A 288,358-nucleotide genomic window follows, 5' to 3' on the forward strand; every position below is an offset into this window, starting at 1 on the left:
TTCTGGTGGTCAAGTCCTCTTTCCCGCTCTCAGATGGTGTTCTGCAACATCTTCTATGTCTGGAGGTGTATTCCCGATGTATCCATGGAGAGAGATGTGCTCCACATCTACCTACTCCTCTGCCATCTTGGATCTCCTAACTGTTGCTTCTTGACCCACATACAGGTTTCTCAGGAGACAGGTAAGATGGTATGACAGGTAAGATGTCTGGTATTCCCATCTCTTTAAGAGTTTCCCACAGTTTGTTATGATCCACACAATCAAAGATTTTAGCACAGTCAGTGAAACACAGGTAGATGTATTTCTGGAATTCCCTTGATTTCTCTATGATCTAGTGAATGTTGGCAATTTGATTTCTGGTTCCTCTGTCTTTTCTAAACTCAGCTTGAATATCTGGAATTCCTTGGTTCACATAATGCTGAAGCCTAGCTTGGAGGATTTTGAACATAACTTTATTAATATGTACATGGATGCATGATAAGTCGCCTCAGACGTGTCCTACTCTTTGTGATCCTATGGACTGTAGTCTGCCAAGCTCTTCTGCCCATGGGCTTCTCCAGGCAAGAACACTGGAGTGGATGGCCATGCCTTCTTTCAGGGGATCTTCCTGACCCAGGGATGGAACATGTATCTCTTACATCTCCTGCATTAGTAGGCAGGTTCTTTTCCACTACCACTACCTGGGAAGCCCACTAGCCTGGGAGATGAGTGCAGTTGTTCAGCGCTTTGAGCATTCTTTAGTACTGCCCTTCTTGGGAACTGGGATGAGGATTGACCTTTTCCAGTTCGGTGGCCACTGCTGGTTTTCCAAGTTTGCTGACATATTGAGTGTACCCCTTACTAGCATCATCTTTTAAGATTTTAAATAGCTCTGCTGGAATTCCATCACCTCCACTAGCTTTATTGGCAGCAGTACTTCCTAAGGCCCTCTTGACTTCACACTCCAGAATGTCTGGCTCTGAGTGAGAGATTACACCCTCGTGGTTATCCTGATCATTAAGATCTTTCTTTGTACAGTTCTTCTGTGTAGTCTTTCCATCTCTTTTTTATCTCTTTTGCTTCTGTTAAGTCTTTAGCACTTCTGTCCTTTTTGTGCCCATTTTTGGATAAAGCGTTCCTTTGATATTTCCAATTTTCTTGAAGAGATCTCTAGTCTTACCCTTTCTGATTTTTTCCCCTCTGTTTCTTTGCATTGTTTATTGTCTTGTCTCTCCTTGCTATTCTCTGAAACTCTGCATTTAATTGGGGTGCCTTTCCCTTTCTCTCTTGCTTTTCACTTCTCGTCTTTCCTGAGCTATTTGCAAAGCCTCCTCAGACAACTTCTCTGCCTTCTTGTATTTCTTTTTCTTTGGGATGGCTTTGTTTGCTGCCTCCTACACAATATTATGAACCTCTGTCCATAGTTCTTCAGGTACACTGTTTACTAGAACTAATCCTTTGAATCTATTCATCACCTCCACTGTATATTTATAAAGGATTTAATTTAAGTCATATCCAGCTGGCCTAGTGGTTTCGTATGTACTGCATCCTTTATATATTGTACACAAAGGAAATTACTCCTTCTTGAGTAATATTCCTTATTACTCCTTATGAGTAATATTTCATATATATGTCACATGTTTATCCATTCATCTGTCAATGAACATAAAAGATGTGGTTGTTTCTACATCTTGGCAACTGTGAATAGTGCTTAAAAGCAGGAGGTTTTAAGGAAGCCTCCCTGTCTACATGAGTTGGACTCTGCAAATGTAACTACTTTCAAGACTGCTTCTCGGAACCAATAAAAATGCTTACATTGCTACATTGCTATTCATTTATTCCTCTAAGCATTATGCAGGGCTTCCCAAGTGGCTCAGTGGTAAGGAGTCTGTCTGCCAATGCAGGAGATGCAGGGTCAATCCCTGGGTTGGGAGGATCCCCTGGAGAAGGAAATGACAACACACTCTAGTATTCTTGCCTGGAAAATCACATGGACAGAGGAGCCTGGTGGTCTATGGTTTATGGGGTTGCAAAAACGTCAGACACAGCTTAGTGACTAAATAGCAGCAACAACAAAGCATTATCCAACCATTGCCTGACGGGAAATATGCACTTAGCATATATAGCTGTCTTGCTCCCATTCTTCCTATCTGTTGTCATTTCTGTTCGATCTTATTTTACTGTTAACATTCTGTTGTGAACACTGAGCCGACTGTGTTCCTAAGGAAGCACCATTCCTCTTGTATAACTTAAAAAGCATTGCCAGTGCTCTGTGAAATCGTAGCAGGGTGGGATGGGGAGGGAGGAAGAAGGGGATTTCAAGAGGGAGGGGACATATGTACACCTACTGCTGATTCACACTGGTCTATGGCAAAAACCATGGCAATATTGTAAAGCAATTATCCTCTAATTAAAAAATGTATAAATGTATATAAACTTTCTTGGAATTAATAATTGCTCATTTTTCACTTGACTTTACTCTCTGTAGCTCTATTCATTCTCTTCTGACAGGATAGTGTAATGCCTCTGCATACTATTTTCCACACAATTACAAACTAGTGATTTATCAGTTCATCAGTATGCTGGTACCAGCTTCTAGCAGCTGAAAGAGCTAATGATTAAATATTCAGGAACTTTAGGAGTTTTGTAAGCCAAGGTTGTTGTTGTTTAGTCACTAAGTCAGGAAATGACAGCTCACTCCAGTATTCTTGCCTGGGAAATCCCATGCACAGAGGGGACTGGTGGGCTACAGTCCATGGGGTTGCAAAAATGTCAGACACCGCTCAGCAACTCAAGAGCATCAAAGCCAAGGTGCTGGGAGCCTGAGGTCAGCATAATGAGGAACTCCCCAGTGCAGTGATGGGAAATGCCTCGAGCCGGCTGGTTTTGTTGTGTTTGTTTGCTGTCCCCAGAGCGCCTGTTTCCCGAACACCACTCTCCCAGCTGCTCTGCCCCCTGGAGGCACCTCTTCCAGAACACGCATCCTGCTGCCTCCTGAGGCTGCACATCTGCCCCGGGGCCTTCCCCCGCTGCCCCCAGAGTCCCCCACCTCTGCCCGAATTCCACTTCCTGGGTCAGATGTCTTTTTCAATGATTCCCTTTTTGGCTGGAATCGTCTCAGTAGTATTCCTAGCAAGAGTGTAAGGGAGAAATAATTTGTTTGATCTTTCAGCTCTATTTTCACTCTTAATTGATTAATGGTTTGACTGATCATGAAATCCAAATGTTGAAATAATTTCCCCCTGGAATTTCGAAAGCACTCCCTCCTTGCTTTGCAGCTTTCTATGCTAGAAGTTTGGGGCTATCCTTGTATTCAATCTTTTTCAATGACTCTCCACCCCCCCACCCCCCACCCCCCTCCATCTCTGGAGATGTTTACATCCTTCCTTTTATAGCTAAGGTGGTAAAGTTTCCTACTGATGTGGCTCGTGTTGGTAATCTTTCTGTACTTTTCTAAAAAACATAATGAATAGTTTCAATATGAAAACATGTCTCTTCCTTTTTAAAAAATGACTTTTGCAAAAATTCAGATTAAAAATATTTTTTAATTGAAGCATAGTTGATTTACAATATTGTGTCAATTTTAGGTGTATATAGCACAGTGACTCAGTTATATATAATATATATTTCTTTTCGGATTCTTTTCCCACATAGGTTATTACAAAATACTAAGTAGAGCTCCTCATGCTATAAAGTAGGTCCTAGTTGGGCTTCCCGGATAGATCAGTTGGTAAAGAATCAGCCTGCAATTCAGAAGACCCTGCTTCAATTCCTGGGTCAGGAAGATCTGCTGGAGAAGGGACAGGCTACCCACTCTAGTATTCTTGGGCTTCCCTTGTGGCTCAGCTGGTAAAGAATCTGCCTGCAATGCAGGAGACCTGGATTCGCTCCTTGGGTTGGGAAGAATCCCCTGGATATGGGAAAGGCTACCCACGCCAGTGTTCTGGCCTGGAGAACTTCATGGACAGTATGAAAGTGAAAGTGAAGTCTCTGTCATGTCCGACTGTTTGGGACTCCATGGACTATAGCCTACAAGGCACCTCCATCCATCCATGGGATTTTCCAGGCAAGAGTACTGGAGTGGGTTGCCATTTCCTTCTCCAGGGGGATCTTCCCGACCCAGGGATCAAACCCAGGTCTCCCACATTGTAGGCAGATGCTTTTACTGTCTGAGCCACCATAAAGAAAGCTGAACACTGAAGAACTGATGCTTTTGAACTGTGGTGTTGAAGACTCTTGAGAGTCCCTTGGACTGCAAGGAGATCCAACCAGTCCATCCTAAAGGAAGTCAGTCCTGAATATTCATTGGAAGGACTGATGCTGAAGCTGAAACTCCAATACTTTGGCTGCCTGATGCAAAGAACTGACTCCGAAGGAGGGGCGACAGTCGGCCTAATGACCAGGCTGAGCACGAGAGGGATCAGGGAGGCTTCATATTTAAAGGGAGGTTTGTGGAAGTGACAAGGGAAACAGTAGGCAGGTGGGACGTTTTGGGTAACCTTTATAATAAGGTGCTTCCCTGGTAGCTCAGATGGTGAAGTGTCTGCCTACAATGCAATAAAGGTCATCTCTCCTTCTTTTCTGCCTCAGCCGGAACTATACTTTACACTGGGAAAGACTGAATGCAGGAGGAGAAGGGGACAACAGAGGATGAAATTGATGGATGGCATCACTGACTCGATGGACATGAGTTTGAGCAAGCTCTGAAAGTTGGTGAAGGACAGGGAAGCCTGGCATGCTACAGTTCATGGGGTTGCAAAGAGTGGGACAACTTTCACTTTCTTTTTCTGTTGATTGTCTATTTTATGTATAGTAGCATGTATATGTTAATCTCAGCTTTCTAGATTATCCTTCCTCTTACCTGCCTTTCCTGTTTGGTAAAAATAAGTTTGTTTTCTATGTCTGTGAGTCTCTTTCTGTTATGTAAGCAAGTTCATTTGTATCATTTTTTTTATTCCATTATATAAGTGATCTCATATATTTGTATTTGTCTGATTTACTTCATTTAGTGGGATAATCTCTAGGCCCCTCCATATTACTGCAAATGGCATTATTTTGTCCTTTTTTATGCTTGAATAATATTCCATTATATGTGTGTATATATATATATATATATATATATATACACACACATATATATCTGGGCTTCTCTGGGTAGCTCAGCGGGTAAAGAATCTGCCTGCAATGCAGGAGACCCCAGTTTGATTCCTGAGTCTGGAAGATCTGCTGGAGAAGGCATAGGCTACCCACTCCAGTATTCTTGGGCTTCTCAGGTGGCTTCGCTGGTAAAGAATCTGCCTGCAATGTGGGACACCTGGGTTCAATCCCTGGGTTGGGCAGATTCCCTGGAGAAGGGAACAGCTACCCACTCCAGTATTACATATATATATATATATATATATATATATATTTATCTTTTTGAATTATGATTTTCTTCAGATATATGCCCAAGAGTGGGATTGCTGGATCATATGGTAGCACTATTTTTAGTTTTTTTTAAGAAACCTCCATACTGTTCTCCATAGTAAGTGCACCAATTTATAGTCCCATCACCAGTCTGTGAGAATTCTCATGTCCCTTCCATTTTTAAAATTAATTTGTTTTTAATTGGAGGATGATTGCCTTATAGTACTGTGTTGGCCTCTGCCATACGTCAACATGAGTCAGCCACAGGAGTACGCGTGTCCCCTCCCGCTGGACCCCGCCTTGCACTTCCCAGCCCGTGCCACCCCTCTCGGTGTCAGAGAGCGCCAGATCCAAGCTCCCTATGTCACGCAGCAAGTTCCCATGGGGCATCTAGCTTTATAGATGGTGATGTGCATGTTTCAATGCTAGGCTCTCAGTTCATCTCCTTCTCCTTCCCAGCTGAGTCCACATGTCTGTTCTCTATGTCTGTATCTCCACTGCTGCCCTGCACATAGGTTCATCAGTACCATCTTTCTAGATTCCACATATATGCATTCAGTTCAGCCGCTCAGTCATGTCCGACTCTTTGAGACCCCATGGGTCACAGCACGCCAGGCTTCCCCGTCCATCACCAACTCCAGGAGCTTACTCAAACTCATGTCCACTGTGTTGGTGATGCCATCCAACCATCTCATCTTCTGCCATCCCCTTCTCCTCCTGCCTTCAATCTTTCCCAGCTTCAGGGTCTTTTCAAATGAGTCAGCTCTTCACATCAGGTGGCCAAAGTACTGGAGTTTCAGCTTCAACATCAGTCCTTCCAATGAACACCCAGGACTGATCTCCTTTAGGATGGACTGGTTGGATCTCCTTGCAGTCCAAGGGACTCTCAAGAGTCTTCTCCAACACCACAGCTCAAAAGCATCAGTTCTTTAGTGCTGAGCTTTCTTTATAGTCCAACTTTCACATCCATACATATATTCATTAGTATACAATAATTGTTTTTCTCTTTCTGACTTACTTCACTCTGATAATAAGCTCTAGGTTCATCCACCTCATTTCAACTGATTCAAATTCATTCCTTTTTTATGTCTGAGACAAAGTTTCTTATTTTATTACATTGACACCTAGTGCTCAGGTGTTTTACCTGTGGCATTTAAGCCTTAGTTTTCTTCTTTTTTTCTCTTCTAGTTTCATCTTTATATTTTAAACCTATCAATATTTTCTAGGATATTTTATTGACTTTACCTACTTATTGGAGTTTTAAAATTTGTCATCACACTTTTCATTTTTAAAACCTCTTTCTTTTTTTTTTTGATTCCTTCAACCACAGCTTGTTATTTCTCATATATGAACAGTCTTTCTGAGATAGTATTGAAACAGGAGGGAAGGGGGCACAACTTTGAAAGAATGACATAGCCCAAGGATACAACATAAACTGATTAGAATCAAATGGATCCAAGATGACAGACAACTCCACTTTGAATAGACTTTGATCCTCAGTCAGCAAGCTGAATGACACACCCAGAGGCACCATGATAGTTCCAGTTCAGTTCAGCCTCTCAGTCGTGTCCGACTCTTTGCGACCCCATGAATCGCAGCACACCAGGCCTCCCTGTCCATCACCAACTCCTGGAGTTTACTCAGACTCATGTCCAGCAAGTCGGTGATGCCATCCAGCCATCTCATCCTCTGTCATCCCCTTGTCCTCCTGCCCCCAATCCCTCCCTGCTTCAGGGTCTTTTCCAATGAGTCAACTCTTCTCATGAAGTGGCCAAAGTATTGGAGTTTCAGCCTCAGCATCAGTCCTTCCAGTGAACACCCAGGACTGATCTCCTTTAGGATGGACGGGTTGGATCTCCTTGCAGTCCAAGGGACTCTCAAGAGTCTTCTCCAACACCACAGTTCCAAAGCATCCATTTTTCAGCGCTCAGCTTTCTTCACAGTCCAACTCTCACATCCATACATGACCACTGGAAAAACCATAGCCTTGACTAGACAGACCAAGGCACTGTCAAAAACCAAGGAGTGGGCAATGGCCCAATTCCTGCAAACGTCCTCCCCTTTTCCCAAATAGTTGGAATAATCCTGTCACTCATTCAGTTCAGTTCAGTTCAGTTCAGCCACTCAGTCGTGTCTGACTCATTGTGACTCCATGAATCGCAGCATGCCAGGCTTCCCTGTCCATCACCAACCCCCGGAGTTCACTCAAACTCATGTCCATAGAGTCGGTGATGCTATCCAGCCATCTCATCCTCTGTTGTCCCCTTCTCCTCCTGCCCCCAATCCCTCCCAGCATCAGGGTCTTTTCCAATGAGTCAACTCATTAGCATATGAAATTACCCAGCCCATAAAAACTAACCATGACACATTTCATGGCTGCACTCACCCTCTGTGATGGCCCACACTTTGTGGAATATGTTCCTCTCTGAATCTGAATAAACCACTTCTTACCTATCACTTTGTCCCTCAATAAATTCTTTCTGCGATGAGACATCAAGAACCTGAACTTCACTAGGTCTTGAATCCAGGCACCATGGGTTTTGGCTAGGTTGAATCCCAGCCACATGGTTTCAAATCCCATGTAGGAATTTGGTTGGGTTCAAGTCCCAGTCTGAGGTAAATGGTCTCAGTATGCCTTCCTCTGTTTTTTTGACCTCTAGCTTTAATATTAGAGACTATCTCAGATGTTTGCATGTTTTTTTGCAATATGAAAAATACAGACAGACCTTGGAGATGTGGATTTGGTTCCAGACCACTGCAATAAAGTGAGTATCATAAAAAAGCAAGTCACATGAACATTTTGGTTCCCAGTGCATATGATACTAAGATGGTGGAATAGAAGGACATGCGCTCACCTTCTCCTGTGAGAACATCAAAATCACAAATAGTTGCTGAACAACTATTGACAGGAGAATGTGGAACCCACCAAAGAAAGATACCCCATGCATAATGGCCAAGGAGAAGCCACATCAAGATGGTAGGAGAGGTGCAATCACATTTAATATCAAACCTCATACTTGCCAAGATGCTTGGAGGGCACAAACAAAATCTTGTGTCACCAGAACCCAGGGAAAGGAGAGGTGACTCCCACAGCAGACTGAGCCAGCCCTGCCTTTGAGTGTTTGAGGGTCTCCTTCAGAGACATGGGTCAGCAGTGGCCTGCCTTGGGGACAGGGCAGCAGCAGTCCTGGGAGATGTGGCATGTGGCCTAAGTCTTCTCAGAGGAGGTCGCCATTAGCCCCACCATAGAACCGCTGTGTGGGTGATCCACAGACTGGAGAAGAATTATACCAAAGAAATTCTTGTAGTGTTGAGAAAGTTCTCGGTGCCACAACAGGCTTCCTAACCTTGGGATCCAGCAAAGAGGCATAACAAAAATACCTTGTTGCTCTCTTCACAGGAATTTCAAGACTTTTAGGAGCTAGGTGTTAGGAACAGGAGGAAGACCAAATACCTGTCTTATTATAAATCACAATATCACAGTAAGCCTAAAGGATGTTTGTAGGGGCAGTATCCTGAACAGTCCAGGTGCCAGATAATAATATTGAACAGTGTTAGCAAATCTAAAATGGACAAACGTGAAATCAAGAAGGCTGAGAAAGGAGCTGTGTGGGGCTCTGCTGAGGCCCAGTGGGCCTACAGGAAAAGGAAGCTGGCCAGTGCCCTCACCACAGGCAGGTGAGACCCCGGGACCTGCCACACATGTCGAAGGGCCCTCTCTTCAGAAGTCTGAGGACAGGTGGTTTCAGTTCCTTCCAAATTTACCATGGTTTGGCCTTACAATTTTAAATTTGTGTGGAATTTATTGATATGGACATAAGAATAAATTATTTTTCCACGTTGTTGACCAGTTACCAGTGGGACTTAGTATCCATTTCTCTTTCTCATTGGTTATTGATCCTTTCTTAAACCATCCATTAAGTTATTGCCTATAACAGGGTACATTTCTGTCATTTCTAGTCAGTTCTGTTGATGTACATTTTTCTGAATTACTTTTACACTATTTTAAGTATCAGCATTTTATATTTTACTATTTGTTCCCTCCATTACTTTTATTTTGTAGAATATTCTTTGATATTTTTCCCTGAAAAACTCTAGATCCATTCAATTAATTGTAAGAAATAGAAACATGAAGTGGTCCATTTTCTAGACAAAGTTGAAGCCTGGACTCTATAGACAAAGTTGAAGCCTGGACTCTATAGATAAAGTTGAGGCCTGAACTCTATAGATAAAGTTGAGGCCTGGACTTTTTAGATACAGTTGAGACCTGGATTCTTTAGATAAAGTTGAAGCCTGGACTCTATAGATAAAGTTGAGGCCTGGACTCTATAGATAAATTTGAGGCCTGGACTCTTTAGATACAATTGAGGCCTGGATTCCTTAGATAGTTGAGGTTGGGGGAGGGAGATTATACTAGATCCTAAAGAGATAGGACTCCACCCATTACCTGTGCCCTAAAGTCATTAGGCTCTAAACTTACCTAACAACTTGTAGATGTGACGCAGTTCATGCACATGGAGGGTCCCTAAACAAACAGGATATTGAGGCAAGGAATAAACCAGCAAGAAAGTCTTTGTTGAAAAATGTAGGTGTAAGCTGGGAAGGGAGAAAAAAGGATATCTTATAAGGAAATAATGAAACTTAGGCATTGTCCAGAAAGATTGTACACTGCACAGTACTCAGCCAATGAAGAACTGAGCGGAGGGACCTGCATGTTAGGGAATAAATGACTTGCTGTACCCAACCTGGGTGTGCCTAGGTTGTGCCTGCCAGACACCCAATCTTGAAAAGGCTGTCATTAAAGTCTTGCTTTCATTGTGCTTCGTGTCTCCGAGTCCATCCCTTGGTTTGGGGTTGGTGAGTGTATTTCTCACATTAGTTTCAAAAACCTAAACAAGGAAAAGAACAACAACAACAAAAAACTAAACATTTTAAAAGGCTGTATGAATTGTGTTTGAAATGCAATAATTTTTTATCCTTGGTTTTCTAACCGAGAAATGAGGCAAATTTTCATAGTTAAGACTTTGATTAATGTCTTCCTAAGCTCTACTTATTTTCTAAGCTCTAGTAGATTGTCTTTATACTTACCGGGAATATTTTTAGACATTTAAATTTTTGTCAGTGTTAGTATTTTATTGGTCAGTGAGAACTTTTCCTTTCCCCCATTATGTTCTATAGAAAAGTGAGGTTTTTTTTTTTTTTTTTCCCCCTCAAGGTGATACAAAGAACTGACTCATGGGAAAAGACCCTGATGCTGGGAAAGATTGAAGGCAGGAAGAGAAGGGGGTGATAGAGGACAAGATGGTTGGATGGCATCACCGACTCGATTCGTATGAGTTTGAGTAGACTTCAGGAGTTGGTGATGGACAAGGAGGCCTGGCATGCTGCGATTTATGGGGTTGCAAAGAGTCGGACACGACTGAGCAACTGAACTGAACTGAACTTGAGCATTCTTTGGGATTGCCATAGACAATATGCCTATAGACGTAGCCATAGGTCTTGATAAAAACTGGTTAGAATGAACTAGATCCCACAGGGGAAAAGATATAACTTCCAGTAGACCCTAAGCCATTTCTGTCCTTTATCAAATCCATCTTTGTGTGAACTGTTCCCTTGGTATCTCTAATTTTCTTGAAGAGATCTCTATTCTTTCCCATTCTGTTGTTTTCCTCTATTTCTTTGCACTGATCGCTGAGGAAGGCTTTCTTATCTCTCCTGGCTATTCTTTGGAAATCTGCATTCAAATGGGAATATCTTTCCTTTTCTCCTTTGCTTCTTGCTTCTCCTTTTATCACAGCTATTTGTAAGGCCTCCTCAGACAACCGTTTTGCCTTTTTGCATTTCTTTTCCATGGGGATGGTCTTGATCCCTGTCTCCTGTACGTCACGAACCTCCGTCCATAATTCATCAGGCTATCTGTCTACAACATCTAGTCCCTTAGAAACTCCAGTACTTTGGCCACCTCATGCGAAGAGTTAACTCATTTGAAAAGACCCTGATGCTGGGAGGGATTGGGGGCAGGAGGAGAAGGGGACAACAGAGGATGAGATGGCTGGATGACATCACCGACTCGATGAGCATGGCTTTGGGTAGACTCTGGGAGTTGGTGATGGACAGGGAGGCCTGGCGTGCTGCAATCCATGGGGTCGCAAAGAGTCGGACACGACTGAGCGACTGAACTGAACTGAAGTGAGACCCTAAGCCTCGTTATACATTCACTGTAATATGTTAGCATAAGCTAAGGACACACCCACAGGTGCCCGGATAGTGCCGAGGCTGAGCATAAAAGATAAAAAAGTGAGCAGTGGCCCAATTCCTGGAAGTCCCTGCCCCTTTTTGAACTAGTTGGAATAATCTTCCCACGCGTTAGCCTATGAGATTACCCAGCCCATAAATACTAACCAAACCATATTTGGGGGCTCTTGCCTTCTGAGATGGCCCACACTCTGCCTGGGGAGTGTGTTTCTTCCAGGGGCACTCTCCTCTTTGATACAAGCTGCATTCTGTGTATGGAATGTGTTTCTTTCTAAATAAATCCACTTCTTACCTATCACTCCGTGTCTCACTGAATTCTTTGTGCCAAGAGACATAAAGAACCTGAACTTCAATAAGTCCTTAGATTAGGTGTGTGTTTTCAATGAAAAGATAGTGGATTCAAGTCCCAGTCTGAGTCATGGCCAAATTTGAGTCCCAATGCATGGGTTCAAGCTCCATTTGAGGTGCATGGTTTCAGCTGGCAACCACGAAGGGACAGTGATAAGGTAAGGAAATGTTGAGAGTTAGGTCTTGGTCCTAGAAAGGCTAATGGGACACCATGAACCAGGTGTACTGTGGAGGGTGCTCCACCAGGGTTTGCCCATTTTTGATGCACTGGTCAACTCCAAATGCTTTGGCCTCTGACTGGAAGCCTAGATACAGAACAGAGGAAGGATGGCAATTGGCAAGGCTTGCTGTAGAAAGATGTATGGAATGGCTGTGCTTGAGTACATCCCACAGCAGATCCAGGACAGGATTTGAGAATCTATACTCTTCTCCTTGACTCTGAGGTTTTTCCCTCTTATATTCTATATTTATTCCTGTTTCAGTTTCTTCTCTCTTTTCTTAAGCCTAGAAGACCTGTATGGTTGCCAAGATATACTTTTTATTGACGAGTGCTGACCCTTTATTCCTGAATTTGCAGCTAGGCCAGCTCCTGCTCATTGGTGACACCACAGAGAACACCTTCTGCATCATTCCTTAGTGGCAATTTTTCAGACAGTAACATCTGGTTAAGAGATTACCTTGGAAGGGATATCATCTAAAATTCTAAGTGCAACTTTTGACCTAATTGCACGGTGGACTTTGACATAAGAATAACTGTTGGATAGCATGTAAAAAGACATTATCTCAGCCTTGGGTCTGAAATGGGTCAGGCCACATCAATCCTGACCAATACCCCCTCTGGGCCATATACTCCAGCATTGAGGATTTGTTTCAATTAGTTTATTCAGTTTTCAGTAATAGGCTAGCTGTTTTTATGTTCTTTTGTCTTTGTGTCTGATTGTCCCACCCCTTTAATGGGAAGAGATTTATTAACTAAGTTAGGGGCCACTCTGCTTCTTAAAGGGCAAGGAAAACACTCTCACCACCAAATGACTCTAACAGAAAGTGGAAAGCAACAGATTAAATCTGAAGCTAAAATGAAAGCTTTAGTAGACTCTAAAGTATGGAATATCAAGGTTCCGGGCCTGGCCAGAGATATCCAGGGGGTGTTTATTAAATTTAAAAGGGCTATAGAGTATTTACATGTAAAGCAGATATTTCTTAAAGCAGGTAAGATGCTCAAAAATGTTTGTTAATAGATTACCAAAATGGAAAGTGCTTAATGTAACTAAATTAACCATAGCTGATATTTCGAGCCTGATAAAAATTTAAAGGGGAAACTATAAAACATTATGATATAAATTAATGAATGTGTCAGTATTGCTGAGTTGGTAACCTAATTGTTTGAGGCGGGGAAAAAAAAGAAAAATTTTATTTTTCTGGATGTAAGTGTACAAAAGTCATTTTAGGAGGACTTGCCTGTGTATTTGAGACACAAATGTTCTACCTGGTCCTCTACAGGAAAAGTTATCTCCACCATATTTTAAAATACAAATTTTGAAAAGGAGAGTAAAGTAATTTAGAAATTATCTTGTCAAGGATAAATAGAAATCCCAAGTATCTTTTCTGTAAACATTGATAAAAAGAGTTTAGTCATCTTAGACAGGTGACCTTGATTTGTTCCATCTCCCCAATTTGAATGCAATCTCTTTTAAAATTTTTTTTAATGCAATCTCTTTTGTAACTGATGGGTTTTACATTTTTGTACATGACTCAAGGCTGAAATTTTGAGATGGGAGTAATGAGGTCTTTGGTTTGGTTTGGTTTGGTTTAGTCACTAAGTTGTGTCCGACTCTTGTGACCCCATGGACTGTAGCCTGCTAGGCTACTCTGTCCATGGGATTCTCCAGGCAAGAATACTGGAGTGGGTTGCCATTTCCTTTTCCAGGGGATGTTCCCAACTCAGGAATTGTATCCAGGTCTCCTGCGTTGCAGACAGATTCTTTACCAACTGAGCGATAGGGAAGATAATGAGGTCCTTATTTGTTATCTACATATGCATTATAGATGTATGGTATTGCCTAAATTGATAAAACAGCTCTATTTAATTGGGTTTAAAGTTAAATGCTTATTTTACATAAATACTCATAAATATAAAGAAAACCAGCCAAAATGAATTTCAGGTTCATGAGATCTGGGAAATACTCAATACTGAACTGATATTAATATTAAAGCCAGCTTAAGATTGGTGGTTTAACATTTTTACATAATATCAATGTTAAGTGTGCAGTCCATTGTTCCATGTCCAGTTCTAACTGTTGCTTCTTGACCTGCATACAGGTTTCTCAGGAGGCAGATAAGGTGGTCTGGTATTCCCATCTCTTTAAGAATTTTCCACAGTTCATTGTGATCCACACAGTCAAAGGCTTTAGCGTAGACTAGTGCCATCACTTCATGGCAAATAGATGGGGAAACAATGGAAACAAGTGACAGACTTGATTTGCTTGGGCTCCAAAATCACTGCAGATGGTCACTGCAGCCACGAAATTAAGACGCTTGCTCCTTGGAAGAAAAGCTATGACAAATCTAGACAGTGTATAAAAAAGCAGAGACATTACTTTGCTGACAAAGGTCTGTATAGTCAAAGCTATGGTTTTTCCAGTAGTCTTGTATGTATGTTAGAGTTGGACCATAAAGAAGGCTGAACACCAAAGAATTGATGCTTTTGAGCTGTGGTGTTGGAGAAGACTCTTGAGAATCCCTCGGACTGCAAGGAGATCCAACCAGTCAATCCTAAAGGAAATCAGTCCTAAATATTCATTGGAAGGACTGATGCTGAAGCTGAAGCTCCAATACTTTGGCCACCTGATGTGAAGAACTGACTTCTTGGAAAAGACCCTGATGCTGGGCAAGATTGAAGGCAGGAGGAGAGGGGACAACAGAGGATAATACTGTTGGATGGCATCACTGACTCAATGGACATGAGTTTGAGCGAGCACTGGGAGACGGTGAAGGACAGGGGAGCCTGGCATGTGTCCATAGTGTCGCAAAGAGTCAGACACGATTGAGCAACTGAACATCAATAATGTTAAGTGTAATACTTCTGCTATATCTAGGTTTACTGAAGGTCAAATTTGTTATTCCTATTGCAAATTTGTCATCCAGAAAAGTAACTTCATGTGAAATAAGCATTTAAGGATAGCAAAATGTATGTTTTCAATAAAAGAAGGTGTGAGGAATAAAAGAAATATGGAAAAAAGAATTGTGCATGATTTGGATTTTCTAAGATTGGATTAAATTTAGATGGGCAGATGAATTTTGTTGGGACAGGGCTGGGGCAAGACTGGATTTGGTTTCTTTAAAGTTCTCTTAAAATGCTATTTTTGATAAGACACTATGTTAACTTCTTTAAGTGGTCTGTATTTGCTTTTGAGAGCTCTTCTAACTTTGGTTAAAGAATAAATATTTTCTCATAGTGACTTATGATCTTATTTAACCAAGTTTTTGAAAACTTTTTTGACAAACTTTCCAAATATCAAATTTTAATTAAAGTTCTTTTGATTTTCAGCTAACTTTGGGATGATTTAGAGAGCTCCTAAGGTATCTCAAAGAAATACATTTAACTAGGATTACTGGGTGTGTTAATTTAAATGTAATTATAATTCTGGTTATTGCAACCAAGTTTCTTTTATAGATTATACTGTAATCAGATACTTAACCCTATCTTTTAAGTCTTTTGTGGTTTATAGATAGCTATTTTTGTACTCTGATGCTGTTACAAAAAGTGCTTCATCATCAAGAAGATTCATAAGAAGGCTAAGGAAACAGTGCTAACAGTTGCATATCAAGATGATGGCTATGAAAGGATTCCAGCCCGCATAGACTTAAAACTAGTAGCTATTTTGCCCGGAGACCCCTAGATCAGGCATCCAGAGATTTTTACTCCCTGACCAGTGGCATTGATGTACTAGTCAGACTTGAAGTAGTTACAGAAGATAGACTGTTAACCCTCTACTTCCCATAAGAATATGGGAGTAAAATTTCTGAGGGGGGAATGAAAGACGAGGGAAGGGGGCAGGGTACAACCTTTAAAAGAATGACATTGAGGAAATTAACTAGTTAGAACTAACTAGGTCCAAGATGGTGGAAGATTCAACATCCAGTAGACCCTGAGCCTCACTATACGCTCACTGTAACACATCAGCTAAATGACACACTCACCAGCACCATGCCAGTTTCCAGGCTGATCATAAAAGGTCGAAAAGTGTGCAGTAGCCCAACTCCTGGAAATTCCTGCCTCTTCCCCCAGATAGTTGGAATAATCCTCCAACTCAGCCTATGGAATTAACCAGCCCATAAAAATCAATCACTCCATGTTTCGGGGTCTTTTTCTTCTGAGATGGCCCACTCTCTGTCTGGGAAGTTTATTTCTCCCAAGGTCATTTTCACCTTTTGAGATGGAATGTGTATCTCTTCAAACAAATCCTCTTCTTGCCTATCACTTTGTGTTTCACTGAATTCTTTCTGCAATGAGACATTAAAGAATCTGAGCTTCAGTAAGTCCTGAGACCAGGTGTGTGATTTCAACAAAAAGACAGTGGGTTGAAGACCCAGTCTCGGTTTTGGCTGGGATCCTGGTTTTGGTGGGTTCAAGTTGCATCTGAGGTGCACAGTTTCAATATGTGTAAGGAGTGATAATTTGGCCTCTATTTCCAATATTCATTCTTTTTAAAAGTTCATATCTTATTGCATTACCTCAAAATTCCAGGAAATATTAACTAATACTGGATTATAACAAGACACTTTCCTTTATCTGTTTCTAATAGGAGCTTTCCTTTCTCTCTGTTGCTTTGTCTTTATCTCTGTTTCTTTCAACTTTCCTTTATCTGTTTCTAACCTTCTAAGGCCTTTAGTGTTTTAGTATAAACATTAGTACTTGGAGTCATCAAATATTTCTTGAGTGTGTTCTAAGAATTAGGTTCTGTGCTAGTGTCAAGGGTGTAAGGTGAGAATGACATAAGATCTGACTTCCAAGAACTTAAAATTGGTTTGGCCAGACAGTAAAGAATCTGCCTGCAGTGCAGAACACCTTGGTTTGATCCCTGGGTTGGGAGGATCCCCTAGAGGAGAGCATGGCAACTCCAGTATTCTTGCCTGGAGAATCCCCATGGACGGAGGAGCCTGGCGGGCTCAGTTCAAGGGGTCACAGAATCAGACAGGACAATGTCAAATACTTAGTCCAGCCATTTTGTCACCAAGAGCAGAGGCTGCCTCCTTATTTTGGATGTGTGATTAGGATTGGGTGATGTGACGTATATTTCCTAGGACTCTTTTATTTATTTACTTCTGGCTGCACTGGGTCTTCACCGCTGCCGGTGGGCTTTCTCCAGGTGCGACAAGCAGGGGAGACTCTTCGTTGAGCGCACAGGCTTCTCACTGTAGTGGCTTCTCTTTCTGCAGATCACAGGTTCGAGGCACACAGGCTTTGGTAGTTCCAGCACATGGGCTCCATAGTGGTGGCACAAGGGCTCTAGAGCACAGGCCCCATAATTGTGATGCATGGGCTTAGTTGCTCTGCAGCATGTGGGACCTCCCCCGACCATGGATGGAACCCATGTCTCCTGCGTTAATAGGCATGTTCGTAGCCACTGGACCACCAGCGAAGTCCTGCCAGGGCTCTTTTGAGATAATCATGGAGTTCATCTCTAGGATGATTATTTGAGAGCAAACTTAGCTGTTTGCAATGTATTATTGTAGGCTTCTAGCAACATTCCTCATCCTTTGGGCAGCTAACAGTCAATGCCCTTTATGATGCTTTTTTCTCTGAAATGGCCTTGATAGACATAGTCACAAACTGTCTTTCTGGATCATTCCATTTCCCAGGAGGAAGTATCTATGGAGGTAAAACGGCTTTATTTTTGGCTGTGCTGGGTCTTTGCTGCTTTGTGGGGGCTTCCTCTAGTTGCAGCAGGGGTTCTTCTTCATTTCGGTGTGCTGGCTTTTCACTGCACTGCCTTCTGTTGTGGTGAAGCACAGGCTCTGGGCACACAGGCTTCAGGCAGTTGTGGTGCATGCGTTCAGTTGCTCTGTGGCTTGTGGCATCTTCTCAGACTAGGGATCAAACCCGTGTCCCCTGCATCACAGATGGATTCTTATCCACTGTGCCACCAGAGAAGTCACGGTAAGATGTCTTTGGAAAGGAGGCAACTGTGAAGACAGGAAAGTCTGGAAGCTGAGATGTTTGAACTCTCAGATACTCAGACAGTGTCTAGTTCTTCTTGTACTTTGTACTAACAATCCTTAATTCAGGCAACAGTAGAGTTGCCCATCTTCCCAAGGAAATTCTTTTCATATGTGTTGCTCCAAAAACAGATGAAGTAACCTCAGGCATGGGGGTGGGGATGGGTGAGATGGGATTACCTTCAGTCCTGGGCATTGATGGCTGCTGAAATCCCTCCTCTTCCTCTCCTCTCTTATCCCTCTAACAGACTCAGATATTACTGAGTATCCACATATGCAGCCCTGGTAGTTGGAGGGAAGTTGACCTCTCTCCTAGCTCCAGCATGGAGCCCATCAGGACATTCCCCACAGTTTGCCAGGAACTGGCTTAAGGCTGTCCTGCAACCCGGGAAAGGTCCAGAAAACTGCGTCTGCTCAGTATGTGGAGAGTGACGCCCTCTCCCCTCTGGAGCACGATGCGAGCACTTGTCCTGGGATGGTTCTAGCCATGTCATCACCAGGAACAGAATCAACCTTGGGATCGAGCTGACCTCAGAGAGCTGAGCACCGGAAGGAAGGGGAAACCCGAGGTCTGAGCTGCGTGTTCGGTTGCCTCGGGGCCCACCTCTCTGGCTTTGCAGATGAGCCCTGTCTTCCTTTCCATCTGACCAGATAAGGCATGTTTTCTGCCACGTGCAATGAGCCACATACACTGGGTAATGCCATTCTACCTGGCATGCTATGCTCAGAAACTCCATAGTCCTGAGATCCTCCAACCTCCGCACACTGCACAGCTCCACAGGGCCCTGAGCAGAAGCACATCCTGCTTACTTCACGCCCCCAGGGTGAGCAAGCAGGCAACTCACAGTGGCTGGCAGAGCCAAAGAGAGGGTTCTGAAGAGGAAATACTACATAGCTGCCTCGAATTCTTATCATCTCTTCCTTCCCTCTTTCTCTGTTTAGAGAGAGGGCAGTAGTGACTCCTAAGACAAAAAGGGAAAAAGCCCAGCCTCTCGGCAGGAAGTGTCTTGTAGGTGGGGACGCCTGGTGCAGGTACGGCCTGGGTCACCGTCCCAGTGTTGCATGTCACCCAGCTGTTTCCTTCATGGAATCTAAAAGAACCTGCCATGAAGAAGTGTCCCAGCGTACTCAGAACATGTTCTGTTAGTGCAGCAAAGAGCAGGACCCTATGGGGTCTTCCTGGGATGGACCCCTCCCCATATCCTCTGCTGTAGCTGCTCTTTGAGGTACCTAGATAATAGTATCTGATGCATACTTCCTGAGTTTTCCAGATGTTGGAACCACCACCACATGGAAGAAATGAACTGCTTGATGACCATGAGCCTCCAGACTTTCTGGCACCTAAGGACTGATCACCATCAACCAATCAGGGAATTATCACAGCTGATCACAGACCCTGGGATGCCCCTTCCTCATGTGGCCTTTAAAAACATTTTGTGGAAATCCTTAGGGGTGTTCATGGTATTTTGTGAGCACAAGCCACCCATTCTCTTTGCTTGGTCCTGCAGTAAACATTTCTCTGCTCCGAACTCCAACATTTCGGTTTGTTTGACCTGCCTGCGTATTGGGCACATGAACAGGTCTTTAGTAACATTAGGTAACATATTAATAACATCACACAACAGTGTCAACCGGACACGATCTCTTTGCAAAGTGAAGGCTGTTTATTGCTTGTTATGATTTTAACAGGCAAGAACCTACATAGGAATTATAATACGTACAGGTGATCTTTACCAAATGCCTGCATAGAAATGAACGTTGGAATGAATTTTGTGTGTGTCTGCTTTCCCAGAGTTCTCAATTTCCCTTTCCTAGTGAAGCAGAGACCCAACCCCCCTAGTGGTGGGACTGACAGACAGACAGTGAGGATCTCCGCCAAAGCCACGGGTGTGCCCATCACCTCCCCTGACCCCATCCACACTTGCCGGGGGTTCCCTGTGCTTACCCTCAGGGAAAGCAAAGGTCACACATACTGAAGCAAACCAAACAGACTGCATTTTCTTTAATAAAATGAGATGAAAAAATAAATCTAAGCACACCTTTTCAAGTGTCACTCTTCTTTAAACTTTTATATAAGATAAAGCTCTTATTTTTCTTTTCAATATACTCTACTTAAAATTTTTAAAAAATAAACTTTCTTTTTTCGGTACCTTTCATTTCCTGTGTCAGCCTCGGAAATATATAAAATATACCTCACTAGAACTGTGCAAATAATAAACATAAATAATATTAACATCTTTCAAAAAAAAAGGGGGGGGCATTTCAAGGTTTTCACTCTGCACTGCCAGCCGCGCTTCTTGGAAGGGGGTCCTAGAAGCAGTCTGTGGTCTGCCCGCTCAAGCCACACAGGTCCCGGTCCGGCGGCGCGGAGCCGGGCAGGAAGTCGCCGTCGCGCTTGTCCATGTGCAGACCGCTCCGGGAGAACTGTAGGACACTGCCTAGCCCGCCGACCAGGGACAGCGAGGACATCCAGTTGAGGGAGCTGAGGCCGGGCACGCTGAAGACGGACGGCAAGGGGGCTGGCCGGCTGGAGCTCACAGGTTTCATCCTGGAGCCTCCCGGATAGCCCTCCATGGCCACCGGCCCCGGTGAGGAGGACCGGGAGGGCTGTCTGCCCAGCCCGTCTGGCAGGGTGCCCTCCCTCCGCAGCACGCCCACGTCCACCGCGCTGGGCTCCCCGCCAGCCTCGGGGGAGCAGGCCGGCTGCCGCGTGCCCCGGGACACCCGTGAGCTGCAGTCCTGGGAGACGGACCGCGCGGCGCTGATGCTCCTCTGTCCCGGTGGCTCCGTCCTTGCTTCTCCTGGGATGTGCCCCTGAGCAGAGGTCTCTCCGGGAGCCCTGAATTTCCCGGGGGACTGCTTGGCTAACTGGCGTCCCAGCTGCAGCGGGGTAGGGAAAAGGGTCCCCTGCAGGGCTTTGAAAAACAACCTGGAAAGAACATACAGAACACAGTCAGCTACTGCTGCCGCGAAGCCTTTGAGCTCTGGGATTCGAATGGTCCAGGAGCACAGCACAGACAGAGCTTTCAGCGCTCACGTGGGACCTGAAGGCCGCTGTCCTGCACCCCTACCTGGGCAGCAGAGCAGCCACGGGCGCGAGCAGACAAATGCAGTAAAACACGGGGTCGCCCATCAACGCCTGCATGGTCCAGTAGGGGTTGGAGGGAGGGTAGCACGTCGCGCAGGAAGCGTTGTAAATCAAAGCCACGGTGAAAAATAACACCACACTGAAGCCACAAGCCGTCCAGTTGAGCCAGGTCTGAGGGATAAAGAGCACAACAGGGCTCTGTTTCAACAAAAATGCACCGGTCCTCCCAGAGCAGGCGCAGTGTTCTCAGAGTGGGAACAGGGTGGGTCGGAGTGAACACAGGCTGGGCGATGGACGTCAAGGGCCAGGGGAAGGGGGGTGGAGGGGCTCTGCGGGCAGGAGCCCAGCACTGCCCAGGACAGGCGCGCGCGTGGGCTGGAGCTGACCCACCCAGGCTCGGGTCCATGTGGTTGGCCCGGGGATCCAGTGTGTTCTCAGCACAGAGAGGCTGGCTTCGCAAAACCCTGCTCAAGCTCACAGACTGGGGACATCAGTGAGGGCTCACAGACCAGCCCCCTTCTGGGTCAGTCCCATGGTTCTCACCCAGGTCTTGGTCTCAATGCCCAGGTGCAGGAGGAAGGTGAACAGGGCGATGGCAGTGATGGGGGTGCCCCAGGTGAAGATGTCTGTGTCGGAGTCGTAGTAGGCCTGAAAGACAGTGGGGTCCTCTGTCTGCGTGTCACCGGATGAAACTGGCGGGAAAGGCCTGGCCAGGGGCCAACTTACCAGGTAGGGAATGAAAAAGCACACGAGGCTCTGGAAGGCAGCATCGGCCATGTTCAGCCAGAACGTGCGAGGCCGGTATTCCTGAGACACAAGAACAAGCACAGGCATTACAGGGATGGCCTCATCTCTTCACACGGTTTTCCAGTCACCCCCGGGGGCCGCGAAGGCACAAGCCAAGCACCCCAGGGACACTTGCTAACTCAGGCCTTGGAGAGGGAGGTCCCAGGGGCTGGGGGATGGTGGAAAAACACTATGGAAAGGCTCTGCAAGGGCCCTTGAGGCTGAGTTGGTCACTGACAGCATCTGGGTCTGCAAGGTCCATTACAACAGGAAAAAGAGGAAATGCATTCTAAAATCCCATGAGGAGTTTCCCTAGCCAGGGACTAGAGCATGAAATTCTGGCAGCCGCTCCAACCTGAGTCCTTCTACTTTGTAAAGGGCTTTGCTTCCCTCTGTTGATGGACCCCTAGAATGTTTCTTAAAACTGAGTTATTTTAACATTAAATCACGGATGTCTCCTAATGTTAAAATCAATTAGCTGCATATAAAAGGCAAAAATAACTATGAAATGGACTAGTCAAGTCTTCCTTGGGTGCCCATGTCTGTATCTGACCCTGAGTTCTGAGCTGCAAGAGCGAGTACTGGCCCACAGAACACTCGAGCAGACAAGATGAGCGATTACCAAGCACTGAGGAAAACCAGCCCCTTCCTGTTAGTCCCCAGAACAAACTCACCCAGGAGGTGAGACCTGGCTGAGTACAGGAGCGCCCCCAGGTGACGAGCAGAGCCCCTCATTTACTGGACCCTCAGTAGCCTGCGTCCCAGGCTGCCCACGCGAAGTCAGTCGTTCAGCTGTGTCTGACTCTTTGCCATCCCACGAACTGCAGACTGCCAGGCTCCTCTGTCCAGGGAATTTTCCAGGCAAGAATACTGGAGAGGATTTCCAGTTCCTATTCTAGGGGATCTTTCCCACCCAGGGATTGAACCCTTATCTCCTGTGTTTCCTGCATTGGCATGTGGATTCTTTACCACTGCACCACCTGGGAAGCCCGGTGGGAAGTCAGTGCTTCAGTAAATCAGTTCTGAATTATCTAGAGACCACTGTGGGAGATGCTGGGCTCTATTCCCTGGGTACATGTATAATTCCAATCAGCCCAAGAGAAGCACTGACGTGGCTTTCTTTACTGGCCAGCAGGGACAGCTGGGAGTCAGCATGCCAATCTACGCAGTGTATTAATGTAAATGTCTATTTACATTATCGGTTTGTGTTCACTTGGTTTTTCCAGAGTTTCCCTATGGATTTATCTTCTCATTAATCCCTATTCGAAGAAAATCACATTTCTTTTGGAGATGTTTTAGAAAAATCCCTGATCTGCCTACAGCTATCCCACATGTCCTTGACTTGGATTCCAAATAGGCTTTCCTTGGGCTCCTGGAAACTTTTAGTGGAAAGACAATTTTCATCTTGGTATACTTTTAAAAGAGCTTCCCATGTGGCTCTAGTGGTAAAGAACCCACCTGCTAGTGCAGGAGACACAGAGGTGTGGGTTCGATCCCTGGGTGAGGGAAGAGCCCCTGGAACAGAGCATGGCAACCCACTCCAGTATTTTGCCTGGAGAATCCCAGCTACAGAATCCCATAGAGCCTGGCAGGTTATAGTCCATAATGTTGCAAAGAGTCAGACAGGACTGTAGCAACTTAGCATACACCCACACATAGTTTTAAAAAAATCTTTTCTCTCTTTTTTTAAGCTTTAGGTAAACTGATATACAGAAACTACACACACTTTTAATGTAAACATTTTGATGAGTTTGGGACCATATATACACCTCTGATACCATCACAACCATTCAACTCTTTCTACTTAAATGCATTGTAGTCAAGTAGACAGAATTCATTGTTTTACTCCCACTGGTCAGATTCTAGAATTTTAACTGTTTCGGTGTCCATTTTTTTTAGAAGATTTTATTTTTAAAATTTTACTGGAGTATAGTTGTATAGTGTACAATGTTGTACAATGTTGTGTTAGTTTCAGGAGTACAGCAAAGTAATTCTGTTTTATATTCTTCTTCAGATTCTTCACTGCCATAGGTTATTACAGAATACCGAGTAGAATTCCCTGTGCTACACAGTAGGCTCTTCCTAGTGATGTTTTATACACAGTAGTGTGTGTATGTTAAGGTCCCGAGCTCCCAATTTACCCCTCTCCACGCCATATTTCTCCTTTGGTAACAAAAGTTTGTTTTCAAAACCCGTGTTTTGTAAATGACTGCATTCGTATCATTTTAAGCACTGGATTCCGCATCTGAGTGACCTCGTCCGGCATCTGCCCTGCTCTGCCTGCCCAAGGTGTCCGCGCAAAGAGGCGCGGGCACCTCGCTGCAGGGTGCCGCGGGGCGGGGCGCACCTCCATGTTCTGGCCGCTGCGGTAGAGCTGCGGCTCGGCCAGCAGCACGTCGGCCGGCACGTCCTTGTCCAGCACCCCAGTCACGAGCTGGGGGAGCGACGAGAAGAGCAGGTTAAAGAAGATCAGGTACCACTGGTCAATCATGGCGGACGCAGAGAAGCCGCAGTAGAACTGGAACCAGAACAGGAGGCCGACGAACATCTGCGGTCAAAGGAAGGGTGGGACGGCGGTTCTCAGCTGCCCCGCGGGCTCAGGTCCCAGGCGGCCGAGAGCCGCCTGCAGACGCCCGTCCCAGGGGGCCAGAGAGCCGCCCCGCAGACGCCCGTCCCAGGGGGCCAGAGAGCCGCCCCGCAGACGCCCGTCCCAGGCGGCCGAGAACCGCCCGGCGGACGCCCGTGACTCCCGTCCCAGGGGCCAGAGAGCTGCCTGCGAACTCCTGTCCCAGAGGAGGGGCTCTGGCCGAGAGGCTCGCAGTCTGGCTGGAAAGACTGAATCTGTGAGCTGAGATTGTCTCCAGAGACGGCTCTCACCTTGGTGCCCTGTCTCTCCCTCCCCTCCTGCATCCCTCCAGCATCGGAAGGGCAGCAACAGCAGCTGGGGATTCCCACCAACAGCCCTCGGAGGGATGCAGTCCTGTGGTCAAAGGACCACAGATCATAGGAAAACAAAATAAAGCTCTGGCGGGGTCTAGGGTGCTCAGGTCAAGAGGGCCAGCCGGGTGCACCACCCACCGCCAGGCTTCCTTCCTTGTGCCCCTCTCTGGGACACTACACCAAACCTATCTGGGCCATACCCTGGATGCCGCCTTCCTCTGTGATGAGGAACAGTGTACAGTTACTGACTCCGGTGGTGGGGAGGACGCACACACAAGCATGGTGGTGATCGCGACTCTGACTGAGCCCCCGGCTCTGCCAGGCACTCTGCTGTCGGGGTGAGCTACAGGCATTCCTGCTGGTCCCTGTGGCTATCCCAAACAGGAAGGCGAGGTCCAGAGAGGTGGAGGAACCTCCTCCCATGCCCAGCGTGAGGACCTGGGTGAGCCTCTTCCCACTATTACTTGGTCACTGAACATCCTGATGCTATATGGAGGTGGGGGGTGGGGGTGGGGACTGGCAGCTTAGCGACTGCCAGGCATTCTGACACTTGCTAGCTATGCAAGCTGGCACAGATCATTTAGCCACTCTCTGCCTCAGTGACCTTGTCCATGACATGGGCACACCAGCCATACTCAGCTGTGGGCTGTGGTGAGAATTAATGAAGCACTCACAAGAGCTCCCTACATGCTGAGATGCTCATCAACGTCATCTGTGGTTGGTACTGTCAAAGAACAGCTATTTCCTTCGTCTGTGGCTCAAGCAGGGCCAGCGTGCTCACCCCATTTAGAGGAAAGGAAACTAAGGTCCAAGGTGTCAAATGACTGGACAGTGGTCATTGCATGAGTAACAAACCCATCTTGTTCAACCACTCGGGGCTCTTGGCCTGGAGGAGCCACGGAGGAAGAACATTCTCTGCTGGGCACCGCAGACAGTGGCCTGGGTGTGGGTTCTGGAGCTGCTGCTATGCATATCTCTGACCTTGAGGCAGTCACTTAACCTCTGTGAACTAGAGCTCAGAGAGGTTTCCTGACCTAAAAATGGCTTGTTCCAATGATCAGGAAAAAAGGACACAGTCTACACTGATATCACCTCTAATGACCCAGATCTTCCAAACCTCGCTTCAGTCTATGCCCTAATGCAACTCTTCCCCTCCGCCCTGAAAACTGACAAACGTGGCTTCTTCACTAACTTCCTTCCCTTTTTCACACCCACACTTGCTTATCGCTCTTCTACCTCCTCATGTGTAGCCTAGTGACTCATCAGTGACCAAGTGGAGTCAAAGAGGAGAAAAAGTACTTAGATAATTGAGATTATTTTTTCATGTAGTACCCAAAGCCTTCTCCTCAAACCACTGTTGCTATGGAAACTTTCCTTCTCTACTCCTTATTGGAAGGCAGGAGAACTTATTCTGAAAACAAATGAATTTCTCACTTTGGGAGGCAGAATGATTATTTCTGAACTTCTCAAGTAGATTAAGTGCTTGTTCACAGAGGCCTTGCATCTGACACAGAATAAAGAGAGGCCCCTTCTCCTTGCCTGTCTCCTCCCCCGAGGGCAGAGTCGCTGTGGCAGACAGGAGGCACTGTCCATTCCAGTGGCCACTCTGGGTCTCTTCTGCAACCGAAATATGGAATGCCTCCCCCTCAGCCTAAGAAGTTTTCCTTAGGAATTACAGAGAGCAGAGTTCAATTCCTGTGTTCTGTTTTGTTTTCAGATAAAGAAAACAAAATCCAAAGGAGGCAAATAACTTGCTCCAGATTGCACAGCTAATGACTGAGAGAAACAGTGCTGGGATTCCAGCCTGCCCAGCCCCACTCACATCTTTACTCAAAGCACCACCTACCCCTTTGGGAGCTGGGAGCCTCTAGGTTTGCAACTGTGTGCAAGGAGGGGGTGGTGCTGGGGAGGCAACGCCAGGCAGTCAGTAGCAAGGGGATCTGATGAGGTCAGGGACAGCACGGCACAGCCCTGCATGGATTGAGTCCCAGGCAGAACCCAATCTGAATTAATTTCCAGGATCTAATCTATAAAATTAGACATGCTCTTGACTTTGGAGCTATGGATCCAGCAGGGCAAATCTACAGGACTACTCTGAAGAGTCAGCTACCCCAAGAGTTTACTTACTTTGTCTCCTTGCCTCCTATCAGAGGCAAAAGGGACAAGCAGCAATCCAGCAAGTTCTCAGTAGAATGTCTATACCTCACAAGTAGGGTAGGGTCCTGAGATGGCCATGTGGTCCATCCTGGAGGCTATTGCTGCCACACGGCTGTCTGCCAAGAACACAGTAGTGAAGGAACTAAGAATTAAATGTTAGGGTCAGCAGGAAACAGACCAAGGCCCTGAATCAGAGTCCCTGAAGAAACAGAACTGTCCTGAGCCAAGCAGGTCTGTGCATGCCCTAACTGAAAGGTCAAGTACAGAATGAGCTGGCCTGAGGGGCGTCTACCTGCCAGCACAGAGGGTGGCAGCCCCTTCCTGCTGGCCCAGGGCGGGCGCGATTTTTGCCATTTATTTCTACTTCATTAAATCTGGGGCCAAAGCTTCAATGTCATAATTGCTATATTAAAGTCCATTTGTATCTGAATAAACAAACTGCTATGAAATCAGTTTTGCTCAAAATAAAATTTTTACCATTTCACTACCTCATTGACTAGTTCTGTAATCCTAGATTTATAAGCAAAAGTATTGTGTATTTATTGAGAGTGCAGCGGGCTAGGTGTGTAGTGGAGCGTAGCAGAGTTGTAGAGGAGTGTCAGTGTCTAGTGCAGAAGTTTCCTGAACAGGAAACTATGGTAAAACGTGATGATGCCTGTGGTTGATGAATGAACACAGAAGCAACAATGCAGCCATAGGCCTATGTACATTCATGGTGGCCAGGGGGATGAGGAAAGGCTTCTCGAAGACGGTGGGCAATCTCAACAGCCTTCTTAGCATCAGGGTCACAGCCCAGCTGAGTCCTCATGCTGACCCAGGACTGCCAACCACACTTCCACTCATCAGATGAGCCCATGTGCTTTGAGAGAGCACCGATCAGAGCATCCTGTCTGTGGGCGCCTCAGGAGACCATTCCTGAGACAGACAGGGACAGAGTGGTAAAGGGCCTGGAAACTGGAGTCAGCTGGGTGGGGGCAGAAAGGAGCCTTGACCACTCACTGACTGAGGACTTCATGAAAACCCCTGGGCCCCATGGTCACTCTACTTATTATAAAGCTGCAAGTGGACTTCCTCCTTGGATCTACCTGTTTCCATCCTCAGAGCAGCAAGTGAGTTAAGACTTCTGAGACTGAGGGTGCAAGGGCAGACCAGGCCTGGGAAAAAGCCACAGAAGCCAAGTGCGGCTGGAACCAACGGGAGGCTGTGGGATGGCCCGCAGACCACGTTCAGTTAACAGTCCTGTGAATCTCACGGATTTCACATCAAAAATCCTCGACACTGGCATCAAATACATACTGTGTTTTTGTAGAAGAAGTACAGCACCATGTTGGCAAGCCGGGAATAGCACCAATGTCCGTGAACAATCAAGAGTCTCTCAAGGTATCGGAACTTCGGCACCGCGAAGTCGCTGGCCATCACTGCCTTGAGAGGGAGAGAGTGGTAGTTATTGGTGCTACTTCACTGCGCCTGAGGTCCGCCTTAACTCCCCCCAAACACAAGGCGCAACAGGGATGCTGAAATCCAGCCTGAGCTGGCTGTTACCACTGTCTCCAGGATGAACGCTTGCATTTAAGAAAAATCCAGTATCAACCAAAATCCAGTATCAACCACACTCTAGTTTAGGGATACTGCTCTAGAGGACATATTTAAGATTTCAAATATATGTAATTGATGGATTTGTAAAGTTTTTGCTTTTTCTTTCCCATGCTTTTTTTTTTAGGCAAACTAAAAAAAATATGGAGATGTATGAAGTTTCCCTGCTTTTTCCCACTCTCTGATGTTTTATTCATCTAAATCATATTAGGATCCCAACCCAAAGATGAACCAAAGCTGCCCCTTAGGTATGTGTCAGTGACAGACAGACAGCTGTCCTGAGAGGTGTCCTCAAGAGCCACGGGTGATGAGCATGGCCAGGCCCATGGATGCCCTGCCCGCCAGCCAGCCCAGTCTCAGGATGCCCACTGCAGGGCACTGAACATGGCCTGAAAGGACAGTGGGATGGATGGCAGGCTTCCTCTGCAGACAGGAAAGAGCCCGGGGGAGGAAGCTTTCCTTTACCTCACTGAGCAACGTATTCTATACAATTAACTAACTGGGCCAGACGGTGCCATCCTAATGACAATGTCTGTGTCCAAAATAACTTGGAATACATCATTATTTGGGAATGAATTTCATTATTTGGGGGAAAAATCCAAGAAAATGTCAAAGATACATTTTTGCTTATCTTTGTAGGTTATTCCACGTAAACATTTAAGTCTCCTTTTCAAATTTTACAGGCTTCCCTTAAATATCACTTAGAAAAGAGCAAGTGATGATACTGTCCCATTTGTGAAACAGAGTAACATGACACATGACAGAAAAGAATGAAGCCTTAGAATGTCTGCTTTCTGAACCCAAAAGTAAGGATCTGAAAGCAAACCACATCTTTACCCCTCTTCCTGTCAACATGTGGGAGCCTTAAGGGTTTCGTGCATCTTTTCTTCCTTCATTTATTCCATAATTCATCCTCTCAAAAATCATGTATTAAGACCCTCCAGTTGCCAGACACAGACTTGGAGACAGATACCATCACACAGGGTCCCTGTCTTCAATGTCCTAAACAATGAAGGGTTGACGTTGAGTCAGAGTGAAGGAGAGGCCCCAGGGGTGTTTGAGAAGCAGCCTCGACCTTGAGAACTGCAGGCATGCCCCTCCTTCCAGGCCCCGCTGGCCTTTCTTCCACCCTTCGGCCCAGCTTCCCGCCTCCACACCCTGAACACACTGCTTGCTCCCCCAATCACAGTGGCCTCCCCAGTATTCCCAGCTGGGCAGAGCTTCCCACCACATCCTCAGCAGGGAAACTCATGCTGTTCCTTCACAGCACTCAAGACAACTCAATTATGACCACTGGTGTAAGTTAAAATCTTCTCTACCTTCCCTTTCTGATCTTTCTGAATATTCCATGAGACCTTGCATGGTAGATGTTGTGATTACCTGCAGCCCTGGTTCCCAGTCAGCGCTTGACCCATGAGGTGCTCAACAAACATGGTTGACTAGATGACTCCTCAAAGACTGGGTGTCTCAGGGCTACATAATCTCCTTGGTCCTTTCTGTTCCCCTGCCTGGGACACCTTTTCCACCCTGGCTGAGCTGGGGAGCTGCAACTACCATCACTTTTCCTCAGACACTCAGCCTGGACTCCTCAGGTCCGTACAGCCACAGCGTCCCACACAGTGTCTCTTCCAGGGAGCTCCACACAACGTCCCCTTTCTTACTGGACTAACAAGCAAGCAGGGCCACATTCCCCTGGGGAACCTGAACCCTTAGAACAGTAGGAGAAAGTGTCGAGTCTTACTGTCACTTTACATAATGCGCCCTCAATAAAGAAGTATAGCTTCAAGTAAATATGGAAGCATCCAGTGACATTCCATGCAGAAGTCATGTCCACTCAAAGCTGAGTCTCAGTAAGAGCCCTACAGTCTGGCTGATCCCCACACCTCCTTCATGGCTCACTGAATCCTCTGGCTCCTGCCCTGAGGCCCTGCAGTGGACATAGCTCATGCCCTTCCTCACTGGCATGCTCAATCTTAGAGACCCTGATACAAAGTGGATTCACTGGCTGCATTTCTCTGCACACATGGTTTACAAGCACTGCCCTGGGTAGATATTCATTCTAAGAAATGAGTGCAAAGGAGGCAATGCTGAAAAAATCAGATGGAATTAACTATTTTTCTCATTCATTCAATAGACATTTTTGAGCTCCCCCATGTGATGTCACGGAGAAGGCAATGGCACCCCATTTCAGTACTCTTGCCTGGAAAATCCCATGGATGGAGGAGCCTTGTAGGCTACAGTCCATGGGGTTGCGAAGAGTCGGACAGGACTGAGTGACTTCACTTTCACTTTCTTGAACTGGAGAAGGAAATGGCAACCCACTCCAGTGTTCTTGCCTGGAGAATCCCAGGGATGGAGGAGCCTGGTGGGCTGCCGTCTATGGGGTCGCACAGAGTCGGACACGACTGAAGCGACTTAGCAGCAGCAGCAGGTGATGTCACTGGGAGGAGGGGCAAGGATGAGACCAAACTGGGCTCCATTTTCAGTTTTATGGAGGAAGAAAACACGTACAGTAACATAACCCAAGTCAGACGAGGCGCAGGAGGAGAGTTATACACTGAGGATGAGGCCGAGATGGAACAACCGTGCTTCTGGCTCAGGACTTTCCATAAAACTGTGATTTCAGTGTCAAGTGAGAAAATCCATGACCCTGCACTAGCATGGGACACATGAGTGCTCAAGAGCTTGTTACAGGGTGAGCACGTCAATGAGCAACTGACAACCAAAGAGTGGACAACATCTTGATTTTTAAAAGAAGACAACTGGATAGACTGTTCCCAAAAGTCTCCACCAAGTTAAAAATACTGTGATTCAAACTTAATCAAATGTAGAACTGCTACATGACAAAGAAGCACATTCATAATGAACCCATTTATTCATCGTCTGGATCATGTGCAGAGAACCAACACAGTGGCAAATGAAAAACACAGAGATTAATTTTCACATGAGGGAGGATGGCTTTACTCCATCTTTATAGTGACACCAAGACACAACAGTCCTATAGCAAAGTCCATGGTATCACTGATGTTCAGCAGCAATAAAAATTGCCTTGCAGAGACAACCCACTGACAGCCAGAGGAAGGCGATGACTCACCTCGCCTCACTCCATGCCACCTTTCCAGAGAAACAGACTGACAGGCACATTCACTGCACGGCTTCACCAACATGAAGAGCCGCCTGCCACCTGGTCTACTGCCGGTTTAGCAGGAGGCGAGCGCCAGCTATATCAAGGTCCAAGCCTTCAGCTCTGCAGGACAGCTCACAGCAAGGCCAGCGCGGCTCACAGTGGGAGCCCTTTGGTTGCCCAGGACAGCCCCTGTCCTTACCTGCATGCCCTCCTGGCCTGAGATTCCCACGCCCACATCTGCCACCTGGATCATGCTGACGTCATTGGCTCCGTCTCCTAGAACATCACAGGCAGGGAGAATCATGAGCTGAGATGTACATGATTAAACAGGCTTGGTGGATCTTCACGGGACTCTGGTGTGAGCTGGGAACTGTGAAGGGTCCCAGGGAGGACTGAGGAAGAGGCAGTGCAGCTCCTGCCCCAGGGGAGCCGGGTTATGCAGTCAGAACAAACCGGTGGGAGGCTTGGACCCAGCCGCCACGCCAGGAAGAATCTGAGAAAGCAGCGGCCAGCGCCCCTTTCCACTTAGGACACGTTCCAAGCTACTGGCTCACACACCAGTACAGCCCCTCAGGGGTCTAGAACAGAATAGGATCACCGCCTTCCCTGTTACTTCCTGACCCACTCTAGGCTTTGTCACATGTCAGTCAAAGCTACTTCCATTCACACTCCTGTGAGTGGTTCTCTAAACTGAACAAAGGAGGTTAAACTGTGCCCAGCAAACTGTGGAACTCTGTCTGCACACTCAAGTCTGGCTAGCTTGTTAGTTACTGTGCCCACCCTTGGTCTCTCCAAGCATGTAATTAAGGAGACCACCTATGTATTTAGTCAAATTGCTGACAGAAAGTGTGTAGGAGCACAGGGTCAGCGCTCTCAACGTCTTTGGGGGAAGACAACCGGAGAGTTAAACTCATTATCATTCACTGAGAGTGACTGTTCTTGGAACAGGGTGGCAGAAGGGCCCACATCACAGAACACCTCCCCCATTTCAAACATGTAAAAAGTATAGGTATATAAAGTCAGAGTGACTCAGATGGATGTCTTTCCTCTGTGATCCCTCTGTTCTTTACTGCACAGGGCCCAACCTGGAGAATGAGTCAGTATTTGTCCAGCTGAAATTCTGTGAAGCAATAACCTCTGTAGCTCTGCCCAGAATGTTCCATCCAAAATGAGATGTGTGGGCAATGATGCTCTCTGGATTATTAACTGCTGGATGCCCAGGTCTAGGTCACATTCATGCCTTAACTCATAGAAAGAAATGAGCTAAAAGTTGATGGGTCTTTATTTTTCCTTTCCCTTTTGAGATTCTGTTTTGTTTTTTCTTTCTAACTAGCCTTTTTCTTTCCCCAGTTTCCTAAGTGAGCGCCACACACCAGTGATGCGGTGGCTGAGTGAGCCGGGCCCGAACAGGCAGTGAGAATGTTCCCTGTCATGTTCAGAGTCTCACACCCGCCCCACTGGAGGACGCTGACCCCATGTTATGGCTGAGGCTGGAGCACAGAGGAGCAAAGTTATTGGTGAGGGTGCAGACCCGGACTCAAAACTCCTCAGCTTCTGCCTCCAACACCTGCTCAGAGAGACCTAAAGGCCTGTCTGGGCACATGAGGGCAAAGGTGGTCCTGAGACGGCCTCCCTGAAGAGGGGCCACCCTGGAAGAGCTGCCTGTCTTATCTCAGCCGGAACCAGGGGGCTGTGGGTGAACACACACTCACACACCTCAGCGGTTACCATGCCCTGGGGATGTGCAGGTCCGTCTCCATGACAACCATGCTAAGGCCATCACCAGCCTTAACTGTCCTGATGAGGTGACAGGGTGGCAATACCTATATCACCAAAGGGGGGCTATCACAGACCTCCTGTAGAAAATATGGTAATTATTACTGATTGGTGAGGAAGCTTTATTTCAGAGCCAGCTCTCACTTAGGTGTGCATTCTATATGCAGGAAGACCAAACTATTTGATATCGGGGAATCCTGGGGACCACCCCTTTTCCTAGGCTACCTGCAGTCTCTCCCAGCTCTCCCCAGCAGGTGGGGCTGCCACATCTCTGAACCTCCCTGGACACTGGACTTGAATCAGAGTGGGTAGGGAGACAGGTGGGTGCTGGTGCAGACTGGAGAGGAGCCCAGAAGGCTTGCCAGGCCCCAGTCTGCAAGGAAAAACCACCATCAGACACACAGTCCTTAAGGAAATGATGCAAAATTCAGCAACTATTCAGAGTTAGGAGAAATGTTTTAAAATTAGATGCTGGTCTTGAAACAAAATCATCTCCCAGGTGGCTCAGATGGTAAAGAATCAGCCTGCCAATGCAGGAGACCCAGATTCGATTCCTGGGTGGGGAAGATTCCCTGGAGAAGGAAATGGCAATCCACTCCAGCATTCTTGCCTGGAGAATCCCATGAACAGAGGAGCCTGGTGGGCTACAGTCCATGGGGTCACAAAGAGTCGGACACAACTGAGTGACTAACACCTGAAACAAAGTTCAGCAGACAAGAAGTGATGGGGATTCTGATCACCATGGAATCTCTGGGTCCCGAAGTGTGATGAAGTTGGACCCCAGGCAGCTCATGGCCATCAGAAGCACCTACAAAGGGCCTTCTCCCTAAGTTGGCCTGGGGTCAGGCTTAGTGGGCAGGGCTCTGCTGAGGGCCTCATGACAGGACTCTCCTGTCTCCCGGGAGACAGTAAGAAGCTCTAACTTTTTAATTAGACAATGAATTACCAACTTTATAATATGTAGCTGTATCTGTTGCTAGTGTATTTTGTGGCTTTCAAATCCAAGCTTTATATTTGGAACAGACTGCCTATTTTATTGCACCGAGTGTGATTTTATAAATAGAAAAAAGAACAAGAAAGCATTTTCCCACCCTAGAGTATAGTATGGAAGGGGCAGGAAATCCAAGATGCTTCAAGAGAAGGCAGCTGCACAGGAGGAGGCTGTCAGGCCTGGATACTTGCCTATGGCCAGGGTCATGGCCTTGAGCTTGCTCCTGACCAGTTTCACCACCATGCTCTTCTGCAGGGGGGTTGAGCGACAGCAAAGGACAGACCGGCACTGTTTAGCGAGGAAGAGGAATTTGTCCTCCAGGTTCTTCTGGAGGGCGTAGGCCAGACTTCTTCCATCGATCACGAGGCTGGGGCCAGAGGCGGTGGCTTCAGAGGGTGGACAGAGCGGGGCGAAGCCCACGCTGAGGCTGCCAGCGGTCCTCTGGGGGCTGCAGGACTGCACGTAGCGCAGGCACTGGTCCAGCAGGGCCTCGCACGCCTCCTAAGTGGACAGAAGAGGGACGCACGGGTCACTCATCCACATCACCCCAGCGACACATCTGAGACTCTCCCGGGACCCAGGCTGCAGTTCTGGCGCGGAAGGGCACCCTCCTGCACCTGGGAAGTCGGGGGAAGTGGACGACTTTCAGCATGAAAGAGTCTGGGTGGGTTTAGGGTTCCTATAAGATTCTACTTGATGCCATTATGCCACGTAGAGCTTAGCACAGAGCATCTTCACTTTGGGAGGCCTGGCCAGACTGTGCTGGTCAGGCTGTGGGAGCTTTTCAGGCACTTCCCCACGGTCCTCAGAGGCCCTTACTCAGAACTTCTTGTTTCCTAGTGAGCTACCAAGAAGAGCTTCTGCTGTGATTAGCTTCAAAAGAAGTGTAATCAGAGTCTCTTTAAGATCTCCCGTTGACCATGAAAAAAAAAAAAAAAGCCTAATTTCTGAGGCTTTGAATTGGCAGTGCCCTTCCAAAGCTGTATCTGAGTCCCAGAAAGAATAGGGAAACTTCCTGGGGAGACTGCAGGGTCAGGGCACAGAGGCATGGGAGGGACAAGTGTTTCTAAGAATGAATACACTCCAGGAACTCCACTGGTTCCTGCTCCTCCACGGACAGACAGAGAGCTCCAGGCTAGTGAGCAGCTTCCCACACGGCACTGTGGGAATTAGGTGTTTCCAATAAGGACTACTGAGCACGTTTTATATCGAGGAAAGTGGGTGAGACGGTGAACAGAAGCCTGAAAAGATGCAGCCGTTGACTTTGGGTGATGGGCCAGGAAGCGGGACACACACACAACCCCAGGACCACAGCAAGTCACTACACAGAATGCACCGGATACGGGGCGGGGGGAGCCTTGCTCTAGAGTGGGGCTGGGGGCGGCGGTACCCGGAAAGGCTTTACGGAGAAGGCGGGACCCCGCTGCAGGACCGCCACGGATGCTCCGGTGCTAGCACAAAGCGCCAGCAAGGCAGGCCGAACAAGTGGATCCTGCCCCCACCCGGGAAGCCCGTGGTGGCACCCAGACAGAGTCCCCGAGTGACGCTGAGCGCTCAGAGTAAACGGCAGCGGTCAGGCTGGGGAAGGAGAACGGTGCTCTGAGCACGCGGACGTCTGGACAGAGCTGGAAGCGGGACGAAAAAGCTCCAGTGCGAGGAGGCCTGTACTTCTGGCTTGGAAACCAGAAAAGAGAACTTTCTGTGCTCAGGGCAGATGGAGGAAACCCCGTTTTTATTTTCCTCGATTCTCTTGAACCCAGCGCCAGGAGACTCTGCTCCAGGGCAGCAGCAGAACAACCACGGTGGCAGGACCGTCTGTCGCCGGGGACTCCAAGGGAGGCTTCCCTCCTCTCAGACCACCTGCGGCCCGAAGGCAAGGCGCCACCTGGCCCCGGAAGTCAGTGCTGACACAAAGCAGATCAAGGCAACTCACACACTCGCCTTTCAGCCAGAGGGAGTCCCAGAGAATCAGAAAGTAGTGGAACATTGTTAGGAGTGGGGAGCTGGGCAAAAATATGAGACAGATTCTAACAGCTTGGCAAAAGCTAAACAAAAGTGACACTGAACCCAATGCCCTGAGGCTGTTTGGAGCCTGCAGCCTGCGCCCAAGAGGACTGATTACCTGCCTTAAAAAAAAATACACATTCTCCATAGAATTTAAAGTGACCAGAGTGCCATTTGGGGCTTCCCTGATAGCTCAGTTGGTAAAGAATCCGCCTGCAATGCCGGAGATCCCTATTCGATTCCTGGGTTATAGGAAGATCCCCTAGAGAAGGGATAGGCTACCCACTCCAGTATTCTTGGGCTTCCCTTGTGACTCAGCTGGTAAAGAATCTGCCTGCAATGCAGGAGACCCCAGTTTAATTCCTGGGTTGGGAAGATCCCCTGGAGAAGGGAAAGGCTACCCCCTCCAGTAATCTGGCCTGGAGAATTCCATGGACTGTATAGTCCATGGGGTCTTAAAGAGTCGACACCCTACTGAGTGACTTTTACTTTCACTTTCAGAGTGCCATTTAAAATACCCACAATGCAACTCCAAATTTATCAGCAGATAAAGAGCTAGGAAATCCTCAGTGCTGTGGAAAAAGGAAATCTACCGAAGTCAATGCCAAGATGACACATATTCTGGAATTATCTGAAAAAGACTGTGAAACAGTCATTAAAAAGTATTCCAAGAAGTAAGAAATAATTCTAGAAATGAATAGAAAGAAAGTCTCAGCAAAAAACATAAGATATAAAGAAGAATTAAATAAAAATTTCAGAACCCCCAAAACACATGAATCAAAATGTAAAGCTCACTGGATTCCACTTATGTATCCATCACTGGATTACATAAATAATTTATGTAATTTCTCTGTGCTCAAGGAGGGGTATTATAACCTTATATTCTGTAAGTGTGAGCTATGCACAATGACTTTCTTCCAAAGAGGACAGTGTGAAATGGGTGAAAAGAATTAGCTTATGGTGGAAAAACCAGACAAAATTAACATCCACAGTAATATGCCATGTTGATATAATGTGCTCTTGACATGATGTGATGAAATGATGAAAACGACCTTTTGTCTGTGGTCTTCTTCCCCAAAGCTCGTAACTTTAATCAAGAGAGAGACATCAGACAATTCCCCATATAAGACAGTCGATAAAACATCTAACAGTACCTATTTTCAAAACTGTCAAGGTCATCCAAAAGAAAGCCTGAGAAACTGTTGTAGCCAGTAAGAACCTGAGGAGACATGACAACTAAATGTAATGTGGGTCCTGAATGACATTCTGGAAGATAAAAAGGACAAAAGATGAAGATTAAGACAATCTGAATATAGCACAGACTTTAGTAGCAACTGGATACCAATATCCATTTATTAATTGCAAAGATGTTAATAATAGGCAAAATTAGGTGTAGGTGAAACAGTACTATCTTCACAATTCTTTTGGTAAATTTAAAACCATTCTATATAAAAAGTTTATTAAAAAACCCACTGAGTGAGCTTAGTGGCAGAATAGAAATAAATAACAGAAGCAAAAGCCAGTGACCTCAAAGACAGATCAAGTGAAATTATCCAGTTTGAATGAGAGAAAAAAAATTAAAAACTGAAGAGTGCCTGTGGGACCCTTGAGAAAATATCAAAAGACATGTCATCAGTCTTAGAGAAGAAGAGGAGAAAGTGCACTGCAGAAAAAGTGTTTGATGAAATAATGGCTGAAAACTTAGCAAATCTGGTGAGATACATAGCTCCAAAGATTCAAGAAGCTTAGCAAATACCAGAGTAAAAATCAAAAGAAATCCATGGCCAAACATGGGCATCATCATAATGAAGTTGCCTAAAACTAAAGAAAAACGCTGGAAAGCAGCCAGATAATGATTCATTAGCTATGATTCAAATGACTGCTGATTTCTCACTAGGTACTGTGGTGAAATAAGACATTCTCTGATGAAGAAAAGCAGGAGCATTTGCCATCAGTGGACCGACTCTAAAAAACAGATAAAGTAAGGGAGTTTGGGATGGGCTTGTACACACTGCTGTATTTAAAATGGATAACCAACAAGGACCTGTTGTATAGCACATGGAACTCTGTGCAGTTATGTGACAGCTTGGATGGGAGGGGCATGTGGGGAGAATGGATGTGTGTACATGTACGGCTGAGTCCCTTTGCTGTTAACCCGAAACCGTCACAACATTGTTCATTAATCAGCTGTACCCCAGTACAAAATTTTTAAAAATATAAGGATGTTCCCCCTAGGAAAGGGGAATTGTGCCACAAGGGAACTTGAAACAATGGAAATGTAAGAAGAGCAGCAAAAATTGTAAATATATTTGTGTAAATATAATATAACTTAAGTAAATATAATGGACTGTCTTTAAAATATGCTTTGAGATTGAAAGGGAAAAGTATATATCATCTGATGAGGATTTCAATATATGCAACTGTAGTATATAAGATACCTACAACATTAGGGGGAAGAGTTGAGGGAAACATGGAGTGATAAGATTTCTTCATTCCACTGATTGGAATGAAGTAGATTGACAACTTACATATGCATAGTATAAGTTTAGTAAATACACTAAAAAAGTTAAGTGATGTCAAAACATAAGATAAATTAAAATGGAATACTAAAAAAATGTTCAAATAGCTCAAAAGAAGGTAGAAAAAGGAATGGAAACATAAAAAACAGAATAATAAGAAAACAAAAGATAAAATAGAAGACTTGAATCCAAATATATTGATAATTAGAATAAATGTAAATGATCTAAGCATACCAGTTAAAAGGAATTGTCTGAATATATGAAAACATGACCTATTGTCCAAATGTAATGCCACATTACATTACATTACAATGCTTCATTTCAAATGTAATGCTACAGGTAGATTAATAACTGAAGGATCAAACAAAGCATGCCATGCAAACAGAAATCAAAATATATGGAATGACTATTTGGGGCCAGAATAAATTATTTCAGGCTTTTCAGGTCATTCAGTCTCTGCAGTCTCAACACTGCCATTATAGCATGAACACAGCCTAAGACTGTATATAAAAACACAGAGAAGGCTGTGTTCAAATACACCACCACAGAAACAGGTAGTAGGCTGGATTTAAGGCATAAGGCAGTTTTCCAATTCTTATTACAGAAGAAGTAAACTACCATGTCTCAACAGGAGCTACTGATCCACCAGCCAACATTACAGAACATACATTCTTTACATGTGCATATGAACATTCACCAAGAAAGACCACACCCTGGGTCATACAAAATGAATATAAAAGAATAAAAATTATAAAAAGCACCATCTACACAACGGAATATTACTCAGCCATAAAAAGGAACACATTTGAGTCAGTTCTGATGAGGTGCTGAATCTAGAACTTATTATACAGAGTGAAGTGAGTCAGAAAGAAAAAGATAAATATCATATTCTAATGCACATATATGGAATCCAGAAAAGTGGTTCAGAAAAATTTATTTACAGGGCAACAATGGAGAAACAGACATAGAGAATAGACTTACAGACATGGGGAGAGGGGAGGAGAGGGTGAGATGTATGGAAAGAGTAACATGGAAACTTACATTACCATGTGTAAAATAGATAGCCAACAGGAATTTATTGCATGTCTCAGGAAACTCAAACGGGATCTCTGTATCAACCTAGAGTGGTGGGATGGGGAGGGAGATGGGAGGGAGGCTCAAAAGGGAGGGGATATATGTAACCTGTGTCTGACTCATGTTGAGGTTTGACAGAAAACAGCAAAATTCTGTAAAGCAATTATACTTCAATAAAAAATAAATTAAAAAAAAACTGAAAAATAAAAAGCATATTTGATGACAAGAATGGACAGAAATCAACAGAATAGGTGTAAAGTAGAAATCAATAACAGAAAGCCAATAGGAAAACACCAAACACTTGGAAATTAAACAAAATCAGTTCAGTTCAATTGCTCAGGAGTGTCCAACTCTTTGTGAATCTATGGACTACAGCACACCAGGTTTCCCTGTCCATCACCAACTCCCGGAACTTACTCAAACTCATGTCCATAGATTCGGTGATGCCATCCTGCCATCTCATCCTCTGTCATCCCCTTCTTCTCTTGCCCTCAATCTTTCCCAGCATCAGGGTCTTTTCCAGTGAGTCAGTTCTTTGCATCAGGTGGCCAAAGTATTGGGAGTTTTAGCTTCAGCATCAGTCCTTCCAAAGAACATCCAGGACTGATCTCCTTTAGGATGGACTGGTTGGATCTCCTTGCAATCCAAGGGACTCTCAAGAATCTTCTCCAACACCTCAGTTCAAAAGCATCAAGTCTTCGGTGCTCAGCTTTCTTTATAGTCCAACTCTCACATCTATTCATGACTACTGGAAAAACCATAGCTTTGACTAGACAGATCTTTCTTGGTAAAGTAATGACTCTGCTTTTTAATATGCTGTCTAGGTTTGTCATAGCTTTTCTTCCAAGAAACAAATGTCTTTTAATTTCATGGTTGCAATCACCATCTACAGTGATTTTGGAGCCCCCAAAATAAAGTCTGTCACTGTTTCCATTGTTTCCCTATCTATTTACCATGATGTGATGGAACTGGATGGCATGATCTTAGTTTTCTGAATGTTGCGTTTTAAGCCAACATTTTCACTCTCCTCTTTCACTTCTCTCTGCTATAAGGGTTGTGTCATCTGCATATCTTAGGTTATTGATATTTTCCCCAGAAATCTTGATTCCAGCTTGTGCTTAATCCAGCCCAGCAATTCTCATGATGTACTCTGCATATAAGTTAAATAAGCAGGGTAACAATATACAGCCTTGATGTACTCCTTTTCCGATTTGGGACCAGTTCTAGTTCTAAATGTTTCTCTTGACCTGCACACAGATTTCTCAGGAGGCAGGTCAGGTGGTCTGGTATTCCCATCTCTTTCAGAATTTTCTACAGTTTGCTGTGATCTACACAGTCAAATGCTTTGGCGCAGTCAATAAAGCAGCGAAGTAGACATCTTTCTGGAATTCTCTTGCTTTTTCAATGATCCAACGGATGTTAGCAATTTGATCTCTGGTTCCTCTGTCTTTTCTAAATCCAACTTGAACATATGGAAGTCCTTGGTTCACATACTGCTGAAGCCTGGCTTGGAGAATTTTGAGCATTACTTTGCTATCATGTGAGATGAGTGCAATTGTGTGGTAGTTTGAGCATTCTTTGGCATTGCCTTTCTTTGAGATTGGAATGAAAACAGACCTTTTCCAGCCCTGTGGCCACTGCTGAGTTTTCCAGATTTGCTGGCATATTGAGTGCAGCACTTTTACAGCAAAATCTTTTAGGATTTGAAATAGCTCAACTGGAATTCCATCACCTCCACTAGCTTTGTTTGTAATGATGTTTCCTAAGGCCCATCTTTGCATTCTAGGATGTCTGGCTCGAGGTGAGTGATCACACCATCGTGGTTATCTGGGTCATGAATATCTTTTTTGTATAGTTCTTCTGTGTATTCTTGCCACCTCTTCTTAATATCTTCTGCTTCTGTTAGATCTGTACCATTTCTGTCCTTTATTGAGCCCATCTTTGCATAAAATGTTCCCTTGGTATCTCTGATTTTCTTGAAGAGATCTCTAGTCTTTCCCAGTTTGTTGTTTTCCTCTATTTCTTTGCATTGATCACTGAAGAAGGCTTCCTTATCTCTCCTTGCTATTCTTTGGGACTCTGCCTTCAGATGGGCATATCTTTCCTTTTCTCCTTTGTCTTTAGCTTCTCTTCTTTTCTCAGCTATTTGTAAGGCCTCCTCAGACAACATTTTGCCTTTTTGCATTTCTTTTCCATGGGGATGGTCTTGATCCCTGTCTCCTGTACAGTGTCACGAACCTCCGTCCATAGTTCTTCAGGCACACTGTCTGTCAGAGCTAATCCCTTGAAACTATTTCTCACTTCCACTGTATAATTGTAAGGGATTCGATTTAGGTCATTCCTGAATGGTCTAGTGGTTTTCCATACTTTCTTCAATTTAAGTCTGATTTTGGCAATAAGGAGCTCATGAACTGAGTCACAGTCAGCTTCTGGTCTTATTTTTCCTGACTGTATAGAGCTTCTCCATCTTTAGCTGCAAAGAATTTGCAGTTTTGACCATCTGGTGATGTCCATGTGTAGAGTCTTCTCTTGTGTTGTTGGTAGAGGGTATTTGCTATGACCAGTGCATTCTCTTGGCAAAACTCTGTTAGCTTTTGACCTGTTTCATTCTGTACTCCAAGGCCAAATGTGCTTGTTACTCCAGGTAGTTCTTGACTTCCTACTTTTGCATTCCAGTCCCCTATAATGAAAAGGACATCTTTTTTGGGTGTTAGTTCTAGAAGGTCTTGTAAGTCTTCACAGGACCATTCAACTTCAGCTTCTTTAGCACTCTTGGTCAGGGCATAGATTTGGATTACTGTGATATTGAATGGTTGGCCTTGGAAACAAACGGAGATCATTCTGTCGTTTTTGAGACTGTATCCAAGTACTGCATTTTAGACTCTTTTGTTGACTAGGATGGCTTCTCACGGATTTCTTCTAAGGGATTCTTGCCCACAGTAGTAGATATAATGGTCATCTGAGTTAAATTCACCTATTACAGTCCATTTTAGTTCACTAACTCCTAAAATGTCAGTGTTCACGCTTGCCATCTCATGTTTGACCACTTCCAATTTCATGGACCTAACATTCCAGATTCCTGTGCAGTAGTGCTCTTTATAGCACTGGACTTTACTTCCATCATGAGTCATCCACAATTGGGTGTTGTTTTTGCTTTGGCTCTGTCTTCATCCTTTCTGGAGTTACTTCTCCACTGATCTCTAGGAGTATATTGGGCACCTACAGACTTGGGGAGTTCATCCTTCAGTGTCCTATCTTTTTGCCTTTTCAGACTGTTCATGGCATTCTCAAGGCAAGAATACTAAAGTGGTTTGCCATTTCCTTCTCCAATGGACCACATTTTGTCAGAATGCTCCACCATGACCTGTCCATCTTGGGTGGCCCCACACAGTGTTCTCAGTTTCATTGAGTTAGACAAGGCTTGTTTTTTTTGTGTGTGTTTTTTTTTTCATTTATTTTTATTAGTTGGAGGCTAATTACTTTACAATATTGTAGTGGGTTTTGTCATACATTGACATGAATCAGCCATAGATTTACATGTATTCCCCATCCCGATCCCCCCTCCCACCTCCCTCTCCACCCGATTCCTCTGGGTCTTCCCAGTGCACCAGGCCTGAGCACTTGTCTCATGCATCCAACCTGGGCTGGTGATCTGTTTCACCATAGATAATATACATGCTGTTCTCTCGAAACATCCCACCCTTGCCTTTTCCCACAGAGACCAAAAGTCTGTTCTGTACATCTGTGTCTCTTTTTCTGTTTTGCATATAGGGTTATCATTAGCATCTTTCTAAATTCCATATATATGTGTTACTATACTGTAATGTTCTTTATCTTTCTGGGTTACTTCACTCTGTATAAGGGGCTCCAGTTTCATCCATCTCATTAGAACTGATTCAAATGAATTCTTTTTAATGGCTGAGTAATATTCCATGGTGTATATGTACCACAGCTTCCTTATCCATTCATCTGCTGATGGGCATCTAGGTTGCTTCCATGTCCTGGCTATTATAAACACTGCTGCGATGAACATTGGGGTGCACGTGTCTCTTTCAGATCTGGTTTCCTCGGTGTGTATGCCCAGAAGTGGGATTGCTGGGTCATATGGCAGTTCTATTTCCAGTTTTTTAAGAAATCTCCACACTGTTCTCCATAGCGGCTGTACTAGTTTGCATTCCCACCAACAGTGTAAGAGGGTTCCCTTTTCTCCACACCCTCTCCAGCATTTATTGCTTGTAGACTTTTGGATAGCAGCCATCCTGACTGGCGTGTAATGGTACCTCATTGTGGTTATTTTTAATAGATTGGTTAATCAGATTAGTTAGTTTTCTGTGGTTTTGGCTTTCATTCCATCTGCCCTCTGATGGAGATGGATAAGAGGCTTATGGAAGGTTTCTGATTGCAGAGACTGACTGAGGGGGAAACTGGGTCTTGTTGTGATGGGCAGGGCCGTGCTCAGTAAATCTTTAATCCAGTTCTGTTGATGGGGGCACTGAGAGCAGCAATGCCTACATGGGACCTTCTGAAGGAGGTCGCCATTATCTTCATTACCTCCACCATAGTTTGGCCTCAGGTCAAACAACAGGGAGGGGACACAGCCCTGCCCATCAGCAGAAAATGGGATTAAAGATTAAACAAAATACTGCCTATTTTAAGACTTATTTAAAAACTCACAAGACAGCATGGTATTGAAGAAGGGATAGATACACCTATGGAACATAATAGAAATCTAAAAATAGACACACAACAAATAGGAGCAATTGATTTTCAACAAAGGTGTAAAGTCAATTTAGTGGAGAAAAGACAAACTGTCCACAAACAGTTCCTGAATAACTGGCCAGCTACATGCAGAAAAATACAGTTTGATGTAAACCTCATACATTACATAAAATTCTACACAAAACAGATTGTGTCTAAAGCTGAGATGCTACACTATAAACCTTTTAGGAGAAAACAAAGGTGAAAACTCTGTGATAAGGCACATCTTAAGTGTGACACCTACAGGCAAGATTCATAAAGGCTGGAAGAGTCACTAGGCCTGTGGGAAGAGACCCACCCTATACATGGGGGAATTTCGGTCAACAAAGGTGAGGAATGAAAACCCAAGTGCTGCTGGGGCATTAGTGAGATAACACGTGCTGTCTTGGGAATGCTAATGATGAATGGACAGCTACCCTCACTCCATGAGAGCTCATGAGATACTCTCTGATACTGCTGGCTCAGGAAAAAGCTGGTTGAACTCTGAATTATAAAGCTCAGACATGTTCCTGAGAAGTCCCAGCAAATCCCACATTTTCCAAGACAATAAGAAACAACACAGGTACAAACAGAGGCAAAGAACAAAGGCCCACCTCACAGCAAATGCCAGAAATGGAAGGCATTCCTTCCTGCTCCTCTCTGGGGCTGGCGGGGTGTGGAGTTGCCCCGGCAAGACAGGCTCCCTAACATCCACCCACCTGGGATTCGGCATTCAGGGTGATGACTTCCTCATCATGGTCCAGAAGTTTGCAGGCATGAGCAATGTTAATGGCTGTTTCCTGTTTGTCGCCGGTGAGAACCCAAATCTGCAGACCTGCTTGACGCAGTTTAGCAATGGTTTCGGGGACTCCATCCTGCAGGCGGTCTTCAATCCCCGTGGCACCTGCTCAAAGGTACCAGTGTAGGTGAGGCCCTGCTTCTGGGGCCCTGCCCTGACCAGCATGAATACTACACTCCAGCTCAGCAGAGTTGCTGGCCCTGCCCTGCAGACTGGACCCTGCTGAGGTCCATCTTCTCTGGAAGCACTGGGGTGAGTCCTCATTCAGGATATGGGGGTACCTTCACCAGCTCTCGACTCCATACAATAGGGACAGCTGGGAGCACTAAACATTAATTCTCTGGACATTGAACTGAACACTTCCAAGGCTTCCTAACATGCAGTGAACTTTTAACTTTATAGATAGCTTGGAAATAACGCTTGTGGGGAGATGGTGAGAATGACCATACCCCGAGGGATGAAAAGTTTTCAAGCTTATCCATCCTGCAGAAAGCTTCTGGTAAACGAGACCACAGTGATGGCTCTCAACTGTGTTTACCATTAGCTGTTGAAACAGATCACAGAGGCCCATTATTTCTTGAAAGCAGTATTATCCTGAATATGCTTTTTCCACAAACATAAAAATTAAGGAGCAGATTTTTCACATGGAAGTCTCAGTATGTTAGGAAAAATATACCACTTAGTGCAGAAAAGTGTCCTCTAGACCAGCCTGTTTTTTCCTGTTTCCAGCTTGGTGAGATGGTCTCCATCTTTCTTTTAAGAAGTGCAGCATTGCCTGAGGCCTCCTTGTTAGCCTTGCCTTTCTCTTTTATACATGCTGTTCCCTGTGCTGGGATGCTGCTATGGACTGAAATGTTTGTGTCCCTCCTAAAAGTCCATAGGTCGATGCCCTAATCCCCAGGGTAATGGCATTAGCAGGTGGGGCCTTTGGGAGACAATTAGGTCATGAGAGTGAGCCCTTGTGAATGGGATTAGTGCCTTTATATTAAAAGATATGAGAGAGTTGACTTTCATGCATTAAAGGCAGCCCTGTCTGAGTTCAACAGTTTCTGATTGTTCCTGGGATGGAGGGACCATTTTAAGCATCAGTTGTTGAGAAACCTTGCTTCTGATCTCTATTTTTGGTGGGAAAGCAGGGTTTTAGGGGAGGAAAGTCTGACACAGTTCCTAGCAGGGTGGCACAGGGAATGACCCAAAGACCGACTAGAGAGGAGACTGTTCAATGGAGCACAGCCCCGCCTGGGGGTGTGCTAGTGTCAGATCGGATGTTGTGTTGTTTAGTCACTAATTTGTGTCTGACAGTGTTGCAACCCTCTGGACTGTAGCCCACCAGGCTCCTCTGTCCATGGGATTTCCCAGGCAAGAATACTGGAGTGAGTTGTCACTTCCTTCTCCAGGGGATCTTCTAGACCCGCGATCCAACCTGCGTCTCCTGCGTTGCAGGTGGATTCTTTATTGCTGGGCCACAAGGGAAGCCCAGTGTCAGACCAGCGGGGTACTTAATGAAGACGAGTGTGTGCAGAGCTGCTGCGGACTAGAGCCAGGGTACCTCTCTACCCAGGATGCTGCAAACTCCACCCCGCCCTACAGGACACCAGCCGGCTCGAGGACATAATTACCCAACAAATGCAGATTCGTCTCCAGGCGAATGGCAGACTGAAAGAGGAGCTCCTCCCGGTTGTCCAGGGCGGATTCTGCTTCCAAGTGGCTCTGCAGCCAACAGGCGTACTCTTCCTTACTCAGAACCTGGGTGAGACCTGCTGATGAGCGCGTGGGCCACACCCGCTGCTGGCTCTGCCCCTCCGTGGAGCTGCCTACTCACCCTCTTGGCAATGCACAGGGTTCGCAGGCCCTCCACCGCATACAAGTTGAGGTAATTCTGGGTCTCGCTGCGGATCTTCATTTGATGCCTTCCTCTGGCGTCATCTAAGTTGGAAATAGGAGCAGAAAAAAAAGAAAAAATGAGTGAGAACAACAGAGCGCAGTGGAATGCCCTGGTTCCCTCAGACGCTGGGCCTGCTGGAATCCATCTGCAGTGACGGTCACTGCTGAGGTTTCCACAGCTGAGAGCTCAGCACCATCAGGGTCTAGTTGGGAACTCTTCCCATCTGGGAGAGAAAAGAGCTGCATTTTCAAGTCTGAATGGCAGCCCACTCCAGTATTCTTGCCTGGAGAATCCCACAAACGGAGGCGCCTGGTGGGCTAGCATCCATGGGGTCGCAAAGAGTCGGACACAACTAAGCGACTAACACAACACAACAACACAAAGCAACCATGCTCAGAGAGACAGCAAGTAGAAAGCTGGTTGCTAGGGGCTGGGGGAGGAGGGGAAGAAGGAGCTATACAGAGCTTCAGTTTTGCAAGACGAAAATTCCTGGAGATCTGCTGCACACCAACGTGAATATACTCAACACTACTGAACCGTACACTCAAAACTGGTTAAGATGGTAAACTAATGTTATCTTGTTTTTCTTAACCATAATTTTGAAGAAGGTAATAAATTAGCTATCAGCTAGTAAGAGATTTCCAAACACTCACCCTTTCCTGTTTTCTGTAGATCCAGGTGCAGAACAGACCTGGCTGTTTATTAGCAGACTGCAGAAGTGCTAACCCTGAGCCTTACCACTGTGGAATCCCTGGCAAAGTGACATACACCTTCTTAACTCCAATGTGTTCTGGGGTTAATAATTGTTAATGAGAAGTCAGAAGACACTTTAGTTTCTGCGTGATAAAAGAATGAGTGTGTTTCGGAGTCAGTGCCCACCCCCCCCCGCCCCATTCTGTCTCACTGTAGCTGGCTGCAACTGGAATGCTGGCCAGAATTTTGTTCCAATTAATTAGGCAGGAATGTCACAGGAGCAACCTTTCATTATGATTTACTCCAACAACCTCCAGTAAGAGGTGCCCAGAAAACATCTGCACCACTAGATTTAGCAAGTATCTGTTTTACTACTTGTCAATAGTATACACGTTCAATATAGAACTTAAAGTTAGATGTTATTTTAGAAAGAACCTCATCAGACTTCTGGATCAAGATGGCAGAGTAGAAGGATGTGTGCTCATCTCCTCCTGTGAGAGCACCCAAATTGCAACTAGCTGTTGAACAACCATTGACAAGAGGATGCTGGAACCTGCTAAAAAAAAGATACCCCACATCCAAAGACAAAGAAGAAGCTGCAGTGAGATGGTAGGAGGGGAGCAATCACAATAAAATCAATCCCCTACCTGCCAGGTGGGTGACCCACAAATTAGAGAACAATAATATCATAGAAGTTCTCTCACTGCTGGGAAGGTTCTGAACCCCACATCAGGTTTCCCAGCCTGGGGATCTGACAAAGGGACTGGGAATCCCCACAGAATCTGACCTTGGAGGCCAGCGGGATTTGACTATAGGACTTGCACAAGACTGGGGGAAACAGAGATTCCAGTCTTAGAGAGCAAAAACAAAATCTTGCATGCACCAAGACATAGAGGAAAGGAGCAGTGACCCTCCAGGGGACTGAACCAAAACTACCTGCTAGTGTCAGAGGGTCTCCTGTGGAGGCGTGAGTCAGCAGCAGCTCCCCACAGGGCTGGGGGCACTAGCAGCATCAGGCCAGGAAGGGCTCCCTTGGCGTGAACCCACTTGGAGTTCTCTGTTAACCCTACCATGGAGCCCGTAAAGCCAAGGGCTGGGTTACCTCAGGCCAAACAACTACCAGGGAGGGAGTGAAACCCCATCCGTGGGCAGATAATTCGATTACAGCTTTACAGAACAAGGCCCTGCCCACCAGAGCAAGACCCAGTTTTTCCCACCACCAGTCCTTCCCATCAGGAAGCTTATACAAGCCTCAGCCTCCTCCATCAGAGGGCAGACAGAAGAAGCAAGAAGTACAGAATCACAGTAACTGAAACAAAAACCACATCACAGAAAGTTAATCAGCATGAAAAAGCAGAAAGTTATATACCAGATGAAGGGACAAGATAAAACCCCAGAAAAACAACTAAATAAAGTGGAGATAGGCAACCTTCCAGAAAAAGAATTCAGAGTAATGATAGTGAAGATGATGCAGGATCTTGGGAAAACAATGGAGGCAAAGATCGAGCAGATGGAAGAAATGTTTACCAAACACCTAGAAGAACTAAAGAACAAACAAACAGGGATGAATAATATGCTAGAAGGAATCCAGAGCAGAATAACTGAGGCAGAAGAATGGGAAAATGACCTGGAGGACAGAAAGGTAGAAATCACTGCCACAGAACAGAATATAGAAAAAAGAATGAAAAAAAAAATGTAGACAGTCTAAGAGACCTCTGGGACAGCATTAAATGTGCCAACATATGCAGTACAGGGGTCCCAGTAGGAGAAGAGAAAAAGGACCTGAGAAAATACTTGAAGAGGTAATAGCTGAAAACGTCCCTAACATGGGAAAGGAAACAGTCAACCAAGTCCAGGAAGCACAGAGAGTCCCAGGCAGGATGAACCCAAGGATGAACACACCAAGACACACAGTAATCAAACTGACAAAAGTTAAAGACAAATACAAAATATTAAATGCAATAGGGGAGAAATGACAAATAACGTACAAGGGGAACTCCCTTCAAGATACCAGCTGATTTCTGAACAGAAACTCGACAAGCCAGAAGGGAAAGGCACGATATATTTAAAGTGATGAAAGGAAAGAACCTACAATCAAGAATACTCTACCCAGCAGGACTCTTGTTCAGATTTGATGGAGAAACTGAAAACTTTCCAGACAAGCAAAAGTTAAGACAATTTAGCACCAGAAGTGCGCCAGCTGCAACGGACCATGCAGAAGCGTGGCTGTGAAGAGCTACCCCTCGCCCAAAGTCAGGGGAAGTGACCGAGAGCGCCAGGCTGCGATGGTGCAGGAGTGGCCTAGAGGAGCTACCCCACGCCCGAGGTCAGGGGCTGCAGCCAAGAGGAGCAACCCCACATCCAAGGTAAGAAGCAGCGGCTGCACTTTGCTGGAGCAGCCGTAAAGAGATACCCCACATCCAAGGTAAGAGAAACCCAAGTGAGACGGTAGGTGTTGCGAGAGGGCATCAAAGGGCAGACACACTGAAACCATAATTACAGAAAACTGGCCAATCTGATCACAGGACCACATCTTGTCTAACTCAATGAAAATAAGCCATGTCATGTGGGATCACCAAAGACGTACAGGTCACGGTGGAGAGGTCTGACAGAACGTGGTCCACTGGAGAAAGGAATGGCAAACCACTTCAGTATTCTTGCCTTGAGAACTCCATGAACAGTATGAAAAGGCAAAATGATGGGATACTGAAAGAGGAACTCTCCAGGTTGGTAGGTGCCCAATATGCTACTGCAGATCAGTGGAGAAATAACTCCAGAAAGAATGAAGGAATGGAGCCAAAGAAAAACAATACCCAGCTGTGGATGTGACTGGTGATAGAAGCAAGGTCCAATGCTATAAAGAGCAATATTGCATAGGAACCTGGAATGTTAGGTCCATGAATCATGGCAAATTGGAAGTGGTCAAACAGGAAATGCCAAGAGTGAATATCGACATTCTAGGAATCAGCAAACTAAAATGGACTGGAATGGGAGAATTTAACTCAGATGACCATTATATCTACTACTGTAGGCAGGAATCCCTTAGAAGAAATGGAGTGGCAATCATGGTCAACAAAAGAGTCCAAAATGCAGTACTTGGATGCAATCTCAAAAATGACAGAATGATCTCTGTTCATTTCCAAGGCAAACCATTCAATATCACCGTAATCCAAGCCTATGCCCCAACCAGTAACGCTGAAGAAGCTGAAGGTGAATGGTTCTATGAAGAACTACAAGACCTTTTAGAACTAACACCTAAAAAATATGTCCTTTTCATTATAAGGGACTGGAATGCAAAAGTAGGAAGTCAAGAAACACCTGGAGTAACAGGCAAATTTGGCTTTGGAGTACGGAATGAAGCAGGGCAAAGGCTAATAGAGTTTTGCCAAGAGAATGCATTGGTCATAGCAAACACCCTCTTCCAACAATACAAGAGAAGACTCTACATGTGGACATCACTAGATGGGCGACATCAAAATCAGATTGATTATATTTGTTGCAGCTAAAGATGGAGCTCTATACAGTCACCAAAGACAAGACCAGGAGCTGACTGTGGCTCAGATCATGAACTCCTCATTGCCAAATTCAGACTTAAACTAAAGAAAGTAGGGAAGACCACTAGACCATTCAGGTATGACCTAAATCAAATCCCTTATGACTATACAGTGGGAGTGAGAAATAGATTTAAGGGACTAGACCTGATAGAGTGCGTGATGAACTATGGAAAGAGGTTCATGACATTGTACAGGAGACAGGGGTCAAGACCAACCCCATGGAAAAGAAATGCAAAAAGGCAAAATGGTTGTCTGAGGAGGGCTTACAAATAGCTGTGAAAAGAAGAGAAGTGAAAAGCAAAGGAGAAAAGGAAAGCTATTCCCATTTGAATGCAGAGTTCCAAAGAATAGCAAGGAGAGATAAGAAAGCCTTCTTCAGTGATCAATGCAAAGAAATAGAGGAAAACAATAGAATGGGAAAGACTAGAGATCTCTTCAAGAAAATTAGAGATACCAAGGGAACATTTCATGCAAAGATGGGATCGATAAAGGACAGAAATTGTATGGACCTAACAGAAGCAGATGATATTAAAAAGAAGTGGCAAGAATACACAGAACTGTACAAAAAAGATCTTCACGACCCAGATAATCATGACAGTGTGATCACTCACCTAGAGCCAGACATCCTGGAATGTGAAGTCAAGTGGGCCTTAGAAAGCATCACTTCGAACAAAGCTAGTGGAGGTGATGGAATTCCAGTTTCAGCATCCTGAAAGATGATGCTGTGAAAGTGGAGGTGACGGAATTCCAGTTTCAGCATCCTGACAGATGATGCTGTGAAACTGCTGCACTCAATATGCCAGCAAATTGGAAAACTCAGCAGTGGCCACAGGACTGGAAAAGGTCAGTTTTCATTCCAATCCCAAAGAATGCTCAAACTACTGTACAATTATACTCATCTCACATGCTAGTAAAGTAATGCTCAAAATTCTCCAAGCCAGGCTTCAGCAGTACGTGAACTGTGAACTTCCAGATGTACAAGCTGGTTTTAGAAAAGGCAGAGGAACCAGAGATCAAATTGACAACATCTGCTGGATCATTGAAAAAGCAAGAGAGTTCCAGAAAAACATCTATTTCTGCTTTATTGACTACGCCAAATCCTTCGACTGCATGGATCACAATAAACTGGAAAATTCTGAAAGAGATGGGCATAACAGACCACCTGACCTGCCTCTTGAGAAACCTGGATGCAGATGAGGAAGCAACAGTTAGAACTGGACATGGAACAACAGACTGGTTCCAAATAGGAAAAGGAGTATGTCAAGGCTGTATATTGTCACCCTGCTTATTTAACTTATATGCAGAGTACATCATGAGAAACGCTGGACAGGAAGAAGCACAAGCTGGAATCAAGATTGCCAGGAGAAATATCAATAACCTCAGATATGCAGATAATACCACCCTTATGCCAGAAAGTGAAGAGGAACTAAAAAGCTTCTTGATGAAAGTAAAAGAGGAGAGTGAAAAATTTGGCTTAAAGCTCAACATTCAGAAAACTAAGACATGGCATCTGGTCCCATCACTTCATGGGAAATAGATGGGGAGACAGTGGAAATAGTGTCAGACTTTATTTTCTGGGCCCAAAATCACTGCAGATGGTGACTGCAACCATGAAATTAAAAGATGCTTACTCCTTGGAAGGAAAGTTATGACCAACCTAGATAGCATATTAAAAAGCAGAGACATTACTTTGCCAATAAAGGTCCGTCTAGTTGAGGCTATGGTTTTTGCAGTGGTCATGTATGGATGTGAGAGTTGGACTGTGAAGAAAGCTGAGCACCGAAAAATTGATGCTGTTGAACTGTAGAGTTGGAGAAGACTCTTGAGAGTCCCTTGGACTGCAAGGAGATCCAACCAGTCCATTCTAAAGGAGATCAGTCCTGGGTGTTCACTGGAAGGACTGATGTTGAAGCTGAAACTCCAGTACTTTGGCCACCTCATGCAAACAGCTGACTGACTGGAAAAGACCCTGATGCTGGGAGGGATTGGGGTCAGGAGGAGAAGGGGACGACAGAGGATGAGATGGCTGGATGGCATCACTGACTCGATGGAGATAAGTTTGAGTAAACTCCGGGAGTTGGTGATGGACAGGGAGGCCTGGCGTGCTGAGGATTCATGGGGTCACAGAGTCGGACACGACTGAGCGAGTGAACTGAACTTATAGCAAATGCTAAAGGAAGTTCTCTAGGCAGGAAACACAAGACATGGAAAAGACCTACACAAAATAAACCCAAAACAATTAAGAAAAGCACTGATAAGATCATACATATCGATAATTATATTAAATGTAAATGGATTAAATGTACCAACCAAAAGACACAGACTGGCTGGGGGGATGAAAACTTTTATGTACATGCATGCATTTATCACATACTCTGTTTGATCCTTCAAACTGTATGTAATTATTTTATATTGTTAAGTTAATCATGTTTATATTGTTAAGTTAATCATTCCAGTAAATATATATATGTTAAGAAAAAATTAAGATAAAATAAAAATTTTTTGTCTAGCTATTGATTATGATAACTGATAAACATCTTTCACTTGTGATCTAGTAACTATCTCACTTAACACCACTGTATTATAATTGGTCAACAGAAAAATAATAGAACTCTATATCACCAAAACTATCATTTAATAGAAAAACCTGTAATCACCTTTTAAAATCCAGATGCATATCATAATTATCTTGAAATTTTTCAAAAAATACAAATGGTCAGGTATTGGTTTTTTTTTTCTTCCAGAGCTCCAGATACGTTTCCAGTGAGCAGTCATGTTTAAAAACAACTCAGCTATATGATGATATTTTACTTTTATCCAGTTTGTTTTACTTTTTCTATTTTATATTTAGTGCTGCCATTTCATTTCGTTTATATTTGCCAATTTCTCCGTCTCTTCTTCTTTTTGTGTGTTCTTTTCAGGCCTTTATCAAGTATAGTAGAAAAGCTTTTGTATACATATATATACATATTTTAGAAAACCTCCAATTTTTGCCTAACTAAAAAATGTACAACATTTTGATTGCACTTGTTTGGCTTAGTATGAATAGAATGCTAGATTTCTAACTAAAAAAAATAGATATGCAACAAGCAACAAAGGTTTACTCTATAGCACAGGGAAAAATAGTCAATATCTTATAATAGCCTATAATGGAAAATAACTTCAAAAATAATATATGTGTATATGTATAACTGAATCGCCTTGCTGTGCACTTGAAACACTATAACTCAACTATATTTCAATAAATATATATATTAAGAAAAAATTAACATAAAAAATAAAAAGAAACTCATCATATTTTTGGCTCTTTTTAATATCATGTGTTGAAATGAGCATTTCACATAACAAACCTCATAAAGAGTAATCAATTTATAACAGAAAAAAAATTTTATCATCCTAAAAACACAAGGTGTTTACTTATATATGGAAATCCTTTTGAATTTATGAAAGTCAGATGTTTTACTTAAAGGCTTGATCATATAGAAAGCATATGCAGAACATTTTAAAGAAAATGCTTAAGTGTCTAGAACTTAAAATTCTTTCATGATCTATTTACAGAAATATTTTTCAAAAGACTAGTAATATAATAGTCTATGGTTTACAGTATTATTTTGCAGTGTTTGCATACTGATTCATAGAATACAATATTTTCCACAATGAAAAATACTATTTGACTTGCCTTTAAAACTATCTGAACTTTATTTTGTTTCATTAGTTGAGGATCTGTGCAAGGTAGATCAACATAAATGTCCTAAGTTATACAGTGGTTTAGAAGACTTTTGCTATAATAATGAGAGAAACTTGTCAGATGGGTAAAATCTAGATAATTCTACATACTCTGAGGAATCCATGCCATGGTTGCCCTTGCTTGTAAATATGTGGAATGTTTCTAACTGCCTATAAGCTTGTGTTCAAACTCAATACTGCATTTACTAGCATATTTGTTTCATTAGTAGGCTAGTGGGCTTCCTGGTGGCTCAGACGGTAAAGCGTCTGTCTGCAATGCTGGAGACCCGGGTTCGATCCCTGGGTTGGGAGGATCCCCTGGAGAAGGAAATGGCAACCCACTCCAGTACTCTTGCCTGGAAAATCCCATGGACAGAGGAGCCTGGTAGGCTACAGTCCATGGGGTCGAAAAGAGTCGGACACGACTGAACGACTTTACTTTACTACCTGATGTCTAAGATAATGTTGGATGAATACAGTTATCACTACTGGAAGAAAAAAAAAAAAGAAATTTAGGACTTCCCTGGCAGTTTGGTGGTTGAGAACCTGCCTGCCTGGGGAAAGCTGACCATAAGCCCAGTCAGCTCTCTGATATAGGACCTGCGAGAACACTGTTAACCTTCTAGATCTGTGCTCTCCATGGAGAAGACAGTCCCCTCAACAGACCAAAGACTGGTCCCCTGGGAGAAAAAATCACATTACAAATAGAGCACAGATATATGTACGGTACATAAATAAATATACAGGATATCCATGGCATTAAAATGCCATGGAGGAATAGTTAGAAAAAATATATCTAAAAAGACTCCTTAAGCGGGCAATAATAAGAAAAGAGTGAAAAAAGGAAAACACTGCCTACATTGCTTTGCTTAGGAATATAAATTTCCTGACAAGATGACACTGAACGTCATGTTAATCTTGAATAACTCCTGTTATTCACTCCTGTAAACTCCGTTTACTCCTCTTATTGTGACAGTATTATTCCAGATTCTGACTATCATTTGAGCAAAGACATGTCTAACTGAGACTCTGGAATTAACACTAAGGAAGTACTTGAGCTGTCCAGAGGGCGAGGGGAAGCCTGCACACCAGGGAAGGAGCAGGGAGCAGGGCCTGTGATGCTGCTGTTAGCTACAGCCGTCCAAACAAAACGAGAGTGGGAGAAGGCACGGTGGGCACTGGGGACCCAGGACGCCCTGGAGGGGGGTGAGGTCACACACCACGCAGGCTGAAGGCCATCCAGCCCAGCAGGGAGACGTGGTGACTGCCGCGCTCGCCCATCCCTCCTCCTTGACACCTGCCCTCGGAGGAGGGTGGAGTCATCACAACATCGCCATACAAAGTGACACCTGGACTGAGCCTCAGGCAAGTGAATCTTAAGAAGAAGAAACTAGAGGGAAGGGAAAGGATCCAGCTTATACTTTATACCTGGAACACACCAGGCACTGTGCTGAAGCCTGGACAGGGGTTCCTGGGAGGTTAGCATCCTGATTTCCTTCGTACAGATGGGAAAAGAGGCACAGGGAGAGTGACATGTCCAGGGTCACCCCAGCCCATAATGTAGACTTGGGATTTGAACAGAGATCTGTAGGTAACGGGTGGGTGGAGTCCCTGCTTGCCACCCGATCCCACACAATGTACTGCCAGGGCAGGTGAGATGCAGCCATGTCCTGGGAATTTGGCACAGTGCCCATCCACAGTCAGCTTAGCCTCCATGTGCCTTTTATGTAAAAGTGCTGTGAGCTCTCTGAAGAAGGTACTGGACACTCATATGCCCCCCTCACTTTATCACCTGCACAAAGTAGAGCAGCCTGGCCATATAAAGGACTGCTCCATACCCTGCCCACCCCACTCCCAAAGTGAAAGCTGAATGATTTATGCACAATGTCAAGGTGTCACTGATAACTTCAGGACCATCTCAGAGCTATCCCTTTTCTTGAAAAACCACTGGGGGCTCTGAACATCCTAAATCTTAAATTGCCTGGCATCTGTATGTAGCTATGACCTATCCAAACCTATGTGAAGGGCACGCTGCTCGGAAATTCCCAGAGGAAGGCAGAGATCCACAGAAACTGCTTATTTTTCAGGTGCCCCCTTCAATGTCATGGTTTGGGCACCACCAAGCCTCGACCTGTTTGCTCCATGGTGCAATGGATGGGAGGCTCTGTTTCTCGTCTGTGGTTAATTACTCCCAGAGACCCACAGGAGGAGGCTGGTAAAACAGAAGAGCTACGCTGGGGTGCAGGACCACGTGGAGAGGCCTGGGAGGCTCCCTAGTTGTGCACATGGGCTCTCTTCACCCCCGACCTTGAAGCTGACTCTGAGTGACAGAAGTCTCATTTGTGCTTTGTCTAGAAATTTGAGGCTTTCTACTCATTGCTCTCGAGCCCTTGTGTACCTCAGCAGGCTCCCTCCCCTCTCTCTGGTGCCGAGGGTGAGCCTCTCCTCCCATCCCACTGCATCCTGCTTGCTGGAGCTGGTCTAGGTTTTTGTCTTATCCATGACCCACTGAACGTGGTAAAGTCTGAAACACAGGGTTCATTAAACTGTCTTTAATACAAGGCTGCGGGATAGGACAAAAGTGGTATTTTTGCAGTAGAATAAAATCTGCTCAGATAATTGCCATACCTCTGTTTTCCTTTTGTGTGATTGAAAAATCAAATTTCAGAATGAAAGAGGCTCCTGTAATTCAAAATCACCCTGTAAGTTGAATTCTAAGTCCACCCTAAGCAGAAGGACCATAGAGTTGGGAAGGCAAAACCCTGCCATGGGGTAGGTCATTCCCAGACAGACCACTGAAACAGCTTTTAGAGACACATCTGCGATTCGCTCAGCTGCCTTTGGGAGGCAACAGCTCCTTGACAGGAAAATGGATTTCCCATCCTGTGCACTTTCCCTTAATTGGAAAGAGTCTGGTCCTGAGGCACTGAGATCAAGGTAAGAGGACCACGGGAAGCAAAGTGGTATCCCCTAGCTCTGTTTACGGGTCCAGAAGGCCATATCCAGCAGACGGAGTTTCACACAAGGGGTACCCAGAGCTGTTTCCAGGATACAGCAGAGAGGCGGGCTGTGGTCCCTCTCCCACCTGCCATCTACCCTGCTCCTCTCCCCTGGAGGTCAGATATGCCCTTGTTTGTCCTCCTGACACAGAGAAAGGTGTGACCAGGTTTACTAGTGGGGCCCTGGGTCCTCCCTCTCCCAAGTCCCAGAAGCTTATTTTTTCAGGTGCCCCCTTCAATGTCATGGTATGGGCACCATCATGCTTTGACCCGTTTGCTCCATGGTGCAGTGGATGGAAGGCTCTGGTTCTTATCTGTGGTTAATTACTCCCAGAGATCCACAGGAGGAGGCTGGTGCAAACAGGAAGGCTACACTGGGGCTGAAGGACCACGTGGAGAGGTCTAGGAAGCTCCTCTGCAAGTTGTCTGCTAAACAAAAGTTCCACCTTCTATAACAGTGGTTTCTGAACTACTCTTTTTCAACCTCAATGTTACATGGAAGTCCAGTGTTGCAGGGAAGAGTCAATTCTAGCTTCACGTTGGAACTACTTCTTTGACTTGCTTTTTGTTGCTTTTGCTGTTAAAATCATACATAATGGCCTGCCTCCAGAGGACCCTGCCCCTCTAACTGACTGGTAAACTAAAGTGTCTTTGTTCAGCTCAAGAGAGATAATCTGATCTTGCCCAGTGGTGAATGGATGCAATGAAAAAGAGATTAACACATCCCTTCCCAGATACTGGCCATTCCCAGAGACTTTTTGCAAGACTAATGGCCCTTCATACTTCACTTCTCCTCTCTCTCTCTATTCTGCCTTTCGACTTTAATTCCTTACTGCTTCTCTCTCTGGTTCTATAAAAGAACCTGGCATCCAGGCCCTGCAACATGGTTATTTTGAGACATTAGTCTGCCATCTTCTCGGTCTGCCAGCTTTCTGAATAAAGTCATATTCCTTGCCTCCACATCTCCTTTCTCACATTCACTGGCCTGTCACGCGGTGAGCAGAGCGAGCTTGGACTCAGTCAAACTAGTACAGAAGAGGCCAAGATGGAACTTCTTGGCCCAAAGTTGTCCGGAGGCCAGAAGCCCCCACTGTGGGCTGAAGTCACTCCACAGATGGCTAAAAATCATGGCCAGGGCCTCACAGATGCCCCAGGTCCAGGCAAGGAGAGGCAGAAAGGAGCCTTTTGGGGCTTCTAGTCTAAACGTTCTTAATCTTCATCCCGAGTCAGACCTGATGCAGGACCTCACCCTCAGGAATTTCAGACCTCAGAGAACTTCTGAGGCAAGTTCAGGCTCCAAAGCTCCCCATCTGCTGGATCCTCCCCCATCCTCCATTCTAGCCCAAACCCTTGAGCGCAGTAAAAGGCCACCCAGTGGGGAGGGGCTGGTTTCTCGGGAACCCCCGCAGCGGGGAGCTGCCCGCGGGGTGCAGGTACCTGTGGAGCAGGGCAGCAGGAGGTCCATGACCACCGAGTCGGCGCCCTTGGTGTACACGTTGATCTCGTCCGTGAGGGGGTGCCTGATCACCACCGACATCCTCTTGCGGATGGAGTCGAAGCCCAGCGTGTGCAGGAGCTCGAAGGTGAGACTGCCCAGGTGCGGCAGCTCCACCGACACCTGGTCGTGCAGCCGGCCCACGAGGGCGCAGCTGTAGGCGCGGGCAGCGTGCACGAGCGCCGCCTCGTCTGGACTCTCGGCCTCATAGCGCAGCTCTGGCCTGGGCTCCGGCCCCGTCGCGGAGTGGTCTGCGGTCCAGCCGCCCGCCGCGCTGCTGTAGCCATTGCTGGCGAGCTGTGGGGCCCCGGCGCCCAGCCTCTCCTCCAGCCTGCGCAGCGTGCCGTCGTTGGCCAGCGTGGACAGGAGGCCGGCCTTGGGCGCGGACTTGGCGGCCACGCTCGCGCTCCCGACGCTGCTGCCGCCCAAAGTCAGGCGACTGGGTGTGAACTTCCGGAGGAAATCTTCGATGGTCTTCACCGGGGACTTGAGCTCGAAGCGCACCCTCACCTGGCAGGGCAGCAATCAGAAGGTAGGTGAGGCATCTCCCCAGAGGCCTCACCCCAGCCCCCACAGGGCTGCCCTCCACTTCCCCAGGGGGTGCTGAACGTGGATTTTCTATTTCCCCCTGAAAACTGCAACCAGAGCCAGCATGCCTTCCTTGAGACCACCCCTTGGCTCTCGAGGGCACCTCAACACAGGTCCTGCCACATGCTTTCTTTCAGAATGTGACTGACTGTAGCGTAGGCACTGGGTGGCCCGTGATGCCCAAGACTAGACTTTGGGACTGTCCCCTCATGGCAGTTCCCTTGCTTTTCACAAACTTCCCAGAAGTGGGCCTGCCACTGCCTGGAACAAACCTTGCCTTTTTTTTTTTTTTTTTTTTCCCAATTAAAAAAATCATTTAACAAAATTTATACATTCTTTTGGAATTACATCCATAAAAAAATTTAAGTTTACACAAAATTTCCCAAACCCCAAAGAATCTTTCCTAGAGACACGTTCACATGCAGTCTGAGGAGTCTGCTCCCTGCATGGAGCTCACGCATATGTCACCGTGGGCACAACACTGTTCAGTCACGTTGGAGTTTCTCTTACTTACTCGGTAACTTCAACAACACCTGGGTCAGTCAAGTAGGGTCTAGCCTAGAAACCAGATGCCTCTTCAGCACAGTGCTCCAGAGGAGCTGAAGAGGGTGGAGGAAGGGCCCTGGGGGATGCAGAGGCTGCTGAGAGCTGATCTCCGGCAGGAAGTGGCCCATCCAGGGCTGGCGGCACAAGCCTGTGGTCTCTCAGTGGCAAAGCCCATTTGCTTGAGACCCACTGGGCCCCTGGGGCTTCTCCAGGTGAGTGAGGTGTGAGCAGAGCCTGGAGGAGTCCCACTGCTGCCAAACATGCTGCTGCCACTGCCGCAGACAGGCAAGAGGTCCCTGTTCTCCCTTTGTCACCCCCCAGCGGCTTCACCAGCAGAACCTGCTGGCAGGGCTGAACTGAGGAAGGGGCCTGGGAGAGTCGGGGGCGACGTCAGGAGACAGGCCTATGGCGTGCGCTCACCCAGGAACCTTCACACGTGTCCACTTAGAGTTGCTTGGCTGTACACACTCAGCCATGCTTAGGTGCACCCTCCCTCTGGGTCCACCTGGAGGAGTGCTCGGCTTAAAGAGGCGCCTTTCACACATGAAACGTTCCTCTCTTTGGAGAAAATCTTGATGTTAACCCAAGCAAAACCCAACTTGGGTATTGTTATGTTTCCACCACCTTAAGTAACTTGCCACTGATTCTCAACCACTTTGAGAATGCCGGTGTTTTAACAAGCTTTATTAGCATCATGGATATTTCCTGTGTGCAAAACCCTACTCTGAGACTTTTCCCTAAATCCCACCGTTGCCCCCACATCCCAGAAGGGGAGTCTGAGACACAGGAGGGGCCTGGCTTATGGTGACGGTGCAAGTCCAGGCAGCTCCTCCCTGGGCCCCAGCCTGTCCTCTGCGTTCCGAGGCTCTGGTCAGCACGGAGGCAGCCAGCCCCCAGCCCCGCCCGCCTCGAGCCCCACCTGGACGCTCTGTGCCCGTCTCACCCCAGGCTCGGTAGCCGTTTCTGGCTGGCTGTCCTCTCCCTCTTGACCACAATCCTGGCGTCTGCCCACTATAGTCTGGGGATGTCCCTGCAGAGCTGTGGGGCTGGTGTGCCCTGTCTGAAGCCCTCATTGCACCTCTGAAAGCTGAGAGTGGTGCACGGTGACCCAGGCTCCCTCTCAGGAAGACAGACACCGCATCCAGGCCCAGGCCTCTGTGGGCTTCCAGGACGGAAGCTCCAGAACTTGCCTTTTGTCGTGGCTGATCTGGGGACGTGACCACCACTGTGTTGCAGATGGTGAGCGCAATGAAGAAGTCGAAAACGTCAGACAGCTCGGGGGAGAGGTGGTCCAGCGGGTGCTCCTGGTGCCTCGCAGAGGCCAGGCACCTGCCGCACTCACGCACCTTCTCCAGCAGCTTCGGGTCGGGTGTTACGTCCTTCTCCTGAGGAGGACACAGAGGCCGGGTGTCAGTCTGACCCAGGGACCGGCCCACTGTTCCTTTGATGCTTGACTATTTAGGGCATCTCGATTTTACCAGAAGCTGTAAACAGGCTTGCACTTCACACATACCCGCCACTTTATAGACAAACTGTATGTCATCTTAATTGTATAAGAATATACACTCTACAAATGAAATGAAATGCACATATTTTTATATATAAGAAGGTACATATGTTCTGTTTATAAAATAATGCCTCCAAGAATATATATTACAAAGTAACACATCTTACTCAGACAGATTTGGAGAAATAAGAGAATTATAGGAAAAATGTAGCAGGTCTCTATTACACTACCTCATAGTAATACATACTTTTTGAAAAACATGCTTCTCTGCTTTTCCTTCATCTTTTTTTTCTATACATTTACATTTTAGTCAAAATACTTTATATGTAAATAGCAGTTTCCATTTCTACAAAGACCTTGTATTGCCTCAACTTTACCAGGCCTTTAACAGACTTTTGAAAACATACTTTTTAACAGCTTCAAAACAGACATAGTTTATCTGCCCATTCCTTTATCACTGGGTGTATTTCTTCACTGTTTTATTGATGTAAATGATGCACTGATAAGCTTCTATGCACAGAAGTTCTTCACTAAATCAATAACTGCCTAGGTCAGAGAGTTGTTGTTTAGTTACCAAGTCGTGTCTGACTTTTCTGGAACATTTCAAATATTTCTGACCCGTACTGACTCCAAAACTGGTATCAGGAAAGGCTGGGAGAGATTTCCAGCACGTCCCCCTGCTGCCTGGGGTGGGAGCTCCCTGTCACATACCCCATGCAGACCCACCAACCAACGACCACGTGTCTAGGTGACCTCGATTCAAACAGCACCTTCTGTATACGTTTCCAAGGACATAAAAGAATGAGGCCACCACACGTGAGAACCGATTCTCCCTCACTGGAAGATCTTTCAGAGGTTGTCACTCATGCACCTCTGGAAATTTCCCTACCAGAGAATGGTCCATAAATGTTTGGGTGGCTGACAAGGCAAGGGATGAATTTGGGCTCATCTAATTCACTCTTTTTCTTTAACTTGGGTTTTTTTCCACAGCTGTCATCTTGCCCTGATACTGTATTCATCTCGTAGGAAAGGATGGACTTCCTTTGCTTCCTCCATCCGAGTGGTCACTCGCAGTTCCCAACCTGAGAAGTCTGGGAAGGCAGCTGTGCCACTGTTTCAGGAAAGATTCTGTGAAGTGGGGAGAAGACACTGTCCAGAAAAACGCTCCCCGACTGAACACAGGAAACCCCCCACGCAAGAGCAGGCGCCTTCGGTGAAGAGGGGCGGTCACGGGAGGGCAGGAGGACTCACCATGGGGCTGCTGAAGGCCGTGAGCTCAGTCAGCATGCTGACGCGCCGGGCCTCCGCGCGGCTGCCCGTGCGCCGGTGCGCCCTGCTGCTCTGGCTCTGGTGGCCCCCGGCGCCCCCTCGCAGGGGCAGTGAGCCCCCCCTGGGGACCACCTCCTCCTCCTCTGAGTCTGCCTCCTGGTACCTGGCCAGACGCTGGGCTGTGGAGAGACGGACACCAAGTCACGCTTGGTGGGGAGGCCAGGCGTGAAACTGAGGGATCTGGGCTCCAACGAGGTGCACGCTGGGTGTCCCCTGGCCCTCTCCCCCTTCTCTCTGATGGCGAGGCCACGTTTGACAGGGGTTTCCACTGAGGGACGAGCGCCGTTCCCATTTACATGTCCCTCCAGTGAACTCACAGGGCTTACATTCTCAACTCCAGTTCACAGATGAGAAGCCTGGGTCTCAGCTTGTTAAGGCCACAGGATGCAGGGGTGAGGATGTCGCCCAGGCCCACAGGTTGCAAAGCTCAGGTCCCATCCATGACGGCACAGGGGCCGTCCCATCCCACAGAAAGTCAGATGTGGGTGGAGTCACACATGGCCCCTCTGTTCAGCAGAGCCCCAGTGTGAATGGGGTGCGTGGGCAGGAGGGCTGGAAGGCCCACAGAGGAGCTGGGCTCCAGGCTTGGACCTTCATCCCGAGACCACTGGGCCACCTGCTCACTGGGACCATTAGGACAGATCATGCCTTGAGCGTCTGCCTTGCGGTCAAGCAGAAATAGCAGTTCTCGGGCTGTGTGGAGGGTACTCTCCTGAAGAGGCTCCTTGCTCACGGTCAGGTGGGGAGTGGGTGCCGTGGTCACCCCATGAGGATGCACACTTCCCACCGGGGAGGCTCACACCCTCCTGGGCTCGCCCAGCGGGGATGAACGCCCGCTAAGCAGCGGGGGACAAACGCCCTCTGAGCTGCCCCCAGCAGGCAGCGCTCTGCTGAGGCCCGTGACCGTGATTCTGCGCTTGAGCCCTAGGGGGCGCCGGGGAGCAAGAGTCCCTGAAGCTGCCAGGGCAGCGGTGAATCAGAGGGAAGTGCACCGCGCTGCGGCTTGCTAACACGGGCTCTCAACACGTCTTCTCAGCTTTACCCGGTTAGCTCTGCGTCTTCCATCATGGATGAACAGCAGGAGACCATCACAGGGACCAAAACAAGCAACTACTACAGGCCTCCAGGGCAGGCCTGGTGCTGGGTGGCAGCTGGGGGCAGCCTGTGCAAGGGGCTGAGAGAGGCGCCCCATGTGGGCTTGCCAGGGCATGGGCTGTCATGCGGGCCAGGCCCTGAACTCAGCATCTTCCTCGTGAAGACTTTTCTTTAGCGATAAGGAAAGGGATCCAACTAGTCCATCCTAAGGAGATAAGTCCTGGGTGTTCATTGGAAGGACTGAGGCTGAAGCTGAAACTCCAATACTTTGGCCACGTCATGAGAAGAGTTGACTCATTGGAAAAGACCCTGATGCTGGGAAAGACTGAAGGTGGGAGGAGACGGGGACGACTGAGGATGAGATGGTTGGATGGCAACAGCCACTCGACGGACATGAGTTTGAGTAAGCTCCAGGAGTTGGTGAGGGACAGGGAGGCCTGGTGTGCTGCAGTCCATGGGGTCACAGAGAGTTGGACACAACTGAGCGACTGAACTGACTGAAGGAAAGGGAAGTTACCTGCCCATGGACGACCAGCTGTGTAACTGCCAACCCCAGGATTCCACCTCAGGAGCTCCTAATCCCAGGAAAAGACTCCTGCACACACCGCTCTGAACCCACACCTCAGTCACCTGGCAGTGTGGTGCTGAGGGTGGCAGAGAAGGGCAAAGCCAGGACCGGGCATATCCAGCTCCTGGGCATGGACACTACGAGTGTGGTGTCAGCCTCCCAGGGCACACCGGCCTGCCCACGCTCCCACAGCAGTGGTAGATGTTAGCCTGAGAGTGGCCATCCCTCAGGCCACCACTGATGTGTCCGTGTTGTGTGAGTGGGCAGCAGTGGCCTTGGGTCCTTAGGGACGATGGGAATGAGAGGCAGCTGACACTTGACCCTGGTCCTGCACTGTCACCAGGACACGAGGTAGAGAGGGATGTGCCTATGGTCTGTGTGGCCAGTTCAAGTACATGTGAGCTGGGCTTACTGCTCAGAGCCAAACTGACCTGAATTCATTTTACTAATTGATCTGAGATGTTAGACCATGGCACCACCCACAGAGGGAGACCTTGGCCCTGAGGATCACTGATCATTACTCTTCCTTAAAACACACTTCAGATACACCTGGCTGTTTCTACCTTCCCCGGCAATGCTTTCCTGTGTCTTCTGGGGTGATGGACCGCTCTGGTTTTATGGTAAGCATCTGACAACTCTCACAATCTTTATGTAATCTTACTTGGAATTCTGCCCACAGAGCCCCAGTTCCAGTTTAACGGCTGACTTTAGACCTGGTCCTCTGAGTCCTTCACAACCAGGCTGAGTTCTGCTTCTAGGACTCCAAGTTGTTCTGCACAAGTCCGAAGAGTCAGGGAAGGGGCAAGCCAGAGAAAGAGGCAGGTGGGTAGATGGGACACTGTTCCTGACCATTTATCACTGGTGGCAAATAAAACATTAAACAAATTGGATATGTTCCTATGCCTTCTATAAGCTTCCATAAGCCTCTTATCCTTATCCATTAGAGGGCAGACAGAGTTAAAACCACAATCACAGAAAACTAACCAAACTGATCACATGGACCAGAGTCTTGTCTAGCTCAAGAAAACTATGAGCCAGACTGGTAGGGCCACCCAAAACGGACAGGTCATGGTAGAGAATTCTGACAAAACGCGGTCCACTGGAGAAGGGAATGGCAAGCCACTTCAGTATTCTTGCCTTGAGAACCCCATGAACAGTCTGAAAAGGCAAAAAGATAGGACACTGAAGGATGAACTCCCCAGGTCGGTAGGTGCCCAGCATGCTACTGGAGAAGAGTGGAGAAATAACTCCAGAAAGAATGAAGAGATGGAGCCAAAGTGAAAACAACACCCACTTGTGGATGTGACTGGTGATGGAAGTAAAGTCTGATGTTGTAAAGAACAATACTGCATAGGAACCTAGAATGTTAGGTCCATGAATCAAGGTAAATTGGAAGTAGTCAAACAGGAAATGGCAAGAGTGAACATTGACATTTTAAGAATCAGTGAACTAAAATGGACTGGAATGGCTGAATTTAACTCAGATGACCATTATAACTACTATTGTGGCCAGGAATCCCTTAGAAAAAATGGACTAGCCATCATGGTCAATAGAAGACTCTGAAATGCAGTAGGTGGATGCAATCTCAAAAATGAGAGAATGATCTCTGTTCATCTTCAAGGCAAACCATTCAATATCACAGCAATCCAAGTTTATGCCCTGACCAGTAATGCTGAAGAAGCTGAAATTGAAAGGTTCTTAGAAGACCTACAAAATGTTCTAGAACTAACACCGCAAAAAAAGTCCTCTTCACTACAGGGGACTGGAATGCAAAAGTAGGAAGTCAAGAGCTACCTGGAGTAACAGGCAAATTTGGCCTTGGAATACAAAACAAAGCTGGTCAGGGATTAACAGAGTTTTCCAAGAGAACACCCTCTTCCAACAACACAAGAGACAACTCTACACATGGACATGACCAGACGGTCAACACTGAAATCAGATCGATTATATTCTTTGCAGCCAAAGATGGAGAAGCTCTATACAGTCAGCAAAAACAAGACCGGGAGCTGACTGTGGCTCAGATCATGAACTCCTTATTGCCAAAGTCAGACTTATGTTGAAGAAAGTAGGGAAAACCACTAGACCATTCAGGTATGACCTAAATCAAATCCCTTACAGTGGAAGTAACAAATATATTCAAGGTATTAGACATGAAAGACAGAGTGCCTGAAGAACTATAGAAAGAGGTTTGTGACACTGTACAGGAGGCAGTGATCAAGACCATCTCCAAGAAAAAGAAATGCAGAAAGGCAAAATGGTTGTCTGAGGAGGCCTTAGAAATATAGCTGAGAAAAGAAGAGAAGCTAAAGGCAAAGGGGAAAAGGAAAGATATACCCACTTGAATGCAGAGTTCCAAAGAATAGCAAGAAGAGATAAGAAAGCCTTCCTCATCGATCACTGCAATGAAATAGAGGAAAACAATAGAATGGAAAAGACTAGAGATCTCTTCAAGAAAATTAGAGATACCAAGGGAACATTTCATGCAAAGATGAGTACAATAAAGGACAGAAATGGTAGGGACCTAACAGAAGCCAAAGATATTAAGAAGAGGTGGCAAGAATACACAGAAGAACTGTACAAAAAAGATCTTCATGACTCAGATGATCACAATGGTGTGATCACTCACCTAGAGCCAGACGTCCTGGAATGTGAAGTCAAGGGTTCCTAAGCCTTCCTAAGGCTTCCTAAGGCTTCCTGGGTCTTAGGAAGCATCACTACAAACAAAGCTAGTGGAGGTGATGGAATTTCAGTTGACCTATTTTAAATCCTGAAAGATGATGCTGTGAAAGTGCTGCACTCAACATGCCAACAAATTTGGAAAACTTAGCAGTGGCCACAGGACTGGAAAAGGTCAGTTTTCATTCCAATCCCTAAGAAAGGCAATGTCAAAGAATGCTCAAAGTACCACACAATTGCACTCATCTCACACGCTAGCAAAGTAATGCTCAAAATTCTCCAAGCCAGGCTTCAACAGTACATGAACTATGAGCTTCCAGATGTTCAAGTCAGATTTAGAAAAGGCAGAGGAACCAGAGGTCAAATTGCCAACATCCACTGGACCATCAAAAAAGCAAGAGAGTTCCAGAAAAACATCTGCGTTTGCTTCCTTGACTACACCAAAGCCTCTGACTGTGTGGATCACAACAAACTGTAGAAAATTCTGAAAGAGAGGGGAATTCCAGACCACCTGACCTGCCTCCTGAGGCAGGTCAAGAAGCAACAGTTAGAACAGGACATGGAACAACGCAATGTTCCCAAATCAGGAGGGGAGTACACCAAGGCTATATCTTGTCACCCTGCTTATTTAACTTATATGCAGAGTACATCATGCGAAATGCCAGGCTGGATGAAGCGCAAGCTGGAATCAAGATTGCCAGGAGAAATATCATTTACCTCAGATATGCAGATGACACCACCCTTATGGCAGAAAGCCAAGAGGAACTAAACAGCTTCTTGATAAAAGTGAAAGAGAAGCATGAAAAAAGTTGTCTTAAAACTCAACATTCAGAAAACCAAGATCATGGCATCTGGTCTCATCACTTCATGGCAAATAGATGGGGAAACAGTGGCTGACTTTATTTTTTTGGGCTCCAAAATCACTGCAGATGGTGACTACAGCCACAAAATTAAAAGATGCTTGCTCCTTGGAAGAAAAGCTATAACCAACCTAGACAGCCCGTTAAAAAGCAGAGAGGAAAAAAAAAGAAGCAGAGACATTACTTTGCCAACAAAGGTCCATCTAGTCAAGTTTATGGTTTTTCCAGTAGTCATGTATGGATGTGAGAGCTGGACTATAAAGAAAGTTGAGTGCTGAAGGATTGATGCTTTTGAACTGTGTTGTTAGAGAAGAGTCTTGAGTCCCTTGGACTGCAAGGAGACCCAACCAGTCCACCCTAAAGTAAATCAGTCCTGAATATTCAAGCTGAAACTCCAATACTTTGGCCACCTGATGTGAAGAACTGACTCATTGGGAAAAAACCCCGATCCCGGGAAAGGTTGAAGGCAGGAGGAGAAGGGGATGACAGAGGATGAGGTCGTTGATGGCATCACCGAATCTATGGACATGAGTTTGAATAAATTCTGGGAGCTGGTGTTGGACAGGGAAGCCTGGCATGCTGCAGTCCATGGGGTTGCAAAGAGTCGGACACAACTGAGTGACTGAACTGAGTTATGCCTTCTGTTTATGTGATTCATTTTAACATGAAGAATATGATGGATATCATGATATTTCTTGATTTTATAAAAGTCACAAAAATCTCATGCTTCCAACAGATCTTTGCCACCAAATGCCCCTAAAGAACAGCTTCCTATGCCTCCATGTTGTCCCCCTGTTCTGTATTTGCTTCTGTTTCTGTGGCAGGGTTTGTTTGATGTTCTGAGATGCCATTCCAGGGATGAAGGGGAGTCCTGCTTGCAGAGCAGGTGCCCCCTCTCTGGGAAGCATGATGGCCCCAGAGACACTTCTGTGGCAATGGGGATTCTCTCCTGATTCAGATGGGTGATGGGCTGCAGTCCCTCCTTGACATAGGAAGCAGATGACTCCCCTGTGCATTCAGAGGGGATGAAGGGAGGCAACCAAGGATGAGAAAGCAGGTGGGAGGAGGAACTGGTTGCCCAAATTCCAAAGAAAGGTGACAATTCTCTCTGGAACACTGTATTTCATTGGAAAGAACACAGCATAGACTGCCCAATACCCTGCTGAGCATTTGCAGCTGATAACAAGGAAATCGACGGGTGGCAAAGGAAACATCTCTTTGCCTCTTGGTGTGAGAGAGACCGAGTGCCTCTGATATGAGTTCCGTAAAGTTTTCCTCCTTGGTTCTGCTTGTCTGGCAGAAAAGGAGTGTTTAAGCAGATGCCCACCACACCATACAGTGCAGGGAGCAGGGTGCCGTCGGCACTGAAGAGAGGGCTTTTCTGTAAATGCTGGTCCAGAGTTGCTTTCACAGCCTTTCTGTTTTATTCTTCCCCCAAAATCATCAATCCCTGAAGCGCTGTGTGTGTGTGTGTGTATACACGCACACACAAGCACACAGGCATGCAGCTCTGATAGCTCTCTGGTCCTGCCCAGATGGGAGCTCTGTCCCCAGACTCACCATTTGCATCATGAGAATACTCTATGCCAGACACAGTGCATCTTCGGAAGACCATCTTATTCTCAGTTAAAGTGCCTGTTTTGTCTGAGAAGATATACTGTATCTGCCCTAGGTCTTCCGTGATGTTCAGAGCTCGGCACTGTAGTTGCGAGTCTGTTTCCTCGTCGTATAGTTCTATGTCCTGGTTAATGAAGTACACTTGGCACACTTTAACAATTTCAATAGAAACGTACAAGGAAATAGGGATCAAAACCTAGGAGACACAAAACACAGAGAGTGAACGGCGGTGAGGCCCTGCGAGTCGGGGGTGTTGTTTTCAATTTAAATGACAAATAACTATAACTGCAAGTAAGCAGGGACTATACTGTACCTTTCAGAGCTTAAACAGGCTGGCTTAGAGTCAGTATTGTTAGACTATTAGAGTATTGGCAAAGAGTTTAAACTAGGGCAGCCTATGGTGCCACAGAGAGGAAATCCACTATCATGTCTGGAAGCATGGAAACCAGGGCTTGTATAGAAGCAAGCATTTTCATGTTACTAAGTTGCACGTGAGAGAAGCTAGGGAAGGAGAGAGAGAAACAAAACACATGGCACAGTCAGAGTCCTGAAAAGCAAAGTCACCTCGCACCCAGGCTGAGCCGGGGCTCCCGATGGCAGGAGCTGCCCGTGCCGCAGACACACCCCACCGTTCAGGAGAGACAGTCTTTTCAGAGGCGGGTTCTGTGCTGGCGGACAGTCTCTGTGATCTTGTACAGTACAGAGCAGAGGCAAGAGGCTTTGAGAAGAACAGTCACAGTTATGCTTTGACAATTCAAGAATAACGTTCATAAAATCAACGTTCAATTTTGTCCTTATTTGTGGAGTAACCGTATTATGCTGATACTTACGGGTTCAGACTATCACATTCTGACTAACTGGGTTCTTTGGGTAACTTAAGCATATGTAAATGCAACGCCTACTACAGTACTAACTCAATGCTAGAACAAAATCTGCATTCATAAAAGGAGACTAATTTGGAAAGTTAAAGAAGACTATTGCCCGCAGTGTGAAGCACATGTAAAAAGGATAGTAGAGCCCGCCTTTAAGGCAAAGGCTAAACCTTCTGCTCACTCTGTCTCCCTAAGGAGGGTGGCAGAGATGCTGGCTGCCCCCGCCACTCCCACAGGCCTGTGGGCCATAGTTTCTCAGTTAATGATGGGGACTTGTTCAGGAGGCATGGGAACTAATGATAACAACAACAATAATAACCAGTGCTGCAAACTGCAATGTGATACCCTGAACCAACTCCTGGAAAAGAAAAAGCACATCAGTGGAAAGACTAGTAGAAGCTAAATAACGTCAGGAATCTTGTTCATGGCAGAGTCTTAAAGCTGGTTTCTCAGTTTTGACAGAGTACCATGGAAATGTAATACAGTCACGTTAGGACACACTTGGTGAGGGGCACGTGAGAACTCTCTGTGCTATTTTTTGTAACTAGTCTGTTGATCTTAAAATTATTCTAAAATAAAACATGGGCTTTTCAAAGAAGCAATTGAGTGAAAAAAACACTGATCAGAAAACCAACCCCTCAGAACCTAAGAGTCTTAAGAACAGTAAAGGAGAATTTTAACTTGAAAAGCACCCCAGAAAAGGTCCTTTAGATAAGCTAGGTGGAACACAAAAGGCAACAGATTCATCAGGTGAATCTGTGCTCCTCCCAGATGCAGAATCTGTAGGAAGCTCTTAGAGACTATGGTGATTTGAAGTTCTCACCAGAAAGGTAAAGCAACTAGCAGACGGAACTTAGTATTGTTACCTGCAAAACTATTATCATTGTCAAAAACGAGTAAACTGCAGCTGGGACTGGGGATAATGAGGTGCCATCAGACTCAGGGACATCAAATAATGATTTCTTCTCTTGATAGCGCTGCACCCACAGTCCGTGTCCTGTAGCAAAATTCAAAGAGAAACGTCATTCACCCAGTAGAGAAATAAGAGTAGTGCTAGTCCAAATTACAGCAGCACTTTTAAGACTGTCACTCAACACAAGCACACCGGGCTTTGTGAGCCCGACTGGCCACCAAGAAAGCAAAGCCCATGGTACTGTTGGCACCATGATCAGAGTGCTGGAAGGCAAGCCCTGGGACTGGGACTCTGCCCCGGACCTTCCCCGTCGCTGGCACCAAACAGCTCATGGTCACAACGTGGGAACTGGGTGTGTGCGGGCAGCTGCTAGTGAGAACCCCAGAGATGAGTTTCCCAGCGAGTGTCTCACAACACACTAGTAGGCTCTGAATACTGAATACTGCCTGTTGTCCGTGCTTGGAGATTAAAAATTCACATCTCACAGACTGAGAACCAGTGAAGTTGCTCAGTCGTGTCTGACTCTTTGGGATTCCATGGGCTGTAGCCTACCAGACTCCTCCACCCAGGGAATTCTCCAGGCAAGGGTACTGGAGTGGGTTGCCACTTCTTTCTCCAGGGGATCTTCCCGACCCAGGGATCAAACCCAGGTCTCCCGCATTGCAGGCAGACGTTTTACCATCTGAGCCACAAGGGAAGTTCGACAGACTGAGAAGCCAACGGCAACACACATGATCTCACCACGCCCAGCTGATGACAGAGCCCTTTCATGCCCACAAACCTGTGCCTTTCACAGGCTCTGAGACCCGTCACACCTGGGCACGCTGGCAGCTGAGCAGGGGCACGACGATCATTTGCCCGGAGGTGCCACGTGCTTTCCTGCCGGGCGGTCCCAGGCAGGTGAGGTCTGGAGGCCACGGGAGGCTGCAAGGGCCGGAGTCCACCCTCAGCCTAATTGCTAGCCCCTTCTAGAACCCAAATAATGTTTGCCCTGTTTTCCCAGAGTCCCTATTAGTAGAATTTGTGCTTCCACTGCTCTTCTTCCTGCTATCAGAAGGTTAGTATCACTTTTTCCACTGGAATCATAGTAGATGTGATTAGGCTGTCCTTTCACCAAAGAAGTTGCCAGTTCCAAAAACACCGCTTTGCCGAGCTCATGCATTGAGGTGTCTCCACGTGGCCTCACTGGGACAAACACCCCATGTCCCAGCCCGGGACAGACGCGTGTAAATTAGAGCACCAGGTTAGGAGGAGACAGGCAGCCTGGTTGGCGTGCCTGGGGGCCGCCCAGCAGTGCCCACTCCTCACGGCCCTCTGAGGAGACGTACCGATGGCTGAGAACAGAGACATGCAGATGAGGAGGAGGACACACCACAGCACGTCGCAGTTCATCTGCCTCTCCAGCTGGCTGCGCTTGTAGCGGGGGCCACTGTTGTTCAGCAGAGCCTTGGTCTCGTGTCCTGCGGGGCAGACAGAGCACAGCGATGCGTCAGGGCCAGTGGGGACGGACGGACTGAAGGAGGCTGCCATCCAGCAATCCGCAAGGGACAAGCTCAGTCAGAAAACCGGGCTCCACAGTTCATCTCAAATGTGTGACCACCTTGGGGCAATGCAGAGAAAGAAATAGGCTAACATGCTAAGAACACTCCCGGTCCAGATATTAAACGTTTTGCTTCTTTCTGTTCTCCTGGTTTTCTGCAATGGGTTTATGTTACTTTGATAATCAGGAACAGAATGAAACAATCAGGGAGCCATGTCCAGGAATACCCAGCCCACTGTGGCAAGCCAGAGCTTGTCCCAGACGGGTGACACGCAGCACCCACCTGCATAGATGACAATACCGACGACGGCTTCTGTGTTTCGGAGGGTGCAGCCTCGAAGCAGCAGATTTTCTTTGTAGAGCCCAGCCTTTTTGCCATTGTCATGTATGCTGTGAGGGAACAGTTGGCATGGGTCAGGAGGGTGCTCAGGACTCAAGCAGTACCACCAGGGAAGGCAGGCCTAGACTGGCAGCTGGAGAGCGGAGGGGCGGAGGGGCCCAGTGGGTCTCGGCAAGAGCAGAAGTGGGGCTATACAAACTGCTAGAAGCCTCCCCAGAGCCTGATGTTTGTTCATTTACTTTGCCCATGGGCTTTGCTGAACAATAAGAAATGCATAATTTCGTCTCTGCTCCTGGTTCCTGACCCAGGGCTCCTAACACCTTTGTAAACAGGAGTGCTAGAATAACCTTTGATTCTAATATTTAGCCCCAGTACCTGGCACAGAGCTCCCCAAATTCTTGTAATTTCCTAAGTGATAAGAGCACTGGGAATATCCGCTGTTCTGATACTTGGTCTTTGAGCCTGGCTGTTCCTGACACACAGGACTGAGCCTGTCACCTGTGGGATCTGACACTCTCCCCGCGTGGTGTCAGAACTGAGCTAGACTGTGGGACAGCCGGCTGATGTCACAGGATTGCCTGGTGTGGGAAAGACCCACACGTCAGAATTGGAAGCAGGACCACTGTAGGTTTGTCACCACAGAGACTGGCCACAGCTAGAGAGGGCAGAGCCCGAACCGGGGCCCAAGGTGGGAAGCTTGCCTAGGACGACCCTGCCCTCAGCCTGCTCACCACGGGGAACTCTGCTCCTCACCAGTACACCTCATGTTGTCACAAAGCGCAAATATTTCTCAAGAAAAAGGGATCACACTGGTTTCAACAATAGTGTCAACATTCAGTTCTTCTTATAAAAAGTCGTTAGAAACATCGACATGTTAAATTTGATGTGATAAATTCCATGAGACAATTTTGCACATTTGGCTTACTGGGCTTCCCAGGTGGCTCAGTGGTAAAGAATCCATCTGTCAATGCAAGCAGATATCTAAGGTGTGGGTTCGATCCCTGGGTCGGGAAGATACCCTGGAGGAGGAAATGGCAACCCTCTCCAGTATTCCTGCCTGAAGAATCCCATGAATGGAGGACCCTGGCGGGCTACAGTCCATAGAGTCGCAGTCAGACATGCCAAGTGACAGGGCATGAGTTATTTATATTCAGAGACTATAGAAAGTTCAAGCAACTGCTTTTTGAATTCATTTTCTTGACCCATTAATGGCAGGCACACCCTAAGCCCTGTTGGCCAAGACTGTCCTATGCTAGGGCCTTTCTGGCGTGGACGGGGTCCTAGGAGCCTGATGTGGATGGGGTTCCAGGAGCCTGATGAATGGGTCACAAGGGGAGGCCCCGGAAGCTTCCAGAACTCAAGCAGGAGCGCAGCCTGACCTCCATCAATCAGGCAATAGCACCTGCCTTCCATGAAGTTACCCGCTCACAGCCTAGGTGGACAGGCCTCTCCAGCCCTCCTGCCCACCCCCAGCCCCGTCTCCTTTTCTCAGGTCTTGAGGCCAATCAAAGACCCCTGCAAGTACCATCCCTCCCATAGCCCCTAACACAGTGCCCACTGGCCAGGAACAGAGCTGGTCTGGAGAGGAACGAGGTCAAACGGAGCCCCTAAGGTGTTTTCCTGGAGGAAACAGCACTTCCTGCCACTTTAGTCCCTGGTCACCTGCATGAGGGACATGTCAAACACAACCCGCCTTCTTCACAACCAGGGAAATCAGAATATTTCACAGTGAAGAAAAGAAGCTAAACAATAAAGATAAGGCCAAAGCACAAGCTGGGGGACACATTTCCTGCAAACCTGGTATTTACCATCACAGCATCAGTTTCTGCAGAACTCATGCAAAATAACATGCAGGCCCATGGGCAACCAACCCTGTGTAATACCCCCTTTGTGGCAATTCCAGAACAGAGTACATTTTCACTTTAAAAAGAGATTCAAGACTTGAGACCTCAGTGCCAGCTAAGGCGTCAAGACACCCGCATGCGGGAGACGTCACACACAAAACCCAGCTCCGCCGCCACAGTGCTCTCTGCAACAGCCAGGCACAGAAAGCGCTCCTCAGGACAGCACCCGAGGACATGTCATGCAAACCAGACCAGTCAGGTGTTCTCAGAACGAGAGATGAACTCAAGGGAAACAAGAGAAAGGCCTTTACTCCATTAAGCTTCCTCTGACATGACCTACACCTACTGTGTGTAGGTGTAGCAACTAGGTGTAGTAGTTTAGCAACTACTGTGCTTTCTAACGAGACCAAGTCAGACCAGAGCTGATCTCGGTGGGTTCCCCGGCCTGTTTACGGCTCCCGGCCGCACACACTGACGATGAGGACTGTGCTCTGAGTGATGCTGCTGCGTCAGAAGGGGAGAAAGGCTGGAGAACAGCGCCACCTCGCAGGTGCTCGGTAGCAAAAGGGCTGTCTCGGTCACCGGAGGGAGAAAGTCCCTGCCGAGGGCAGCAGGGCCCACCAGGCCCCGGGCAGACTCTGGGAAGGGGCATACGACAGTGTGAGCCCAGCACACTGCCCTCAGCAGCTCTTTTTTATGGGCTGACGTGCGTTCTCCCCCAGAATTCGTTTCTTCAGGTCCTAACCCCAGTATCTCAGAATACCGCACCTGGAGTCAGGTCTTTAAAGAGATGATTAAGTTAAAATGAGGGCATATGAGTTGGCCCTACCCCCACACGCCTGCTGTCTCTATAAGAGGAGGAGATTCGGACGCAGACTCAGACAAACGCAGAGGTGAAGGCGGTGTGGGGACACAGGGAGAAGGTGGGCGTCTGTACGCTCCGGAGAGGGGACCCGGGAGACGCCAGTCCTGCCGACACTTGGATTGCAGGCTTCCAGCCTCCAGAACCGTGAGACAGTATGTTTCTGGGGTTTAAGCTGCCCAGTCCACGTTAGGCCGAGCAGATGGACACATCCTTTAATGTTTAATCTGAGCCATGCAGAAGAGCTCCTGGTTGGCGGCCAGCATCCTGAGGTCCCCTGTGGTCACGCAGGCTCTGTGGCCTGCAGGCAGGGACCCCAGAACCCGCTTCATGGAGAACTTAGGACAAGAAACAGGGCCCAGCTTTACAGCTGGAAATGGAACCTTGAATCAGAAGACAAAACCAACTAACTTCTCTGCTTTATTCATTCTTTAGGAGTAAGTGAAAATGGTTAACCAGTGGCTTCAAAGGCCACCATCACTCTGCCGTGGAGCTGCTGGGCGAGCGGAGTGGGGTGCCCTGCATGGCCAGAGTCTACATTCACAGCAACCCTCTGGGCTGCCAGGGCCCAGCGGAAGATGTGGGCAGTGGTGGTATTTCCAGCTCCTCTCTCTGAGGATTTCGTAAGTGCTTCACTAAAGGGACGGGGCTTCCCAGCTGTCACAGTAGTAAGAATCCACTTGCAGTGCAGGAGACGCATGAGAAGTGGGTTTGGTCCCTGGGTCGGGAAGATCCCCGGGAGAAGGAAACGACAACCCACTCCAGTATTCTTGCCTGGACAATCCCATGGACAGAGGAGCCTGGCGGCCTACAGTCATGGGGTTGCAAAGAGTCAGACAAGACTGAGCAACTCAGCACACACGCACAGCTAAAGGGACTGCATTCAGGTCAATGAGCAGGGGCTTCCCTGTGGCTCAGTGATGAACCCGCCTGCCAATGCAGAAGACACAGGTGTGATCCCTGACCCAGGAAGATGCCACATGCCGCAGAGCAACTAAACCCCTGTGTCACAGCTACTGAGCCTGAGTGCTCTAGAGCCTGTGCTCTGTGACAGGAGAAGCCGCTGAGTGAGGTGTCCACACAGAGCAGCTAGAGAGAAGCTCCCCTCCTCCAAACTGAAGGGAAGCCTGCACGGCAGTGAGACCCAGCACAGCCAAAACTAACTAAATAAATAGAGTTATAAAAGCCAGTGGCCATTAAAGCACACTGGAGTCATGAGGCGCTTGACGTTTTTATTTTAACAGCCTGAATTATGTTTCATATGCTGTGAAATTCATCCATTTAATGTGTACAGCTCAGGTTTTTTAGTGTATTCACAGAGTTTTTCAGTAATCCCCACCAGCTAATTTTAGAGTGCTTTCATCAGAAAGAAACCCTATACCCATTGGCAGTCACTCCCCATTCCTCCCCCACGTCCAACCCTGGCAAACCACAAATCCACGTTTTGCCTCTAAAGATGTTCCTACTGCGGGCATTATACATCAATGGGACCACATAGTATGGCTGACCCCACCCTCTGGCACGAAGCTCTGATTCACATCGTGTCTTTCACCCCATTGTCAGCCACCGTTCTGCCCAGAATGTGATGGGAAGCCAGGGTTCAGAAACACAGGGCAATTTTCCTAAAGGGAAGGGGAAGAGCTGGGATTCTGTCTGGGGACGTCTTGGTACACTCTCAAGCAAGGTTAGTTCTCCAGCTACAAACAGCTAAGGTTTCACGTTTGGATTAAGAGTGAAACCCACTGGCCTCCTGGTGGCCTGAATGGGGTTACAGGGCGGCAGCTGAGGCTGGGCTTAAGGCGGGCCGCCAGGGGCAGACAGCGAGAGCCCGCAAACCAGGGAACTGGCTCCGCAGCTGCTCTGGCCCTGAGGCTAAGCTGCAGCTCTCCCGCCCAGGGCAGCCCCAAGCCTCAGCGTCAGGAACAGAGGCATGCAGAAGCCCACTCCCTTCCTTCTGCTCGGCGGAGGGCTCGGGACCTGGGCCCAGGCCCCTCTACGGGGACCTGCTCAGCCGCCTACCCCTCCCCAGCACTGTTTTTGCAGACCTCCGCCGGAGTCACAGAGGGAGGCGTTTTCAACACACCACCGCCAACAGCCAGCTCCAGAGCCCTGGCTGGACAGGCCTATCCATGAGAGGCCCGTCTGCACCCTGACATCCTTGTAGCAAATCCCAATACTGCCCAGTAGAGAGAGCAAGGCACAGCTGCAGCGGTGGTCTAAGCACTCAAGACCTGAGCGGCCCAGGCTCTGGTGGAAGCCACGGGCAGGACAGCCTGTTGGGAAAAGTGAGAAAAACACGACAGGGCTGGACCAGAGCGTGGAGGCCCCTCCCCCGGGCAGCACCAGCGAGGAGGACGCAGGAGCGCCAGCTGGAGGCGCCCGTCTGGGCAGGCGAGTCGGCCTGGCTGCGGGCGCGGCACCGTCCGCTGGAGGCGTCTTCCCGGGAAAGGCGAATGGGCCCGCCGTGCGGGCGGTGCTCGCTCGGACTGCAGGTGGGTGAGCGCCGCAGGACACCCCCTCCCGGGCCACCGCAGTCCCCGCCCGGGGAGGTCCCCTGGAGATCTCCAGCCGGGCCTTTGTTATTTCTCTCCCTACCAAGTGTCCCTCTTCTTTTTTCGAGGCTTTCATTCCCGGCTCGGCCCTTCCTTTTCCAGACCCATTTCTAGAAAGAGTGGTTGAAACAGAAGTCCTCCTCCGCCCCGTCATCAGCCCCCACAGCGCGGCCCTCCCTCCCGGGCTCCCGCAGAGTCCGGCGCACCAGCGCCTTCCTCTCGACCTGGGCTCCTGTGCTTCTCCCACCGCGCTGCCCTTGGACGAGCACCCCGGCCCCTGCTCCCGGCTGTGGGAACCGCTGTCTGGACCCTGTCCTCTCGTTCCCTCTGACCCTGACCCACGGTGCTCTCCTGTCTCTCCGTCTTCAAACACAACCTGCAGACAGAGGCTCCTCAAACCCGTAATTCAGCCCCTACTCCCCGAACTCCTATCACATGCATTTTTTCTATCAGCTGGGTCATTCCACCAGATGAACTTGCTCATCAGCTCCTCATGTGCAGGGAATCGCAACTCCCATCTCTCCTCCACCAGTCTCTTCCCTGTTCCTCACATAGGAGACAAGCCCTCCTGCCGGCCTGCTCGTCCACTGGATCTTCCTCCCCAGTGGAAGGAACTGAGCCTCCCTGCTAACTGGGCTGTGTCCCTGCTCTATCGTATGACAGCATTAACCCAGAAGCAAGACCGTAATAGTGGCCAATGTTTATTAGGCACCCACCCTCCTGAAAGCTTTCCACAGACTAAACTGACAAGCTTTGCACCCATGACACAAGGGCCTCCTGGATTCTCCCCATTATACAGATGAATAGAGTAGAGTAGTTCACTGGCACTGTCTTGCTGGAAAGCGTGGGCTCCAGAGTCTGCCAGTCTCAGTACAGGTCAGATGTAGTGAATATCCCTGTTTAACAGAGGTATTAAAAAGCAGAGATACTTTGCCAACAAAAGTCCACATAGTCAAAGCTGTGGTTTTTCCAGGAGTCATGTATGGATGTGAGAGTTGGACCATTAAGAAGGCTAAGTGCCCAAGAATTGATGCTTTTGAACCATGGTGTTGGAGAAGACTCTTGAGTGTCCCTTGGATGGCAAGGAGATATAACCAGTCAATCTTAAAGGAAATAAACCCTGAATATTCATTGGAAGGACTGATGCTGAAGCTGACGCTCCAATATTTTGACCACCTGATGCAAAGAACTGACTCATTGGAAAAGAGCCTGATGCTGGGAAAGACTGAAGGCAGGAGGAGAAGGGGACGACAGAGGATGAGATGGTTGGTTGGCATTACTGAGTTTGAGCAAGCATCTCACCTGGAGATGGTGAAGGACAGGGAAGCCTGGCATGCTGCAGTCCATGGGGTTGCAGAGAGTCAGACATGACTGAGTGACTGAACAACCAACAAACACAGAGGGAGCTCCCGAGGGCAGAACCGAGAGCTGCTGACTCAGGGCTGATGCCCCTCCAGCTCTAGTCCATCTGGGGCAGGCAACAAGTGTGTGGGGGTGGTCTGAGCACAGGCACCTGACGCCCCGCATAGCAGGAGGGGACCAGCCACAACGCAGCCGTCTAAGAAGGTCAGAGTTGTCACCAAAAGCTACCCATCAGCAAGAATACCCACAGAACGTTCTCCCTAGAGGCTGCCCCCACCTCCTTCCCTTCAGGGTTTGCTCTGTTCTGCCCGCCGGGCCCTGGAGATTTTGGGGTGATGCCAAGGATGGTGTACAAAGTCTGGGGCTGGGGGTGGGCAGTGCACACAGGGGTTGGGAAACCCACAGAAGAGCATTTCAGACGGAGGCCTGAGTATCTGCCCCCAAATTTTACAGCTGACATTTTAGGAGTTTTCTTATGAGTTTTACCCTCCTTTAACCAGTTCCTTTAAGGGGTGACCTAACACTTCCAAGTTCTGGTTGATACTCAGGCAAGAACGGGCAAGCACTGGCAGTTTCAGCAGGTGTGAACATCTCCTGCCCTTCATGGTGCATTTTTCATTCACCGACTCTCCCATCGCCCCCAACAAGATGGGGAGCCCACTGCGTGCACACAGGCAATGATGCTGGATGTGCCAGGAAAGCAGAAGACTCAAACTCATGCCAAAAGCTCCTGTAGTGGAGTCCTTCCAGGAGCAGAGCTCCAGCCCCACCCACGTGTCTGTGGCGGCCACGCTGCGCCTCGTCCTCTAAGCAGCATCCCGAGGAGCCGGCCCCGCAGACCTGACCGGCTGCGGGAGGCCCCAGCTCCCCGCATCACATCTGCGGCCCCCAGGCTTGGTCCACACAGCTGCCCCCCGGCAGGGCGTCCCCACCAGCAGCAGCTCCACAAGTCCATGTGGCCCCCTGTTCTCTCCCACCTCCCTTTTCCCCACACCCCGTCCACGGCCTGCACAACTATTAACACGATTATGGGAATTTCCAACCATTTGCAGAAGTACAAGGGTAGCCCTTACTTCCTGCAGACAGCCCCCAGCCCAGCTTCAACTAGCACCACCAGGCAGCTGATCCCACGTCATTCATCTACCTTTCTTGTCTCTCTGTTTTGGAGCAAGGAGCTGGACTATTTATTTAACATGCTCGAGGACTTTTAATTTTGTTTATGTCTCTGTGTTCCCCTGACTACAGTGAAATAAACAAGATGGAAGGCATTTCTTTGTATTCAGTTCACTGCATTGTCCCCAGATCCTTAAGAAGGGCCTAGCACACAGCAGTCAGCAAATACTTGTTCAATGGCTGAGAGTATGAACGAAGGCATGAACTCCCAGGCAGGCTCCTTCTGCCTGGCGTCTGTGCTTCCACTTACGGTGCACATGCAATCACCGTGTTTCTCACCCCCCACCTTCCCAGGTTGCTGGACGGAGGGAATCTGACCAGTGTCCACCACTGACAGGCTCTTGTCAAGCAGCCCCGTGAGCTCAGGGACAGGGCGACAGTCCTGAAAGGCTGCACTCACACACAGACGCACACGGTGTTATACTATACACCTTGGGCCATCGAACAACAGGGTGTGAGCTGTGTGATTCCACTTATTCGCAGGGTTTTTTTTGGTAAACACAGTATTACACCATCCAAGTTTGGCTAAATCCACAGACACAGAACTGCAGATCCAGAGGGCAGACTATGGGACTTAAAAATCCGTGGTTTTGGTACCCTGGAAGGTCCTGGGATCAATCCACCATGGACACTAGCAGGGTTGGCACCCCACACCGCAAGCTGCTCAAGGGTCGACTGTACACACTCACATCATTTGTCAAACAGAAGGGTAAGCCCATGCAGAGGTCTGATACTCACATGCACCCACGGAACCTACTCAGGTCGTTGTTGGGCTTCTCACACTCGATTATGCTGGTGAACGTCAAAGGATTGAATTCCGAGACCTAAAATAATAGCGCATACACATTAGAGAGATCTGGGGTCAGCCTTGTCCCTCTAGAAGTCACTTGCTTCTCGGTCTCCCACCTACAGCGGCAGCATTTCATGAAGGTCTCTGGGTTTGTAACCTGTGCACGCGCACATGCGCGCATGCACACACACACACACACACACACACACACACACACAGTGCTTGGCCTGTGCATTTTTGTTTCTATGGTGAACGAGAGCTGTCAGTGAGCCCACAGGACTGAAGCTTTAATGCAAATTAAGCACATATGGTAGAAGAGGGCAGGGAGGAGTTGAGTTTCTTGAGACAGATAGCACCTTCCAACTTTCTACATGGATTCGGAGAAGCAGATTCCATCTGAAAAACAGGAGCTTAGAATAAAAATATCATTTCCTCAACATGCTCTAAAAATTCTTCACAGATATCTGGGGGCAAACATTTAAATAATCAGTGTGTAAGCCAATAATTTCTTTATCCTTCTGCTTGATGAAAAAGTGAGAGCTCTCAGAGCCTGGCACCAAGAGGTGAAGCGAGGCCTGGCTCGTGTGGAGAGATGCGTGCAGAGAGGGAAAGGGCGAGAAGGGTGTGTGGCAGGGAGTGAACGAGAGACACGGGGGACACACCTCCAGTGTAAACTAGGGAGGACCATCTGCAGATTTTTAAAACCAGCTTGCTTTGATCAGACTGGCCATTCTCTTTCATCCATCAAGCGTCACCACGTGGTTAAAAAAAAAAGATGTGTCTTGGCTCATGCAAGCATAGCATCACAAAAAAAAGGGTAACTGGTTAAACATCAGAGGGATGGTGGAAACACTGGTGACCCCCCTCTCAGGTAACGGTTACTCCAGCACAACAGTGCCCCCCACTTGCCAGAGAAGCTGGCTGTGAAGGTAATGACTCAAAAGTTAGCCCAGCTGTTTTCCAGGGTGTCAGGGACATTACAAGAACTCACTACATAGTAGTAGCTTGATTCCATAGCTGAAAAGAAAGCGCTGCTTTAAGACTCTTGAAGTTTCATTAGCTGTGGGTACCTCTCTCTGTGGACTGAAATGCCCTCTGGCTCTGCTCCAGAGTACAGCTATGCTTGGAGGAGTGTGTTTATTTCAGGCCTTGTGGATCCTCCTGAAGCCAGGCGGTTGCCTTTTCCAGGACAGACCTCTGCAGATGCAACGCCCAGGACGGGTGAGCTCCCCAGCACACCAGGGTTATTCTTGGCAGACAGGGAGGGCGGACTTAAAATACTCTGTCTCTGTTTATGATTCTTTCTCTCGAAGAAAAATGTAATGTGCATGGCTCAGAGACTAGAACATTCTGTCTCTGGAGCGTCAGAGCTGCATTTGTAACCTTCTACCAATAAGCCTGTGCCCTGGGGAGTGTGTGTGCCCAGGGCACGGGATGCCTGCCTTCGTCTGCTTGTTGGGGAGGGTTTTTAGAACTGGAGGGATCTGTAGAGACTGTTCTGGATTGAACTGTGTCTCCTCGCTCCCAACCCCAGAACCCATATGTTGAAGTCCTAATCCTCAGAATGTGACTGTATTTGGACACAGGGTCTTTACAAAGGTAAGTAAGGTAGAATGGGATCATTAGGGTGAGCCCTCGTCCCTCATGCAATCTGCCTGGTGCTAGCATGTGGACATGCACACACACACACACACGCACACGCTGAGGGATGACTGTGAAAAGAAAAGGAGACACCCATCTACAAACCAGGGAGAGGAGCTTCAAACAGAGCAACGCTGTGAACACCCTGACCTTGGACTCTGTGGCCTCCAGCACTACGAGAAAATAAATTTGTTGTTCGGGCCACTCTGTAGCCCTAACAAACCAATATAATATAGAGTCCATCTTTGAGTTTCCCATTTTAAAAGGGTTTTGTGTCTGGAGCACATCTCTTGGGTAAGAAAATTCTACTTACCCTGATTGTTTCCAACTTAACTGGCAATTTCTTAATACCCCCATGTAAGAAATATATTTATTTCTCTCTCCAACCAATCATTTACCCATCCACTTCCTGCCAAGCTGGGTTCAAGCTGGTGCCCAAGTCATCCATTAGCCAAGCTTCTGTTGACCCAGCCCCAAAGCAAGGATAGAAGGTCCAGTCAACCATTCTATGCCAAGCATGCTAACTCCATATTTTTAATATGGGGAAGGTGAAAAAGTTCTGGAGATGGATGGTGGGGGTCACTGCACAAGACTCTGAAGGTGCTTAATATCACAGAACTGCACATTCAAAAATGGCTAAAATGGGGGAATTCACTGGAGGTCCAGCTAGGACTCTGCATTTTCACTGTGGGGGCGTGTCAGGGTACTAAGACCCCACAAGCCTGTGGCATGGCCAAAAGACAAAAAAGTTCAATGTAACAAAGAGGCCCTACCTTAAAAATAAAAATGACGAAAATGGTAAATTCTGTATTACGTATGTTTTACCACAATAAAAAGTTTAAAGAAAGCAAATATAAACAAACACTGAGAACTGACTGTGAATAAAGAGATGAATCATTAAGTGGCACCTAGCTCAGAAATCCAGGAATTTCAGCACAAACGTGGAGAGCCTCATGCTTAAGTCACCCGAGAGCACCTCTACACATCACTGGTATCATCATCATCACCATCAGTCATAGCTGCGGTGCTCTGACAGCTCACCACCCCTCACAGCACCACAGTGAAGTCCGTTTTCAAACCATTTTTAATGCGCGGTGATGTAGGACCATGCCCACGGTCACGTGGCCGGGGGGTGACTGAGGGAGGCTCCTCAGTGTCTCAGACATCCAGCTCAGCAGCCTTGCCAAGACTGCCTTGCACTAATAAGAAAAAATGACGTAGATACGTATATGTATAAAGATGATATATATATATATATATATATATATATATATATATATATGTATAAGCCAGAAAGTGTACAATTGGTTTAACAGAAACTGCCAAACAAACATGCCTTAAAGTTTTAATGTTTTCAAAAACATGTGTCAATTAAATGTACCCCCTTCCCATCTTCAGCAATGGCCTTGGATGCAGAGTTAGCACCATTCACTCAAAACTGTAGCAAAAAAAATCAGGAGCCCTAGGATCTACTCCTGGTTCTTCTGATTAAGAACTGTGGGCCTCCTGGCATTTAGACTCGGCTCTCAAGGTCTCTGGAAACCTGTGGAATCACAGGTCCACGACTGCGGAGGTGATTCTAACCCCCACCACCACCCCACCACACTGCAGCGGCCTCGGCGCTGGGGGCACTGCAGGAACAGCGTGGTCAGCAGGGGTCCTGGCCGCAGCCCTCGGCAGCCCGCTCCCCGCGGCTGGCCCCGGTGCACCTACACCTCTGCCAAGGGTGGTGCCATCGCTCACTGCAGTCTCCACATCCCAGAAGGCACTTCACTGGCAGGAAAATGTGCATGGTTTCTATTGCAAACATTTTCCAAGCTTCTTTGGACCAAGTGATTTGACCTCATTAGGTGGAAAGGGAGGCAGGGCAGTGACGTGGGGAGAGACCTAGACCCTCCCTCTGAACTTGCCTTTCCCTAGAAACGGGGGCAGCGGAGAGCCTGGTGAGCCTGCTCACCCGGGGGGCGCGCCTCCCCCTCCCCACAGACGCTCCTGTGTGCCCTGGACGCCTGGCGCCCTCTCAGGCCGACCAGCTACCTCCCGGGCCGCGCTCCGGGTCAACCCCACAGAGAGCCAGGGTCTGACTCAGCAGTGCCCAGAGCAGTGACTGAATGAATGCCTGATTCATCAGGAAAATTCTCTTATCAATACTGTGCTTCCTACTTGCATTAAATGAATCACCAAAGAGTATTCCATACAGGCAAACATAGACATCTTCCACCTGAAAACACAAGCACTGAGATCTGCAAGAGGGCGTCTATAGTCCATTGAAGCAGACACATAGTGTTTTATCATAATAGCAGTTCTTTAGACAGTCTACATTGCTTAGCAGTCGGGATAAGCACGTGTCCTAGCAGGCGCCCCACCTGTCTCTCACCAAGGAGATGCTGGAGTGAGGATGTGTGCTCTGGTTTCTGGGCAATGTGGTCCCAAAGGAGGCAGGGGAGAGGGCACACTCAGGGAAGAAGGAGGGCACACGGAGCCCAGACGCAGGCACTCAGGGGAGATGGAGGGCAACGGAGCCCAGATGCGGGCACTTAGGGGAGAGGGCACATGGAGCCCAGAGCCCAGACGCGGGCACTCAGGGGAGATGGAGGGCAACGGAACCCAGACGCGGGCACTCAGGGGAGAGGGCACACAGAGCCCAGAAGCGGGCACTCGGGGGAGAGGGCACACAGAGCCCAGACGTGGGCACTCAGGGGAGAGGGAGGGCACACGGAGCCCAGACGCGGGCACTCAGGGGAGAACGAGGGCACAAGGAGCCCAGACGCGGGCACTCAGGGGAGAAGGAGGGCACACAGAACCCAGACGCGGGCACTCAGGGGAGAGGGAGGGCACACGGAGCCCAGACGCAGGCACTCAGGGGAGAGGGCACACGGAACCCAGACACGGGCACTCAGGGCAGAGGGCACACGAAGCCCAGATGCGGGCACTCAGGGAAGAAGGAGGGCACACGGAGCCCAGACAAGGGCACTCAGGGAAGAAGGAGGGCACACGGAGCCCAGACACAGGCACCCGGGAGAGAGAGACGGCACATGGAGCCCAGATGCGGGCACTCAGGGTAGAGGGCACACGGAGCCCAGACGTGGGCACTCAGGGGAGAACGAGGGCACAAGGAGCCCAGACGCGGGCACTCAGGGGAGAAGGAGGGCACACAGAACCCAGACGCGGGCACTCAGGGGAGAGGGAGGGCACACGGAGCCCAGACGCAGGCACTCAGGGGAGAGGGCACACGGAACCCAGACGTGGGCACTCAGCGGAGAGGAAGGGCACACGGAGCACAGACACGGTCACTCAGGAGAGATGGCACACGGAGCCCAGATGCGGGCACTCAAGGGAGAGGGAGGGCACAAGGAGCCCAGACGCGGGCACTCAGGGGAGAGGGAGGGCACACGGAGCCCAGACGCGGGCACTCAGGGGAGAGGGCACACGGAGCCCAGACGCGGGCACTCAGGGGAGATGGAGGGCACACGGAGCCCAGACGCGGGCACTCAGGGGAGATGGAGGGCACACGGAGCCCAGACGCAGGCACTCAGGGGAGAGGGCACACGGAACCCAGACGCGGGCACTCAGGGGAGAGGGCACACGGAGCTCAGACGCGGGCACTCAGGGGAGAGGGCACAAGGAGCCCAGACGCGGGCACTCAGGGGAGAGGGCACACGGAACCCAGACGCGGGCACTCAGGGGAGAGGGCACACGGAGCCCAGACGCGGGCACTCAGGGGAGAGGGCACACGGAGCCCAGACGCAGGCACTCAGGGGAGAGGGCACACGGAACCCAGATGCGGGCACTCAGTGGAAAGGGAGGGCACACGGAGCCCAGATGCGGGCACTCAGGGGAGACGGCACATGGAGCCCAGACGCGGGCACTCAGGGGGAGAGGGAGGGCACACGGAGCCCAGACGCGGCCACTCAGGGGAGAGGGCACACGGAGCCCAGATGCGGGCACTCAGGGGAGAAGGAGGGCACATGGAACCCAGACGCGGGCACTCAGGGGAGAGGGAGGGCACACGGAGCCCAGATGCAGGCACTCAGGGGAGAGGGCACACGGAGCCCAGACGCGGGCACTCAGGGGAGAGGGCACACGGAGCCCAGATGCAGGCACTCAGGGGAGAGGGCACACGGAGCCCAGACGCGGGCACTCAGGGGAGATGGAGGGCACATGGAGCCCAGACAAGGGCACTCAGGGGAGAGGGAGGGCACACGGAGCCAAGACGCGGGCACTCAGGGGAGAGGGCACACGGAGCCAAGACGCGGGCACTCAGGGAAGAGGACACATGGAGCCCAGACATGGGGACTCGGGAGAGGGCACACGGAGCCCAGACGCGGGCAATCAGGGCAGATGGAGGGCACAGGGAGCCCAGACGCGGGCACTCAGGGGAAACGGCACACGGAGCCCAGATGCGGGCACTCAGGGGAGAGGGCCTGCACACGGAGCCCAGACGCGGGCCCTCAGGGGAGAGGGCACACGGAGCCCAGACGCGGGCACTCAGGGGAGAGGGAGGGCACAGGGAGCCCAGACGCGGGCACTCAGGGAAGAGGACACACGGAGCCCAGACGCGGGGACTCGGGAGAGGGCACACGGAGCCCAGACGCGGGCAATCAGGGGAGATGGAGGGCACAGGGAGCCCAGACGCGGGCACTCAGGGGAAACGGCACACGGAGCCCAGATGCGGGCACTCAGGGGAGAGGGCCTGCACACGGAGCCCAGACGCGGGCACTCAGGGGAGAGGGCACAAGGAGCCCAGACGCGGGCACTCAGGGGAGATGGAGGGCACACGGAGCCCAGACGCGGGCACTCAGGGGAGATGGAGGGCACATGGAGCCCAGACAAGGGCACTCAGGGGAGAGGGAGGGCACACGGAGCCCAGACGCGGGCACTCAGGGGAGAGGGCACACGGAGCCCAGACGCGGGCACTCAGGGGAGAGGGAGGGCACAGGGAGCCCAGACGCGGGCACTCAGGGAAGAGGACACACGGAGCCCAGACGCGGGCACTCAGGGAAGAGGACACACGGAGCCCAGACGCGGGCACTCAGGGGAGAGGGCACACGGAGCCCAGACGCAGGCACTCAGGGGAGAGGGCACACGGAGCCCAGACGCGGGCACTCAGGGAAGAGGGCACACGGAGCCCAGACGCGGGCACTCAGGGAAGAGGACACACGGAGCCCAGACGCGGGCACTCAGGGCAGAGGGCACACGGAGCCCAGATGCGGGCACTCAGGGGAGAGGGCACACGGAGCCCAGACGCGGGCACTCAGGGAAGACGGCACACGGAGCCCAGACGCGGGCACTTAGGGGAGACGGCACACGGAGCCCAGACGCGGGCACTCAGGGGAGACGGCACACGGAACCCGCCCCGGTTCCCAGACGCAGGCGCACGTACAAGGCTCCCTGTTTCTCTGACCTGGGCCTCTGTCCTGAAGATGCCGTTTGTGCTCTGTGTCCTGTCACAAACCTCCTGCACACAAGGGGGTCCCCTCCACCTCCAGCTCCAACATCACCGCCCCGCAGTGGCTTCTAAGGCCGGTCCAAGTACATGGCTGCTGCCCGGCAGGGTGTGGTCTGCACCTCCACGCAGCAGCCGCGTTCTGCCCGGGCCTCCGCAGCGACCCTCCCAGCTTCCCCCACACCTCCCAGCAGCCATTCCTACAGCCGGGGGCCCAAGGCAGGCCCACACCTTTCCACCGGGCCTTCCGTGCCCTCCGCCAGACTCCACCTGGCTACTCGCCCCTGCACTTCAGCAGGCGACGGTCCCTGGCCAAGGCTGGGCAGGCCTGTGCTGCTGCCCTGCGCTTGTGTGTCCCTCCAACACCAGCTTCTCCCTGAGACCTCGGGTTCTCTGAGGACAGTTCTGTTTCCTCCACCCTAGCACAGGGCCTGGTGAACACACGGCCCAGGGGTGACAGATGCTGCTTCTTCAAGGATCTCACGTATCACAAACTTCCAGACAGACCCAGCGCTCCCGCTGAGTCCTTGGAGGCCGGGACCCCTTACCTACCAGATATCCTGCACCTGGTGTTAAGGCAGATGGGGCTGGCAGGAGGCCTGGGGGCACCTCTCTGTGTACTGAAAAGCCATCCCTCTTCTACAAGTGTGAATATACAAGTGTAGAAGTGAAATACTTCTACAAGTATTTCAGTTAGAAGCAATACCAAAAGACTTCTTCATAGCCTATAATCTGGCTGCTTCCTTATTGACAATGGGTGAACAATACCTGCATTAATTCAGGCAAAGCGTTTAACCCAAATGAATGAATAATTAAGCCAGTTCTTGTTTTCCATTTTCAGTGCCGGTCAGTGCTTTGGGCATTCAAGAGAGGGCAGACAGCCCAATATTCAATGAGGGAATGAATGAATGAATTTACTTATATACTGCAAAGACTGGATTGCCAAATCAATAGTTTCAATCAGTGTGAAATAAGAAAGAAACTGTCTACCACAGTGTCCTCTGGCACACAGCAGGATCACCCTGATGGATCAGTTTTTATTAAATAACTAAAAACTTGAATGAAACCATTGAAAGGCACTCTGGTCCTAGGGGTAGGAGAAGTCAAATGTATGATTCTAACAAAAGAATCTTCTCTCCAATTTCTTTCATATATTCAGTGTAACACTGAGAGTTTATGCCCAATACAAACAGAAACAACATAAATGATCACAAAACATGTTAGCTAATCTGTGGAGAGGGCAATGGCACCCCACTCCAGCACTCTTGCCTGGAAAATCCCATGGACAGAGGAGCCTGGTAGACTGCAGTCCATGGGGTCGCTGAGAGTTGGACACGACTGAGCGGCTTCACTTTCACTTTTCACTTTCATGTACTGGAGAAGGAAATGGCAACCCACTCCAGTGTTCTTGCCTGGAGAATCCCAGGGACAGGGGAGCCTGGTGGGCTGCTGTCTATGGGGTCGCACAGAGTCGGATACAACTGAAGTGACTTAGCAGCAGCTAATCTGTGACTGCAGCAGTGTGGCCGTATCACTGAACACGTCCCAGACACATAAGTGCATAGGGAGGCTGGAACAGCAGCCCGTGAGGGACCCTGGACGGTGGGCGGTCCCACATGCAGCAGCTGTTCTGAGGCCACCCCAGCGACCCCAGGGAAACAGATGACAGCAGACAGGTGTCAGGGCCTCAGCGGGCCTCTCAGGAAGCTCCCCTGAGAGCTGATAAACACCTGATCTAGGCCTGTCTGGGCCTCTGCCTTCTTTTTCTAATTGCAGATTTTCCTGCCACAGGTACCTGCACTGAGATCAAGGGGACCTCCCTTTGTCTTTCAAAGACATGAAGGCTTTTGGGAAGCCTTTCATTTGTTAAATCTGACTTAAATGTGCAAGAGTCAGTCCCCCCTTCCTTCCCCCCTTTCATCCTTTGTTCCCTTGCCTCTTTGCTGGTTGACATTCAAAAAGCCTCAAAGCTTTAGGCCAAGTGGCAGAGGCTCAGAGTGCTGGGTTTGAGTCTGAATTCTCAAAATCAAAAGCCTTTGTTTCCCTCTCACCACAAATGCTCCATGCAGTCACTGTAGGCTGTCACTGCCATCAGAGCTTCGTTTCTTCTCCTATCAAATGTGTTAAGAGTATCTAAGGGCTGGCTATGCCTTCAGACACTTAAGCGATAGAGTTGCTTTTATAGAAAACCAACTTCAAAACCTAAATGAGGGTTGTTCTTTAAAATAGCCCTCTTAAAAGAAACTGTATGTAATTCAGCATGGTGCTACCACATAAAACACGTCTGACTCAGCGCTGCCGCGGTGATCTGTTCTGCCGGCTGACAGGCTAGTCTGATTTTCCAACGTGGACTGAAAAAAATGCACAACCTAGAAGTTGAGTTGTTGCTGTTCAGTTGCTAAGTCGTGTCCAACTCTTTGCAACCCAATGGACTGTAGCATACCGGCTCTATCTTTCACTATCTTCCAGAGCTTGCTCAAATTCATGTCCATTGAATCGGTGATGCCATCCAACCATCCCATCCTCTGCCGTCCCCTTCTCCTCCCGCCTTCAATCTTGCCCAGCATCAGGGTCTTTTCCAATGAGTCAGTTCTTCTCATCAGGTGGCCAAAGTATGGGAACTTCAGCTTCAGCATCAGGCCTTCCAATGAATATTCACGACTGATTCCCTTTAGGATGGACTGGTTGGATCTCCTTGCAGTCCAAGGGACTCTCAAGAGTCTTCCCCAACACCACAGTTCAAAATCATCAATTCTTCAGCGCTCAGCCTTCTCTATGGTCCAACTCTCACATCCAAATGTGACTACTGGAAAAACCATAGCTTTGACTATATGGACCTTTGCTGGCAAAGAGATGTCTCTGTTTTTTAATATGCTGTCTAGGTTTGTCATAGCTGCAAGTGTCTTTTAATTTCATGGCTGCAGTCATGGTCTGCAGTGATTTTAGAGCCCCCAGAATAACATCTGTCACTGCTTCCACTTTTTCTATTTGCTGTGAGATAGGACTGGATGTGATGATCTTAGTTTTTTGAATGTTGAGTTTGAAGCCAGCTTTTTCATGCCTCTCTTTTACCCTCATCAAGAGGCTCTTTAGTTCCTCTTCACTTTTTGCCATTACAGTGGTATTATCTGCAAATCTGCAGTTGTTGATATTTCTCCTGGCAATCATGATTCCAGCTTGTGATTCATCCAGCCCAGCATTTTGCAAAAGTTGAGAGTTATGGTTTAATCAGCAGATAGTCTGAAGACTTTAAGGCTAGGACACAGCATCTCAGATAACGCTGAGAAACTTTTCTGAAGAGGTGGAGTAGGGAGGCCAGGAATTATAGTAGTTTTTGCAATAAAAGAGTCAGAACATCAAAAGAAAACCAGAAATCTCAAGTTAAGGAATTTAGTGCTTTTCTACGTGCAGGAAAAATACAAGCATCTGGGCTCACTGAAATCGTTGCTGAGATACGCACCTCAGCTCAGCATCCTGGGCTTTCCCACGCTGAGGCTTCCTCATGGGGCACCCGTGGGGTGGACACGGGGGTGGCTGCAGGGCAAGCACTGTTTTCATCCTGGGTTCCCTTGGGTCTGCCACCCCCGGGTAATGGCTTGCTGGGTGCACCAGCCCTTTGTTTACTGGTACGGCAGGTGATATCTTTCATCCACACCGACCACGGCCCTCCTGTCCCTCCTTCGTCACCGTAGGTGACGGGTGATGTGAGGCAGTCACCCCTCACAGGGCAGCATGCAGGGAACCGAAGCCCGGGGCGCATTTACAACCAAGTGGGTCCTGAGGGCGGCTCCCACGCAGAGCCATGTTAGCAGAGAGTCATGCTGCTGGTGTTAAAGAAAATCAGGATGGAGGACACAAAAAGAGGCCAGCTCAGGAGCCCTTGCACTAACCTGGGAAATGACCAAAAGGGCAGCAGAAATGTAGAATCCTAAAGCACAACCAGACCAGTACACTCACTGGAATTCGTGAAAAAAAAATAAAATAAAATAAAACAAAGTCCAACTTGAAAGACTGGCAATATGGACCAAATGTCCAGCTTGGAGCAAACAGAAACACAGGCCAAAATATTAAAAACACCTGCCCAAAGGTGTCACAGATTAAACAAGAAGGTGAAGCAGAATGAAATCTAGAAAAGATGAAAAGCTGGGACTTGAGACTGATCTTTGGGGCCTCTTTTTCCTCGGGGCAGTCTCTGGTCTCAAATGGAGCTAGTGATACTGGTGGTGAGCGGAGGGCCTGAGGCAGTTTCCTGCTCCGGCTGGAACAATGTGCTCTTTCAGGTCTGGAGATCACATGTTGGAAAGGGGCCTCACTGAGCTAAAGACAAGAAGTCCAGAGGGCTGTGATCCTTCTAGAGGCTCCAGGAGAAAAGCCGCCGCTGCCCTCCTTCCAGCTTCCAGAGGCCACCCCTAATCCTATACGCATAGCTTCCTTCCGTTTTCAAAGTCAGCACCTGGGGACGGAATATTTCTCACGCCGTGTCTGACTTCACTGTCCTGCCTTCTCTTTTACTTCTAAAGCCTCCTGTGATTATGAGGAGCCTGCCTCAACAGTTTAGGATAATTAGCAATACTGTCCCCACCTCAGGGACAGCTGATTAACCACTTTAATTCTATTTGCAATTTTAATTTCCCTTTGTCCCGTAACACAACATTATCCCAGGTTCAGGGGATTAAGATGGGGGCATCTCTTGGGGGCTATTTTTCTGCTACTACAGAATTTGCCAAGAGAAGGGCGTGGATCCCCAGAGAAAGAGAATGAACCAGAAGAAAGAGTGAGCCTTTATGCAAACTACTCCCCAGGTTAGAGTCAACTGGGTGGCCCAGAAAATATCAACATCTAGCATTGGATTAAGGTCATTCCACATTGCGGGAACTCCTAGATAATGAATAAAACAGAGTCTCACTTAAAAAAAAATACATACATATATATATATATATAAAACACTAGTCCTCAAATGATTTATAAAAACGAATTCCCAAATTCCCAAATACAATGTCAGACACATAATCAGAGATAACCAATCATAACACAAGATAAGGCATCATGCAATAAGAACCAACATAAACAAGACTAGGATCAGGCTCATAGGGATTTCGAATTACCATACTTGCAATGATCCTGAAGCTAAAAATAGTTACCAGATGATCCAGCAATCCCACTCTCAGACATATATATGGAGAAAGCTATAATTCAAAAATATACATGTGCCCCAATGTTCACAGCAGCATTATTTATTAATAAAATAGCTAAGACATGTAAGCAACCTAAGTGTCCATCAGCAGATGAATGGATAAAGCAGATGGGGTCATACATACAATGGAATATTATTCAGCCATAAAAAAAGAACAGAATAATGTCATCTGTAGCAATATGGATGGATCTGGAGATTATCATACTAAGTGAAGTAAGTCAGACAGAGAAAGACAAATACCATATAATATCGCTTGTATGTGAAATATAAAAAAAGAAAAATATACAAATGAACTCATTTACAAAACAGAGACTCACAGAAACAGAAAACAAACTTAGAGTTACCAAAGGGGAAAGGATGGGATAAATTAGGAGTTTAGGATTAAAATATACTCACTGCAATATATAAAATAGATAACCAACAAGGACAGGGACAGGGCACCATACTCAATATCATTAAATTAATACCTGGTAACATAGACATGAAAGAGAAAGAGGAGAATGAAAAAGTTGGCTGAAAACTCAACATTCAGAAAACTAAAATCATGGCATCTGGTCCCATCACTTAATGGCAAACAGATGGGGAAATAATGGAAACAGTGACAGACTTTAGTTTTTTAGGCTCTAAAATCACTGCAGATGGTGATTGCAGCCATGAAATTAAAAGATGCCTGCTCCTTGGGAGAAAAGCTATGACCAACCTAGACAGCATATTAAAAAGCAGAGACATTACTTTGCTGACAAAGGTCCACTAGTCAAACTATGGTTTTTCCAGTAGTCATGAACAGATGTGAGTTGGACTATAAAGAAAGCTGAGCACTGAAGAATTGATGGTTTTGAACTGTGGTGTTGGAGAAGACTTTCGAGAGTCCCTTGGACTGCAAGGAGATCCAACCAGTCCATCCTAAAGGAAACCCGTCCTGAATATTCATTGGAAGGACTGATGCTAAAGCTGAAACTCCAATACTTTGGCCACCTGATGCAAAGAACTGACTCACTGGAAAATACCCTGATGCTGGGGAAGATTGAAGGTGGGAGGAGAAGGGGACGACAGAGGAAGAGATGGTTGGATGGCATCACCGACTCAATGGACATGAGTTTGAGCAAGCTCCGAGAATTGGTGATGGACAGGAAGGCCTGGCATGCTGCAGTCCATGGAGTCACAGAGTCAGACATGACTCAGCGACTGAAATGAAGTGAACATAGACATGTCTTTAGAACCATCGATAATACTTCTGTTGGACCTAGGATTCAGTTCAGTCGCTCAGTCGTGTCCGACTCTTTATGACTCCATGAATCGCAGCACACCAGGCCTCCCTGTCCATCACCAACTCCCGGAGTTTACTCAAACTCAAGTTCATCGAGTCGGTGATGCCATCCAGCCATCTCATCCTCTGTTGTATCCTTCTCCTCCTGCCCCCAATCCCTCCCAGCATCAGGGTCTTTTCTAATGAGTCAACTCTTTGCATGAGGTGGACAAAGTACTGGAGTTTCAGTTTCAGCATCAGTCCTTCCAATGAACATCCAGGACTGATCTCCTTTAGGATGGACTGGTTGGATCTTCTTGCAGTCCAAGGGACTCTCAAGAGTCTTCTCCAACACCACAGTTCAAAAGCATCAATTTTCAGCACTCAGCTTTCTTCACAGTCCAACTCTCACATCCATACATGACCGCTGGAAAAACCATAGCCTTGACTAGACGGACCTTTATTGGCAAAGTCATGTCTCTGCTTTTTAATATGCTGTCTAGGTTGGTCATAACTTTCCTTCCAAGGAGTAAGCGTCTTTTAATTTCATGGCTGCAATCACCATCTGCAGTGATTTTGGAGCCCAAAAAAATAAAGTCTGACACTGTTTCCACTGTTTCCCCATCTATTCCCACCAGAGGCCTTGATCTTAGTTTTATGAATATTGAGCTTTAAGCCAACTTTTTCACTCTCCTCTTTCACTTTCCTAGGTTTACTGGAGGTCAAATAAGACTGTATTTTGTTACAAATTTGTCATCAAGAAATGTCCCTCATTATGGAAAATACTTCAGAGAAACTAAGATGTGTTTTCAGTAGAAGAAGGTATGAGAAAAATATTTAAAAGTTTTATGCATGATCAGGGTTTTCTAAAATTGGATTACAATTAGTTGGATAAATGGATTTTGTAAGGAATGACATAGCCATATGAAAACTGGTTAGAACCAACTAGATCCAATGTGGTGGAACTGACTTCAGAGCCAACTAGGTCCAAGATGGTGGAGTTGAATTTCACTGGGCCTCGAGCCTTGCTGTTCCTAACATTCTGATATGTCCTGGTAGTCTAATGGGAAACCTGATGACTTCACAAAAGTCAACAAAAGGACTGAATGAACCAGTGAAGATGCTTATAACTTTTATGGTTTCTAGCTGAAAAAAATTACAGGTTTGAATCTGTGTTTTCCAGGAGTAGGGAAAACCTTCCCCTGAAACTAATTATGACAGTAACTTGGTAAAATTACTCCTTGGAAGGAAAGTTATGACCAACCTAGACAGCATATTAAAAAGCAGAGACATGACTTTGCCAACAAAGGTCTGTCTAGTCAAGGCTATGGTTTTTCCAGTGGGCATGTATAGATATGAGTGTTGGACTGTGAAGAAAGCTGAGCACCGAAGAACTGATACTTTTGAACTGTGGTGTTGGAGAAGACTCTTGAGAGTCCCTTGGATTGCAAGGAGATCCAACCAGTCCATCCTAAAGGAGAGCAGTCCTGGTTGTTCATTGGAAGGACTGTTGTTGATGCTGAAACTCCAATAATTTGGCCACCTGATGTAAAGAGCTGACTCACTGGAAAAGACCCTGATGCTGGGAAGATTGAGGGCAGGAAGAGAAGAGGACGACAGAGGATGAATGACTGGATCGCATCATCGACTCGATGGACATGGGTTTGGGTGGACTCCGGGAGTTGGTGATGGACAGGGAGGCCTGGTGTGCTGTGGTTCATGGGGCTGCAAAGAGTCGGACACTGAACTGTTCAGTCAGGTGACTGAACTGAACTGAATTGATATGTTATAAACAAATTAAAACAATTATATTTTCTCTCTATCTGACTCCTCCAGAGATTGGAAACTCTTAGGTTTCCAGTAACTTTTATCAGATGAGTTAGGAAGGTTATCTCACTAACAGGTATAGAAAACTCAAGGAATTTTTGAAACTTTGGAAAGGGAAGAATTCACCTAGATTTGTTAGGAGAAATCTGTGCTAAGTCTTTGGCATGACTTTCCCAGCTTTGTTTTATTTTAAAAGTTCAGTCTGAATCTCTATAAGTTTCAGCAAAGCAAAAAGTCTATGATCAATTATGGCTATACAAATCATCAGGCCAAATTTATTGAAAGCAGACCCATTTTGCAAACACACTACCCTTAATATGGTTATATTTGATAAAAATTAGGGTAATTTTAGGAAGAAAAAGATGTTTCAATAAATGTTAAACCCCAGTTTGTTAATGGAGGTTTGTATCTAGTAAGACTCATTTCTTGGATAGTTCTTTGCTGTTATGCAATATTAATGTTAAATTTAATTGAATTCTTAAAGAATACCCTAAGTTTGTTTCTGAAGCTTATCTCAGTAATCTATCTTAAGATAAAGATCAGATGCCTTATGACCTGCAACCAGGACTCTAAAAAGACACAATTTAAGGGACTATCTCCAGCCTGGATGGAAGGACCTTTTTATCAGGTGCTCTTCACTGGCTCATTCACAGTGAAATTGAAGGGAAATTGACCCTTGGGTTAATTCCCACTTCCAAAGGCCCTTACACTAGTCTATAGAGAGGACAGCTGACCTGATCTTACCTTAAAATGATGCTCAAACTGAAGAAACTGCACTACACTAGGATGGGAAGAAGAAATCAGAGGTAGACAGTTTGCCCAAGATGCTGCACTTGATTCATACGATCATTTGCATTGCTTTCTTGACTGTCTGGACCTTTGCATATAAATCAAATGCTTTTCTATCATAGGCCTGGTCCTATGCTAGTTTTAGAAATCAGTCCAATTACTTTTGTCTAGTTCTGGGTTCCTTGGTGAACTTCTCTAGTCTAAGGCTCAAACTGGCTAGCCCTGAGAAAATTTATTTAAAACGAAAAATTATAGTCATATTCAGGTTACTATTGATATTACTAGATGGGATCCCCTCACCTTGTCAATGCCTACTCTGACTCTGGCCATAAATTTGAGTTTTCTTCTATTACTCAAGCTCAATCAGAGCAACAAGCAAAGTTTCAGTAAAGGAAAAAATCGCCCACAGTTACGGGATGGATTTATATAGATAACACCAGGCTATGGTAATTTAGTTTTAAAGCCTCCTCTATGTTGGAAACAATTAAATCATACTAAGGATAATCAGTCTAGTAACACTAGAAAATCAGGCTATGTGCGTTATAGACAGTGCCAGTATATAATTTCTCTGGAAGATAAAGATTCAAACAGAATAGACTAAGTCAGATGACCTGAGATATACTGGGCTACATCTGATGGAAGTTCTTAGCTTAATTTTACTTATGACTTTACTAATACTGCTTGCTATGTTATTTGTACTTCACCTGTTTTACAAAATTGCTGTTTCTTACACTGACAAACGTGTGATTGAGGCCTCTGATAAAATAATATATAGTTCCATATGAGACTGATGATGGTAACGGTGTAACTCTAGATATGGGAAGAAGCAACAAGAAGAAATGTTTTCCTGGACCAACAGGCTAGTAAGACAGGTGGTCCAGAGAATTTTGGATACTGCTTTATGGCCTAGTCCAGTAACAGCACGTTGAGTGGCCTGTCAGCAAAATCTTTGCCAGACTTGAGAATGGACATTCTCAGCACCATGGGAAGAAATGGTCATGAAATGCCCCCCTTAAAATCATGGTCAAGTTTAATCAAGAAGGGGACCTGCCAACTGAAAACTGACACTTGCCATCTACATCTACAAAGATTAAATCATGGCCACTGAAGCTGCTGACCTTCAACTCCCCTGAAAGGAGTTCAGGGTGGAAATCAGGAATGAGGCACTCTGTGCTCTGGGAAAAACTGGCAGAACAGGCCTTCAGGTAGTTAGGTGTTTTTAGGAGATTTTATGACTCCCAATTCTTGTATCTTGTCATACTTAGAGAAACACTGACATCATTAATGGTGATGTCTGCTTTGGCTATTAAGGAGAATTTTACAATTAAAAGTCAAAATAGAGTAGCTATGGTTCAGACATCCAAGGAAATAACTAGGTGATACTATGGGTGTACTTTCAGACTAGCAATACTCGTCTGCTAAAAACTTATATTGCTAAAAACTTGCTTTCTGAGTTGTGTCAGGCTTGGATGCCACAGACTTTCTCAAAACAATGTCTGCAGGCAGCTGGTAACTGCAGCCTTACTTTTTATAAAACTAGGCAACTGGCTAAAAGTCTTTCCAAAGTGCCAGGTCCAGACTGGGTTTCATGCCTATTCTTCTGAAAAGAAATGAGATTTGTCTATTAAGATTCTGGGCTTTCCTTGTGGCTCAGCTGGTAAAGAACCTGCCTGCAATGTGGGAGACCTGGGTTTGATCCCTGGGTTGGGTACATCCCCTGGAGATCCCTGGGTTCAATCCCTGGGTTGGGAAGATCCACTGGAAAAGGGAAAGCTACCCACTCCAGTATCCTGGCTCAGCTGATAAGGAATCTGCCTGCAATGTGGGAGACCTGGGTTCCATCTCTGGGTTGGGAAGATCCCCTGGAAGAGGGAAAGGCTACCCACTCCAGTATTCTGGCCTGGAGAATTCCATGGACTGTATAGGCCATGGGGTCACAAAGAGTCAGACACGACTGAGCGACTTTCACTTATTTCACTTACTTTCACTTATTAAGATTCCAGTTGTCACTCCTCCAACTACTTCTAATTGGGTCTGCTACACCAAAATGGCAGACCAAGAGATTGAGATTTTAATCATACGAGACTTGGATCTACGACTTGGAATTCAGGAATACTTACAATTCAGTGTCTGTTCTCCAAACTCTATGCCCCATTTTGACAGGAAGTTATCAGAGTCATAGTTGCCCAGGTGCCTGAATTAAAACTGAGCAGGACTCCGTAGAGATCTGGAGTACAGATGCCTTCTGCTTTCCCTGTTTCTTGTTTCTAGGTTATATGCTTCATCCAGCCTCTTTGACCTGAGGCCCAAAGGGCAGATTCAAACAGTTGCTGATCAGGGAAACAGAAACAGGAGGAGCAATCAAATGGTGGTACAGCCTTGAGGCAGGGTCCTGGTTCCTACTCAAGAAATATGCGTAACAATATCCTTGAATCTTTCTGCAGAAGAGGAGGCCCCAGGTGGAGGATGGTAACTTCAGGCTGAGCACAAGATTCCTGGAGCCTCTGTTGCCCTCACCACCAACCAATGAGAAGAAAGTCACACACCCTGCAACCCTCATCCCAAATGTTGCTTTTTGTTTCTGGGGCTCAGTGATGACTATCCTGTTAGGCCTCCTGTTTGGCCCCTGTCTATTTCATCTCTGACAGAGGGCAACAGTTTCAAGCTAAAACCTTTTCTCACAAAGGTGAATGCAGGTTTCAGGCACAGAATACCTCAACTTAGATCAGGTAGGGAGAGACTTCTGCTCTGCTAGGCAGGCCTACGCCCATGCACAGCAGGAAGAAGTTACAGAAGAAAGAGACCTCCATCCCAGGTCCCAAGAAGTCTCTAGGGAAGTGGGGGGGTGGGGGGGGAGGCGCAAGTTGTTAGGGGAAACATGGGGATAAATCTTCCTGATCTTACATTTGGCAATGAATTCTTAGATATGATAAAAAAAGAACAAGCAAGAGACGAAAAGATTGATAAAATGGACTTCATCAAAATTTTAAAATTTGTGAATGAAAGAACATTATCATTGAACTGAAAAGACACCCTACAGAATAAAACAAAGTATCTGCAATCATACATCTGATAAATATTTAATATCCAGAATATGCAAAGAACTCTTAAAACTGGGAAACAAAAATAATCACCTATTTAAAAAATGGGCAAAGAATTTGAGCAGACAACTATCCACAGAATATATACAAAGGGTCAATAAGCACATTAAAAGATGCTTAATATCACTAGTCATTAGGAAGATGGAAATCAAAAGCTCAATGCAATACCACTTCACACCTACTAAGATGGCTATCATTTTTTTTTAAAGGAGAACAACAAATATTGGCAAAGATCTAGAGAAATTGGAATCCCTATACATTTCTGTTGAGAATGTAAAATTTGCAATCACTGTGGAAAAAGAGTTTGGTGGTTCCTCAGAAATCTAAACATAGAATTACCATGTGTGTGTGCTTGTGCTCAGTTCTGTCAGGCTCTTTGTGACCCCATGGACTGCAGCCTGCCATGCTCCTCTGTCAGTATAATTACCACATGGCCTGGCAATTCCACATCAAAGTATAAACCCAAAAGAAATGAAAACACAAACTGAGAGAGATACTAGTACATCACTATTCACCGCAGCATTATTCACCGCAGCCAAACAGCAGAAACAACCCAAGTGACATCAGCAAATGAACAACTGTGCTATATGTTGAATACAAATGGAATAGTACACAGTCATAAAAAGGAATTAATTCAGATATATGCTACAATACGGATGAAACTTGAAACATAACAGTAAGTCAAGTAAATGACAGAAAAGGACAGATACTGTATTAGTCCATTAACACAAAATATATAGAATAGGTAAATTATAAAGGCAGAAGACAGATAAAAGTTTCCAGGGACTGGGGGCATAGCACGGTACAGCTTAATGGTTACAGAGCTCCTTCTGGGTTGATGAAGAGTTTTGGAACTAGATAGTGATGATGTTTGTAGAGCACTAAATGAAACTTATGCCATTAAACTGTACATTTAAAAATGGCAAAAATGACACTTTTATGTTATACATATTTTAGCATAAGTGAAAAAAAAAATACTGGCTGACACTCACCACAAAAAAATGTGGAGGAACCAGAATTCTAACACACATTCATGCGGACACAAAATGGTGCAGTCACTTGGGAAAGCAATTAGTAGTCAGCAATTCTCAGAGAAGTTAAACATACACCTACCACAAAATCCTGCCACTCCACTCCTGCATATTTTATTTATCTAAGAAAAACGAAAGCGCATTTCCATACAAAGACCCAAATGTGACTTTTCACAGCACCTTGATTTGTAACTACCTAAAACCATGAACAAATCAAATGTCTATCGACAGAGGAAATGCATCAAGGTATCTAGTTTACACACATCCATATAAAGGAACACTACTGGCAATACAGAGACAAATCATTATTGCACAGCAACTTGGATCAATCTCAAAATATCTGCACCAAGAGGAAAAGGCCAGAAACAAAGTACACAATTTATGATTCCATTTGCAATTCTCTAGAAAAATCCAAAATGATCAATAATGACTAAAAGATTAATGCTGGTCCAGAGACTCAGGGAGGAATGGGAAAGAGAGACTACAACTTCTAGGACTGACAGTGTGTCCACTAACGTGACTGTGGTGATCATTTCCCTGGTATATACATATGTTGTGAAAACTCAAATTGTTCACTTTAAATGTGTGCAATATATGTTATATGTTATAACATAACACATATATAATATATATATATACAACATATATGTTATAACATAATATACTATATGTTGATTGCACCTCAGTAAGGCAGTTTTTGAAATGAAAGGGCAGAGTTTACAACTGATAATTAAATAGCAAAAACTGGGGAATTTCTTTTCTTAGTGGCATATTAATTTTCTCTACGTTTTAATTTTTTGAATGAGTCTTAGATCACTTCAGTCGCTCAGTTGTCTCTGGCTCTTTGCGACCCCATGAATTGCAGCACACCAGGCCTCCCTGTCTATCACTAACTCCCGGAGCTTACTCAAACCCATGTTCATCGAGTTGGCGATGCCATACAACGATCTCATCCTCTGTCGTCCCCTTCTCCTCCTGCCCCCAATCCCTCCAGCATCAGGGCTTTTTCCAATGAGTCAACTCTTCGCATGAGGTGGACAAAGTACTGGAGTTTCAGCTTCAGCATCAGTCCATCCAATGAACACCCAGGACTGATCTCCTTTAGGATGGACTGGTTGGATCTCCTTGCAGTCCAAGGGACTCTCAAGAGTCTTCTCCAACACCATAGTTCAAAAGCATCAATTTTTTGGCGCTCAGCTTTCTTTATAGTCCAACACTCACATCCATACATGACCACTGGAAAAACCACAGCCTTGACCAGACGGACCTTTGTTAGCAAAGTAATGTTGCTGCTTTTTAATATGCCATCTAGGTTGGTCATCACTTTCCTCCCAAGGAGTAAGCATCTTTTAATTTCATGGCTGCAGTCACCATCTGCAGTGATTTCAAAGCCCCCCCCCCAAAAAAAAGTCTGACACTGTTTCCACTGTCTCCCCATCTATTTCCCATGATGTGATGGGACCAGATGCCATGATCTTAGTTTTCTGAATGCTTAGCTTTAAGCCAACTTTTTCACTCTCCTCTTTCACTTTCATCAAGAGGCTTTTTAGTTCCTCTTCACTTTCTGCCTTAAGAGTGGTGCCATCTGCATATTTGAGGTTATTGATATTTCTCCCGGCAATCTTGATTCCAGCTTGTGCTTCTTCCAGCCCAGCGTTTCTCATGATGTACTCTGCATATAAGTTAAATAAGCAGGGTGACAATATACAGCCTTGATGTACTCCTTTCCCGATTTGGAACCAGTCTGTTGGTCCATGTCTAGTTCTAACTGTTGCTTCCTGACCTGCATATAGGTTTCTCAAGAGGCAAGTCAGGTGGTCTGGTATTCCCATCTCTTTCAGAATTTTCCACAGTTTATTGTGATCCACACAGTTGAAGGCTTTGGCATAGTCAATAAAGCAGAAATAGATGTTTTTCTGGAACTCCCTTGCTTTTTCGATGATCCAGCTCATGTTCGAAATTTGACCTCTGGTTCCTCTGCCTTTTCTAAAACCAGCTTGAACATGTGGAAGTTCATGGTTCACGTATTGCTGAAGCCTGGCTTGGAGACTTTTGAGCATTACTTTACTAGCGTGTGAGATGAGTGCAATTGTGCGGTAGTTTGAGCATTCTTTGGGATTGCCTTTCTTAGGGATTAGAATGAAAACTGACCTTTTCCAGTCCTGTGGCCACTGCTGAGTTTTCCAAATTTGCTGACATACTGAGTACAGCACTTTCACAGCATCGTCTTTCAGGATTTGAAATAGCTCAACTGGAATTCTATCACCTCCACTAGCTTTGTTCATAGTGAGGCTTTCTAAGGCCCACCTGACTTGACATTCCAGGATGTCTGGCTCTAGGTGAGTGATCACACCACTGTGATTATCTGGGTTGTGAAGATCTTTTTTGTACATTTCTTCTGTGTATTCTTGCCACCTCTTCTTGATATCTTCTGCTTCTGTGAGGTCCATAACATTTCTGTCCTTTATCGAACCCATCTTTGCGTGAAATATTCCCTTGATATCACTAATTTTCTTGAAGAAATCTCTAGTCTTTCCCATTCTGTTGTTTTCCTCTTAGTTCTTTGCATTGATCACTGAGGAAGGCTTTCCTATCTCTTCTGGCTATTCTTTGGAACTCTGCATTCAAATGGGAATAGCTTTCCTTTTCTCCTTTGCTTTTCACTTCTCTTCTTTTCACAGCTATTTGTAAGGCCTCCTCAGACAACCATTTTGCCTTTTTGCATTTCTTTTCCATGGGGATGGTCTTGACCCCTGTCTCCTGTACAATGTCACGAACCCCCATCCATAGTTCATCAGGCTCTCTGTCTATCGGATCTAGTCCCTTAAATCTATTTCTCACTTCCACTGTATAGTCATAAGGGATTTGATTTAGGTCATACCTGAATGGTCTAGTGGTCTTACCTACTTTCTTCAGTTTAAGTCTGAATTTGGCAATGAGGAGTTCATGATCTGAGCCACAGTCAGTTCCTGGTCTTGTTTTTGCTGAGTGTTTAGAGCTTCTCTATCTTTAGCGGCAAAGAATATAATCAATCTGATTTCGGTGTTGACCATCTGGTGATGTCCACATGTAGAGTCTTCTCTTTTATTGGAAGAGGGTGTTTGCTATGAGCAGTGCATTCTCTTGGCAAAACTCTATTAGCCTTTACCTTGCTTCATTCCATACTCCAAGGCCGAATTTGTCTGTTACTCCAGGTGTTTCTTGACTTCCCACTTTTGCATTCCAGTCCCCTATAATGAAAAGGACATATTTTTTGGGTGTTAGTTCTAAAAGGTCTTTTAGGTCTTCATAGAACCGTTCAACTTCAGCTTCTTCAGCGTTACTGGTTGGGGCATAGGCTTGGATTACTGTGATATTGAATGGTTTGCCTCGGAAACAAACAGAGATCATTCTGTCATTTTTGAGATTGCATCCAAGCACTGCATTTCGGACTCTTTCATTGATCATGATGGCTACTCCATTTCTTCTAAGGGATTCCTGCCCACAGTAAAAGATATAATGGTCATCTGAGCTAGATTCACCCATTCCAGTCCATTTTAGTTCGCTGATTCCTAGAATGTCAACATTCACTCTTGCCATCTCCTGTTTGACCACTTCCAATTTACCTTGATTCATGGACCTAACATTCCAGGTTCCTATGCAATATTGCTTTTTACAGCATCGGACCTTGCTTCTATCACCAGTCCCATCCACAACTGGGTATTGTTTTTCTTTGGTTCCATCCCTTCATTCTTTCTGGAGTTATTTCTCCACTGATCTCCAGTAGCAGATTGGGCACCTACCGAAGTGGGGAGCTCCTCTTTCAGTATCCCATCATTCTGCCTTTTCATACTGTTCATGGGGTTCTCAAGGCAAGAATACTGAAGTGGTTTGCCATTCCCTTCTCCAGTGGACCACATTCTGTCAGACCTTTCCACCATGACCCAACCATGTTGGGTGGCTCCACCCGGCATGGCTTATTTTCACTGAGTTAGACAAGGTCCTGTGATCAGATTGGCTCGTTTTCTGTGATTATGGTTTTACTGTGTCTGCCCTCTGATGCCCTCTCACAACACTACCGTCTCACTTGGGTTTCTCTTACCTTGGACATGGGGCATCTCTTTACGGCTGCTCCATCAAAGCGCAGCTGCTGCTCCTTACCTTGGACGAAGGGTATCTTCTCAGGGCCGCCCTCGTAACCTTGAAAGTGGAGTAGCTCCTCTCGGCCCTCCCGCGCCTGCGCAGCCACCACTCCTTGTAGGTGGGCTTGCTCCTCTCCGCTGCCGCCACCCCTGACCTCGGGCGTGGGGTACCTCCTCTCAGGCGCAGCCCCTGACCTGGGGCCTGTGGTAGCTCCTCTTGGCTGCCGCCCCTCACCTCGGGCGTGGGGGAGCTCCTCTCGGCCGCCGCCCCTGACCTCGGACCCGGGTTAGCTCCTCTCGGCGGCGGGGTAGCTCCTCTCGGCCGCCTCCTCTGACCTCTGAAGTGGGGGAGCTCCTCTCGGCTGCCACCCCTGACCTCGGAAGTCGGGAAGCTCCTCTGCGCTGCTCCTGCGCTGTCACAGCCTGGCGCTCTCGGTCGCCACCCCTGACCTTGGGCAAGGGGTAGCTCCTCATGGCCACGCTTCTGCGCGGTCCGTCGCAGCTGGCGCTTCTGCGCTGTCCATCGAGTAGGTAAAAATAACCACTTAATCAGTTTCCTGTCCTTTAGGTTCTATACTGTCATCTGACTTCTCTAAGGATACTTTTCATTTTAGGAAAAGAGAAACTTATTTCTGAAAGAAAATAACTACACTTCATTCTCCAACAGAAAGAACCTGCCCCAATCAAGGGCTTTACTTTTACAAGCCTAAGTTGCCAGTACATGGACTTGAAAGAAATTATTTCTAAATTTCATATATATCCATTAATATATATTTGTTTTTCTCTTTTTTTTCATTTATTTTTATTAGTTGGAGGCTAATTAGCAGCAGTGGAGATATACACATAGAGAAGAGACTTTTGGACACAGTGGCGGAGGGAGAAAGTGGGATGACTTGAGAGAGTAGCATTGAAACATATACATTATCATATGTAAAATAGATAGCCAGTAGGAATTGGCTCCAGAACTGGCACTCAGCGACAACCTAGAGGTGTAGGATGGGGAGAGGTTTAAGAAGGAGGGGGCATATGTGTACCTGTGGCTGATTCATGTGATGTATGATCCTCCAGCTAAAAATAAAATTTAATTTAACAAAAAAAAGAAAAGAAATTATTTTCACTGGGACTTGGCATCATTTCAATTCTAGATCATTGATTTAACATGAGCGTGTTTGTTTGCTTCTTGAACATCAGCTGGCAAGCATGACGCGTCCCAGACGACCACATACAGTCAGGCCCCCTCGGCAACTCCCTGTCCCTGGGCCCCAGGACTCACTGCCTCTGGGACCAGGTCTCCAGCCTCCATCAAGCATCATGCTACCCGCGCCGCCATCCCCAGCTTCAGCCTACTCTCTGCGTCCCTCCAAACCTCCCTGTGACCGGGGGTTAGCTCAGCTCCCGCTCACTTCTGACCCTCAAGCACACCCACAGGGCCCCTGGTCGATCGCAGACCTGCTTAGCACCCAAACAGCACCCTTTCTTTTGCTGAGGACGTGCAGTGTGCCAGGAACCAGGTCTTAATTTGTCTCCAGTTCCTGCAAGAGCATGACCAGGAGGGCATTTTTCACCCACGTGGCACAGATGAAGAAACGGGGACGCCCACTGGCATGGAGCTGGCCCCGCAGAGTGAGGCAGGAAGTCCAGCCTCTTCAAAGCATCATCCCCTCCACATGCTCCTTTTTGCCCCCGAGGTCAGTGGGGTGAAGGGCTCAAAGGGGTGAAGATAGGGGGCCCTGGTGACGAGGAACACCTGTGCCCGCATGCTGCTCTCACTCGCCGCCTCCACGCCTCTGCCCCAGCAACACTGGTGTCAGAGCCGTCCGTTCCTCCACCAAGCAGGTCGACAGCAGCAGCCTCGGGGCTTATACTGACACACACACTTAATGGGCTAGCAACACTCACTCTCCTTCTGACCATAATCCTCGTCAGGTGGAAAAACCTGAGCAAGAAAAAGAATCCTCTTCATTACCCAAGGATCTGAAGTCAGACAGCAATTCTCCTCCCTGCTCCCCCCGGCCCTGGGGGCAGTAGGGGCACTTCTGGATCTTTCCTCCAGGGCGTGGGATGGAAACTCTCAGCTCCCGCTGAGCAGTCGGCTGGTGGTGCAAGGCCCTTAATTCCCGCCAGGTTCCCTCATATGCACAGCCAGGTAGCGAACCTGGTTCCTCTAGATCAAAGCCAAGGAGAGGTGCAAAGCAGAAGGAAGACGGGGTGCCTGGCACTCAGACAGACGTCCTCTTTTGCAGGGAGCTGATCACAGGTCTCCAATCGCTCCTGTCACAGACGTGTATGGTCCACCAGTGACAAGGACGCCAGTGCTCACACTGGCTCTCTACCAGCATTGGCCTCCAGCGAGATTCACTGCACGGCAGCAAGCGAGGACCAGAAGTGCTGTGGAGACTCCTTTATAATCTCATCCTGAAATATTTATCCTCTGTGTTCTACGATGCCCCTAGGCATTAGAACAGTCATAATTTGCCCCACACAACAGCAATGGTTCAACTCAATACACAGAATTGAACTTGTAAGCAAACTGACAAGCATACATAGCCATTTGCAGGCACTGGTCACCAACGAGGGGGGGTGACCTAGTTTGGGAAGCAGTGACCCCGCTGGGAGGACAAAGGGCTGGCAGTGTCCACATGGGAACCCCAAGGCTCTCCTGCACCAGTTGAGTGCCTGCCAGCAGATCACAGCATCTTCCCAGGATTCTGCTTCCGTCAGGTGAAGCGGGCATGACGGTAACGCTGCCTCAGGGCTGAGAATGAACAGGGCATCAGGTGTGAGTGGTCACCCTGTAAGCAAGGCAGTGGAGGCCCATGGGGGTCCAGCCAAGGCAGCCCTCCTGGAGGGGAGATGGCACATGGAGTGGCAGGGCCCCAGAAGAAACCCTGCAGAGGCTCCCAGGCCTTCCTTCCCGGAGGCGGCTCCCGAGACATCCACGGTGCCCCTCCTGTGGGTATGAACCCCTCTGGGCCACCAGGGCCCTTGCATTCAGTGCTATCCCCACCCATCCTCTGCCGTGAGCAGCTCAGCCCACTGCTGGGGCTGACAGCGCTGCCCCCGAGCCTGGGGGTTCCGAAGTGGCCCAGGGGCTCCCGCCCGCAGCCACCACACCAGGGAGCACACACCGCTGGCTTCTTTATGCAGGTGTGTGTCGCCCCATGTTTAACTTAAATCTCCCCCTCCCAGGTCTACCTTCCGCTGCTCTATTACTGACAAAGCTGGGCCTCTGACTGGCATAAGGAGGCAGGTGGGGCCTGTCTCGACCAGAGGCCAGGGCCTGGCAGGTCAGGCCTCGCATCGCACTCCGAGCGGCAATGAGCTGCAGCGTCCCTTGTTGCAGCTGCTGCCTTTGTTAAACGGGAGAAGCGATCGACCCAAACCCCCTGGGTCACTGAGGGTCACCCGAGAGGCCACGCTGGGGGCCTGGCACCCAGCAAACGCACCAGTGGGCGCTGGAGCTGGACGGGTCACGCCCAGGGCACAGCTGCCTGCCCATTCCTGTCACCTCCCCACCCACAGCACTGCAGGCTCCCTGCCCTTTGTCACAGAAGGCAGTCTCAGAGCAGGGGCAAGAGGGGCCTCGGAGACCTCAGGATCCAATGATGCCCACTTCTAAATGGCTTTGGGGAAAGTGACTTGGTGAAGGTCTTGAGAACACGTCATGCTCCCACACCCCACCCACTGGCGTCACTGACCCCTGAATCTGCAGGTAGAGCCCTAACAGTTCCCAGCATGTGAGGGCAGCATCCTCCCTTCCTCTGTAGGGTAACTGCCAAGAGCTGTAATATGTGAAAAAGGATTCCTTCTAAAAACTGGGTCTTCCCCTCAGAAGCATGTAGCCCTGCCCTGTGAGGGGGTCAGGAGCAGCCCCTGGGATGCTGGTTGTGTCCAACCCTCTCCTGTGCTCTTGAAGCAGGGAGGCAGGGATGCATGTCTGCATCCCAGACCCACAGGCCTGGACTTCACGCCGCACCCAGGCCTCCTCAGAGGCCCACACAACCCCTGCCAGCACTCAGCTCTCCAGCTTTCTCCTGCTGCTCTGGACTCACTGAGCCCAAAGCAATGCTTCCCACTTGGGACAGACCTGTTGGGTCTATTATGAGGCTCTTCTGCACACAGAGGCCCACAGGGACTGCGCCTGCCCCCCTCAGAGGCCTTCCAGGTCAGCCACGGGCAGGGGCAGGAGGAGAGGAGGTCCTGATGCAGCACCCATCTTGCAGGTGCTGAAACTGAGGCCTGAGAGATCCCATGAGCCCCTTGGGTCACCAGCCAGGAGGTGCAGAACCCAAAGCTTGCTCCCCACAGCGCTCCCTGCAGCCCAGCCTGCCCAGGCCGCCCACAGCATGGTCCTTCCCAGCCCTTCTGAGGACCGTGGCCCCTCCTAAAGCAGGGCTCTCCTCTGAGTCAGAAGACGGGATGGGGAGAGCCAGCCACCACCCGTCGGGTGAAAAGCTGGCGTGTCAGGAAGACACGTGCTGCTTCACAGGCCACGGAAGGTCAGCGTCACTTCTACCCCGTGGACTGAGGGGCTGGAGCCTGCAGTCGACCGCCCCAGCCCTGCCCGCCTCGCCTGTAACTGGGTTTTCCTTAGAGAGCCTTGGGGAACAGGACAGGCAGGGCTGACACGCGCAGAGGAGCGCAGGCCTGGGGTCGCCCCTGAGGAGTGCGGGCAGGGCGGGAGGGCGCCAGGCCGGGAGGCTGGGCGGCACCTCGGCTGCCTCAGTCAGGCCGCAGCCTCCTCGTGTGACAAAACCCCTGGCCGCGTTTTCGCCAACACATCAAAGCAGCAGAGCTCCCACCAATCAAACCGTGAGTGGAGCCCCCAGATACGAGCGTGCGTGCACACCTCTGTCTCCTGCATCTGTGCGTTTGTACAGAGAGACATACAAACACGCCGCGCATTCTGCCCCTGGATTCTTGGCATCAGCAGCTTCCTTAGCCCGGCTGCTCCACCACAGAGCACATTCTAGTCGGGTATCTGGACAGGGATCAGCTTCCTTCCTGAGGTTCTGGCCGGGGGAGCTGTCCCTTAACTTCACCGCAATGCCCCAAAGTGCCTGCTTCGCCACGGGCTTTCGAGCCGAGCACCAGGGTGAGGGCTGCAAGGTCACCTGGCTGTGACTCCCGCTCCTGCACCGCAGCCGCCGCGCCCAGGGCCGACCTCAGGGGAGAGACGTGACGGACCCGCTGTCGCACCCGCAAGAAGCGAGCGGGCCCGCCAGGCACCACTAGGGGAGCGTGGGTCCAGTCCCCGCAGGCCGAGTGCAGGAGTCGCAGAGGCGCAGGAAGGGGCTGCAGGGCCGGCCGTGAGCCAGGACGGGGCCACCCAGCTCCCTGGACCCGCCGCCTCCTCTGCGAGAGAGGAAGGCAGTGTTCTCATCTCAGGGCCCTGGGAACCTCAGGGAGCACAGAGCAGCCCAGCGCCTGCCCCCCAGCCCAGGCAGGCAGAGTGCTGGGGGTTCCATGCACCCCCGGGGGGGGTCCGGGTCACCAGAGTAGAAAGTGTGGGAAGTGGTCCAATGCTGGCGAAGTGCGCTGTGGAGACCACCGCCCCAGGCACATCGCTGGCAGAGTTCCCAGTTCTGACAGCCCCCATGGAGGGGAGGGGAGTTGCTCTCTTTCAGAGGCACGTATTCAGGACAGACCCGACGGGACAGCCTGCGTGCATGCACGCCAAGGGCCCTGGGTGCCCCCACGGAAGGGACACCTCGTGAGGGGCTGCCTCCCAGCGGGAGTCGGGCCTGGCACTACATAAGCTTCAGGCCAGAGCGGCTCTCTGACCTCAGGAAGGGTCCGCACAGCGGGCACCGCACGCGCTGGCAGAGACGGCCGGGATGTGGCCGGCCAGGGACCGGGTGCAGCGTGGAGGGGCTGTGACGCGGGGGGCAGAGCGCTCCTCAGGGCCACGAGGAGGGATGTCCAGGCCACCTGCTCCTGCCACAGCAACTCAGCACAGACCTTCTCTCTGAAAGGTGCAGTCAGTGGAACAAACAGCTGCCTCTGCTTAGAATAAAAGCAAACGTCTTTTTTTTTGCCTCTGACTCTGAGTGGAGTCAGAAGCACATGCTCCAAACCTGGCAGAAAGCCCAGCTGGGCCCTGTATGGTGGTGCCACCTTGGGACCCCAGACTCACCTTGCCCAACCCGAGCATGGCCACGTTGCCCCCCAACCCCAACCCAGAGGCTGCACAGAGCACAGCCCAGGCCTCCTCAACCAGAACCTTCCCCACCACCGCCCGGGCTCCCTGGGGGCGGCCCTGACCCCGCCTGCCCTCTGCCCGTGCTAAGCCAAGAGGCAGGGCCACGCTGTGTGCCACATGGGGATCTGAGTGCCACAGGGGTCCCCGCGCCTCCCTCGGGAGAATCAGGAGCAGCAGTGACTGAGAGGCCTGGCACACGCTGAGTGCTGAGGGAGAGCGCGCTGGGGGAGAGCCTGCTGGAACCACCACGCAGGGCTGGGCGGGCTCCTCATGGGAAGGGTCACAGCTCTCTGACCACTGACCACTGGCCCCGGTTCCGGGGCCTGTAGGGGCCAGCCCAGAATCCCCTGTCCACAGGTGGGCAGGCAGCCGTCACGGACTTCCAGCTTCCTGGGGGCACGGTGTGCAGGATGGCGCCCCTCCCTGAATCCAAGTCCCCTCGAGCCTCTGGTCTCTCTGGGGCTTGAGAGGAAAGTCCTACCCGAGCTCCGGGTCCCCGCTCCACAGGCACAACTTCCCTGCGCACCTCGGCCTGCAGAGCCTGCCCGCAGAGTGTCCACGCAGGGCGCCACACTCGGGACCCTGCACGGGGTCTCAAGGGCTGAGGGCGGATATCCCTCAGTCTCGCCCTTGCAGCCTCACAAAGTCTGTCCTCACAAGATTTCCCGCCTGATGGTCAAGGTTCCAGAACGCTCGACCAAGGCCGGATGACTGCAACAGCCGTTTGAAGTTCCTTCCAAAACAAACCTAGATCTGCAGGCCTTTGAAGCTGCCCTTCTTTACCACCCTAAAGGGCTCACATCTAATCACTCTGGCAGGAGAAGCTGCTGAAAAGTCACTCGTCACAAGTACGTGAGAGTAAATTTTTTCCTTTTTTCTCAGACACAAGACTCACACAAGGATATTTCTGTTTGCGTTAGCATTAGGTGTGTGTGTGTGTACGACAAAGAATGATTTTGAAGCTTAGGCCCAGTTCTAAACTTGTGAAAACCCACACAGATGTAGCTCAGAGCCTGCTCTCTGGAAGAAAGAGGAGGATTCCTGGTCATTAGCAAAGACACACTTTAAGAGGGGGTGGTTGGGGGTAGGGGGAGGCATCCAGTAACAGCTGCTAACCTAGCAAGCGGCTCCACTGGAAACCAACAAACTTCTGCCTGACCTCAGCTGGGTGACAACACCCATCAGTCCCGCTAGGTCGAATCCCAGTGTCTTCTGCAGCACAGGTTACTCATCGGCACTGCTGGGAACACCCCGGTGTATCTCAATATGGTTTAAACCCAGTTTAGATGTCCAGAGCATGGGTTCATCCACACCTAAACAGGTAACAGTGCAGCTCAGCTCGCCTCCCCTTACAGACAGACCCCCCTGCAAGTTAGACAGGCTGGGGCCTGGGACCCTTTGTTGCAGTGCCTGCACTTGAACAAATGCCTCCTCAAGCTACAAAATATCAAGAAACTGTAAGTTACAAAAATAACTGTGTGCATGCACAGTTGGGAGAAATTATGGACAAGATGCAAAAAGACCAAACAAAAAAACAAAAAACCCCACCAATCAACTGCCACACCTAAAGAGCCAGCAACAAAACACAGGGTTGGGACAAAAGCAGCATGCTGTGCCTGCCCCCTGCACACAGCACCACCACGGGGTGGGCAAACCACCTGTGCTACCGCTTCAGCCTGAACCCTGGACACATCCCCCCCCACCCAACACAGGAACCGACATACTGGGCCCAGCTTGCCCTGCACCCCTCAGGGGTCTGGTGTCTGACCTCTTTTCTCTTGACTGGGGAACCGCGATGACCATGAAGAGGTGGATGTGGACCCTGCTCTGTCCTCTTGCACGGGGGGCCAGACGCTCAGAAGCACTCTCACCAATGCAGGAACTTAGCACTGCCTTCCACAGAGGAGCCCACACAGACGGAAGGCTTTATATAACTTCCCCTATAATTCTTGCTGAAATGAGGAACTAGACTCTTTTAAATAAACCACATTTAATTAATCACAAATTCTTACTGATCTTGCTCTTTAAGTATTTCCTAAGTATAACTCATCTTATTCATCTCCACAATTATTGTTCTAATTTTAGGCCATTACCATTTCTTTACTAGATTATCGCAGTATTTCCCTATTGGTTTCCTTGCTTTTTAAAAAAAAAAAATTATTTTAATTGAAGGCTAATTACTTAACAATATTGTGGTGGTTTTGCCATACACTGACATCAATCAGCCATGGGTGTACATGTTTTCTCCATCCTGAACCCCCCTCCCACCTCCCTCCCCATCCCATCCCTCAGGGTCATCCCAGGGAACCAGCTTTGAGCGCCCTGTCTCATGCATCGAACCTGGACTGGTGATCTCTTTCACATATGATAATATACATGTTTCAATGCTATTCTCTCAAATCATCCCACCTTTGCCTTCTCTCTCAGAGTCCAAAAGTCTGTTCTTTATATCTGTGTCTCTTTTGCTGTCTTGCATATAGGGTCGTCATTACCATCTTTCTAAATTCCATATATATGTGTGTTAATGTATATGTATTAGTGTTTTTCTTTCTGACTTACTTCACTTTGTATAATAGGCTCCAGTTTCATCCACCTCATTAGAACTCAAATGTTTCTTTTTAATAGCTGAGAAATATTCCATTTTGTGTATATGTACCACAGCTTTCTTATCCATTTGTCTGCCGATGGACATCTAGGTTGCTTCCATGTCCTGGCTATTGTAAACAGTGCTGCAATGAACACTGGGGTACACGTGTCTCTTTCAGATCTGGTTTCCTCGGTGTGTATGCCCAGAAGTGGGATTGCTGGGTCATATGGCAGTTCTATTTCCAGTTTTTAAAGGAATCTGCACACTGTTCTCCACAGTGGCCGTACCAGTTTGCATTCCCACCAACAGTGTAAGAGGGCTCCCTTTTCTCCACACCCTCTCCAGCATTTATTGTTTGTAGACTTTTGGATAGCAGCCATTCTAACCGGCATGAGATAGTACTTCATTGTGGTTTTGATTTTCATTTCTCTGATAATGAGTGATGTTGAGCATCTTTTCATGTGTTTGTTAGTCATCTGTATGTCTTCTTTGGAGAAGTGTCTGTTTAGTTCCTTGGCCAATTTTTTGATTGGGTCATTTATTTTTCTGGAATTGAGCTGCATGAGCTGCTTCTATATTTTTGAGATTAATTCTTTGTCAGTTGCTTCATTTGCTATTATTTTCTCCCATTCTGAAGACTGTCTTTTCACCTTGCTTATAGTTTCCTTCGTTGTGCAAAAGCTTTTAAGTTTAATTAGGTCCCATTTGTTTATTTTTGCTTTTATTTGAAATGAGGAACTAGACTCTTAAACATTCAGAGACAAAAGGACGCTAACACAAAAAATTCAAATGCTGTGGCAACTGGTCTCATGTTGTGGGAGCAGGGACCTTCCTCTTGTCAGGAGCTCTTCTCAGAAAACAAGGAAAGGGAGAGACCGCAGGCATGACACCCCATCAAGAAACAGACTGCCTCACCGCACACTGTGCAGAGATGGGGCTGCCTGGGCACCACTGCCTGATGTACTCAGGGAACAGAGATGCCCGACAATCAGACTGAAAATCCCAGGCTCCTCAGGAGTAAGCTCCTATAGATCAACACGCTGCTGGAACACTACATTTCAGCCCAGGAAAGAATCTTTTAATCCTCTCCTCGAAGATAGTCAAAAGTGGTAACTTGGACATGCTCAGATCATCTTGCTTTATTCTTTGGGACACACACTTTGCACACACACACTCTCAGACACATATACATGCCTACACACACACACACATGCCTACATACACATCCATATTCACTTATGAGGAGGAACTTATGACAACTGGAAATATCTCACATTGCCAGCTCCTGCTGGTAAAGAAATTCCTGCTCCAGAAACATACACACACAGCCTCAAACTTTTTTCAATCACTGATGTAATTCAACTACATTTAGAAAAACTGAAAATAGATTATTTTTTCAATGAAAACACACGAAGAAACTTCCCATTGTACACCACCATAAAGAGAACAAAAACCTTATAGCTTTAGTTATCGTTTTCCTAGAATAAGAAATAACTACTTCCAACCAAACAAAAAACACAAATTTAAATGAAGACAATGTTGAAGTTTTTATATACTGTAATAAGATCTTTTACGATTAATCCTCCACATAAGCATCATGTTATCAATTTCCTGGCATTCACCTGTTTTCATTAAGATTACAGTGCTTCACTCTCTGTAAAGTCTGCTTTGTTAGACCACAGGTTCAAGTTAAAAAATCCATGGCAAAGTCACCAGGATTAGAAACCAAAGCATCTTATTATACAACCAAATTGACATTCCCCATTAATCAAATACAGTTGATACTCTAAAACATGGCGTGTCTCAGATAATTGTATTATCTACCTAGCTGGAATTTGAGTCCAAATATAGTTATCCTCAAAATAATTTTTTCTCAAAGTCTTTCCTCTTATCTATTTAATACCCTTTAACAAAAGTATGTGCTTGTTAAATTTGAGAATAAAAATGTCTCACAGTACATACATACAATGGAATATTGCTCAGCCATTAAAAAGAATGAAATAATACCATTTGCAACAACATGGATGGACCCAGAGATTGTCATACTAAGTGAAGTCAGACAGAGAAGGACAAATATCATACAACATCCCTGTGTGTGGAATCTAAAAAGAAATGACACAAATCACTCACTTATAAAACAGAAAGGGACTCAGAGAACAAACTTACAGTTGCCAGCATAAAGAATGGGCAGAGAGATAGGGAGTTCGGGATGGACATGGACACACTGCTCTACTTAAAAGGATGACCAACAAGCACAGCACATGGAATTCCATTCAATGTTATGTGGCAGCCTGGATGGGAGGGGAGTTTGGGGGAGAATGGATACTTGTATATGTATGGCTGAGTTCCCTTCACAGTTCACCTGAAACTATCACAATACTTATCAGCTACAGCCTAATACAAAATAAAAAGTTTTCAAAAAAATAAAAATAAAGCTCAACTTATAGACAAGTACTAAAAAAAAAAAAAGTCCCATAGAATAAATTATGAGCTTAATGACTACACTTCACGGTAAAAGAAAACCATGAATCTTTTTGTTAAGGCTTGATATCAACTGATCCAATTAACACACCCAGCCAGCTGTCTTTGTTTTCCACTTTGATGACAGATGGTTTCCTTCTTCAGTCTCACAGCAAAGAATGTAGCTAATCTGAAGACTACTGGAAAAGCTTAGGAAAAAGAAACTTTGTTGCAAGAACTATATCATAAACCACCTTTTCACCCCTAGTTTTCCTACCATAGAGATAATTTGGGGAGCATGTGTAGGTAGAAACAAAAAATATTAATTTTGTTTCCTCATATTTGGAATTTTGGATACCCTCCTCAGCTCTTGAATTTTATCAAGTAGCTTGGGGGAGGACTGCCTCTCCCTCCTAAAGGAGACTCAGCTTTGTCACTGCCTGAGAGAGCCTGGCACCCAATGCTGGTGGGATTTTAGACGCATCTATGTGCATAAGTGGAAGGAAAGCCACATCACTGATTTAGGATTAGGATCTGTGCCTGTCTGGACATCGGGGGTAGGACGGATACATGTATATTTAAGTATGTGTATACTTAAAAAGCACTACTTTTTAAGGTAGTGTTTCTCAGACTTTTTCCAGCCTAGGAAATTCCACACTGATGTCATCAGGAGCACGTGCCAGGCACACATGCAAACACATATGCACACACCCACACATGCCTGGGCAGAGCGAACTTGGGCAGGCTCGTGGGTTCAGCTCTTCCTACAGCTCTCGCAATCAGCACTCCACACTGCAGGAAGCAGATGGCCCCGTGGGTGTGGGCAATGATCCCACAGGTCCATCCAAGAGACAAACCAGAGGAATGTTTTTTCCCAGGAAACTAGTCCACATGACGTCCCCTCCTGGACAGCCCCTCCTTGATTCCAGTATGCCTTCCATGCCTTGGGGCTCCACCCTCTGCCAAACTCCACCACGGCGCACGTGGGGCCCCGACTGCTGCTTTATCCCCGATAAGTAGCTCTGGTCCACCTCTGCGCGATTTCCTTATTCACCACGAGGGGAAGGAGGTTTACCTGTTTTGATGGGTGCCCAGAATGGCATTTAACATATAGTAGGTGCTCAGTAAATGTTTGCTAAAAGAATGAAACATGACAAAAGTGAGCCTGTAAAAAAAATGATCGCTGTGAAATCATCAGCCTAAGGAATTCCTCGTTTTGCCGAACTGACTGTGCAAATATCACAGATGCAGTTGCACGGGCAGGACTGCAAGACCTGGATGAACGTGCGAGATGGAGGGACAGATGCCCAGAACAGATGGGGCTGGAGCAGCCCATGCGGCCAGAGCCAGGGGCGCCAGACTCTCCCGAGTCAAGCGGCAGAGGAGCGGGCCTTGGTAGAATCTCCTGACTTCCCGTTCTGTTTCTTGTCTATAAAAACGTACAACATCATTACCTCACAATTTATATTTAAAAATATGATTTGGAAATGTTTGCACCACTATGAATGGGAGAGGCACGGTAAGGTCTGACTCCCAGGAAGCTGGAACATGTGAGTTGCTGGGACAGCTCATGGTCAGCCTTGGAGTCCCTTTTATTTCGTGGATAATGCTAATTTGACAGTTTGACCCAAACTTCTTTTTTTTTCATTTTTGGTTTGCAGGATCTTAGTTCCCCAACCAGGGACTGAACCACTGGGCTCTTTGCAGTGAAAGCATGGAGTCCTAACCACAAGGGAGCTTCCATGACCCCAACATTAAACCAAATGTTTATTTTGAAGTGCCAATACCTACACTTCGCTCTCCAGAGCTGAGATGCCTGGGTAGCTAGAGGTGTCTGAGCACTCTGTCCTTTGACCCGGGGATCTGGGCAGGCCACACGTGCACCCCGCCTCACTGCCATCATGCTGGGCTTCTAGCCTCTGAATTCTGTACGATTTGACGAACACTCTTCAGTAAATACAATGTTGTGTCCACCTCTGAGACATCATCTGACCTGTGTTACTGCCTAAAACACTCCCTGGCTCCCAGACCGTCCCATCCTCGCCTTCAGAATGCGGTTCACGGCCTCTTTCTGGAGGCCTCCTCGGCCTTCTGGAAGGCCCTTTCCCAGCCAGTACCCTCAAGGACATCTCCTCGCTGCTCAGTGTCAAGCATCTGCTGGCGAGCAGGCCTGGGTCCTCTCGGGGCCAGGCCCACCACCTTAAATGCCCAGACCGTACGGTGTGTGGACCACTTCCCTCTTTCTGTGTCCTTCCTGGCAAACAAGCTCTGCATAAACAACTTCAGAAACTGGAAAGGGTGGGAAGAGGAGCCACTCTCTCATCGTCAGTGAGGATGGGGGAGGCGCCAGCCGTCCACTCAGTGCACTTGTCCTCCAGGACTCTCAGCTCGGGGGACCAGGGCCCGAGCCCGCTCTGCTGCCCCCTGCACCCCGTCCTGATCCCCTCTCATGCACAGGCCTGGGACCCCCAGGGCTGCTGTCCAGAAAGTCACCTGTGGCAGTTGTTCACAGCAGCAGCAGGAGTCACACACAGAGGGGGGCATCCCTAGCACCCGACTCCAGCAGCACTTGCCCTGGCATCGTGAAGTCATCATGCCCAGCACCTCTCAGTGATGGCACCTGCCCCAGCATCCCAAAGGCATCAGGCCCAGCATCTCTCAGCAGATGGCACCTGATCCAGCATCCCAAAGGCATAATGCCCAGCACCTCTCAGCGGATGGCACCTGCCCCGCATCTCAAAGTCATCATGACCAGCATCTCAGTGATGGCACCTGCCCCAGCATCCCAAAGGCATAATGCCCAGCACCTCTCAGTGGATGGCACCTGCCCCCGCATCCCAAAGGCATCATGCCCAGCACCTCTCAGTGATGGCACCTGCCCCAGCATCCCAAAGTTACCATGCCCAACACCTCTCAGTGGAAGGCTTCCCTACCCCCGTGAGGGCTGACCCCCTGGGACAGCCCTCAGTAGCTTTCCTACCATCCCACGAGGGACAGCCACAAACTTGGCCAGGAGAACAAGGCTCAGCTTCAGGGCCTCTTCCCTGGACGCTGTCTCAGCCCCAGGCCACCGGCTATTCTGTCAGCCCTTCTGCATTCTGGGGAGTCACTTTACTTCTTACTATGGAATTCCCCATGGGGAATTCTTTCTTTACATCAAACTTGCCCTAAATCAGGTGTGGTTTCTGCCTCCTCACTAGACCTCGGTGGATGCACCCAGACCCTGCATGATTGTCAAGGAAGGCCCTCTCTTATTCTTCACCTAAGTTTTTCAAATAGCTCTAATTTAAACTCCCCTAGGGGCCTCCACTTCTAACAGAGCTGTCATCAATGTGGGACTGGATTACTGTGTATTGGACAGGAATATGATTTTCACCTGCCTGAGACGCCAGCTGACTCCATCCATGAAAACCTCACCTCAGTACACAGGACTGAAATGTTCCTGGCATTGTAGTGTTACAGCTGAACCTTGGTTTTCCAAATCTCAGGCTTCCATGGGGCATTTCATATATTTCAGAATAATATTGTATAAAGAAAAATTCAGGTACCAGAAAAATGCCTCTGGACATTAGGAAAAGAAGGGGAGAATAAAACAAAAAAGAGAAGAAATGCACTAATAACAGGGACTAGAGTGTGCATATTGAGAATCTGGGTGCTAATAAATAACCTTTTTTTTTTTAATATATCAAAATGGTTCAGGTTCCTAATTTTGGCCATTTTGATCAGGTTACGGCTCAGCTCCACTAGCCTCCTCAGGAACACACAGGCCCTATGCAGGTGGGTCAAGGATGCATCTGTCTGTGGCCATCCTGGAATTTCAACATCCGATCCATCTTACAAATTACACATTTGTACAAAGCACCAGCAAGCAGTAAGGTGTTCCAGCTTTCATTTGGGAAAAAAGTGGGTTGAGGAAGCTTTTAGATATTACCGGGTTTAGCAGCTGAACAAACCAGATGATAGGAAACAAGAAAGTCACTTGGGAGAGCTGACCAAGGAGATGCACGTACCTGGCTCTGCCCCTCTCGCCATCCAAACAGATCCATTCTGCTCGCCAGTTCTGCAGTTTTACCAGATCATCCCACAGTGTCTGAGCTTTCATCCATTAGATACTCAGGTGCGTCTGTTTATGTTACACACACCTTCTGCACACACTGGCTGCTCCGCCAGGATGGAGCTGGAGGCTGTGTGGTCACCACCTCCCTCCAATCCAAGCCCATCCTTGCTGACCTCAGCGGTGGTTCCCATACTGGGCTAGACCCTGGAAAGGGCTGGGGAACTGCAGGCTTTGGGGACCTGGGTTAGGCCCGGGAGTCAGGTGGCCTCAGAGCAGAGGAACACGGGGCCTGGGGGAATGCGGGGCAGGGGAAGCTCGGCCTGCGCACTTACTACCAAACCCTGGAGCACAATCAATGCGGAAGCTAAAGTGCACTGGACAGGCCAGTGCTGGGCCCCAAGGGTCCCCAGCGAGCCCTGTCATCAACTCCTCTGACCTGGGAGGAGACAATCCCATTTTAAAAAATACCATTTTTAATGTTTATGTATGCTTTGCCTCATTGTAAGAAAGATCTGAAGCAACTCACAAAACCATTCTTGGCACAAAAGGAGCCTGAAACAAGGAAATCAGGGCAGCGGATGGAAGCAACGGCACAATGGTCCGGACATGGTGAGGAAGTCAGGGTCCGCAGGAGGTGAGCGAGCGCCAGGCTCAGAAAGTCCTGCCACCAGGGCCAGCGGGGGCCCCAGGGTGTGGGAGGCTGTCTGGCCCTTTGCAAGTGTGTCAAGGTGGGCACAGCTACCAAGGGCAAATGGCCCGGACACTCACAGCGGAAGCCAGGGATGCCCCCCAGCCACCCTGCACGATGAACACTGCACTGCAGATACCAACAGTGCCCCAGGGACACCCCAGGCTATAAAAGAAGCCAGCTGCTCCAGAACCCCTCAGTGTTGACTCTAAGGCCTGGCTCCCCTGTAGGAGCTCACGAAGACGGGGCAACAACAGAGGAAGAGACAGCCCCCCCCCCCCACGCCCCACAGTGGCGGCCTTCCTGAAACGCAGGAGCGCATCATCTCAGGCGCTTCTTAAACCTTCCTTCCTTGACGGCGAGGCCCACATGCACAGACAGGCAGCGCGGTGTCAGAACAACGGCCGCCGTAATCCTGATCACGCTCCCTGCCGGCCCTTGGGGTCGGCACCCTGTCTCCTCTGCACAGAGCTGGGGGCCGACAGAGAAGGGAGCCTCCTGAAGGCTGTTTTCAGCCACCAGCTACTGGTGGGTACCGGGGCTAGGCCCGGCCCCCCCGTTCTACCTCTCAGTCCTCACAGGCCTAGCATTTCTGAGCTGGACAGACGTTCCTCCCAGATAGGATCCAGTCAAGAGACGGTGACGCAGATGGACCCGGGTGGATTTGGGTGAACCCAGACACACCCCTGAGGACAGGAATTCCTAAAGCTACATGCTGCGGCCAGGTCACTACTTCTGCTGTGTCAGAACAAGAGCAACAGGAGGATGAGCGCCAACAGTCGGGCAGACCCAAGTGTTCCCGGTGACCTGAAGGCCACGCCAAGTCTGAGAAGTGGACAGTGAACCCAGAGTCACAGAGCCAGCCTGCTCCCCACCCCCCGGTAGTCATGGCTCCTGCGGGCGGTGGGCCGCCCGACCCTGGGCCCCACCCCAGGCGCGGACCTGCTCTCACAGGAAGTGAAGGCTCAGGCCCTCGGCCCCACCCCAGGCGCGGACCTGCTCTCACAGGAAGCGACGGCTCAGGCCCTCGGCCCCACCCCAGGCGCGGACCTGCTCTCACAGGAAGCGACGGCTCAGGCCCTCGGCCCCACCCCAGGCGCGGACCTGCTCTCACAGGAAGCGACGGCTCAGGCCCTCGGCCCCACCCCAGGCGCGGACCTGCTCTCACAGGAAGCGAAGGCTCAGGCCCTCGGCCCCACCCCAGGCGCGGGCCTCCTCTCACAGGAAGCGAAGGCTCAGGCCCTCGGCCCCACCCCAGGCGCGGGCCTCCTCTCACAGGAAGCGAAGGCTCAGGCCCTCGGCCCCACCCCAGGCGCGGGCCTGCTCTCACAGGAAGCGAAGGCTCAGGCCCTCGGCCCCACCCCAGGCGCGGGCCTGCTCTCACAGGAAGCGACGGCTCAGGCCCTCGGCCCCACCCCAGGCGCGGGCCTCCTCTCACAGGAAGCGAAGGCTCAGGCCCTCGGCCCCACCCCAGGCGCGGGCCTCCTCTCACAGGAAGCGAAGGCTCAGGCCCTCGGCCCCACCCCAGGCGCGGGCCTCCTCTCACAGGAAGCGAAGGCTCAGGCCCTCGGCCCCACCCCAGGCGCGGGCCTCCTCTCACAGGAAGCGAAGGCTCAGGCCCTCGGCCCCACCCCAGGCGCGGGCCTCCTCTCACAGGAAGCGAAGGCTCAGGCCCTCGGCCCCACCCCAGGCGCGGGCCTCCTCTCACAGGAAGCGAAGGCTCAGGCCCTCGGCCCCACCCCAGGCGCGGGCCTCCTCTCACAGGAAGCGAAGGCTCAGGCCCTCGGCCCCACCCCAGGCGCGGGCCTCCTCTCACAGGAAGCGAAGGCTCAGGCCCTCGGCCCCACCCCAGGCGCGGGCCTCCTCTCACAGGAAGCGAAGGCTCAGGCCCTCGGCCCCACCCCAGGCGCGGGCCTCCTCTCACAGGAAGCGAAGGCTCAGGCCCTCGGCCCCACCCCAGGCGCGGGCCTCCTCTCACAGGAAGCGAAGGCTCAGGCCCTCGGCCCCACCCCAGGCGCGGGCCTCCTCTCACAGGAAGCGAAGGCTCAGGCCCTCGGCCCCACCCCAGGCGCGGGCCTCCTCTCACAGGAAGCGAAGGCTCAGGCCCTCGGCCCCACCCCAGGCGCGGACCTGCTCTCACACGAAGCCAAGGCTCAGGCCCTGGGCCCCACCCCAGGCGCGGACCTGCTCTCACAGGAAGCCAAGGCTCAGACCCTTGGGAGGGATGGAGGCCCGTGCTGGAGACACGGAGGCACAAGGTTCCCGGGACGCGCCAGGTCACTTACGAGCTCAGAGAAGCCTCGGACCACCTGGCGCCGCTTCAGGTTGGTCTCCCCGTCCAGGTTGGCCGTCTCGATGTGGCACAGCCCGTCGGGGTCGCTAGAGGACAGCAGCAGGATGTCTGCGGGGATGGTCTCATTGCAGCGGAGGCGCACGAAGTCTCCCACGCGGATCTCTTTCCAGAACCGGTTCACGTACTGCTTCTCCTCCCTGGCAAAGACACGGCCGTTAACAAGGGTGGCGGAGCTCAACTGAGGCCTCATCTGGGTGGCGGGCACACGCAGCTCGGTGAACACTCTGTGGCGCCACTCTGTGGCGCCACCCTCTGGCATGTGGAAAATTCCCATAATAAAAAGTGCTGAGGACCCCCTGCTGGCACAGCAGGTAAGAATCCGCCTGCCAGTGCAGGGAACACGGATTCAATCCCTGGTCCAAGAAGATTCCACATGCCACAGAGCAACCTAGGCCAGTGCGCCATGACCGAGTTTTCTGTGCTCTACAGGAAGTCCATGTACCACAATGAAGAACACCTCCCCTTCCCGCAGAGGCAACTACAGAAAGTCTGCACACAACAACAAAGACACAGGGCGACCAAAAATTATTTATTTTGAAAAGAGAAGCATTTAAAAAGAAGAGTCCTGAAAGCCACATCCAGTGTAAATCCAATTACATGAAATATCTAGAACAGGCATCTATGGCAATAGAAGATGGATTCATGATTGCCACCGTCTATGGGTTAGGGAGATGAGAAGTTATTTACTGGGTACAGGTTTCCATTTGGGGTGATTAAAACATTCTGGAACTAGGTAGTGGTCATGGTTGCACAACTCTGAACACACAAAATGCCACTGAATTGTTCACTTTAAAATGATTAAACTAGGGACTTCCCTGGTAGTCCAGTGGTTAGGACTCAGCACTTCCCCTGCAGAGGCTGCATGTTCAGTCCATGGTCAAGGAACTGGGATCCCACTGCCATTACCTGGTCAAAATTAATTACTTAATTAAAAAAATTAAATGACTAAATTTTCCACTTCTAGGTATGTACCTCTAAAGAATTAAAATCAGGGACTTGTATAGATATTTGCCTACCCACATTCATAGCAGCATTACTCCCTGTAGCATAAAGATAGAAACAACCCAAATGCCCAACAATAGATGAAGAGATGAGCAAAAATCCACATGAAGTGAAGTAAAAGTCACTCAGTCCTGTCCGACTCTTTGTGACCCCACAGACTATACAACCCATGGAATTCTCCAGGCCAGAATACTGGAGTGAGTAGCCTTTCCTTCTCCAGGGAATCTTCCAAACCCAGGGATTGAAACCAGGTCTCCCACATTGCAGGCAGATTTACCAACTGAGCCACAAAGGAATATAGTGGAATATTATTCAGCCATGAAAAGGAAGGAAATTCTGACTCATTACAAAATGGATGAACTCGGAGGTCATTATGCCAAGTGAAATAAGTCAGTCACAAAAGGACAACTATTACACAATCTCACTTTTGTGAGGTCCCGACACAAGACAAAGTCACAGAGACAGACAGTAGAATCTCTGCACCATCTGCATTATGGAGCTCCCACAAACGGATCCTCCCCATGTCACCCAAGATGAACTGGATAATCACTCAGAACACTGCCACCACAGTCAGCTTTCAGCATCTGTTAGTTACCACTGGTTACCAGATACCAGGATAAAAACATTATGTGTATATTTCTGCTTAGATTTTTTACTCTGGAAAATTAAGCTCATTAATCCTACAAAGGACATTTTAAGAGTTTGTTGGAGGCAGTCTTGTTCACATTTATAAATAAGCAGAGAACCAAGACTCTATCTCAAGATGTCATTCTACATGAGGAAACTGCATCAAAAAACCCTCTGGGCTATATTGTCAGGAAAATAAAGAGCCCTAAAACACATTCCACTTGCACCCTCACTCTCTCACTGGCCCCCATCTCATAACGTGACCTTCCTCAGCTGAGCTCCCAGAGACCAATTCAGCAGTGAGTCTGGGTCTCACCCGACTCCTGAACTCTGGCGACCAGTCCTGAGTGTCAGACTTCTATTTTATTCTGAGGGCACCTATGGCAAATGTCCAGGGGCTCCTAGCATCAGCTGACCCAGGTGCTGAAAACTAAAGAAGCTGTTGTAAAGCTTCTGTTTTCTTGCATTCCTCTAATTCATGAGCACAGTCGTTTGGTGCTACAGAGCCAACAAAGACAAATTAGATACAACTTTGTCCTCAAAACTAAATGCAAGGCGTACACGCAAATATTAAAAGAGGAAGAGAGGTAATGTAATTTTATTAAACATGGTGTGTATTCAAATAATACTTGACCAGCTTATCTAAATTGTAAGATATTATTTTGCAATTTATGAAACTCATTTCTTGTTATTTTTTGTACATGTTTATTACTTGTTCTTAATGGCTTTTACTTTTGGAAACATGACTTTGTTGAAATAAAAAAAAGTAAAAACCAAATGCAAGACCAAAGCACTAGACAGCGCCCCCTGGGGGTTGTGGCCTGCAGTCCCTCCAAGGCCAGGAGGCTGTTCAGATGAGCGTCCCCCAGCTGGACAGTCCGCCGGCCTGCCCAAGGGCACTGCTCGCTCACTGTCACAGTCTGACCGCCTTCCAATGGACTGAGAGATGAAACATCACCTAACTGTTCCTGTTTTTTCTTCTGAAGGTCAGACTTTGACTTTCTACCATTAGAAACATTCTAACATTAGCTCCTTGGTATTTCTTCCTCCTCAGGACCCTTTGTCGGCTACCCACAGAAGGCACAGAGGCAGCTGAAGGGCCTGTGTCCTTCCCTGGAGAAAGTATCCAGAAGCTATGTCCCTGTGCTGTCCCTGAGGCAACAGTACACTCTCAGCGAGCTGGGCAGCCTAGGGTGACAGAAGCTGCCGGGAGACCGGGTCCCTGCTCTGGGGATGGCGGGGGTGGGACCACCAGCGGGGGGAGGCGGGGCAGGACCCCGTTCGGCTCAGTTTATCTTCACCGGACTCCATTTACAGAACTCATCAAACATGAAGTCAGTGTCCATCTGCCTTGAAATCTTAGAACATTAGCTTGCCCACTCCAGCAGAGCACATCTTTAAAACAGCAACTTCTCAAAGTTACTGTGGAGGCTCTAAGTCTGGAGGAGCCCTCACCACCCCTGCCCTGGAAATAGCAACGGTGAGACCTCTGCCCGTCCTGGCAGGAGTGGCCCCCACACCTCCAGGCACGAATGCAAGGCGAGCGGCAGCAGGCCACTCTGGGCCTGAAGGAGAGAGGCCCTGCAGCTCACAGGGGCCCGGGAAACCCAGGCTCAGGAGGCACCTGGGGCCGAACACGGCACAGAGCCCCTTCTCCTCGGCAGACCCAAGACTCCTCGTGCAAGCCCCACAGCCCCGCCGACTGCTCCAGCGGGAGCTCCAGCACCAAGCCTGCACCCCACGCTGACCCGGTTAACATCCCTGCCTGTGCCACTCTTACTCTACTCCTTTTCATTATAGGTATATCATGTAGTAACATACACTGTATATCGTATATACCATGTTACATATTACACATGTACATCTACACATATATAACAGATACAATACATATAACATACATATTATGTGTAAGTAGCCCCAGCATCTCTATTTGGACATGGAGTCGTTAAAAGAAGTGACTGAGTCTAAATGAGGTCACAGGGCGGGGCCCCAGTCCAACACTGAGCACTTCTAAAAGGGGGCAATACTAGGGATGCGTGTGCGGGGGACCACATGAGCACATGGAGAGACCACTGTGGGCAAGCCAAGGAGAGGCCTCGGTCCTGTCAGCGCCTCATCTGGGACATCCAGCTCCAAACAGAACAAGAATAAACTTTTGGTGTGTGAGCCGCCCCGTCTGTGCGCTGTCACAGCAGCGCGAGCCGACCAGCACCTGACAATGTCCATTCCCTGACTCCCGCTGGGGGGCCCCCAGCCGGGAGAGCAGGAGGGGGGGCAGCAGGGGCCAGGGGACTCCGGGAGTCGCCCCAGGAGCCTCCTGCACAGGCTCGCGCCCCACAGACCCCTCTGTGCACACGAGAAGCACCGCAGGGAAGACAGAAATGAACCCCAGTGATACAGCCTCCTAAGAGCACTGATGCCAAAAGCAGCAGCTAAATGCTTTAGGACCGGCTTCTATTTCCTCAGGTCACGGTGGATGCTGTCTAGGCTGGACAGGACACGCAACCACCCTTCTGTACAGGAAAAGTCTCACTAGTGTACACCACCCATGGGCGCCCTGCAAACTCCTGAATTCTAACCTCCACCAGGCAGGCACCTGTACTCTGCCAGGGGCCAGGGGATCCACTCGAGACACAAGGTTTAGACACTATGCATCTGCTTGTGAAGTGAAAGTCAAGTCACTCAGTCGTGTCTGACTCTTTGCGACCACATGGACTGTAGCCTACCAGGCTTCTACATCCATGGGATTGTCCAGGCAAGAGTACCCAAACTGGAGCCCCTTATACAGAGTGAAGTAAGCCAGAAAGATAAAGAACATTACAGCATACTAACACATATATATGGAATTTAGAAAGATGGTAATGATAACACTATATGCAAAACAGAAAAAGAGACACAGAAGTACAGAACAGACTTTTGAACTCTGTGGGAGAATGTGAGGGTGGGATATTTCAAAAGAACAGCATGTATACTATCTATGGTGAAACAGATCACCAGCCCAGGTGGGATGCACGAGACAAGTGCTCGGGCCTGGTGCACTGGGAAGACCCAGAGGAATCGGGTGGAGAGGGAGGTGGGAGGGGGGATCGGGATGGGGAATACGTGTAAATCTATGGCTGATTCATATCAATGTATGACAAAAAATAATAATAATAAAAAAAAAAAAAAACAAGTGGCCCCCCGTGCAGTGTGCCCGATGATACTCCTTCTGAGTACAGGGGCTGCCTCGTCTGCTGGCAGGATTCTGAGACAACCCCCAGCCCTGGTGGACGTGCCCTGCTGGTCCTCTCGAGTCAGCTGGGGCACCGCAGGAATCACTCCTGCACGTGCAGTGAAGGTGCCCCATCAGTGGGCTACAAGCTCATGAGCAGGGAGGCTGTCAAGTGGGCCTGTCAGAACCACAGGAGCCCTGTACACTGGACCTCAAGCAGAGATGGTGAGTCAGACACAAAACTGCAGCAAGCAGTGGAGGGGCCGCATGGCCAGAGCCAGGGGGGCACTGGTGTTCAGCCAGCAAGAGCAGGGGCCAGGCCGACCAGCATCTGAGCGAAACTCCACCAAGGATCTAGTGAGCCTGGAGGAGGACCAGGCTTCAGACGATACATAGACCAACACCCGGACCGCAGCAAGCGAGGTCCAGGGCAGAGCACCCGGCCAGCACGTGCCTGCATCCTGCTCCCGGAAACTCTAACAGCACACAGCGGAGTTGTCTCCAGTTGCTGGGTTTATAGTAACTCGTCACACAGCAGGAGAAAGCTAATGCAGACAATCCCCTTCTTCTGCACAGAAGCAGGAGCTGGAGACGGCTCCCTGCCCGGGGGCGTGGTCCTCGCAGGGTGCAGCCAACCAGAAAACCACACTCAGCTTCAGAATACACATATCTGAGAAAAAGATGGAGCTGCCAGGGGAGCCCAGCTGAGAAAAAGACTATCTCACAGGAAAAGAATGCAGAGCAAGACTGCTTAAAATCCAACCACAGTGGAAGGAGCCCAACAGAGTGTATGCATAACACATCAAAATGTGGGGAAACCTGAAAACATGTAGTCCACATCATCCCTTTACAAACGCGAGGTGGGACCCTCCACAGGAATGACAACCACCCTTCCGATCTGCTGAGTGCCTTGCTCAGGTGTCCTGAGGGGTCTGCCCCCAAGGGTTCAAGAGTTCAAGGGCCACTGGTGGGAAACAGTGTGATTCTTCTGAGATGGGGCAGGGAGTTGGGGCAGGGGACCGAGCTGAAAGGGGGCCTGAGTCTTCGAGGGACGCACTGCTGCTGGTTTTTCTGCACCAAAGCCCTCAACTCTTGGCCTCTTATTTGCTCAGCTGTAAAGTGAAAGTGTTAAATAATTTCCAAGATCTGTTCTATGATTAGCTTTTCTCTTCTGGGAAAATCAGTTAACCCTGTTTATTATTAGTCCTGCTGAGCTTTGCAGTTCTTATCTGAGCCTTTTTTGTGCAAAACAGTACAAAGCAGGGGTGAAGAAATAAGGAAATATTAAAGTGACTAGCGACAAATTTTATTTAAAGACAAGCAGTAAACAAAATTCTAAACTCACTTCATTTTTGATCTGTTGTTTAGGCTGATTATTTATTTGTACTAGTTGTGTTTTTAAGGTTACTAAGAAAGTAATTCCAATAAGAGGAGATAACTGAGTTACAGGATTTACAGGAATTATTTTAAGCAGTTGAAAAGCATGTTTTTGCCTGAAGATGCTTTGTTACTTTCATGTAGCTCTTGGTATTCAAGGACTCCTGCTCAGAAACATTCTGTTAATGATTTATGCTTTGAAATGTATCAGAACTCCCACCAGTTCAGCCTCACTCATGGCCCCTCTCTAGTTGTGGTCCTGTCTCTGCGATGGCTAAGGTTTTTCAACAGCATATCTATAAATCTCTTCAACTGTAACGTGCAAAACAAATCTGACTCCATAGTGGATCTGTTTCTTTAACTTTTGTGTTCTATTGCTTTTGCTTCAAGTTAACCACTAAACAGACGCTGCCTGTAAGCTTAAATGATAAATAATGGCCCACCTCTGGAAACCCTGCTTCCCAGATAGTGAGCATTAAGCTAAAATACCTTTGTTTAGCTCACAGGAAACATCCTGACTAGGCCCACCTGTGAATGACTGCAGGGAGAAAGAGACAAACACCTCCCCACCAGAGGCTGACCGGGACCAGGAAATGTTTGACTTCACTTCCTCATTTAGTGTAAAAGAAGCCTCAACTCTAACTCAGGCAAAATGGTTCTTTGGGGCAGTAGTCCGCCACCTTCTTGGTCTGCCCACTTTACAAATAACAGCAATTCATTCCTCAATTTGATGGCCTGTCCTATGGCAAGCAGTATGAGCTTGGACTTGGTAACAACGTAGAGAAGGAATAAAACCAAACTTAGAAAGTTTTTTTAAAAGGCACTTGTAGGAATTGAGAGAATTTTACTTTGATCTTTACTGTGTTGTTTTCAAATGGATTTGCATTTAGGTTATTAGATTACCAATTTTCCTAACAGCAAAAGAATATTTTTTTTTGTTTTTTAAGGTGACAACAGATCCCACATTTGAGAAACCAGTTAACACCCCTGGTGACCCACTGCCCCTCCATGTACAAGGACAGTCCTGACAATAACTGGGCTGTCACTGTCCTGCTCTCCAACCCGGCCTATGGATTTATGAACATACGCGTCCTCCTGGCTGGAAGGAGGAGGGAGGGGACGATGCATGCCCACTTCTGACTCCACCCATAGCAGGTGACTCCTCCCTTGTAACGCGACAACGACCATTCCAGTTGGAGCCAGGAGGCAGGCTGCCCACTGTTCTAAACATCTCCATGAAATACCCTTGCCACATGCATGGAGCCCACTTCCCAGGACATCTTACTGTTGGAGATGCCTGCCTCTTCCACTTCTCAGTAATTTAGGAAATGAATGAGAAGTCTGTAATGCTTATAACTTGGATACATATTTGACTTTCTGACACACTGTCTGACTTTATATGGCCATATCTTACCATATACTTTCTCATGTTCAAGAAATACTGGCTTTAATTCAGTTGCATATACTACTTTTCACAACCACACATGGGAACTCCCCACCTCCTTCCCACCTCACCATGCTCACATGCTGCTCAGGGGCTGGCGATGGGGGTTCAGGGGTAGAAAAGCACATCTCACTCACCTCCCTTGATGTTTCCCTCCCCTAAACTTGTCTCTTCCTGAACAAGAACAACCAATGAAGAAATGTGTCTTGGCTTTGGATGGGCAGGAAAGAATGAGGAAGAAAAAGAAGAGATGGGAGGGCTTTTAAGATTTGAGCCTATCCGCTTGAAAACAAGGAATTAAAGAGGAAAGTACAATTCTCTCACTTGTGTTTTAAGTACAATTCAAGGCTGAGAGGAAGAACACTTGTTTTGATTAGGCAATCTGGGAGTGCCTCCTGGAAGAGGGGGCATCTAAATTTATCTCCCGAAGGATGAAAAAAACTTAGGGTAACCCATACCCCACCCCAAGAGGACTACTTATACTAAAGAGTAGAATTTAGGGAGAGGCTAGAAGGGCAGTGACCAAACCAAAGCTAAGGCAGGGGATAGCAAAAGAGATCATGAGACTTGGGACACAGAAACAGGAAAGAAAGATCCGGCAAGGGAGTTTGATTGTACAAGCGATGGCTAGACACCACAAATGATTAGAAGAGTCAGTCATGGGGTGTCCAGGTCTCCAGCCTTGGTGGCTGAAATGTGGCAACCAGTGACCTCACCTTGGCGTGGGTGTGCTATGGGATGGAACACAGTCCAACTGGGAGCAATTCCGAGTCCAAAGTGCTGGTGGGCATGGGGGCGGGCTGGTGGGAGATGCTCTGAAGATCAAGGTAGATAGACAGGCCCTCGGGGTTCTCGCAAGAAGGTGACAGGACCGCCCATGGGAGCCGTCAGGGCAATTACAAGGGAGAGAGCTGGCTAGAAAGAAACAGTGATAAGTAAGCTAGGACAGGAGTGATGAGGGAGGGAATGTCCATCAGGGGACGCCAGCAAGGGGCTGGGCAGGCGGGCAGGGCAGAGGGAGGTGGCTGGAAGCCCAGGGATGAACACGTACCCAACATCCCGGAGCCCACCCACTGCCACTGGGCAGGGGTCCAGAGGCTGTACCGTCCACTGCCAAGTGATCGCACCTGGACAAACAATCACCAAATGTGTGCTCATGATCGCTGTATTTTTCTTTCCCTTTTTGCACCTCAACCTCCAGTGGCACACACTTGAATAAGGCATAGCCCCTAAGATCAAAGGCCACCGTTCCAAACGCCCCTGGTCCTTCTTGCTCCCCATCTGAACCTGTTTACCGCTCAAGCATGCTTCCTGCCTGGCTAAGCGAGAGTTCAGTCTCTTGAAAGCTGGGGAAATGTTTTCCAGAAGTGGGCCACCTCCACAAGGTTCACAAATGCTTAATGGCTTGGGACAAGGCTTTCAGCCAACAGCAGCTGGAGGCCGAGACCAGGTTTCCATCAGCACCAACATATCAGCATCGTGTTAACAACAGAACAGCAGGATGGGAGGTGAGCCCCCACCAAGTGCAGCCCTCGCTGGGAGCAGGCAGCATGCAGGGCACTTATTAACACACACAGTCCTCACTCAGAAGATAGTGAGTCCTAATACTCACTCATGGATGGAGAGACCGGCCAGTCCAAAGTCACACCCAGAAAGAGGCACAGTGAGGATCACATCTGCCCAACTCCAGGGCCCTGGAGGCCTGGGGGAGGTCTGGTTTTAAAAATACACCCAATTGTGTGGCCTGCTTGTGTGTGTGCTAAGTCGCTTCAGTCGTGTCCAACTTTTTGCCACCCTATGGATCAGAGCCCGCCAGGGATTCTCCAGGCAAGAATACTACAGTGGGTTGCCATGCCCTCTTTGAGGCAATCTTCCCAATCCTGGGATCGAACCCGTGTCTCCTGCACTGCAGACAGATTCTTTACCCACTGAGTCACCTGGGAAGCCCAATCGGGTGGCTTAAGGAAGACAATTTGGCAAAATTATATGCCAAAAGCTCATTTTTTTTTCCCTTTTAAATTATACAGCACAGAAACCAGTATGATCTGAAAATACTGGGTTGTCCAAAAGGTTAAGATTGCTTTATGACAGCTATCATATTAGCATGCAATTTAAAAAAAAAAAACTTATCAAAACTGATTTTTCATGTAGCCATTTTAATAATGAATATGGAAGAAAAAAAGCAACTTTTCTGGCACTTTATTATTTCAAGAAAGGTAAAAATGCAACTGAAATGCTAAAAGAAGAAAGATTTGTGCAGTATATGGAAGAGGTGCTATGACTGATCAAACACGTCAGAAGTTGCTGGTGAAGTTTTGTGCTGGAGCTTTCTCGCTGGATGATGTGCCACAGTCAGGCAGACCAGTTGAAGCTGACAGAGCTTAAATCAATGAGAACTCCAAAAACAATCAATGTTATACCATGTGCGAGAGAAGTTGACATACTCAAAATATCCAAATCAAGTGTTGAAAATAATTTACAACAGCATGGTTATGTTCATCATAAGTTCCGCATAAGTTAAAAAAAAATCTTGACCATATTTCCGCATGTGATTCTCTACTTAATGGTACCAAAAAATGTTCGTTTTTAAAACAAATTGTGACAGGCAATGAAAAGTGGATACTTCACTACCGTGAAATGGAAGAGACCATGGGGCTAGCGAAATGAACCACCACCAAAGGCCGATTTTCATTCAAAGAAGGTGATGTTGTGCATAGGGAGGGATTGGAAGGCAGTCCTCTATTACAAGCTCCTTCCAGAAAACCAAATGATTAATCCCAAGAAGTACTGTTCCCAGTCAGACCAACTGAAGGCAGCACTCGAATAAAAGTGTCCAGAAATAGTTAACAGAAAATGCATAATCTTCCATCAGGATAACACAAAACTGCATGTTTCTTTGATGACCAGGCAAAAATTGTTACAGCTTGGCTGGGAAATTCTGATTCATTTGCAGTATTCACCAGACGTTGCACTTTCTGATGTTCATTTATTTCAGTCTTTATAAAATCTCTTAATGGAAACAATTTCAATTCCCTGGGCGACTGTAAAAGGCACTTGGAACAGTTCTTTGCTCAGAAAGAAAAGGTTTTGGGAAGACGGAATTATGACGTTGTCTGAAAAACGGCAGAAAAAGTAGTGGAGCAAAATGGTGAAGACTTTCAATAAAGGTCGTGGTGAAAATGAAAAATGTGTCTTTTGTTTTTAGTTAAAAAATCAAAGGAACTTTTTGGCCAACACAATAAAATATTGTTATGCTTGAAAGGGGGTGGACAGGCAGACGGTTTCAGATGCATGTGGTGTCTGACCACCCTGCCCAGTAACATTTCAGTCTATCTGCCAAAACACCTGCCTATTTGCAAACAACCTGTGGGGCCATGTCCAAAGTCAAAAGTCACAAAGTTGTCGTCTTGGCTAAAACTGGGCAGAGTGCCTCAGTGAGCCTGGGCAAACGGAGGGGCAGCTGGGTGCTCAATGCGGCCAGTGGGCAGGACCCCCTGTGCCTCCCATGGGGCTGAGGGCAGCGGGCAGGCTGGGACCGGAGCTGGGTAGAGGCTCACTCTCACGGCTCCGGAAGACGTGGCGGCTCTGACAGGCACTCCTGCCCTGGGCAGGGCACACCTCGCACACTTGGCAGTGAGGCTGTGGACTGCGGACCAACAGGCCTCTTTCAAATCGGGCAGCTCCCCAGTGTGCGTCTCTTCTGCACAAAGCCGCCCACCCTTTTTAGCAAAATCCCTCCCTCAAAAATACTTGCACATGGTACCGAGCAGCTGGTTCCCTAAGGATCTAGCTAATTGTGACACCTGGCCCCGGGCCAGGGTCTCCATAGAGGGTGACCAGGCGCACATCCTTCGTCATGGAAGAAATGACTCCCCCAGTAAGAGGCGCAGCAGGAAGCAAGGCCTCGGGGCAGGCCCACAGTTGGAGTTTTGTGTGATTTTGGTGTGATTTTCTCCCTACTATTACTTTTAAAGGGATTTTTTTTTTTTTAACTAATAAAATCAGATACACTACAAATGAACAGAAAAGTTACATTTAACACTTAATTTGTTGTTTGTAACTAAAGCAAGAGCTGGGATTTTGTTTCCTTAACTTAGAAAGATGCAACTGCTCAGGGCAGTTAAGCAGTGGGGCGCGGTACAGGCAGTGTTCAATGCAGAGTCACAGAGAAACTAAGGCATGTGGCTCGCAGCATCCCGTGTGAGGCGCTGACACGGAACAGCCGCTGTAAAGAGAACGCTCTCTCCAAATGTCAGACCGCCTCAGGTCTCCCCACTTACCACATCTCCTACTGCTGAAACATCCCCTGTGTAAGAAAGGCAACTTCCAATTAAGGTTGTGCTTTATTTATTAAGCCAACAGAAATAGAGTTGGCCAGAAATGTCATCATGCATGCATGCAGTTGAATGCATGTTCTTTTCCTCCAAATGGTTCAAGACTGAGGTAGAATCAAATGTAAAGTATCTAGAAAGGTCCACAGAACACATTTTCAAGAAAAAGAGAAGACCAGAGAACTAACCAAACACGCAATCCAAGCCCTAGGAAAGTACTTCTTCGGCTCTCAAAGGAGAAAGCTACTTAACACTTTTTAAAGCTTTTTTAAGCAACAGAATGAAGGAGAAAACAGGATGAAGCAAGCCCTCAATGGGAGGTTCACAGCAAGAGATCCAAGAATCTCATGGAATAATTGTGCCAAGGCCTGGTGCCTTGAGGATAAGAAAACCTTCCCTGGATTCATTATTCAGATTGTGGAAAAATGAGGCAGTGGGGGAGAGTGTGCACTGGGGCCTGGAGAAAGAGAGACAGAGACAATTTTCACAGCACTTTAAAAAGACCCCTCAAAATTCTGAAATTACCGCAAATCTATTATAGACTCTTTATGAGACAGGTCTGGAGCCTGGGACCCTCTGCTGCAGTGCCTGCACCTGGACAAATGTCTCCTTGAGCTACAAAATAAAAGCAACTATTAGGGACTAAAAATAACCACATACATGCAGTTGGGACAAATTATGGACAAGATATAAAGAGACAAAAAAAAAAAAAAAACGAAAAACCCGCAACTGCCACTTTCAAAGAGCCAGGAGCAAAAGCAGGGGGTGGGAGCAAAGGTGGGCAAACCACCTAAGCCACCCCTTTAGCCAGACCCCTGAACACACCATATAAAGAGCCAGCTTGCCGCTCCTCTGCTGCTGCTGCTGCTGCTGCTAAGTCGCTTCAGTCGTGTCCGACTCTGTGCGACCCCATAGACGGCAGCCCACCAGGCTCCCCCGTCCCTGGGATTCTCCAGGCAAGAACACTGGAGTGGGTTGCCATTCCCTTCTCCAATGCATGAAAGGGAAAAGTGAAAGTGAAGTCGCTCAGTCGTGTCCGACCCTTAGCGACCCCATGGACTGCAGCCCACCAGGCTCCTCCGTCCATGGGATTTTCCAGCCAAGAGTACTGGAGTGGGTTGCCATTGCCTTCTCTGGCCGCTCCCCTAGTGGGGTCCAATAAAGTCTTTGCTGAATTTCCTGTCTGGCCTTGGATCAATTTCTATTGATCAAGGAGGCCAAGAAACCTGGTGGATAACAATTACACAACAGGCAGAGAAGGGAAGAGCCCAGAATGAGAGAGACAATGGCTTCAAAGCTTCAGCTCCCCTGGCGTCTGGGGCCAGACTGTTCCTTCCACAGAGGGCCGTCTACACAGAGGCCCTCACCAGAGAGCCCATCAGCCCAGCTCCTCCGGGAGGACGCCACCCAGGTGGAGGACCAGTGCTTTTGGGCACCCGGATGGGCATGCAGGAAAATGGGTTATTAAGTAAACCCTTACAGAACCAGCATATTTTGAAAACCATGTGGGTGAGGACTCAGCACTGAAGTAAAAGTGGCAAACTCTGCCTTAGGAACTCGACCCAAATCTGTTGTGTAACGTCCAGAATGTGTCCTTCCCACCCTAAACCGAAACAGCTGCTCCTTCGGTGAGACATGCTAATGGATTTGGAATTTCATACTAAACGTCAGAGGATGCTGGCTGTTCTCACCCCAGATTCCAGGGCCTCTGGCTTCTTTAGAATAAAGATTGCTGACTTTCCCAGTCCACACTGGACTATGCTGGGGCCATGCGATCATTCACTGCAATGTTACACTGCATACCCAGAAGGAAGGAATTTTCCCAGGGGATGTGCCAGCTTGTGACAGCAAAGTGATGCCTAAAACAACAAGACCACTTAGGAACCTCTTAACTCAACCTCTTGAGTTACAAAACTTTTTTTGGACAAATCATTTCTATTGCAGTCTTTTCTGAGTTTCATGAGAGAGTCTCAAAATAGCTCAGGAGACATCAGGCCATGGGGAGCAAGACTCTTCATCTCAAAATAATACTGCCCATTTGTAAAGCATGTAGAACACTTTGGGGGAACCTGTAGAGTTTCCAAGGTCACTTCTTCTACATTAATTCACTGGTTGGTATGACATTCTCACAAATGGGCAAACTGTCTACATTCTTTCAGCTGATGCCTTAAAGCTGGGAGAGGTCTGGTGTTTTTTAACAATTTTTCCAAAGAGGCTGCAACAATCCATATTTCTCCATTGGTACCCAAGAGTACCTGCCCCCTTGTTTCTGCAAACAGCGGCTGCTGCTTTCTCTTTCTTTGCAGCCTCCAGTCTAATAGGCAGACAGGATATGTTACCTTTTTACAGCTCCTGCCTGACTCCCATAACCTACTCTTCTGGGGATTAACTGCCTATTTTCCAGCTGTTTTTCCTATCCTTGACAACTTAATTTGTGAGAGCTTTTGTATTAAAACTATTAACCCCTTTTCTTTTATCTCGAAAACAATTTTCTCTAACAACTTTTAAAAAATGTTTGCTTGCATATATTTTGTCATATAAGTTTTAATTTTTATATAGTTAAAATACAGTGTGAGTTTTCTAGGCCTGTTGAGAAAGTCCCCCATGCTCCTAGACTGGACACACTACTTGTTCAGTTTTAATGAGCAAATGCAGTGTTCTTTTCTTTTTTAATATTCAAGTGTTCAAACAAACTGATCTTCATTTTTATACAGTACAATCTGAGGGTCCCAAGGCTGTTTCCTCCAGTCAGACAACTGGATAAATGCTATTTACTAAACAATCCTTTCCCACTGAACTTAAATGCCCACTCTGCAATTCTCACATGTAATGCCATGTGTCAGGGCTTCATCCTATCTTTGTCCTGTTCACACTCTGACACTGGGATCCACTGCACCATGTGCGAGGTCAGCAGCCCCCTGGGAGCCGCCCTCGCCTGCGTGGAGGCAGCCCCCTGGCAGGCCCTGGCTGGCATGCTGGTGATGCCGCGTGCTTCCTGCCCTGCCTGTGCCCTGCGGGTCACAGACAGCTTCAAGCTGCAGCCCCAGTTCCACCAACCATGTGAAAAGCCCCTCCTGCTTCATCTTTCTAAAAACATCTTGGAACTTTCCTGGTGGTCCAGGGGTCAGGATTCCGTGCTCCAGATACAAGGGACGCAGGTTCGTTCCCTGGTCGGGGACTAGGATCCCACATGCCAGGCGGCAAATGAATAAATAAAGTCTTGGCTATATCAAGGCATTATAAACTCTAAGGCCATTTTATGCAATTCCAAGAGAACCTTGCAGGCAGATTCACTCACACACATACCCACCCTCTTCTTGGAGAACTCATTCTCCCACCCATGGCGCAGGAAGCCTCCTGCTGGCTTATTGAATACATCCTTCAAAGAGATACTGCCATTGTCTTCATGCAGGTTTTGAGCCCTTCTTGTGCAGTTCACTCCTAGGTACTTTCACAGGACTTGTTCCTATTTTCAGCTCTATCCTCCCCAGTTCCCCTCTGAAGGTTCACTGCTCTCTGAGCTCCGGTGAGTCATTCCTTGTGGTCCCAAGCCTTCCTCAGCAGCTGTTTCTCTGGGTATGAGTTCCCTCTGCTCAAACCACCTTCCTTTCCCTGGTCACTAGGCCCCTGTGAAGGAACGGTCACTGTTCTTGGTTAGCGTGTTTGGGCTCTGCTCTACTTGCTAAAATAATGGCAGGTCCTCATTGCGGACAGTGAGGCAGGCCCCAGGAGAGCAGGGGGCACGAAGTTCCCTCCAGGCTCCTCCCAGCCTCAGGGTGAGTGAGAACCAGCCTGGGGCCAGTGTCAGGGCATCCTGCACACACCAACGCCGCCGTCCCGCTGAGGGCCCGCAGCCCCGCAGGCTCAGGCTTTCTCCAAGACGCGCCGCCCTGAGGGGCCCACTCAGGGCTCGAGGACACTCTTCTCCAAGTGCCTACAGAGAGCCTGGGCCGCTCTCCATGGACCCAGATGGACCCGCGCTGGTCCAGGCGCACAGAGGCCCGTGGCCACCCAGCCAGCATGCAGGTTGGATGGGAGACGCATTTGATTTCAGGTTCCTGTTTGCCCAGAGCTCCCACTTCCTCTGAATCTTGAATATGAGAAGACTTTACTCACAACAAGTCCCCTCATCTGACATTCTGAGGGGACTACGGGCTGAAGGAAGTTTTTCCACCCGCTGGGGTATGGTGTCAGGGGTGTCCGCTCCCACTGTACTGCTGGGAATCCTCCCAGGGCTTACGGAGAAGCACTGACCTTCGGGTCATTCCCTGACCAACATCATGGCGAGTTCTCCCACCAAGGAGAATGAGGAATCACACAAGCAACCTCTTCTCATATAAAGTTCTCCTAAAAAGCATCGCGGTAACATTTCTCCACAATGTATTTATTGCAGACGTCCCTCAGTCACGGCAAGCGCCGTGAGTGACCTCAAACAAACTCTGTCCTTCAGAAGACTCAGCCCCTGAACAGAAGGGGTGTTAAAATATGGACTGAACTACTCTCCAGTGACATTTCATTTGATGCCATCTGTGTGAGAAAGACACCTCTGGAACTCACAGTTTGGGAGTCCGATCCAGTTGCCTCCAGTAATGGCACAGTAATGGCGGCAGTAACCTCAGGAAACTGATTTCACCCAATAATTTTCTGAGAATGATCAACAGTGCTGGAATTCAGAACAGACTTAACCCTCTCCTCAAGCAACGCAGAGTGAGCTCAGCCGTGTCGACGGTCCCCTTCTCCTTGTGCCTTGGGTGCAGGGCCCTGTCAGCAGATGTGCTTGCAGTGCCCTGAGACGGCAGGCCGCTGCCATCTCAGAACAAAGATGCTGAGAGCCAAAGGGGGTGAAGCCAACGCCCCGACATTCACGGCTGGAAGAGGGAAGAGCTGCTCTAAACCACACAGAGAACGGAAGCTTGAAGCGAAAGTAACCTGTGCTTTCCAATTTAAGGTTATTAGGGGCAAAAATGCTAGGAAATGGGAATTACAAAACTAAATGGCACAAATGATAAGAATCCACCTGCCAATGTAGGAGACGCAAGAGATGCAAGTTCGACCCCTGGGTTGGGAAGATTCCCTGAAGAGGGCATAGCAGCCCACTCCAGTATTCTTGCCTGGAGAATCCCATCCAGAGACAAGCCTGGAGGGCTACAGTCCATGGGGTCACAAAGAGCCACACACACACACACACACATCTCGTCTATCTTCACTTAGGAAAATTTTTCTTTCTCTTCTTTGGGAAATTGAGTAGGTTACGTGTTACATTCAGAATATCTTTTGATGCTACACAAACACACAAAGTTAAGAAGCACACCCCCTCCAAGGAGCTGAACCTGCCGGGGGTCCCCCCACCTCAGCAGCTCCTCAGTGTCACATGGCTGAGCTCGCGCCAGGAGGCCGAGTGCCTCAGAGTGACCCCCACAGGCCACGTTGCACAAGGACCGCCGGCTGGCCCAGTCCTGAACATGCAACCGTGGTGGCTTTGCGCTTCCAACAGAGCTTCCTGAGATAAGGAGTCTTCCCTCAACCCATCTCAGCGATTTGGGGTCAAAAGGGCTTGTAAATAGGAACAGAAATCACTTTAATGTTTTTGGATTTCTGCTTATGCCTCTAACAATCTAAATACCATTGAATTCGATTTCTGATTTTGGCTTTAGTAATACATCATTATCTTTACAGCTATTAATAGTAATACTTATTTTCCCAAAGAGTGCCACATAAGTACCAGGACTAATATTACTGCCCAATATTACCGGAAATGTTTCTTTAGCCATGTCATTCGTTAACTGAAGTCACATGTCATGAAATCCGCTGGGAAAAATTTGACCTGTGGAAAGGGTTTGTGTTGGAGCCAAAGAACAGGCACAAAGAACAGTGTCACAGGCTCCTTCATGCACACAGCCACGGCCACGGCCGTCAGACCCCACACATGCATACGGCCACATCCGGCACGCAGGGCTCCCACGGCAGGGTGGGGGCTCTGACCCTGCACATGTGGGCCTGGCTCACCTCAGAGACGGTCTGCACTCACCCTTCTGCAGACCGCCCTGGTTCTCTCCATGTGCCCCCTGGCCTGGCAGGCATCCTCGGTGTGGCTGCAGCTACATGTGCCCTGCACAGGCGTCCTCTACCAGGAACCCGCCTGCTGCCCCCGAGATGTGCCAGCCGGGCCTCAGGACAATGCCCTCCTGGGTGGAAAGGGCAGAAGCACTCACTCAAACTCACCTTGGACAGGAGCCTCACTTCCAGTGGCTTTGAAACTTTAGTAACTCAGAAATGTCATTTTTCAGAAAAAAATTCACAGGGTACACCCATGTGAATTAGGCTTCTTGCCAGCACGAGCAGCTGCCAGGAAAGCTGGGACAGGCACCCCCAGGCCCAGGGATGCCTCTCAGCAGGTCACTGTTGGGAGAAGGGCTGACCTGCCGCCCATGTCTGCGGACGTCCCTCAGCAGGCCACGGGTACAGAGGCGGCAGCTCAGGACACAGCAGGTTCCCATCGGCAGGAGAAGAAAGGCTTTTCTCCTTCCCACAGAATGCGATTCCCGTCTGGGAAGAGACCTTCCAGGTCTCCTGGGCCACAGGGGACTGGATGACCAACACCCACCAAGAGAACAGTCTCCAGATCATGGGGGCAAAACCCCACTCAGTGGGCGTGTCCTGCCACTGGCTGCCACCCGCCCCAGGCACACCGAGGGCCCCCCGGGACCCTGCAGCGATGTCAGCGCAGACCATCAGCACGCACGGGGCACCTGTCAGGCAGCCCCCCTGCAACACTGGGGGGACTTCCTACGTGTTCAAATACAATTCACTTTATTTCAAACACCACTGCATGGCTATTTTAACCATTTCTCACCTTACTGAACTCTTTACTTTTCAGTTTTATTTTATTCCTAGTATTTTGACAACAGCAGAGCCTATGTGCTTTTACAGAAGTAGAGTCTGCACCTGTGATGAGTATCTGAGTAACTTGATAACACACCATCCTCACACCGCCCCCTTAGAGCTTTGGCCACACACAGGAGGGTGTAGGGCGTCACTCTGGGTGAAGGGAAAAGGTGTCCCCTCTTAGGGAACTTATTTTAACAAAAGAAAACTCTTTGGGATGATGGCCTCCCCTCAGCCACAGAGGGCAGTCCCGTGAGTGCCGCGACCCCAGGGGCACAGAGGTGCTCTGGGGGCATCCGGCCACACATACCATCCTGCGCACACCGGGATCTTAGGCCACTCAGCCAGCAGCACCCAGACCCCAGGGTCAACCCTAGGGTCAGCATCTCGCGTTACCCCACCAGGTGCGCGTCTGAGCCCGGGTCCTCATCTGCAGAGGAGGGACAACAGTGACGATGCTCGTGGCGTGGGGCTGGAGAGTGGGTGTGGGACTGAACTCAGCCCCACAGGGCGCAAGTCTCCAGAGGAGCCTCAGAGTGCCGGCTCAGGCTCACCTCCTGGGCAGCCAAAGCCTCTCACCCTTAATTCCCCATGCATCAGGCCTCAATGTGCTCATTTTAAAAGGAACAGCTTGCTTCTAAGGAAATCACACCTTTCCGCTCTATAAAGCACCCTGCCACTGCTGCACCTACGGCGAACCCAGCTGCGGTCCTTTTGCACCACCAGGTGGAAGAGGCGCCTCCAACAGCCATGGGGAACGCCCCCTTACTGACCTCTGAACCTCACATACTGGATACGGGGGCCACGCGGCAGCGCACTCCATTCCTGGCGAGCAGCACCACTTGCCCTGGGCCAAAGGCTGAGACCCTCCCTGTGTTCCAAAGGGAGGGATCTCAGACACACTCATACCAGCACCAGGAACGCGTGCACCACATGACCAGGGCGCGTGGCTGACCCTGGCTAGTACCACACACAAAGGCGTCTTTGTTCATCAGCGAGACTTTCAAAGTTATTTTCCTGTTTCAAGTCAGTAAGATGTTGCTTTTGGGCCAAGAGTTATTTGGGAACTCTCCATCTGGATGCTTGTCTTCTGAGAACAGAACAGAAATCGGGCAAAGTGCACCACACAGACGTCTCATATGCCCATCTCTGCAGCTCAGGCCATGCTGTTTTAACACTGCAACAGGGAACTGGGCTCTGCTCCTTGACCACCAGCCTGGGAACAGGGCTCGCTGCAGCTGGGGCCGTGTGGATACCCTGCGTCACAGCTTGGGAGCAAGAAGCAGTTTCTTCTGGCAGCAGTAATACATTAACACGAACAAAGTGGCTTAAAGCCACACAAATTTATCACCTTACAGTCCTGGAGGTCAGAATCCCAGCACTGGGCTCACTGAGCCACAGCCAAGGCTTCAGCAGGGCCGCCTCCCTCTCTGGAGGCTCCTGGGGTGAACCCGTCTCCCTGCCTTTTCCAGTCTCCAGGGCCCCTCCCTCCTTGCCTGTGACCTCTGCTCCACCCTCAAGGCCAAGTGGCATCACTGAGTTCCATCTCTCTGACTCTCTCCTGACTTTTTCTTCCACCTTAGGATACCTGGGATTATAATGGGCCCACCCAGAAAAGCCAAGATTATCTCATCTGCAGGTCATCTGATGAGCCACCTTAACTCTGCTGTGCCCTGAAAGTACCCACAGGTCCTGAGGATTAGACGGTGGATGTGCTGGGTCCTAAAGCAAATGCTTCATGCTGCCTGAAGCAAATCACGAACAGGCGTCAGGTAAAAGTGCATTTTATATGTGAGGGGACTTCCCTGGTGGCTCAGATGGTAAAGCGTCTGCCTACAACGCGGAAGACCCGGGTTTGACCCCTGGGTTGGGAAGATCCCCTGGAGAAGGAAATGGCAATCCACTTCAATACTCTTTCCTGGAGAATCCCATGGATGGAGGATCCTGGTAGGCTACAGTCCATGGGGTTGCAAAGAGCTGGACATGACTGAGCGACTTCACTTTAAATGTGAGGGGGGCGCGGCCACTATTCAGTGGGATGTGCCTGGAAGTCAGCTCACACCTGACACCCTCATGGCCAAGGGACCCTTGTGAGGGGGACAGTTCGTGACACCAGGCAAGACCAAGCCATAGGAACACATCCTCCCCTGACCCTGGACACAGCAGCCTGGGGTCAGAGGGGAGTCAGTGGTGTGGGAAGGTGACCGGGCCACACCTCTGTCACCTGCGCTTCCCCTCCACTTCCTGTCCCTCAGGTACATCTGCCGCATGGTCCCTCGAACCCTGTACTACACCAGACCCACTGGGTAACCTTCCTTTCAGTCGCTTACTGGCTCGTTCACTCCCCCTGTGTCTGCTGGCTCTGCTGCACTCTGTGTGAGGGGCCCGCGACGCCCTCATGACCTCTGGGTGTCTGCGTGCTTCCTCTCTGCTCCTCAGACACGAGGACTGCATCCCTAGAGCAACGCGCCTGCTCGGGAGAGTTCCTGAAAGAGAGTGCTGCTGCTGCTGCTAAGTCGCTTCAGTCGTGTCCGACTCTGTGCGACCCCATAGACAGCAGCCCACCAGGCTCCTCTGTCCCTGGGATTCTCCAGGCAAGAACACTGGAGTGGGTCGCCATTTCCTTCTCCAATGCGTGAAAGTGAAAAGTGAAAGTGAAGTTGCTCAGTTGTGTCCGACCCTTAGCGACCCCGTGGACTGCAGCCCACCAGGCTCCTCCGTCCATGGGATTCTCCAGGCAAGAGTACTGGAGTGGGGTGCCGTTGCCATGAAACCCACACAAACAGCCCAAGCTGCCCTGCCTCAGAGAGTCAGTGGGAATAAGGATTTGGCCACAATGTATCCCCTGGTGGGTGAAGCTCAGTCCCCACTCCCAAGGGCCCTTGTCACCAGCACCTATTCCATAAAGATGTGACCCTCAGGTTCCAAAGTGCTGCCGTCCTGCCTGCAAGGCCAAGATAGCCCACAGTGAGCACAGCAGCTGTGCTCAGTAAACCCAGCAGTGACTCGGAAAGCCCAAGGACGAAGCGCACTCAGCCTGGATCACACAAGGCGATTCCCAGACCTCCACGGTCCTGGCTTCTGCGAGTGCAGACTCGGGGGGCGCAGACCGCCCGGACGTGGACCCACGTGTACCTCAACAGCACCCACACGGCCGCTCTGTCTTCACGCCACCCTGCCCCGAGACATGGGTGAGTGGGACGTGTGTGGTGTGTCTGCAAGGGTGCACACGCCTGCACGTGGGTGGGTACACACAGACATACACATAAAGGACAACTGGCATGTGCAGAAGTCGAACAGAAAGAGCCCGAGATCTACAAAGACTGAAGTGTTCAAACATGCCTCTGTCTCCACTGAGTGCGTGCGCCTGGATAAGCCACCCAATTACTATGAACGTGAATGTAAGTCATATTATCTGTAAAATATGGCTAATGACACAGGCAAGTCACATCTCAGAACTGTCCTCGGGAATCAAACCAGATTTTTTTCCAGTACACACTTTTGAATATTAAATATACAGAGTAAAAAAAAAAAGTTTGTAAACAGTTAATAATAAATGTGGTATATCCTTTAGAAGTATGTTATAAAAACACCAGCAATTTTAAGTACTGGCTTTTTAGATTCGCTCAAATTGTAATACATCTTGGGTTTGGAAAGCAGAAAGGTGGAAATGGGGGAAAAGTAAAGTTCTCTTTTGAAATCTTAGCAGGCGCCCGCAGCACGTTCGGCAAGCTGATGGGATGAGATGCGGGGAAAAGTCCTGAGGAAACCAAGCTCCATGCCCACGCACAGGCCCACAGGACCTGCTGGGCCTCCGCTCCGTGAGGCTGCTCCAGCCAGTTGAGAGCAGCCAGTGACATCCCCAGGACTCAGTGCAGCTGCAACCAGCCAACGCCCAGCACACACTGACCCCGGGGCCCCCGCTGCACCGCACTGAGCTCTTCCTGCCGTACAAGGGTTCCGATTCAGCAAAAGAGATGCTGCCTCCTTAACAAAGAGCATTCTATCATAATGTTTCAACAGTAGCATTCACCAAAAAATGACCCCACCCCCTGCAGCACACCCAGGATGTACTTCTGTGCTATTTTCCGGTTAGAACAGCAATGAACTGCCTACTTATAGATTTTGATGGGAAATATAATGCGTGAACATAAATGAGCAGGTCCCAGATAAAAGTCAAAGTCTTGTAGCTTAACACCCATGGGCTGTGTCCCACTCGAGCACCTCCTGGGACCACAGACTGGAGGTTTACATGGCCCTTCTGGGGCAGAACACAAGAAACGCTAAATCCACAGGTCACAAAAGGAAGGATGGACTACCACCTTTCCAAAACTCGCTGAGCTCTAGGAATGGGCAAACATTTCACAACTTGCTTCATGAAAACAAGTTTCTACCTTTACTAAAAAGAAAAAAAGAGAACCTGAAAAACAATTCCCAAGCGGAGACTGGAGGGAAAGGTATTTCAGAATCAAAGATGAAAAGCACGTCTGCTAATTGTTTCAAATAGCTTTCCCAAGACACCTGAATTCTTAGAAAATCCCTTTACTGATTTGAGAAGAAGTAACTGAAAACTGCCGAATATAATTATCTTCTAATTATTTAATAATACAGAAGGAACAGCCGGCCTGACGCACTAAGCCCTCCCCCCACCAAGAAAGGCCCTGACCCCAAACCAGCAGAACTGCAGGAACAGAACGTGTTTTCTCATTGCATCTAAATGGCCCCGTTTCCACCGCAGCCCACCCTTCAAGATGTCCACGTCTCCATCAGACAGACAGGGAGGTAAGCTTTCAGGAGGTAACAGAGGGCAGGCAAAGGAGAAGTACTCAGGAGTTTCAAAGAAGGGCCACCTCGTGTGTGAGACCAGGAAATCGCCCACTACTTGTTTCTTCACGCAGTGGAATCTTCACATATTTCAGGAAGAATCGGCCCAAATGCCATCTTCTCTGCCCGACTGAGCACCTCCAGAAACTCGAGGGGACCAGGAGCCTAGGCTCGGAGCACCCACAGCAGGCAGGGCCGGCTCCTCGCCTACTGCAGCCGGCCGCGGGCACAGTGCAGGCTGCCCGCAGGCTCCTCACCTTCCAGCCGGCCGCGGGCACAGAGCAGGCTGGCCCTCAGGCTGCCGACCCCTCACCCCGCCAGGGCCTGGCCTCCCATGGGGCAGAGCTGGCTTTGCTGATGGACAGATGAATGCTCTGAGAGTCTTGCAGCGGTCAAGACTTCCTTGTGTGATGGTTTTAAATGAAGCCCTAATTAACCAAATATTTTAAACAGAAAAACTCTTACTGGTGCCAGCAGGGACTCTGAAGTGACGTCTTCACAAGTTTGCTAATAGTGAGGGCGAAGGTGAAAAGTGCAACTGAATGATTTCTTTGAGGAAGGCCACAGTAGAACATACTAGCAAGAAAAAAAGCAGTATGCAATCACTATTTAAATAATACTGAAAGTTCAATGTGTTCTATTTACTTTCCCATATGCCAAATATATCAGCAGGCTGAGAGCAGACAGTCCCTAATTTAACTGTTGGTTTCTCTGCTGTACTACATGAACAAGGCCTTCATTTCACAATATGAAAATAACTCCACCGTGAGTCACCCCTGGGTGGCAAGGTTACTTCCCAGTTCTAGGGTCTGTTCTCATGTAGCATTTGCTTTCTTCGAGGTATCACTGTGGTCTCACTGTGCTACAGGGAATTCTGAATGAAGCAGCGAGGTATAAATTAATGGTGAAATGAGCAAAAAATGGATGAGAGACTGCCCCCACTATCCAAAAGCAGGGTATTCCTATGTGTCCTTTCCTGACCCGAAATGGCATAAATGAATAAGCAATTACCTTAGAACATAAATTTTCAAAAAGTGAGGGACACCTATACTGCAGCACAACTGATCCCACCAACTCCCATGGAAACATTCTCCTGTTTGCCTCCTGATCCCCAGACGAGAAGACGGCTTGTATGAGGAACTAGCGACTCCCGACTCAGGCATTTTTATGCCAGGATTTTCCCTTATTGGGTTACCAGCCTGAAACTATGGTATTTTTATGCCAAATGCTATCTATTCTTTGGGGGAACCTAGAAGTTTCTTGGATGAGCTGGCATTTGGTTGCAGGATTAAAGGTGGGGGGATTCACGAGCACTCACATCAGCTCAGACTTTCCTGGGTTTGGGGAAGATGGATGTGTGGGAGGAGGTGAAGAAGGACTGTGCAGAGAGGGGACAGTGGGCAACAATGTCCTTACAGAAGGCGGGGCAGGGGCAGGGAAGGGAGGCGGGACGGCTGCGTGGGAGTGCTCCTGCTCGTGTCCTCTGAGGCCTGAGCCCCGCACAAGCTTCCTGGGCACTGAGACAGTCTGCACTCTGAAAGTAAGAGCACCTGGGGCAGCCAAAGATGGGAGAGTGGGGAGCAGGGAAGTGGGACCACCCCTCAAGAGAGCCTCGCTGAGTGCGGGACGGGGTTGGCCCCACGTCACAGTGGAGGAGCCCCCAGGACATGGGGTTCAGGAAGCAGGCTGTAAGGCCGGCACCTCCCACACAGAGTCTAGCAGGAACAGGATGGAGGGTATCAGGGACCATCGCTGCAAGGCAGAGGGGTGAGGACTCGTTCTTCACTCTGACTTTCTCAAAATTATGACATTTCTTTTAAAACCAAAGACAAGAAAAAAATCAAATGGGCAACAAACCGTGAGAACTCCACCCACTTCACAAATGTGCTGTGAGTTAACATTAATACAGGGCGGATTTATACAAGAATGGCTTTCTTTTTTTCATGGTAAAGTCTATCTTCAAGTAGGACATAATTAAATATCTGCTTTCAACATTTTTATTTGTACTCATTTTCCCTTCCTTCTTGGGAAACCCTCAGACTCACTCACAGTTCCATAGATGCGCCACATGTGGAGAACAGTGCTCATCACGCGGATGTGGAGAGGCAGGAAGACATCGCGACGACCTCCATTCATATTTAACTTGAGCAGTACATTCTAATTTAAGCGTGAGGAAAGTGAAGGCATTAGTCACTCAGTCGTGTCTGACTCGGCAACCCCACGGACTCTAGCCCACTAGGCTCCTCTGTCCATGGAACTCTCCAGGCAAGAATACTGGAGTAGGTTGCCATGCCCTCCTCCAGGGGATCTTCCTGACCCAGGGATTGAACCTGGGTCTCCCGCATTGCAGGTGGATTCTTTACTGTCTAAGCCATCAGGGAAGCCCGGGGACTTCTTGCTAAAAATCCTGAAATAGAAATGAGAAGAGGAGAGCAGGCACTCGGCCCTCTTTCCCACGGCCCGCATTCTCAGTTCTGCCATCACTGGGCTGCTACCTGGGCGGTTAGATCTGGACTGGCCGCCGACACAGAAGCGGTCTGCCCTGGGGTCACCCGCACTGCAGATTGTATGCACTTCAAGTATATCTAGGACATGTACGGTAAACCCCTGATGCAAGAAATTAATTTTTGAATTGTTTTTTTCCCCAAAATGACAATGTGTATTTAGAGTCTAGTCTTTAAAGTCAGGTTTATCAACTAGAGATGAAGGCTCAATGGCAGTTTCCCCAACCCTAATTCCCTGTGATCCCTGTAAGTGTTACAGTGTGGGAGGTGCTGAGAAATGGGAGGGTCAGGGCCAGAAAATCATTCCTGAGCTCATCCCCTGCACAACTTCTAATGAGACCTGCTGCCAAAAGTCCAACGGCCGGGTTCACGTTTCCATAACTTCCTGTCTGTGCTCACCCAACAGGATAGCAGGATAGCCGGGGGCTGCCTGGAGCCAGAGGGCAGGGAGGGAATATCACCAAATGGATGACTCAAGCCTCATGTGTGTGTGCTGCTTGGGATTCAGAGCTGCTCACAGGCAGTTCAAGGACAGACCAGTCCACTCACCTACATATTTTATGGTTTCTTCAAGTGAAAGATGTTCTGGGAAATGCATGTGTGTCTGTGTGTGTATATTTGTTTGCTTTCAAAGTGTAACAATGCCAACAGAGCTCTCAGCACAGACTGTTTTGCAAGTTAAAAATACATGATGGGGACTTCCCTGGTGGTCCAGTGGTGAAGAATCTGCCTTCCAATGCAGGGGACACAGGTTCGATCCCTGATCGGGAAACTAAGGTGGCACGTGCCAGGAGGCAACAAAGCCCGTGTGCCCACGCACTACAGTGAAGGTCCCACATGTTGCAGCTAAAACCCAATGCAACCAAAAACAAAAAAGTAAATACTTTTAAAAAAATACATGATGAAAGATGACCAAAGAAAACAGCAGCCAATCTAAATTCAATTTCTATGTTCACAGGGCTTTACCTGCCTACAGCAAGCAATGTTTGTGCCAGTCTGAAAACAGCTCAAACAGTCCTGGCCAGGGCTTACGAGGCAAGGTCTGCTCGGCTCAGATGGAAAAGCCTTCCACAGAAAGTACCATTCCTGGGATCCACAGGGCAATCCCTGGTGGTCAGCAATTCTTCCTTAAAGCCAGGGAGGTGAGTCCTACAACGACGCACCACAATTACATCCGGAAGCCGAGCGCAGCACAGCCCTCCCTTTAACCGCAGCCTCACAGAAGCAGAGAAGCAACAATGGCCCTGACCTAGAGTCACTGGAAGGACTGATGCTGAAGCTGAAGCTCCAGTACTTTGGCTGCCTGATGCAGAGAACTGACTCATTGGAAAAGACCCTGATGCTGGGAAGATTGAGGGCGGGAGGAGAAGGGGACAACACAGGATTAGATGGTTGGATGGCATCACCGACTCAACAGACATAAGCTTGGGTAAGCTCCGGGAGTTGGTGATGGGCAGGGAGGCCTGGCGTGCTGCAGTCCATGGGGTCGCAAAGAGTCGGACACGACTGAGCCACTGAACTGAACCGCAGTCAGAAGTCTCCTAGCCATGATGACAGTAAGTGTCTATACGAGGTAGAGGACCTATGTCATCCAGCAGGTGTCAGAGGGCCCTGAGACCACCTCAGCAGGAATTTCACTTCTCTGTGTTAATTACAACCCATTAACACCCTGAGGCCACCAGGCAATGGGGTCCAGTGAGATTAGCTCCCAGAGGGGTCAGTTTGTGTGGGACCCAGGAACTGGGGAAGGTCAGCATCAGGGACACTGTATGGACCCGAAGCAGAGCTGCTGGGCCGTCCCAGGCGGACGAGGACCACCCGGGCTCTTGCAGACTCTTTGAAGAGGGAGAGGGCCGGAGGAAGACTCTGCTGACTGGCCAGGTCCTGGGCAGAGAGAGCGAAGTGTACCCCCAAGACACAAGGCAGGGCTGGAAGAAGAAAGGAAGGGCAGAAACTGAGAGAGGCGGGAGATGGAGACAGAGAGGGGCCAGACAGGAGGAAGACAATGCTCACGGCGGGGCTGCCGGACGCAGCCCCCCAGTGACTCGCCCCCGAGGGCCCACGCCAGCTCCAAAAGGCAGGAGGGCACCCACCACCACCACTCCTACTTCTCAAGTGTGTGGCAAGACCAAAGCACCAGTGGGAAAACCTCCTGAAGTTTTATAAGAAAGAAAATCAAAAAGCACTTGAGAGACTGTGGAGAGGAAGAGACACAGGGACACGGAGACATCACAGGCGTCGGGAATGCAGCGAGAGTGCACACGGGTCCTGGACACACCTCGGCCGGAGGAACGCGCCAGCCTCTGCGGGCCTGCCCAGGCCTGGGGAAACCGAGGCCCGGGCTGGGAGGTGCCGATCGCATGGGCGCACAGCACCGCGTAGGGCGCCTCTGCAGCAGACACGCGCGCCCAGCACGCAGAGCAAACCGTCACAGGAGGAAGCATGACAGCCAGAGTGCCCACCCAGTGTGCTCAGAGACTGACACCCAGGAGGCAGCGTGAAAAACACTGTTTTCTCAGTTTCTGACTGTCCTCTAATGCAGAGCATGCTATCAACCACACTTAAAGAACCGAGTCAGGAAACAGGAACCTCACTCAGCTTCTTACCACGTTAAACACTTCTGCAGTTTGGATATCATGCCCTGTGCTGAGTACAAAGCTCAATGTGTTCCTGCTTTGAAATGTAGAGTGTTATGTTCTACTGTTGCTACACAATCACTTTGAGGAAACATTACTATAAAAATAAATAAGCTTCTTTATCCATTCAAAGGGAGCGAAAATAACAAGGAAGCCCTAAGCACACCCACAAACCTTTTCCAAGAACACTTGTATTTGTCCCCAGGCTGGCAAGAATGCTTTGCTAAAGATATCAAAGCCTTTTGATTTATCTACAATCAATCTGACTTGAACACTAAGGAAAAAATACTCATTCTGTTCCACTTTAAATTAAAACAAGCTATTTTTTAAATACTCAGCTGTCTTTATTTTTCTTTGAACACAGGGGAATATGCTGCTCTGAGACCTTGTACTATTTACTCTCTGGCTGTGGAATAGCAGCAAAACACACTATTAATCTCTGCATTGGAATTTTACAAAAGACAAAGTATAATTCCATTTCCAAACATGATCATCCACTTCTGCTTCTTACCAAGTGGAATAAAGGTATAGGATTTACTCGCCTGTTGGAAACAAAGAAGCAGCTGAGACAAAATACAGTTTTAAAAACTGGTTTTCAGGCGCTGGACAGAAAGAAGCTGTGAGAGGGGAACCGTCAAGGTGAGCCCCACGCCTGCCCACTTTATTGTCTGAAGGGTGGCGCTGCAGACAGGGTGGGGAACCAGGCAGAGACCTCGGTCTCCCCAGTGCAGTGGGGGACAGCGCTGAGGGTCCCAGGAGAGAGAGGCGGGGGCAGTGTGAGGGCAGAGCACAGAGCAGGCTGCCCAGAGGCCAGCTGCTCAGGAGGCCAATGGAATGTCCCAAGGCTTCTGCTAAGGAAGTGACCCAGGGCCAGCGAAAGAACTACCTGGAAAAAAGCGGGGAAAGATTTCTGAGAAGCTCCAAGTGGTCCAGGAACAGTCCTTGCTGCCACCAGCTAGGGTAAGAAAGTCTTAGTTCAGAATGTACAAAAGTATCCAACGGCTTGTAAAATAAGATTCACAACATGACCTGGTGAAAAACCACAGGCATGCAAAGAAGGAGAAAAATAAAACCAGGCACAAAGATAAAAACCAAGCAATGAAATCAGACACAGAAATGATACAGATGATAGAATGAGCAGGACATTAACACAGCTGTGATAACTAATCTGTGTGTTCAAGAAGCCAGAGGAAAGATGAAATTGTTAAGAAGACATTTGGAACATATTTTAAAAATAAGGACCCAAATCAAATTCTAGACTTGAAAACTATAGTCTGACATGAAAAGACCACTGGATGAGATTAATGGCAGATCCCACATCATAAAAGAAAAAAAATTAATGAACCCAAAGACACAGAAATAGAAACTATACAATGAAAAAATAAAAGACGGGAGGGTATAAAAAAGAGCACCAGTTAGCTCTGGGAAACTTATGGGGTGGTTTAGTCGCTAAGTCGTGTCTGACTCTTGCTGAAACTTATAGTTGCCTGAAATAGAGTCGGGGCAGGGTGGGAGAGACAGAGAAAAACAAATGAAGAAATAACAATCAAACATTGTCCACATTTGATGAAAACTATAACTCACAGGTTCAAAACACTAGATAAACCCCAAACACAAGAAACAAGAAGAAAACAACACCCCAGACAAATCTATTCAAAGTGCTTAAAAGGCAGTGACAGAATCATAAAAACAGAGAAAAAATACATTATGTACAATGATAAGCTTGTCTTTGCAAACACTGAAGCAAGAAAAGACAGTGAAACAACACTTTCAAAGTATTGAAAGAAAAAAACTGTCCATCTATAATGTGTGAAAACATATTTTGAAAACAAAAAAGAAATGAAGACTTTTGCAGACTTAGAAAAGTGCAAACAGTCCATCCCAGGCAGATCTACACTCTCGGAAAGGAAACAGAAACCCTTCGGGCAGAAGGGCCATCAGGCCGGGTGGAAACCGGCTTGCAGAGAAGCAGTGCCCGTGGGCTGGTCCACAGTGACGGCTGGACAGCAACTCCTCCGGGTGTGCCGTCCGAATCCTCATCTGCCCTCTTCCTCAGCACCACCCTCACCAACCCAGGCCTCATTTTCCTGTGAACTTTTTTAAGCGCCTCTGGAAAATACATATTTCCCTGTAGTCCCTGAGGCTTCCACGTCTCCAAACTGGGGGAAGGGAGTCTGTTACTTCAAAAGATAAATGAATAAGCCTTCTGAAATGTAAATTAAGCCACTATGGAACTACTAAACCCTAGGAACTATTTCTGGTCTGAGAATGCATTTTGTGTATAAAAGGAGGAAACTTCTATATTTCCAAATTTGAGGAAAGACAGTAGATAAAGGCAGAGCCAGCACACAGCCTGGCATTGCAAAGTTTCTCAGAGTCTGCAACTACTGTTTAAAAGCTAAACATCTGTGACAAATATCTCCACAGGTGGTGTGAGGTGTATACATCCCAAATACAGTGTCCACCTGGCTTGTGTAGAACAGTATGTAAGAAGGTTCTCTCAAGAAGCTAGAAGGTCTTTTCAAGAAAAAAGGATATTCCAATGAAATTTTCTGCTGCTTGCTAAAATCAACTTGATGACATTGAACTCTCTCCACCCTTGACATTAAACCAGTGGGCACTCAGAAGTTAAATTACCATACAACACAGGCCCTGTGCTCCACCAAAACAAAAACGGAAATGAATGCCTATTCACCTAACCCAATTAACCAAGGTTACTGATCAGTTGAGATGATCAAAATGCAAAATAACTGAACATAACCTTGAATTCCAAACCAGGAGAAATCTGTGTGGCATACCACACAGGGGGTACCAAGAGAGGTAACAAGACAGCCACACACTGCAGCCCCTCTGCCCATGTAGACCCGTTTCCTCATTTCATAATGGCACTGGCCTCTCCTCGCATTAAGGAGGGGTTGTGGCTCTGCAACCCGCTCCAGGTTCTCCTCTGGACTCTTCTAAAATAGCATCTACAGAGTGAACGGCAGGCCAGTTCCATGGGAGTGCCAAGGTCTCAAACCTTGGACAACAATAACCACTGCCCTCAGCGGTCAAAAAGAGATTTATAAAAAGACATTTATAAAAATGTCAATGTCTACTTTGTCAGGAAATGCAGTCAGTACTACCTGAATGAGAACCAGAGGTCAGCTGGCCACTGCAGTGCAGAGCCATCCGTCACAGCATCTGGGGGCCTGCAGGCTCAGCACCTCCCGGGGAAACATCTTCCTCCTGGGCACTCCCCTCCGCCCCGCCGACCAGCTCCCCTCACGCTCAGGAGTGGCCGGGCAGGAAGAAGATGGAAAAATCAATGCACCAACTCTGCTATCTATTAGCAGATGCTCTTTACATTGCAGAATCCTTGATGGCAAAGAATCTTAGCGTTCACGTCTTCCAACCCTCACCCAACACACCAGGTCATCTCTCCTGGTTATTACAGGACATGGACCAAAACTAAACTCAGGAGTGAATTCTGCAAACATCCTTTATTAAGCTTACTGTAATGATCAGATATTCTACACATGTGAAAATACCTTTTTCCATGAAAGTGATACTACGTCCAGAACATTAAGAGGCTGGTTTTATTTATTTAGAGGAAAATGTTAACTTTATCAAGCAACAAGCTTCCCTGCTGAGGATAACACATTTTGTTTTACACAGTCTGTTTACCTTTATGCTTTAAATTGATGGTCATTTCAGTTCCAACTCTTGCAAATGTAAGCAAACTTTACCTTTCCAATTGTAGCCTGACAATTTGAGGCTTACTCTGACATTTGTGTCTTATGGAAGGAGTTTTAAGATAAGAAGGGAAATTATGTAAATCTTTTTAACCAGAAATTTCCATCATGGGGGATCTAGAATAACTAAAGTAAATAACTTACAAGAAAACTTAAAATATTTCTAAAAGTGAGATATACCTGTTCCTTTATTATCAATCATTATTAAAATTTAGAATTTAAAATGTTTGAAGTTGGTGAACAGAACTTGCAGAGCAATAAAATTTATGATGAAGAAAATGACTAGATCTTACGTCACTTTTCTGGTTTCGCTTTGAAAACAAAAGGGGAAAAATACGAAAAACCAAATGAACTCAAAGTTTTTCCTTTCTGACTGTGCCTAAAGAATATAAAAATAAGGGTTTCCCTGGTAGCTCAGTTGGTAAAGAATCCACCTGCAATGCAGCAGATCCCAGTTTGATCCCTGGGTTGGGAAGATCCATTGGAGAAGGGAAAGGCTACACACTCCAGTATTATTGGGCTTCCCTGGTGTCTCAGCTGGTAAAGAATTCACCTGCAATGCAGGAGACCTGGGTTAAATCCCTGGGTTGGGAAGATCCCCTGGAGATGGGAAAGGCTACCCACTCCAGTATTCTGGCCTGGAGAATTCCATGGACGGTATAGTCCATGGGGTCGCAAAGAGTCGGATACAACTGAGTGAATTTCACTTCACTTCAAATAATAAATTGGTTTTATATAAGACAAAAGTTCAAAGTTATGTTAATGATGGGCACAATAAGAATGAATTAAATACAGATTTTCTTTAAAAATACAAGTTTTTTAAGAATATACATTGGTATTATATTTTCAAAAATACTGCCATGCTTTTAATATCTATTTAAAAGGTAACCATCAACCATGCTACAGATTTGGTTACTTCTCTCACTAACCTGCTACATCAGCTATTGTGCTTCACACTTCTGAAATGATATGGCATTACAAACATGTTTTTAAATAAGAAAAATTGGTATTTTTGTATTATCCATATGAATTTTTGAGATGTGAAAAGATTTAAGTTATCCGCATTTTAAAGCATCATTCTCATTAGAAGCAGAAGAGCCTACTATAAAAATGGGTGTGAGAATTTCTGTTGTAGCTTCCACCTTAGAATTTGATAATCTGTAGGGATCTACGAGTCTATGTAATCTATCATATAATACAATCTTCCCTCACTCTTTTAACAAACAATGAAGTCCATATCCCATTGGAAAGTAAATCCTTATCTAAATAGATTAGCTTAACAGATCAATTTCCAACTTTGAAAGCATGAAGACTATTAAAATGAAAATACTATTAATTTTGGGAAATGAAATTGCACTTAACATAATCTTACAAAACCGTCTAAATACAACTGATAAAATAATTTACTTTGCAAGAACAACTGCCCAAATGCATACACATTATCAGTTCTTTCTTCTCCCCAAACTCTCTAAATCCACCCAGGTTATAGCCAGAATGACACTGTTCGTTGCTGTGGTTCAACTATCAGTTTACCTCATCATAGATGGAAAGCCAGGTGGGTGTACATTATTTAATCTTTCCCAGGGTCAGAGTCCTTATCTCTAAAATGAGAACAAGACCAAATAGGGCTCTTTAGAAGAAGGATGCTAAAGAATTTTAAGGGTATTCTTTTATTTGTAATTAAACGAAACACTACGGTGAGGATAAAGTTCTACCTGTAATGTACATTCTGTTAGATGAAATAACATACTCATTTTTTATTTTCACTGTAAATTAGGCAAAGTCACTGGATCTTGAAGAATTCTTCCAGGTGTCCTCCTATAGGGTTAGAGCCTTTACACAGGCATTCCTCTCCTTAGAGTCAGAAATTCAAAATTCAACATGTCAAATGCTTAAACTTAAGTGACTGAACTAATTGTTTCCAAGTATAATATTTTTTCAAGGAAGTAACTATATAATTTATTCAGAGCACAAAAAATATTGTTTGAATTAATTAAGCTATCACTGATCCTTAATTTCTATAAGGTAATCAGCAAAAAAAAAAAAAAAAAAAAAAATTGCCACAGCATAACATAGCTCACAATCCAAACAGTCCAATGAATTTATTCTACACATCAGAACTATGGAAAGACTGATGCTGAAGCTGAAGCTCCAGTACTTCGGCCACCTGATGTAAAGAGCTGATTCATTGGAAAAGACCCTGATGCTGGGAAAGATTGAGGGCAGGAGGAGAAGGGGATGACAGAGGATGAGATGGTTGGATGGCATCACTGATTCAATGGACATGAGTTTGGGCAAGCTCTCGGAGATAGTGAAGGACAGAGAAGCCTGGCGTGCTGCAGTCCATGGGGTCACAAAGGGCCAGAGACAACTTAGCAACTGCACAACAAGAGCTTTAAAAGTAACCACATGGCAATAAGCAAAATTTAAACTGACTCCTTTTCTGATCTTTTCCTATGTCAAAAAAAATTTTAAATAGCTACTTACTTAATTACATTTCAGAGGTTGGCAAACTTCTTCTGCAAGGGATGTGAGAGTAAATTTGTTAGGCTTTGCAGGCTGTAAGATCTGTTTCCCATCAATTTAACTCTGTCACAGGAGTACGAAACAGTCACAGACAACATGTAACTTGCAAACGGTACTCAAAAGAGAGTTGGATTAGCTATACAAATATTAGACTAGAAAACTTAAAACAAAAATTGGTACTAAAGATAAAGGATATTTTATAATGATAAAAAGGTTAATTTGTCACAAAGTCATACAATAATAAATTTAAACCCTCCTAACTACAAGGCCCAAAACTCATGAAGCAAAAACTGACAGAAATGAAGGATGAAATAGAAAAACAGTTAAGAGTTGGAGACTCCAACACCTTATTTCAATAATCAATAGAACTAGCAGAAAATCAGTAAGGAAACAGAAGATTTGACAATAGTATAAATGAACTAGATCTCTAAAACAACTACACGCCACCCAACAACAGCAGGATACACATCTTCCCAATGCACGGGGGATGCTCTACAGCACTGATCATAGACCAGGCCATGAAACAAGACTCAGTTCATTCAAAGCACAGACATCATACCAACTATGTTTTCTAATCACAATGGAATGAACTTAGAAATCAATAGCAGATGCAAAGTTGGAAAACACAAACATATGTGGACATTAAATAATATATTCCTCGTTTTTGCTGAAGGACAGTTGACTTACACTGTTCTGTTAGTTTTAGTTACACAGCGAAGTTATTCAGTTTTATATATATATTCATATTTTTCAGATTCTTTTCCATTATAGGTCATTATAAGATTCTGAATATAGTTTCCTGTGCTATACAATATGTCCTTGATGTTTATCTCTTTTATATACAGTAGTGTGCATATGTTAATCCCAAACTCTTAATTTATCCCTCCCTTTCCTTCCCTCTTTGGTAACTATAGTTTGTTTTCTGTGACTGTGAGTCTTTCTGTTTTGTAAACAAGTTCATTTCTATCACATTTTAGATACCAAATGTAAGTGATATCATATGATATTTGTCTTTCGCTGTCTGATTTACTTAGTATGATAACCTCTAGGTTCATCCATGTTGTTGTAAGTGGCATATTTCATTCTTTTTATGGCTGAATATATTTCATTGTGTATATACACCACATCTTCCTTATCCATTCATCTGAAGCAACATTTAGGTTGCTTCCATGTCTTGCGTGCCTGCTAAGTTGCTTCCATCATGTTTGGCTCTTTGCGATCTTATAGACAGTAGCCTGCAAGGCTCCTCTGTCCATGAGATTTTCCAGGCAAGAACACTGGAGTGGGTTGCCACGCCCTCCTCCGGGGGATCTTCCCAACCCAGGAATTGAATCTGTGTTGTGTCCTTTTTGCCTTCTGCATTGGCAGGCAGGTTCTTTACCACTAGGGCCATGTAGTAAGTGCCTCAGCTATTGTAAAGAACGCTGCTATGAACATGAGGGTGCATGGATCTTTTCAAATTAGAGTTTTCTCCAGAACGTTTTGCCTATAATGTCTTCAAGGAGCTTTATCAGGTGGTGGTGTTATTCAATCACTCAGTCATGCCTCGATCTTTGCAACCCCATGGACTGCAGCACGCCAGGCTCCCCTGTCCATCACCAACTGCTGGAGTTCACCCAAACTTATGTCCTTTGAGTCGGTGATACCATCCAAACATCTCATCGTCTGTTGCCCCCTTCTCCTCCTGCCTTCAGTCATTCCCAGCATCAGGGTCTTTTCCAATGAGTTGACTCTTTTTGCATCAAGCAGCCAAAATACTGGAGTTTCAGCTTCAGCGTCAGTCCTTCCAATGAATATTCATGTCATGTCTTATATTTAACTCTTTAAGTCATTTGAGTTCATTTTTGTATAAGAAGGAAGGGAGTGTTCTAACTCCATTGATTTACATGAAGAAACTGTCTTTTCTCCACTGTATATTGTTGCCTTTCCTGTGGAAGATGAGATGACTGTATGGGTTTGGGTTTATTTCTGGGTTCTTTATTCTGTTCCATTGATCCTTATATCTGATTTTGAGCCAATACCACATTGTTTTGATTACTGCAGCTCTGAAGTATTGTCTGAAATCTAGAACTGTTATGCCTCCAGCTTTGTTCTTTTTTCTCAGCATCGCTTTGGTAATTCTGGGTCTTTTGTGGTTCCATATAAATTTAGATTGTTTGCCCTAGTTCTGTGAAAAATTTCGTGGATAATCTAATAGAGATCACATTAAATCTGTAGACTGCTTTGGGTAGTATGGCCATTTTAACATTAATTCTTTCAACCCAAGAGCATGGGCTATATTCCCATTTCTTTGAATCATGTTCATTTTTCTTTATTAATGTCCTATAATTCTCAGCATAGAAGTCTTTGACTTCCTTGGTCATATCTATTCAGAGGTAGTTTTTTACATGATCTTAAAAGGGATTTTTTCCCTTCCTCTTTCTGATGCTTCATTAGTGACCAAAAAAAAAAAAAAAAGCAACGGATTTCTGTGTTTTAACCTTGTATCCTACTACCTTGCAGAATTTATCAGTTCCAATAGCTTCTGCGTGGAGTGCTTAGAGTTTTCTATATATAGCATTATGTCATCTGCGTATGACAACTTTACCTATTCTCTTCCAATATGGATACCTTTCTCTTTTTCTTGTCTGACTGCTGTGGCTAGGATTTCCAATAGTATGCTAAACACAAGTAGTAAGACTGGGCATAGCTGTCTTTTCCAGATTTTAGCAAGAAGGAATTCAGCTTTTCACTGTTGAGTATTATTTTGGCTATAGGTTTTTCATAGCTTTAATTTTCAATAGCTTTAATTACATTGATATGTTCCCTCTAAACCCACTTTGACAAGAGTTTTACCATACAAACACATACATATATATGTGCACATGAGTAAAAACGGGGCACCCAGTAAAATAGTCTTAAATAAGTGAGGTAATGGTTAATGAGCATTCTGCCATTATTTGTTCTTTAAAATATACTGTATTTGGGGAGGCAGGCATATGCCCCTCAAGGGTCCAGTATGCAGCCAGGCTCTTGCTTCTGTGGACCCTGTGGAGTTCACACTCTAAGGGCCAGGGCCGGGAGGTGCGGGGCGGGGGGTGCCACAAACCACGAAAGGTCCAAACAGGCAGCGTGTGCATGCGGTGAGAGGGGTCGGGATAAACAGAGCCGCGGCAGGGAGGGCTCCGCGAGGACGTAATCCTGGAACCTGGCAGCGGGCCGAGCCCGGAAGCCGACGCGGGCTGTGTGGTCAGAAGTTGGTGGGGGATGAGGACAGGAGGGGGAGGCAGCGGCCGGGGGAGAGGGCTGCAGGGGGCGCCAGGGCTTCCTCGGGTGCGGGAGAGGCAGGGGGCTTCTGTACAGAGGCCTGCGAGGTCGGCAGGTTCTGCAGCATCCCTGTGACGAGCTGCCGGGCGGAGGGTGTGTGCCGTGCGCCGAGGACAGAGGCGGAGGGTGGCGCGGAGAGGGAAACCCGCGGGGCCGGGGACCCATCCATCAGGTGAGGGGCGCGGAGAGGGAAACCCGCGGGGCCGGGGACCCATCCATCAGGTGAGGGGCGCGGAGAGGGAAACCCGCGGGGCCGGGGACCCATCCATCAGGTGAGGGGCGCGGAGAGGGAAACCCGCGGGGCCGGGGACCCATCCATCAGGTGAGGGGCGCGGAGAGGGAAACCCGCGGGGCCGGGGACCCATCCATCAGGTGAGGGGCGCGGAGAGGGAAACCCGCGGGGCCGGGGACCCATCCATCAGGTGAGGGGCGCGGAGAGGGAAACCCGCGGGGCCGGGGACCCATCCATCAGGTGAGGGGCGCGGAGAGGGAAACCCGCGGGGCCGGGGACCCATCCATCAGGTGAGGGGCGCAGAGAGGGAAACCTGCGGGGCCGGGGACCCATCCATCAGGTGAGGGGCGCAGAGAGGGAAACCCGCGGGGCCGGGGACCCATCCATCAGGTGAGGGGCGCGGAGAGGGAAACCCGCGGGGCCGGGGACCCATCCATCAGGTGAGGGGCGCAGAGAGGGAAACCTGCGGGGCCGGGGACCCATCCATCAGGTGAGGGGCGCAGAGAGGGAAACCCGCGGGGCCGGGCCGGGGCTGCCCATGAAGCAGAGGCGCGCGAGGGAGCCGGGCCCCGTCCACGGCGCAGTTGCACGGGGGGCTTAACTGCCGCTGAGGGGGCGCCTGTGGGCAGTGCCCGACTCCACGCTCCGATCCCCCATCACCTCAGCTCAGCACACGTCCCCAGATGCCACACCTCTGCTCTGCTCACGGGTATCATTCGGCGGAGCCCACCCACTTCTCTCTTTGTGGGTTGAGGGTCCCTGGTCCTCTAAGAACTCTAAGCCTATAATTTTCCCACATCCAGGAAGGCAAGACACTGTAAGATTATCTCTTTTTGTTTTAACTGTTGTTCAGTCACCAAGTTGTATGGCCCCATGGACTGCAGCACACCAGGCCTCCCTGGCCCCCACCATCACCCAAGTTTGCCCAAGTTCATGTCCATTGCATTGGTGAGGTTCTCCAGCTGTCTCATCCTCTGTCATCCTCTTCTCCTTCTGCCTTCAATCTTTCCCAGCATCAGAGTCTATTCCAATGAACCAGCTCTTCACATCAGGTGGCCGAAGTACTGGAGCTTCAGCTTCAGCATCAGTCCTCCCAATGAGTATTCAGGGTTGATTTCCTTTAGGATGGACTGGTTGGATCTCTAGGCAGCCCGAGGGACTCTCAAGAGTCTTCTCCAGGACCACAGTTCAAAAGCATCAGTTCTTCAGTGCTCTGCCTTCTTTATGGTCCAGCTCTTACGCTTTTGAAAAAACTAGCTATGGAAGCTTGTCACCTGGTAAGACCTTCAGTATCTAAGAGCTTACAAGAGTCAACATTTTAAATCTAAGGAATCCACGCCCTCAGATGTAAAAAAGATACCAGAGAACAATGAGCCAGGCTGACAGTGCTCTCAGAGGAGCATCTACCCTCCTCCAGCTTCAAGGGCTCCCCCTGTGCCAGACTGCCTGCATCCAACCAACCAGCAAAATCACTTGAAGCCAAACTGTAATTGGGTGCATGACGAATCCGCTGTGAAATACAACCAGACTGTCCCCCGCCCACCACCCCTACTTCCTGCAGACAGGCTGCATCCTTGGCCCGACCCACCACCCTCCACCCTCCAGGGTGTCTGGACATCTGGAGGCCCTGCCCACACCCACCCCGCCCCGGAAGCCCAGCTCATTCCAGAGCTGCATGTGGCTCAGGCTGTGGGGACCCACCCATATAAGGTACTCACTGCAATTACACACAGTTGGGTCATGACTATAACTGCACTGAGTTCCATGTTTATACACCCTCCAAAAAATGCCAGATTTATTCACAGACACACTTAATCTCCTTGATGACATTTTCCAGGGGAATGCTGTGGGCGGGCACCTCCCAATAGGGGAGGGAACCACTTTCGGGAGTTCTCTAGAAACACACGTCAGTGTGTAGAGATGCGAAAGCAAAGCTGACCCAGCAACATCCTCGAAATACTTGGCAATCAGAGTGTCTTCAAGGATTTTTTCCCAAATACCATATGGATTAAAGTACCGCGTTTTCTGAGTTTCTATTTATCTACAAGCTCTGAGCCATATGACATGCCAGGCATGGTGCCAGGCGTGGGGAGCCAAGAACTGTGAGGCAGACTCTCCCTGCACTGACAGAGACTCCTGTAGGCTCCGCCCCAGGCCTGCTCAGGTGAAGACCCAGAATACAAGCACTGGCAGGGAGCTCCAAAGAGCCACATCACACTCAGCTCTTCACAACTCATTCCTCACCACCCCACGGCTTCCCCGGTGGCTCAGAAGGTAAAGAATCCACCTGCAGTGCAGGAGACCCAGGTTCGATCCCTGGGTTGGGAAGATCCCCCGGAGAAGGAAATGGCAACCCACTCCATTATTCCTACCTGGAGAATCCCATGGACAGAGGGGCCTGGCGGGCTAGAGACCATGGGGTTGCCAAGAGCTGGATATGACTGAGTGACGAAGCATTCACACATTCATCACTCAGATGGAATCCTTTGCAAACAAAAACCAACAAACCCTGCCAACAGAGACTTAGAAGTGTCAGTGAGTGACTATGGCGATTATGCTGTGGTAAACAGTGTTCTCATCCCCAGTTTTATTTTCTGAAGTCAGTTGCCAGTGGAGTACTGCTACATTTCTGTTCACTTCAGAGTCAAAACTTAAAACAAATAAATAAAGAGAGGCCCCTGTTCCATGGCCTCCTTGATCCCCATGGGGGCAGCAAGCCCCCAAGTGGCCCCCGACGCGTCAGGGCAGGGACACGGTTCTCAGTCACCAGCACAGGCAGCTGCTTCCTGGGCTGCGAGAGCCAGTGCAGCCTCTAAGGCATGAGCACAATCCAGAATACTGGTTCAAGTCCACCCCGCCCTCCCTCCCTCCCAGTCTCTTCTCACCTCCTTCCCCAAAACGCCTTACGTTATTCCAGCCCCACCTTTCCCACTGCATCACTTCACTTCTGCCTCTCTTTTTGCACCTTCTGCTAATTCTATTCCCTTTCTAACTTCCCTCTAGAGGGTTGTCTGAACCAGCAACCCCGTAAGCATGATGGCAAAAGAAACACGCCCTGACCACAGAGGTGGCAGTGCCAACACTAAAAAAGCAGCGTTTAACATTTGTGGTGTGGGCTGAACCTCTGAAGACATCACTAACACAAGACAACCAAGTTCAGACACATCTCATTAAGCTTCAACCTATCTATTCAAACACTGAGACAACCTCAAGGCCCCGTGCAAACCCCACTTCCTCCCAGAAGTCTTCTCAAGCAGCGCCGCCAGGGCTGATCATCCTCCCCGTCCTCTCAGACGTGTGCCAGGAACGGTCTCACCTACACTGGAAGTATTAGCTCACAGGGGCTGGTCTCCATAGCAACCCTAGGAAACAGGTACCATCATAATCCCTGACACTCAGAGGAGGAGAGTGAGGGCAGAGTCACCTGCAAAGGACCACACATCTAACAAAGCCATCTCTGTGAGCATCTGTTCCTCTGGCTCAGCTGTAAGCCCCTTAAAGACAGAGGGCAATGTTTCACCCTCATGTCCACAGAGCGCCTGGAACAGAGCTTTGTATGTGCAGATAACGATGCTGACTTGAGGGACAAAAAGGAAAGGCATAAACTGCAATGCTCTTTAAGCTCTAAGATCTAGGAACTGTGCACCTTCACAGGGAGTTGGGTGGAAGTCACCTGTCAGCTCCCAGTCGGTAGTGGGAGAGGGGCGGACTTCTAGGAAACAGCTGAGGATGGGGGGCAGGCTTCGGGCAAACTGAAGGGGGAATCACAGAGTAGGCCTGGTTAAAAGGGGAGCCAGGCAGGAGGGAAGCTGGGCAGGGAGGGCTGGACTAGGTGACGACGCTCTTGGAAGAAGAGCCTGGCAGGGGCACTGCCCTCAGGCAGCGCGGAGGTCAGAAGGAAGGAGACAGCTGCGGGCACCAGTGTTCTGGTGCCCACGCTCCAACCCAGAAGGCAGCAGCACCAAACGCGCAGGTGGTGAGTCTGGTGCAGCTGGTGGAAGACAGGGCATTAGGACGTGAACCTCTAACAAGTTCCAAGGGGATGTCGATGATGCTGGCCCAGGGACCACACTGTGAAACCACTGCTCTGGGGGGTTCTAGCCATAGCTGCGGCAGAACTTATTGCAGTGTTTCTGTGACACACAGCACCAGGCTTTGTCATTATGCTGCAAATTCAGCCAAGCTAAAACTGCGTCTGCTTATGTCTGTGAATGCAAACACTACAAATCCAGCTGCCTTCCAGAGAAAGTACCTTTCAGTTGCCACTGCCTTCCTTAATAGACCTCATTCTAGTCTGTCATCAGAAGAATAAACCAGTGGGAAGCAAGCTTGTTTTCCACTGATAATCCTTACAGGAGACCCAACGCTTGCGATGGTTGCAAACCAGGGCACTAAAGGGTGAGTGGAAAAGAGGAAAAAATCACCTAGGGAAGCAAATACTCTCAGAAAAAGCATCTCTCCAGTGACTGAACAGTCTCCCCAGGAGGGCTCACCACCCCCCAGAGAGCTGAGAGAGGTAATTTGAATGAATTAATGCACTTCACTCACTTAATGTATACGGAACTAAGACTAATCATATTAAAAACTCAAACATATTGAGTTTTTTAACTTCAATAAATCTCCTTAGATATGAAATGGCCTTCAACTTTCAGAGAAATGGTGGTTATAGAGAAGAATTATTTTGTCATTCAGTTACCCTTAAGTAAAATTTACTGAGTGTAAGAAAATATATAAAAGTACTAAGATGCAATAAAGGACAGAAATGGTATGGACCTAACAGAAGCAGAAGATATTAAGAAGTAGCATGAATACACAGAAGAACTATACAAAAAAGGTATTAATGACCCAGACAACCACGATAGTGTAATCACTCATCTAGAGCCAGACATCCTGGAGTGCCAAGTCAAGTGGGCCTTAGGAAGCATCACTATGAACAAAGCTAGTGGAGGTGATGGAATTCCAGCTGAGCTATTTCAAATCCTAAAAGATGACGCTGTTTAAGTGCTACATTCAATATGTCAGCAAATTTCAAAAACCCAGCAGTGGCCACAGGACTGGAAAAGGTCAGTTTTCATTCCAGTCCCAAAGCAGGGCAATGCTAAAGAATGTTCAAACTACTGCACAATTGCACTCATTTCACAAGCCACCAAGGTCATGCTCAAGGTCATCCTTCAAGCTAGGCTTCAACAGTTCATGAACTGAGAACTTCCAGATGTACAAGATGGATTTAGAAAAGGCAGAGGAACCAGAGATCAAATTGCCAACATCCGCTGGATCATAGAAAATGCAAGGGAATTCCAGGAAAACATCTATTTCTGCTTCATTGACTATGCTAAAGCCTTTGACTGTATGGATCACAACAAACTGTGGAAAATTCCTAAAGAGATTGGAAAACCAGACCACCTGGTTTTCCATCACCTTACCTGCCTCCTGAGAAACCTGTATGCAGGTCAAGAAGCAACAGTTAGAACCAGACATGGAACAGCAGACTGGTTCAAAGTTGGGAAAGGAGTACGTCAAGGCTGAATATTGTCTCCCTCCTCATTTAACTTATATGCAGAGTACATCATGCAAAAATGCCAGGCTGGATGATGCACAAGCTGGAATCAAGATTGACAGGAGAAGTATCAATAATGTCAGATGACACCACCCTTATGGAAGAAAGCAAAGAGGAACTAAAAAGCCTCTTGGTGAAAGTGACAGGAGAGTGAAAAAACTGGCTTAAAACAACATTTAAAAAACGAAGATCAAGGCATCTGGTCCCATCACTTCATGGCAAATAGATGGGCAAAAAATGGAAACAGTGACTTTATTTCCTTGGACTCCAAAATCACTGTGGATGGTGACGGCAGCCATGAAATTAAAAGATGCTTGCTATTTGGAAGAAAAGCTATGACAAATCTAGACAGCATATTAAAAAGCAGAGACATCACTTTGCCAACAAAGGTCTGTAAGTCAAAGCTATGGTTTTTTCAGTAGTCATGTATGGATGTGAGAGTTGGACTATAAAGAAAGCTGAGTGCTAAAGAATTGATGCTTTTGAACTGTGTTGCTGGAGAAGACTCTTCAGAGTCCCTTGGATGGCAAGGAGATCCAACCAGTCCATCCTAAAGGAAATCGGTCATGAATATTCATTGGAAGGACTGATGCTGAAGCTGAAGCTCCAATACTTTGCCCACCTGATGTGAAGAACTGACTCATTCGAAAAGACTGTGATGCTGGGCAAGATTGAAGGCAGGAGGAGAAGGGGATGACAGAGGATGAGATGGTTGGATGGCATCACCGATACAACGGACATGACTTTAAGAAACCCTGAGAGATGGTGAAGGACAGAGAAGCCTGGTGTGCTACAGTCCATGGGGTCACAAAGAGTCAGACACGACTGAGTGACTAAACAACAACAACTAAAATGCTGCTTGGGGAAGGGTGGATGGATATAAGCAATAAAAAAGAAGAAACCTGATGATGTCAAAGGCACATGTTTAACTTTCCTGGGTAGGTATCAGAGAAGCAGACAGGTCATCTTCACTCTACATCCAGGATCCATGTCTTGTGGGAAGGTCCTTTCACTTCATTCCAGTTTTCCTGAAGTTTGGCAGGTTGGCCTGATTCAGACATAACAGAAACTGGGAGACTCATTTCTCAGTGTGAAGCCTAACACACTCCAGGTGCTTACGACTCAGCAGTAAGATTTCTCAGAGGCCTACCGGACAACTTGGAACACACTCTTCTTCTCACGTCAAGTCAGCTGCCCACAGCAGGCATGCACGGAACACACGCCCAGGACCCCAAACAAGTTCTGCTCCCGCATAAGCCTCAGTTTCTTTCCGGAGCCAGAGCCTGGAACCGGCAGTTCCAGACAGGCCTGTGACAGAGTCACTCCCCAGCAGACCCAGGCCTGGCTTGGGCGACACATTCCCAAGCCACAGTGTGAAAGCTCAAGGCAGCTCTGGCTTGAACCAAATGATACAGAGTTCCAAAAAGCCTCGGGGCTCAGCCCTGTGCTTAAGGCTGCCCTTCAATCTCCATTCTAGCACAAATAATAGTTTTAAAAATTATTTTATTGAAATATAGTTAATTAATAATGTGTTAATTTCTGCTGTACAGAAGGTGATTGAGTTATACATATATATATATATATACTTTTTCCTATTTTTTCCATCATGGTTTATCACAGGATGCCAAATATAGTTCCCTTTGCTATACAGTCCTTTTATACAGTTCATGAGGTTCTTATAGCAAGCGTAGTGGGGAGGTTTGCCATTCCCTCCTCCAGTCAACCTTAAGGGATATGAGCCCTGAATAGTCATTGGAACGGCTGATGCGGATGTCGAAACTCCAGCATTTTGGTCATCTGATGGAACAGCCGACTCATTGGAAAAGTCCCTGATGCTGGGAAAGACTGCGGGCAGAAGGAGAAGAGGGCATCAGAGGATGAGATGGCTGGATGGCATCACCGATGCAAAGAACATGAACTTGGGCAAATGTCAGAAGATGGTGAGGGAGAGAGAGGCCTGGCGTGCTGCAGTCCATGGGGTCACAGAGAGTCGGACACGACTGGGTGACTGAACAACAACTGCTATACAGCAGGATCTTGCTATTTATCCATTTAATATATAATGGTTATTTATCCATGTAATGTATAATGGTTTGCATCTGCTAATCCCAAATTCCCAATCCCTCCCTCCCCCTCCAGAAAATCTTTTAATCCAACAACAGGGGTTGTTACTAAAACACAGGTCAAGTTTCAATTTTCTGCAGCTTTAAATGCCTCTGCAATGGTGTCCCTTGAGGCCTCTTCAGGGAAGCATCCCTTTGAAAGTTAATACTCTTAATTAATGATATTGTGTGCGGCACTTCCTTAAAACCTATTTCCCCTGAGCAAACAGGGAAATGGTGGGCAGGCCTCCAAGATATTCTAGAAGTAGCCTTTCTTTACAGTTAGCAATCAAGATGCTTTAAGAGGCATTTCCTATTAAGAACTTTCTCCCCTTTCCACAGGACTATGAAACATCAGCCCATGTTCAGGATGTCTTGTCTCCTGGGAGTGAAAGTCTCTGGCTGAAAGCTTGTTAATTTTAGGAATGTCCCAAGCAGTGAGGTATTCATCTGCAGTATATATGTTAGAAATGCGTATTTACTTAGGTGTCAACTGTGACAAACAATAAGTTTTTACCTAAAACCCATTATTTCTAGAAGACACTGGCTGTCCCTCAGCATACCGTCACAATCATGATCTCAAAGGCAAATGGCAGGACACCCCCAGGACTGAGACAGGGCTAATAAGCAACTCCAGGGTGTGTGCAACACTGCATCCCTTCCAACGGCATTATCCGTAACAGTAAGATAAGAAGGCACTGAGATAAAACTCTAGGAGCTATTTCCAGGCATTAATTGAATCTAATATCCCTAAGTGGTTTATATTTTTCTTCTAACCAGAGAACTAAGTCACCTCAACTTCAGGTCTGAAATAAGAGCAAGATCCTTTGTCCTTGAAAAGTGAAAGTGCAAGTTGCTCAGTCGTGTCCGACTCTTTGCAACCCCATGGACTATACAGTCCATGGAGTTCTCCAGGCCAGAATACTGAAGTGGGCAGCCTTTGCCTTCTCTAGGGAATCTTCCCAACCCAGGGATCGAACCCAGGCCTCCTGCATTGCAGGTGGATTCTTTACCAGCTGAGCCACAAGGGCAGCCCAAGAACACTGGAGTGGGTAGCATATCCACCCCCCCAGGGGATCTTTCCAACACAGGAATCGAACAGGGGTCTCCTGCATTGCACGAGGGTTCTTTACCAACTGAGCTATCAGGGAAGCCCAAATTTATTAGTTATTCACACGTTGTAGACAGTTGTACGCGCACCTGTCAGAGAAGCTGATCCCCGGGTGCTCTGTCTCTGCTGGGACGCACACTGCCAGACACCGCTGGACACCGCCCGGAGGAGGCAGCACGTCCCCCCCTCCCCTGCGGCGGCAGAGCAACCGAGGGACAGGGCCTCCTGCGGCCGAGGTCCGGCAGCCTCTCGGCCCACAGCTCATGTCCTAGGAATACTGGATTTCTGTGTCTCTTTTCCATATTTAATAATCAGTCAGTTCAGTCGTTCAGTCGTGTCTGACTCTACGACCCTATGAATCGCAGCACGCCAGGCCTCCCTGTCCATCACCAACTCCCAGAGTTTACTCAAACTCATGCCCATCGAGTCGGTGATGCCATCCAGCCATCTCATCCTCTGTCATCCCCTTCTCCTCCTGCCCCCAATCCCTCCCAGCATCAGGGTCTTTTCCAATGAGTCAACTCTTCGCATGAGGTGGCCAAAGTATTGGAGTTTCAGCTTCAGCATCAGTCCTTCCAATGAACACCCAGGACTGATCTCTCCTTCAGGATGGACGGTTTGGATCTCCTTGCAGTCCAAGGGACTCTCAAGAGTCTTCTCCAACACCACAGTTCAAAAGCATCAATTTTTTGGCGCTCAGCTTTCCTCACAGTCCAACTCTCACATCCATACATGACCACTGGAAAAACCATAGCCTTGACCAGACGGACCTTTGTTTGCAAAGTAATGTCTCTGCTTTTTAATATGCTATCTAGGTTGGTCATAACTTTCCTTCCAAGGAGTAAGCATCTTTTAATTTCATGGCTGCAATCACCATCTGCAGCGATTTTGGAGCCCCCAAAAATAAAGTCTGACACTATTTCCACTGTCTCCCCATCTATTTTCCATGAAGTGATGGGACCAGATGCCATAGTACTTAATAACAAAATCATTTTCAAACTTTTTATCTTAAAATAATAATAGAGTCACAAGAAATTGCAAAGAAATGTAGACGGAGGGTCCATGCCCCTTTCAGTCAGCCTCCCCGTGTTAAGAGCCTGCGTTCCTGCATAACCAGAATACAACACCGGAACGAGGAAACTCACAAGGGTATAACCGACAGAGCTTACGCAGGTTTCACCAGTTTTAAGTGCTCTGGTGGGCGTATAAGTACTTCTGTGTGATTTTCCAATTGTAACCTCTTACAAACACATCAAGACACCAGACCCCCTCAAGCTACCTCTTTGTTGTCACATACACCCTCCCCATTCCTAACCCCTGACAACCTCTAATCTGTTCCATAATTATGTTATTTCACAAATAGTGCATAAATGGGATTGTGCAGCATGTTTCCTTCTGAAATCAGCTTTTTGCACTCCATAAAATGTTCTTAAGGCCCTTTCAAGTAGTTCATACCATTTTACTGCTGAGTAGCATTCCAAGCTGTGGATGGACCACAGTTTAAATATTCACTCACTAAACATCTGGGTTATTTCCAGTTTGGGCTATTATGAATAAAGCTTGTACTTTCATACATAATAATTCATAATAAAGGTACACTTGTGTACAGGTTTCTGTGTGAAAATAAGCTCTCATTTCTCTGGGGTAAGTGCCCAAGAAAAATGGGACCATAAAGAAATTCTATTTTTGGTTTTCAGGACTATTTCCCAAAGTGGGTGTTATTTCACAATCCCACCAGCAATACTTGAGAGACCCGGTTTCTCTATATTCGGTGTTACCACCATTTTTGTTTGTGCCATTCTGGCAGACGTGCAGTAATATCTCCTGGTGGTCTGAACGTGCATTTCTCTATTATCTAAGAATGTTGAACATTTTCCATGTGCATATCCGCTCCATGTACATTACTGCCATCTGCATATCTTCTCCAGCGAAATATCTCCTCAGGTTCTGCCCACTTTAAATCAGATTTTTTAATGTTCAATTTTTGGAGTTCTTCGTGTATTCTGAACACAAGTGCTTTGTTGAGTATGTTATTTGCAAACATTCTCTCCCAGTCTGTAATCTGTCTTCTCTTTTTCTTAACACGGTCTTTCTCACAGCAAATGTTTTTAATTTTGATTAGGTCCAATTTATCAACTTCTCCTTTTATGGATGATGCTCTTGGTATCAAGTCCAAGAATTTTCTGCCTAGTCCTAGGTACTGAAAAAAATCTTTTTAATATTTTCTTCTAAAAGCTTTACAGTTTCACATTTAAATCTATGACTGTTTTGGAGTAAATTTTTGCCTGAGCTGTAAGGTTTAGAGTTTTTTCCTTTCTTTGTGTTTCATTTCTTTTTTTTTTAACCTATGGCTATTGAATTTTTCCTGCACAGTTTCTTAAAAGGCTGTAATTCTTCCATTGAATTGCTTTTGGTTCTTTGTCAAAAATTAATTGGACATATTTGTGTGAGTTTCTGAGATCTCTGCTCTGTTCCTTTGGTGACTATCGCTTTGCCAATAACCAAACTATCTTGAATTCTGTAGCTCTATAGCAAACAGTGATACTGGGAAGAGTGATTCTTCCCATTTTATTCTTTTTCAAAACTGTCCTGGCTATTCCACAACATGGTTTTTCTATGCAAATATCAGAATAAGCTTCACTGAGATTTTGATAGGAATTGTGTTAAATCTAAAGATAAATATAGGTATAACTGCTATCTCTATTATGGTGCTTCCTTCAGTCCATGAGCATGGTATGTCTCCACGTTTACCCAGATCTCTTTTCATTTCTTTCATTAGCACTCTGCAATTTTTAGCATACGGATGTTGTATGAGCTTTGCTAAATTTATATCAAAGCATTTCATTTTCTTCGGAGAAATTATAAATGGTATTGTGCTTATGATTTCAGTTCCCACTTGTTCATGGTCAGTATGTAGAAATATAATTGATTTGTATATGTTTGTCTTACATGCTGCAATCTTAATGAGTTCTAAGACACAGTTTTGTTGTTTATTGGGTTTGGTTTGATTTGGTTTCGGTAGTACTGCTGCTGTTCAGTTGCCCAGTTGTGTCTCACTCTTTGTGACCCCGTGGACTGCAGCATGCCAGGACATGCCAGCATGTCCCTCGCCATCTCCCAGAGCTTGCTCAAGTTCATGTCCATTGCATCAGTGATGCCATCCAACCATCTCATCCTCTGATGCCCTCTTCTTCTGCCCTCAATCTTTCCCAGCATGAGAGACTTTTCCGATGAGTTGGCTGTTTGCATCAGATGACCAAGATACTGGAGTTTCAGCTTCAGCATCAGCTCTTCCAATGAATATTCAGGGATTTCCCTTAAGATTGACTGGTTTGATCTCCTTGCAGTCCAAGGAACTCTCGGGAGTCTTCTCCAGCACCACAGTTCAAAGGCATCAATTCTTCAGTGCTCCGCTTTCTTTATGATCCAGCTCTTACAACTGTTCGTGACACTGGGAAGACCATAGCCTTGACTATACAGACCATTGTCAACAGAGGAATGTCTCTGCTTTTCAGCACACTATCTGGGTTTGTCATAGCTTTCCTGTCAAGAAGCAAACGTCTTCTAATTTCATGGCTGCAGCCACCATCCACAGTGATTTTAGAGTCCAAGAAGAGGAAATTACTTCCACCTTCTCCTCCTCTATTTGCCATGAAGTAATGGGACCAGATGCAATGATCTTAGTTTTTTTTAACATTTAGTTTTAAGCTGGCTCTTTCACTTTCCTCCTTCACCCTCATCAAGAGGCTCTTTAGTTCTTCTCTTTCTGCCATTATAGTGGTATCATCCATATATCTGAGGTTGTTGATGGTTTTCCTGCATATATTGATTCCAGCTTGTAACTTATTCAGCCTGGCACTTCTCATGATGTGCTCAGCATACAGATTAAACAAACAGGTGATGGCAGTCAGCCCTGTGGTACTCCTTTCTCAATCTTGAACCAATCAGTTGTTCTATGTTCCATCAGGGTTCTAACTGTTGCTTCTTGACCCACATACATGTTTCTCAGGAGACAGGTAAGATGGTCTGTTATTCCCATCTCTTGAAGAGCTTTCCACAGTTTATTATTACATAGTCAAAAGCTTTGGCATAGTCAATGAAACAGAGGTAGATGTTTTTCTGGAATTCCATAGCTTTCTCTATGATCCAGCAAATACTGAATTCAATCTCTAGTTCCTCTTCCTTTTCTAAATCCAGCTTGGACATCTGGAATTTCTTGGTTTGTGTAATGCTGAACCCTAGCATGCAAGATTTTAAGCATAACCTTACTAGCACAGGAGAGGGGTACAACTGTCCGATGGTTAGCACATTCTTTAGTACTACCCTTCTTGGGAACTGGGATGAGGATTGACCTCATCCCATTTGGTAGTATATCCCTTAGTATTTTCTACATAGATAATTACATTTTCTGCAAATTAAGTTTTATTATTTCTTTCCAACCTGTATGCATTTTGCTTCTTGAATCTTATTGCAGCATCAAGAACTTCTAGTCCTGTATCAAGTAATAGTGATGAAGCAGGCGTTCTTGTCCTCATTCTTTGGAGGGGGGCATCAGTATTTCACTGTGGGTATGATGCTAACTCTGGGATTTTTGTATGTGGGATAAGGGAGTGGAAGGACCTCGCTGGGTTGATTCCCACTGGTGCGGGTGAGTAGCCTGGCTCTCTTTATACAACTAGGAGAAGAACAGGGCATCTGCGCTGTGCCAACACTGCTCCCACAGTGCCTTCACGTGCCTTGTGTGGGATGGGGCTCACCTAGGTCTCCACTGGGCTCACCTTTGGGCAAACAGAGCCTTTCTCATTTTGTCTATACTTGTTGGCAGTTCCAGTTACAGGCATCTCCATGCCCAGGCTGAACGTACATGGGCAATAAAAGGGAGACCTGGAGAATACACGGAGAATTCACATTCTTCAAGCTCTTAGGTCCCCAGCCAGTCTGTCTTCTTTCAGCTTCTATTGTTGTCTGTTGAATTATTTCCAGGATTTGATTGCAGGAGATGAATTAGGAAAAGTGAATCCACACCATTGTGTTCTAGAACCAGGAGTCTCTGTTTTTCAATTTTTTTTTCATAATTAATGAACAGTGAGAAACTAATACATCAATTTAGTTGTATTTTGGGGATATTTCTATAAGAAACACATCATTTTCATATTGTAATGAACAGAATTTACATAATCTATATACATAATTAATGTCAATAGTCTTTAAGGCCTCAGACACAAACGTCATCTCTGATTTTATAAGGTTTCTTTTAAAGCTAAAGTCTAACTCTATTATCAAGTAGTTTTATTTAACTCTTAAAATTGCCTTCCTCTACCATCCAGAATTTCAAAATCTAGTGCTCTAAACAGCTGCAGGTGGTGCAAGTTTAAAGTTGGATTGGAGGTACAAAATAAAACTGTGCAAACTCTTGTTCACACACCCAGCTCCACACTCACGCCAGAAAGCAGGTGTGAAGCCGAGGGGCAGAAGGCCCACCCCTACCCACATCAGCCCTCAGTATGGCCCAGGCATCTAAGTCATTCCTCACCATCCACACCCACATCAGCATGTGCAGAGGAGTCCAGTGGGCCACGTCTTTGCAGACGTCTATTTCAGAACATAAAACTGGAGACAGAAGGAAACTCTCTTCCAAGTGAGCAGACAGAAATGCAATTTAATGGCAGGGAAGGGAATACCTTCTCTAAGAAGTTGATGAACTTTGCCACTGCATAGATTGATGTTCCCAACTCAGTGCCCAGATGCGGGGCAGAAAAGAGATGCTCCTTTCTATCCCAGGGGACCGGGGGGGGGGGGGGGGGTTGGATATGTGTGATATTTGCATCCCCTATGACAACAAATACACGCAAGCACACACACATGTGTGTGCACATCAGCTCTTTTAGGCAGCTGTGAATGAAGACAGCTTCTTTGAACATGCTTTCCTAAGCCCTGACCCCAAAGGTCCCCATCTACTCAGATTTCATGCTGGTATCCAGAGTAGAAAAGGCCCTTCGAGGATGTTCAAGAACCACCCACCCCCAAACAAAGACAGGTGCTGGGCCCCCCACGTGACACTCCCAGGTCTGAGCTCTCACAGTCTGCCACGTCAAGACCACAGCTCCTACCACAGACCCACGAATTCCAGAAGCGATTTCTGGATGTCCTTTCTGGTTGATACCAGAAACTCTAAGCTCACAAGCACTCAAGGGACACTGTCAGAAAGGGCTGGAGTCTCCTTTCTGCTCACCTCCTCCGTCCTGGGCCTTAGGGCATGGTTTTGAAGTATTTGTCTAAAACAACAATATAACGCCCTCTGCCAAACTATGATCAAGCCCACCACACTAGACACGTGTTCAAGACAATTCCAGTGAGGGTGACACCTGACTTTACTGCCACTCAGATAAAATGAAGGCACTAAAATGTGAGAAACACAAGCCACAGAGCACACAGGGATGAAAAACGCCTTTGCCGCACACGCTGATAGCGTGTTTGCTGTTTCCCATTGGCCGCATGTCACAACATTACAATTTGAATGCTTTCAAATATGGAGAGACTTCCATTCAGTGAAAATGACCTTGAGATAAAAAAAATCTCAGTTTCTCTGTACATCCCACCTCTAGCTAGTTGGACTCTCTACAAAAAGGAGGATTAATAAACTCCAACTTCAAGTTAAATTATGACGGACTTTTAGGGTCTAAACTGGGGGTCCTGATAAGGGTAATGAAGCTTAAGAGCTATTCTTCTACACATCCACATCCATAATATATTTGTTTTTATGATGTCCTATTTTCAAAGGGATATATCAATTTCTAAGGTAATCAAAAAGGAAAATAAGCTGTTCTCTTTTTAAAAAACACTTATGCTTTTAAGAACTTTGGAGAGGTAGGTAAAGTGAGAAGTTACTTAATAGTAAAAGAAGGTTAAAAGCAGCCTTTTTCAAAGGGGCTTCACAATCACGCAGTGAGGATGCCGCCACAGCCCACCCGTCCACTCACCATGCCCCCTACTCCGCGGACTCTTACTGCGGGTGGGGTCCCTGTCCAGGCCTGACCGCCCCACAGCGCGACACGTGAGGACACACAGGCACGCGGGCCCACTCCTGCAGCAAAGCCACCAGCACCGTGGACCTGCAGCCTCCTCCTCTGGCTACGGGCTCAGCCCATCTGTGAGACGAGACACTGAACTGTGCAGGGATGGCGTGACGGCCTCGCGGACACAGGACCATCTCAGCTCCTCCCCGTCTTCAGCGAGATTCCAGGTCCACTGGGCTCTCCTCACCTTCCTCCAGGCACCAGTCACCACAAGCCCCTGATCTGACCAAAAGGGACACAGTCCAGAACAAGGGCCCCTTCAAAGGGGCAAAAGTGACCCAGGAGAAAGCCCCCAGTGCAGGGAGATGGGGGACCTCCATGTGATGGAGTGGAACTCACTGAGCAAGACCTTGGCCGGTGACTCTCAGGGGCTGTCAGACACCCGGTTTCTGACCTCAGGGAACCACTGTGAACAGGTAGGTGGAATGCACACCAGTAGAGAGAAGAGTGAAACAGGTGACAGAGGTGGCTAGGCCCACCCAAGCCTGTGAAGTCCGCAGGCCCTTCTCGGGCTGACGGCAACCGCCACCCCGCGGAGCGGCGACAGTGACCCGTGCTGCAGTGGGCCCCCAGCTGTGCGGGGCAGCAGGCAGAACCCTCTGCAGCAGAGAGGGGTCTCCAGCTCAAAGACAAAAGGCGGGCTCTCACCTCGGCACCACATATACTAAAACTGGGATGACCAGAGAAGATCAGCATGGCCCCTGCACAAGGATGACATGTAAATCTGTGAAGCATTCCATTTCTTTTTTAATTAAAAAAAAAAGATAAAGGGTGTGATGCTATCCAGGCGACAGAACCGAGAGGAAACAGCAAACCCAGGACAAGCTCACAGCAGCACTCCAAGCCTGCAGGTGTGCTGTGGGCAGCCAGGTGTGACTGTGGGCACGTGGGCCAGGCTCCTCGAGACCTGTCTGTCGGAGCACCACCTGAAGGGAAGGGGCTGAAGCGGTCTCCTTAGTTCACGGGAACACACAAAAGCCAACGATGGGAAAAAGTCCTGCAGCTCCTGCTACCCTGACTGCACCATCCTGGATACATGAAAACAGCCGCTGGAAACCAGGGCATCCAAAATGCCCCCATGAAAGTCAAGCACAAGATGCTCAAGCACATCCTTATACAGCCATGTCTTTACAGCAGCAATACTCACAAAAACCTAAAGGCAGAAGCGACCCAGCCAGCTGAATGAAAGAACACCATGGAGTCTACCCATACGCCCCTCAATATCACTCAGCCTCAAAAAGGAAGGGTGTTCTGATACAGACTACAATATGGATGAACCCTGAAGAATTACGCTAAAGTGAAATAGTGAAGTCGCTCAGTCGTGTCCGACTCTGCGATACTGTGGACTGTAGCCCACCAGGCTCCTCCATCCATGGGATTCTCCCGGCAAGAATACTGGAGTGGGTTGCCATTTCCTTCTCCAGGGGATCTTCCCGACCCAGGGATTGAACCCAGGTCTCCCGCATTGCAGGCAGATGCTTTAACCTCTGAGCCACTAGGGAAGCCCAATAAGCCAGACACAAAAGGACAAACACTGTATGATTTCATTCATGAGACATCAAAGAGACAGAAAGTAGACTGGTGGGTTACAAGGGCTGCAGGAGGCGGGAATGAGTTATTGTTTAATGAGGAGAATTTCAGTTTGGGAGGATGAAAAAATTCTGCAGGTAGTAACAATGGTTGCACAACAATGTGAATGTAATCAACGCCACTGAACTGTACACTTAAAAATGGTTAAAACAATAAACGTTGTATGTATTTCATCACAATAAAAGCGCTTTTTAAAGGAAAAGCACAGAAAAAAGAACACTGGAGGGCAGGTGGCTGGTGCCCAAGCAGCACAGCTCAGACGGCCCAGTGTCGCCTGGCAAGCCATCTGCGCTCCAGGAAGTGGACGCAGCCAGACACCCAGCATCTCATGGGCCACAACCACCAGACAGACCCCACAGAGTGTATGTGGATGGACTGTCCTTCTGTGGGGCCTGAGGCTCTTTGAAGCTCCCTAAATGGCCCTCAATAAATGTGAGAAATCCCAAGAATGAAATGGACCGTGAATCTGAACGCATGTGATGCTCTCAAGTGAACTAAGACAGACAGGAGGCCACCTGAGGAAGCTCCCCGCAGTGCTCACGCACAAAAGCACACCATCACTGGGGACAGAAAACATCACAGTCTTTATTTTAATCGCTATTTACCTTACTACTATACATCCATTCATTTATGTATTCATGTGCTGCATTGCCTGTCTATGATTTATACATTAATAAGTCTACCTTCAGTACATACAGACAAGTGTTTGCTACTTGTAAGGGTGTGAGATCAAAAACGTTTGGAGATTACTGCTCAAATGAACCAGCTACACTAAAAAGAACATCCATTACAACATTTAAACTTTTCTAAAAAAGCATACGTGCTCTTGGTCATTAACCTTTGGTAAATTCTGGGTCCTGGCATGTGTCAGGATAACTCTCTGGTTTCAGACACTTTCTCAAAAACCTGAAATAACTAAACAGCTGAAGCCTGATCCATACCCTACACAAGATGTAAGTGGCCCTGGGTACTCATAGGGTAGCACATTGCCAGCAGACGGTCGGTGGCCCTTGGTAGCATCACCTCGGATCCAGGGCCAGCTGTCCCACCCCCCCCCCCCGTATCCCCTCTGAGCCGAGAGCTCCCCCTCTGGGCTACCATTTCCTGAGAGTGTCATTGAAGAATTTATCAGTACTGCACTGCCAGGGCTGGCTGGCAACTTCCCAAAAAAACTCATAAAAACTCTGAAAAGTATACAGTGCTAGAGACATGTCTTATGATAAGTGATAAGCAATGTCTTATCACTAAATATTTCAACTGAAAAAATAAATAAGTAAACACGTATTTTCCATTCTACCATGTCTTCATGCCGCACTCAGCAAACGTGGAATTCTCAGATATTCTCAGTGATTCAAATGGCTGCAGATGTTTTTACCTGAAACTAGATAAATCAGTAACAACACACAAAATGCTGTGGTTCAAGAACCTGGTATTTGCCAGATCCTCCCGTCCACAGGAATGCATTCATTTCCTGGGGCAGCTGTAACAAATCACCAGGACTCTGGCCTGAATCAACACCAAAGTGTTATCTTACAGTTCTAGAGGTCAGGAGTCTGACCCGGGTCTCATGGGGACAAAACCAAAGTCTTGGGAGGGCTGTGCTCCAGCGGGAGGGTGAGGCAGGCACTGTGCCTTTGCGTTTCCAGCCCCCAGAGGCCACCCACCTCCTCAGGCCGGGGCTCACCCCTCCATCATCAAAGCGAACAGCAGCAAGTCATGTTCTTCAAACACTGCACCCCCCGCCCTCTCCTTCTAGGACCGGTGATGCGACTAAGGGCTCGCCCTAATCATCAGAAAGACTCTCCACATCCTAAGGTCAGCCCATTAGCAACCTTAAATCACGTCTGCAACCCACCTTCGTTCTCTTGCACCATGTAGCCTAGATTCTCCCGATCAGGATGTAGGCATCTCTAGGGGGCTGTTAGTCTACCAACAGGCATTTATTGTGAAGATACTCAGGTATCCTGGGGAGTAGTCCACTCGTCAGATCAGAGATGCTGAGGCCCCGTCACCGCAAGGACGGTGAGGCCTGGCTGCCGCCCGAGCTGCCCCGAGCGCAGGGCAGAGCATGTGCAGGGCGGCAGGGCACAGGGCAGGGGCTCCTGCTGCGCGGGCGAAGAGCAGCAGCGGGGAGTGCTCCCCAGGCCCTGGAGAAAAGGGCTGGGGGTGGGGGCTGCACGCGCGGGCCGGTGGCCTCCGCACAGGGGCCAGCGCTGCAGCTCAGCACGCTGGCGCACATAATGTCGGGATTCACCAAGAGGTTCCCAGAGGCACAGGAGAGGCGGGGACCGAGCAGGAGCAAGTATTTCAGGAGAAGTCAAGCGCACTTGGCAAGGAAGTTAAAGGCGGCCAGAGACAGTGGCTGCAGGGAGACCGGCTTTAAGGCAGGGTCTCTGCTATTCAGGGGTGGAGGCCAGCGGACCAGGAGACACTGCCAGTGGAAAAGGACTTTACCTCCCACAGTTCCCAAGAGGAGGAGCCATGGGGAAAGCGCCGGGGAAGTCAAGAGGCAGAGGAGCGAGGGGGAGACACAGCAAGAGCCTTCACTGTGGTTTCCGTGGGAAGGGCAGAGCCAGGCAGGGAAACCAGCCTCGGGGACCTAGGTCCCCAGCCGACTGCTACCAGGCTGGTGGCCCTGAGCATGGCAGCCTGATAACAGGGTGTGCAGAGAGACTCCTCGGTGGTCCAGTGGCTAAGAATCCACCCTGCAATGCAAGGGGATGTGGGTTTGACACCTCATCAGGGAACTAAGATCCCAAACGCCGTGGAGCAACTAAAGCCGCATGCCGTGACCAGAGAGTCCGTGCACCGCCAGGAAAGGTCCCAGTGAGGCAACCAAGACCCTGGGGGCCTCAGCTAAGAGCCCGTCAAATAAATCAACAGTTATTCTTAAAAAGGGCATGTAGGGCGTGGGCTCTGGATTGTTACTTTGCAAAGGAAAGACACACTCACAGCCCAGTCTCTGGCTCTAGGAACTGGCTGGTCCAGAGGAACCACCGCCCTCAGAGGGCACAGGGCCCCATGTCAAGGCCGCTGCATACGGTCAATAAAAAGACAAAGACTGCACAGGCCCAGAGGAGGAGGGAGGTCGCCGCCCGCAGTGGCGGGGGTCAGACTCGGGGCGCCCCCCGCCCGCAGCACTGTGCGGGAGCTCCCGGGAAGGCACAGAGGAATCCACGAGACAGAGGGGACAGAGTCAGGCCAGAAGCAGGGCGCCCCGGCGAATGTGCACAGAGGCAGAGGACAGTCCAGCCACAGAGCCCAGGTTCGGCTGGAGCGAAGGGCCAGAGCGCGGGCACGGGGCGGCCTGCAGAGACGGCGACACGGCAGCCAGACCCACGGAGTGAGCCAGACTGTCCGCCCCACCTACAGCAACAGTTTTTCTTTCTTAAAAAAAACACTGTAAGTGGAAAATGTTACTATGCCAGGGAATGGTCCCACACATCTGATCTGACTAAAATGTATCACAGCAAAATATAGACAGAAAATAAAAGAATGATAACTGCAGTACGAAAGGTGAGGGCCCAGGTAATCACCAATTGGTCATGAGAAGCAAGACATATCTACTAAACCACCGTGCCATTTAATACAAGCACTCTTTCAGAAAGTAAACACATGCCATGTGTACCCTGAGGCTGTTGAATGAAGAGAGAACAAACCGCTTGGACACGTTTACAGATGGCTTCTTTGCTCAGAAAGACAAAAGCTGAGAGCATCCCAAAAGGACACTGCTTCCCTCCCGACAGCTCACTCTCTGCCTGCTTTTTCTTTTTGCCTCAGATTCACTCCGAGCTTTCTGAGTAACAGGTTTCCTGAGCCACCGGGCCCGAAGACAACCAGGTCAGAGAGAGTGGACGGATTCTGTGACTGAAATGAAAATGACTTCCCACTTGGCCGAGGGCAAGGGGCGAGGCCCGTCTGCGTGTCTGCCCGGCGCTGGAGGAACAGCAGGACTGGGAAGGGGCTACGCCCTCTGCACACACCCGGGACGCCCTCCTCTGCCCGCTCACCGTCTGGATGGGACCCTGCCTCTGAGCACCACCCAAAGGAGGCTGGCAGGCAGGAAGGCTGGGCAGCTCAGGACGGACCCATGGGCGTACCGTGCCCCATCCCCGTCTGCAGCTGACCCATCAGGCAGATGCCACCAAGAGCGCCAAGGTCCCATCCGACAAAGGAGGGAGCTTGGAACCCAAACTAAACTCTCCTGAACTTGCCTTTCCTTAGCTGTCAGAGGAGCACACAAAAACACAGGGTGGGACAGAAAAGGCCTGGAAAGTGCCTGCTCACAGCTGGAGCTTCCTCCCACTTCATTAAGCTCTCCTGTACTGGAGTCCTTTAGGGACAGAAGTTTCCATCAGAAAAGCATTGATAAAGCAAAGAAGAAACACAGGCAGGGAGGCAGGGGAGTGGGGTGCTCAGGGACCCAGAGGGCTTTGGAAGGGGCAGACTTTAAAGACCCAGCCGACCTTCCTGTCTTTGCATACCCTGAGGCCTTTCTAGGAAAGTCACTTTCTGAAACAGGGAAACCTGATGCAGAAGGAAAAGCAAGGCACATCCTGAGCTAACTGGATGTTCCTATCCTTCTAAGCTCTGGGATGTCAGAAAGGGCCATAAAGTCCTCTTCTTCCTGCAAGCATGTCACTGGAGAAAGCCACACTGGCTGCTCAAGACTTGTTTTCCTTTTGAAAACCAAGGACCTACTGTAATTGCTGCTGTTTTCGTTTTGTTTTTTATTTAAGGGTTGATAAGCAAAAATGAGAAATTCAAAGACATCACCAAATAGGTCAACAAATTTAATTCATTTGATGTCTTTAAAAATTTTTTAAAGGGTTTGTTACTACAGTCAATGGACTTATATACTGCCTTTGAATTATTATTCTAAACAAATAATGCCTTAACATCACAATGTCCCTATAGGGCTTCTTCAGTGAACTGCATTTCTAAGAAGATACCTGAGTCACCAGGGGCATCCCAAAATTACCAGGGGTCCATGAAGTTGGCAATAGGAGTCCACAAGCTACTTTCAGTATTTGAATATGCTTTCAAAAATCAGTCCATTTATCAAGGATAAAACTAAACAGACTAAATGATGAAGGTGTTTGTTTTGACTAAAAGTATATCTACTTCAGTGTAAAATATCTTTAAGAAAAATTTTTTAAAGAATGTATACATATATACGAAACTGAATACAACATGGTAAATCAATTAAAACAAAAAAGAAAATTTTGACCAAAAGATCTTAGCAACAATGATCATGAGTAGCAGTTGTAACAACTGTAACACTGAAAGAGAAAGTCACTGGGTCCTGTCCAACTCTTTGTTATCCCATGGACTACACAGTCCGTGGAATCCTCCAAGCCAGAATACTGGAGTGGGTAGCCTTTCTCTTCTCCAGGGGATCTTCCCAGCCCAGGGATGAAACCCAGGTCTCCCGCATTGCAGGCGGATTCTTCACCACTAAGCCACCAGGGAAGCCCCAACTCTAACACTGAGCTGCCCGCCTGCCCGGCCGTGGCCCTGCCCTTTCACGCAGTGTCTCATCTACTCCTCACTGCAGACCAGCAGCCACTGTCCGCCCTCTTGTTTAAAGCAGGAGACTGGGCCAGAGAGATGCACCTGCCCAGCATTTTACTGCTAGCGAGGGAATCACCTCATTAAGGGTGCTTCAGTTGCCTCTGAGTGAATTTAAATGGACAAAGGAATTCATTACTACCTAATGAAAATAGTTTGCTAGGGAAAGTACTTCAACATACATTATCCCCAATGGAAGAATAACCAGAGGGTATACTGGGGGCAACTTGTACTAACTGTGCCCTGGGAAAATCCACAATAAGTAAACACAGAAAGCCAAGCATATTCTAAAAATCCAAAGACCAAAATAGCCTCTCCATTTTCCTGTAAAGTCTCAGTGCACTATATATAGCAAGGTAAGTCTTGTGCAAATCAGGACTTTGGGCTCCCTCCTTACAGAAATTCAGCAAGAAGCTGGACCACCCCACTGCGAAGGGAGGGACCCTGGCAGATACACGGGTCCCCTGAATCTTCCCAAGTCAAGGAATCTGGAAATGTAAATAGGTTTTGTCTTTAAAACATCCCCCAGGGCTTCCCTGGTAGTCAGTGGTTAAAGAATCCATCTGCCAATGCAGGAGACACAGGTTCGATCCCTAACCCAGGAAGATACTACGACCATGGCGCAGCTAAGCCCATGCACCCCAACTACCGAGCCTGTGCTCTAATACCCAGGAGCCACAACTGCTGAAGCCCGCGTGCCTTACAGCCTGCGCCCTGCACCCAAGACAAGCCACTGCAGTAAGAAGCCCACACACCACAGCTAACAAGCAGCCCTGGCTCTCCACAACTGGAGAAAGGCTGTGAAAGCAATGAAGACCCAGTAGAGCCGAAAGTAAAGTAAATAAAGAAAATTAATTTTAAAAATGTCTTCCAAAAATGCTTTTCAATGAGGGCCTGACTGGTCTTGGGGACAGGGTGGTTCTTTAAGGTGATGGACTATCCAGAACAAGGCAAGGGCATCACTTACCATTCACCACCCTGGCCCAGGAACACCAAGTCCTAGGAAGACTGGCAGTCACTGTGATAATGGAATATTTGCAAACACGTCCCACAAATGAGACACCTGACTCCTTCCAGAAAGGATGAAAACTGCAGAATAGATAATCACCAGAATGAAAGACCATCAGATGAGGATCCAGCCAGACCACAGCACAACAAAACAAAACAGACATATTGAGCATCTAAAGCCATTCAGTTTAGTTCAGTTACTCAGTCGTGTCTGACTCTTTGCGACCCCATGGACTGCAGCAAGCCAGGCCTCCCTGTCTATCACCAACACTGGGAGCTTACTCAAACTCATTTCCACTGAGTCAGTGATGCCATCCAACCATCTCATCCTCTGTCATCCCCTTCCCCTTCCACCCTCAATCATTCCCAGCATCAGAGTCTTTTCAAATGAGTCAGTTCTTCGCATCAGGTGGCCAAATATTGGAGTTTCAGCTTCAGAATTAGTCTTTCCAATGCATATTTAGGACTGTTTTCCTTTAGGATGTACTGGTTGGATCTCCGTGCAGTCCAAGGGACTCTCAAGAGTCTTCTCCAACACCACAGTTCAAAAGCATCAATTCTTCAGTGCTCAGCTTTCTTTATAGTTCAGCTCTTACATCCATACTGAAAGCTATCAAAGAATTGTATTAAAAATAATAAGACCACTAATAAAATTTTAAAATGGAGAAAAAAAAAACCTTAATAGACATTTTCTCAAAGATATACAAATAGCGATAAATACATGAAAAGTTGCTTGACATCACTAATCATCAGGGAAATGCAAATCAAAACCACTATGAGATTATCACCTCACACCTGTTAGAATGACTACTATCAAAAGACAAAGAGTGATAACAAGTGGTGAGGATGAAGACAAAAAGGAAATTTTGTACAATGTGGTAGGAGTGTAAATTGGTGCAGCCACTGTGGAAAACAGTATGGAGGTTCCTCAAAAAATTAAAGATAGAGCTACCGCATGAGCTAAGAATTCCACTTCGGGGAATATGAACAAAGGAAATGAAAACACTATGTCAAAGAAACTTCTGCACCCTTATGCTCATACCCCTACCTTGATGCTTTTGAACTGTGGTGCTGTAGAAGACTTTTCTGAGTCCCTTGGACTGCAAGGAGACCAAACCTGTCAATCCTAAAAGAAATCAACCCTAAATATTCACTGGAAGGATTGATGCTTAAGGTGAAGCTGACTCATTGGAAAAGACCGTGATGCTGAGAAAGACTGAAGGCAGGAGAGGAAGGGGATGACAGAGGAGGAGGGATGGTTGGATGGCATCACCAACTCAATGGATATGAGTTTGAGCAAACTCTGGGAGATGGTGAAGGACAGTGAAACCTGGGGTGCTGCAGGTCATGAAGTTGCAAAGAGTAGGACATGACTGAGCGACTGAACAACAGCAGCAAATGTTCACAGCAGCATTATTTACAATTGCCAAAATATGCAAATAGCCTATGTCTACTGACCAATGAATGGACAAAGAAGAAGTGGTACATATACACAATGGAATACCACTCAGTCATAAAAATAGGAATCCTGCCATTTGCAATAACAAAAATGGACCATGAGGGTATTATGCTAAACGAAATGTCAGACAAAGAAACACAAACACTGTATGAACTCATATGTGGAATCCAGAAAAAAAAAAACAACTCATAGTACGAGAGATCAGATTACTGGTTATCAGAGGTGTGGGTGGGGGAAATGGATTAAGGTGATCAAAGTTTCCAGTTATGAGACAAATAAGTACTGGCAATATAGTGATAACATGATGACTACAGTTAGCACTGCTGTATTTTGGCATATTTGAAAGTTGCTCAGAGAGGAAATTCTAAGAGTTCTCAACATAGGAAAAAAATTTCTATTTGCTTTTTTTTCATATCTATATGAGACAATGAATGGGGTCACAAAGAGTCAGACACAGCTGAGTGACTGAAATGAACTGAAGTGAGATGATGGATACTAACTTATTATGGTAATTATTTCACAATATATGTAAATAAAATTATGCTATACACCTTAAACTTACACAGGGCTGTATTTCAATTATACCTCAATAAACTGGAAAAAAAAATAACAAGTCCTCTTTGGATGGAGAAGTGTGGTTTAAGACTGAGCTTGTAGATAGAAGAAGAAAGAACTACAATCCTGCAGACTCCAGAACAAAAACCACAATCAGAGACAGTTAAACAAAATGAAAAGGCAAAGAATTATGTTCCAAATGAACAAACCAGATAAAACTCCAGAAAAACAACTCATAAAGTGGAGCCAGGAAAACTTCCAGAAAAAGAATTCAGAATAATGATAGTGAAAATGATCCAGGATCTAGAAAAAGAATGGAGAAGATGTAAGAAATGTTCACCAAAGACCTAGAAGAACTAAAGAACGAACAGATGAGCAATACACTAAAGGAATCAACAGCAGACTTACCGAGGCGGAAGAACATATAAACGACCTGGGGGACAGAATGGTGGCAATCACGGCCACAGAACAGAATATAGAAAAAAGAAGGAAAGAAATGGAAACAGCCTGAGAGACCTCTGGACCCCATCAAAAGCACAACATTCTTATTATAGGGGTCCCAGAAGGAGAAGAGAGAGGGAAAGGGCCTGAGAAAATATTTGAACATATAAGAGCTGAAAACTTCCCAAACATGGGAAAGGAAATAGTCAACCAAGTCCAGGAAGCACAGTCCCAAGCAGGATGAACCCAAGGAGGAGCACAGCGAGACACATAGTAATCAAACTGACAAAAATTAAAGACAAATACAAAATATTAAAAGCAGCAAGGGAAAAACGACAAATAACATACAAGGGAACTCCCAACCATATATCAGCTCATTTCTCAACAGAAAACTCTACAAGCCAGACGGGAATATTTAAAGTGATGAAAGGGAAGAAACTACAACCAAGAATACTCTACCCAGCAAGACTCGCATTCAGAGTTGATGGAGAAATCAAAGCTTTCCTGACTAGCAGAAGTTAAGAGAACTCAGCACCAGCAAACCAGCTTTACAACAAACGCTAAAGGAACTTCTCCTGGCAGGAAGCACGAGAGAAGGGAGAGACCGACAGAAAATAAACCCAAAACCATTAAGAGAATAGTAATAGGATCTTACATACCAATAACTGCCTTAAAATGGATTAAACGTATCAACCAAAACACAGACTGGTTGGTGGATGAAAACATGTGCATGTGTGCACTTCCACTTACCACATCACTCTGCTTGACCCCTCTTCCAAATCGTATGTAAGTATTTTATATTGCTAAGTTAATAATATTCCCATTATGGCTTGCAATTATAATTATCTTTTACTTTTTGTCTGGCTATTGATTGTGAAAACTGATAAGTATCTTTTACTATTGTGATTATGTAACTATTACTCAATACCATTTTATCATGATTGGTCAACAGAAAAATAATAGAACTGTATACCATCAAAACTAGGATCTAATAGAAAAACCTGTAGTCCCTTTTTAAAATTCAGATGCATATCAGAATTATCTTGAAATTTTTTGAAAAATACAAATGCTCAAGTATTGCTTTTTTTGTCCAGAGCTCCAGATATGTTTCCAGCGAGCAGTCATGTTTAAAAACAACTAGACTATATGATGATCTTCTACTTTTATCTAGTTTGTTTCACTTTTTATATTTCATATTCAGGGCTCTTATTCATTTAGTTTATGTCCTCTGATTTCTCCATCTCTTCTTTTTTTTTTATGTTCTTTCTCAAGACTTTATCAAGTGTAGTAGAAAAGCTTTTATATACATATATATAAATATGTATAATTTATATGTTTTACAAAACATGTGGATTTTTGCCTAACTAAAAAAATTATGACATTTGATTCCACTTGTTTGTCTTAGTATGAATAGAATGCTAAATTTCTAATTAAAAAATAGGTATGCAAGACGCAACAAAGGTTTACTGTATAGCATAGGGAATTATAGTCAATATTTTGATGGAAAATATTTCAAAAATAATATATGTGTATTTGTACAACTAAATCACCTTGCTGTGTACCCAAAACATTGTAAATCAACTATACTTCAATAAAATATATATATATATTTTTTAATTTAGTTTAACAACTTTGTGCTGATGTTAATTTCTTAGTTTTGATCACTGTAACACAGCTAAGTGAAACATTAAAATGAGAGGAATGCTGGTTAAGGACATACTACTTTTGCAACTTGTCTATAAAGTATAAAAGTATTTCAAAATAAAAAAGTTTATAAACATTTTAGAAAGCCAATTAGTTCCCATTGGAAAATGTGAGTGATCCAAATCAAACATCTGTCTCTATGAGCTATACCACTAGAAAACCAGATAGTAGATGAAGGGAAGTATCTTTTTATGAAAGTATCATATATAATATTTAATAAATGAAAGAATTAGGCCCACCATCATTTCATAAGCTCCAGCAAATTAATGGAGGTAGCCAATAATCACCATGGCTGCTGACATCACAAAAAGATGGACGAAAGAACTCTATGTTCCTCATGAGGGAAGGCACCACCTATAGGTGCAGTTTTGATCGCTCCTCCTCAAAAATCAAAACTCAAGAAACTCTGATAAAGCATCAAGACCCACCCACCCCCTCAGAGGAATTACAGTAGAAAGGAATATGTTACATGATCCACAGAAATCAGCAATATTCAAGCTATGGGAAGACCTCCAGGATAAATAACTCAGTTTCTTCAAATGTATTTTTCAAGAGGAAAAATAAATAAAACAAGTTGCAAGGGGAAGAAGAGAGAGAGAGAGAAAGAGAGAAAGGGAATTTTAGTGGAGGAAACTACCAGAGTAAAGGAGATCTAAGAGACAGATCAGCCAATTGCAATGAGACCTGATTCAAACATACAAATTGAAAAAAGAAATATGGCATTTATGAGACAAGTGGAAACTTGAACACAGGTTTGGTATTTAATAATATTAAGGAATTTAAATTAATTCTTTAGGTATGATAATGGTATTATAGTTTAGGTTCTTTTTAAAGTTGTAGCTTTTCTAAAAATAAATGCTGAAATATTACAGAAGAAATGTCCTGAAGTCTGGAATGTGCTTCACTATAAAAGTGGGCAAGGGAGTGAGTGGGATACAGATAGATAGTGCCGCCATGAGGTGCTAACTATTAAACTAGGTGACGGAGACAGAAACGTTCCTTATCTACGCACTACTCTGTACCTGTGTGAATAGAATGCAAATGGAACTCAATAACAAAAAAACATTGGAGGAAGTCACCAATACATGGAAATTAAAACACTCCTAAATAAAATGGGTCAAAGAAGAAATCATCAGGGAAATTAGAAAATACTTTGAGATGAATTAAATTTTAAAGTTTTTTTTTTCTTTTTAAATGAAGCATACTGCCCTTGCAGGTGGAGATGGCGAGTACAAGCAAACCATGAACTCAGAGTCAGAGCAGGATGAGTCTGGACTCAGGCCAAGGCTCTGCCATCCCCCAGCAGGCAGCCCTAAGGCAGCTATCAAGCCCTGAAGCTCAGTTTCCTCACCTATGAAGTGAAGGTGTGAAAACAGGACCATCAGGAGGTTACGATGCAACTGCACACTAAAGCACTTGGCTCACACTGACAAGTATGAAAAGAACCTTCCCATGAACAAGACTATCTCCGGAGGGCAAACAAGTTTCTAGAGAAAGAGCGGTTCTTTTTCTATAATTGGACCCCATTTATTTTAAAAAAAGTATCAAAAAAAAATTATTTCCAAAAACCATGTAATGTCCAAATATTCCTCAAGTGTCCCCCTACCTAGCACACCAGGCAGATGTCCCTGCTTCAAGAAGACTTACGTTGTTCTGGCGCATCCCTGTCCCTCGGGACCCTGTACTGGTATCCCCTCTTCTTCAAATATTTTGTTCCAAATAAGACAAAGGTGCTGTGCTTCCCAGGGGCAAAACGTTTCTGCTGTTGGTGAGGAAGAGGCTGGACTCTCCAGGAAAGGGAGGAAAGGCAGGTTGAGACAAGATAAACAAACGGACAGAAACAATGGGGAAACTTGGTCGGGTCCCTTTCAGGATCTTCTGAAAAAAACAAGCCGTTAAGCCCAGGGTAAGCAGGCTGAACAGGTGCCCCTGGTGAGCTGGGAAAGCCAAGTGAGAGTCAAAGGAAAGGGACAGGACAAAGTTAAATTCTAAGAGAAGCATGAGGGCATGCTCTGACTGTTCCCAAAATATGATGGCAAGACAGCAAAGGGCCAGAGCCCCAGAAGCCCAAAACCTTCAGGGAAAAGTCACCACGGGCTAATTCAGGCAGAAATGCTGCTGCTGCATCATCCTGGAGGCAGATACCGAGAGGTGCCCAGGTTTGAGTCATCACAAAGCGTAGAGAAGCAAAAGGGAAAACGTTACCCAAGAACGCAGGCAGGGCGGGCGGAAGGTGGGGGCCACAGGATAGAGGTGCCCGCTGCTCCAGGCCCACAGGATCAGGATCGTGAGGGGCGTGTGGACCTGAGCCAGGACTCACGGCACGCTAGAAACAGAGTGCAGGTGAGGCAGGGGCTTGTTCAGAGTTTGGGTCTGCCCAGGACCCCCCCTCAGGCAGCGCCCAGCTGAGGCTCACTCCGTTCCCAGCAGCAGGGGCGAGGTTTGCTCCTTTTAACGGGTGGCCCCCTCGCTCTGAGGCTGAACAGGTGGGTAAGCACTGGAACCCCCGGCTTCCGCTCATCCCCTCTCTTGGGCAAATGCCCTCTCAGGAATGTTTCTTCTCCAGTGTCCCCCGACCTCTCCTCTGATCACAGGCTCTTCCTTCCCTCCACGAGAACCCAGCCCTGTCCCCTGGTGCCTCCCCTGATCACAGGTCTGCCTTCCCTCCACAAGGACTCCCACATTCCCCCGACCCCTCCTCTGATCACAGGCTCTGCCTTCCCTCCATGAGGACCCCCACATACCCCCGACCCCTCCTCTGATCACAGGCTCTGCCTTCCCTCCACAAGGACCCCCACATTCCCCCGACCCCTCCTCTGATCACAGGCTCTGCCTTCGCTCCATGAGAACCCCCACATTCCCCCGACCCCTCCTCTGATCACAGGTCTGCCTTCCCTCCACGAGGACCCCCACCCTGTCCCCCAACCCCTCCTCTGACCACAGACTCTGCCTTCCCTCCATGAGGACCCCCACATACCCCCGACCCCTCCTGTGATCACAGGCTCTGCCTTCCCTCCACGAGAACCCCCACATTTCCGCAACCCCTCTTCTGATTATAGGCTCTGCCTTCCCTTCACAAGGACCCCCACCATTCCCCCAACCCCTCCTGTGATCACAGGTCTGCCTTCCCTCCACGAGGACCCCCACATTCCCCCGACCCCTCCTCTGATCACAGGCTCTGACTTCCCTCCACGAGAACCCCCACCATTCCCCAAACCCTCTTCTGATCACAGGCTCTGCCTTCCCTCCATGGGGTCCCCCCCCATTCCCCTGACCCCTCCTCTGATCACAGGTCTGCTTTCCCTCCACGAGAACCCCCCACATTCCCCAACCCCTCTTCTGATCACAGGCTCTGCCTTCCCTCCATGAGGTTCCCCCCCAATTCCCCCGACCCCTCCTCTGATCACAGGTCTGCCTTCCCTCCACGAGAACCCCCGCCATTCCCCAACCCCTCATCTGAGCACAGGCTCTGCCTTCCCTCCATGAGGTCCCCCCCATTCCCCTGACCCCTCCTCTGATCACAGGTCTGCTTTCCCTCCACGAGAACCCCTCACATTCCCCAACCCCTCTTCTGATCACAGGCTCTGCCTTCCCTCCATGAGGTTCCCCCCCCCCATTCCCCCGACCTCTCCTCTGATCACAGGTCTGCCTTCCCTCCACGAGAACCCCCACCATTCCCCAACCCCTCCTCTGATCACAGGTCTGCCTTCCCTCTACGAGAACCCCCCACATTCCCCAACCCCTCTTCTGATCACAGGCTTGGCCTTCCCTCCACAAGGACCCCCACACCCCCCGGCCCCTCCTCTGACCACAGGCTCTGCCTTCCTCCATAAGAACGCCCACCCTCCTGGCCGGCTCTTGGCTCCCATCCCTGCCCCTCCGTCAGCCCCACCAGCCTTGCGCCCCGCGGTCACTTGCTGCCCCCTCACCCCAGCCCGGGTGGCGCTAGGCCTGTCCCCTCTGGAGGCTCACTCAGGCCTGGAGGCTAAAGGGCGGTCCAAGCCCTACAGCAAACCTGAGCCCTACAGCAAGAAAAAACAGAACAGGGGTGGGACTGTCACCCCCTTCTTTCCACCTGTGCCCGGAAGGAGATGGCTTCGCCAGCCAGCCATCACCCTCACAGTAAGGTCTGTGTGACCAAAAAGGACTTTGGTGTCTGCCCCATCCCGCGGCCGACTGACCCTCCTGGGGCCAGGGCCACAGGCAGGACCTGAGCCCCAAGCATCAGCTTCTGTGCTCTCGTTCTGCTGCTGCGGCTCAGGAGGGTTTTCCCAAACACAGCCTGAGATCCAGATGACGCCATGGCCTCAGGCCACGGAAACAGGACCTCTGTGCCAGTCTGTGCGTACAAGCCCAGTCGTGCTGTGGTCACCAGTGCTCCCACCTCCAGGGGCTCAGCAGCTCAAGGTCAGGGAGTGGGAGGGGAGGACCCGGGAACCTGCACTGCCAGCAAGCCTAACACGGGGTTCCCACAGAGAAGGCACCCAAGGGCTCCGTAATGGGGACATGTGTGTGCGCTCAGTCATTTCCGACTCTCTGCGAGCCTTTGGACTGTAGCCCACCAGGCTCCTCTATCCATGGGATTGTCCAGGCAAGAAGAGTACTGGAGTGGGTTCCCACTCCCTTCTCCAGAGCATTTTCCCAACCCGGGGATTGAACCCACATCGCCTGCATAGCAGGTGGATTCTTTACCACTGAGCCATCAAGGAAGACACTGATATGGGGACATACCACATAAATAATGGTACAAATAATTAATTCACTGCACACTGCAGTCAGGACACACGGGGCATCCCAGAGAAGCCACCATCCAGAGACAGGCTTCCCCAACTCAAGCCTGCTCTCGCTGCACTGACACCGTTTACGGAAGGCCCGCTCCACGTCCACCAGAGCAATGACATGGCAGAGGACAGATCCCAACTGCACACCGCGTCGGGTCACTGTCTCTGTGGCTACCTGAGACCCTGAACACACTCCGGCCTGACGATGGGGAGGACGGGGAGGCGCAGACATCCACTGACTCACAGCCCAAGACTGAAAACACCCATCCCAGACTTTCTGGGCCTGAAGGAGTTTCTCCTACAGACGGCCTCCTCTGTGCACACATCTGACACCATCTCACACCCACAGAACCTCCCCAGGAAGAAGGCCCATTCTCTCCCCAGAAAAGCATTCAAGGAATTTAACTTGGGAGCTGGGAGGCGCTGGGGCCTGAAAGCACCGTTGTCCCCGAGGCCTCCCCACCACCCAGGTCAGGGAAAGAGAAGGTGGACAGGCGGGTCCACGGGGAAGGGGAAGGGTTCCAAATTCCAGGAAGCGTTTTGAGGTCACGGAGGCCAGATTGCTCTGGGGTTCCACTAGGCGGGGATGCGGGGGGTCATGGGCATGTTAGGGGTGACGGTAGTTCTAAGGGTCAATTGACTTTGTCAGCTGAAAATAAACAGTTTCCTGAGGCCTAAGTATTTCTAAAAAGGAGGCCACAGGAGTAGCAGCTGAGGAAGAACAGAAGTGGCATGTGTGTAAAGACAGAACCTGGGGCCCCACCGGGTCTCAAGGAGTACACTGCAGTATACAGAGCACACAGCAGGCTGGCACCCACCGAGGCCTCCGGGCAAGGGTGCCCCTCCCTCCTCAGCTGCAGGGGGAACAGGAGCCAGGAAACCCCTGGCTGACTCGCCAATGGGCACCCCTGACAGCAAGCAGGCAGCATCACTCAAACGTGGGCCGTGACAGAAGCATCACCTCTGTGCTCATTAAATACTCAGACCCCCAGACCCAGACCCGGATGAGTCAGTCAGATGTGTTTGGATGGAGCCTGAGAATTGTTGGTTTGTTTAGTTTTTTTAACTCACATTGTTAAATTGTTATTTTTAACAAGCTTTTCAGGCGATTCTTATACAACTTTAAGAAACATAAGCACCAGAATACTGTAAAAGCTATGAAGTTGGGAAGACCTGGGTCAAATTTTAGTAGTACTACATAGAAATCTGTGGACTCGGGCAAGTTACTTAACTTCTCTGAACTCCTGTTCACTCACTTGTAAAACAAGGGTAATTTGTAAAACAACCATCAATGTTGCCTGGAGGGTCAGAGTTACTCAAAGGCATCCTCCGAAACTAACCTAAGAGGCAGGAATAACCGGGAGCGTAGAAGGGGCTTCCTGGAGGCTCACCAAGCCTAACAGCCTTCGCCTCCGGAGACCCGACCAGCCCGGACGCCAAGGCCGGAGCACAGGCAGCAGCAGGGAAACGGGCTCAGCTCTGGACGGGAGCGAGGTCATCTGCCCTCCGGACGGGTGTGGCCGTGAGGCGAACTCTAACACCCGACACCGCTCCGAGATGCGGCTGCGGCCAAGCGGCTCTCGGGGTCTGGGAGTGTAGGGAGCGAAGAGCCAGCAGCGTCCGGGACAGGTCTCTGCTGGGGGTCCAAAACTTGAGGGAGGTGCAGGGAGAGAGAAGGAGCAGGAAGCCAGAGAAGTACACGCCCTGGGACTAACTGCGCACAAGGCTCGAAAAACTCCGCAAGGTCTCAGTCTTTCCATCTGGAAACGGGTTAATGTTTTAAAACTATGCAGTCAGCCCCGCGGGATGGCAGCCGGCTGGGTGGCCGGCTCTTGGCTCACAAAGGGAATGGACGCCGCTGCCCTTTTATCTGATGTGTGCCTGGCATGTCAGAACTTGGTGGTTTCACTCTGTTGTCCCGAGAGAAGATGTTTTCTGAAACCGAGCTTTACATTCCTGTGTAGGTTGTTTAAGTCGCTCACCTCCCTGGCCCTCAGAGCCTGGACAAGATTGGAGGCTGGGACTTGAAGCTGGGGCGCCAGGGAATTTCCCTCCTTTTTACTAATAAAGCAGCAGCCGCGGGAGACGAGGGCGCCCAGCGGCTGCGGGAGGCCAGCCCGGGGATCGCTAGGCTCAGACGCGACGTCTGAGGGACACTCAGGGACTGCGGACCCCCAGGCCCGGACCTCTGGCGAGGGCTTCCAGGTCTCCGCGCCCCGGTCCGCAGGGTCCCCGCGCGGGCCGCGGCCCCCCGAGGCTCGACCCTCCGGCCCGCCCGGAATGAAGCGGCCTTCCCGGTCTCCCGCCCCGCGCCGCGCGCTCGGCTCACCTGCTGAAGACGAGGCATCCCAGGTGGTTGATCTCGTGGTCGGAGCGGTGGCGGCTGTAGTCCTCCCACAGGTCCTTGAAGGCCGTGACCGCCAGGATGAAGAGCACGGGCGCCAGCGCCAGGCCGGGCTGGAAGGCGTTCACCGCGGGCACGAAGTTGAGCAGCGCGATGAACACGAAGTACACGTTGGCCAGACGGTGGAACTGCTCGAACAGGTTCTTGGGCAGGAAGGACAGCAGAGTGTACTTGGTGGTCTTGAGCCGGTTGTCCGCCAGGTGCTGGGCGCCCCCGCGCAGCCGGCGCCGCGGCGCGCCCTTGCCCGCCGGCTCCTCGGCACCCGGAGGCGGCTGCAGGTTGGAGCACACGGTGCGCGTCCGGCCCTCCCGGCGCCGCCGCCGCCGTCCCGGGGGCCCGGGCTCCTCGGCCGCCGCCGCCGGCTCCCGCTCCATGGCCGCGTGTCGCCGCGCCCGGCTGCTCCGTCGCTCGCGCCCGCCCGCGCCAGCCTCCTAGGTGATCATCGCCGGCAGCCGGGGCGCGGCGGCGCGGGCTCCCCGCCTGCGGGACGCACGGGAGCGCGGTCAGCGCCCGCCCCGCCCCGCCCCGCCCCGGCCCCGCGCCCTCGCGCCCGCCTCGGCCTTTCCGCCCGGACACTCCCGGCCCCGCCCCGCGCCCCGCCTGGGACCCCGCGGAGAGCGGGAAACCAAAAGCCCAAGCAGAGGTGGAAACTTCGGAGCGGCTTAGTTTCGTTTCCGGAAGCATCAGCGCGGGCCCCGGCCGGGCAAGCGCGCCCGCCCCCGGGGAGACGGGAGACGGCGGGGTGTGGGAGGCACCGCGGCCCGCCAGGAATGGGTCTGGGGGACCCGGCTGGGACCGCCTCCTGGAACCAGCTAGAATCACAAGGCACACGGGCCAGAGCATACCGATGCTCGGAGTTTTAAATCTCATTTACCGAGGACATCTGTTCCCGGGACCCCGAGGGGATTCTTCTTTGCCTGGACAACTCCTCTCTACCCTGCCCTTTTACACTAACCTCTTGGGTGAACTAGACTGAACCTTCATGACCATCGCTGCCTTTCCTTACTTCCCTAAATAGGATTCTTTTTTTCCCCGTTAATTGAAGGGAGGAATATTTCGCTGAGCAAAGGCAGGCTGGTTTGCTCTATTTCAGTCTCTTTTCCTTTCTGGTAAACCGTGAGGGCGGAAAATACCCCTTCTGCGCTCTGGCCCTGCAGTGGCCTCTCTGACCCGGACGACGACGGGGCTTTGGTTGCTGGGGGTGGTGGGGGACAGGAGGCTGTGGCCGCAGAGGGCGCCCTGCAGGACCCCGGGCGTCAGCGAGGGCCGCGCGGGCGGGGCGGACCAGCAGAAGGTCCGGTGCGTCCCAAGCGGGCAAGCCCGGAGGTCAGCATCGGCCCTGACTCTCTTGTCTTCCCCTTTAAAAGTGCAAGTGTGAGAAGCAGGGATTTCTTGCCCAGCAGACCATGGCTGGGAATTCAAGTGAGACTGTTAGGGGAAGCACACTGATTGAAACCGCCCACCCTGGCCAGGCACCCTAATAGTCACCATTTGCATGAGTTGTTTTACCGCAGGAGGTCCTGGTAAGGAACAGAGAACTAATAAGCCTCCACCAACCAGAAGAGTTCGGGGAAAGGTCAAAAGGAGACCCCACCTGTCCGACCACCTCCCAGAATCCTTCTCACTGGCATCCATCTTGGCTGAACAAGACGTGGACCACAAGGAAGGACTGAGTCAGAATGATTGGCTGAAGACCACCCGGAAACTAATCCTATCACCATAAAACCCCAGACTGAGAGTCATGTGACAGAGCTGTTCTCCTGGGTCCCCTCACCTCCTGCTCTGCCCCCAGGCACCCTTTCCCAATAAAGTCTCTTGCTTTGTCATCAGATGGGTCTACTTGGACAATTCATTTTTGGGTGTTAGACAAGAGCCCAGTTTCGGGCCCTGGAAGGGGTCCCCTTTCCTACAACAAGATAAGCACGTTTGGGTGCTGCCTGTCTGGACTCAGGGAACTGTTCGCCTCCTCCTCCTCCTGCAAGCCAGCACCTCATGTCTCTCCCTGCTCTGGAGCGCTCTGTCATCTCCCAGGGGACCAACTCAGCAGCCTGGCCTGGCCTGGGTCCCTCCCTTGGGTGCCTGCTGACAAGTCACTTTCTTGGCTTGGTGTAAATCACTTACCTCTTCCCCATGCCCCTCTCTCTGGATGGTCCTCACCTCTGTACCCTGGCCTATACCCCATCCAGCCAGGCCAAGGGCTCACACCTCTACTTAGGGAACCTTGGCACGGAGCACAGTCTTTACTAGAATCCAGATTGAGGGAGGTACTAAGAAAGTCTGTGTCACAGATCAAGGCTCTTCCCTCCCTGCATTCCTGGGAGTACTGGGTAGATGTGTAGAGGCCCAGATTAAAGTTTGACTGAAATGCCTGCATTTTCCAGGAAAGAAATCAGATCTCACAGTGGGCCAGTGTCATCTCAAATTGAATGTTAACAGCCCACCAAGAACCAGTTTCCCTGGTCTCCAGTGATTAACTCACAGATCCACATGTTCCTCCATCCACCAGCTTGCCGAGGTCCCAGAGCCTGCTGGCCCTCTCCACTTCCCAGCCCTCCCGGGGCCTTAGAGTGGGTCTCTCTGCTTTCCAGTCTCCAGGCTACAGTCAGTCCCCAGGGGGCCAAAACAGTTACTTGCCCTCCTTGACTACTTTGCTTTATTTCCTTACCCGGGAGCTTACAGAGTCAAAGGCTGGCTCCTCAGGCAGAGGTTCCTTGAGGCCCTTAGGGGAACTGGCACCAACTTGCTGGTTTGACTCTGCCCCGCCCTCGTCCCCACCAGGCCCAAGGGAGAGGTCTCCTTACCCTCCTCAGAACAGGCCTTCTTCATCCCCATCTACATTCCACTCTAAGGTTCCAAGATTCTGTGAGTCACACTGCTCCCGAGGCCTGGAACCTCTCCCCACCTCTCTTCATCAATCCCATTTCAGTATTTCCACTAAGGCCTAGGTCATGTGGTCTCCTGGAAGGTTTCCACACTGCGTGACCCAATGAACCTCATGGGGTTACTTCTGTTCTGACATATGTGCAGTGGTATATAAGCCTCTCTTAGGTGGCTCTGTAGGGGTTTTGGGCTCAGATGGCTTCTGTCAGCTAAACTCTCAGACTCTCAGCTTCCTAGGCCAGGATGAGGCTTGGATGGACTCCTGGGATGGCCATCTGGATCCCTGAGCTTTAAGGAGGCCCTGCTGTTGGCCCCTGGAAAGTGGCTTTCATTGTCCTCACTCAGCAAATACTTCATCACCTTTTGTGTGCCTGGCATTGTTCTAGGCACTGAAGCCACAGGGGAGAATTGTCTTATGAATCTAACATTCTAGTAGAAGAGGCAGTGTGATACTGTGATGGTACCATAGATGGCATCACTGATGCAACGGACATGAACATGGGCAAACTTTGGGAGATGGTAAGGAACAGGGAGGCCTGGCATGCTACAACAAGACAACACCATTTGTTCTTTGTCTCCAGTTCTGGTACAGAGTTTCTAAATCCCTTGGAATTTCCTTAGTGATAAGAGCTATAAATGTGTCTTGATATCCATAACAAGCCCCTTTCAACCCGACCTGGGTTGATGTTAAGTGACTTTTGGAAAGACCCTGAGGATGGAGGCTGGTTGCCAGGGAACCATCCATGTGGTTAGAGGTCGGAACTTTCAGCCCTACCCCCTGACCCCTGGGGAGGGGAGGGAGCCTGGGGGTTGAATCAATCACCAATAACCTCAGGTTTTAATCATGACTCTGTAATGAAACCACCATAAAAACCCAAAGGACTGGGTTTGGGGAGCTTCAAAGACGGTGATCATGTGATTCTGGGAGCATCGAGGGCTCTAAAAGGGCGTGTATCAGTGCTTCCTCCACACCTTGCCCCATGCCTCTTCCACCTGGCTATTCCTGAGTTATATCTGATTATAATAAGTTGGTAATTAGTAAGTAAAATGTTTTCCTGAGTTCTGTGAGCCACTCTAGCAAATCAACTGAACTGCCCGTCTATGGCTAGAATCTGCAGTTGAATGCTTGTCAGAAGCACAGCTGACAAACAGGAACTTGGATTGGAGATTGAAGTGTGGGCAGTCTTGTGAGACTCAGTCCTCACCCTGTGGGATCACACACTCCCTGCAGGCAGATGGTGTCAGAATTGAGTGAACTGTCGGACACCTGGCTGGTATCACAAAACCCCACCCCGCACACGTGTATTGGAATCCGTTTCCTATGACAGAGGCAGCCCCTAAAGAAGACTCTGGGCACACCGCTAAGCCCTGCTCTCAGGAACACTGGGTGCTCCTGGGGAGCTCCCACAAGGCGGCACAGGATGAGGTGGGCACAGCGAGCCCGCAGGAGGCGTGCTCGGCTCCCCGCAGCTAGGGCAGTCGGGCGGCCTTCTCCAGGCAGCCCCGAGGAGAGGCAAGGAAGGAAGCTGCGCGGCTGTCTGGGGGAGGAGACACCAACTGCAGCAAGAGTGGGTTCCAGGCCTGCAGGTGGGCCTGGCAAAGGGGCCTGGGGCTGGGCTGCTGCAAGCCCTGAGGCCCTGGTGAGAAGCGGAACGGGCAGGAGCCCCATGAGACTGGGTTCAGCTTTGCAAAGATCATTGGCATTTGTGTGAAGAGGACGCAGAGGGGTGGAAGCAGCAGAGAGGCTGTCAGAGGCCGTGGCAGTGACCTTGGAGGTGGCCCGGGTGGGTGTGGCCGAAGTGGAAGCTGCGAAGTGGCTGCTCAAGCAAGCGGGCTCTGCTGGTGGCCTGGGTGGGGTCTGAAAGGGAGAAGGGAGTCGGGGTGTGCAGCTGGAAGCCTGAGTTCCTGAGGCAGGAGGAGAGCCGTAGCGGACAATGCTGTAGGTGGTCACCCTTCCCGGGAACCGGGGTTCAGCAGGCAGGTGACCGGGCGCACGTGGCCCAGCTCAGCAGAAGGCCCAGCCAGGACATCAGGTCTCAGAGGAGCTGCGGGTGAGGACAGCGAGGCCGGGCCTGGGCTTTTGGAGAGGACGGATTTCTCCAGATTTGCTTCAAGGGCAGCAGGAAGTCACGGAGTGCCCCAAGCAGAGACATGAAATAAGAGTCTGGTTTTCCCTTTTGAAAGGTGGAAGATGGGTTAGGAGCCCCCAGGGAGCAGGCAGGTCAGTGGATTCACTAGGAGGTGGCTTAGGCCCAGGCAGTGGGGGGACAGCAGAAAAAGAGCAAGTGTGTCTTCTGGGTGGAGCTGATTGATTGGCCGAGAGGTTGGATATTTGGAGGAGGAAAGTGAGGTGAACCAAGAGTAACACTTAAGAGTTTAGTTATTAATCACTTGGGGATGAGAGGGAGGGGAATATGCCACTTTGACACATTGGTTATTTTGAATTAAAGTTACTTGAGAAACAGTCAATGAAGGACATGCTGACACCTGAAATCAGGAAATATCGCACGTGAAGACAACCTCCCTGGAACATGAATGACTGAGCAACAATAACAAGTAGCCATGTTGAGCATCTTTGCATGTGTCTCTAGGTCATCTGTATGTCTTCTCTGCAGAAAGATACATATGGATCTTCTGCCTGCATTTTTATTGGATTGTTGTTTTTATATTGAGCTCTGTGAACTGCTTGTATATTTTGGAAATTGATCTCTTGTGGGTTACATGTTTTGCTAAGAAAACATTTTGAATACATTAATCAGCCCCAGAAGATCTTGAAATTGTCCTCAGAAATCCATCCTTCGAAAGCACTCAAAGAAGCACATTTAACAGACAAACTCTGCTGAAACTTCAAAACAGATTAACTTTTATTCATAATAGAGTATAGAAAAAAATACTAACATCTTTTAAATTTGTTCAACAAGGCTAGAGTGTGAAGTCAAGTAGTCCTTAGGAGGCATTACTACAAACAAACCATTACTGAAAACAAAGCTAGGGGATGTGATGGAACTACAGCTGAGCTATTGCAAATCCTAGCAAACTTGGAAAACTTTGCAATAGCCACAAGACTGGAAGAGGTCAGTTTTCATTCCAATCCTGAAGAAAGGCAATGCTAAAGAATGCTCAAACTACCTCACAGTTGTGCTCATTTCACGTGCTAGCAAGGTAACACTCAAAATTCTTCAAGCTAGACTTTAGCAGTATATGAACCAAGAACTTCCAGATGTACAAGCTAGATTTTGAAAAGGCAGAGGAACCAGAGGTCAAGTTGCTCATATCTGTTGGATCATAAAAAGAGCAAGGGCATTCCGGAAACACATCTACTTCTGCTTCATTGACTATGTTAAAACTTTTGACTGTGTGAATCACAACAAACTGTGTAAAATTCTTAAAGAGATGGGAATACCAGACCATCCCTGTCTCCTGCAATACCTGTATCAGGTAAAGAAGAAACAGAACTGAGCAAAGAACAACTAACTGGTTCAAAATTGGGAAAAGAGTACAACAGGGCTATACATTGTCAGCCTGCTTATTTAACTTATATGCAGAGTACATTGGGTGATATGCCAGACTGGATGAAGCCCAAGCTGGAATCAAGGTTGCCAGGAAAAATAACAATCCCAGATATGCAGATGATACCACTCCAATGGCTGAAAGCAAAGAGGAACCAAAGAGCATCTTGATAAACATGAAAGAGGAGGATTAAAACTCAACTTTCAAAAAACTAAGATCATGGCATCTGGTACCATAATTCATGGCAAAAAGATGAGGAAAAAGAGGAAACAGTGACAAATTTTATTTTCTTGTGCTCCAAAATCACTGCAGATGGTGACTGCAGCCATGAAATTAAGACTCTTGCTCCTTGGAAGAAAAGCTGTTACAAAACCTAGATAGTGCAGAAAAATCAGAGATATCACTTTGCCAACAAAGGTTCATATAGTTAAAGCTGTGTGAGAGTTGGACCATAAAGAAGGCTGAGTGGGGAAGAATTGATGCTTTCGAATTGTAGTGTTGGAGAAGACTCTTGAGAGTCCTTTGGACTGCAAAGAGATCAAACCAAAAAATTCTAAAGGAATATTCACTGGAAGGACTGATGCTGCAGCTGAAGCTCCAGTACTTTGGCCACCTGATGTGAAGAGCTGACTCATTGGAAAAGACCCTCATGCTGGTAGATATTGAGGGCAGGAGGAAAAGGGGACAACAGAGGATGAGATGGTTGGATGGCATCACCAACTCAATGGACGAGAGTGTGACCAACCTCTAGGAGATAGAGAAGGACAGGAAAGCCTGGCCTGCTGCACTCCATGGGGTCAGAAAGAGTCATGACTTAGAGACCAAACAGCGAAATAAGGCTAGCAAAAGAGATTGAAATCAGAAAGTAGAATTGCAAAGGAACTATCTATAGTTTATTTACAGTTTACTGCCCTATAGTACTGGGCTTCACAGGTGGTGCTAATGGTAAAGAACCCACCTGCCAATGCAGGAGACGTGGGGTTTAATCCCCAAGTGGGGAAGATCCCCTGAGGAGGAGCATAGCAACAAGCTAGATTTTGAAAAGGCAGAGGAACCAGAGGTTCACTCCAGTATTCTTGCCTGGAGAAATCCATGGACAGAGGAGTCTAGTGGACTATGGTCCACAACATTGCAAAGAATTGGACACAACTGTATATATGTATGAATACATCTTATAGTACTGGCTATAGGTATAAACATTGGAAAAGAAAAAGGCATAGTTTATCATCTTTGCAACATCACAGTTTGTACCCAAAAGAACAGTTAAGTAATATGGCCAACTGCTAGATAAAAACATACAATCAGTAGGTTTCTCATGTACAAGTAAAAGCCAATTAGAAAATGTTATGAATCACCAATGGACATCATCTTTAGGATAAATAAGATACCTAATGAAAAATATGAAGACCTGCAAGAACTTTTACAACTAACACCCAAAAGAGATGTCCTCTTCATCATAGGGGACAGGAATGCAAAATCAGGAAGTCAAGAGCTACCTGGAGTAACAGGCAAATTTGGCCTTGGAGTACAAAATGAAGCAGGTCATAGGCTAACAGAGTTTGCCAAGAGAATGCACTGGTCATAGCAAACACCCTCTTCCAACAACAAAAGAGAAGACTGTACACATGGACATCACCAGATGGTCAACACCAAAATCAGATTGATTATATTCTTTGCAGCCAAAGATGGAGAGTCTCTATACAGTCAGCAAAACAAGGCTGGGAGCTGACTGGGACTCAGATCACGAACTCCTTATTGCCAAATTCAGACTTAAATTGAAGAAAGTAGGGGAAACCAGTAAACCATTCAGGTATGACCTAAATCAAATCCCTTATGATTATACAGTGGGAGTGACAAATAGATTCAAGGGATTAGATCTGATAGACAGAGTGCCTGATGAACTATGGACGGAGGTTCATGACATTATACAGGAGGCAGTAATCAAAACCATCCCCAAGAAAAAGAAATGCAAAAAGGCAAAATGATTGTCTGAGGAGGCTTCACAAATATCTGAGAAAAGAAAAGAAGCTAAAGGCAAAGGAGAAAAGGAAAGATGGCTTTTGAATGTAGAGTTCCAAAGAATAGAATGGAGAGATAAGAAAGCCTTCCTCAGTGATCAATGCCAAGAAATAGAGGAAAACAATAGAAATGGGAAAGACTAGAGATTGCTTCAAGAAAATTAGAGATACCAAGCGAAGATTTCATGCAAAGATGAGCAAAATAAAGGACAGAAATGGTATGCACCTAACAGAAGCAGAAGATATTAAGAAGAGGTGGCAAGAATACACAGAGGAACTGTACAAAAAAGATCTTCATGACACAGATAACCGCAGTAATGTGATCACTTACCTAGAGCCAGACATCCTGGAATGTGAAGTCAAGTTGGCCTTAGGAAGCATCACTACAGACAAAGCTAGTGGAGGTGATAGAATTCCAGTTGAGCTATTTCAAATCCTGAAAGATGATGCTGTGAAAGTGCTGCACTCAATATGCCAGCAAATTTGGAAAACTCAGCAGTGGCCACAGGACTGGAAAAGGTCAGTTTTCATTCCAATCCAGAAGAAAGGCAATGACAAAGAATATTCAAACTGCTGCACAATTGCACTCATCTCACAGCTAGTAAAGTAATGCTCAAAATTCTCCAGGCCAGGCTTCAACAGTATGTGAACTGAGAACTTCCAGATGTTCAAGCTGGATTTAGAAAAGGCAGAGGAACCAGAGATCAAATTGCTAAAATCTGCTGTGTCATTGAAAAAGCAAGAGAATTCCAGAAAAACATCTATTTCTTCTTTATTGATTATGCCAAAGCCTTTGACTGTGTGGATCACAACAAATTGTGGAAAATTCTGAAAGAGATGGGAATACCAGACCATCTTACCTGCCTCCTGAGAAATCTGTATGCAGGTCAAGAAACAACAGTTAGAATTGGACATGAAACAAGTTCCAAATTGGGAAAGGAGTACATCAAGGTTGTATATTGTCACCCTGCTTATTTAACTTATATGCAGAGTACTTCATCAGAGAAGGCAATGGCTACCCACTCCAGTACTCTTGCCTGGAAAATTTCATGGACGGAGGAGCCTGGTGGGGTGCAGTCCATGGGGTCGTGAAGAGTCGGACACGACTGAAGCGACTTAGCAGCAGCAGCAGCAGATTACTTCATGAGAAATGCTAGACTGGATGAAGCATAAGCTGGAATCAACATTGCCAGGAGAAATATCAATAACCTCAGATATGCAGATGACACCATCCTTATGGCAGAAAGTGAAGAGGAACTAACAAGCTTCTTGATGAAAGTGAAAGAGGAAAGTGAAAAAGTTGGCTTAAAGCTCAACATTCACAAAACTAAGATCATGGCATCTGGTCCCATCACTTCATGGGAAGTAGATGGGGAAACAGTAGAAACAGTGGCTGACTTTATTTCTGGGGCCTCCAAAATCACTGCAGATGGTGATTACAGCCATGAAATTAAAAGATGCTTACTCCTTGGAAGGAAAGTTATGACCAACCTAGACAGCATATTTAAAAGCAGAGACATTACTTTGCCAACAACAGTCCGTCTAGTCAAGGCTATAGTTTTTCCAGTGGTCATGTATGGATGTGAGAGTTGGACTGTGAAGAAAGCTGAGCGCCAAAAAATTGATGCTTTTGAACTGTGGTGTTGGAGAAGACTCTTGAGAGTCCCTTGGACTGCAGGGAGATCCAACCTGTCAATCCTAAAGGAAATCAGTCCTGAATATTCATTGGAAGAACTGATGCTGAAGCTCAGACTCCAACACTTTGGCCACCAGGTGGGAAGAGTTGACTCATTGGAAAAGACCCTGATGCTGGGAAAGACTGAAGGCAGGAGGAGAAGGGGATGATAGAGGATGAGATGGTTGGATGGTATCACCGACGTGATGGACTTGAGTTTGATCAAGCTCTGGGAGTTGGTGATGTACAGGGAGGCCTGGTGTGCTGCAGTCCATGGGGTTGCAAAGAGTTGGACATGACTGAGTGACTGAACTGAACTGAATGAAAAATATTAAAAGTCAGCTTGAAATGTAAGCAAATATGTGTAAGGAATCCCAACAAAAGCAGCAGTTATGGTTAACCTTTGGGGAGCAGGTAACACCTGCTCAGCATGTTTTGCTCACTTTATAGACTTTATCTCCATCCTCCTGCCCTGAGACAGAAGGATTTTCATCCCCATATTACTGATGAAGAACATGTGAACATGTGGCTAGTCAATGTGACCTTTTACTGAGGTGATAAAGAAAGATCTGAATAAATATAGAAGTATGCCATATACCTTTGTGCACCTCTCAAATTAACCTGTTGATTTTGTGCATATTTAAAACTAATTCCAAGTGGATTTGCTTTTTTTTCTCCTGACTTGACAAATTGGAGATAAATAACTGAAGTAATCTGAAGAACTGACTCATTGGGAAAGACCCTGATGCTGGGAAAATTGAAGGCAGGAGGAGAAGGGGACGATAGAGGATGAGATGGTTGGATGGCATCATTGACTTGATGGACATGAGTTTGAGCAAGCTCCAGGAGTTGGTGATGGACAGGAAAGCCTGTTATGCAGCAGTCCACAGGGTTGCAAAGAGTTGGACACAGTGAGTGACTGAACTGAAGAATAAATGAATATAAATATAAAAAATTTTAGAGATAAGAAATTAATAACCTATTACATTGACGAAAGTTAAAAAGCCAAACAAGACTTTTGAGGATGTGAATGAAACTTTTTTTTAATCAGTATTTTTTAAATTGAAATATACCATTTGACGCTAGTGGTAAAGAACCCGCCTGCCAACGCAGGAAATGTAAGAGGCATGGGTTCTATCCCTGAGTCAGAAAGAACCCCTGGAGGAAGGCATAGCAACCCGCTCCAATATTCTTGCCTGGAGAATCCCATGGACAGAGGAGCCTGATAGGGTCATAGGGTCGCAAAGAGTTGGGCACTAATGAAGTGACTTAGCATGCACGCACGCATACTTAATTTGCAATGTTGTGTTAGTTTCAAGTATACAGCAAAGAGATTCAGTTACATGCTTATATTCTTTTTCTGATTCATTTCCATTTAAAAGTTATTACAAGATATTTAACATAGTTCCCTGTGCCATTTCTAGATCCATCCTTATTTTTGCAAATGGCATTATAATCAGTCTTTTTTATGGTTAATATTCCATTATATATATGTACCATATCTCCTTTATGCATTCATCTGTCAGTGGACATTTAGGGTTAGCAATATTTAGGTCACTTCCTACTGTAAATAGGACTGCAATGAAAATCAGGGTGCATGTGTCTTTTTGAATTAGAATTTTCTGCAGATATAGGCACAGGAGTGGGATTGCTCAATCGAATGCTGTTCTTAGTCACTCAATCATGTCTGACTCTTTGCGACCTCATGGACTGTAGCCCACCAGGCTCTTCTGTCCCTGGGGATTATCCAGGCAAGAATACTGGAGAGGGTTGCCATGCCCTCCTCCAAGGGATCTTCTCAACCCAGGGATTGATCCCAGGTTTCCCACACTGTAAATGATTCTTTACTATCTGAGCCACCAGGGAACCCCAAGAATACTGGAGTGGGTAATCTATCCCTTCCCCAGGGGATCTTCCTGACCCAGGAGTCACACTGGGTTCTCCTGCATTGCAGGTGGATTCTTTTACCAGCTGAGCTACCAGGGAAGCCCATGGTAACTCTGTTTTTAGATTTTTAAGAATATCCATACTGTTCTCCATAATGCATGCACCAATTTACATTCCCACCAACAGTGTAGTAGGGTTCCCTTTTCTCCATATTCTCTCTAGAAGGAACTGTTAAACATCACCTGTGGACTTATATATTGGAACATCCACTTTGATTAGTGATTTGGTATTTCATCTGGAATTTTCACATTCAAAGTTCTTATATCTCAGCACCCTGATCTCTAAGAATCTGTCCAAAAATAAAACATTGCTAGTGAACATTTCATTAGTAAATGGTGTCTTTGTTCACAATCAGAGCAACGTGTTCCACCACTGACTGTGGGCAGTCATATAGCCACAAAGTGAAAAACAGCAGGGCTAAGAAAATAAATAAGCTGCAGATACATGAAATAAAGTGGAGGAGTCTTTGAAGCCTACTGTTAAGGGAAATAGTAGGTTCTAGAAGACTGAATACAGAACACCACTGCTTTTACAGAGCAAAAATATGAGTGATACTGAGCAAAATTATTGCTTGGCACATTTTATATGTAATAAAGCAATTTCTTAGAAAACTAAACAAGTGCTTACCCTGCAGTTTAGCAATTTCCCTCCTAGGCATTTATCCCCAGTAAATTAAAACTTGCATTCACATAAAACCTGCACACAAATGTTCACAGCAGCAACTTTATTCATAATAGCTGGCAACTGGAAGCAAACCAAGTTCCTATAACAGGTGAATGGATAAACGAATGATGGTACATCCGCATCATGGATTTAATTGCTCAGCAATAAAAGAAATGAGCTACTGATGCACACAACTGTTTGGATGGATCTCAAGAGAATCATGTTTAGTGAAAAAAGGGCCAATCTCTAAAAGGTACATACTGATGTTCCGGCCTTTTGAGTAGGATCTCCCCCATTGTTCTTGCTCAGCTCCGCAATAAACCTTTCTCTGCTCAAAAAAAAAAAAAAAAAAAAGTTATATACTGTGTGATTCCATTCCATTTTTGAGATGATGAAATTCTGGAGATGGAGAACCAATGTAGTTGCCAGTAGTTTGGGAGGCAGGAAGAAGGAAAGTGGCTTTGGCTAGAAAAGGGTATCCATAGGGGTCCTTGTGATGCACCTATCCTGAATCTTGACTGTAGCAGTGGAAACATGAATCTACATGTGCAACTTTCCACTGGAAAAACCCTGATGCTGGAAAGGCTGAAGGCAGGAGGAGAAGGGGACAGTAGAGGATGAGATGGTTGGATGGCATCACCAACTCAATGGACATGGGTTTGGGTAGACTGGGAGTTGGTGATGGAAAGGAAGGCCTGGCATGCTGCAGTCCATGGGGTCGTAAAGAGTCAGACACAACTGAGCGACTGAACTGAACTGAACAGAATGCATGCAATGAAATAGCATAGAATTAAATACACATACATACCTGCACACACATGAGTAAGTGTAAAACATGAATGCATGGGGAACTTTGAATAAAGCTAATGAATTTTATTCATGTTAATTTTCTGGTTGTGATATTGTACTATAGTTATATAAGATGTTAATACTGAAGAGTATAGTAGAACTTCTGTATTATTTTCTTACAGATGTTTTGCTTTCTCAGTTTCTGTTTTTTAACTTTTACAATACAAAGATCTGAACTAAATGTATCAATTTGCTGAGACTGCTATGAAAAGTACCCCAGCCCAGGGTACAGAAATACATGGTACTATCCCCCAGTCTGACTGAAAGTCTAGCACTGAGGGTCTGCAAGGCTGGCTCCGTCCGAGAGCTGTGAGGGGAACTCCAACCCTGGCCTCCCCCAGCTGCTGCAGGCGTTCTGGCCGTCTCTGACATTCCTTGTCTTGCAGAGCTCTGCCTTCATCTTCACATGGTGCTCTCTTTGTGTGCATGTCTGTCTCCAAACTTCCCCTTTTTATAAAGACGTGAGTCATACTGGGTTAGGGACACCTTCTTTAGTATGACTTCATCTTAACTAATTAGACTGCGACAACTATTTTCAAATTAGGTTACATTCTGTGTTACTGTGAGTTACGGCTTCAGCATTTAAATTATGGGTGGGGATGGAAGACACAATGTAACCCATAGCAACCCTGAAGAGGTGAGACCAGTTAATTATTTACTGAGTAAATGCTTGCTTTGACTAGGCTATAAGAGGATGGGCAGGCAATGAAGAAAGAAATTTTACCTTATAGATTAACCAAATTCATGTTTGGATAAACAGCATATTATCTTTATGATAGATAATAAATTGACTGATCATTAGATCCAGATAGATAATAGGTTGACTGATCAAAGAAAAGTGTAAGTGTTAGTCACTCGTTCATGTCCAACTCTTTGAGATCCCATGGATCCTGCCAGGCTCCTCTGTCCACGGAATTCTCCAGGCAAAGAATACTGGAATGGGTTGCCATTCCCTTCTCCAGAGGGTCTTCCTGACCCAGGGACTGAACCCAGGTCTCCCACATTCAGGATCTCAATTCAGATACAGAAAGTAATATCTGCTTTACTAGTGTAGGAATTGTTGAGAGGAAAATGTCTTATAAGAGAACTGCTTTCCCAACAAGGCCTGAGTCCTCTTATGATTAATCTAAAAATCAACCAGTCCATGCAGAAAACTGTTTCATAAAGTGAATAAATAATTATTAAGCACCTACTATGTATCACACACTGTTATAACTGTCAAGATTACAAGGACACATTGTGCTTCTTAAAGTGTGTTCTGGATTAACTGGTTCACTGTTAATTAGACAAAACCTGCTCAATGAAGAAAGCAAGTTGACATAACATTTTCTTCCTAATTTTGTTGCAGACAAGCAACAAACAGTGGTTGATATACTACTTGACAGACGCTGGAATGGGGCTTTGTCCCCTGAAGGCCCTGTTGAACAGGGAGACAAACGACAGAGCATCATCTCCTTCCAGCCACGGTCAAAGGCTACAGCCGAAGTTTCTCTTCCACACCCACTGCTGCCCCTTCAGGTACCAAAACCTCACCTCTGTTTTGGAAGAACACATATGTGCCCCGTGCCACTGAACAGCATTTTGCTCTTTGCCTTGATGTATAGACTTGCTATTCTCAATTGCTATCATAAGTTTCCCCACAGAGTGTTTTTCCCTATGTCCAACTATGAAGTTGAGCTTGCTCAGAGCTGTCCTAGCAGACTTTCTTTCCTGTTCAATAGCACAGGTCATGTGTATGTCCTTCCAAAACAGAGGTGAGGTTTTTGACACCTCCAGGGGAAGCAGTAGATGTGGAAGAAAAAACCTCAACCATGGTATTTTATTGTGAAATGGAAATTTTACTGGATGAGCTTAACAGAAGATTGACAATGACAGAAGTGTTCTCAGCACATATAGAGGTGGCTAAATATAAATTATCCTGATCTGAATAACAGGGAAAAATATATTCTAAAAGTAAGTACAGTGTCATTAATCTTTAGGACAATATTCAGTGGCCTAATATATGTGTAACTGGAGTTTCAGAAAATGACAGAAAGACAATAGGGCAAGAAAAATATTTGAGAAAATGGTGGCCAGATATTTCCCAAATTTGGTACAAGCATAAGCTTCCATAAGCTTACAAGATGCTCAGAAAACTCTAGGCAGGAGGTGTAAAAGAAAAATATAACTAGGCATCAGAGTTAAACTGAAAATCAAGAAAAAGAGATTTTTAAAATCTTGAAAGCAGCCAGAGAAAAACACGCATTACAAATAGAGGTATGATATGAAAGACAGATACTTCTCTTTAGAAAAATGGAGACCAGGAGATAAATATTCTAAAACCCTGGAAGAAAAAAACAAAACAACACCCTCAATTCAGAATTCTATATCCAGCAGAAATCTGTCAAAATATAGGGGAAATAAACAGAGTTGAAGATAAACAAAAGCCTAAAGAATTCATCACTGGCTCACCTGAATTAAAAGAGAGAGAAACTAAAAGGAATTTTTCAGCCTAAAGGGAAGTGAACCAGATGGAAATCCAAATCAGCAGAAGGCAATGAAAAATATTGGATATAATAAATGCAAAATGCTCGAGACTCCATAATAGTCTTCATTTCTTAATATCTTTACAAGGCAAACTATTGTTTAAGCAAACCTGATACCAATTTATTGTGAAGTTTATAACTTAAGTGAATTTAAAATATATGACAACAATAGCACAGAAAAGAGACGTTAAATGGAATTACATTATCACTACAAACTTCCAGGTATTAAAAGAGTGATGAGGAAACATTGCAAATAACTTTATGCAGTATAGTCAACAGATTAGATGAAATGAAAAGTTTCCTTGAAAAACAATTTTCCCAAACTAATACAAGATGAATAAGAAATCCAAATATGTCTGTATAAACTGAAGAAAGGTATTAAGTTCTCATAAAGAAAACTCCAGGCCCAGATGGTGCAACTGCATGCTCACCAGGAAGGCTCGCATGAAAGGCATCGTCAGCATAATGCGAGCTGAGGGTGGGGGCAGCTAGACCCTCCACCATCGCTGGAGGGGGTGCAAAACCAGGACAACCACTTTGGAATAATACTTGATCATTTTTTTAAATTTATTTTTTATTGAAGGATAATTGCTTTACAGAATTTTTCTATTTTCTTCAAATCTCAACATGAATCAGCCATAGGTGGAGTTTTACGCATAGTTTCATGTAGAGTTTGGCAACTCTAACCCTGGGCATTTACTCTAAAGAGATGAGAATACGTGCACACAAAAAAAGACTTGTTGATTAAAACTTTATTCCAAATAGCTAAAAAGTGGAAAACCTCACAATGTGATATACGATGGAATACAGTTCCACGCGATGGAACAGTCGTCAGCCTCTGTCCCCCGCTGTGGTCTCTGGGGTCTTTTACACTTCACCCCCCCCATCTGACATCTTTGCTCTGCTTTGTTAGCAGGCTTAGTTAGCACTTGCCTCTCCAGCCTTCTGCTTCCCGACCACACAGCGAACGTGTGCTGACTGCAACCCTTTCAGAGGGAGCATAGGCTGCTGCTAATCTTTCTGGATGCCTTGCAGGGGAACAAAATCTGTCAGTGATACCTGTCCTCACTGTAACATTAGATGCAATATGTTGGATTCTTCTGCAATAACTTGTAGATTTCTAAGCATTTCCATTGGGTTCTGTGAGTCTTCCTGGCAATCAAACTCTGTTTAACTGCCGCTGTCAGTGAAGTAAGTTAAATCAGCTTTCCCAAGGACCTCTGAATACACTGACATTCAAGTCAATCTTTTAATTAATTTATTTATTTTAGTGCTATTAACTAACTGACGGAATAATGAGCTGGTTCCATAGCATCCTCCTCTGATGACCAATCTGGTATTTTTGTTTTGTATCATAATCAACTCATGGATGTCAACATATCTGATGTTGTTCAATCACTGCAGATAGCATTTGGTCCGTGAGGATTCTTCAGGCTGATTTCTGAGTCTTTTTAATATAACTCCAGTAGTGCTTGGCAGTTTCCCTCATCTCCTGGATAATATGTCACTCCAGACTCACCTTGTACATTTCCTACCTTAGCCCTGGAGTGACCATTTCTCCAAAGAGCCCTGATGGTGCAGTGAGGTGTGGGAAGTGATACTCGGCCGCTGCAGCCTGTGTCCACTGCTGCTGCAGCAGATGTTGCACTCATTTCCTTGCCTGCAGGCTGAGTCGTTTCAGTAAGGCTCCTTGAGAACCAAAGGACTAAGGTCCGCCAGGCTCCTCTGTCCATGGGATTCTCCAAGCAAGAATACTGGAGTGAGTTGCCATGCCCTCCTCCAGGAGATCTTCCTGACCCAGGGATCAAACCCACATCTCTTATGTCTCCTTTTATTTCCTTAATATGCAGCTATAAAAATATCTTTCATATCTTTATGCAGAAAAGAAAGGTACATTCATTAGGAATGGAAAATAAGAAAAACGGCTATTGGCACATTGATCAAAGAAATTGAGCAACAGATAGAAATAAAAAAAGCAGTTATGTCACAGACATCAGAAGGTTTATTTTTTATTCTTAGTTAATTATAATATGCTCAAAAGAAGCATTTAAAATTAAGGTATGAAACCTTCTCCAGAAAGACTAATCAATGCACAACATTTAGTTCAGATCTTTGTTTTTTAAAGGTTAACAAAGAGAAACTTTGAGAAAGTAAAACAAAAGTAAGAGTTCAGGGAAAGCCAGAGTTGGCTACCAATCCTACAGGCTCTACCTCAGAATACAGCCTAACACAGCCCTCCTCACCCGTGCCATCCTTGCTGCAGCGTCCTTGCCCAAGCCGTCTTTTCTCGCTGAAGATGCCGCCTTAGCCTCCTGCTGCCAGATGGCCCAGAAACCACCACTCTGGTCTATTTTCCACAGAAAGATCTTTGTGTGTTAGATGAGGTTACCCCTCTATTTGAAACCCTCTATTGACTTCACAGAGACCTTCCATGGTGGGGGAAGCCCAACAGCATGCTTTCGGTTGTCTCCACAGCCCCACGCCACACCTGTGCTCCTGGCTCACGTCTGCACATGCAGCTCTGGCAGCGAACGCGCTGAGCCCGCTGCGTGTCAGCTCCACGTGCGCTGTTCCCCGGTGGGATCGTCCCTTCGCCTGCACCTCCGCCTGCCTGAGCCCCTCTGCAGCCTCCCTAGTCACTCTCCTGGGTTCACTTCAAAGGCCTCTTTGTCACCTGGCGTCAAGGTCTGTGCGCTGCTTCTGTTTGTGTGTCCTTTCTGCACCGCCCCCTGCCTATCTGAACATAAAGTCTGTGCAGACCGGAGGCTGAAACCTCTGTCTGATGTTCATGGCTATAACTCTGGCACCTAGAACCGTGACAGGCACAGAGTATGCTGTCAATAAATATTTGCCGAGTGAATAAGGGAGACAGTTGGAAAAAGGCATGAGAAGCTGTTAAACACATACATGTGTGTGCAAACACACTTACACAGACACATCAACGTGATATGGTTCGTCAGAGGATGGAGAGATAGCTGAACAGACACAGAGGTGACGAAAGTCTGAATAAAAGGGGAAAAGTCAGGACAGGAAGAAGCCCGTGAGAGAAGGTCTGAAGGAGCTCCCTGCACCCCGTGCCCCTTGGCCAGGCGCTGTGGCCTCTCCTCCCGCCTCCTCCTCTTGGCTCTGGTGTCTGTGTCAAGCCTGCGACGGATTGTGCAAGAGCAGTGACTTTTCATCATGAGCTTCCCTGAGGTCTCTACCAGATGGTTTGCTCTGCCACAAAAGTCTGTTTGGAAACACAAGTGCTAGGTTTTTGTTGACCTTCTGGCCACTGTCCCGGAGCTGGTAAGACAAGACTCTCTGGGTTGCCACTGAAATGGGACAAGGGGCATGAGAAAAGACACCCCGGTTAACACCAACACACTATCTCACCAGGCAAACGCCCTGGTTAATATCAACACGCTATCTCACCAGACAGACGCTCTGGTTAACACCAACACGCTATCTCACCATGCAGACATCCTGGTTAATATCAACACGCTATCTCACCAGGCGGACACCCTGGTTAACATCAACAAGCTATCTACCAGGCAGACGCCCTGGTTAATATCAACACGTTATCCCACCATGCGGACGCCATGGTTAACATCAACACGCTATCTCACCATGCAGACATCCTGGTTAACATCAACACGCTATCTCTCACCATGCGGATGCTCTGGTTAACATCAAGACGCTATCTCACCATGCAGACGCCCTGGTTAGCATCAATATATTATCTCACCATGCAGGTATTGTTAGGAAGTAAATGGTTTGCTCCTTCGCATCCATCAGGAAAGGCAAAGAGCACGGCAGTACGGGAGATGGCGGGGGGCAGGGAAACGTGGGACAATGGGACAACACGCGTGAGGGGAATTCAAAACCTCCCGTGGAGTCCATCCACGCCCCTTCCCCAGAACCCTCGTTCTGTTCCCTTCCCGCTCAGTCTTGCCCCATTTCCCTCTTCCGTGCTGCAGCTGGGAGCTCTGTCTTGTTTGGGGAAGTGTTTTAAGTGCAGGGTAAGGGGTGTGGGGCTACTTACCTACACGCTAGGGAGCCAGCTTCCATAGCGCTTGAAAGCCTGCTATTTTTATCTTTATATATATTTTAATGTATTAGTTATACATTTCTTTTTGTTGCCTTAACATGCATTTTTGTGACTAGTAGCCATTTTTCCAAATGGATCTCATCATTCCAGACACTCACTACCCTCTTGCTTTGCCCACTGTTGATTTCTCAGCTAGCTTCTTTCTTTTGACGCTTTAAAGCTGGCTTTGGTGCTTATTTCTTTCTTTTTGGAACATTTTCCATACCTTAACCAGATTTCTTAAATACCTAATTTCTAATTTGCACTTAATATTTCCTAATGTTTACTTTTCAAGTTTTAGAAAGCTGAGTTCACCGTTGGTTATCTTGTGGTTTGCTGTACCTCTTGGTAATTCCAGTGCCTTATCATTTTCAACCTTAGTTCACTATATTTTTGTTTTGAAAATACACATCCTTTCTATCTGGGGGGAGGTGGGTGGGCTTTGATGTATGATTCTTTCTCTGAGTCAGAACTGTGGATCTTCTTGGTCTTCTAGAATGAGAAGGAGGGTTTGTGGTACATCCAAAGCCATCTCCTTGCCTGTGTCCTCTCTCTGCTCCCTTCCAAGTGTGAAGGTAGAGTTCATCCTGAGAAACTGCTGTAGAGATAGAAGCTCACAGAGGAAGATCCCAGGTTTGGTATCTTTTTAGTCAGCCACCCTCCTGACTGGGTTAGGATCAACCAGCTTGGACCAAACGACCAGCAAGGTTAATTGCTGCCCCACAGTCCCGGACACTGAGCATGCAGAGCGTCCATCTTGGATGGAAGAAGGCAGATTTTATTACACCTCTAGAATCCTTCTTACATCTTCAGTGCAGAGAAGTATGTGCCAGTTCATCTGGCCAAGATATATATATATTTTTAATGAGTTAGATGGGAATTTTCTACAGGATGATAAAATTGTTACCTTCAATTTACTTCTCTTGAGTTTGGGAAGAAATGAAGGATTAGGTAGCATAAAGGAAATGTGTTTAGGCTAGCATGGAAGTGTCTATTCATACCAGTTACAAATCGGGTGGACCAAGCTCTGAGCCAAGCCAGATTTTATAGGGATTAAAAGTCTTGGGATGGTGAAACTATGTGGCTGGCATTTTAATGTAACATACCTCCTACATGAGTAGCAGTTAACAATTTCCCTAATACTTGTTATTTATAAACACAATCTCCCTTAGTTCTCTTTATTTACAAGGTTGCTTTCTGGTGCTAAAGGACTGGAATGTGTATTTTGTTGTGACGTGACATCTAACAGTCCTGCTGAATTTCTGGCACCCTTGCCCAGTGAGCAGTGCTGCCTAGGGACACAGAAACAGACTTGGGGGATGTGAAGTGCTGAGAAGGCAAGAGGTATCTCAAACTATAGCAACAACATTCACGTGGCTGCGAGCAGGCAGCAGGGACGATGCCAGCTGAAGTGGAGGCTGCCTATGGAAGCCTGAAGGGCCGCCAGACTCATAAATTTAAAGAGTGCAAAAGAGTTGTGATGGCAACGAAATATTTCTCTGTAATGCAGCCAGGTGTAAGTCTTATACAACAATGCCTTTCAAAGTTTAGAAACATCCAGTATTCCCAAATAGAAGGCAAGGGCCTGAACCAGCATGGGCCACCTTCAGGTTCTTGCTTCAGTAGTAGGAAATTTGTCTATTGACCTTCCTCCACGGCTAATCTGAGGAACAAGGCAGGGGTAGTATTTAAGGTTTTATGATGAAAAATTATTTAAATCAATACGAAAGCCAGGAGAATAATTTAACCACCCTAACACAGCCACTGCCCAGATCTCGCCTTCCTTTTTACCATTTCAGGGTATACATAGTATATTCAATCCTGCTACTTTGACATGTGGACTATTTCTGGTCCTTTGCTGCAATGAATACCCTTTTGCCTACCTCTTTTCACATTTTTGCAACTGTGTCTTTAAGTTAGATTCTGAGAAGTGTGACTGTAGAATCAAGAGTAAATACATATGTCATTTTGCTCCAGATTGCCAAATTTCCCTGTATTGCATTACATCCCGAATATTTGAGAGGGCGCCCTTCCTCATGGTCGTTCCAGCAATTTGTTGTCAATCTTTTGGATTTTTGTCAACTTGGTAGATGAGAAATGGTATCTCAATTTAATTTTCTTTGGACTTCCTTGGTGGTACAGCGGATAAACATCTGCCTGCCAATGCAGGGGACACAGGTTTGATCCCTGGTCTGAGAAGATCTTACGTGCCACAAGCAACTAAGCCAGTGTGCCAGAACTTCAGGGCCTGCGTGCTGAAGCTGCTGGAGCCCCTGTGCCCAGAGCACGGGCGCTGCAACAAGGAGCCGCCACAGTGAGGAAGCCTGTGCCCGCAGCAGAGGCCCAGCACCGTCAAACAATAGTAACAATTTAAAGGTATTTCAGTGATTAAAACTGTTTAAAACTGAAGTCTAGTTGATTTACAATGCTGTCCAGCAAAGTGACTCGGTGCACATAAAGCAAGTAAGTCCCTACATTGAATGCTTAAGCCGTGAACTTTCAAAGTCAGGAACACGTGCGTCATCAGCATCAGGCAGAGTGACATTGCAGCGCGCCCTCCGTCTCCTGTTGCTGACGACCCTTCAGCTCTAGCGTCTCCCACCTCCTCTCCCTCCTGCAGTCACTAACTCTTCTTGCCTGTTCATTCGATGCTACCACTGTATACCAGTTGTTGTACTGTTGTACTTTTCAAGGCACTGTACTGTAAAATTAGAAATGTTTTCTTTATTTTTAGTGTTTGTTTTTTATGTATAATTTACATGAAAAGTATTGTGAAACTGTTATAGTACAGTACTATATAGCTGATTGTGTTAGCTGGGCACCTAGGCTAATTTTGTTGCACTTACAAATGTGCTCTTGGAACTGAACTCATTCATATGTAGGGGACTTACTCTGTTTATACACATTCTTTTGTTTAAACATTATTTTTCACTTATGATTTATCATAGGTTATTCAATACAGTTCTCTGTGCTATATAATAGGAACTTGCTGCTTCCTGTCAACTTAGTTTTCATTTGTATTTCTCCTAGTTTTTTTCTTTTGTTCAGAATTAAGAGGTCTTAAATGCTTGTACACTGACAATTTATGATTTCTTCTCCTATTTAAAGATTGTATTTGCAAAAGCAGGGAATGGCAATAGGTCCTAAGGGATGAATTGTTGAGACTTTAACACTAGGTTGAAAAAGTTTCTGCAGTTGAATCCAGATTAAACAATACTAAATGTTCCATGATCAACTAGGGAAGTCTAGTTTGAGTGAGGTGAAGACACTGGTGGTGTGTTTGCCTAATCTGCACTGCTCCTATTAGAAACAACCCCTTCCTTAGATTGGAATCAGAGCAATAAGAAAAGTTCCTTCTGTTTGAAAATAAATCTCTTGGTTTGAAGAAAGATTATATTATGTATTCAGTATAGTTTTAGAGTTGTATGTTTCAGCTTTCCTAATTCACTGAAATTGATCATGTTTATATGATAAACACAGTTTCTTGTAGAGAAATACAGATTGATGATATAAGTGAAATCTTGAACTTGAATGTCAACATTTATCTCAATCTAAATAATATTTACATTAGTTATTTTAACTCAACTACCTACAATTCAAACATGTTCTCAAAATATGTTATTTGCATGTCTTTTCCAAATTCTTTTTTTTTTAAATTGAGATATAGTTGACATATAACATTATGTTAGCTTCAGGTGAATAACATAATGATTTTATATTTGTATATATTATAAAATGATCATCACTATAAGTCGAGTTAACATCTATCATCAAATATAATTACATTTTTTGTAAACTTTTGAGATATATTCTTCACAGCTTTCAGCTATGCAATACAGTATTATTGACATAGTCATCACGCTGTGTATCATACCCCCAAGGCTTATATATTTTGTAACAGGAAGTTTGTGTCTGTTGACCCCCTTCACCCATTTCAGCACCATTACCCTCCACACACACACACATTCCCTGTATTTCTCCTTTTTGAGTGAAGTTGGTCACCCTTTCACATGTGCTGTGTGTTAAGCTGCTTTAGCCCTGCCTGACTCTCTGCAACCTTATGGACTCTCAGGCTGCTCTGTCCATGGGCTTCTCCGGGCAAGAATACTGGAGTGTATTGCCATTTTCTCCTCCAGGGGATTTTTCCCAACCTAGGGATTGAACCTGCATCTCTTGTCTCCTGCATTGGCAGGCAGGTTCTTTACCACTAGCACCACCTGGGAAGCCCATCTTTTCGTATGGTTAAGGGCTCTTTTCACTCTTTATATATCTTGGTTTTTCATAAGGTTTTTGGTATCTTCTTTCATTGCTTCTACATTTTGAATTTTGAGTCATAATTGGGGAGGTTTTCTTACTCCAGGTGATAAAGAGGTTTACTCTTTTTCTCTTTGAGAACTTAAATAGTTTGAAAACTCTACATTTAAATTTCTGTTACATGTAATATAGTCTGGTGTAGAGAGTGAGGCATAGGTCCCATTTTACTTGTTTAAATAGCTATCCAGCTGTCACAACATTTGAGAATTCTTCTACTTACTGACTTATGAAGTCATTTTTATTCTCTATTTTTCCATTTGCCCTTAGTTCTGCTTTATATTGAATATATATATATATAGCCCCTTGGTTCAGGACTTTATGCTGATTCATTGGCCTGCTACCCTTTCATTTTCCTATACCACCCTACTTTAAAGAAGGAAGGTTTATAATATTAGGTTGGTCCAAATATAATTGCAGTTTTGGACCATGAATTTTAAATCATTATAGCTAGGCTCAAACACATCTTTATTAATCAAAATAGGAACCATTACAATCAACACATTTTTGCCAATGAGAAATAAGCTTGTTTATTTCTGTAGCATAAAAATCCATGCGTCTGGATTCAAAGAGCTCTTGGAAAGCATTTTATGCCTCCTGATGGTTGAGGAAGTGTTTTCCCCACAGAAAGTTTTTAAGATACTTGTAGAAGTGGTAGTTGGTTGGTGAGAGGTCAGGCGAATATGGCAGATGAGGCAAAACTTCCTAGCCCAATGCGTTCAACTTTTGAAGTGTTGCTTGTGTGACATGCATTCAGGCGTTGTCATAGAGAACTGGACCCTTTCTGTTGACCAATGTTGACTGCAGGCATTGCAGTTTTTGGTGCATCCCACTGATTTGCTGAGCATACTCCTCAGATGTAATAGTTTCGCTGGGACTTAGAAAGCTACGATGGATCAGATGGGCAGCAGATCACCAAACTGCGATTGTGACCATTTTTTTGCTCCAAGTTTAGCTTTGGGAAGTACTTTGGAGCTTCTTCTCTGTCCAACCACTGAGCTGGTCATCACTGGTTGTCATGTAAAATCCAGTTTTCATCACACACCACAGTCTGATCAAGAAATGATTCACTGTTGCTGCATAGAACAAGAGAAGACAACACTTAAAACAATGTTCGTTTTTTTTTTTTTTTTTTTAATTTTTGGTCAGCTGATGAGGCACCCACTTATCAAGCTTTTCCACCTTTACAATTTTCTTGAAATGCCAAACAACCATAGTATGATTGACATTGAGTTCTTTGGCAAATTCTTGTGTAGTTGAAAGAGGATCAGCATTGATGATTGCTCTCATTTGGTCACTGTCAACCTCTGATGGCTGGCCACTATGCTCCTCATCTTCAAGGCTATCCTGTTATTTTCAAGACTTCTTGAGCCACCACTAGATGGTACGTTTGTTAGCAGTTCCTGGGCCAAATGCACTGTTGATGTTGCACTACATTATGATCCATTTTGAACTCAAATAAGAAAATTGCTCAAATTTGCTTTTATCTAACATCATTTCCTTAGTCTAAAATACATGTCAAATAAACAGCAAGTAATGGTGGCTCAGACAGTAGAGAATCTGCCTGCAATGCAGGAAACGGGAGTTCGATCCCTGGGTGGGGAAGATCCCCTGGAGAAGGGCATGGCAACCCACTCCAGTATTTTTGCCTGGAGAATCCCATGGACAGAGGGGTCTGGTGGGCTACAGAGGAGTCAAAGGGGTCTCAAAAGAGTCAGAGACAAGTCAGCGACTAAACAACAATTTCAGATAGATTGAGCCATTCTTTATTGTTTTAGTTAAAAACAATATTTAAAATGTCACCAACAATTCAGAGTCCTTTGAGCATCATACCCAAAGTTCTCATGGTACAAGCCCAAAGTAGGAAAATTAGTCTGGACTTCTTTAAAAGAAACTTAAATGACTAAATTTATATCTGACTTGGGTTCTTTACAATAATGTAACGATTCTACAGAATTAGGCCCTCAGAATGTAGAATTTGTGAGCCGATCCAGGTGCCACAAAAGGTGTTTATTTTTCCATGTTAAATCCTAATTCTCTTTTAATATGATTAAAAACTACATTCTTTTTAGAAATGCCATCTTTTATACCTTAAAATTCTCAGGGTCCTTTTTTTTCCCCAAAAGGAATCCACTTTTATCTATTTATTTTTTGCTCTTGTAGAGTTAGAGAAAAATATGTCCTTTTTAATCCCTTGCTCTCCTAGGAGAAAATACAGTGCTTCAGACAGTAAAGATTTATTGCACTTTACTCTAAGATCTGCTACTTAATGGTCATAAAAGCACACATTTCATTAGAAACTGTAATAAGTAAATCACTGCCTGACTTGGAACTCTTTTCCAGGCTGATGGTGACCAAGTGAGCTCTGTGTGCCGTTCCTGCTGATGGACGCTGCTCGTTGGGGGAGTGGGTGGGGAGGACGCAGGGCTGCCCATCTGTGCCCTCGGCTCCTCGCCTGCGCTGGAGGACGGGACAGGGTAGAGAGCAGCGGACAGACAGAGAAACGAAACACCGTGACTGGAAAAAGAAGAGAAGCTACATCTTAATTCAAGCACTAGGAAGTCAAATCAAAACGATCTAAGTTTCACTTGGTCATTGCTAGTATCAGTTCAGTTCAGTTCAGTCGCTCAGTAGTGTCCGACTCTTTGAGAACCACAGCACACCAGGCCTCCCTGTCCATCACCAACTCCCAGAGTTTACCCAAACCCATGTCCATTTACCCAAACCCATGTCCATTCGGTGATGCCAGCCAACCATCTCATCCTCTGTCATCCCCTTCTCCTGCTTCAATATTTCCCAGCATCAGGGTCTTTTCAAATGAGTCAAGTCTTCACATGAGGTGGCCAAAGTATTGGAGTTTCAGCTTCAGCATCAGCCCTTCCAATGAACACTCAGGACTGATCTCCTTTAGGATGGACTGGTTGGATCTCCTTGCAGTCCAAGGGACTCTCAAGAGTCTTTTCCAACACCACAGTTCAAAAGCATCAATTCTTCGGTGCTCAGCTTTCTTTATAGTCCAAATCTTACATCCATACATAACCACTGGAAAAACCATAGCCTCGACTAGATGGACCTTTGTTGACAAAGTAATGTCTCTGCTTTTTAATATGCTACCGAGGTTGGTCATAACTTTCCTTCCAAGGAGTAGGCGTCTTTTAATTTCATGGCTGCAATCACCATTTGTAGTGATTTTGGAGCCCTCAAAAATAAAGTCAGCCACTGTTTCTACTGTTTCCCCATCTATTTGCCATGAAGTGATGGGAATGGATGCAATGATCTTAGTTTTCTGAATGTTGTGCTTTAAGCCAACTTTTTTCACTATTTTCTTTCACTTTCATCAAGAAGCTCAAGAGGTTCTTGAGTTCTTCTTCACTTTCTGCCATAAGGGTGGTGTCATCTGCATATCTGAGGTTATTGATATTTCTCCCAGCAATCTTGATTCCAGCTTGTGCTTCTTCCAGCCCAGCGTTTCTCATGATGTACTCTGCATATAAGTTAAAGAAGCAGGGTGACAATATACAGCCTTGACGTACTCCTTTTCCTATTTGGAACCAGTCTGTTGTTCCATGTCCAGTTCTAACTGTTGCTTCCTGACCTATATACAGGTTTCTCAAGAGGCAGGTCAGGTGTCTGGTATTCCCATCTCTTTCAGAATTTTCTACAGTTTATTGTGATCCACACAGTCAAAGGCTTTGGCATAGTCAATAAAACAAAAATAGATGGTTTTCTGGAACTCTTGGTTTTTGATGATCCAGTGAATGTTGGCAATTTGTTCTCTGGTTCATCTGCCTTTTCTAAAACCAGCTTGAACATCTGGAAATTCTTGGTTCACATATTGCTGAAGCCTGGCTTGGAGAATTTTGAGCATTACTTTACTAGTGTGTGAGATGTGTACAATTGTGCGGTAGTTTGAGCAGTCTTTGGGCTTGTCTTTCTTAGGGATTGGAATGAAAACTGACCTTTTCCAGTTTTGTGGCCACTGCTGAGTTTTCCAAATTGGCTGGGATATTGAGTGCAGCACTTTCACAGCATCATCTTTCAGGATTTGAAGTTGAAGTAGTTCAACTGGAATTCCATCACCTCCACTAGCTTTGTTCATGGTGATGCTTCCTAAGGCCCACTTGACTTCATATTCCAGGATGTCTGGCTCTAGGTCAGTGTGAGTGATCATACCATCATGATTATCTGGGTCATGAAGATCTTTTTTGTATAGTTCTGTGTATTCTTGCCACCTTTTTTTTAATATCTTCTGCTTCTGTTAGGTCAATACCATTTCTGCCCTTTATTGAGCCCATCTTTGCATGAAATGTTCCCTTGGTATCTCTAATTTTCCTGAAGAGATCTCTAGTCTTTCCCATTCTATTGTTTTCCTCTATTTCTTTGCATTAATCACTGAGGAAGGCTTTCTTATCTCTCCTTGCTATTCTTTGGAACTCTGCATTCAGATGGGTATATCTTTCCTTTTCTCCTTTGCTTTTGCTTCTCTTCTTTTCACAGCTAGTTGTAAGGCCTCCTCAAACAGCCATTTTGCTTTTTTACATTTCTTTTTCTTGGGGATGGTCTTGATTCCTGTCTCCTGTACAATGTCATGAACCTCCATCCATAGTTCATCAGGTACTCTGTGTATCAGATCTAGTCCCTTAAATCTATTTCTCACTTCCACTGTATAATCATAAGGGATTTGATTTAGGTCATACCTGAATGGCCTAGTGGTTTTCTCCACTTTCTTCAATTTCAGTCTGAATTTGGCAATACGGAGTTCATGATCCGAGCCACAGTCAGCTCCAGGTCTTGTTTTTGCTGACTTATCGAGCTTCTCCATCTTTGGCCGCAAAGAGTATAATCAGTATGATTTTGGTGTTGACCATCTGGTGATGTCCCTGTGTAGAGTCTTCTCCTGTGTTGTTGGAAGAGGGTGTTTGCTATGACCAGCATATAGGAGAGCAACTGACTTTTGTGTATTAGCTTTGTATCCTGCAACCTTGCTGCAATCACTTACTATTCCAGGAGTAGTTTTCTCAATTCTGTCAGAATTTCCACATAGATGATACTGTCATCTGCAAACAAAGACAGCTTATTTCTTTGTTCCAATCTGTATTTTCTTTTCTTGTATTATTGTTCTAGTTAGAACTCCAGTGTGTTGTTGAAAAACACAGTGAGAGGGAACAGCCTTGTCTTGTTCCTTGTCTCAGTGGGAAAGCTTCTAGTTTCTCCCCACTAGGTATAGTATTTGTTGTGGATTTTTGGTAGATGTTCTTCGGTAGATGTTCAGTTGCAGAACTTTTCCTCTATTCCTAGTTCACTGAGAATTTTTTTTTTTTTTTTTATCATGAGTAGTGTTGGAGTTTGTCAAATACTTTCTCTGCATCTATTGATATCACATGAGTTTTTCTTCTTTATCTCTTGATGTGAGGAATTACATTAATTGATTTTCTAGTGTTGGAACCAGTCTTGACTACCTGGAATAAATCCCACTTGGTCATGGTATATAGTTATCTTTATATATTGTTATATCTGAAGAAGTATTATCGTTTTTATTGCTGTTATTATATGTAACAAACATTGTACCAGTGGATCAGGAGAACAATGGCTAGGAGAGCCCGTAGCTCTCAGAGACTGAGCCCAGTGTACAGTAGTGATGAGTAGAAACAACGTTAACAGAGTGAGGACGCTTCACTCTAAATCAACAGACAAACGTGTGCATTTTAAAATGTTAGAGCAGAGTACTGAGAGGCTGTTTTCTACTGGAAAAGAATTTTGAAAAGCCTTCAGGATCTGCACTCAAGCTCCACCAAAACTCTCCTGCAGGGAGAGCAGCCTCCCCTGGTCTCATTCTCAGCCTCGGGGCCAGTGGAGCAGGAGTGCGCTCAGGGGTGGACAGAAGCTGGCCGGGCTGCCTGTGACCTACAAAACCAGGGTCCCATATGTGGTACAGGGGACTGGGCTCTTCTGGCACCCCTGCGCCCTGTGGTCTGAGGAGGATGCCCTGGTGTTCCTCGTGGAACCCTGCTTTGTTTACAGTGTAGACTCACCGGGGGTGGGGGCAGGGGAGGTCATAGGATTTGAAAAAGAGAAATGGATAACTCAATTTTCCTTAAAAGTTCATTAAAATATGAAATGCAATGACAGAAAATATGAGTTGGAAACAAACAGTTCCATATTATTCTAGTTTTTTCATAGTTCCATGTTCCTATAATTGTGCCAGAAGGAAATACTCTTGGTTCTCAGAATCCTGATTCTCAGAATCCCCACACTCAATGTGAGTTTCCTTTCCCCTTTTTCCTTCCTTCCCTCTTCCCTGTCTCTGACAAAATCATGATTTCTAGACATTTTTTAAACTGACATCCATATTATTATGATGTATTTCATCTTTCAGCTCCATGACAGGATCAAAGAAAGAAGGGTGTATTTTGAAACAACCTCCCTTCTCTTTTGAAGAACTACATACTGACAGCTTAAATCAAGGTCACTCTTTTCCTTTGAAATTTATCAAAGGAAAATCTGCTCTGATATTCCAAATCAGCTTTCTTTTCCAACCACTGACCTTCATGTTAGATCAGAAAGGAAAACTTTTTCCATTTCATCTTAATCACTTGATTTATCATCAATTGATGTCTTCTCATCTTTCAAAGTAGAGTAAGATCCGTTCTGTGTATGGCTTCAGTTTTGTACTTAGCATTCAGAGGTTACTTCAAAACCTTTGGAAATACCATGGAAGTCTGCCTCATGATGAAGATGCTATTCTTACTAAGTCTCTAATAGTAGATGAGTGTTAGTAACACTGTGGCTATTTGTTTCTTCTGCACAGAAAATGAAGATGTCTATTACCAAGAACAGGTATTTAAGGAAGATTACTTGGTTCTGAATAGAAGCGAGGTGCCATCACGGGCACACCATCATACTGTTACCTGACATTTCAGCAGATGAAAATGTCAGAGTGTGGAGAAGAGAAAGTTTTATCACAGGGCCACCCAAGAACAGCTGGCTTATGCCTCCGCAAACTCCAAACTCCTGAAGAGTTTCAGCAAAGCATTTTAACAGGCAAGGTGAGGGAGGGGTGTGGAGAGTTGTTGCAAACTTCTTGGTATGGGAATCCTTTGTCCTTGCAGCTGTCCATTAGGTCAGGTCATGATGTTCCTGTAAACCTCCAACAAGACAAATATTATTCTCTGCTTTGCAACTTTTTATTTCTATATGAATAGAAAACCTTATATCCTTAAGGGTCAGAGTCTTGAGAATGGGTTACCCTGTATATTTCAGGAAAGAGACAACATTCTTTTAGTGATTAACTTGAAGCAGAAGCAACAGAATACAAAGTTTAGGGTAAAAGAAGTGAACCTAATATGGAGTCAGATTTGTTCTTCCTCGTTATAATAACGCACTTAGACAAGCCCACACACATGCGTGCGAGTGAGGGTGATACACACCCCAGGCAGATGGCCTCTCCGTCCAAACAACCAGCCAACCCACCAAAGGCCAGGTGGCCACTCTTTCCTTTATATCCGGTGTAGTTCTAATGCACCTGGGGAGTTTTCCTCAGAACGGCAGATCAGCAATTGCAAATTATCTGAGCATGTGAGAGATGGGTATTCTGCTGAAAGGACTGACAGCAAGATGCCTGCCATCCAAGGAGGCATCAGCCAGGATGACCTGGGAAGTTTGTCAGGAAGATGCAAGTGGCACTGAGCCTGAGTCCCTTTGTGAAGACCTCGATTGCCCTCATGCTCCACCGTCTCATGAAGACACTGCCTGGGTGGTGCAGCTTGAACTCCACCACTTGAGAGGCTGCAGCCCAGGGCCACCAGCAGACATTCCCCACCCCAGCCCCACGGGATCAGGAGCTTGGGCTATGCTGGTACCTCAGGGGCTTCTTCCTGCTCTGCCTGGTCCTCTGCTGCACTTTACCACTAGGAGGGAGGGGCTGCTCTTCCCTCTCTACACAGCTGGAGGAGCGGGACTGACTCTCCCAAGGCAAATAAGTAACAGAGGAGGGTCAAACCCAGACCACCCATCTCCAGGAGCCCGGTTCCCTGAAGCTAGCCTGAGCCTTGCCATCAGATGACCAGGTGCCCTTGCTAAAGTCCTGAACTCATCCTGACCTACTGAATCAGAATATCTGACAATGGGGCCTGGGTTCTGCTCCCCTTGAGAAAGCAGGGCAACCCCTCACACCTATTCTGTGAGAACACCCAGTCCTCAGGTGGCATCTATGTCCAGGTCTCCATGCTGTCCATCTTGAGAGGAGGTGGTGACAGCCTTGGCAGGATGTGACGAGGTTGTTGCCGCAGGTGTGGCCCGGGCAGCTCTGCCCCTCCTACGGGAGTTCCACTGAAAGGACAGAAAAGACAGTTTTGAAAAGTAAGAAAATACATAAATGCAGGAACTCAGGGAAGGTGTCAGTGGGCTGTGAATTTTGAGGCAATCTTGAGAGATAGAATGCAGGTGGGGTCAGATTGTTTGAGCAAGAAGATCTAAGTGGTAACAGCCAGAGGTCAGCAGGCACCGTCCCCACCAGAGGGGAGGAGACAGCAGAGTCTCCAGGCGCAGAGGCAGAGGGCGCCAGGGGATCATTCCATGGGATCACGGCAGCGCTGGGGCCTTGCTTTCTACCTTTTGCTGCTAAACAGAGAGGCGGGGGGCCCTTCGCTGAGGCTTTGGTCCTGCCGGGCTCTTGGTGAACGCAAAGATCAGCCCTTCTGGGACCAGCTGCAGCAGCTTGCACACCAGCACCTTTGGCCAGCCAGCCTGGAGGGTCTGCCCTTTTGCCTCCACCTGTACTAACCCCGAAGGCCTCCCTGCAGAGGAAACCCCACGGGTGAGGAGAACTACCAACTGCGGAGAAAGTGAGATGAATGAGTTGATTACGCAGGACAGAGAAGCCAAAAAGCTGGAGAAAATACATAGACGATTGTGTGTAATTGGATACAACTATTAACTGAGTGCATGTGTATATGTTGTACGAATATTGTATGTACATAGTTTGATCCCTGGGTCTGGAAGATCCCCTGGAGAAGGAAATGGCAATCCACTCCAGTATTCTTGCCTGGAGAATCCCATGGACGGAGGAGCCTGGTGGGCTACAGTCCACGGGGTCGCAAAGAGTCGGACACGACTGAGCGACTTCATTTCAATGTGTGTATATGTATACACATACATAGATAATATGTAATATATAGAAAACTAAGGCATAAATCACACATAACTACATATGCATATAGTATAATCACATGTGTGCATTAAATATACATGCATGTTGCACAAACATACACATAGAATGCATATGTAACTGTTATAGGAAGATACAGCTTTAAAATGACAATAGATTGCTATGAAAAAGGATCATGGGAGACTGTGAATGAGTCCTTGGAATTTAGAAACATTGAAAATAAAAGATGAGTATAATACATTAATAATAAAAGATGAGGATAATACAGGGGGTGCAGGAAATGGCTGAATACCAAGTTGCAGATCTGGAAGCCGGCACTGAGGAGATCTCTGAGGATTTACAGCAAAACGACATAAAGGGTGATCCCTCTGAAGACCTGAAAACCACAAACCAGTGGTCGCCCCTCGGAGTGTGGTTGGAGGAAGGAAGGAAAGACTTTGGCTTTGACTGTGGGCCCTACTGAATAACGTGATTTCTTCCTTGCCCACATGCAGACGTTGCTTAATAAAAATGATGGATTAAACATGCATGCTGCCTGGCAGACGGCTGGGAGGTTCTGAACAGGAATATTCACTCACACCTGACGCTGTTCTTCTGGGCTCTCGCTGAACTGCAGACAGGGCTCAGATCTCGCTGAGCGGCTCCCTCCAGCACCTCTATCGCCAGAGCTCCCATTCCCGTCCTCCAGTCTCGGGGCAGCTGCCTCTGGTGCGTGGCCTGACAGAGGAGGGGAAGAGATCCACCTTCGGCGCTCGGCGGGGAGGACAGCCTGCTCAGTGTGGACAGGCCGGGTGGAGAGCGCACAGCCCGCATCTGTGCGGACCCAGCTGCGCTCTCACAGCCAGGGCTGGGGCCCAGGCCGCAGGGGCCTCGGGAGGGGCGGAGGGCAGGCTGGCGGCAGACTGTGCAGGGCGGGGGCGTGTGTGCCCTTGGGCTTGCTCCTCCTCTCCACTGCCAGGTGACACGAGGGGGCCGCGCAGGCTCTGAGTGCCTGCAGCGTCCAACACCCACGGGACGACTTTGTTTTCAAGCGGGAAGGACGGCCTGCTCTCAGGCACGTCGTCAGCCTTGGCCCTGGCAGGAGCTGGAGACTCCAGTGAGGCGGCGTGTGGTGGGCGGGGCTCCGAAGCGGTCCCCCAGGGGCGTCGGCGCACGTGTTCTACATGACGCCCTCCCCCGGGGTGGGGGCCACTAGGGGGACAATCTGCACCGGCTTCCACTCTGCATCTGTGTGACGCAGCTTGACATGACGCGGAGTTGGCCAATGTAATCATCTCACGCTGAGTTAGTCAAAAGGGGGTCACTCTGGGTGGGCATGACCGAATCAAGTCAGTCCATAAGTAAGAATAGGCTTCCCTTGTGGCTCAGCTGGTAAAGACTCCACCTGTGATTAGGGAGACCTGGGTTCAATCCCTGGGTTGGGAAGATCCCCTGGAGAAGGGAAAGGATACCCACTCCAGTATTCTGGCCTGGAGAATTCCATGGACTGTATAGTCCATAGGGTAGCAAACAGTCGGACACAACTGAGTGACTTTCACTTTCATAAATAAGGAAGCCTTTCTGCTGGGCCTGGAGAAGTCAGCTCCATACCTTGACTGGAGGGGCTGCCTGGCTCAGACCTGACAGTGACCTCTGGGAGCTGAGTGACCCCAGCGGACATCAGCAATATGCAGATCTCAGTCTCACAGTCACAGGGAAGTGAGTTCTCCTGAGAACCAGGCAGCTTGGAAGAGAACTCCAGCCCTAGGTGAGACCACAGTCCACGCCGACACCTTCATCTTAGCCTGCTGACCCCCTGAGCAGAGGACCTGCTAACTGTGTCCAGAACCCTGGTTCACCAAAGCTGAGAGGTGATCAGTAGGTGTCATTCTGAGTGGCTAAGTGTACAGTAGCTTGTTGTGCCACAAGGAGAAGTGAATGCCGGAGGGGAGGCCTAGCACATCATGGGAGCTTGAGAACTGGTTCCTTCAGCTCAGGAGGAATCGGATATGAAGTGGAGTCACCGTGGTGGCCACACGTGCCAAGGGGTCATCTCTGAGGGCAGCCCCTCAGGGAGGGACTCCCCCCAACCCAGCACCGCTGCTCTGCGGTCTTCAGGAACTAGCTCGCCTCTTATAGACTCTCTTGCTTCTACGAAATGCAGAGAAGCACAGCCCTCCCCCAGAGTCCTTAGCTCCAGACACAATGCTCTGCCTGGAGGGTGCTCAGGAAACGCTGGAGCATCATTATTCTAGTCCAAGGGGTCACTGGAGCACCCTGGATGCGGCCACCGAACATCCTGACTGCCCGTGTCCCAGGGGCCTGGCTCTGAGCAGGGGTGGACATGTGATGCCCTTCCCCAGGGCCAGTGGCAGAGCTGGTGCGGGGTGAGCACAGGGGCCAGCAGTCACTGTGAAGGACAAGGGGAAACAGTTCCAGGGAAGACCCCGGTTGACAGGAAGAGGGTAAGGTCAGGGCGGATCCTTGAGAACACCAGGGTACATCACAGGGCAGGCAGAGCAGCTGGGCCCGAAGAGGCGACTGGGTGCAAAGCCCGTGGCCACCCCCGGGGGCAGGCGCTCAGGCTGGCCTGTGACGGGCTCGCAGTTAGGACCTCCACATGGAGGACGCTGCTGGCCTGGCTGACCACGGTGGCCACGTGCGAAGAGACTGAAACTCAGTAAAACAAAGAAAGCAGCGCCAACTCCTACTCCAAAACCTCAGAGAGGAAAACGGCAGGTCAGCGGGGTCAGCGGTGGGAGTGTGCTGGGCAGGCTCTCTGCACTTGGATCCAGCAGTAACAGACTAGACTCCCATTAGAGGGGTAAGGACAGGCTTTTCTCAGGAACATGCTGTGGTCACAGGGAAAGAGCCCAGAGTGAACTGAGCTCCATGTCTATCAGCTTGAAGGTGACTGAGCATTTTAAAGGCAGGATGAGGGAAGGCGCGGGCAGAGGGGGTGCTGAGGGAGGAGGGGGTGGGGGAGGGAGGGGGCACTCAGGAGGGGCAGGAAAGGGGCAGGTTACAGGAGTGGGGAAGGAGGGCCGTCCTGTAACCCCCTGGGCGGTCAGCCAGCCTCCATCACAGTTAGGCTTCCGCAGACACAGGGCCCTACCTGCAGACTGAACCAAGCAGCGCATTCCTTTGGCTGGGTTTTCTCAGGCAGGCATGTTGGGGAAGGGCCCAGGGCTAAGGGGCTGTTGGAAACTAGGTCAGTCTTCTCAAGGCTTCACAGGTGGCGGCCGGGGAGGCCGAGTCCACACGAAGGTTCGTGGGGCCTGGCTAGAGCTGGTGAGGAAGGAACACTTGTTCAGAGCAGGTCCCACAGGGTACTGCACAGTCCTGACCGGCTCCAGGGGGGCTTCCAGGCTCATCACCAGAGAGCCTGAGACCCTGGCCTGCAGGGTCACAGCACACGCTCGCCAAGAGCTCAAACAGCCCGAGAAAATCAGTGCTGAGGCGGGCTGCTGACAGTCAACACAGCCTCCAGACTCCCCCCAGCTCTTGCTGTCTGTCCTCCTTGTCACCACAGAGTGGGGCTCCCCGCCGCCCTGGGCCCTTCCTGCGGGAGACTTCCCCCTGGCACCCGGGTCCTTCCCGTGGGATGCTCCCTCGCCGGCCCCAGGCCCTTCCCGAGGGAGACTTGCCCCCCCCCCCGCCCCGCCCCGCCCTGGCCCTTTCCGAGGGAGGCTCACCCCCCAACATGGGATGCTCCCCGCCCCCCCCCAACCCTGGCCCCCGTGCCCTTCCCGCGGGAGGCTCCCCCGCCAGCCCCACGAGCCTGGCCCGCCCAGTGCTCGGGGCTGCAGCCACACTCTCTGAGGGCCTGGCAGGCTGGCCTGCACGTGGGGTGCAGAGTGACCTGGCCCAAGTGCGTTCTCTTCATTTGTTAACTCCACTCGTGACGTTAGAAATGCTCCTGGCAGAAAAAAGTAAGTGACCTTTAGGCCAAAAAAAAAAAAACCAAAAAAACACGAAAAACCCACCCAATCATCACTTTGTAAGGAAAGAAGGTGTGTGTCTTACAGACACCCGCCATATATCCACGTGCACCATATACATGTGAAATATCAAACCCGCAGGTGAGCCAGCTGGGAAGCTGATCCAAATTTGGCAGGATCAGATAGAAGAGGATAAATATTTTATCTTTGTTTATATGGACACACTTTATCAGCTTGTAGGTTACAGCATAAGAGGGTTGTTTTTTTCCCCCCCTTCTGGAAAACAAACATTAAGGTTAGTATATTTCCCAAAGTCAATAAGTTATAAAACATATTTGTCAGTTCATTCAGTTGCATGTAGCTAATTCCCATTGATTTGGATGAAGTAGTCAGGTTTCCCATTAGTTTTGTCATTTGTTACTCAGTCCACTGGTATTATCTAAAGGCTATGAGAAAGTCATATTTGTTTTTAAAAGGGAAGGTTAAAGATCTGATTACAATTCTTCTTGGCAAAGGAGCTTAACCTTTCAAGATAACAATATTATAACATTATATCAGGACATGTACAAATTTTAGAAACCTTATATAACTTCTAGAATATCTATATTAGTAACATTTACTATACAATATAACCTAATATACAATATATTCATTTGACAATACTTCCCATGTAATTTAACATAACAATGAAACTTTCTTTCTTTGGGATGTTTCAGCCCTTTGAAGCCTCCAAAAGTTAGCTAGAAGCCAAAAGAACTTCAACAGAATTGATTTAGGAAGTTTTGTACCACCACCCCCCAACCCCAAAAGAAAATATCAAAAGGGTCTTGAACACTCAGTCAGATAGGAGCATAGGTCACCGTAAAACAGTAGTTACTCACTTAGCCAAAGTACCAACAAAAGATTTCAAAGGCAAATACAGAACTAATAGCTTAAAAGGTAAAGAAACTTAAAATATGTTATTAAAGGCAGTTCAACATTTTGAGAAAACTTGTCTTCTTAACAGAGAAGAAAGCCAAATTCAAGTTTTGCCCCAGCTTACTTTCAAGAATTCATTTACTAAATTAAGCTTAATCCAATCTCAGACTGACCATACACAAAACTCTTTTTATTCAAAACATGTATGACACTTTCCTACTGTATAGTGAAATGTTTTATTATTTTCAGCAGTTTTAATTAAACATTTAAGTTAGAATCCCCAACTCTTAAAAACCAAGAAGTAATAGTTACCAAAATCTAGAGTTTATTTTAGATAATTTTGAACACATAATTATTCCTATAGAGTTTATAAAAAAAATCTCTTATCTCACTTACTTTACTTACTTACTCATTTACTTTAAAGTTTCAACATACCAAGTTATTTTTCCTGCTGAAAAATTTGCAACAGATATAACAAGATTTCACTTAACTTCTATTAAACCTAGGTGCAGTGAAAGTCTTTTACTTAATGTTGATGACTCTAAAGACAGGTGTATATCAATTAGATCAACAAACTTAAATATTTTGATACCAGGTATTAATGTAATACTGAATATTTCCCAGTTCGCATGAATCTGAAACCAGTTTAGCTTAATTTCTCTTGTATTTAGAATCATTTGATTTGCAGCCTCTTGTTTGGGTGGGATCCCTGCACAGTAGCCCCTCTCTAATCCTTACCAACAGCCCAAGGGCCCACATGAGCCTCCTAGGAAGCTGAAGAATGGCTTACAATCAGGTCATCTAAGGTGGTGATTGTCCACCTGGGGCAAAGAACTGACTCATTGGAAAAGACCCTGATGCTGGGAAAGATTGAAGGCGGGAGGAGAAGGGGACAACAGAGGATGAGATGGCTGGATGGCATCACTGACTCGATGGACATGAGTTTGAACAAGCTCTGGGAGTTGGTGATGGACAGGGAGGCCTGACATGCTGCAGTCCACGGGGTTGCAAAGAGTCGGACACAACTGAGTGACTGAATGGAACTGAAGTGAACTTTTCTTTAAGCCAATTAAATAGGGCTCATTTATAAATTAGCCTCAGCAATGTTATCCAAAGGCAAAGACATATACAAACACAAATAAACAGAGATACTGCATGTTCTTATTTCAAAATTTCAGCCCTGAGTCAGGTACAGCAATGTAAAACCCACCAGTTTACAAAAGAAGTTGGATTAAAATTAGGTTTCTGGCAAATGGAACAAACGAAGCTTACTTGTGTAGATGGCTAAATATTTACAGAAAAGAGACTTAGGATTTCTATTTACCCTTGACTTGTCCCTTTCTAAACTATTTTACCCTTTTTTCAAAATTTGCATTTTAAAAAAATGGCAGAGGTGAAGATTCATGAGGAGACCAGATGGGCCACTTATATCTCAAAGATGCAGACAAGTTTCTCCAAGGATGACTTTGTTTCCTTCTCCAGGGTTTCCATGAGCACTGTTTGTAGGCTTAAAGTGTCCTCCGGTGGGACTCTGATGTCAAACTGTTCCGGCAAAAAAATTACTTGAGCATTTAATTTACAAAGGATCTTGTCCCAAAAGGGACTGGATACTCTGGTATACATAAGAAGCTATATTTCAGGGTGAGGTCCCCTTGTTGGCATTCTAGAGGTTGTAAGAACAAACAGTTTTCAACTTCTCCATAAATTCTCATTACCAGAATAGACTGAGATGTTTTCTGTGCCACTTTGGTGTTTACCACACAATATGTGGCATTTGTACCTATTAGGAAGTTAGTCAACTTGCTCCTCACTGTCTGTTACCCGAGGCTCCTTAGGGGAAATTAGAATTGGATGCTTCAAGTCCAAGGCAGTCCCTCGGCCTCTAACAGGACATTGGCACAAGGGAAATTGCCCTGCTGCCGAAGTGGTTCCTGCTCAAACTGGGGGCCCTGCTGGGCTTTAGACGGTGACATTAAACCCGGTCTCTGTGCTCCAGGGTTAACATAGAAACTTCTATTCAGTTCCCACAGGTAGGTGAAACAGGAGGTGAAAGGAGTGAATGCGTTCACATGGAGGGTGGCAGCTGGGACAAGCGCTGGTGTGGCCTGCTTGCTCAGCAGCAGGCCGGGGTTGAGAATCTGAAGCAGTACGTCCCGCTCTCACTTCTTCCCTCTTCCCCTTGTCAAGCAGCTTCCCCTTCGGCTTTCCTTTCAGACGGCTGCCCCATAAGGTGGCAGCCCTCTGACTTCTTTTCCTCCTGATGCAATAGCGTAACACTCTACATACGGACTCTCATCTCTTTTCCCTACTCTTTTGCAAAGCACTTCTAATTGTGAGATCATATATTAATTTAGTGGACCATTCAGGGGCCATCACTCTTCTGATCCTAACACCCTTTTACAATAGTATATCATGTCTCTTAGTCAAAAGTTCATGGCTATTTTGCCCATTTATTTCATATACTCCTCAAAGGGCTCTCCTTTGGGGTAGATGGAGTATTTCCCATTTTTATAAGTTTGTTGTTGTTTTATAAGTTTTATAAGTTGCTAAGTCGTGTCTGACTCTTTTGTGATTCCATGGACTGAAGCTCACCAGGCTCCTCTGTCCATGGACTCTCCAGGCAAGAGTACTGGAGTGAGTTGCTATTTCCTTCTCCAGGGGATCTTCCCAACCCAGGGATCAAACTTGCATCTCCTGCATTGCAAGTGGATTCTTTACTGCTGAGCCCTATAAACAGGGAAGCCCTGTTTATAAGTTTAATAATACTGAAAGAAAAAAGACAAGCACATTCCAATCCCCAAAGCACAAACATATTCTAACATTGATGCATCACAAAATCAAAACCAAAACCAGAAAACCAGTTCCCAAATCAGGTAGAATACAACAACAATTCCTTTCTCCAACAGGGTGCCCCAATCAAACAAATTGGCTTGTACCAAACTGAGGCAAAAACCTTTCATTCCTGGTGTGGACATTAGAGAGACTCACCCTACCAAATTGAGCCTGTCAACTCATAGAAATTTGTTGGTTCTTTGCTTCAACTGCCAAGCACTGAAATAGCTGGTGCCACATCAGGGAATTTTGAAGAGGAGGTCCTTAGGATAAATGGTTCCAGCAGCTGACACTAAGAATTAATAATACTGAATTCAGAATGTCCTAAGACCCTTGACTCAGCTTATAGGGGCAGCACCAGCAGCAACAACTTGTGCTTCATCCAGCCTGGCATTTCACATGATATATTCTGCATAGAAGTTAAATAAGCAGGGTGACAATATACAGCCTTGATGTACTCCTTTGCCAGTTTTGAATGAGTCCATTGTTCCATGTCTGGTTCTAACTGTTGCTTCTTGACCTGCATACAGGTCCCTCAGGGGGTTGGTAAGGTGGTCTCTGGCATTCCCCTCTCTAAGAGTTTTCCACAGTTTGTTGTGATCCACACAAAGTCTTTAACATAGTCAATGAAGGAGAAGTAGATTTTTTTGTTTTTAATTCTCTTGCTTTCTCTATGAGCCAATGGATGTCAGCAATTTGATCTCTGGTTCCTCTGCCTTTTCTAAATCCAGCTTGAATATCTGGAAGTTCACAGTTCATAAACTGCTGAAGCCTAGCTTGAAGGATTTGGGGCATAACTTTGCCAGAATGTGAAATGAATACAATTGTGTGGTAGTTTGAGCGTTCTTTGGCATTGCCCTTCTTTAGGATTGAATGAAAACTGAACTTTTCAGTTCTGTGGCCACTGCTATGTTTTTCAAATTTGCTGGCATAATGAATGCAGCACTTTAACAGCATCATCTTTCAGGATTTGAAATAGCTCAGCTGGAGTCACATCACCTCCACTAGCTTTGTTCATAGCGATGCTTCCTAAGGACCACTTGACTTCACACTCAAGGATGTCTGGCTCTCGGTGAGTGACTACATCATCGTGATTATCTGGGTCATTAAGACCTGTTTTGTACAGTCCTTCTGTGTATTCTTGCCACCTCTTCTTAACCTCTTATGCTTCTGTTAAGTTCTTACTATTTCTGTCCTTTATTGTGCCCATGTTTGCATGAAATATTCCCTTGGTATCTTCAATTTTCTGTAGATCATATGGCAACTCTGTTTAGTTTTTTCAGTTCAGTTCAGTTCAGTCGCTCAGTCGTGTCCAACTCTTTGCGACCCCCTGGACTGCAGCACGCCAGGCCTCCCTGTCCATCATCAACTCTTGGAGTTTACACAAACTCATGTCCGTTGAGTCAGTGATGCCATCCAACCATCTCATCCTCTGTCATCCCCTTCTCCTCCTGCCTTCAATCTTTCCCAGCATCAGGGTCTTTTCAAATGAGTCAGCTCTTTGCCTCAGGTGGCCAAAGTTTTTAAGGAACCTCTATACCTTTGTCCATAAAGGTTGTACCAATTAACACTCCCACCAACAGTGTAGGAGGGTTCCATTTCCTCCACACCCTATCCAACATTGGTTATTCATAGATTTTTTTATTGATGGCTATTCTGACTGGTATGAGGTGGTACCTTATTATAGTTTTGATTTGTGAAAGATAATATGTTAGAAGGGTCTATGACTATGTCTCACTATGATTATGTATTTTTTCTTTCCCCTTATATTTCTTCTGATTTTTGCTTTATATATCTGTTTCTTTGTTATTAAGGTGTCAAATGGTTTATGATGTCTCTCTTCCTGGTGAATTATACCTTTTATCATTAAAAATATTCATCTTTGTTTCATTTAAAATACATAAATAAATTAAAAATATTTCAGATGGGTCTTTGGTTTAGTTTTACACTTTTATATATAACTGGACATGGGTGAGTGACATGCTTCCTCTGCTACATGGGGGAGGTGTCGTGGAAGGAGATGCTGGAGTGATAGCTACAGAGGCTATGGCATGGAGACCTGGCCAAGAAGTTTCATACTGTATATAACTTATGGAATTGTTACCTTACAACCGTCTGCACCCCTGCCTTCCTCAGAAAGGTACTGCTTACCCCCAGTGCAAACAGCCTTGGAAAGGAAAGAGCTCTTTGCAGGAAACCTCCCTTATCAGGAAGCCTGTCTTCTTGTCCCTTTAGCAGAGCTATATTGTAATTAACCTTAAACCAGCACCCTCCTCCCCAGCCATGCTCTACTCCCTTGAGGCCCCAGCACATCTTTCAGATCTTGTGATTATGCAACACCTTGCCTTAATTGCTGGTTTTTTTCTCTAGACCAAAGAAGTAGAAATGAAGAATAAGTATTTAACAGATGACCATATCTCTTCCCTAGCTTCCCCTTCAGTAATATTGTGAACAAATTGAACTAGATGGCATCTAATGAAAAATCACAAGAAGTTGACAACCCACTTACCAGCATATACACAGTGGGGGTGGTGATGACTGTGACCCCCATCTCAATGATTAACTGAGATGACTTCTCTTTTTCCTTTTAAGAATGCTCATGGCTGAGCAGAATCTTTATAAGCTATTTCTGGGGAACTCTGAGTCCACCATCTCCCCTAGATTGCTGGCATTTTGATTAAAAGCCACTCTTCTTTCTACCAGTATTGTCTCTCTTGTGTATCGATTTTTGGGTGGCCAGCAGCTGGACCTAATTTGGTAATGCCAGGGTTAGTTTAAAGGCCTCTGAGAAGAGGGAGCAGACTGGTGCAGGTTGAAAGTGTTTGTCACTCAGTCGTGTCTGACTCTTTGAGACCCCATGGACTATAGCCGCCAGACTCCTCTGTCCATGAAATTCTCCAGGCAAGAATACTGGAGTGGGCAGCCATTCCCTTCTCCAGGGGATCTTCTCGACCCAGGGATTGAACCTGGGTCCCCCACATTGCAGGCATGTGAATTTGAAGGGGGATGGAAGAAGGTGAGTTTTATCCAAAAAAATTTCAGTAGAAATCAAGGAAAATGCTGAATATTCCTACTATTAGTGAATAGAAAATGAGCAAAACACACAAAAGGTAAAAAGGATTCTGACAAATATAAAGAAATTTCTATTCAAATATAAAGATGCAAATAAGAAAGATAAGCATCTTGCCGACTGTCAAATACTAATGGGGAAAAATGAGATAAGAGCCAGCACTATCTAGGAGTGTAGGAAAGTAGAAAAAACAGTAACTTCATATCCTGCTTGTGTGGTCGTAGATCATTAAAAGATCATATTTCTGGAGAGCAATTTGGCAAAATGGATCAAGTATCGTACAAATGCTTACCCTTTAAAGTCATATTTCACATCTAGGCATTTATCTACAAAAACAAAGGACATGTAAGTTTTTTTCTACAAGGATTTTAATTTTAAAATCATTTATTGATCATAAAAATTGTCCTTACTGGCCACTCTTGCTTTTTGAGATGGCCCAACTCTGTTTATGGAGTGTGTTTCTAATTAAATAAATTTCTTATCTGTCACTTTGTCTATCAGAGTTCTTTCTGTGAGGAGACATCAAGAACCTGAGCTTCATTAAGTCCTGAAACCAGGACTCAGTTAAACCGATCTCAGTTAAAGGCCCATGGGCTCCTGTCCCAATCTGAGTTACACGGTTTCAGCGGGAGAGCCACAGAGGGACAATGATAAAGCCAGAAATGATGAGAGTTAGGTCTTGGTCCTAGACGGGCTTGTGTGATGCCATGAGACAGGAGTACAGGGGAGGATTCTCTGCCGATGTCTGCCTACTTTCATTGGGCTGGTCAACCCTACATGCTTCAGGGCTCTGATTGGCAACCTAGGTCCGGACGAGAAGAATGATGACAATTGGCATAGTTTTCTGTAGGAAGATGGTGTTCATGGTTATGCTTAGGTACATTCTATAGCAGGTCCAAAACAGAATTATTGCTTCCGGCTTTGATAATCTATACTCCTCTCCTTGACTCGAGTTTTTTCGTCCTATCATTCTATGTTCATTTCTTTCTTTTTCTTAACCCCAGAAGACCTGTGTGGCTAACAAGATCTACTTTAGATTTGACAAGTGCTGACCCCTTATCTCCAGCTTATAGCTAGACCAACTCCCGCTCACTGTCAGCACTGCTAGGGATGCACTCTGTGTCAGCCCTTTGCGACAACTTTTTGGACACTAAACCCTGGTTGGGAGACTGCCTTGGCAGAGATGGCATCTAAAATCATAAGTGCAAATCTTGGCCAAAGTGCATGGCTGGAGACGTCATCTCAGACTCGGGTCTAAAATGCATCAGGCTGTACCAGACCCGGCCAGTCCCCTTCTGGGCCATACACTCTGGGGCTGGGAAGGTTTCAGACAGCAGGAATTAAAAAGGGGCGGGGAACCAATATGTTATATAATCAGGTTTGTCCACAATGAGTTGGGAAATTTAAAATGGAGTGAATTACCCGATGTTCAAATTTTTATTTCCCTGTATCTAGGCAATGGAACCCGGAAGGAATTTAAGGTTTGTGTAGTTTGGAGTGATAACTCTAGGAAAGAAACAGAGGCATCTGAGCTGCCTGGTCCCACGGGACCAGGCAGTGCCCAGGTGGGGCATGAGGACACTTCTGAGGCAAACCCACATGGTATTAAGCAGGGGAGAGAGACTGATGGGATCAGGCAATTAACTGTTTAATAGAAAGTATGGAAACTGTGTACCTCAGATTGGGGCTTGAACCCAGCCAAAACCCTGATTGACATTTGAGCCCATGATTTTTTAATTAGAATCACTCACCTGGTATCTGGGCTTCCCAGGTGGTAAAGAACCCACCTGCCAATGCAGGAGATATTAAGAGATGAGGGTTTGATCCCTGGGTCAGGAAGATCCCCTGGAGGGGGGCATGACAATCTACTCCAGTACACTTGCCTAGAGAATCCCATGGATAGAGAAGCCAGATGGACTATAGTCCGTAGGGTTGAAAAGAGCAGGACATGACTCACGCCAGAAGCTCAACTTGAATCCAACCTCTTGAAACCGGTGGGTTTTACATTGCTGTACTTGATTCAGGGCTGAAATGTTTAAATAAGAACTTTGAAGTATCTGTGTTTATGTGATTGTATGTATCTATGTGTGTTGTAGATGTATGGTATTGGCAAAGCTAATTTGTAAAAAAAAAAAGGCTCTACTTAATTGACTTTTGAAAAAAGTAAGTGCTTATATAAGTACTCAGGAATATAAAACTGGCCAGAATGAATTTCAGGTTTATATTATTTAGGAAATATTCAACACTCAATTAATATCTGGTGTTGAAGGTGGTGTAAGCTTGTTGCTCTGATTAATACAGACATGTCTGTAGAGTCTTGCATAATAATTATGTTGTACCTAGGTTTATTAGAACTTATATCTATTGCAAATTTGTCAGCAAGAAAACTAACTCAATATTACTAAAAAGAAAAACTTCTAAGGAACGTGAAATGTATGTTTTCAGTAAAAGAAGATGTGAATAATAATAATAAAAACGTTAACAAAGAGTTGTGCATGATCAGGACTTTCTAAGATTGGATTAAATCTATTAATAATTACGTAAATGAATTTTTTTGGGAATGGGCTAACACAAGGATTTGATTTCTTCCTCAAAAGTATTCTTGAAATGCTGCTTTTGACAACAGATTGTGTGAGCTTCTTTAAGTAATTTGTATTTGCTTTTGAGACCTCTGATAACTTTGAGAAATAAGTTATTGTTTCACAGTGACCAATGATCTTATTTGACCAAATGTTTAAAAAATTTTTAACAAACTTCCCAAATATCAAATTTTAATTTAAGTTCTTTTGGTTTTCAGCTAATTTTGGGATGCTTTAGAGGGTCCCTGAGGCATCTCAGAGAAATATCTAACCAGGATTATTTGGTATGGTAAATTAAATGTAATCATTTGTAATTTTGGTTATCGTGTCAATTAAAAAAGATGCACAACTTGAGAGTTGTGAGTTAAGTTTTATTTGGGGCAAAATGAGGACTGTAGCCTGGGAGACAGCATCCCAGATAGCTCTGAGAGAGTGCTCCAAAGTGGCCATTGGGAAAGGTCACTATATAAACTTTTGGTGAAAGGGGAGTTCAATGCCATGAAACACTCATTTTACAAAAGACTTTTTGTTAGTCATGAGGATCTGATGTCACCATGAAGGGATTTAGTGCTTCTCTAGATATGAGGAGATACAAGGATTGAGATCAAAGTATCTGTTCCTAAAAACATCCAACCATCTAAAGACCTGTCCCACCAGATCCCCTGGACCACAGAGTGCCTCACTCCACCCTGAACTCCCTCAGGGGTTTTTGAAGGTCAACAGCTATAGCAGCATGGCGTTCAGTCTCCATAGAGGCAGATGGCAAATGCCATTGTTGTTCAGTCACTGGCAATGCTCTTGGTAAGTGCCAATTTGTAGTTGACAACTGTAACCAAGTTTTTTATCAGCTACACTGTAATCAGATGTTTAACCATGTCTTTTAATTCTTTTGTCATTTATAGATCGTTATTTTTGTACTCTGATGCTGTTACAAGAAAGTGTTGCATCATCAAGGAGATTCATAGAAAGGCTATATAAGCAGTTACAAGCTGTTTCACCTCAAGAGGAAGGCTGTGTAAGTACTCCAACACATACTGATTTAAAACAAGGAGATGTTCTGCCCCTGCAGCCCTGGATGAGGCATCTAGAATTTTATTCCCTGATGGCCTGGTTGATGCTCCTGCTCAGACTTGAAGCAGTTCCAGGAGATGTACTGTCACCCTTCTGCTTTCCATAAGAATATGGGAGTAAAACTTCTCGGGGGGAACAACACAGGAGGGAAGGGGGTAGGCCACAACCTTGAACAGAATGACACTGCGCAAAGACATGACCCAAACAGATTAGAACAAAACAGATCCAAGATGGCAGACCAGTCAGCTTCCACTGTAACTTGAGCCTCAGCATGTGCTCATTGTAACAATCAGCTAAGACATACCCACTGGCACCATGACAGTTCCAAAACTGACCATAAAAGTAAAAAGTGGGCAGTAGCCCAATTCCTGTGAATCCCCAAATAGTTGGAATACTCCTCCCACTCACTAGCCTGTGAAATCACCCACCCCTATAAAAACTGACAGCCCCATAGCCTGGTGCTGCTCTTGCAATTCTGAGATGGCCCTCAGTTTGTTTGCGGAATGTGCTTCTCTCTAAATAAATCCACTTCTTACCTATCAAAAAAAATTGCCCTTACCATAACCATTACTTAAATTGAAACAGTAAATTTATTAGGATATTCATCAGATGGATATTATCCATCCATTTTCAATCTGCATTCTGGGAAAAGTTTAATGACATGGCAGTAATGCTGGCATAAGTTATGTACAAAGAATGAGATCCAAAATCTTGCATACAACACACACCTCATTAAGAGATGAAAAAATCAGGTCCTTGGATTTCCTCAACACATTTGTAATCTAGTAAAATGATAGATGTTCTTCTTAAGGGAGAAAGAAGAAACTTTACCCTATTAACTTGGTAATATGTAACTGAACATGACAATGTTGCTTATAATAAGATGATGTTCTTTTCTGGGCTTGATCTAGCTTGCAGAATTCCTTCTGAAATGTGCCCTTCAGAGTCTACCATGACTCTCCAGGTGTGGCTGGCCCCTGGGTATATGGGAAGATTGGATAGAATTAAAGAATGTCAGAATCATCTAGATTGACAGCTTCCCTCACACTTGCATCCTGGTAGCATTTATCCATTCATCCTCATTTGATTTTCTGTTAGGGCCCTTCAGTCATGTGAAGGCAGCTGTCCTGCCCGCTACCTTTATTTTTCAGGGGCTGGGATACCCTATAGGCTCTGTCATGTTGTCGGAAGGTATTTTCTCTTCTCAAAAGCAGTGTCTAATTCTTTCTGCCATTCCCCTTATGAATGGATGCTCTCACAGTCTTGGACACATGCATTTCTGCTCTCATCTGATGATGCCTTTTACCAGGTGTGGACTACAGTGGGCACAGAAAGGCTTTGCTGGTGCCCAGCACGAAGGGAGAGCCCCTCTATCTCATCCCTGGAGGTGACACCCTGCCTGGATTCTGCAGTGGGATCACATGGGCCTGTGCAGACTTTGACCCAGAGAAGTTTGCTAGGGTCCAGGGCAGCCTGAGTGGGTCCCCTACTGGCAGACACCTCACTGTCCCTGTGCTTCTAGACTCCCTGACCCTTCCATCCTGCAACGCCATCAGGCTCTCTTCCTTAGATGTGGTTCTCCACTTCATTACCCTGCAGGGTCTCCCAGCCTGTGCGATTGTGTCCAAACTGCCTCCCACTTCATGGCATTGCTTCGACCCAGCTCCCAGGAGCTTCACTTTCCTGCCTACCCTTTCCTGCTTGGTGGCCACATGGGCAGCGTTTCTCCCCTGGGTAGTGGGTGGCTTGACCCCCAACAGACATTTGCTGCTGTGTGGAGGCACTTTCAGTGGGGAAGAGCTAACTGGGGAAGAGCATCCAGTAAGTAGGGCCAGAGAGGCAGCCAAACCTCCAATGCTCAGGGTGGTCCCCATGACCAGGGATTATCCCACCCAGATGGACCCTGTCAAGGTTGAAACGCCTTGCCCTAGGGGCACAAGGAGTAAAAAAGGAATAAAAGGGTGGTCTTTGGGTCCACAGGGAGCCTTCAATAGAGGATGGTCCACCTGATGGTGACACAAGGAGTAAAAAAGGAATAAAAGGGTGGTCTTTGGGTCCTCAGGGAACCTTCAATAGAGGATGGTCCACCTGATGGTGACCCCTCTCAGCACACTTCTCCCGTTGTCCTACCAAACTGCCAGTGGACACTCAGTTTCATGGTTTATGTGGCTGCAGAAAGGCACTCAGACCCCACCTGGGCCGGGCCTCCCGGCATCACAGCGCCTCTGCACAGTGAGTCTCCCATGTGGGGACCCCACACCTAGTGGGGAACCACAGCCGGTGCTTGAATTCTAAAATTAAGTGAGAAGAGGTTGTTGGTGTGCATTTATGATGAATCTGACAAATGAGAAAATTCCTGCAGGTAAGTGAACTTAAATCAGCACACATTTCTTTTGTCTTCATGGAAAGTTGACTGTGGCCAGAGGTACAAAGACACCTTTTCCATACCAGTGGGAGACCTTCTCAGTGAATCTAGAAGTAAAAGGAAGAGTCCAAAGATCTTACCTTGTACCTGCACCTCTTCAGGGTTTCTGTCAAAGCATGTGGTCCTTGCCGATCTTGGGGTCCCACATGCCCCAGCAGTGTCAGCTCATGCCCCAGCAAACTCAAAATGTTTGCATCAGGAATGCAGCTTTCACACCTGGGAAATACTTCCACTGGCAAGAAATTGGATGATTGAGGGAGAAGGTTAAATACTGGCCAAATCTTCAGAGCACAAAAGTGACTTTCTTTGACAGTTCTCAGAGCATTCCAGAGTTCTAGGAAATTTCAGTTCTTAAAATACTACTACAGGGACTCCTTTGGCCTTTGGAGCACATGCCTGCCGTGGGGACTGAGAAGGTAGGGAGTGAGTGTCTGAAATCTGTAAGTTCCACTGAAGGTTGCAGTTGACTTTTCCTTACATGGGCTGCTAAAACCAGCACTTGCTTGGTGCCCCTGCAGGGGAATGTGCTGCAAGTCCCTCACAGAACTCTCTTGTTTCCCAGTCTCAAAGGGAGTTTATCTTGGCGTAGGGTGGCTTGTCTGACACGATGTACTGGCTGTCTTATTCCCGAGTGTTAGCTGAGCACTGCACCAGTAAAGTCAACATGGGGCTCCCTGCCCTGCTCAGGGCTGTTGCTCGGTCCCAGGACCAACCTGCAGACCTCTTGGCCGCACCAACGCCTCCTCTTGCTCCTTCAACCTTTAGCTGTTGGAAAGACTAACCCTTTTATAGAGTCTGAGCTTGTACTGCTTACATACAATTGGTCTATAGATGGAGAGAGGAGGCGCAGGACAGTGAACACAATGAGTAACAACTGTATTCAGGAAGCTGGGAGACTGAAAAGATGGTGGACTCCTGTCTCAAAGAACCATCTCACCCGAGTGAGTTTGGTTCCTGGTATCTTTTATGGAACAAAGAGAGGGAGGTGAGGAGGTGAAGTTAAAAAGGCTGTAAGTTGTAGCAAATATTTCCTGGTTTCTGCCAGACTCCAGACAAGATGTGTTAATTTGTTCATTTCTTCTTTCCGGCAGCGATTCTCATGTGAAACCGGTCACGATGTTTCCTGTAAGCTAGCCATTATTCTTGCCTAGTAAAATCCCATGGACAGAGGAGCCTGGCAGGCTACAGTTCATAAGGTCAGAAAGAGTCAGAAACAACTGAATGACTGAGCACACATGCACAAGATAAAGAATTTTTTTCAAACTTTTAATTTTATATTGGAGTATATCTGATTACCAGTGTTGTGGTAGTTTCAGGTGGACAACAAAGGGACTCAGCCATACATGTACATGTATCCATTCTCCCCCAAACTCTCCTTTACTCCAGGCTGCCACATAACATTGAGTAGAGTGCCCCGTGCTATACAGTAGATCCATGTTGGTTATTCACTTTACATAGGACAGTGAAACAAAGGTATTTTAGCTTAATACTCAGCCATGGGAGTCAGTGTTCCCAAAGATGAGCAGTTAGGGGCACTTTAAACTGTAGATCACCTCCCTTTAGCAATTGACCTGTAGCAAAAGCAATAGAACACAAAGGTTAAAGTCAAAGAAGTGAGTCCACTGTGGAGTCAGACCTGCTCTTCCCATCACTAACCCACCAGACTTAGGAGTCAGGACAGGCCTTCCCAGGCCTGGGCAGTTGCTGAGGTGCTCTCACTGTCGACGCCCACATTGGCCTGAAGAGTGATGGACCTTTCCTGGCAGTAGTGTGCCCCTCGGAGGAGGCGGGGGCGTATCCTCCTGCCCACACCTGGATGAGGAGGTGGGTGGTGTCGGCCTCTCATCCGCGCGCCCCCAGAACACAGCCCTCCCAGGGGTCCGCTCCTGCCCCCCGCTCCCATTCGTCCAGGTGGCGTCCCTCCTTCACAGAGACGGATGCCCAGGGCAGCGGCACAGCGCTCGGTCGGTGGGCCTCACTCTGCCCCAGATGCTGCAGCGCGTGTCGTCTGAAGGACGGGCAATGGCCCGTGTCCTGTGCTGCTGCGGCCTGTGGACACAGCCGCTTCCGGCCACCCGCCTCAGGCCTGAGCCCGAGGCTGCCCCTCCCGCCCCCGCCTTCCCTCCGCCCCCGCTGCGTCCCTCGGTGGCTCCCACCCTCTCAAGCCTGGCACAGCCTGCGGCCCGCTTCTCTCCGCAGCGGCCTTCCAGTCTCTCCTCTCTTTGGGGGTGCTGGTTGACTCGGCCGGCAGCAGGAGTGCTTTCATGCACATTAATTAGCATGGAGCCGGGGATCCAGTCTTTGCCCACCTTCTAAGCCCTGCGGGAGGCTGCAGAGACTTCTGAGCTTTGCTGACGGCCTCTGACAGGCAGACACGACTTGAAGGCAAAGGCGTATCTGTGCGTCTGAACACCGAGAGCAGGACGCCGCGGTAGGCGCGGGGGCAGCGCGTGTAGCCGGGATTTCCTTTTCCCCTCAGGGAGCCCCACGGCGCGGCATGCGGAGTGGGCAATGGCGCCCCCTCGCGGTGCGCGCGCAGCCTGCAGGGCCAGCCGCGGGGACAAGGCCTGTGGAAAAGGATTCAGAGAACGCAGTCTCGCGTGACTTCCTTTTGCGGTAAACTGTACACATAGCTTAACCCCCAAACACCGCTTTGCTTTTCATTTTGATTCCTTTCCTGGACTTTCAATAAATATATAAATTTTGTCATATATCTAGCCCTATTTTACACATTTCCCTGCATGTCTTACTAAAAGAAGAAAGCTGCTGACGTGTCTAAAAGGAAATCACTCTTCACCTTTCAGTCATTTACCACCTAGACAGTAACCACCACCAAACCCATTCTTCTTATTTTATTGGAAAAATCTACCCCCCCCCCCCCCCCCAGTTTGTATTTGATACAAGAAATAAGGAAGCTGTGTGTCTAAACCTAACAGTTTATCATCAAGCCCTTGAGGTGTTTAAGAAAAGCAAGGCTGAGGTGTAGGCTGCCTAGCTGGCAGGAGAAGAATGGGCTCCCGGAATTCAGGGAGGCGCTGTGGGCGTGGATACAGAGGAAAGACTTGAGGGAGATGATGCCCCCAAGTCTGATTATCACCAAGAAGGGGGCGGCAGGGCTGGCAGCAAGCAAGGCAGAGAATAGAACTTGGACTTTAAAACAGGTCACTGCTTTGAATTTCATTCAGGAGGCAAAGTATATACCCAGCCCATTGCCAGCAGTCTTCTCACCTACACTTTTCAGCCACTTAATTAATAAAGATAGTTCTAATACTCATGCAGCAAAGGAATTAAATTCTATATAATGTGCTTTGTAGATTAGACACAAATATGTGCTCATTAAATTTATTTCTAATAACAGGACACACTCAGCAAAGGAAGGCTTCTTTCCAGAAGCCTGCATTTGCAGTGGGAAGATTTAGAAAACAGACGGGACCTACTCTGGCTCTGGGAATTTAAGAATCCAGGGAGGCAGCTAGAGGGTTTGACATCTTGATGACATGACCATTTTTCAAATGTTCCAAAGAACATTCACTGGCATTTTAAATGTATAACTCATGTGCGTCATGATTCCATTTCCCTTAAAACCCCTGACTTTCTCACGAACAATTTCTCTTCATAAAAATAAATTGAACTTGACGTCCTACAAGTAAGAACAACACAATGTTCTGTGCCAGCGTGAGATGCCGTCATGGAAAAGTTTGTGGTCTAATAGAGCTTTTGACGTGGAAGAGCTATCATTTGGACATTTACAAATGGAATGCAGTGCCATAGAAGATTGAGCTTTTACCATTCTCACAAAAGGAAAAAGGTAGCCCCTATTTTTCCCAGTTCTGTCTGTATATGTTATAGCATCATGGTACCAAAATTTAGTCCAGTAAATTTATTGGGAAATGTATTTTAGTGACAAATGCAAAGAGCTTTGTAGAGACTGAAAATAATAAGTCAAACTGGGTGGGAGATTAATGCAGTTTAGCCAATCAGCAGTATAAATGTCCTGTGTTTCTCCAGTGCTGATTCTAATTCCCCAAAGAGTCTCATCTTTCTTTTTTTTCTCTGAGGCAACCAAATCCTTTTTGTTTGAAATGGCTTGGATCTAGAAAGGTCAGACAGGTCAGTCTCACTGCCTCTACCAGCCACCCCCACCCCGCTGAGTACCTCCACATAAGCTGGCATCGCCTTTCTTTGTCCTGGGTCCAGGTCCCCTAGCTGCCTCCTAAGTTCTCTTAAGAACACTTTTAGACGAAATAAATATCTGTCTTCCATCTATGTGTATTATTTCCTAGATATCTACAGATCATCTCTAGACTAATATAAAGTAATTCAAAAGTATCCTTGGGTGGTATTTTTTATGGGTAAACTAGTTAAAGCTACTAAAAAAAAAAGTACAACCTTATTTGCTCTAGTATCTAGAATGTTTGGTTTGGACATGTCCCGGCATCTGATTTTAAACACCAGGCCTCTCTATAACATAACCTCTTAAATCATTTTTACAGTTTCTTCCTGAACACTCTAGTCATGCGCCCCATTTTCTAGTGATTTTGTAACAAATGAATTATTATGCTCATAGCATTCAGTTCCCGGTAATCAAACACTTACAACTTAGCAAGCATCTTGGCAGACCTACAGGACATAAGTGTGGACCAAGCCCCCAGTGCCCATCAGAGGCCGTATCTTGAAGCATCTTTAGAATCCACGTGTGCTGCCTCACAGGTTCTGATCTAGGCTTTCTCTCTGTGGTTGGCATCTGAGTTCCTTGAAGAGGGTTTTCTGAGGGCGCTTAGTTGATTGCAAAAGAGCCCGGGGTGAATCTGCACCTAAAAGTCTGCTGTATTCTTCACCTGGCACAGAATTCAGAGCCAGCTGGAAAGGCAGGTAAGGAGGTCACACCCAAGTGTTTGAGGAACTGAGAAGCAGGCTCCCCTTTATACAGCCGAGGCTCTGCTTGCCGGGGAAACACTTCCTGGAGGAGGTTTAGGGGCCCTGCTCTTCAGGCCAGCTACGGTGCGCTTCTTCCCCATGAAAATGAAGAGAAAAGAGGGGTCTCCTGTAGGTTTGCTGATTTTAGGCCATATTCACACTCTAAGTGGAGGTCTCTGAGTAATGCTTTTATGAAAAAAAATTATTTACTTAAAAAATTTCTGGTAAAATGGATGTAACAAAATATACCATTTAAACAAATTTATTTTATTGAGGTATAGTTGATTTACAGTGTTGTGTTAATTTCTGCTTACAGCAAATCAATTCAGTTATATATATACATATATATAAAACATGTTCCTTCTCATAATTTTATATTCTTTTCCACTATGGTTTATCACAGGATATTGAATATAGTTCCATGTGCTATAGAGGAGGATCTCATTTTGTATTCATTCTTTATATAATAATTTGCATCTGCTAATTCCCAATTTCCAGTCCATCCCTTCTCTACCCCTAGCCCCAAGTTTTTCATTTATAAGTGTGCAGCTCAGTGGCATTAAGTACCTACACACTGTTTTGCCACCATCACCACATCCATCCACAGAACTTTTCATTTGGCAGAACTGAAAGTCCATACGTGTTAAACACCACGTCCCCACCCCAACTCGCCCAGCCCCTTCACCCACCAGTTACCTCCTGCCTCTATGTGTTCAACTACTCAGGTGCCCCAGAGAAGTGGGGTCACACAAGATTTGTCTTTTTGTGACTGGCTTATTTCAGTTAGCATAGTATCTTCCAGGCTCATCGGTGTTGTAGCATGTGTCAGAATTTCCTTCCTTTTAAGGCTGAATGGTATCCTACTCAAGGATAGATCACATTTTGTTTATCTGCGGATGGATATTTGAGTTGTTTCCACCTTTTGGCTATTGTGAATAATGCTGCTTTGAACACGAGTGTATAAGTGTCTGCTTGAGTTTTTGCTTTCAGTCCTATTGGATATATACTGAGAAGTAGAATTACTGAGTCACGTGGTAATTCTATTTTTCCTTTTTTGAGAAATTGCCATCCCAGAATATTTCTGCTTTCACAGCTGCTTACATACTTCACTTTTCCCCCCGCTTTCAACTGGACTCACTGAATGTGTTCTACCCGTGACAAGGACACCAGCTTTAGTCATGAATGAAATTTACTATGTTAACCACCAACATCTATGCTTTTTAGGAAGTCGTTTTCTTAAGGGCACTACGTTGAAAGTATTTAATTCTCAAAGTGAATACTGCCAGTTAAATAGCACAGAGGTGACTCCAGTTTCTTTAGATTTGTTTCAAGCTTCTTCCTAATTTGGGGAAAAGATTAAAAAAATTTTTTTTTAAAATTTTGACCAACACTTAATTGACAGAGCCAAGAGGTGCGCAGCTCTTGGGATGTGCACATTCTTGGATCTGTCTACATCCTCAGTGTGACCTTCAAGTGACTGAGGAAAAACTGTAACCCATTGTTTCCTCACTTCAGGCAGTGGAGACACTTTGCGAAGTCCTTTGCAGTGGTCCTCAGCCTTTTTGGCACCAAGGACTGGTTTCATGGAAGACAATGGATTTCTTAAAGTGGCTCAGCTGATAAAGAATTGCCTGCAATGCGGGAGGCCTGGGTTTGATCCCTGGGTTGGGAAGATCTCCTGGAGAAGGGAATGGTTACCCACTCCAGTATTCTGGCTTGGAGAATTCAATGGACTGTATGGTCCATGGGATTTGAAAGAGTCAGACATGACTGAGTGACTTTCACTTAACTTAAGGGAGGGTCGGGGGATGGTTTTGGGTTTCAAACACATTACATTTATTGTTCCCTTTATTTCTAATCTAATGCTTCTGCTGATCTGATACGAGTTACTGGACCCTGGCTGGAGGTTGGGGACTCCTGCTTTATAGCACAGAGTAGTCTTAGGCGATCTTCACAAACATCCCATAGAGTGGGGTGGGAGGGCAAAATATTTCCTCCCACTTAAAAAAAAAAGTTTTTTTTGTGTTTTTTTAAAGAGCATTTCAAGCGGTGACAAAATTAAAATAGTGTCAATCATCTCTGTTACCCTGCTTTGGCAAAATTTGCCATCCTGCTTCATCCATCTTCATTCATCTTTCCCACTCCTTTTTTTTTTTTTTTCAGAACCTCAAGAAAACAAATCCCAGACATCATGTCGTTTCACCAATAAACATTGCAGAGTGTATTTCTAATCCACAAGAACATAATTTTTTGTTTGTTATTTTTCCTCATATAGTTGCCTTGTTCAACGAAATTAGCAACAGTTCCTGAATATTTTCTTACGTGCATTCTATAATGAAAATGCGATGCCTCGGGAATGCCTTTTATCATTCAGTTGTTCAAATGTGAGTCTAAAAAGAGAACCAGATGCGGACTGGATTGTTATGTTTCTAGTCACTGAGGGAGGAGGAAATCCTCCCTTACCTTTCTTGAGTTATTGTGGCTGGTCTAATATACAGAATGGATTAAAAGAAGAAAAAGAAACATATAATTCATACTAATGGAGGGTTCTAATGGAGCCCTAAGTAGTCAAAGTAGGCAGCGTTTTTACTTTTTAGACCAAGAAATAATAAATATATGAGGTATCAACAGAACAAAGAAATGCAGGTTTTGGATGCCCAATTAGAAACAGATTAAAGAAGTAACAAGATTTGCTTATTATTGAGACAGTCTGAGCACACATTGGGAAAGAAATTTCCAGACATAAAGTTCTGTAGAAAGGAGTGAATTTATTAAGAACAAAGAACAGAGATAAAGTGGGCACTGTGAGTGCAGCGGGCAGACAACTCCTGACCGTCCACGGAAAGTTGACTGTTTTTGTGGGTTAATAGCCAATTTTCGTAGCCTTAAGACAAAGAAAATTCCTGCTGACCATTGGCGTTAGGTGATTGGTTGGGGGCACTATAGGGTGTTTCCTGGAGTGGGCATCTTTGCCTAACTGGGAGTCAGGAAGCTTGTTAGTGATGATCAAGGGGCTTTTGGCAATGGTGCACAGGGGCTCAGTAAGCTTTGGAGGTGACCTTGACTCTGGGCTCTGCCTCTGTGGCCTTGGTGCAAAGCCTCCTATCTGTGACCTTGGGGTAGGACTCAACCCTTATTATATAGGCTTCTGGGCTGGTTGCCATTTTGGTGATAAGAGCTGGAAATCTCTTTGGTGTTAAGGGTGTCTTCCTACCTCCAGAAGCAGGCAGTCCCCCTTCCATAAGAGAAATTTATTTCTTGCTCTCAAGAAATAAAATGGAGAGGAGGGTCAGAGCATCCCTCTTCAATAGGTCATTTCTTAAGTAACTTAAAAAAAATTTTGAATTCCTTTTTTTTTGGACTCTGTGGGAGAAGGCGAGGGTGGGATATTTCGAGAGAACAGCATCGAAAAATGTATATCATCTATAGTGAAACAGATCACCAGCCCAGGTTGGATGCATGAGACAAGTGCTCGGGCCTGGTGCACTGGGAAGACCCAGAGGGATTGGGTAGAGAGGGAGGTGGGAGGGGGGATCAGGATGGGGAATACATGTAGGTCCATGGTTGATTCATGTCAATGTATGACAAGACCCACTGTGGTATTGTAAAGTGATTAGCCTCCAACTAATAAAAATAAATGAAAAAAAATTTTTTATTAATTGAAGTCTAGTAGATTTATAATATTGTGTTAATTTCAGCTATACAGCAAAGTGATACAGATAAGTGTGTAGTGTGTATACATAAATATATGTGTATATCAGTTCAGTTCAGTTCAGTCACTCAGTCATGTCCGACTCATTGCGACCCCAGGGACCACAGCACGCCAGGCCTCCCTGTCCATCACCAACTGCCGCGGTCTACCCAAACTCATGTCCATTGAGTCAGTGATGCCATCCAACTATCTCATCCTCTGTCGTCCCCTTCTCCTCCTGCCTTCAATCTTTCTGAGCAGGGTCTTTTCAAATGAGTCAGCTCTTTGCATCAGGTGACCAAAGTACTGGAGTTTCAGCTTCAACATCAGTCCTTCCAATGAACATTCAGGACTGATCTTCTTTAGGATGGACTGGTTGGATCTCCTTGCTGTCCAAGGGACTTTCAAGAGTCTTCTCCAACACCGCAGTTCAAAAGCATCAATTCTTCAGTGCTCAGCTTTCTTCACAGTCCAACTCTCACATCTATACATGACTACTGGAAAAACCATAGCCTTGACTAGACGGAACTTTGTTGGCAAAGTAATGTCTCTGCTTTTTAATATGCTGTCTAGAGTGGTCATAACTTTCCTTCCAAGGAGTAAGTGTCTTTTAATTTCACGGCTGCAATCACCATCTGCAGTGATTTAGGAGCCCCCCAAAATAAAGTCAGCCACTGTTTCCACTGTTTCCCAATCTATTTGCCATGAAGTGATGGGACCAGATGCCATGATCTTAGTTTTCTGAATGTTGAGTTTTAAGCCAACTTTTTCACTCTCCTTTTTCACTTTCATCAAGAGGCTCTTGAGTTCTTCTTTACTTTCTGCCATAAGGGTGGTGTCATCTGCATCTCTGAAGTTATTGATATTTCTACTGGCAATCTTGATTCCAGCTTGTGCTTCATCCAGCCCAGCATTCTCATGATGTACTCTGCATATAAGTTAAATAAGCAAGGTGACAATATACAGCCTTGATGTACTCCTTTTCCTATTTGGAACCAGTCTGTTGTTCCATGTCCAGTTCTAAGTGTTGCTTCCTGACTTGCATACAGATTTCTCAAGAGGCAGATCAGGAGGTCTGGTATTCCCATCTCTTTCAGAATTCTCCACAGTTTCTTGTGATCCACACAGTCAAATGCTTTGGTGTAGTCAATAAAGCAGAAATAAATGTTTTTCTGGAACTCTCTTGCTTTTTCAATGATCCAGCAGATGTTGGCAATTTGATCTCTGGTTCCTTGACCTTTTCTAAAACCAGCTTGAACATCTGGAAGTTCATGGTTCATGTATTGCTTAAGCCTGGCTTGGAGAATTTTGAGCATTACTTTACTACCATGTGAGATGGTTGTAATTGTGCAGTAGTTTGAGCATTCTTAGGCATTGCCTTTCTTAGGGATTGGAATGAAAACTGACCTTTTCCAGTCCTGTGGCCACTGCTGAGTTTTCCAAATTTGCTGACATATTGAGTGCTGCACTTTCACAGTATCATCTTTTAGGATTTGAAATATGTGTATATATATATTTATAATTTTCAGATTCTTTTCCCACATAGGTTTTTACAAAATATTGACTATCTATCTGTGTGCTATACAGTAGATCCTTGTTGTTTACCTATTTTATATACAATAACACTTAAGTAGCTTAGATTCAAAATAATCGATGTGCCATTGGGGCAGCCTATGCTGGGCCCCAACATCACCCTGTTTTGTTTGTCTTTCTTTTTTTTTTTTAAGCAGATTTTATTTTTTAGAAAATTTTTAGATTAACAGGAAAATTGGCCATAACTTACAGAGAACTCCTGTATGCTCCTGTTCCTGGTCCCCCCTTTTATTCACATGCTACATCAGTGTGATATAATCGAAGATTAATGAACCAGCATTGACATACATATTAGTCAGTGTTGTTCAGAGGAATAGAGCCAATAGCATGTCTTTATCTCTCTCTGTTTCCTCTTTTTAACTTGAGTATAGTTGATGTATATCAGGGCTTCCCTGGTAGCTGAGATGGTAAAGAATCTGCCTGCAATGCAGGAAATCCAGGTTTGATCCCTGGGTTGGGAGGATTCCCTGAAGAAGGTACTGGCTACCCACTCGAGTACTCTTGCCTGGAGAATTCCATGGACAGAGGAGCCTGGCAGGCTATAGTCCATGGAGTCACAAAGAGTCAGACACAACTGAGTGAGATTTCTTTATAGTTGTACAGTATAAGTTACGGGTGTACAATACAGTGATTTACATTTTTTACAGGCTATACTGCCCTTGTAATTTTTATGAAAGATTGACTATATTTACTCTATTGTGCCATATAGCCTAGTAACTTATTTTATACCTAGCAGTTTATCCATTCTAATTCCCAACTGCCTATTTTGCCCTTTGCCACTGATAACCACTATTTTATTCTGTATATCTATGAGTCTGCTTCTTTTTTGTTATATTCACTAGTTTGTTGTAATTTTTAGGTTCCACATATAAGTTTTTGTTGTACTTGTTCAGTCATCAAGTCATTTCCAACTCTTGGCAGCCCCGTGGACTACAGCATGCCAGGCTTCCCTGTCCCTCACTATCTCCCTGAGTTTAACCAAGTTCATGTCCATTGAATCAGTGATGCCATCCAACCATTTCATCCTCTGTCGCCCTCTTGTCCTTCAGCCTTCAATCTTGCCCAGGATCAGGGTCTTTTCCAATGACTTGTTTCTTCGAATGAGGTGGCCAAAGTATAAAAGCTTCAGCTTCAACATCAGTCCTTCCAATAAGTATTCAGGGTTGATTTCCTTTAAGATTGACTGGTTTGACCTCCTTGCTGTCCGAAGGACTCTCAACAGTCTTCTCCAGCTCCACAGTTTAAAAAGATTAATTCTTCAGCACTCTGCCTTCTTTATGGTCCAGAACTCACATCCGTACATGATCACTGGAAAGATCATAGCCTTGACTATACATACCTTTGTTGATAAAATGATGTCTTTGCTTTTGAATGCACTGTCTAGATTTGTCCAAGCAAGACTTCAACAGTACGTGAACCAAGAACTTCCAGATGTTCAACCGGGATTTAGAAAAGGCAGTGGAACCAGAGATCAAATTGCCAACGTCCATTGGATCACTGAGAAACCAGAAAAACATCTACTTCTGCTTTATTGACTTTGCCAAAGCCTTTGACTGTGTGGCTTACAAGAAACTGTGGAAAATTCTGAAAGAGGTGGGAATACCAGACCACCTTACCTGACTCATGAGAAATCTGTATGCAGGTCAAGAAAAAACAGAACTGGACATGAAACAATGGACTGGTTCCAAATCGGGAAAGGAGTATGCTAAGGCCATATATTGTCACCCTGCTTATTTAACTTATATGCAGAGTACATCATGTGAAATGCCATGCTGGATGCAGAAGAGCTAGAATCAAGATTGCCAGTAAAAATATCAATAACCTCAGATATGCAGATAACACCCCTTTATGGCAGAAAATAAAGAAGAACCAAAGAGCCTCTTGATGAAAGTGAAAAAGGAGAGTGAAAAAGTTGGCATAAAACTCAACACTCAGAAAACTAAGATCATGGCATCCCCTTGACTTCATGGTAAGTAGATGGGGAAACAATGGAAATAGTGACAGACTTTATTTTCCTGGGCTCCAATATCACTGCACCTGGTGACTTCAGTCATGAAATTAAAAGACACTTACTCCTTGGAAGGAAAGTTATGACCAATCTAGACAGCATATTAAAAAGCAGAGATATTACTTTGCCAACAAAGGTCCATCTAGTCAAAGTTATGGTTTTTCCAGTAGTCATGTATGAATGTGAGAGTTGGACTATAAAAAATGCTGAGCACTGAAGAGTTGATGCTTTTGAACTGTGGTGTTGGAGAAGACTCTTGAGAGTCTCTTGGACTGCAAGGAGTTCAAACCAGTCCATCCTAAAGGAAATCAGTCCTGGATATTCATTGGAAGGACTGATGCTGAAGCTGAAGCTCCAATACTTTGGCTGCTTGATGCAAAGAACTGACTTATTGGAAAGATTGAAGGCAGGAGGAGAACAGGATGACAGATGATGAATTGGTTGGATGGCATCAAAGAATTGATGGACATGATTTTGAGCAAGCTCTGGGAGTTGGTGATGGACAAGGAGGCTTGGCGTGCTGCAGTCCATGGGGTCTCAAAGAGCTGGACACAACTGAGTGACTGAGTTAAACTGAACTGAACTGACTTGCTGCCAGGAAGCAATCCTCTTCTAATTTCGTGGTGGCTGTCACCATCTATAGTGATTTTAGAGCCTAAGAAGAGGAAATCTGTCACTGCTTCCACATTTTCTCCTTCTATTTGCCATGAAGTGATGGGACCAGATGCTATGATCTTATTTTTTTTAATATTGAGTTTTAAGCTGGCTTTTCCACTCTCCTCTTATCCATATCAAGAGGCTCTTTAGTTCCTCTTTGCTTTCTGCCATTAAAGTGGTATCATCCACATATATGAGGTTGTTGGTATTTCTCCTAGCAATCTTGATTCCAGCTTATAACTCATCCAGCTTGGCATTTCACATGATGTGCTCTGCATATTTTTCTGGAATTCCCTTACTTTCTCTATGATCCAGCGAATGTTGGCAATTTAATCTCTGGTTCCTCTGCCTTTTCTAAACCCAACTTGAACATCAGGAAGTTCTCATTTCACATAATGCTGAAGCCTAGCTTGAAGGATTTTGAGCATGACATTACCAACATGGGAGTTGAGTGTAATTATCCAGTAGTTTGTACATTATTTAGTACTGCCCTTCTTGGGAATTGGGATGAGGAATGACCTTTTCCAGTCCTGTGGTCACTGGTGGGTTTTCCAAATTTACTGACATATTGAGTGCAGCACTTTAATAGCATCATCTTTTAGGATTTTAAAGAGCTATACTGAAATTCCATCACCTCCACTAGCTTTATTGTTATATTGGACACATTCCAACCTGGAGGGCTCATCTTTCCATGTAATGTATTTTTGCTTTTTTATATAGTTCTTGAGGTTCTCACAGCAAGTATGCTCGAGTAGTTTGCCATTCCCTCCTCCAGTGGATCATGGTTTGTCAGAACTCTCCGCATGACCCATCTGTCTTGAGTGGCCCTGCACGGCATGGCTCATAGCTTCACTGAGTTATGCAGGTCACTTAGCCATGATAAGGCAGTGATCCACGAAGGGATGTAAGTAGTATCACATTATTTGTATTTCTCTGTCTGATTTATTTCACTTAGTATAAAACTTTCCAAATCCATCCACGTTGTTGCAAATAAAAATTTCATTCTTTTTTATAAGCTGAGTAGTATTTCACTGTATGTGCATCTCTCTCTATCTATCACGTCGTCTTTATCTGTTCATCTGTTGAAGGACACTTAGGTTGCTTCCATACTTTAGCAAGTATAAATAGTACTGCTATGAATATTGGGGTGCATGAATGTTTGTGAATTAGTGTTTTCGTTTTTTAGCATATATTTTCAGGAATGGAATTGCTGGATCATGTATTAAGTCTATTTGTAGTTTTTGGAGGATCGTACATACTATTTTCCACAGTGACTGCACCAATTTACATTCCCACCAACAGTGTAGGAGGGTTCCCTTTTCTCTACGTTATCACCAAAATTTCTTAATTGTGCGCTTTGATGATAGCCGTTCTAACAGGTGAGGTGGCATCTCTTTGTGGCTTTGATTTGCATTTTGATGATTATCAGTGATGTTTGACATCTTTTTGTTTCTTGTCTGTTTGGTAGGGAAGTGATTTCTCCAAGTGCTAGATGTACTACTCTTTCTCACAATTTCCTGGATGCAACGCAACATCAAAACAAACAAAGAAAAACGCTTCTTGTTTCTTCTTTGCAGTATAACATGGAAATAACCTAATCAAAAGTGGGAGCATAGCTTCAGAAATAGCTTAAAATTTGCTTTCCTCTCCTTAAACTCAAGTTAATGTCTTCTTTCTTCAAAAAGCAGCAAGAAATATCATTTATGTTTGTGTCAGCTATGATTGGAGAAATTCATTTACCTCATTAAAGGCCTTAGAGTTAGATTCTATCAACCAAGGCAGCTTCCTGTATTGAAACAGAATTTTTCATTTCTAAAGCTATTGGTAGCTCATGTCTTATTACTGGTGTAGCAAATGGAAGGATCTTATAATCCTCTTAGTTCTTCAAGCTGTGGATATGGTCCACTTGTTACTGTGAAATAAATTTTTAACCAAAAAAAAAAAACAAAAAAACCCAAATTTTTTTCTCAAGCAACATTAAAAAAGAAAGAAATGGAACAGACTAGAGGATATCAGAGTACATCATGTACTAATCTACTTGGTTTGCAATAGCAAAGTACCACAGACTGGGTGGCTTAAGCAGCAGGCGTTTGTGATCTGACAGCTCTGGGGGCTGGAAGTCTGAGTTGGCAGGGTGGGTTCCTCTGAGACTTCTCTCCTTGGCTCATAGACTGTTGTCTTCTTGTGTCCTCATGTGGTCTCTCCGAGCCTTGTTTGTGTCATGATCTCTTCTGTGGATGCCAGTCAGATCACATTAGGGCCCACGCTAATGACCTCACTTAATTTAATCATCTCTTTGTTTCCAAGTTTTAATACATTCTGAGGTACTGTGGTTAGGAACTCAAATTTTTGGAGATCTCAATTCAGCACATAATATGCCATGTCGTGTCTTTTTGGTGAACACTTAAATACATGTGTGTTGATTGGATTGCAATGAAAGCATATTTCCTATTGTATAGGACTTGATTTTTAAAAACACGGGCTTGGTGATTCACAGGTAGGAGGCCCTGCCTAGGCCTCATTCTCCCTGGGATGAGGTAGAGCTTGCAGGATCTAGAAGCCTGTGAGGAAGGGTATGAGTGAGTTACAAGATGGACCGTTTGCACTTCTCATACTCCGTCACCTGATTGGTGCTGTTTGCCTTCAGTTGACAGTAATATCCAGGTTCTTGGCAACTTCCTGGGGTTGTGGGGCTGAGGGCCCATTTCCTTGCTCATCACTGGTCTTATCACCCTTAACTCCTACAAACTGCTCTTAGGTCCTGGCTGAATGCCCCCCGGCACATCGGCAACCAGAGCCTCTTCTGGTAAAGCCCCTCTGTGGTTTTCTCTTCTGCCTTTAAGGGCACGTGTAATGAGACCAGGTCCACCTGGGCAGTCTCCCTTTGGATAAATTTAGAATCATTGAGTTAGTAACCTTAACTGCATCTGCGCAATCCCTTTTGCCTGTAGCTGTTCTATCATGTTCACCATCTCAGTGATTCGGGTGGAAATCCGGGGGCTTCCATTTTAGATTCTGCTTAGCGCAGGCCCAGAGCCTGTGAGGTGACCAGAGAACTTACATTTGGTCATAGAGATGCTAACCATTTGTGTTCAGGGGAGGTGATCATGCTGAAGGCTTGAGTGGGCTTTGTTTTTGTTTGGTCCCATTAGGACATTAGCCAGTTTTGTCTCTAACTTGGCAAACTCATTTCAGTGGCACTTTTTCCTCCTTCCCTCCTGAGGGATGGTCTAGACCTCGTTCCATGAACCCTTTGACTCACTCTGCTATCCTGCTGGATCCTTTGGTGCTGAGCAGACAAAGCTCTGACACACGTCTGTTCTAAATTTGTGTGGAGTCATGGGTTTCGCTTTTTGACAGGGCAGTTCAGTTTTCCAGGAGGCCTGAACCTGCAGCTTCTGAGGCTTTCTGCTCCCTCTTTTTCCTTCCATAAACCCCCAGCTGACTGAGTTCTCTTGTAGCTCTGCCATTTGAACAAAAAGGTATAAAGATCCACCTCAAGCATGGTTTTCTGTCATTAAAAGTTTGCACAATGAGTGACCCTTTAAGAAGGAAACTGGTGAAATGTATTCTGCCACGTGAGGAAGTTTTTGGAGCAGGTGATGGGAAAGTTAAGCAAAGGGAAAGTGACACGTCACACAGACAGGACTTGCATGTCCTTCCCTCTGGGTCAAGCTGGTGGGCGAGGCTGGTGGGCAAAGCTGGTGGGCAGAGAGGGCACGGCTGGGCCAAGGTCTGGATGACCAGCTGTGGAACTTTCCAACCACAGACAATCTCCAGACCATACTAAGAACTTTTCTTACCTGTGAAGTGAGGAAGACTGCCTGCAGCCCCATCCCTGGGCCAAAGCAGACCATGTGAGGTAGCAGGTAAGTACTCTTGCTCTCTGGCCTGGGAGAGAATACAGTGACTCAGCCACACCACCAGTCTACCCCTGGCAGGGCCTTAGTCACCACCCAAGCCAGAGACCCAGTGTGCCCAATGGAGCAGTCGAGATCAACATTCGTGGGCCCTGCAGTGAGGGTCCACTCTGGGATGTCCCTGGTACCCCAGCTTTGTCTCAAATGCAGGCAGAATCTATGGTTCTTGTGTAGGGGAATGTTCCCCTCACCACCAACAATTCTGACACCAGCTGAGTATCCTACAATTCAACTCAATTCTGATACCATGGGATGTCTTGGAGACAGAACTAGATCCTATAGGTTAAAGTCTCAGTCCTACAAGACCACCCCCACCTCCAGTGCCAATTCCATGTCTAGGTTGTCACTTGTGTTTTGGACTGGCTGTAAATCAGAGGTTTTAGGACCTCTTCCTTGGGGGATAGCTAGAGTAGTTCACAGAACTCAGAGAAACATTTTACTTACTAGACCACCAATTGATTATAAAAGGATTTAACTTAGGAACAACCAGATGGAAGAGATGCAGAGGGTGATGTACGGGAAAGCACAGCATTCTCTGCCCCCTCCAGGAAGCTCTCCAGCCTCATCCTTCTGGGTTTTTTGGAGGTTTACCCCCGACGCCCCTCAAAAAAAAAAAAACAAAACAAAACAACAAACCATTGATTAAATCACTGGACATTGGCAATATATTCACCTCTGTCTCCTCTGCTTCCCTTGAGGTGAGGAGGGTGTTCTTTTAAATGAAGGACAGGGAAGCCTGGATTGTTGCAGTCCCTGGGGTCACAAAGAGTCGGATGCAACTTAGTGACTGAACAACAGCAATCTCATGGTTGGTTCCTTTGGTGATCAGCCCTCATCCTTGGGTCACCTAGCGGCTTTCTGAAAGTCACTCATTAGCATAATAAAATATACCTTTATGATGCTTTTCACTTGGGAAATTCTAAGGGTTTTAAGAGTTCTGTACCAAAAACAGGGATGAAGACTAAATTATTTTATCATTATAAATCACAATATCACACCTACCTCCTGGGACTTCCCCCATATCACTAGAAGTACCTTGAGGCATGGCCTATATAAGAAAGAAGGGAATTCACTCACTTCCCATTTGACAGGGCTCACCTTCTGAATTCTGGTCCTGAGGATATTTCTTTTCTTCCCTGGACCGCAGAGTCCATGACACATACTTGGTATAGGAAGTGGTAGGAACCAGGGCTAGTGGGAGCTGCATGGAGGAGGGTCTTGAAGGCCGAGTTAAGGTGGTTAGGTTTTCCTGTGCCTACAGGGGACCCACAGATGGCTTTTGGGAAGGCAAATGAAATGACTGGATTTTAGCGAAGCAGAGAGAAAGTGTGAAGGCTTGGCTAGAGGTATAAGAAGGAGTTGATTTGAGAGATTCTGGGGGGGAAAATTGTCTATTGGACTGGATTTCCTATGGGAAATTGGTCCTAAGTGTTCATTGTAAGTTCTGAGGCTGAGGCTGAAACTCCAATACTTTGGCCACCTGATGTGAAGAACTGACTCCTTGGAAAAGACCCCGCTGCTGGGAAAGATTGAAGGTGGGAGGAGAAGGGGACAACAGAGGATAAGATGGTTGGATGGCATTGCTGACTTGATGGACATGAGTTTGAGCAAGCTCTGGGAGGTGGTGATGAACAAGGAAGCCTGGAGTGCTTCAATCCATGGGGTTTCTAAGAGTCAGACACGACTGAGCGACTGAACAGAACTGATTGGACTGGAAACTCCTTATACATATGTCAAGGGACAGAGGAGATAGAAAGGATGCTGGGGCTTGGTGCTTAAGAATGGAAGCTCAGGAATAGGAAAGTTGGTAAAAAAAAATACAGCTTTGGACTGTAAGTTATAAGCCAAATAAAAACAGTACTGGTGATACTAGCTAACATAGCTAGGCACTAGGATTCTAGAAATCCTGCGAGGTTGGAAGCTTCAGCTCAGGCTGTCCTGCTGGCTTGTGTGGGGCAGGAAGAAGCCCTTTGCACCGTGGGTCTCCCCTGCCATCCCCGTGTCGCTGGCCATAATCCTTCCCACACACTCTGTGCCTGTGGCTGCAGGACAGCAGCTGGCCTGGCTCCTTCTGACCTTCTCTGATGCCTTCTCTGGGCACCTTGGCGTCTTTCTCACTGTGTCTAGATGGGGGTTCTCCCCACCTTGCTGTGTATCTGAAATGCTTTCCTGGGGAGGTTCTAGTCACAGTCAGGGTTTCAGTCACTGTGTATCTGGCAGTGACGTCCAGATGAAAGCCTTCAGTTAGCACCCTTCCTCCTCGTTTACGCTGAGGAACCCCATCAGCAAAACGCCAAACTCACACTTCAAATGGGACATGCTCTCAAAGGAATTTGTCATCGTTTCTCTCTAAACCTACCTTTCTCACTGCATGACTGGGGCTATCTCCCTCTATTTCAGTTTCACTTGGCCCCAGTGTTTCTCCAGGTAACACCTCTCTCCACCCATGCTCTTACCTGGCAGAGACCCCTCAGGATGGCTGCCACAGACTTGCCAGGCTCTGCCATAGGCTCGGGCAAGTCCTCTCATGTAGCCTCCTACAGAAAAGACTCCAGAATGGATTTCTTTTGCCTACAATTGTTGTTGTTGTTTAGTCACTCAGTCATGTCTGACTCTTTGCGATCCCATGGGCTGTAGCCCGCCAGGCTCCTCTGTCTATGGGATTCTCCAGGCAAGAAATACTGGAGTGAGTTGCCATGCCCTCCTCCAGGCGATCTTCCCAACCCAGGGATCAAACCCATGTCTCTTGCATTGGCAGGTGGATTCTTTACCAACGAGTCACTAGGGGAGCCCTTTGCCTACAATAGTGATCCTCAACTAGGGCACTATTCCCCCAGGGGAAGCTTGGCAGTGTCTGGAGACATTTCTGGGGGCAGAGTTGCTGGTGGGTGGAATCCAGGGATGCTGACGAACAAGCTCCAATGCACCCCCTCCATCTACCATGCCACAATCATCTGGACCAAATAGCAATAGTATTGAGGTTGAGCAATCCTCACCTAGAACAAAGCCGGCAGGGTGCCCAAAGCCCTGGCTTACTGTGATCTGACTACACCTTTGCATCTATTCCTCTGATGTTGCCTCTTACAACTGGAAACACAGATTTGCTCATAGTTCCCTCGAGTGGGTGCCTTCCTCGTCCTTTCCCTCGCCTTTGCCCTGCTGTCTCCTCTGCTTTTCTTGTCCCCTACCCTGGTGTGCTGCGGTCCATGGGGTCACAAAGAGTCGGACACGACTGAGCGACTGAACTGAACTGAACTGACTTTCCTTCCCTCACACCCGCTCTTGGCATCAGTTATGCCTCCAGCCTCCTTTGAGGTTCATGGCAAGCTGTCTTCGGCATGAGGTGGTACCTGGCACTCCGGTTCCCCAGCTCGTATGCAGGTTTTGAGGCCCCTTCTACTCTCTCATACGCTCTGTACAAATATACATTTTTGCTCTCTATGTACTATGCTCCAACTAAACTGTGAGAGTCTTTGTGATGGGATTATGCCTCTCACAAACCTAGTGTGTCTCTTATACGAGGCATATAGTGGGCATTCAAAATGTAGATTAGACCTATTGATTTCAGTTCAGCAATGAATCTGTGAATAAATGAATGAAAGAAGTGAATGCAACCCTCTATTTCAGCATTTATGCTCAGAACATTTTCTACTTTATGGTACTGATGCCCCAAGAGTGGGCAACTTACTTTAAATAAGTAAATAACAGCAACTTAAATTAGAAATCACTACTTTATTTTTAATGAAAATGTGTGATGCTTGTCAAGCTGTAAGACATTTAATTCAATATTATCATAGTTTATTAAATTGTCAAGCACATGGAAGCTGTTGGGAGGGATAACACAAATGAAATGAAATGTGACCAACTTGGAAATGTTGAATGATTTTTCTACATCTTTATAAATCATTATAGCTCTTGGAGCTTCTGTGATAATGAAAGACGCTTGGGTTCCAGGGCACAGGCTCAGTCCTGCAGGCAGTCAGGTGTGTGGTCCTGTACAAAGCTGTCCTTCTAGTTGTCAGTGTCCTCACTTAAGATGAGGTCTTTGCGATACTTAAAACTCTTAATGTTTTTTATTTTATTAAATCCAAAGATTCTTATTAAACACATTGCTTTTCTATGCATAAATCTATTTGTATAGGGGCTTTTGTGTATTCTCCAATTTCTAAAAGTTGTAGGTAGAGATGGAAAGGATGTGTGATTTAATCAAGCAACACAGGCATAAGTTGGTGTGAGAGGCATCCTACTGAGAGAAAATTAATGGATTATTGTGCAGGGGGTCACAGTATTGTTGAACCCAAGTTCAAGGTGCCTGATCACAGCTGAGGCCAAACAAGTCCAGTTTGGAGCAGAGAAAGGTTTATTGCAATGAAACAGGAAGCGGGCAGAGCACAGCTTTTAAAAAAATGATACAGCCCGAGGACACAACATAACCTGATTAGAACTAAATGGATCCCAGATGGCAGACCAGTGACTCCCATTGTAACACACCCGCAAACTGTGACACACACAGGTGCCATGATAGTTCCAAGGCCAACCGTAAAGGCCAGAAAGTGGGCAGCGGCCCAATTCCTGGAAATTCCCATCCCTTCTCCAAAATAACTGGAATACGTAGCCCACTCCTTAGCCTGTGAAATTACCCATCTCTATAAAAACTGACAGCCTGGTACCCTGGGGCCTCTCTTGCCTTCTAAGGTGGACTACACTGGCTACAGAGTGTGCTTCTCCTCTGAATAAACCTTCTTTCACCCTACTATGGCTGGCTCTGGAATTCTTTCCTCCACAAAGCCAAGAACCCACACTTGCAGCCATTCCAGGAACTCAGACGTGACCTGGGATGTGACCATCCTCTTGCGCCCCATTGTATTTCCTGCAACAACAGGACCAAGCAAGGAGAACAGGTGCCTCATCCTCAAATAGCTCAAACTCTCCATTGGTTTTCAGGGAAGAGTTTATACAGCAACATTTGAAGAGGGCTGCAGGGTGTATGGTTTTCTTCTGATTGGTTGGAGGTGAGGTAATAGGGCAGTGCTCCAGGAATCTTGTGCTCAGCCTGAAGTTACTGTCCTCCACTGGATGGGGACCTTAGTTCATACAGAAAAATTCAGAGATTTGTATCAGCTTGATATGTATAACCCTTGAGGAGGGGCGACCAGGACCCTGCCAGATTGCTGAACTATTGTTTCTTGACTGCCTTTCCTTTATCTCTGCACTCCCCCACTCCTCTAATTATTCAAATCTGCCCTCTGGAACTCAGGAAAGGTCTAGGAGGCAGAAACTTTTTCCCTACAAACAAGAAATGGGGGACATGGAAGGGCGTTTATAAGGGGAAGGTCCTGTGAGGTCTTGCTGGGTTTCAGTTCCCTCTTTTCTTTGATACTCCTCAGTCTTGACAGGGTTCTGGGTCAGGACAACAAAGGGAAAACAGTTTTGGATAGACAGGTTGATCATAAACTTGGCAGAGGAACTTGGTTTTAACCAAGCAGCCAGGGACAAAACCCATCTGACTCACAAAAGGAGAAACCAGCAGTGTCTCTGTATGTGGCCAGCTGGATTGAACACACCCATCGATAAGGTCAGAGGAACTTCCCAGGCTCTAGGAGCTTCAGTAGCCATGCCTAATCTTCCTCTGGACAGAGCTGGCTTGCCTGGACAGAGAAGCAGAGAGAGTGGGATCTGAGGGCTCGGCGCTGGACTCCAGGTCTGAGTTGAATACGGTTACATGCTATCTCCTGGTGTCTGTTGTGTCAGGACAAAGAAGTTTCCCTCTAGCTTTCTAGATTCTTTTGGCTGGTCTGAGAAGCACATTGACATGAGCCCGATTAACAGAAGAAAGTCAAACAAAAATTCAGTACTATGTGAACATGGGAGAGACTCAGGAAAACTAAGTAACTCTCCAAAATGGCCAAAATCCACCATTAAGTATGACCTTAAATACTATCTTCAGCTAAAGACAAAACGGATATTAAGAGTGGGGAGAGTCAGTTATGGGAGGGACCAGGAAAAGCAGAGTAAACCAGGGTGATTGTGATGCAGCTTTAGGTCACCACATTGATTAGCAGTTTTGAGACTTAGGCATCCTCCTCTTCCAGGTACTGGGAGGTACACATCCTTAAGGAACGGGGATTGCCTTTACAAATGTACATTGCTTCCCAAGTAGCTCAAACAGCAAAGAATCTGCCTGCAATATCAGAGACCTGGGTTCCATCCCTGGGTCGGGAAGATCCCCTGGAGGAGGGCATGGCAACCCACTCCAGTATTCTTGCCTGGAGAATCCCATGGACAGAAGAGCCTGGTGGGCTACAGTTCATGGGGTAGCAAAGAGTCTGACATGACTGAGTGACTAACACAAGCACACCTCTTCCAGGTACTGGGAGGTACACACCCTTAAGGAACGGGATTGCCTTTACAAACGTACATGTTTCTTACAAAAAGATAATTCCTATTTAGTTTCCATGCTCAGTATTTGTTAGAAAAAATAACCAGTTTAAAATAATTAATCATCAGCAGACACACTTTGGGGTAACAAATTCTGCTCCCCTACAACCTCCTTATGGTGAGGAACTCAGGTGACCTTGGCTTGCAATGGCTTTAAGCAGGATTTTGCTTCCTGGCCAGAGATCGAAGTCAGAGAGTGCTAAATCCTAGTCCTAGCCACTAGACTACCAGGGACAGTAGCCAATGACAAAGCCCTGGCCCATCAGCTTTGTAGAAATGAATTTCCATAAATAGAGGTAAAGTAGTGAAGTACATACTGTGTTTATTAGCAGGACAAAGAGTACTTGTGAATAGATTCCCAAGTTGGGCTCAGAGAATCATATGCTCGTGGTAGTTTGAATCACTTATGTGAGGCATCTCTTCTGGGTTTCCTTTGGCCATTCATCTTGCTTTGCCTGATTCTGAGTCTATTTGGTTTGTCTTGGGGTCCTACTGGGTCTGCACATCTCTTAGCCAAGTTGGACTCTAGTGAAGAGGCCTCTGGGTAGGTTGACATCACCTAGTCTGGGGTGGTGCTCCCTCCCCTTTGGGCCCCTGAGAAGCCTTTCAGCTCATAGGTAGTTGGCAAGGTCTCCTTGACTTTGAGCATGAGGAATATGTGGTCCCTCTATTTTTGGCCTGGACAAGACTCAGCTCCCTTCTGCTATTATATTTTGTCTGGGAGTATCTGTTTACAGGGGACAAAGTCCAACTGCTGGCCTGGGCCCTATCTATCGCCTCCCTCTGGAGCATGAGTAGAGGAATGGAGAATCTTGACACTGCCCCCACATCCCTCTGTGCCATCAGGGGGCTTGAGAAGTAGGGATGGACCAGTTCAGGGGCCACTGGACTCAGGTGAGTGGGAGCCCGAGACTAGCCACAGGCACAGGCCTACATTAGGACCTGGGACCTTCATGGCTGATTTGTCAACCACAAGGCGAGCTTCTGCATTTGAAAAAAACGGGAGCACTTAGCCTACAATATCTGATGTTTACAATCATTATAATTTTAAATCAAGCCCAGTGTTAATGTTTTTAAAGCAATGTTGTTAAAGCAACTAAGTGAAATTTGTAGTGTTTATTTTACATCCTAATCTGCTGATAGTTAAACAAGTTTTACTGGATTTTTCTGAACCAAGAAAAGACACCTTGTAAGCCAAGGGGTGATGATGTAAGTGATTCCAAAGACGTGAAGATAACACCCATGCCTGCCCCTGAGACCTGAAGGATTTATCTCTGTGTTTGGGCTTTCCTGATGGCGCAGTGGATAAGAATTTGCCTGCCAATGAAGGGGAACATGGGTTTGATTCCTGATCTGGGAATATTCCACATGCCTCAGAGCAACTAAACCCATGTGCCACAGCCATGGAGACTGTCCCCCAAAACAAAGAAGGAACTGCAATGAGAAGCCCATGCACCACAGTGAAGAGTAGCCCCACAACTAAAGAAAGCTTGCCCAAAGCAGTGGAGACCCAGTGCAGCCAAATCAATTATGATCTCTGTTTATTTCAATAGCTGTGCTTCAAGAGCTATGCAGTGGACAACCACCCTGACAGCTTTGACTTGACCAGAGGAAAGTCCTTACACAGATGAGACCTGGAGGTGTCCGTCTGAAAGTTACCTTTGCTTTGTTACTGTGCTGAAGTCTGCATGGGCGGTAGAGGCTGGGATTTGTACTCTGCTGGGCACAATCCCTGCTGTGTCCAAAGAAGCTTAGAAGACTGGGTGTGGCTAGCTGCTTCTGGAAATCTTTGTTCCTTTCCTAAATCTATCCCAGGCTCTTTTCATTGAGAAAGTTTTACTTTCTTCCCCAAAATTTCAGACAACTTCAGCAATGTATCGTTGACTAAAAAAAAGATGCACAACGTGAGAGTTGTGAGTTAAGTTCTACTTGGGGTGATATGAGGCCCGCAGCCTGGGAGACAGTGCCACAGATAACTCTGAGAAACTGCTCCAGAGAGGTAGTGGGGGAAGGTCAATATATATAATTTTGGTGAAGGGAGAGTTTGATGTGATCAAGCACTTATCTTACAAAAGGCTTTCTGGTAGCTACAAGGAGCTGATGTCACCATGAAGGGGTTGAGTGCTTTTCTAGACGTAAGGATATGCAAGGATTGGGATCATGAAACCAGTTCCTAAAATATATCTAACTCTCTAAAGACCTGTTCCACCAGTTTTCCTGAAAATGTCTAAAATATCTAACTATCTAAAGACCTGTTCCACCAGATTCCCTGGAGCACAGAGTGCCTCATTCTCCACACTGAGCTCCCTGCAGAGCATGTCAAAGGTCAACAGCTATAGCAGCACAGGATTTAATCTCTGCAGAGGCAGATGGCAGATATCCTTGGCAGGCACCAATTTGTAGTTGACAGTATTTAAAGACAGAGATTGATTAGACCAATGCACCTGATTTTCTATCCTCTCCAGTTTCCGTGCTTTTTGCAGCTCCTACCACCAAGGAATGGAGTCCGTTTTCTGTCTCTGAGAATTTTTTAATGTATATTGGCTGGTAGAATGCAGGGGAAGTAAAAACATGTCCATTTTGACTCTAGATTTCAAGGGGCCTTGTGTGCTTCTCCCTTGGGGCCCTGCAGAGTCTAGGCTGGTCTGACAGGTGGCGGGAGACTAGGGCCTCCATCAGCCCTACTGGGCTCACAGCCTTCCCGCTCCCAGAGCTTGTTCCTTCCTAAACAAACAGCCACACTGGGCTGAGTCTGAGCTAGTCAGAACTGACCAGCTGACTGGAAGACTCCAGAACAGTCATCTGAGCCCTTAAGTTGGGCGATAATTTAGTAGAACCTGTGAATGATATAAAGGTTAAGGTGATAGAGTCAAGATAATTCTTTTTATGATATAATAGCATGAAAGCTGATTGCAAATACTGGTGTTACATGCTGATGTGTGATAGTTATTGAATAGGAAAGTTCTGCCAAGAATGTTTAAACTTTGGGGCAAATTCTGAGTGTTTCTTAAGATAAGAAGCCAATTTGGTTCCACTTTTTCCATGGTGTGATTTGGAGTACCAGATCTGCTTGCTTGTCTGTTATCCTCAGGATTTTCAATGATTCTAGTATGTAGTCTTTGGCAAGGAAGGATGGTAATGTGAATTTCTACAGCAAACAAAATTGATGGGCAGAAGTGAAAGAGAAGTGAGAAAGATAGAATTAGCAAATTAAAATACAGGATACCCTGCACATTTGAATTTGTGTTGATAAAAAACAACTTTTAGTACAAGTATGCCCCAAATATTGCATAGGGCATACTTACGTTATATATCTGGAGCTTCCCTGGTGGCTCAGTGGTAAAGAATCTGCCTGCCAATGTAGGAGATGCAGCTTTAACCCCTGGGTCAGGAAGATCCCCTGGAGAAGGAAATAGAAACCCACTTCAGTATTCTTGCCTGGGAAATCCCATGGACAGAGGAGCCTGATGGGCTACAGTCCATGGAGTTGCAAAGAGTCAAACACTAGTGAATGACTGAGAACATGTGTGTGCACATTATATATATATATATCTCACCTGTGATTTCCACTTTTCCCTGCATGGTTGTTGTAACTCTCATGGATAACACTGGAGTAAGTGATGGGTGTCTGCCCCAGAACAGAGGATGTCTGCTGAGGGGTCCACTGTACAGATTGGTTAAGTTCATTCAAATAGAGACTGAGGTCTCAAATCATGATGGAGGGGAAAGTGGAGTGAGAAGGAAATGAATCTGTGCCCTGTAGTAAGGCTAGAACTGAACAGAGTTTCCAGAAAGAACCCCTGAGAAGAATCAGGAAAAAATTCCCACACATGCACACACGTGTGCATGCTTGCTCCTCCCATGTTGTTTCATGCCTCTTTTAAACTCATACCAACTTCTGCCTCCTCTTCACTTTCCCATGTTCGCAACTTTGTAGATTCAATATTCAGTAGCATATTCCTCTTTCATGATATGTAATGAAAAGAGGGGAAGAAGATTTCATTGAATTTGAAATGAAGGGCTTTCTAAAAGGCTTCTCAGGTGGTGCAGTGGTAATGAATTCTCCTGCCAATGCAGGAGACACAAGAGAGGCAAGTTTGACCCCTGGGTCAGGAAGATCCCCTGGAGGTGGAAATATCAACCCAATCTAGTAGTCTTGCCTGGACAATTCCACGGATGGAGGTGCCTGGTGGGCTACAGTCCCTGGGGTTGCAAAGAACCAAACACGACTTAGCAACTGAGTTTGCACACACCCTTTCCAAAGGCAAATGTGATGGCTAACTTAGATTTGTAGGTGAGCAATAGGATGCTTCCTTGGAGACAGGTATATTTTCCACATAGACAGCAGATTCTTCAGATGATGTATGCACATACACATATATACTTTTGTGAGAATGTGCATGTAATACAAAGACTTAATTTTCGTGGCTTAGAGCATATGAACAGAGTTCTTGTACTGAACATAAGTTCATCACTCTTAATTCTCCATTTTGATATTGCTCTGGAAAAACATTGTAAGGTCTTTAAAAATGGTATATCTGTTCTCTGATACGTGAAAAACTTATCTCAGCTACACATTTTTACTAGTAGCTCTAGATTCTTAAAACTCATCTCCACTGGCTAGAAGAAATGCTAGGTTCCCACAAGGAACGGCCCTATGACACCACGCAAGGGTATGTATTAAGGACACTCCTGAGCCTTCCTCCAAGGGACCTACGGCCATTTGCTTAGGAACTGTCCACTGGGGAACTGATGTATCCAGACTGTACCTGCTCCCCGGGCCACCTGCATCCCGTGACTCGTTTACAGAAGGTGCAATGTCCTGGCTCTCTCGCCTCAAGCTCGGCAGGGCTAGCCCAGCTTCCGTCCACTGAGGTGTTACAGTTCAATCACCCCTGTGCCCCATCCTACCCCTCCCTTTCAGGAAGAGATTCCTGAAAGTCATCCCCACAAATGTGCTGTTCGTGACTCTCAGAGCCTCTTTCTCAGGGACTCTGACCTTGTGAGCATGTCACTACATTTCTGTAGATGCAGTGAGGGACTCTCACTTGGATCTGTTCCAATTGCAAGTGTAGCTTCCTTTTGTCGTATCTGGTAACCGAATGGCATTGTGTGTGCGGGTTAGTCGCCTGGTTGTGTCCAGTTCTGTGACCCCACAGGCAGTAGCTCCACAGACTCTTCTGTTCATGGGATTCTCCAGGCAAGAATATTGAAGTGGGTAGCCATTCCCTTCTCTAGGAGATCTTCCCAACCCAGGGATCAAACCCGGGTCTCCCACATTGCAGGCAGACTCTTTACCATCTGAGTCACCAGGTATTTATTCACCACCCTGTTGATGACAGAGGACAAGATGGTTGGAAAGCATCACCAACTCAGTAGACATGAGTTTGAGCAAGCTCCGGGAGATGGTGAAGGACATGGAAGCCTGGCGGGCCACAGTCCATGGGGTTGCAAAGAGTCAGACATGACAGAGCGACTGAACAACTCTTGACTCAGAGAAGTGCTATGCAGTAGACGTGTGATGAGCTAAAAATCAGTCAATACTCTGCCCTGCCTGTCTATTTCCATATGGTCAGTGTCTAACCATTCTCAAGAGCCCTGGCTAACAGAAGCTGCAAACACATCTTCGGCTTTGTGAAATACACTTACTACTGTTTTGCTTAATCTCTAAAGGGAGAGCTGGGACAGGAATAGAAGGAGGAGTAGACATCTCCTTCCCAGATGTCAGCAGACACTTATCTGCTACTTGAATTAAACATCTCTCCTCTGTGGATAAAGACACACTGTGCCCCCACTGTGGGCAGGGAGAATGGAGTGGGGCTGTGTTCTTGGTGGTGGGGTGTGTTGCCTTCCTCAAGGTAGTGGGTGGTATGGTGGTGATAAGTATTTTCTCTTGGTGTCTAGGTAGCATTCAAGATTTAGCATCTTCCTAGAGTTCCCAAATTCTCTGTTATGCATTCAGTTTCTACTGGACACAAAACTGGCTGTCATGGATATTTCTCACTCAACATCTTCCCCAGTAAACTCAGTCCCTTCTCTCCTAATTGCCATCCTTGCTTGCCCTGTATTCCTCACCTTGGTTATTCACATCTTGTATCCCGTCTCTCATGATGAGGTCTGGAAATTACTCTCGACCCCATCCTCTCCATATCTTTCTACCAACCTCCAACTAGTCAGTTGTCTGATCCTCTTGACCCCTTCTCTCAAATATCTCTAAAATAAATCCCCTGCGTGCTATTGCAGAACAATGATAGATTTTAGGGCCTTTTTCTCTTATGCTTTGATGATTGAAAGAGTCTGATTTGGCCAGTTTACTCCCTTGCAACTCTTCTGTCACTCCTCTACTAGAATAATCTTTCTAGAAAGCAGATCTGATTATGTTGTCTGTTGATTTGTTATTGAGTGGTGACATGGACCCTCACCACTGATGGTTCAGCCAGATGATTTTCTAAATGTGATCCACAGAGCAGGGAGCAAGTCATCTTTCTTCCATTGAGATCCTGAGCTTGAAGAAAGTTATTCTTGCCTTGGGAGAGTTTGGAAACTACTGTGATGCAACAATGACTACTTGTATTTCTCCCAAACACTTCAAGTTGCTTCACAAGAATTTTCTTTTGTGCAAGGATGGATCCTTTCTGTTTGAAATCCTTGACCATTTTTTTACAACTGGATAGGTCACCAATTATATTTCAAAACAGAGCTTGGAGGTTGCCTCATCTTTGAAATCTTCCTGAACCAAAGGGCAGAGCCCACTCAGAGGCCACTTTAGTTTTATCTTCTACCATTTGGAGTCGAGAAGTTGTCTCTTTAAACTCTGCAAATCCATTACTTTTTATATTCTATTTTCTTTTGATCCTGCCTACAAGTGAGCCAATGTTTTCCTGAGCTCATATTTTTTTTTTTCCATGAAAACATTCTAAATGAAACCTATAAGTGGTGTAGACTACTAGTGTTCTGTTTTCCAACCTCTTCCCCCTGGGTTATATTTGTCTTATGATCCAGCTTCTAGATTATTGTAGGCAGTGGTTTTACCAGCTATTTTGCCACTGCATTATACAGACTGTGATACTTCTGGCTTCCAGTAATAGTTTTCTCACAAGCATGCTGCCTAGCACTGAAGGACAGAGTCACATATTGTAAATCTTTCATGATACATCAATCCTGGTACTAATTTTTTGTGTTGGCATAATAGGTTAAGTTATGCCATGGTCACAGCTCCAGGATGTCATGGCTGAAAAAAGCAGACACGTGTTTCTCCCTCACTCCGTATGCCTGCTCTTGACTGGGGCTCTCCTTCACATCATTGCCACTTTGGTCTGCAGACTGACAAGGATGTGCTGTCTGGAGGGTGGATGGTTTCCATGGCAAGAGGCCACTGCAAATCCCACCTCAGTCCTTAAAGCTTCTGCCCAGAAAAGACACACCTTGCTTCTGCTTACACTTTCCGGTTCAAAGCCTGCTGCATGACCACACAGCACCCCAAGGAGGTGGGAATGCAGTCTTCCTCTGGAGTGGGGACTCTCTGATGCCCTGCACTCATGGCCACTATGACATAGCTCACTGATGCTTGGGACTATGGAAGATTTGCTCCTGAACTGTTTGGACCTAGCGACATTTTGTGAGACATGTCTTTGTCTTCCTTTCCAATAGTTTCTAAGGTTACAAATTCATTCATATGTTTAATCTATTCCAAATAAACTTAGTAATTTATATATTTTCTTTTAAAAATATCTCCAAATTGTTAGATTCTTTTTGGTTCACTATAAATTATGACTTGGAATTTATTAATCCTATTTCTAGTTTATCTAGCATTGCCATTAACCTTTTGAAAAATATGTTTAAACATATTTTTCTATCAACATTAAGAAGTAATGTTAAGAGAGCTCTCACAGTTGCAGAAGGAATGTCTAGCTGCTTTAGAAAATATTTCCCCAGTTTCTCAAAATGATGAATGAAGAGTTACCACATGACCCAGCAATTTCACTCCTAGGTGTTGTACTAAGAGATTTGAATAATCTGTCCACACAAAAACTCGTGTACAAATATTCAAGGAAATGCTATTCCTAGTAGACCAAAAGTGGGGATGACTGAAGTGTCCATCAAGTGATGGAAGAATAAACAAAATGTGGTTTCTCCATGTGACGGAGTATCATTTACTCTAAAGAGGAATGAAATACTGACACATGCTACAGTATGCTGAACTTCAAACATTAACCAGAAACCGTGAACATTGACTAAAATAATCAGACGGAATGGACCACATAATGTATGGTTCAGTTTATATTAAATGTTCCAAATAGGCAGATCCACAGTAACAGAAAGAAGATTGGAGATTGCGAGGGGCTGGGGAGAGGTGGGTACAGAGTGTTTACAAATGTGTGTGGTGTTCCTTTTCACAGTGATAGATGTTCTGGAATTAGTGATGATGATTACACATGTCTGTAAATATAATAAAAACCTGTTGAATTATATGCTTTAAAAGGTTGAACTTTATGATACATGAATTATGTCTCAGTAAAGCTATTATTTGAAGAAGAGAAGTAATCAGATCTGTAAGCTTTGTATCTTGAGCAAGACAAGACCTTTAAACACTTCCTGGCCCCTCTCCTTGGGTTTCTCCCAGGGGCTGTTCCTTGCCATTCAGTTCTACAGGGATCACGTCATTAGCCATTGCAGGAGCTGTCCCTGAAAGGAGTTCAGGACCAGAAACAGGATGAAGTTGCTGTGTTTTTGGACAAAGGAGCCCCTGCATGATTAAGATGTATATCTAAAGAAGAATTTTAGTGACCCCAGATTCCTGCATCTTCCCACACACAGAAAAGCACTAAAATTGTTAATCTGGGATGTCTGTTCTTTGTGATTAACAGTAATCTTTTGCCAAGATGTATGCTTGACTACATCCAGCCAGGTACATCCCCACCAAAAGAATGTGTGTATATACTGGCTCCTCCTCTGTCTCTTCCCAGCAGTCCTGGGGGCTGCTGGGTGGCTGTCTCCCATGCTACAGTCCTCAGTGTGTGCTGAGCTGTTCTCAGCCGCCCAGTCGTGTCTTTACAGCCCCGTGAACTGCAGCTCACCAGGCTCCTCTGTCCCTGGAATTTTCCAGGCAAGAATACTGCAGTGGGTTGCTGTTTCCTACTCCAGGGAATCTTCTCGACCCGGGGATCACATCCATGACTCTTTTGTTTCCTGCACTGGCAGGCAGATTCTTTACCACTGTGCCACCTGGGAATCCCACAGTCCTCAGTAAGTTCCTTAAACAAAACTTAAACACATTGTGTACTTCTTAATTTCAGTTGACTGGGTTTTCCACCTACACTGGCCCTGACTCACATCATCCTTCTCATCAAGTTCACAACCTTGCAAGGTGAAGAAGGCTGTCAGATTTCAAGTCCAGGCTATATATCCAATGACAGCTACAAATTTCAAGGTATTGTTGGTGAAGACATATGGAGAAACCAAAGAAAGAATGCCAATTTTAGGGTCTTTGCTGTTACATATTCCTTAAAGTCACGATTCACCAGGGCAAATGTCAAGGGTCCAGTTTGTGGTTGTTTATATTTGTTGTAAATAAGGGAAAGTGTTATTCTCTGAGATTTTCAACAGAATAGAGGGGAAATATGAAGAGGACAATATGATGTTTGAAAAATCAAATTTCAACTATTAATACCATCGCTTTCATTTATGCTCTTCATTTAGGTGTCCCAGATAAACCAAAGGAGAGCATGGCTATTTCTGTTTGTCAAAAGGGCTCATGGGTCAAAGTGCTTTATTTCAGTTGCATTTGGTCTGTCTAGATAACACACTTCCAGGGCATGGGGTCATGTCTAGTGTGTCTTCCACTGGAGTCCTGGAAAGCAGGAAATATACTGATGACATAGCCTTGGTTTCCACAACTGTAAATGCTGAGGATAGCCATCTCCCTCACAGCAACCAACAATATGGTTGATTTAAATGAGAATGGGCTTCCCTCATAGCTCCTCATTTTGGTAAGGAATCTGCCTGCAGTGCAGAAGACCCCGGTTTGATTCCTGGGTTGGGAAGACCTGCTGGAGAAGGAATAGGCTACCCACTACAGTATTCTTGGGCTTCCCATATGGCTCAGCTGGTAAAGAATCTGCCTGCAATGTGGGAAATCTGGGTTCAATCCCTGGGTTGGGAAGATCCCCTGCAGAAGGGAAAGGCTACTCACTCCAGTTTTCTGGCCTGGAGAATTCCATGGACTTAATAGTCCGTGGGGTCACAAAGAGTCAGACACGACTGAGTGACTTTCAGTTTCACTAATGAGAATATCCAAGAGGATGTATACCAAGTCCCTGAGTCTGACCCTGTGGTTTCAGTGACAAGTCTTCACTGATAAGAAAACCAAAGAGGAAACAGTTGAGGACATGGGGTCTGCGGTGGGGCACTCGCTGCCTAGAGCTCCAGCGCGTGTGGCAAGGCAGGCACGTGGCCAGATCCCTGCAGAGCAACCGCACACCCGGCGGGGTCAGCCTGCCCTGTGACAGGAGCTGAGCCCTGTGGCCGTGAAAGCCACAGACACTGTGGCTGCACGGGCCCTGAGCCCTGAGATCCTTGGTCACCGTCAGGAGGGTCTCTCCATAGTCCATCCTGGAGGAAGATGTGGCTGAGCCCATTGCAGCCAATTCAGGTCATTCTTCAGGATGAGGAGTATCCAGGCCAGTGTGGACAAACCTGGACTCCTGTTGAGCACTTTCTTGCTGTTTGTTTTCATGGACTATACAGCTGCCTGCCAGAGTTAGGAATGAAAATGTTGGACACTGCGTTACATTTGAGTTTCAGGTAAATGACAAATAATGTTTTAGGATGTTGATAGCTTACGGTGAACAGTGTTGGATTTGTGATCTCCAAAGAAGAAGATTTAGCTTCGGGACCAGGGGCCAGGCTTGATCACTCAAGAGCTTTAGTATAGCAGTTTTATTAAAGTGAAAAGGGCCAGAGGAAGCCTCTGACATAGACATCAGAAGGGGACAGACAGTGCCCCCCTGCCAGTCTTTAGCAGGCTGTTTTATGTCTGTTAGAAAGCTATTAATCAGATAAGATAGACACCTCGAGGCTGAGGGAGTCTCACCAGGCCCCTCTCCCACAATACGCATTTTTGAGATAGGATGGCACCAAGGTGTGTCATGCCCCAGCCATAAAACAACTGATATGAACACTGGTTTGTTGAGCTATTATCAGCCCAAGGTTTGAGAAAAGAAAAAAAGTTAGTCTTAGACGGAACCATTTTGAAGGAAGGCAAATTCCAAAGCAAATACATAGTTTCATTAATATAGCTTAAGAAAAACATTTCCATAACCAAAACACATTGTTAGTTCAAGGTTTGAGAAAAGTTAAGATCAGGTGGAACCAGGTGTCATCATGGCAACACAGAATTTTAAGAGAAAAAAATCTGACACTTGCAGTTTGTTTCCTTCTGCTGCTTAAGGGAGAGATAAAAAAATCTCTGACACTTGCAGCCTTTTCCTTCCATTTGGAGACCCCTGGCCTTCCTGCCTGTTACCCTCTCAATGTCCGAAATATTTCAAATTTAACTGGGTGTCCTGTATTTTATCTGGCAACACTAACTGGCTGATATTTCAATATCAGAGATAACATAAGAATCACAGAGTTAAATGGGACTTCTAGAGTTTATTTACTAACTGCATCACTTTAGTCAAAACATATCTGAACAGAGGTAAGTAGGATTAGATCCTACCCCTCTTAATAGCTCTTTTACTTCAAGGAAATTCTTACTTCTATCTTAAGTTCACTTTTATGATGTTGTTATTATTTTCTAAGTTTTTGTGTCTCAGTTTATTCATCTGTAAAATGGGAATATTAACATCCACTTCCTTGATTTGATGTGAACGTTGAAATTAATTACAGTATACAGAGTGCCTAGCACAATATCTGGCACATAGCAAATGATCAAAACATTTTAGACCCCTCCATATGTCAGGGGAAGCCCACTGACTGAAACTGCCCACCCTGGCCAAGCACCACAGTAGCCCTTTGCATGAGCTGTTTTATGACAGGAGGTTCTGGTAAGGAACTGGGAACTAATAAGCCACCACCAACTGGAAGAGTTTGGGAAAGGTCAAATCGAGACACCACATGTCCAACCACCTCCCAGAATCCTTCTCGCTGGCATCCACCTTGGCTGAACAAGGCTGCACCACCAGGCAGGACTCTGAGTCAGAATGATTGGCTAAAAACAACCCAGAAACTAATCCTGTCACCATAAAACCCGAGACTGCAAGCCTCGTGGCAGAGCTGTTCTCCTGGGTGCTCTTACCCTCCTGCTCTCCACCTGGGAGCCCTTTCCCAATAAAATCTCCTGCTTTGTCAGCATGTGCATCTCCTCGGAGAATTCATTTCTGGGTGTTAGACAAGAGCCCACTACTGGGCTCTGGAAGGGGTCCCCCTTCCTGCAACACATCCATTAGGTTCTTGCACTGAAGTTAGCAATATCATTAAAATAAATCAGTAAAAACATAACCTCCATCCCCTCCAATTCTCTTGTGATATTGCTAATCCTTGTGTGTGTGAGCATGTGTGTGTTCATGTACATGTGTGAGCATACGCACATGTGGGTGTGTATGCTTGTGCATTCATGTGTATAAGTCTCTGCACACATGAGTGTGCATGTTTATGCATGTATGTGTGTGTGCACGCACACACACACAGCTGAGCTCCATCCCTCTGCAGAACAAAGAAGCTTGCAGACTCGGATTAGGCCCAGTGCTGTCTTCATCTTGTCTTCTGCCATTAGTGAGCACTGGTGAGTCAACAGGGTCTGGCTGAAAGGGACACTCTGTAACAGTCTCAGAGGATAGGAGATGAGTTTAAAAAAGACCTATTTATTCAGAACTCTCAAGCTAGACCTGTTCAGAAAATGAAAGGTAGGATGACAAAAAAATGCCAAATGACAGTTTTAAAGACAAGAATATTGTGTTTCTTGCATCTTAGCTTATAATTTACTGAACCGAAATGTCAGTCACTATAAATGCATGTGATCACTGTTTTCAAAGTGCTTAAGCATTCTAAAAAGAGAAATGAAGGGAGCACTCATAAACAACTCAAGCAAGGAGTATGTTTACAAGGAATTTTATTTTGCATGCTGAGATATGGCTACCACCAAATTTGACAGAAGTTATCTATCCACCCAATTTCATAGCAAGCTTCTATGTAAATTACCTAACTTGTTCTCAGGAACAGCAAGGTGGTCTGTTAATATTCTGTTTCCCTTGGTTTAGGTCCAAGATTAAGATTTTGATGCAGCTGAATGGAAAGAACCTTCTTCAGGTTTTTAATCCATGTTAGTCGTTTCCCCTGAAGAACAGAAAAGAGCAATAGCAATCATTGACTGGTTGCTATTGATTCTCCAGCTCTTTCTGTGTCTTCCAGTGCCCTAGGAGGGATGTATACCCTCAGGATCTCCTTTTCTCCCCACCTCTTGATTAAGTTAGATTTAAAATAAGTGAGTACCTTTCTTCTAATTCAAATGTGATGTTTCTGCTTTGAATTTTTGCAAAGGCAATTCTTCATTCCCCCTGCACAGACTGTGGTCTCAATGTCTCTTCTCTCCTGGAATTATAATATTTAAATAGCATTTTGAAAGTCTTTATTTGCTAAATTCAATATCTATCATCTCTGAATCTATTTATTTTGACCCTCCCCACTCCAGTTTTGGATTATATTTTCCTGCTCCTTTGTATATTTAGTATTTTGTTATTGTATGCTGAATATTGTGTATATTCTTGTGTGAGTCTGAATTATGCTGATTTCCTTTAAAGAGTGTTGAATTTTGTTCTTAAAAGCAGTCAATTTAGTAGCAGCTAAACATCATCCATTGGGGTCTGGTTCTGAGTTTTATAAAAATAGGCCAGGTCTAGAGAAGCAGAGCTAGAGCAGGGCTTCTCAACAGTGGCGTGACTGAATTCTGGACTCGACTCTTTATTGAGGGGGCTTGTCCCAGCTTCCCTACTCTCTACTCAGCTAGATACAAGTAGCATCCTCACAGTTGTGACAACCAAAAATAAGTCTAAATATTGCTAAGTGTCCCTGAGGAGACAAAACTGCCCCCGGTTGAGTACCACGAAGCTAGAGGAACACCATACCATAGTAACTACTACACTTCAGTAACCTTTTTGGGTTCTCAGTGGAATGCTTGAAATGTATAGCAGACCTACTGCTCTGGATGCTGGAACTTTAAAGTCTCCATTCAGCTCACAAGCCCCATCAGTTGTTCCCTGAGGGGCCTCAAGGAGGTCTCATTCTATCGAAGATCTGCTTAATGTTTGGCCAAAAATTCAGGAGGTCCCTCAGACAGACATATAGAGTTTTCTCTCTGTGAAGCTCCCTGCCCCACCATATTTTGCTCTGCAGATATTATTCTCCTTAGCAGCTTACAATTCAACTTTCTCTTTGTGCTTTACCCTTCTCGCTAAAGTTTGAAAATGGCCCCAAGCAGAAAGCTTGAATACATATAGAGCTCAATCCTTGAATTTCTCTTCTCTTAAGGATCAGAGCCCTTTGTGAATTTCTACTCAGGTCTGAAAACAGAAGTTTCATATACCTTGTCCATTTTTATAACTCTTTCCAGTGGAAATTAAGTCTGATAATCATGATTCCATCTTGGGAAGTTACTGAGCTCTCTCTTCACTCTAATACTATATTTTTCAACTGATGATTAATTATTTAAATGGACACAGTTACTCTCATGCATAAAGAGAGAAAGATGCCAGACAAAAACAACATATAACTGAAAAAAAT

General features: G+C 46.8%; 1 protein-coding gene and 1 non-coding gene across 2 annotated transcripts; one reads left to right on the forward strand and one right to left on the reverse strand.

Moving 5' to 3' along the window:
- Nucleotides 1-19,850: 19,850 nt before the first annotated feature.
- ATP10A (ATPase phospholipid transporting 10A (putative)) lies at nt 19,851-200,302 on the reverse strand. Its single transcript, XM_061158551.1, has 21 exons — nt 199,854-200,302; nt 125,860-126,064; nt 83,133-83,218; nt 74,545-74,651; nt 74,050-74,181; nt 72,675-72,805; nt 70,880-71,132; nt 64,043-64,239; nt 62,475-62,669; nt 60,093-60,660; nt 47,621-47,724; nt 47,418-47,544; nt 45,719-45,903; nt 34,857-35,166; nt 32,098-32,174; nt 28,475-28,600; nt 24,429-24,629; nt 22,022-22,102; nt 21,839-21,943; nt 21,279-21,466; nt 19,851-21,136 (listed from the first exon to the last, which is right to left on the reverse strand). The coding sequence occupies exons 1-21, from the start codon at nt 200,300-200,302 to the stop codon at nt 20,518-20,520; spliced, it is 4,446 nt and encodes a 1,481-aa protein (XP_061014534.1). The 3' UTR covers nt 19,851-20,517.
- LOC133068554 (U6 spliceosomal RNA) lies at nt 181,054-181,161 on the forward strand. Its single transcript, XR_009695532.1, has one exon. It is a non-coding gene; the product is annotated as a U6 spliceosomal RNA (small nuclear RNA).
- Nucleotides 200,303-288,358: the final 88,056 nt, after the last annotated feature.

This window comes from Dama dama, chromosome 13 (genome assembly GCF_033118175.1).
Source record: "Dama dama isolate Ldn47 chromosome 13, ASM3311817v1, whole genome shotgun sequence".
NCBI classification, from domain to species: Eukaryota; Metazoa; Chordata; class Mammalia; order Artiodactyla; family Cervidae; genus Dama; species Dama dama.

What these genes read in the sequence shown, in the direction of transcription:
- ATP10A (XM_061158551.1), bottom strand. Translation starts at nt 200,302, where the DNA reads ATGGAGCGGGAGCCGGCGGCGGCGGCCGAGGAGCCCGGGCCCCCGGGA. An exon ending in CCCTGAATGCCGAATCCCAG is followed by an intron (nt 35,167 to 45,718) that starts GTGGGTGGATGT and finishes CTGTCCACTTAG; the next exon opens with GAGGCGTGCGAGGCCCTGCT. An exon ending in CAGGCCAGGAGGGCATGCAG is followed by an intron (nt 28,601 to 32,097) that starts GTAAGGACAGGG and finishes CTCCCTCTCAAG; the next exon opens with GCAGTGATGGCCAGCGACTT.